Raw genomic sequence first — 278,304 nt, forward strand, 5'->3', positions numbered from 1 at the left:
GTGCAGTGCAATCCCAGCACTTTGGGAGGCCGAAGCAGGCGGATCACCTGAGGTCGGGAGTTTGAGGCCACCTTGGCCAACGTGGTGTAATCTCGTCTCCACTAAAAATACAAAAATTAGCCAGGCATGGTGGTGCACACCTGTAGTCCCAGCTAATGGGGAGGCTGAGGCAAGAGAATCACTTGAACCCGGGAGGCAGAGGTTGCAGTGAACCAAGATTGCACCACTGCACTCCAACCTGGGTGACAGAGCAAAACTCCATCTCAAAAAGAAAAAAAAAAGTTCAAATGGTTGAGAAAAGACAACACTTGTATACTGTTGGTAGGAATGTAAATTAGTACAGCTATTATGGAAAACTGTATGGAGGTTCCTCAAAAAACTAAAAATAGAATTACCATATGGGGCTGGGCACAGTGGCTCACACCTCTAATCCCATCATTTTGGGAGGCCGAGGTGAGCGGATCACCTGAGGTCGGGAGTTCGAGACCAGCCTGGCCAATATGGTGAAACCCCATTTCTACTAAAAATACAAAAATTAGTTGGGCGTGGTGGTGGGCGCCTGTAATCCCAGCTACTTGAGAGGCTGAGGCAGGAGAACCGCTTGAACCCGGGAGGCGGAGGTTGCAGTGAGCTGAGACCGTGCCATCGCACTCCAGCCTGGGCAACAAGAGTGAAACTCCATCTCAAAAAAAAAAAAAAGAATTACCATATGATCCAGCAATCTTGCGTCTGGGTATTTACTAAAGAGATTTGAAATCAGTATGTCGAGGAGATACCTGCACTCTCATGTTCGCTGCAGCACTATTAACCACAGTGAAGTTACATAGTCAAACCGAGTGTTCATCAGCAGATGAATGGATAAAGAAAATATAGTATATAGGCCGGGCGCAGTGGCTCATGCCTGTAATCCCAGCACTTTGGGAGGTCGAGGCAGGCGGATCACGAGGTCAGGATATCGAGAGCATCCTGGCTAACACGGTGAAACCCCATCTCTACTAAAAGTACAAAAGAATTAGCTGGGCATGGTGGCAGGCGCCTGTAGTCCCAGCTACTCTGGAGGCTGAGGCAGGAGAATCACTTCAACCTGGGAGGCGGAGTTTGCAGTGAGCTGAGATTGCACCAGTGCACTCCAACCTGGGTGACAGAGCGAGACTCCGTCTCAAAAAAAAAAAAAAAGAAAGAAAGAAAGAAAATATGGTATATATACCGTGGAATGCTATTCAGCCTTTAAAAAGAAATTTTGTCATTTGAGACAGCGTTAATGGAATTGGAGAACATTATGCTAAGTGAAGTAAGCCAGGCACAGAAAGACAAATACTTTATGTTCTCACTTATAAGTGGAATCTAAAACAATTGAACTTAAAGGAGGAGAGAGCAGAATAGTAGTTACCAGAGGCTGGGGGTCTGGGGGAAATGGGGATATGATGGTTAAAGGTTACAAAGCTTCATTGGACTGGAAAAATAAGCTTTTCTTTTTCTTTGAGATATACTGCACAGCAAAGTGAATATAGTAAATAATTCTTGTACATTTCATAAGTGTTGAGGGTAAATATCTTTTTTACATTTTTAACATGTTCCCTCCTCTGAATGTAGAGAGTAAATTTCAAACATTCTCACCACAAAAAAAGTAAGTATTTAAAAGTGATAGATGTTGGGCCGGGCGCAGTGGCTCACGTCTGTAATCCCAGCACTTTGGGAGGTGGAAGTGGGTGGATCACCTGAGGTCAGGAGTTCGAGACCAGCCTGGCCAACATGGTGAAACCCCGTCTCTACTAAAAATACAAAAAATTAGCCGGGCATGGTGGCGGACGCCTGTAATGCCAGCTACTCAAGAGGCTGAGGCAGAAGAATCACTTGAACCCAGGAGGCGGAAGTTGCAGTGAGCCGAGATTGCACCACTGCACTCCAGCCTGGGCAACAAGAGTGAAACTCCACCTCAAAAAAAAAAAAAAGTGATAGATGTTAATTTGCTTGATTTAATCATCCCACAGTGTATTCATGAATCATAACATCACTTTGTACCCCATAAATATATACAACTATAATTTGCCAATTTACAATTAAAGGTTAAAATTTTTAAAAATAAAAGGTAATGACAACAAAAAAAATGGATAAGTAGACAGAAAAATCGATTAATACAGAAGCTGGCAAAAACTAGTAAAGCAAATATGGCAAAATGTAGAATTTGTTGAATCTTTCAGTATTTGGGTGTTTATTGTTCTTTTTCTATGTTAGAAATTTTTCAAAATAAAAAGTTGCAAATGATTTCCATATTATTCTGATTTTTACACAGTAACAGAAAACATTCCTGGCTGCAGCTCATTAATATTTCTTCTTTGTTCTCCTGAGGAATCAAAAGATTCTCATTTATGATATGTCAAAAGGCACATAAAGAAACATATCCAAACTTTGTTGTCTCTTCATTCAAGTTTGGCTTTAATATTTTATTAAAAATTTTTGTATTTGTAAATATTAAAACACTGAAACTTGCTACTGACACAAGAACGACAATGCACTAACAATAAAATCAAAGTAGAAGCTAAACTATTCAGAAGCAGTAGCAACTCCATGATTCCAAGTTAATTTAAACAAGCAATTTCAGAGTGCTTCAAGACGAAGGCGCAAAGCAGCCTCTCAGCCTGCAGTGATGCTACGACACCGGCAGATGGCGCTGCAAAGCTTCTCAAATGCAGCGGGAAGTCCATTTACCAACGGCTGTTGCGATCTCTTAATTAGCTTGAACTGAGTTTGTATTAGAATTTATAATTTTTACTGCATATTGCAGTTACTCGTATATTACTGACACTGGAACAGACATGTTTTAACAAACTGGTTGAGCCGTATCAGTGCGAACCAGCTGAATGTCAGCGCTGTTCCCTCCTGTGACAGAAGCCACCGGCGCCTGCCTGAGGGCACTCCCCTCACTGGGACTCTCAGTACCACGCCCACCTGTCCCCAAGGTTTGTTTCATCACTAAGCCCCACCTTCCAGCATTTTCACCTTTCTCCTTCACTTGATCCTTCTTCCTAACATCGTGTTAACACACTCCAAACTAAAAAAGTTCCTCAACTGCATATACTCTGCTCCCTCCATTTTTTTCTTTCATTGCAATCACTGCCAAACATTTTGAAAATTCTCTCCTCACCTCCACTGCCTTTACGCTTTTCCTCCAAATTATTCCTTAACCCTCTGACATCTGGGGCTTCTGATTCCACCTCTCCAAAGAAATGCTCCCACCAAGACCATGGAGGCCCCTCTCGTTGCTGGTGGATACTCGTTCATTTTCCCCGCCACCACCCATCAGCAGCGTTCCACGCCGCCCTTCCTTCCTTCCTTCCTCCCCTAGCTTCATCACACCACGTTACTAGGTTTTTCCTGTCTCACTGGTTCCTTCCCCTGCTCTCCTTTTTATATGTTTCCTGCTTTCTTCCTCAGCCTTCTCTGCTCCCCACACCTATATGTTGATGATGCCCAAATCTCTGTCTCCAGCCACGACCTCTCTTTCCCCAAGCTCCATTTGCATAAACTGTCTCTGATGAGATTTAGGGCGCTTACGGTGGTATGGCTGTAGACAACTGTCTCAGGAAACAGACCCATGACCCACCCAGTTGCCAAGTCAGAAACAGGATGTATACTCTTGACTTGTCTCTCTCCCCTACACGGCAAAACAATCCCAAGACATGTCAATTCTATCTCCTGAGCAACCCATAAAACGATTTCTCTTCTTTCCATCTTCCATTACCCTAATTCTGGTGTTCATTCTCTCTCCCTGGGATGGCTGTAAAAGCCTCTGATTTCTCCCCTTTCCAAACCAGTCTCCACACTGCAACCATAGTGATCTAAGGCACAATTCTCACCTTTTCAGTCTTAGGCTTAAAGTTCAACGTCCCTCTGGATACAGTCTAAATCTTTAACACGGCTGAAAAGGCCCAGCAAGAGCTGGACCAAGCCCACCTCTCCAGCTTCACCTTTCCTCATTTCTCCTTTGCACCCTCTGCCTCTGAACAAGTTACAGTCTTCCAAAGTTGTCATGTTTCTTGACCTTTGCTGTCTCCTCTGCCCAGAATGCAATTTCCCTGTCTGGCTAACTCCTGTCCAGCATTTGGCCTCAGCATGGACATCTGTACCTCTAGGACGCTTCCCCTGATTCACCAAGACCAGCTTAACTGCCCCTACTGGCTGTTCCTATAGCAATTCTTTACCACGGACTACTGATTTTTTGTGTTTGTTTTGTTTTGGCAGTCTGACATAACTTTATACTAATGCAGCTTCTAGCCCTGTCCCCCACTCCTTCCTCATCAGTATCCCAATGTCCCTCCTATATGGAGCCACCACTACCCCACAGGATCCTGTACCACCCTTCTCCCAGAAGTTATCACACTTTTTTTTTCTAATTGTGTTTCCATTCTCCAATAAATTGTGAGCGCCACAAAGAACCATTTCTATCTCACTTACCACTTGGAAGTGACTGGCAGGTAGTAATTGCTCAACAAATGTTCTATGAGTGAATGAATCCTTGGGATAATTATAGTACTAACCATCTTATTTAGTTATGATAGTTCAATAGAAACACGTAAAATAATGCTTTTATAGTTTACATACTGCTATAGAGCTATTGTATTATATTATTATTATTCTATTCCTACCCTCTATTGCTTGAGAGTAGGATATTGCCTTATTCAATTTTGGTTATTGTCCCAGAACTCAGGGACATATGTCTGGCATATATTGTTTTTAACCAATTTTTGTTGACTGTATCAATGATTGTAAGAAGTGAACAAAGGGCCAGATAATTGAACTATCCTGGACCACACACAGCTACCCTGTTCCAGAAGCAGGACTAGAATCCCATCTGGAAAAAGGGAAGCTTGGAAGTTGACATCTAAATGAAATTCCAGCATGGATGAGAGAAGCCCTGATTTCTCTCCATCAAGACACTAGCCAGCTATGGAAGCCACCAGAGCCCCAGACCTCCATGGTCAAGTATTCACATAGTAGACATGACCCAGACAAGAGGGTGCGTATTTCAGCGTGGAGGGGAGACTGGGCCCTTGGTTTCCTGTGTCTTTGTAGTCAGTTCTAACCTCAGCCTCAGGCACTGGTGTTGGGGCCCTATTCATCCTCATCTGCACGTCCCTCAGTTCTTTTCCTGTTGCTATTATCCTATAGAGTCAGCAAGTCATGGAAGAGGTTTTACAGTCTAACCCTGTGGGGGTGTCAGGAGTTGCCTCCTGCCAGGTCTTCAGCATAAAAATCCCCCCTCCTCAGCTCCCAGTCAATTCTTCATCCCCACCCCTAGACTCTCCCAAATACCCCTGATGAAACCCCTGAGGTGGAAAAAGATAAAGACAAGCAAAGATAAACAGCACAGGAAGCAGAGGTACAAATAGAATTCTGATTTTTCTCCTTTCTCTCCACATTTTGAGGAAATGAATCCAATGTCCTCACCCCACCTCCTGCAGCGGAGAAGTCCCCTGAGCATCTCTGAACATCATGAACCCTCAAAGTAAGCTTAGCTTGGGCCCCTTTTCCTTTTCTATCAGTGAGGCCAAAAAGCCCCAGATGGGAGGCAGGTGGATTTTTCTCTCAGCTGGGACCTTTTCTCTTGTCTAGCACATTTTGGGAAACCTTCAAGTACATTCTCATGCTGGTATTTAAACTTTGCACTGGAGTGAATTCCAGGGGTTATGTCCACACTGAGACCAATGGAGATGAACCTAAAGGAATATGTGGCCAAACACCTTAGCCTCTTTAAATATACTTTCCTTTGCTCCTTGGTTAACAGGGTCTGTCTGCTCGCATTAGAGAAACTGCCCAGTGACTCAGATCCTGAAAGGATCTGCTTTAGAGAAAAAAGGAGTCTGGTACTTCTCACTCCTCCATCTAGTGGGCAACCTGTCCAACTACACTTTTTGCTATCATCCAATACAGACAACACTGGCAGTCAATAAAAAAGCTCATTCTCCCATTTCTAAAAGAATTCAATCTAGGAGTCTAGCTGCTGGCTTAACAAAGGGATATACAGCAAAGCCTAAGGTGCCCTGACTCATGAGAGAGCTGATCTCTGCCGAAATGCTGAGGTGAAACCCTAAAATGGTTCTGGCCACCTGCTAGGTTCTAGCTCAGACCCTGCACTGGATCATCTTTGTTCCACCCCCAAACCAGAGTAAATGGAATTCAGGAGGCTGGTTCTGTGCCCGCCCCTATGTACCTCAAATACTCGTAGCTGCCAAGCTTTTAAACAATGAAACTTAACACTGTACTTAAAGGGCTGTTCTGCTCAAATCATAAATGTGCACACTAGTTGTTCACCAGTAATTAAAACTACTCGTACACATTTAATCAACATTTTCACAAGCGTTTTGCCTTAACTAAAAATTTGTATCAACATGAAGTCCTAGAATTATACTGCATGAGCCCCCAGGATTTGGAGAACATCATTCACCCTTCTTAATCCAAAAACTTGGGTGCCTGAAGGTGGGGTTTTGATCATGGCCAGGCTTCAAATTTAGGTCAGGCTCTGGTGGTACATCCTTATATGCTTGGTGCTCAGCACAGGTCAAGACACACAATAGACCCTCAATAAATATTTGCTGAATTTGAACAATTCCTGTAAAAATCTCATTAAGAGACATCAGCTTGGGACACAGTTCCTCTCTTACTGTTCCTTCTCCCAGAAGCTCCTGGAATGAGCAGGTCTGGCAGCAGGGGGCACACAGGGCTGCTGCTCAAATCGGAGAATGGCACAAACTCCAAAAGGGAGCTGGATTTAGACCTCCCCTCCCCATGTAGGTAACGGGATTCCTAAGGTGCAGAGTGGGAGAATGGGTAGAGGAAGCAGGTTTCAGAGACTGAGAACCTACTAAACTCCTAAGAGAACTTTCCCTTGCAAAGAGAATGCATGAAAAAAGAAGGGAGAAGAGGAGAGAAGCCTCCCACAGCTGTTAGCCTGGAATAGCCGCTCTCACCTCAGTTCATCTGGGGAAGGGGCTACAAAGCAAACAATCTTTATTCACAATTGGGGTGGCAAAGGGGAGATACCCCCAGGTCAGTCCAAAAGCAAAGATACTGGGAGGGAAGATGGTGCTGGGCGAGGAACTCAGCACTCATCCTCACCCAGCAGGGCATAAGGGTTTCGGCCAGCCAGGCTGGACCCTGGAGCCGAGGTTGGGGTCTCCTCATCCCCTTCTCCCTCCTCATCCGCATCCCGGTCCTCCTCTCCCTCCTCCTCACAGGAGCTGCTCAGCTCTTCCTCTTCCTCCTCCTCCTCGTCACCTGCTGGCCCCACCCTGCCCTGCAAAACCACCAGCTCCGTGGTCTCTGGATGGGACTCCCAGGTGCCTGGGGAACCAAAACAAGAAAAAAATGGAGGAGAGTTTTGAGCAAGGAACTAAAGCCAGGGAAAGATGGGGAAGAGGCAAAGACTAGGAATAACAATAATCTTTAGAGCTGCTGGCATTCATTCATTCATCCATTCATTCAACTTCCTATGTACAGATTGCTGAACAGAACCTTTGTGCACATCAACTTCAATCTTTACAATCACTATGCTAAGGGTCAATTATTACCCTCAGTTTGCAGATCAGGAAAATATCACAGATGTTAAGTAACAGAGCTAGCCAACAGGTACAGAATCCAGGTTTGACCCTCTCTCTGGCCACAAAGCCCACACCCTTTTACCTACGCTATAGCAGGGGGCTGGGGAAGAATATCTGGGCTCTGACCTTTCTGTTCACTGTAGCCTGGGGGATGAAAACACAGGCTGAGGCGGCCGTCCACTGCCAGCCGCAAGAGACTGTTGGCTGCTCTGTACACATCATTCCGAGCCGCCTTGGCTGTCTTGTAACCACGTTTCTCTGCCCAGGCTGGAGGAAGAAAAGAATAATGGAAAGGGAAAGCATTAACCAGGTACCAGTTATACTCCCACTCCCATAACACAGACCTTCCAGTTTTCCCCAAAACATTCCAGGCCAGAGATCTTACTGGCTATGCAACAAAAATCTAGGGGTGAGTGGACAGCAGCTTCATCAATGGCAGAATCTCTGAGGAGAGGAAAGGAGACAGGGAAGGGTAAAAGGCGAGGCAGGTAAGGAAGAGCAGCTGAAACCAGGTGGGGCGAAGCCAGGCACATGGAACTCACCTTCACAGATGTCCCAGGCACACCAGGGGTGTTCCGCTGAGGGGTCCTCAGCCTCTGGGTGGCGCAGGTGGAGCAGGGCCTGCACGGGAATTCGGGAGGCCAGGTAGCCCACAGCAGTGTAGGGCTCCTGGATCTGGGCGATAGGGTAGATCCCTGCCAGAACCTGAGGGAAATGAGCACTCAGTACCTTCCTCAATGTCCCACCTTCTCTCTTTCCCTTACCCACCCTCCCCGTCATACCTGCAACTGCCTAGGCAGAAGAGATGGGAAGATGAGGCCTGGGCAGTCACAGAGCTTCACAGAGGGGGTAAGAAAGTAGGTCTGAAAGTATCGGGTATGGCCCGGGGTTCTGGAGACACTCACGACTTTCCGCCCCACCAGCCCATTGATCAGCGAGGACTTTCCCACATTAGGGAAACCTGAGGAAGGCAAGGAAAATTAATGTTTAACAGGTTTTTACTCTGTGATGGGACTTGGTGCTATACCTATAGGTAAAAGGGGAACTAAGGCTCAGAAATTAAGGAAATGGTATTGCAGAACACAAATCACGCTCTGGGCTGCCAGGGTTAAATCCTGGCCCTTCCACTTACCAGCTTTGTGATGTCAGGGCAACTAACTTTCTGAGCCTCTGTTTCTTCATTTTACAGTGTGGACACCTCCCTACCTCAGGGTGGTCAGGATTAAATGAGATAACCAATACAACTTGTGTGGGTCAGTGCCTGCAGTACAGTAAGTACCCAGTACCAGTGATCCACATCTCATAATTACTATGACTTGGCCTGGCACAGTGGCTCACGCTTGTAATCCCAGCGTGATTACTTTGGGAGGCCAAGGCGGGTGGATCACCTGAGGTCAGGACTTCAAGACCAGCCTGGCCAACATGGTGAAACCCCATCTCTACTAAAAAATACAAAAATTAGCTGGGCGTGGTGGTGGGCGCCTGTAATTGCAGCTACTTGGGAGGCTGAGGCAGGAGAACCACTTGAACCCAGGAGGCGGAGGTTGCAGTGAGCTGAGATCGCACCATTGCACTCCAGCCTGGGCAATAAGAGGGAAACTCCATCTCAAAAAAAAAAAATAATAATTACGATGACTTGTCCAAGGAGAAAACTGGAAGCCTTGGGGCTCACTGCCACTCTGCTCACTCACCACCACCAGTTTTTGTGTTTCTGGCTGACTTCAGTGCCTTCATCTCCCTTCCACAGAGCATCTCCCTTACCCCACCTCAGCTGCCCACTCCCATGGTAATACCTGCATCTTGTCACTTCACAGCTCCAAAGCCTCAATTCCAAGCACCCCTCTCTGCCCTGACAACTCATCTTTCCAGCTCACTTACTCTGGTTACTCCATTCCAGTAAGTCTTTGACCCCTGACCTTAACACAGTAACACTATGCAATACCCAACTCATGTCCTCAATTTCCTTCTTACTTGACTCAGATTTCATGATCCAGCTCCTCAGCCAGGCCCGTTCACAGACCTGGAACTCCCTGGTCCCACCTCTCCTCTCTATCTTACTCACCTGGCAAAATCCCAACCCTGTAAAATCCAGCTCTGCCCATTCAGCACTGCTCCTGGGCAGCTGACTGTGGCTAAGAAAAGATGTACCACTGTGCTCACTCTTTACAACACATGCAAGTATCTAGGAGGAAGGGAGGGAAGGAGGGAAAAAAAAGTTCTCCTTTGACGACCACCACCAGACCTAGTTCTCTGTCCACTTTGCAGGAAAACTCCTTAAAAGACTTACCTACTTTTTTCACCATTTCTTCCTGCTATCTTCTTTGTAACTGTAAACTACAACATACAAAAAAATGCACAGAACATACACGTGCAGCCTGATGAACCCATACCACCCAATGTGTGACAACATGTTCCATCTGTCCTTGTTTTTTTTTGTTTTTGTTTTTGAGACAGAGTCTCACTCCCTCACCCGGGCTGGAGTGCAGTGGTGCGATGTTGGCTCACTACAACCTCATCCTCCCAGGTTCAAGCGATTCTCGTGCCTCAACCTCCTGAGTAGCTGAGACCACAGGCGTGCGGCTCCACACCTGGCTAACTTTTTGTATTTTTAGTAGAGATAGGGTTTTGCCATGTTGGCCAGGCTGGTCTCAAACTCCTGACCTCAAGTAATGCACCTGCCTCAGCCTCCCAAAGTGCTAGGATTACAGGCATGAGCCACCATACTGGCCGCCACTCATCCTTCTTGATCATAATCCTCTCCCTCTATACATGCAAACTTTATCCTTTTAAGGAAATCTACTCCTTACATTTCTCTTTAGTTTATGACCTGTGTATCTCTCAACAATGCAGCTTAATTTTGCAGCTTTCAAACTTGATAGAACTGAAATTGTGCAGTATGGATGCTATTGGGTCAGACTCCTTTCACACAATGTTATGTGAAGTTGTTGCACCTTCTCTCATGGGCCTACTCCAGTTTGGCTTTCTCCACCCCACTGAAACCACGGATCTTCACATTGCCAAGCCCGCTGAGCAGCTCTCTGTTCTCTCATGTGGCCTGTCAGCAACAGTTGACACAGCTGATTCCTCCTTTCCTCTTCAAACACCTTCTTCATTTGACTTCTGGGACGCTCCCTTGGTTTTCCTCCTTCTCACTGTCCTTTGCCCAACTAAATGCTGGCTTGTCCTAAGGCTCAGTCCTTGACCTCCTCTTCTCCAACTATTTCCTTTCTCTCCTACATCTCATCCAATTCCATGGCTTTTTTTTTTTTTTTTTTTTTTTTTTTTTTGACAAAGTCTTGCTCTGTCACTCAGGCTGGAGTGCAGTGGTATGATCTTGGCTCACCGTAACCTCCGCCTCCAGGATTCAAGCAATTCTCCTGCCTCACCCTCCTGAGTATCTGGGACTACAGGCACGCACCACCACACACGGCTAATTTTCTGTATTTTTTGGTAGAGACAGGGTTTCACCATGTTGGCCAGGCTGGTCTCAAACTCCTGGCCTCAAGTGATCCACCTGCCTCAGCCTCCCAAAGGGCTGGGATTATAGGCATGAGCCACTGTGCCCAGCCTAATCCCGTGGCTTTAAATACCACTTATATCCATCAATGGTTCCCCAAATTTAAATCTTTCCCAAATTCAAATTTCCATCCTCTTCTCTCCCCTAAGCTGCTGACTACTTACCCACTGCCTATTCAACATCTCCACTAGGGATATTTAAAAAGAATCTGAAATTTCATTTCTGATTCCCCTCTCCTCCCCAAAGCCTTCAAATCTGCTTCTCCCCTAGTCTTCCCATCTCAGTATTTCCAGTTGCTCAAGACAAAAACCTGGAAGTCCTTCTTTATCCTCACTTTCCTTCACGTGCCAACTGCAAGCCATCAGCGATCTCATTTTCTCTACCTTCAAAATATATCATGCTTCCGGCCCTGTCTCACCACCTCCAGCTCCAGCATCCTACTCTAAGCAACTCTTATTTCTCTCCTAGATTACTGAAATAGCCTCAACTGCTCTCTCTGCTCCCTTTCTTGCCCACCCCCCATCATTTATTCTCTACTCAGGAGGTAAACTTATAAGAAACAAAATCAGATCCTATCATTCCCCTGTTCAAAACCTACCCTTGGCTTCTCATGAGACTTGGAATAAAATCCAAAATGGCTGTCACAGCCTCAGGGCTCTACATGATGTGGGCCCTGGTGATCTTGCTGACCTCATCCCCAGTACTTTATCCTGGCTCCCATACTCCAATCCCCTGGGCACTCTTGCTGGTCCTAGAATCTCCAAGCCCGTTCCCTCCTCAAAACCCTTTCCCCACAGTTCTGAATGGCTCACTTCATCTCATCATCCAGTTATCTCCTCAGGGAGGTTTTCCCTGAGCACCTCTCCTCTCAGTCACTCTCTATCCCCTTTCATTGCTTTATTGCCTTCACTGCCCCTACATGATTTTGGATCACAAAATCTATTTAATCACAAGAAAATAAGCTCCATGAATCTACAGACCTTTTTGCCATTTCCACAGCAGTATGTCCCATCCCCAGAATATCTGGCACCTGGTTAAGTGTTCAGTACATATTTGTTGAATGGGTAAATGAATGAGAGCTGGAGGGAAATCCAAACTCAGGGGTGCCTGTGCCACAGCAAACACTCTCCCTCTCACACCACCTGGAATAGAGATCAGCTAGAGCAGAGGCTGCTAAGAGAGGGAACAGAGGCTCCTTGTGACAGGGAGACTAGGATCAGAAGTCAGGGAAGGGACAGCCGGGTGAAATGACTGGAAAGAGGAGCAATCACTCAGCAGTAAGGCAGGTTCTTCCAAAGACAAAAAGGACACTGAGAGATAAGTCAGGGCACTTCCAAGGAGCCCAACTACCTACTCCACACTCCCAAATTTATTCTGGGTTGGGCCCTTTTTGGTTCCAATATCACCTCAGATACCACAACTTGTCCAAGGTCTCTTCTTACCTCTCCCACCCTAAATGAAGACGGGCCCTGGGTCCTAATCATACATTCCTTTTTCCTCCACTGTGAGCTGAGACAAAGCCCTTAAGAGGAGATTCTCCTTGGCAACAAACTTAAAGGGTTAAAACCTAGAAGGATACTAATTCTTGCTGAGCTCCTACTATGATTTGATGATCACTGTACTACAGACTAATTACTACAATTCAAACGGTTTATATAAACCACTTAAAACAGTGCCTGTTACATGGTAAGCACCATATAAATACTGAGTTTTAACAATAACAATTGTTATTATTGTTATCACTATTTGTCAGGCATTCTTATACTCTCTTAACACTATTCCCATCATTCCTCACATCCATTCTTTTTTTTTAAAGACAGGGTCTCTGTCAGCCAGGCTGGAGTGCAGTGGCACAATCATAGCTCACTGCAGCCTTGAACTCTTGGGCTCAAGTGATCCTCCTGCCTCAGCCTCTGAAGTAGCAGAGACTACAGGCACATACCACCACACTTGGCTAGTTTTCTTTATCTTTTGTAAAGATGGGGTTTCACTATGTTGCCCAGACTAGTCTTGAGCTCCTGGTCTCAAGCAATCCTCCCACCTCAGCCTCCCAAAGCGCTGGGACTATAGGCATGAGCCCTCACACATGGCCGTCATCCATTCTTTTACTCAGGTATCAATGTCCTTATTTTTAAAATCAAAGTAACTAAGACTCAGAGTAGCAAAATCACTTACTCAAGACCTCACAGCTGAGAAGAGGTGGAATTTAACTCAGGCTGTCATGATCCTTCCACTGCAGCAGATGCCTCTTCTGCCTTGCCCACCGCCACTGGCAGAGATCACCCCTCAGACACCCTGGGGCCTAATGAGACCTGATCACCCTCTCTCTTCTCCGAATATGAAAACTCTGTACCTCCTTGGAGGCCACCACGCACAAGCTGCCACTTCCTTACCCACACAGCCGATGGTCACCACCCCATCCTTGTAGCGCTCTCGGGTTGGGCCAGTTGGCTCCATTGCTGAATCAGTCTGCTGCTCCACCAGGACTGCTGGGCCATCCTCCTCTTCCTCCTCCTCCCCAGAGCCATTACCCCAGGTGGCCCCAGCCACATCCCGAGCAATCTTCTCCCGCCAGCTGCTCAAGTCCACTGCTCAAAGAAGGAGAAGATTAAAGAGGTTCTCCCCAGGGCTGCTGTGCATGATGGCACATACTGTGCCCTGCACAGATTATGTAACTGGCACCCTCTGGAGTTGTACAGTGCCAACCTAAACAAGAGCAGGTCAGAGAATCTCCCAAAAGTCATTTGACCCTACCCTCCCTGGAATCACGCACGTTTCTCTGAGCTTCTGAAAAGTACTGGGAAGGCTAAAGGCAGCAAGCCACTGAGGCTCCTGACTACCTGCTGCCTCTCATCCCACCAAGTCAGTCTGCTCCTTATTCTGTCCCTTCCCCTGGCCTCTTGCACATATCCACCATAGAGGGGTTGGCTTCAGGAAAGGTGAGCAAAATGATTCTGCATCTTTGGTCTCCCCCATGTCCTCCTACAGCCCTCCTCTAAGGGCCACATACCTTTCCCCACAGTGATGGCTTCACAGGCTCTCAGCAACTGCTCTGGCCCCAGGGCCCGAGTCCATCCTCTCCCCCGCCTCCGACTCTTCTTCAAGACTGAGATCAGAGGGCACAAAAGGATTGGCACACGGGCTTAGGCCTCTCATCTCTCCCACCACCCTTAGGCCCAAGACCAGGTGCCCCCTTGTCAATAAGCCTCTCTGTTCTCCCCTTTGTCCCCTGCCAACTCACCTCTCCCAGGTTGCCCTCTCTCATTGCCCACTCACCACTACTAGGGTCCTGTGGGGTGCGGGGGTCCCGAGGAAAAGAGGTGAAAAGGACGACGTGGAGCTGGGGATAGTGTTGATGGAAATAATGCTTCCAGGCAACCACAAGAGCAGGCGGGGCCAGATCCACCTTGTTCAAAACCAGCACCAGGGCCAGCCCAAGTTCTCCAGTCACATACTCATAAAGTGCTGGCGGGAAATTCACAACCTAGGACAGAGTTGATAAGAAGATGGAGCAGTGAAAGTCAACCCAGAGTACTCTGCCTCCAGCTCCCCACTCAGCAGGTGTAGCTCAGAGACAAGGCCCTGGTGGTAGCAGACTCTGGGCTAAAAACTATAAACCAGACAAACTGAAAAACAAAGACAAAACAGGGGTTAGTAATACTTCTGAGTCTCAGAGGGCTTCCTATAGGTCACGATTAGAGATGGAAATGAACCCAAAACAAGACAAGGAAACAGCATCACTTAGCACACTGAGGTAAAGGCTGGGATCGGAAACAGGGATGGGGGTTAGGGTAGAAATTAGTGTGCTTTTTTGTGTGTGCACAACTATATAAGTGTGTACACGTGCATATATGCATGCATGCAAGTACGTGCACATGTGTGCATGTTTGTGTGTTAATGTGACTGTGAACATGTGTGCAAACATGCCTGTGTATATTGATGTGCACATGATGTACGTGTGAGTATGTGTGTGTACATATTATTAAGGACCTCCAACCTAAATGGTCCTCACAGACCTCCCTTTCTCCCACTGGAGGACAAGAGTGAAGTTGCAGAGCTAGGATTCACACAGGGCAGTCCAGCAGCAGTCTACAGCCTTAACTACTACTCTAGCATTCCAGGTGGGTTCTGTAGCAACTGATGTGGCAGTGCTAGAGAAATGAGATAAGGAAGAAAGGGCATCTTTGGGCTGGGCAGGAGGAAGTCCCCAGCTGCATTCATAGAATCCCTGGAGCTCCAACACTTGGATTTTCTATTGGTCTGTGATGAGCTAAAGGACAGGACATGGCTGTTTTGAAGAGAAGAGTGAGCTGGCCAAGGGAGGAATGACAGGCTATAAGAGAATAAAAAACTGAGTTCCTAACTGCGGACATCAGCACTAGGTAGAGATTAGAAAGACAGGAAGATAGATACCTCTCTGTCTCCCAACTCTTGCCTCTGACCTTTGCCCCTGAAAAACCTTTCTCCCTCCTCCTTGCCCACCCTTATCCCTAGTACTCACTGGATGTCGGATATCAGTGATAAGCAGGACGATGTCAGACATCTCTAACACCCGCCACAGCTGCCTCCATGTCTAAAAAGACAGGATCAGGAAGAGAAACTGAAAACAGAGTCCCTCTCCAGCCTGATCCCAAACCAATTTGACCATAGGTCACTATGCCCCACTCCTGTCCCTAGAGTACACTGTCACCTCCAGATTGTGCTCAAAGTAGCTGAGTTTCTCAGAGGAGTAAGCCCCATGAATCTTCCCAAGATAGTCTTGGAAGCTCCGTTCCTCTTGGCTCATTAGTTGCTCCTTGGACATCTCATAGCTCCAAGGAGGACGTCGAGGAAAGTCCAGAACTGGGAATTCAGGAAAAAGTCCAAGTGTGAGGAAATCTTCAGGATTCAAGAGTACATCCCAGACCCCTCCTTCCTCACAGTCGACTCTTACCTTTCCAAACTCCTTCCCCAGCCCAATGCCTGTCTTGCTCTCACTCACCTGAGCCAGGTTGATACACCTCCCGGATGTCCAGCTCCAACACCTCAGCACTGACCGGCTGTAGAACTTGCTCCCGGGCTGCTCTCTTTCTCCTCTCTACCTCCTCCCTGCTGTCTCTCTCAAAATGCAGTCGGTATCTAAGGGAAGAGGGACCGAGACATCCAGAGCAATCCTGTGGCCACAAACTCCTATTTTCTCCCCTCTTGTACAATCAACTTCGCAAACCATTCTCTCCAGAGTCGTTCAAGTCTCCTCTCTCAAGTCAGACTTCCCCCAAGTCCTTCTTTCAGGCAATATTCAGCCTTCTCCTTCTAAAAGCCCAACTCTCTCCAGCCCCTCTGGAAAGGAAGACTGTGGCCCGCTGTGGGGAGCCGAGTGGCTAGCGGAGAACTGTGGCATCCCAGGCCCACCCTCTTCACCAGTAGCAGCCCGCTTTCCCCCAAAGCTCTGACTTCCGGGTAGGCGGGAAAGCCGGGACCAGCGCCCCCTCTCACCCTCACCGATTTGGGTCGTAGCCTCGTGGACCCAGCCCCTGAGAAGGCTGCTGGTTAAGCCTGCGGATATGATGGGTCACAGACTCCCCGTCCGAGGTGTCGGTCTGTTCCTCTCGCCGCTCCCGGCTCCCGCTGCGGCTGTTGGAACTGGAGCGCAGCCCATCTTGAAGCCCTGCGGGGAGGGGCCGGTGACGCCAGTGCTGGCCAGCTCTCAGGGGCCATAAGACCCTCTCCCCCATCGGCCTGACTCCCTTTCATCCCACTCAACTTCCGATGTTCAGTCCTCCCAGACACCCTATTCGGGACCCTCCCGGATGTGCGTGGGGGGAGTCACTCCTCCAGGGAGCAGTGGGGACGGCGCCCCGTGCTAGCTGGAGAGATTCCCCTCCCCCAACTCTCCATCCTTCCCCACCCCTTCCAGATGTAGGGGGGGTGGGGTGGGGGATCCCCTCCGCGATAGGCCGCGAGGGTTGACGCGGTCCCACGACCCCCTCCCACGATCCCCAGAGGTGCAGCGGGCACACCCCTCCTTCCAGATGTGCGGAAGCCCGAGCCCCGCCCCCTCCTCCCGCTCCCGCACTGACCTCTCTTCCGCTCCCGTTTGTCCTGCAACTGCTTCTTCTTCTGCTTCACGCTGAATGGCTTCTTCCTCGGCATGGCCCGGACCAGTCACCTGGCCCGCCCTCCGCCGAGCTCCCGCCGCCTCAACTGACTGCCCCCCGGGGCAGCCCCCGCCGCAGGGGCCCGGGACCCTAGAGGAGGCGGGGCTAGCAGGTGACGTCAGCGGGCGGGCCCGACAGAATTACCGCCGCGGCGGCGATGGAAGGCGGACGGGGGAGATATAGTCACTTCCCTCCAGGAGCGAGGCGAGAGGATGATGCGGGGTGGGCTACTGGCACGTGAGAGCCAGTGGCACCGAGAGGGCGCCCCGGCGGCGAAGAAGGAGGCGCGCGTGGGAGGACCAGGCTAACTCCGTCACGGACGCTACCAACTCGCGTTCGGAGGAGGGGGGGCGCGTGTCATCACTACCTTGCGCTCCCGGGAGAAGCTACCACTCACCTGGAGGGGGCGGCGGAGCGGAGGGCGGGGCCTACTACCTAGTGGAGAGGGGGCGTGGACACGCTGAGGCTATACTACCAAGCCCCGGGCTTGACCTTAGTGGAAAGCCGAGACTGCGTCCAGGTTGCTGGACTACACCGGGGGCACGGTCAGAGGTCTTTAGGGGAGGGCGGCGGTCTGAGAGTCCTGGGTGCCGACCTGTTGGGACCGAAATTCTTTGTGGGAACGATGATAAGGAGCAGGTTTACAGATCGTAAGTGCAAAAGCGGGCGAGAAGGGAAACCCAAGCGGGACAAGGACTTTTGGGGGGAGGTCAAAGGGCACGAAGTTGTGCCTGCAGCTGTTACCATAGTAACCGAGGACCGGATGTGGCGATCTTACGGTGCGACAGTCCTCTTCTCAGGCCCTCTGGCCCGAGGGCCTGTTGACTCTGTGACACACTCTGAGGAGCTGGTTGTGGTGTTTTCCAGCGAGGGAAGAAGAGAGTAATTTTTTCAAAGCATTTATAGAAACGCAGCAAAGGGAAGGTGTGAGGTTGCCGCCATGCCTGGCAGAGACGGAGGGAGGCAGTTTGCTCCGGAATGCGGCCGCCGCAGATGTTCTCCGCAACCTTCCGGAAGTGGAATGGCGGGAGCCTCAGCATTGCTGCCCACCGACCCCCCGGAAGCGGAAACAGAATCCCCGCGTGCCCCTTCCTCACTACCCTCCAAATCCCGCTGCAGCCATTGCCGCAGACACGATGCCGAAACGAAAGAAGCAGAATCAGCACCAGCCACCGACACAGCAGCAGCCCCCACTGCCCGAGCGGGAAGAGACTGGAGATGAGGAGGATGGGAGTCCCATCGGTGAGGGGTCTGGGAGGGATGTGCACATGCCTGTCAAGCCCGTCCGGGCAAGGGGCTAGGGGCTAATAAGGTGCGAAGGAGGGGGCTGTAACGGAAGGAGGAAGGGCGCACGCGCTGGGGAGGGATGGAAGTGGGGCTGTCCCAAATGGAGCCTTGAACCAGGAGTTCTCTTACTGGAACCATCAACCTCAATACGGCCCCAGACCTTTCTGGAGAAGGCGGGGGTGGAGAGAATAAAGAGCTCTTTGCGCAGCCGCAGAACAGTAGGGGAAAGGGGTAGTAGAGATGTTGCAGATTGCGATGACTGGGATGACAGTTTGTATCCAGACTTTGACTGAAAAGGTACAGGTGCAGCTTTCTCTGAACTAGTCCTCTGGCCAGCAGTTAAGGTGAGGGATTGGTTCATGTCTGGAGACACTTAGGTTGTTTTGGATAGCGACGGTACGGTGAAGAAAAAAAGTTGTCAGTATCTTTTCCTGCATTATCCCCTTTGATTGAATATCTACTTTTTGCAAACCCTGAAACAGCTTTGCAGAAAAAAGGGCAGATAGATGGGGTGAGAACTCCTAAGACTGCTGAAAATATACCTGACTTTACTGGTTGATTAAGAAGTAATACAAGAAAAACACCTAAGAACAGAATCATCAGTCCTTTAATCCATTCTGATGACCATATTTTCATGTCTGCTCTTAGGACCACCCAGCCTTCTGGGCCCTCCCCCCATGGCCAATGGAAAACCTGGCGACCCTAAGTCAGGTGAGGAGGAAGGGGCCCTGATCCTTGTATTAGGTCGTAGAGAAGACAGCAAGGGAGGGGATAAAACCCAGGAAGGACTTAAAAATAAAAGATCAGGGATTCCATCCCTAAATGAATGGAGAGAAGTTGTATATTTGCTGATTTAAAAACTCAATGTTGTAAAAATGTCACTTCTTCCCAAATTGATAAATAGATTTCATGCATTCCAAGTCAGAACACCCATAATGTTTTTGTGGAAATACACATTATTATAGGGAAATGCAAAATATCAAGGTGACTGTCAAGACAATCTTGAAGTGGGAGGGCTTACTATGAATATCAAGATTTGTAAGCTGGGCATGGTGGCACACGCCTGTAGTCCCAGTTACTCAGGAGGCTGAGGTGCGAGGATCCTTTGAGCCCAGGAGTTTTTGAGGCCACCCTGGGCAACATAGTGAGATCCTGTCTCTAAATACAAGAAGAAAAAAAGACTTACTATAAAGCTACAATAGTTACAACGATGCAGTTTGGAAACAATGATAGACATAAGTCAACAGGACTTATGTCCCGAAGAGTCCAATAACAGGCCCATACATGTGTGGACACTTCATTTATGATGAAGATGGAACTGAAAAGTTGGTCTTTTCAATAAATGATATTGGATCAATTGGATATTCATGTGAAAAAAATGGAATTTCACCTTGCACTCATAATCATATACAATGATCTATTTCAAATGGACTGTAGATCTAAGTATAAAAGGTAAGAGAATAATTATTCTAGAAAGTAAATGTATTTTCTAAGAGTAGCTAAGAGTTCTTAAACAGACAAGAAATGCACGTATACACACTAACCATAAAGGAAAGATTGATAAATTGAACTCCGTTAGAAAATATAAATTTGTGGCTGGGTACAGTGGCTCACGCCTGTAATCCCAGCACTTTGGGAGGCCGAGGCGGGTGAATCACGAGGTCAGCAGTTCAAGAACAGCCTGACCAACATGGTGAAACCCCTGTGTCTACTAAAAATACAAAAATTAGCCGGGCATGGTGGTGTGTGCCTGTAATCCCAGCTACTCAGGAGGCTGAGACAGGAGAATCGCTTGAACCTGGAAGGCGGAGGTTGCAGTGAGCTGAGATTGCACCACTGCACTCCAGCCTGGGCGACAGAGTGAAACTGTCTCAAAAAAAAGAAAAAACAAAATACAAACTTGCCAAATAATACCATTAAGAAATTAACAGGAAGCCATACAATAGAAGATATTTGCAATAAATATAACAAATAAAGATCCTGTATCTATAATATATAAAGAACTCTTCCAGACAAGCCATTTGAAAAATTGACAAAAACACAGGACACCTTATTAAAATGGAGATCTAAATGAACTAAAGGTCTAAATGAACAAGTACTCAATATCATTAATTGTCAAGTAAATGCAAGATAAAAATATACCACTTTGAAATTAGAACTCTTGTGTACTGCTGCTGGGATTATAAAATGGTGAAACTACTATAGAAAACAATATGAAGAGGTTCCTCTTAATTAAAAATAGAACTACCAGATGACAAAAAAATTAAAAATAGAATTACCCCAGAACTCCTGCTTCCAGGTATATATCAAAAAAAAAAAAAAAATGGAAAGCAGGGTCTTGAGATATTTGCAGACTCATGTTCATAGCAGCAGTATTCACAATAACAAAGAGGTGGAAGCAACCCACATGTCCACTGATGGAAGGATAAATAAAATGTGGCGTGTACATACAATGGAATATTATTCAGCCTTATGAAGGAAGAAAGTGCTGTCACATACTACAACATGGATGAACTTTGAGGACTTTATGTTAAGTAAAGACATAGTGTATTATTCCACTTATCTGAGGTGTCTAAAGTCAAATTCAGGGGCTGGGCATGGTGCTTCACGCCTGTAATCCCAGCACTTTGGGAGGCCAAGGCAGGCAGATCACTTGAGGTCAGGAGTTCGAGAACAGCCTGGCCAACATGGCAAAACACTGTCTCTACTAAAAATAGAAAAATTAGCTGGGCATGGTGGTACACACCTGTAATCCCAGCTACTCGGGTAGCTGAGGCATGAGAATTGCTTGAACCTGGGAGGCAGAGGTTGCAGTGAGTCGAGATCACGCCACTGCACTCCAGCCTGGATGACAGAGCAAGATTGTCAAAACAAAAAATAAAAATAAAGTCAAATTCAAAGAAACAGTAGAATGATGGTTACCAGAGGCTGGGGGAAAGAAGCTGGAGGAAGGGGAGTTTTGTTTAATGGGTACAGAGTTTCAGTTTTGCAAGATAAAAAACTTTGGGAGGTCGGGCATGGTGGCTCGTGCCTGTAATCCCAGCACTTTGGGAGGCCAAGGTGGGCGGATCATGAGATCAGGAATTCAAGACCAGCCTGGCCAATATGGTAAAACTCCATCTCTACTAAAAATACAAAAATTAGCCAGGCGTGGTGGTGGGCGCCTGTAATCCCAGCTACTTGGGAGGCTGAGGCAGGAGAATCACTTGAACCCAGGAGGCAGAAGTTGCAGTGAGCCAAGATCGCGCCACTGCACTCCAGCCTGGGTGACAGAGCGAGACTCCATCTCAAAAAACAAACAAAAACTTGGAGATCTGTTTCACATCAATATGAATATATGTAACACTACTGAACTGTACACTTAAAAATAGTTAAGATGGTAAATTTTATGTGTTTTTTACCACAATAAAAACCAAACAAAACAAGGCATGATGATTCATGCCTGTAATCCCAGCACTTTAGGAGACCAAGGTGGGAGGATCACTTAAGCCCAAGAGTTCAAGACCAGCCTGGGCAGTGTGGCAAGACCCAATCTCTCATTAAATAAATAATAATAACCAAACAAAAAAATAACCACCACTTTTCACACTCACCATGGCAAAATTTAAAAACCTAACAATTCCAAGTGTTGTCAAGGCTATAGGACAACTGCTGGTGAGAGTGCAAATTGGTATAACCACTGTGAAAAAAAAGTTTGGCATTATGTATGAAACTTGAGCATAACATATACTTTATAAGCCAGTAATACCTCTACTACGTATATACTCAACAGAAATGCATACGTATGTGTAACAACATGTATAAAAATGTTTATAGTGGCATTTCTCGTTATAGCCCCAAACTGGATACCACCCACATGTCCATCATCAGTAGAATGGATAAATAAATTGTTGTGTATGCATGCAATGGGACTACACTGCAACGAAAATGAATGAACTACTGCTACAGGCAACCTGGATGAATCTCACAAACATGATGTTGAGCGAAAGGAGCCAGACATAAAAGAATGCAGACTGTATGATTCCATTTTTGTGAAGTTCAAAAACAGGCAAAAACTAACCTATGGTGTCAGGATAGTGGTTACCTTTGGGGAGGAGGGTGGGTAATGGGAAAAGGGGCACAAGGGGAGGATCTTTTGAGGTGCTAATAAGGCTTTATCTCTTCACCTGGTGGTGGAAACTCAAGTGTGTCTACTTTGTGAGAATTGGGTTGTGCACTTAAAACTGGTGTGTCTTTATGTATGCTGTTCTTCAATAAAAAAATTTTTTTAATCACGGCTTATCAGGATTCAGCTGCCCATTAGACACTTTTCTGTGTCTTTCTCTCTCTCTCTCTCTCTCTCTCCAGCTCTTCACAGAGGTCCTCCAGGATCAAGGGGACCACTGATTCCACCACTGCTGAGTCTCCCACCTCCTCCTTGGGGTAGAGGCCCAATTCGGAGAGGGCTTGGCCCCAGGTCTAGCCCATATGGTCGTGGTTGGTGGGGAGTCAATGCAGAACCTCCTTTTCCGGGGCCAGGCCATGGGGGTCCCACCCGGGGAAGCTTTCACAAAGAACAGAGAAACCCTCGAAGGCTCAAAAGCTGGTCTCTTATCAAGAACACCTGCCCACCCAAGGATGACCCCCAGGTTATGGAAGGTGAGGTCCATTTTGTTATGCCCATTACTCCCAGAGTGACCTAATTTTCAGAAGATCATTCACGATCTTCTCTGGGCTTTCCTTTTTGCTTTTGAAGCAGAAGTAGACCTCAATGTTATTTCTCCCAGGAGAAAGACTACCATTCCAAAATACCTGGAAATGGTAGGGGGTAGAAAATCAGTTCTCCTTCTGTCTCTGCGTTTCATTGTATTTGTTTTCTTTGTTGCTCAAATTTTTAACTGTTCCATTTTCACTTGTTCACAGACAAATCCGACCGCCCTGTCTGCCGACATTTTGCCAAAAAGGGCCACTGTCGATATGAGGACCTCTGTGCCTTCTACCACCCAGGCGTCAATGGACCTCCTCTGTGAGACTGTGCCTTCCCATCCAGGCTGGAAGGAGCTCTCTGTGACCTAGCAGCCATTTATTTCTCTGTAGCCCTATGATGGCTACTGTGAGGCTCTTCTAACACCCTCAGTCAGTGACACACCCACCCCATCCACCACCTCCCCCGTGTGGGGTCCAGAGTTGTGTTGCATCACTGGTGCGCAGCATACGCGCTTTCTTCTGATCCAGCCTGTAGAGACTCGCCTTCGGGACCCATCTTTGCTTCCTTTCAGTTGCCTCCTGGATCTTCTTTCCCGTCATCAAATGACTGCTGAACAGGAAACCTCTTTGGTGCTGTTTCTTGTGCATCTGTCCACCTGTTCCCCAGTATTGCCCTCAATTCCTGAGAGCCCTGGAGCGGTTTCCTACCATTCCCTTCTTTTAGCTGCTTGTTTTAAGTCCTTTTTATGTGACATTCCCTACCCCCAATGTTGTCAGCTGCTTGTGAAACTCAGCCAGGTTGTCTAACCTGGGGTCAAGTTTGGGTGACTGGTGCAGAGTTACTTCCTAAAAGGCCACTCTCCCTGCCTTTGGATTTCATAGTTTCTCTGTCAGTAGCATGATCCCCACCGCTATGGTCTATGATCACCGTGCTTTGTGAAACTGTGCATCCCCTTGTAGCCTTTCTCAGTGTCCGTGGCATTTTTGTGACTTCCCAGCACTAGAATAAGTTTTCCTGCCAAAATGAGTGAGGCGCTTGGTGCCCTCTGGACTTTCCCACTTCCCAACATGGGAGAATTGTGAACTTTCCATCAGACTGCCTCCCTGGCCCTCCCCATTCTTCTCCTGTTGGTTATTCTGAGTCTGACACAGACCCATGACATGTCTTATGAAGCCTCCAATGGCTTTATCCTACCTAGATCCCTTCCAGCCCATTTTAATTAGACTATGTTATTGTGAGGCCACCAGTCCATTCATTTGAATTCTGTGAATCTCCACCTTGCCTATCTTTGGGTAGAACCTGGACAGTACTATTGCCCTCTTCCAATCCTCTTCCCCTACATCCCTGGCACTGGTTGTTTTCTGTGAAAACAGCAGTGAACAGGTTCAGTTTTGAACTGGCCCTGAGGAAATGGGTCAGGAGTTGTATTGGCAAGAGGGAGGGGTGAGAGCTGTTGGAGAACTGAGAATGAGGTTTTTGTTTTTTTTTTCCTTTTTAACTTTTTTTATATTAGTAATAAATGCAGTGGAAACCAGCATTTTATTTAATCCCTGTGTTCTAGTCATCTCTGGAGGTGCAGATGAAGCTGTTCTCACCTGGTGAAGTCAGCTCATTCTTTAGTTCATACACACTAGTGATGGGGAATGACAAAGCTTAAGGTTCTTCCAGGCTGAAAAAAACCAATGGAGGTTCCATTAGCCTGTAGGCATCAACCAGAACAAGCTGCCTTATGTTCAAGGGCAAAGTTTTGTAAGAAAAAGGAAAGGCCAGGTGTCCGTGGAGTTATTTTTAAATATTTTACTTTGCAGAGTTTGTGTTTATGGAGTGGTAATGATGAAGGAGTCTTTCAGCAGCAATTTGCAGAATGCCTGTGGGCCAGGCAATATACCAAGCACTAGAGATAACTGACAGCCAAAGCCAGTGGATTTAAAATGTACAGGGAAGACAGGTTTCTCATAATCACAAATAGCATGTAAAGTTAAACCTGTCAAAAGTGCTGGGAAGAAGACAGGGAAGAAAAGAGGGTGAAAGAGAGTTGTGTAATAAAGGGAGTCAGGGTAGGAGATGCAACTGAGACAAGCTCCAAAGGATAAACAGGAGGTGGGGTGGGAGAGGGAAGTCAAGGCAAAGGTCTTCGCTAAAAGACCTAGGGGAAGAGGAGCTAAGAAACCTAGGGACAGTGGGAGATGATGCAGAAGAAAGAGGAGTTAGACCACTCAGGGCCTTGGAAAACATGAAGATTTGGCTCTTTTCTTAGAACAGAAGCCTTTGAAGAATTTTAGACGGGAGTATCATGGCTTAGGCTGGCTTTTCAAAAAAAAAATCAGCTTGTATGGAGGGGGCCCACCTTGGACCTGGAAGTTAGTTAGAAGGCTACTGGCTACTTCAGTAGTACAAGTGAGCCATGATGGTGACATAGACTTGGGTAGTAGAGTTGGAGAAAAGTAGACATTTGAAAATTACAGGACAAAATAAAAGTATCAGATTTCTCCAGGTAGTTCTGGCTTATGTAACTGCCATTTAAAAAGAAGTCTTAAGATAGAAGTTTATGGCTGGGCGCGGTGGCTCACGCCTGTAATCCCAGCACTTTGGGAGGCCAAGGTGGGTGGATCACGAGGTCAGGAGATCAAGACCATCCTGGCTAACATGGTGAAACCCCATCTCTACTAAAAATAGAAAAAAAAATTAGCCAGGTGTGGTGGCCGGCGTCGGTAGTCCCAGCTACTCGGGAGGCTGAGGCAGGAGAATGGCGTGAACCCAGGAGGCGGAGCTTGCAGTGAGCCGAGATCGCACCACTGCACTCCAGCATGGGCAACAGCGCAAGACTCCATCTCAAAAATAAATAAATAAAAAATAAAAATAAAAATAAATAATTTTTAAAAAGAAGTTTATTTCTCTCACAGGTCAAGAGGTGGACAATCAACAATCCAAGATGTGTGACAATGCCACCACTACAAGGTCCCTGAGTATTCAGAACCTCAACCCCCAACTTTCAGATTCACAACCACAAGCTTCTATTCACTGTCCAAAGTGAAGCTCTGGCTTCCTCATCCATGTGCAAAGCCTCAGGATGGAGGAAGGGCTGAGAACACCAGTTGTCTGGGAAGAAACTTCTTTTTTTTTTTTTTTTTGAGACGGAGTCTCAGCTCTGTCGCCCAGGCTGGAGTGCAGTGGAATGATCTTGGCTCACTGCAAGCTCCGCCTCCCAGGTTCACGCCATTCTCCTGCCTCAGCCTCCCGAGTAGCTGGGACTACAGGCGCCCACCACCATGCCCAGCTAATTTTTTGTGTTTTTAGTAGAGATCGGGTTTCACCATGTTAGCCAGGATGGTCTCGATCTCCTGACCTGGTGATCTGCCTGCCTCGGCCTCCCAAAGTGCTGGGATTACAGGCGTGAGCCACCGCGCCCAGCCGGAAGAAACTTCTTAAAAGTTAACTTATAGCTCCTCAACTTATGGGCAAGCATTTAAGTTGAGTTTATTAATTCTACAGAGGTTATCTCCCTAAAAGGGGGCTAGGAATGACAGGATTAGGGTTTGTGTTTGGTGATTTCAAAAGAAACAGGAAATTGTTCTGGCTTAGATGCTGTCAGAAAGCAGGGGCAATTCTATGACTACTTCTTAATCTTATCTAGAAGGAGGGAGAAATGAAATATGGCTAAAGCTGTAAGGTAAAAATGCCAACACATTTTAGCTGACAGGGAACTGTGTGGTGTTTTTGTGCTTAGACAAGATTTTGAAGTTTGTCTAATTTCATCACAAACACAGGATGACCTTGTTTGACACTGATTTTCTGTGAGATAGTTTATGTTCAACAAGAGTACCATGGCCTAACTATGGGCAACAGGCCAGCTCCCAGCAACACCAAAGCCTGCCAGTTATTGTCAGGCCAGTTCCCAATTCTCAGGGACTGTTTTTCTTAAAAGTATGCAAACATATAATTACAGGTTGAGATGAATCATATGAAGGAAATAAATGGGGTACTGAATAGAAACAGTAGTTGGGGAGCTACTCAAGACATGGTGGCCGGGCGCGGTAGGTCACGCCTGTAATCCCAGTACTCTGGGAGGCTGAGGCGGGTGGATCGCCTGAGGTCAGGAATTCGAGACCAGCCTGGCCAACATGGTGAAACCCTGTCTCTACTAAAATAACAACAACTAGCGAGGCGTGGTGGTGGGCATTTATAAATAATCCCAGCTACTTGGGAGGCTGAGGCAGGAGAATTGCTTGAACCCAGGAAGCAGAGGTTGCAGTTAGCCGAGATTGCACCATTGTACTCCACCCTGGGCAACAGAGCGAGACTCCATATCCAAAAAAAAAAAAAGACATGGTGGCTAGGATAGACCTCTCTGAGGAATCTGTAGATGAAGGGCCCAGAACTTAGCCTTGAGGAACTCTGACATTGAATTGCTAAGTGAAGAAGGACAAGGATAAGCCAGACAAGGAGACTAAGGAGGGATGATGGAGAGGCAGGGAGAGATCTCAGAGTGTGGGGTCACCTGGCTGCTTGCTCAGTGCCAGGTACCCTGCTAAGCTCTTTATAGACATTGTCTTTGTCTTATTTAAGCTTCACATACTTTTTTGCGGGGGGAGAGGGGGTGGTTCAAGCGATTTTCCTGCCTCAGCCTCCCGAGTAGCTGGAATTACAGGTGCCCACCACCACACCCGGCTAATTTTTTGTATTTTAGTAGAGATGGGGTTTCACCATGTTGGCCAGGCCGGTCTCGAACTCCTGACCTCAGGTGATCTACCTGCCTCGGCCTCCCAAAGTGCTGGGATTATAGGCATGAGCCACGGCACCTGGCCAAGCTTTGCATACTTTCAGTGAACACTTTAGTGCCTACTGTAGGGCAAGCACTGTTTTAGGAGCTGGAGCTACATCAATAAAAAGGACAAAATCCCTGCCCATATGGAGCTTACATTGCTTTGAGGATGATAGACAATATACATAGGTAATATAATTTTAAGTAATAGTAAATGCTTCAAATGAAAATAAAGTGAAAAAAGAGGTTAGAGAGTGACAGGTAGAAGAGAACAGGTTGATACAAAGAGAGAGCTGCTTTGAGGAGGTAACACACAGAGAGAAAATTAAACAAGGGAACAAACCATATGAACACACAGAGAAAGTGCGTTCCAGGCACAGGGAACAGCAAAGGCAAAGGCCTTGATGCAGGAATGACTCTGGGGTGTTTGAAGTAAAAATAGAAGGCCAGGCCAGGCGTGGTGGTTCATGCCTGCAGTCCCAGCACTTTCGGAGGCTGAGGCAGGAGCACTGCTTGAGCTCAGAAGTTTGAGACCAGCCTGGGCAACATGGTGAGACCCTGTCTCTGCAAAAATGTTTAAAAAGTACCCAGGCCTGGTGGCGTGTGCCTGTAGTCCTAGCTAGTTGGAGGCTGAGGTGGGAGGATCCTTTGAGGTTGCAGTGAGCTATGATTATACCACTACACTCCAGCTTGAATGACAGACCAAGATCCTGGTTCAAAAAAAAAAAAAAAAAAAGCCCAGTGTGGCTAGACTGTGGGAGATGGGATCAAGATGTTTAACAGAGGGCATATTGTACAGAGCCCTATAAACTATGGTAAAGCATTTGGATTTTATTCTGGATTTTATACTTTTTTAAATACTTTTATACTTTGAACAAATGGATTTACTTTTTTTTTTTTCTTTTTGAGACAGAGTCTTGCTCCATCACCCAGGTTGGAGTGCAGTGGCATGATCTCAGCTCACTGCAACCTCCACCTCCCGAGTTCAAGTGATTCTCCTGCCTCAGCCTCCCAAGTAGCTGGGACTACAGGCGCCCACCACCACGCCTGGCTAATTTTTGTATTTTTAGTAGACACAGGGTTTCGCCATGTTGGCCAGCCTGGTCTTGAACTCCTGACCTTTTGATCCGCCCGCCTCAGCCTCCCAAAGTGCTGGGATTACAGGCGTGAGCCACTGCGATTGGCCCATGGATTTACATTTTAAAACTACCTCTGACTGTAGGTGTGAAGGATAGACTAGAGAATGAGAATGACAGCAGGCAGACCAGTTAGGAGGCCAGCGCAGTGCAGTGGTCCAGGGAGAAGAGACGATGGCTTGGTCAGGGTAGAGGTGGAGAGAAGTGGTCAAATTTGGGTTATGTTTTAGTCTCAGTTGATAGCAATTACATCTTTCTAGTTAACTCAGGCCAGAAATATTGGAGTCATCCTTAATTCTATTTGTCAAACATGACCTCCAATCCATTAACAAAACTTGTTGGCTCTTTTCCAAAATACATTCAGAAACCAGCCCTTTTCACACCTCCACTGCTGTCACCCTAGTCTGAGTCACCATCACCTCCTAATAGATCTCCCTGCTTCTGTCATTTCTGCCCATTCTTTGCTGCCCGCCCCCTCCCACCTCCCGCCCAGGTTGTTCTCAGCACAGCCTCCAGAGTCATCCTTTTTATTTAACAATTTAAAAAATGTTATAGGCCAGGCGTGGTGGCTCACGCCTCTAATCCCAGCACTTTGGGAGGCCGAGGCAGGTGGATCACGAGGTCAGGAGTCCGAGACCAGCCTGACCAACATGGTGAAACCCCGTCTCTACTAAAAATACAAAAATGAGCCAGGCATGGTGGCGCACGCTTGTAATCCCAGCTACTCAGGAGACTGAGGCAGGAGAATTGCTTGAACCCAGGAGGCAGCGGTTGCAGGGAGCCGAGATCACGCTACTGCACTCCAGCCTGGGCAACAGAGCAAGACTCTGTCTCAAAAAAATAAAATAAAATAAAAATTAAAAAATTGTATTATATACGGAGACAAGGGGTCTCGCTATGTTGCCTAGGTTGGTCACAAACCCCTGGGCTCAGGCAATTCTCCTGCCTCAGCCTCCCAAAGTACTGGCATTACAGGTGTGAGTCACTGCACCTGGCCAGGTCATCCTTTTATTTATTTTATTTTATTATTTTTTTCTGGAGACGGAGTCTCGCTCTGTCACCCAACCTGGAGTGCAGTGGCGGGATCTTGGCTCACTGCAAGCTCTGCCTCCTGGGTTCATGCCATTCTCCTACCTCAGCCTCCCCAGTAGCTGGGACTACAGGCGCCCTCCACCTCGCCCAGCTAACTTTTTTGTATTTTTAGTAGAGATGGGGTTTCACCATGTTAGCCAGGATGGTCTCAATCTCCTGACCTCGTGATCCACCCATCTAGGACTTCCAAGTGCTGGCATTACAGGCATGAGCCACCGCGCCCCGGCCCAGGTCATCCTTTTAAAATGTAGGTTGGATCACATCACTCTGCTCAGAACTCTGAGTGACTTCCATTTAAATCAACAGAAGAAGCCAAAATCCTTAAGATAATCTAAAAGACCTTTCCCAATCCAGACCCTGCTTTACTTCTCTTTTCACCTTTCCCACAACTCTGGCTCACTCATGCCACTCCAGCCCCTCTTGCCTCCTTCCTGTTTGTTCCCCATGTATGTCCGAACACTCCTGTCACAGGGCTTTACTCCAGCTGTTTCTTATGCTAGAAAGGCCCTTCTCCTGGAAATCCATGTGGCCAAAACTAATCTTCTTTAATGATTTGCTTGAATTTCACTTTACTGAGGCCTCATTTAAGACTAAAATCTGTCCTCTTGATACTTTTAAACTTGATCCATATTTTCTTTTATCTATAGGATCATCTCCCCTGCTAGAAATGTAAACAGAGATCTTTATTTTATTCAGTAGTATCCCAAGAGCGTAGAAGAGTGCCTGGCACATACTATACACTCAATAAATATATTTGTTGAACAGATGAATGAAAAAATGAGGCAGACTTAGCTGGCTGATGGATTGATTAGGGGAGGAGGAATGGAGAAAGAGGATGATGACCTTTCAGTTTTGGCCCAAATAACTGAATGACCTGTGGTGCAATTTCTTGATGGGGAAGACTGGAAGAGACAGGCTTTAGGAGTAAGAACAAGAGCTCCATTTTGTACGTATGAGAGAGATTTATTAAAGATCTCAGAGAAGATGTCCCATAAGCAGTTGAATTCATGAGCCTGGAGCTCGGGGCAGAAGTTGGGGGCCAGCAAGAGAAGTTTGGGAATCTTCATTGGTTATAGATGGTATTTAAAGTCAGGAGGTGATAGGTGATAAGTCTAGATTAAGGAGAGTGTCAAAGATTTAGCCCTGAGGCACTTCAACATTTAGACTTCAGGAGAAGCCCATTAGATGCAAAGGAAACCTATAGAGAGTAGTGTCCCTGAAGAAAACAAAGGAGGGAGGGAGCGACCAAGTCTATCAAACATTGATGGGAGAGTGAGTAGGATGGCCCCAGATCTGTTGACTTTGGCAAGTGTGAATTCAGACAATGGTGGCAACAAAAGCATGATTGTAGTGGTTTGAGAGCTGACAGAACTACAGGAGCACCTTGCTCAAGCTCCCATATTAAGTGGTAGAGTTAGAAATGAACCAAAGTCTTGATTGTGGTGATAGTTTACTGGGTTTATGCATGTCAAAACTTATTTAAGTGATACTTTGCAGTTTAGTTTGGGTGCCATTTTATTTTGTGTACAGTTTATTGTATGTCAATTATATCTCAGTAAAGCTGTTACCAAAAAAAATAAATGAACCGAAGCTCCACTGCACCATGACTTCTGCACGTTGGGCTCCAGTTCCCTGTTTACAATTGTACACTTCGGGATTTTGTGACACATTTCAACACTGGACCGATCAGACCTCTCCCTTAGCCATTGGTCTGCACTGTCTTTTCTGCCCATGACCCAGTCAGTCTCGCGCCCCATGACCCTCTCCTAAAACACGCGCTGTCTCCTCTCTCTTCCCCTTCCTCTCGTCTCTTCCTTGCCTACCAGCCTCACCTGATGGGCTCGTGTTCTCTCCGTCCCCGATCCACTCGGGCTCCGGCAGCTGCTGCTTGGGCGCCTTCGGCATCGCGGTGGCAGAACTAGAAACGAGTTACAGATAGAAACTAGAATATGCTTTTTTAAAAAACAAAAAACAAAACAAACAAAAAAAAAACAGTATGCCTCAACTCCTTCATACTAGTAGGAAATTATTATGTTCATTCCTTGAGTCTCGCGGCGTCGGGAGGTCACGGCGTCAGGCTCCCCAGACAGTCGTAAACGCCATGTGTTTACGCGACTAGAGCAAGCGGACGCCGGCCCCGCCCCGTCATTGCAGGCCACGCCTCCACTGAACCAGGGCCACGCCCCCGAGATGACGGCGAAACTCGCACGTGCGCAGCCCGGGGGCGGGGTTGGCCGCGCCAGCTTGGAGAGCCAGCCCCATCGGGGTTCCCCGCCGCCGGAAGCGGAAATAGCACCGGGCGCCGCCACAGTAGCTGTAACTGCCACCGCGATGCCGAAGGCGCCCAAGCAGCAGCCGCCGGAGCCCGAGTGGATCGGGGACGGAGAGAGCACGAGCCCATCAGGTGAGGCTGGTAGGCAAGGAAGAAACAAGAGCAGAGGGGGAAGAGAGAGGAGACTGCGCGTGTTTTAGGAGAGGGTCATGGGGCACGAGACTGACCGGGCCCGTGCGGGAGTTACTGCGCATGCGTGCCGTGGGCCCGGGAGGAGTTTGCCGGGGAGGAGTGGGTTTGGAATCGGGGTTAAAGGAAAGAGATCCAGATGTCGCACGTGACCTAAGTGAGACTGGGCGAGATAAAAGAAAGAGCATATGGCACCGAGGGAGAGATGGGGAGAAATGGGAAAACCTTGCTTAAAAAATTTCGACATCCGCCCCACCACACAGTGTATTCCACCAGGAATATATGAGCCCTGCCTCGACCTCCCCTTCCCCCTGCGCGCGCATACACACACCTTGGGAGCCTGTGATCCCCCTTGTTTCTCAAGAGAGGGTGACTCCTTCATGGTTTCTTTCTTAAGACACCCCTCTCACTCAACTGGAGCAAGAGTGTAGATTTTTGATGTTGGAATGAGGGTTAAGGTTTACTTAAAAAGCAGCGAAAGTTTGTTAAGCGCCTGTTTTTAATTAAGCACTCTATATACTGTGCTTTGAGAGGGGAAGGAAAAAAACATGAAGATATCCTCCCAGGGTTGAAGTCAGTTTTAAGGGGGAGATAAATGGACACAACTAACCAGTAGGTACACAGTAACTAATTTTAAAAGCACTTATTGGATGCCTACTGTATACCAGGTACTGTGTGGAGGAAGTGGGAATGTAGAGATAAAAGATAAGACTTTCCCTCAAGGGACAACCCAGTATGGTGAAGGGTCAGAGCATTAACCAGACAGACAGTGGTTGTCAGAGTATGATGAAGGTGCTTAAGAATGTTATGGGACTGTAGAAGAGAGGAGGAGCATCTACTCAGACAGGTAAGGGAGTGTCAGCAAAGCCTCCCAAGAATATGTAATAGCTGAGTACTTTTTTTTTTGAGGCACATTGTAGCTCCATCACCCAGGCTGGAGTGCAGTGGCATGAACATGGCTCACTGCAGCCTCCACCTCCTGGGTTTAAAGGATCTTACCGCCTCAGTCTCCCAAGTAGTTGAGACTACTGGCATGCACCACCACACCTTATTTTTGAATTTTTTTGTAGACACAAGATCTGGCTATGTTGCCTAGGCTGGTCTCAAACTCCTGGGCTCAAGTGATTCTCCTGCCTCAGCCTCCAAAAGTGCTGGGATTACAGGCGTGAGCCACTACATCTGCTCCCCAGAGTTTATTCTTGAAAGATCATCGTGAATTAGCAAGGGGAAGCGCATTCCAAGCCAAGGAAGTTTGTGGAAGGTAGAGATGTAGGCAAGCCTGACTGGTCCCACTAGAGCCTGGTGACTAGTGTGATGAAGTCAGAAAGATGCTCAGGAGACAGATAATGAAAGGCTTTAGATGCCATTCCGAGGAGTTTAATCCTAAAGACATTAAGAAGGAAGGCCCATTGAAGTGCATAAGGAATGATTATGAACAGTTCACCTGTAGCACTGAGCAATGGAGAATGAATGGCCTTGAACTGGTCAAGATGGAGGCGGGGAGACCATTTAGGGGGCTCTGGCCATGATCTAGGTGAGAAGTGGTAAGGGGATAAGCCAAGGCCTGAAGAATAAAGAGTTACTAAGGAGGCGGCATTGATCGGAACTGAGAACTGATTAAATGAAGGGAGAAGTAAGGTTGACACTTAAGTAACCCAGTGACTAGTAGACTATTAACTGAAAGCAGTAATGGACAGGAGAGTAAGAAGTGGAAAGAGATAAGGTGAACTTCTGAATGCTGAGTTAGGCGTTTCTGAGGATTTCTAAAAGGAAATGGCAAGAAGAGAGTTTGTTTAGTCACTGTGGAGAAACAACTATACTAGGAGTAAAGACACAGGCAAGTATAGTTGAAGTGCTGGATATGGAAGAGTCCCCTAGAGAGTGTTTGCAGATTGAACCAAAAAGAAGGTGAAAGGTGGGAACCCTAAAGAACTTCAGCAATTGCAGGAAGCAGGTGGGGAAGGAGGCTGAAGAGATGAGACTGAGAAAGGCAAACAGCCAGAGAAACTGGAGGCAAACCAGGAGTGAGCAAGATCCCAGAAATTAAATAATGATAGAAGAGAATAAAAAAGGTGTGGAGGTAGGCAGCATGGAATGCTGCAGAGAAGTCAGGCAAAATAAGGACCAAAAAATACTTTGTGGTTTGAGGAGCTAAGGGATCAGTGGCAACTTTGGCAGAAGTAGTGTTCATTCGGAGATGATACCAGATTGCAGTATGTTTCAAAGATATGGGAGAAGAGAAAGTGAAGCTTGTGAATTACGATTTTGAGACCCAATGAGGACAAGAATACAAAACAGTAATGGGGGAGAGGGGTATAAGGGTAAAGAAGGCTTGCTTTCTTGCTTTGAAGGAGCAGCTTAAGCGATATGCGAAAGGAGAGAAGACACAGTATATCTCTAGCCACACTTAATCTTTTTCAGTTCCTTGGGGATTATACTTTCTCACAATGAAACTCTTCAGAGGCTTTTCCTGTCCCTATAATGAAGTGGATAAGAGTGATTAAAGTACAAAAGATTTTTTTGGTTTTGGTGGGTTTTTTTTTTTGTGTGACGGAGCCTCACTCCAGGCTGGAGTGCAGTGGCGCGATCTCAGCTCACTGCAGCCTCAATCGCAGGCTCAAGCCATCTTCCCTTGTAGCTGGGACTACAGGCACACACCGCAACGCCTGGCTTATTTTTTGTTTGTTTTTGTTTTTTGTTTTCTGTAGAGATGAGGTCTTGCTATGTTGCCCAGGCTAATCTTGAACCTCTGGCCTCAACCAGTCCTCCCACCTTGGTCCCCAAAATGTTGGGATTACAGGCGTGAGCCAGTGTGCCTGGCCACAAAAGAGATTTAAAGGAAGGAGAGATGGTATGGCTGTGTTAGTCCTTGGGGAGAAATTAGTGTCTGGGATGAGTCAGTCATCTGTGTTGATAAGGTGAGCTGATCAGGTTTTTCCTTCTTAGGTACTTCAGTAGATCCTTCCTCCTAATGCCTTTAGGATTAAACTCCTTGGAATAGCATATAAAGCCTTTTATTATTAATCCTGCACAATTTTTCAATTCTCACACTAGTCACCCAATACTGGGCTCAGATTTTTTTCTTTAACTTTTTTGTTTGTTTTTTGTGGTTTGTTTTTTGGGGAGGAGGAGGGCCCCAAACTTTGAAATGTGTTCTGGATGGAGGATGCAGATTAAGCAAAGACAGACATAAGCGTGCCTGGGACTTCATAAAGGATCAGAAAGAAGCCAGTATCGAGACCATAGGTGTGGGTAGGGAAACAGAAAAGATAGGGTAGGGCCATTTTAGTCTGTGAAGCCTTTAATTATTGGAATTGTCTCTCGTTAACTCTAGTTGTTTGGAAAAGTAGATGCACCATAAAACTTTCCTGAATAAATGATTACTTTGAAATACATGGAATTCTAGTCTGAGAATATTTTAATGTAGTAGATGGCGGATACCATTGACTTTTTTTTTTTTGAGACAGAGTCTCGCTCTGTCACCCAGGCTGGAGTGCAGTGGCGCGATCTTGGCTCACTGCAACCTCCACCTCCCAGGTACAAGCGATTCTCCTGCCTCAGCTTCCCAAGTAGCTGGGACTACATGCGTGCTCTACCACGCCCAGCTAATTTTTGTATTTTTAGTAGAGATGGGGTTTCACCATGTTGGCCAAGCTGGTCTCAATCTCCTGACCTCGTGATCCACCCACCTTGGCCTCCCAATGTGCTGAGATTACAGGCCTGAGCCACCGCACCCGACCAATTTTTTTTTTTTAATATTAAATACTGAAATGCTTAAGGGTAGAATTAGATAGCAGTGAATGGAAGGGATGTTTTGGAAGAGAAGATAATAAATAGGCCTAAGCCTGAAGGGAAATCATGAGGCTGCTGGCTGCCTCCAGTAGGGGAGGGAGTTGGACATGGTCCTCTACCTTCAGGGAAACAAGGATGGAGAGGGGGAGAGCTAGAATCTGTTGAATCTGTTTTGGCTTTACTGGGAACACAGGCTAAACAGTCTCTCAGGTTACTCTCTAGAATGAAAGCACACAGACAGGTAAATATGACACAATGTGATTTGTGCTATAATATTCAAGCAGAACAAGTAAGGCATAGACTGAGGTGTTCATTTGCTTACCAGATAACTCTATTTACATGGCCTATAGGTTTTACAAACAACGTGTCCCCCTGGCCAGGCACAGTGGCTCAGGCCTATAATTCCAACAGTTTGGGAAGCTGAGGCAGGAGGATTGCTTGAGGCCAGAGGTTCAGGATTAGCCTGAGCAACATAGTGAGACCTCCTCTCTAAAAATTATCATTATTTTTTTAATTAGCCAGGCATGGTGGCGCTTGCCTGTAGTCCTAGCTACTCAGGAGGCTAAAGTGGGAGGATCACCTAAGCCTAGGAATTTAAGGTTACGGTGAGTTATGATCATGCCACTGCATTCCAGCCTGGGTGACAGAGCAAGACTCTGTCTCTTAAAAAAAAAAAAAAAAAAAGGAGGGTGTATGTGTGTTGTATACATGTGTGTGTATCTACGCATATCTCCCAAATTGAATTTATAATATCTTCTTCCTTCCTATAAGACCTTCTCTTCCACTGCCTCCTTAATTAATAAATGGTACCACTTAGCCCAGCTAATTTTGCCAGCTAAAAACACAGGAGTCATCTCTGAGTGCTCCTTTTTTTTTGAGATAGAGTCTTGCTCTGTCACCCAGGCTGCAGTACAATAGCGTGATCTCAGCTCACTGCAACCTCCGCCTCCTGGGTTCAAGCAATTCTCCTGTCTTAGCCTCCTGAGTAGCTGGGATTACAGGCGCCTGCCACTATGCCCGGCTAATTTTTTGTATTTTTAGTAGAGACTGGGTTTCACCATGTTCACCAGACTAGTCTTGAACTCCTGACCTCAAGTGATCCGCCTGCCTCTGCCTCACGAAGTGCCGGGATTACAGGCATGAGCCACCGCGCCCGGCCGGGTGCTCTTTATTCCCCACCTCTAGCCCCATCCTATGAATTCTTCTTTATGTCCGCTTGTCATCACCACCCAGACTACTCTGACAGCCTCCCCAGTGGATTTCCCACTATGCTTATTCCCTCCGATTCTTGCTGTACTCTGAAGCCAGAGTGAAACTTTAAAGTGTGAAAGTGATCATACCAATAAAGTCCCCATTCCTTAACCTTACTACAAGGCCCTCACTCCAGCCTTACCTTGCACCATTCTCCCCTCAGTCTGTAAGCTTAGCCATACCAAACCTTTCCCTGTCTCTCAGTGTGTGTGCTTTCTCACAGCTGGGCCTGTGCACAGCACTGGAATTACACCATGTGTCTGACTAACTTCTCATACTCCTCATTACTTCAGTTATTAGCTTAAATGCCATCTTTTTAGAGAGGCCGCCACCAGAGATGAAGCCAGCCTCTCCCCCACCACCAAGTAGGCTTTACCTTTTCTTTTGGAACCTTCAGTACACCTGGAATTACCTATTTAAAAATCTCTCTTCCTATAGCCTGCAAGCTCCAGAGGAGACCACATTTGTCTTGTTCATTGCTATAATCCCCTACGCTAGCACAATATCTGACACATGGTAGCTGTTTAGTAGATACTTAGTGGATGAATGAATAGAGATGGGAATGATTATTTCTGCAGGAGTTGTGAGACAGTACAAATATTTAAGGAGTGATAGTTAAGCTAGAAAAATAATAAAATAGGATAGAGGCTACAGAGATCTTTGCAGGGGGGATCAGACTGCTTTGGAATTTGCAGATAAGCATTCACGATGTCCGCTTAACTTTCTAGACAAAGTGGTGAAGAAAGGGAAGAAGGACAAGAAGATCAAAAAAACGGTGAGAAAATGAGGGTTGAGGATAAGAAATGACTATGGATGTTTCCAAGCTAAATAAATAGCCATGTGAAGGAGGTGGGAGGTCCAAGGGAGGAGAAAAGATCTTGTGAAGAGAGGAGATAGGCTGGGCACGGTGGCTTACGCCTGTAATCCCAGCGCTTAGGGAGGCAGAGGTGGGAGGATAGCTTAAGCCCAGGAATTTGAGACCTGCACACTCCATTCTCCACAAAAAGAAAAAAAAGAGAGAGACAGGAGGTAAGGTGAGGGTGGAGTGGAGGGCCAGTGGGCCAATGTGTGGCAGAGCACAGCTTGCTTGGATTGCTCTTGGAAACATGTTTGCCTGTAGCTTAACTCCCTTTATAGTTCTTTGAAGAGCTGGCAGTAGAAGATAAACAGGCTGGGGAAGAAGAGAAAGTGCTCAAGGAGAAGGAGCAGCAGCAACAGCAACAGCAGGTACAAGTGCCACGGGGCCCACCAATCCTGGGAGGCATCTGGGTTCCACCAACCCCTTTCCAGCCCATGTTGCTCCATTCAGCTGATGGGGAACCCTCTGTGAGGCAGAAATACAGCAGGGGCCTGGGCTTCATTTTCTCACTGTTCTTTTGCTCTCAGCAGCAAAAAAAAAAGCGAGATACCCGAAAAGGCAGGCGGAAGAAGGATGTGGATGATGATGGAGAAGAGAAAGAGCTCATGGAGCGTCTTAAGAAGCTCTCAGTGCCAGCCAGTGATGAGGAGGATGAAGGTAAATGACCTGAGGGGGAATGGGTACCTGGAATCCATGAGTCATGGAGAGTGATACCTCATACTTTGATCTTCAAGTTGGATTCAATTGGGGGGCCAGACATCGTAATTCTTTCCTATCTCATGTTCTCCCCCTGTCATTTCAGTACCCGCCCCAAAACCCCGCGGAGGGAAGAAAACCAAGGTAAGCCATCTGTGTGGTAAATGGAGACTCCAAGGATGCAACCTTGACCATCCTACTGACTTCTGTGACCCTTTCATTCTCTAGGGTGGTAATGTTTTTGCAGCCCTGATTCAGGATCAGAGTGAGGAAGAGGAGGAGGAAGAAAAACATCCTCCTAAGCCTGCCAAGCCAGAGAAGAATCGGATCAATAAGGTGACAGTGGTGGCTCGATCAGTCACTCTCACTCCATTTAGCACCTTCTGGCCATGGTGGAGTAATTTCCCGCTTTTAAACTAGCTCTTCTCGGTCTGTCTTACTTATACTGTTAAAATCATCTTTTTAGAATACATGCCCAGGCTGGGCACAGTGGGTCACGCCTGTAATCCCAGCACTTTGGGAGGCCGAGGTGGGCGAATCACGAGGTCAAGAGATCGAGACCAGCCTGACCAACATGGCGAAACCTCATCTCTACTAAAAATACAAAAATTAGCCAGGCGTGGTGGCGTGCACCTGTAATCCCAGCTACTTGGAAGGCTGAGGCAGGAGAATCACTTGAACTTGGGAGGTGGAATTTGCAGTGAGCTGAGATTGAGGCACTGCACTCCAGCCTGGGCAACAGAGCAAGACTCAGTCTCAAAAAAAAAGACAACAAAAAAAACCATGCCATTTTTATCACTCAGAAATCTACAGTGATTCTGTTGCTTTAAGCACAGAACCTGAAACAAAGCCCCAGGTCCTTGCTCTTCTGCTTGTGACTCTTCTGCGTGTGCATCTTAGTCCATGTCCATTTGAGCTCTTGAGAAAGCCTCCAGTGCTAGTGCCACTCACTCTGGTGGCGCACTTGCCTGACTTATAATCCTTAGCCTTGCTGACGTTCCCTAGTTATCTCTTCGCTATCTAGTCTGAAGCTGGAGGGTAGGGTTTTTCTGGGTCTCATTTTTCGTCAGCAGCACTCAATACAGATGGTCTCCAACTTCTGCTTCGGTGTACGATTTTTCTACTTTATGATGGTGTGAAAGTCATACTCATTTAGGGTACTCCTCAACTCATAATGGGATTATATCCAGATAAACCCATCATAAGTTGGAACTATTTTTTTTTTTTTTTTTTTTTTGAGACGGAGTCTCACTCTGTTGCCAGGCTGGAGTGCAGTGGCGTAATCCTGGCTCACTGCAACCTCCGCCTCCCGGGTTCAAGTGATTCTCCTGCCTCAGCTTCCTGAGTAGCTGAGATTACAGGCACATGCCACCACACCCAGCTAATTTTTGTGTTTTTAGTAGAGACAGGGTTTCACCATGTTGATGAGGATGGTCTCGATCTCTTGACCTTGTGATCCACCTGCCTTGGCCTCCCAAAGTGCTGGGATTACAGGTGTGAGCCACCACGCCCGGCCAAGAACTATCATTTTTTATTTAAGTTTCTGGTGGGTTTATCGGGATGCAACCTGTCGTAAATGGAGGAGCATGTGTATGGTTAACACAGTAGACTCTCTAGAAATGCTTATTACACAGCAAAGTAGCACAATAATTTGTATGTATGTTTGTAATGTGTATGTGTGTCTCCTCCAGGCCGTATCTGAGGAACAGCAGCCTGCACTCAAGGGCAAAAAGGGAAAGGAAGAGAAGTCAAAAGGGAAGGCTAAGGTGAGAGAGTAACTAGCAGGAGGAGGTATTGGGGCCCAGGAATTAAAACATTTCATCAGACCTGTCTTTTCCCTATTAGCCTCAAAATAAATTCGCTGCTCTGGACAATGAAGAGGAGGATAAAGAAGAAGAAATAATAAAGGAAAAGGAGCCTCCCAAACAAGGGAAGGAGAAGGCCAAGAAGGCAGAGCAGGTGTGTATTTGGTGTTGGGGCAAGGTGGAATGAGGGACTAGGGCTTCCAGGGTCCTTATGGGAGAGTCAGAATCTGGGGATATAGTTATTATCCCAGCAAACCTTTATTCTTTTCTTTTTTTGGGGGAGTAGTGGGGGTGGTGGTTCGTTTGTTTTTGTTTTTGTTTACACAGGATCTTACTCTGTCACTCAGGCTGGAGTGCAGTGGTGTGAACACGGCTCACTGAAGCCTCAACCTCCTGGGCTCAACAGATTCTCCTGCCTCAGCCTACTGAGTAGCTGGGACTACAAGTGTGCACCACTACCCCTGGCTAATTTTTTTATTTTTAGTATAGAGATGAGGTCTCACTATGTTGTTCAGGCTGGTCTTGAACTTCTGGGCTCAAGCATTCCTCCTGCCTCAGCCTCCCAAAATGCTGGGTTTACAGGTGTGAGCCAGCATGCCAGCCAGCAAACTTTTTCTATAAAGGGCCATATAGTAAATGTTTTTGGCTTTGCAGGCCACATACAATCTCTATCACATATTCTTTTTTTTTTTTTTAACAACTCTTTGAAAATACAAAAATTATTTTTATAAAGTTCAGGAGCTATATAAAAATAAGTGTCAGGTCAGCCTTGGCCCATGGGCTGTAGTTTGCAACACCTAATCCAGTGAAGAAAGGGTCTGGAATTTATCTCAGATGATCTGGGTCCTGGCTCTGCCTTCACTGGCTGTGTGACCTTGAATACATCTTCCCATCCCCTTGGGTCTCACTTGTCTCCTTTGTGTGATAGAAGGAGGAGTCCGGAGATCTCTAGGGTCCCTATGCGTCTGGCACTTCCTAATTCTGTGATTCTGCTGGATTCCTCTGACTGTGCACTAGAGCTTCCTGATCTTTTTTTTTTTTTTTTTGAGATGGAGTCTCACTCCGTTGCCCGGGCTGGAGTGCGGTGGCGCAATCTCAGCTCACTGCAACCTCTGCCTCCCGGGTTCAAGCAATTCTTCTGCCTCAGTCTCCCGAGTAGCTGGGACTACAGGCACGTGCCACCATGACCGGCTGATTTTTTGTGTTTTTAGTAGAGACAGGATTTCACCATGTTAGCCAGGATGGTCTTGATCTCCTGACCTTGTGATCTGTCCATCTTGGCCTCCCAAAGTGCTGGGATTACAGACATGAGCCACCGTGCCCGGACGGCTACCTGATCTTTTCTTTGCATGTTAACAAGGAAACCACAGAAACTCATTGTATACAAATGAAACTCTTGAAATCCATTTACTCCACCTTCAGTTACATTGTATTGGGAGTTACATTTATAGGGACATAACGCGTTGTCACATTTCATAAATACACATTCATACCATTTGTCTTGTACCATTCCTGGTAGCAGAAATTAATAAAGGACCTCAGGGAGACCAGGGGCTGGGTATGAGAATGAGAGAGGATCCCAAGATATTTTAGGACTCTGAGTAGTGAAGGAAAGAGCTGGGGCAGGGACGGGGCAGATGATATGAAATCTGAGTTCTAGAAGGAGTCCCTAGTTTTTTTTTTGTGTTTTTTTTTTTTGAGACGGAGTCTTGCTTTGTCACCCAGGCTGGAGTGCAGTGGCACGATCTCGGCTCACTGCAAGCTCCTCCTCCCAGGTTCACACCATTCTCCTGCCTCAGCCTCCCGAGTAGCTGGGACTACAGGTGCCCGCCACCACACCCGGCTAATTTTTTTGTATTTTTAGTAGAGATGGGGTTTCACCATGTTAGCCAGGATGGTCTTGATCTCCTGACCTTGGGATCTGCCCGCCTTGGCTTCCCAAAGTGCTGGGATTACAGGCGTGAGCCACCGCGCCCAGCCAGGAGTCCCTAGTTTTGACCATCCCCGGGTTCTCACAGGGTTCAGAGGAAGAAGGAGAAGGGGAAGAAGAGGAGGAGGAAGGAGGAGAGTCTAAGGCAGATGATCCCTATGCTCACCTTAGCAAAAAGGAGAAGAAAAAGCTGAAAAAACAGGTAAGACCTTGGTTCTTAGCGGTCAAAAGTAGGGGATTTTTAAATACTTAAACTAGGGGACATGCGATTGGGGACACGAAGGAAAGCTTTGGGGGCGACTCCAAGTAAAACAATCGGAGTAAGAAAATAATTGTGTTCTGTGAGCCTTATCTCAATGTCTGATGACATGGGCTGTTTCACTTTGGGGTTTTTTGTTTGTTTTTTGAGACAGGGTCTCACACTGTTACTCAGGCTGGAGTGCAATGACGTGATCTCTGTTCACTGCAGCCTCAACCTACCAGGCTCAAGTAATCCTCCCACCTCAGCCTCCCGAATAGCTGAGACTATGGGTGGCACCACCATGCCTGGCTAATTTTTGTATTTTTTGTAGAGACAGTATTTTAGCATGTTGGCCAGGCTGGACTCAAACTCCTGAGCTCAAGCGATCCACCTACCTCAGCCTCCCGGAGTGCTGGGATTACAGGCGTGAGCCAGCATGCCCAGCCAGCATGGGCTGTTTCATGGTGATGGGAAACTGGTAGACTGTGGCTTCAAATGTAGTTTTTCCTACTTTCTCAGATGGAGTATGAGCGCCAAGTGGCTTCATTAAAAGCAGCCAATGCAGCTGAAAATGACTTCTCCGTGTCCCAGGCGGAGATGTCCTCCCGCCAAGCCATGTTAGAAAATGCATCTGACATCAAGGTAAGGTCTCAAGGGGCCCCTTCCAGTCCACTTACGTAGGGAAGAGCCACTCATCTTCCCTGAGTGGCTGTGGTGTGTGAATGGGTTAGTTCAGTGGGAAGAAAGATTGGAGGCATTCTCCACACCTTAGGTTCTGCCAACTTGAGCAAGAAGATAGAAAAACCAGTAGAAGTGGGGTCCACCCTCTGCAGAAAATAGTGTGGGACAGACTAGACTAGCTGAGGATGCATGGGGCTCCCATTACAGGTAGCGAACAGGGCGGGGACCGGCTGTGGGGAGAGGAAGGGGATTATGCTGGAGGTAGCGGTTTGTCAGAGGCTTCCCTGCAGGGAGAAAGTGGCCGCTCATGTCCCAAAGGGAGAATTTTCATGTGATCATCCCTTCCCTCTGCCACCTCTTTCCTGATGGCTGCAGCTGGAGAAGTTCAGCATCTCCGCTCATGGCAAGGAGCTGTTCGTCAATGCAGACCTGTACATTGTAGCCAGCCGCCGCTACGGGCTGGTAGGACCCAATGGGTGAGAAGAGGAGGGAGCTGGAGGCAAAAAAAGGGCCTGGAGGGAAAAGAAGAGATTTCTCAGTGGTGGCCAGGTCCTAATAGCTTTTATTCCCCAGCAAGGGCAAGACCACACTCCTCAAGCACATTGCCAACCGAGCCCTGAGCATCCCTCCCAACATCGATGTGTTGCTGTGTGAGCAGGGTGAGACCACTGGGGAGAAAAGGGGCTTGGTGGGGTGGGCAGTTGGGTAGAAAAGCCAGCCAGCCAAGAATAGAAGAAATCGTGGCTATGGAGTTGGAAGGGATGTGGAGGGAGACTGGAGACCGGGAAAGAGATGTTAAGGAAAGGAGGGGAGGGTCAATGAGGAACTTGAGAGTGTTTTATTTGGAACAAGTACAAAGAGCAGGGCAGGGTCAGGCAAAACAGAAATGTAATTGAAGGGAAAGAAGGATGAGACTCTTGGCTCTTGAGGCTGCCTGACTGTTCTCCCTCTGCCTCCCAGAGGTGGTAGCAGATGAGACACCAGCAGTCCAGGCTGTTCTTCGAGCTGACACCAAGCGATTGAAGCTGCTGGAAGAGGAGCGGCGGCTTCAGGGACAGCTGGAACAAGGGGATGACACAGCTGCCGAGAGGCTAGAGAAGGTAGAGGAGATGGCGCAGGGGACATGGGCAAAGACTTGGGGGTTCCTGGGACCCTCAGACGTGTGTCCTCTTCTCCCTCCTCCCAGGTGTATGAGGAATTGCGGGCCACTGGGGCGGCAGCTGCAGAGGCCAAAGCACGGCGGATCCTGGCTGGCCTGGGCTTTGACCCTGAAATGCAGAATCGACCCACACAGAAGTTCTCAGGGGGCTGGCGCATGCGTGTCTCCCTGGCCAGGTGGGCCATTCACCTCACTGCCCTCCCTTCCAGCCTCAGACCACCAGGGCCCTTTTCCTCTTTCCCTTCTCATTCTTCCAAGGCCAATAGGGAGGCTCAAGGCTTACCTCTCCCTCCTTACTATCTGTGTTGTGAGAACTTAGGGTCTTTCTCTATTTCTCTCCCTACTTGGTGGTGAGTTCTCATCAACATACCCTGCAGCTGGGCGCAATGGGTCACGCCTGTAATCCCAGCACTTTGGAAGGCAGAGGCAGGAGGATTATCTTGAACCCAGGAGTTTGAGACCAGCCTGGGCAATATAGTGAGACTCTATCTTCACAAAAGGGGGAAGAAAACATATCCTAGCCTGGGCAACATAGGGAGACCCTGTCTCTACAAAAAATTTAAAGATCAGCTGGATATGGTGGCGCACGCTGTGGTCACAGCTACTCTGGAGGCTGAAGTAGAAGTATCACTTGGACCTGGGAGATTTAGACTACAGTGAGCCCTGATTGTGCCACTGCACGACAGCCTGGGCAACAGGGCGAGACCCTGTCTCAAAAAAATTAAACCGTATCCTGCCCAAGAACTTCTCTGAGGAGAGCTTGGGAAGGAGCGTTCATGGTCTCAGGCTCTATCTCCGAGTTTTCTCTGGGGTTGTCTGAGCAAGGATCTTTCTCTCCCTGACCCTGCCCTCTGCTACCCACCCTCTAGGGCACTGTTCATGGAGCCCACACTGCTGATGCTGGATGAGCCCACCAACCACCTGGACCTCAACGCTGTCATCTGGCTTAATAAGTGTGTTACGGCCTTTGCATCATTGGTTCCCATTCTGCACTTTCTTCCCCTTCCCTCCCTGCCCTGTTTTCCTTTAGCCCTTCTCCACTGTGCCTGTGAGTGGAGCTCTATTCAGACCCCCCTTTCCCTCCCAGCCCCCGTTGTCTGCCTGCTTCCTCTGACTTCTCTCTCACTTGACCACTGTGACACTTACACCCTGTTCTCTGAAACCCAGCTACCTCCAGGGCTGGCGGAAGACCTTGCTGATCGTCTCCCATGACCAGGGCTTCTTGGATGATGTCTGCACTGATATCATCCACCTCGATGCCCAGCGGCTCCACTACTATAGGGGCAATTACAGTAAGTAGGATTGTGTGTGGATGCAGGGAAGAGATAGAACCTCGAAAAGAGGCCTGAGTGGGAGGGCCTATTTAGATAAACTGAATCCTGTCAGAATTCCAGACAGTGATGCCTACCCCATCACCACCAGTCCCTGGTTGTCCCTTTGCTGGGAAGAGGAGCAACCACTGATGCCTGGTCCCCTCTTCTGCCCCAGTGACCTTCAAAAAGATGTACCAGCAGAAGCAGAAAGAACTGCTGAAACAGTATGAGAAGCAAGAGAAAAAGCTGAAGGAGCTGAAGGCAGGCGGGAAGTCCACCAAGCAGGCGGTGAGCACCTGCGGGACTTCTGGGCTGGGGGGCCACTGTTCTCTCCTGGCAGTGGAGGAAGAAGGAGACTCTGGAACGCGGGCCTACATTTCAAGGACTGCTGTGCAGGGCTCAGGTTTCTCTTTTTTCCTCTTCCTCTCCAGGAAAAACAAACGAAGGAAGCCCTGACTCGGAAGCAGCAGAAATGCCGACGGAAAAACCAAGATGAGGAATCCCAGGAGGCCCCTGAGCTCCTGAAGCGCCCTAAGGAGTACACTGTGCGCTTCACTTTTCCAGACCCCCCACCACTCAGCCCTCCGGTGCTGGGTCTGCATGGTGAGTGCCGCGGGCCTCTGCTGCTCCACAGGAAGCACCGGAAGCATGTATGTGCACCCTAAATTCTCCACCAAGGCTGAGATTGCTCCTGTTCTCCAAGGCCAGCACATGAGAGGGACTTTGCAGGGACTGAAAAGAATATAAATTGCTTCTTTTCGTGGCTTTCAGGTGTGACATTCGGCTACGAGGGACAGAAACCACTCTTTAAGAACTTGGATTTTGGCATCGACATGGATTCAAGGAGTGAGTTGGCGGGGTTGCCTCAGGGATGTGTAGCAGGAGCCACAGGGAGAGTCTCTGGGGACCTCTTTGACCACCTGTCTTCCATCTTGCAGTTTGCATTGTGGGCCCTAATGGTGTGGGGAAGAGTACGCTACTCCTGCTGCTGACTGGCAAGCTGACACCGGTGAGTCCTGGAGCCAAGGAGGGAGAGCATGAGAAATGTGAAGACACAGCTGCTTTTGCCAGAAGCTGGAATCAGGGAGCCTCTCGAGAATGTAGAGTTAAATACAGAACTCATCATAGATGATTCATTTCCCTAAGAGGGGCAGTAGAGGAGGAAAGAGCTTAGATCAGTTCAGGGGGGAGAGCTGAGAGAATTAAGATAGAACTAGGGGGCACACCCACGTGTTTTGGTTATACAAGAAATATATGACTTTTATAGAACGATTAAAAATTGCATAAACGGGCCAGGCACAGTAGCTCACTCCTGTAATCCCAGCAGGGATCACCTGAGGTCAAGAGTTCCAGACCAGCCTAGCCAACATAGTGAACCCCGCCTCTACTAAAAATACAAAAATTAGCCGTGTGCGGTGGCGCGCACCTATATCCCAGCTACTCAGGAGGCTGAGGCAGAATTGCTGGAACCTGGGAGGCGGGGGTTGCAGTGAGCTGGGGTTGCAGTGAGCTGAGATTGCACCATTGCACTCCAGCCTGGGCAACAGAGCGAGACTCCATCTCAAAAAAAAAAAAAAAAAATTGGCCTGGCGTGGTGGCTCACGCCTATAATCCCAACTCTTTGGGGGAGGCTGAGGCAGGCAGATCACTTGAGCTTAGGAGTTAAAAACCAGCCTGAGCCCAGTGTGGTGGCTCACACCTGTAATCCCAACACTTTGGGAAGCCGAGGCGGGAGATCACCTGAGGTCGGGAGTTTGAGACCAACATGAAGAAACCCCATCTCTACTAAAAATACAAAATTAGCCGGGCGTGGTTGCGCATGCCTGTAATCCCAGCTATTTTGGGAGGCTGAGGCAGGAGAATCACTTGAACCCAGGAGGCAGAGGTTGCAGTGAGCTGAGATTGTGCTATTGCACTCCAGCCTGGGCAACAAGAGCAAAACTCCGTCTAAAAAAAAAAAACAGACCAGCCTGAGCAACATGGTGAAATCCCATCTCTACTAAAAATACAAAAATTAGCTGGGTATGTTGGTGCACGACTGTAGTCCCAGCTACTCGGGAGGCTGAGGTAGGAGAATTGCTTGAGTCCAGGGGGCAGAGGCTCCAGTTAGCTGAGGTCGTGCCACTGCACTCCAGTCTAAGTGACAGAGTGAGGCTCTGTCTCAAAAAAAAAAAAAAAATGCTTAAGAGAAAAATCTGGAGATAACCAGTTTTTTTTTTTTGTTATTTTGTTTTGAGACGGAGTCTCACTGTCGCCCAGCCTGGAGTGCAGTGGTGCGATCTTGGCCCACTGCAACCTCCACCTCCCAGGTTCAAGATATTCTCCTGCCTCAGCCTCCTGAATAGCTGGGATTATAGGTACGCCCCACCATGCCCAGCTACTTTTTGTGTTTTTAGTAGAGACAGGGTTTCACCATGTTGGTCAGGCTGGTCTCGAACTCCTGACCTTGTGATCCGCCCGCCTCAGCCTCCCAAAGTGCTGGGATTACAGGCGTGAGCCACCGCTCCCAGCTGAGATAACCAGTATTAATGTTTTAGTGGATATCTTGCTCCTTTTTTCTTTGCAAATGTGCATATAATTTTTAACAAAAATGGGCTGTCATATGAGTTGTTGTGTAGCTAGATTTTTCCAAATATATCAAGCATTTTTCCATGCAATTACTTATTTCATATGAGTCTACCTTTTTTTTTTTTTTTTTTTTTTTGAGACAGAGTCTCACTCTGTCACCCAGGCTGGAGTGCAGTGGCACAGTCTCGGCTCACTGCAACCTCCATCTCCTGGGTTCACGCGATTCTCCTGCCTTAGCCTCCCGAGTAGCTGGGACAACAGGCACGTGCTACCACGCCCAGCTAATTTTTTGTATTTTTAGTAGAGACAGGGTTTCACCGTGTTAGCCAGGATGGTCTTGATCTCCTGATCTCATGATCTGCCTGCGTCGGCCTCCCAAAGTGCTGGGATTACAGGTGTGAGCCACCACGCCCGGCGAAGTCTACCATTTTATTTGAACTTTTGTAATATATTGCCATCTAGTGTGTTAGAAAGTTTGTAGCCATTTCTGCTCTCTCTAGCAGTGTTGAGAGGCCATTTTCTCATATCCAGAGATTAGGTCTTTAGAAAGGTATTATTAGATTCTCCCCAAAACACTAAACTTGCCACATGAGGCCCTTACGATGTACCATTCGTGAGTCTCGCTGTGTGGAGAGCAGGTGTTCTTTGGCTGTGGTTAGTCCCTCCTGCTTGTCCCTGTTGTCCTCCATTTTGCTTAACTCCCCTTTTGCCCCTTAACTCTTTTACTTTGCTCACCATGCCTTTGTCATATTAGGGGAACATCCCTGTTCCTTTTCTTTTTTGAGACAAAGTCTTCCCCTGTCCCCGAGGGTGGAGTGCAGTGGTGCGATCTCAGCAACTTCCACCTCCTGGGTTAAAACCATTCTTGTGCCTCAGCCTCCTGAGTAGCTGGGATTACAGGCATGTCCCACTATGCCCAGCAAATTATTGTATTTTTAGTAGAGACAGGGTTTCACAATGTTGGCCAGCCTGGTCTCAAACTCCTGACCTTAAGTGCCTCCTGACCTGCCCTCCTTGGCCTCCCAAAGTGCTGGGATTACAGGCATGAGCCACCATGCCCAGCCCCTATTCCTTTTCTTATGCATACTTGTCCCTGGCCCATTTCTGGTGTTTGTCTCTCCTTCAGAAAAGTTGGTGTATGGACGAGGTCAGGAGATCGAGACCATCCTGGCTAACATGGTGAAATCCCGTCTCTACTAAAAATACAAAAAATTAGCCGGGTGTGGTGGCAGGCACCTGTATTCCCAGCTACTGGGGAGGCTGAGGCAGGAGAATGGCGTGAACCCGGAAGGTGGAGCTTGCAGTGAGCCGAGATCGCGCCACTGCACTCCAGCCTGGGGGACAGAGCAAGACTCCGTCTCAAAAAAAAAAAAAAAAGTTGATGTATGGAGCTGCAGCGCCTTTTTCCCTTGCCCTCCTCTTAACTACTTTGTCTTCCCTTGCAGACCCATGGGGAAATGAGAAAGAACCACCGGCTGGTAAGTCGGCATTGGGATTTAGGGAATGATAATCTGATGGAGGAAGTGTGACTTTAACCTACCACCTCCCTCTCTTCTCGGGCAGAAAATTGGCTTCTTCAACCAGCAGTATGCAGAGCAGCTGCGCATGGAGGAGACGCCCACTGAGTACCTGCAGCGGGGCTTCAACCTGCCCTACCAGGATGCCCGCAAGTGCCTGGGCCGCTTCGGCCTGGAGAGTCACGCCCACACCATCCAGATCTGCAAACTCTCTGGTACCACTTCAGGGGCCAGGAAGGGTGCCCTTCACCTTATCATTCATGTCTACAAACTGTACCTAGAGGAACCGAGAATGAGGGAGCCTCAGCTCACAAACTGGCACATCTTGAGGGTTTGCCTTCAGAATGTGAGGTGCTAGAAGGTGTGACAGCCCTCCCCTTCCTTTGCTACAGGTGGTCAGAAGGCGCGAGTTGTGTTTGCTGAGCTGGCCTGTCGGGAACCTGATGTCCTCATCTTGGTGAGTGAGCTGGGCTGTGGGAAAAGGGATAAGGGTAACAGTAATGGAAGATGGGAGTTGCAGTGCTCAGTCATGGAATTCCTCCTCTGTAGGACGAGCCAACCAATAACCTGGACATAGAGTCTATTGATGCTCTAGGGGAGGCCATCAATGAATACAAGGGTGGTAAGTCAGCTGAGAGTGTGCCCTCATCCCTGCTCCATGGGGACCAAGCTGTAGTGTCCTTCACTACAGAAGGACCTAGGACTCCCTTATTTCATGTTCTGATTCCCCTCTTTCTGCTTTCTTCCTGCCCTCTGTTGTTGCTATCTTTCTTCAAAGCTGTGATCGTTGTCAGCCATGATGCCCGACTCATCACAGAAACCAATTGCCAGCTGTGGGTGGTGGAGGAGCAGAGTGTTAGCCAAATCGATGGTGACTTTGAAGACTACAAGCGGGAGGTGTTGGAGGCCCTGGGTGAAGTCATGGTCAGCCGACCCCGAGAGTGAGCTTTCCTTCCCAGAAGTCTCCCAAGAGACATACTTGTGTGGCCTAGAAGTCCTCTGTGGTCTCCCCTCCTCTGAAGACTGCCTCTGGCCTGCAGCTGACCTGGCAACCATTCAGGCACATGAAGGTGGAGTGTGACCTTGATGTGACCGGGATCCCACTCTGATTGCATCCATTTCTCTGAAAGACTTGTTTGTTCTGCTTCTCTTCATATAACTGAGCTGGCCTTATCCTTGGCATCCCCCTAAACAAACAAGAGGTGACCACCTTATTGTGAGGTTCCATCCAGCCAAGTTTATGTGGCCTATTGTCTCAGGACTCTCATCACTCAGAAGCCTGCCTCTGATTTACCCTACAGCTTCAGGCCCAGCTGCCCCCCAGTCTTTGGGTGGTGCTGTTCTTTTCTGGTGGATTTAATGCTGACTCACTGGTACAAACAGCTGTTGAAGCTCAGAGCTGGAGGTGAGCTTCTGAGGCCTTTGCCATTATCCAGCCCAAGATTTGGTGCCTGCAGCCTCTTGTCTGGTTGAGGACTTGGGGCAGGAAAGGAATGCTGCTGAACTTGAATTTCCCTTTACAAGGGGAAGAAATAAAGGAAAGGAGTTGCTGCCGACCTGTCACTGTTTGGAGATTGATGGGAGTTGGAACTGTTCTCAGTCTTGATTTGCTTTATTCAGTTTTCTAGCAGCTTTTAATAGTCCCCTCTTCCCCACTAAATGGATCTTGTTTGCAGTCTTGCTGACAGTGTTTGCTGTTTAAGGATCATAGGATTCCTTTCCCCCAACCCTTCACGCAAGGAAAAAGCAAAGTGATTCATACCTTCCATCTTGGAACATGGGTCTCTTTCCTTTTTTTTTTTTTTTTTTTTTTTTTTGACAGAATCTTGCCCTTTCACTCAGGCTGGAGTGCAGTGGCATGATCTTGGCTCACTGCAGCCTCCACCTCCTGGGTTCAAGCAATTTTCCTGCCTCAGCCTCCCGAGTAGCTGGGATTACAGGCACACACCACCAGGCCCAGCTAATTTTAGTGTTTTTAATAGAGACAGGGTTTTACCATGTTGGTCAGGCTGGTCTCGAACTCTTGACCTCAAGTAATTCACCTACCTTGGCCTCCTAAAGTGCTGGGATTATAGGGATGAGCCACTGTGCCCAACTTCTTTTTTTTTCTCTTTTCTGAGACAGGGTCTTGCTGTGTTGCCCAGGCTAGAGTGCACTGTACCCTCAACCTCCTGGGCTCAAGCAATCCTTCCACCTCAGCCTCCTGAGTAGCTGGGACTACAGGCATGTGCCGCCACACTCAACTAATTTTTTTTTTTTTTTTTTTAATTTTTAGTAGAGACAGTGTCTTGCTATGTTGCTTAAGGCTGGTCCTGAACTCCTGACCTCAGGCAGTCTTCCTACCTCGACCTCCCAAAGTGCTGGGGTGCTGGGATTATAGACGTGAGCCACGACGCCTAGCCAGAATTTGGGTCTCATTGTCCAAGTTAATCTCATGAATGAGGAGGTGCTCTGCCCTGTGGCCAGGGACCAGGGTATTGATCCTCTCAAAAATTATTAAATCATCTAGCCAAAATGTATGGTACTGTGGGGTATATAAGAAGGGAAGAGACAAGATCTGCCTTCATTAATAGTCTGGTTAGAGAAGACTTAAAAGTAAGCATGAATAGATAATTAATTTGATCAATTGTCTAATATGTCGTACTCTAGATTCTAAGTTGCCACATACTCAAAAAAGGGAAAGATTATCCAGGGCCTGATTATTTGACAGGGTCACTTGAGGGTAGATCTTGAAAAATGATGATTTGACTAATCAGGGACCAGGGAGCCATTTTTCAGAAGTAGGAAAAGAGCAGATCTCAGGCTTGGGGGGAAGAACAAGCTACCTGGGAGTTAATGGATGATAGCTGCTGTGGCCATTTTTCTTAAGAGTTAGACTGGGGAGATGGGTTTGGAAAGTAAAATGCAAATGGTGGGTAGTGGTATTAGGTGGTGATGTGCAAGGCGTGCTGTAGAAACCTGCAGGGTGAAGCCCATAACTTTTGTTACGGGAATGGGGTAACTGAATCCTAAACTAGCTAGGGGAGATAGGGATGGAAAGAGCAGATGTGGAGGTTGGGGAGAAGGGAGTGATAGGAGATATATCCAGTTCCAGAGGGAATAGGGAGAGCTGTGTGGCTAAGATTTAATTGTTTGGACATTTAATTTGGGGAAATTGTTTTCCAGCCAAGTGAATAAATAATACTGGACTTCAAGTACAAGCTTCATACAGGAAGTGAAGTTTTGGTGTGGAGATAGCTGCATAGTCAGGGAACACTCTAAATTAAAAATAAGGAGGCCGGGCATGGTGGCTCATGCCTGTAATCCCAGCACTTTGGGAGGCGGGCAGATCATGAGGTCAGGAGTTCGAGAACACCCTGACCAACATATTGAAACCCCATCTCCACTAAAAATACAAAAAAATTAGCCGAGCGTGGTGGTGCACACCTGTAGTCCCAGCTACTCAGGAGGCTGAGGCAGGAGAATTGCTTGAACCCGGGAGGCAGTGGTTGCAGTGAGCCGAGGTTGCGCCACTGCACTCCAGCCTGGGCAACAGAGCGAGACTCTGTCTCAAACAAAAACCAAAAGACATCAGGAAACATGCCTCTTATGGAATTTGAGGGGGAAAAGTCAGAGTCTTGGCAGTGACCTTGGACAAGCCATTAGCCTCTTGATACCTCTTTTCTCATCTGTAAAATGAAGGTGGTAGTTACCTACTTCACAGGGTTATTAGGGGATTCAATGTGTAATAATACGTAAAGTGCCTTAAATTCTGTTGCTTTTGTTATATGTATTTCATATTATAATTTTTTTTTTTTTTTTTTTTTTTTTTTTGAGATGGAGTCTTACTCTGTTGCCAGGCTGGAGTGCTGTGGCGTGATCTTGGCTCACTGCAACCTCTGCCTCCTGGGTTCAAGTAATTCTGCTGTCTCACCCTCCCAAGTAGCTGAGATTACAGGCACGTGCCACCACGCCCGGCTAAGTTTTGTACTTTTAGTAGAGATCAGGTTTTGCCATGTTGGCCAGTCTGGTCTCAAACTCCTGACCTCAGGTGATCTGCCCACTTCGGCCTCCCAAAGTGCTGGGATTACAGGCATGAGCCACCGCACCTGGCCTATACTTTTGCATTTTTAAGTTTTTACTTCGCTAGTCTAGTTGAGATGATACATAAAATATATAGGAATGTTATTTATAAAGTGAATACCAGCTTGCATTTCAAGTATTTGGTCACTAATTTCACTACTTCAAACATAAGTGAGAAAAGTACTTTAAGTACTCCAAAATAACTTTCCCCCACAGGCATAAATTTCATCTCTCTCTCTGTTCTTTTTTTTTTTTTGTAAAGATGAGGCCTTGCTATATTGCCCAGGCTGGTCCCAAACTCCTGGCCTCAAGCAGTCCTTTCTCCTAGGCTCCCCAAAGTGCTGGGATTACAGGAATGAGCCACGGCACCTGGCCACAAATTTTATCTCCTCCCGTGTATGTTTTAACTTCTGTGATCCCTGTAGCCAATCATATATGCTGTTAATGGAATTAATAATTCACCTAAATGTGGGCAAAAGTATGCCCTCCAAAAAGCAGCATAGAAATGGAACACGAAAGGGAAACATTTCCATGGTAGCGCATGGAAATTTCATTAACCAAACTAAATTGTTTTATTTATAAACAGCTTATTACCTACAAGTGATGCACATATGTGGTACACAGTAAACATCGTAGAAATGTGTTTTTTGTTGTTTTGAGGTGTGGTCTCCCTCTGTTTCCCAGGCTGGAGTGCAGTGGCACAATCATGGCTCACTGCAGCCTCAACCCTCTGGACTCAAGTGATCCTCCTACCTCAGCTTCTCAAGTAGCTGGGACTACAAGTGTCCACCAACATGCCCAGCCAATTTTTTAATTTTTTTGTAGCAAAGAGGTCTTGCTTTGTTGCCCAGGCTGGTCTCAGACTCCTGGGTTCAAGTTATCCTCCCACCTCAGCCTCATTAAAGCCAAAGCCTGAAGGTAGGAAAGGAGAGCCTTCAGGGAAGGGACCAAAATGTGCAAAGACCCTGAGGCTGAAAAGAGCTGAACATGGTCAAGGAATGGCTGGAGCTGAGAACTTGAGCATGCGCCAATACACACGGGGCCTTATATGCGTAGACAGCAGGTTGGGATGTGATCAGGAGAGGCTGAGCAATGGGAGGCCATTGGTTCTGTTTAGCCAGGAGTGCAAACTGATTCAGTTTTCATTTTTACAAAATTGCTCCTGGCTGCTAGGTGGCAAATAGTGGGTGTGGGGAGACAGGGAAAAGAGATGCCAGGAGAACAGCTCAATATTACTTTGGAAAGAAGATTCTCTTCATCTAAGAATGGAAGGGAGATAATGTAGACTCAGATATTTCCATGTGAAGAGAAGGGAAAATGTTGCTCACAGTGGATGGGACTCACTTTTTCCCAAGCTTTGGTGCCAGAGAATCAAGAAGAGTAGGCCGCGCACGGTGCCTCATGCCTGTAATCCCAGCACTTTGGGAGGCCGAGGCAGGCGGATCACCTGAGGTCAGGAGTTCGAGACCAGCCTGACCAACTTGGCAAAATACCGTCTCTACTAAAAATGCAAAAATTAGCCAGGAGTAGTGGCACGCATCTGTAATCCCAGCTACTCAGGAAGCTGAGGCAGGAGAATTACTTGAACCTGGGAGGTGGAGGTTGCAGTGAGCGGAGATCATGCCATTGGACTCCAGCCTGGGCAACAAGAGCAAAACTTCGTCTCAAAAAAAAAAAAAAAAAGTTTGCTGAGCAGCAGTAAGTGTAGAATCAATGCTAACATTAATTTGTACTGGGCTAAGATAGTAGGATTTTGTGATTTTTCAACATTAGGTCTACTGCCCAGGAGTAGGAATGAAAGAAATAGGATAATGATTCTGAATTGAAGATAGACCCCGTTGCACCTGGGGAAGGATTGACAGGAAGAGAACGTTGAATGTCACAAGGGTATTTTAGAGGGAAAAAATGGAAGCAGAAAGGAAAAACAGACTGAAACGGTAGAGAGAAAAGTGCCTGCAGGGAGGGCTTGGTGAAGAAACATCATTGTAGTGAAATGAATGAAATGTTCAACCTCTCTCCCCCTGCAAAAAAACAAAAAACAAGGAAAATCTTCTCTTTATATAATCTAAAGTTTTTACGTAAGTAAAAAGGAATAGGTAGGCCGGGTGCCGTGACTCACACCTGTAATCCCAGCACTTTGGGAGGCCAAGGCGGGTGGATCACCTGAGGTCAGGAGTTCGAGACCAGCCTGGACAACATGGTAAAACCCCATCTCTACTAAAAATACAGAAATTAGCCAGGCGTGGTGGCAGGTGCCTACAATCCCAGCTACTCAGGAGGCTGAGGCAGGAGAATCCTTGAACCCAGGGGGCAGTGAGCCAAGATTGTGCATTTCACTCCAGCCTGGGCAAAAGAGTGAAACTTGTCTAAAAAAAAAAAAAAAACAGGTTTATTTGAATTTTTTTTTTTTTTTTTTGAGATGAAATTTTGCTGTCACCCAGGCTGGAGTGCAATGGCACGATCTCAGCTCACTGCAACCTCCGCCTCCTGGGTTCAAACGATTCTTCTGCCTCAGCCTCCAGAGTAGCTGGGATTACAGGCACCAGTCACCACGCCCGGCTAATTTTTTGTATTTTTAGTAGAGACGGTTTCACCATGTTGGTCAGGTTGCTCTCGAACTCCTGATCTCAGGTAATCCACGCGCCTCGGCCTCCCAAAGTGCTGGGATTACAGGCGTGAGCCACCGCGCCCGGCAATTTTTGTATTTTTAATAGAGACGGGGTTTCACTATGTTGGCTAGGATGGTCTCCATCTCCTGACCTTGGGATTTGCCCGCCTCGGCCTCCCAAAGTGCTGGGATTACAGGTGTGAGCCACCGCGCTCGGCCGAGCTCATTCTTAAAATACAGTAAAAACTTTAAGCTCTCTTTAAAGGTTCTTGTGGCTTGTTGCAGGAGATAGAAGAAAGGTGAGAAGCAGGCAGTAAATGGAAGCAGAAAGAAAGAGACACAAAGTTGTGACCACTAGGTTGTGACATGTTTGGGTTTTTTCACTTGAGCTGTATACTTCTTTGGTATTTCACGCCCTAGCCTGGTCCTTAGATTATGTCTTCTCAGGTCTTCTCTCAGTGCACACAGCAACAACAGACTGACCTGAACACCTCCGCCCACACACACCAAGCCTGGGCAAGGGGAAGGTAAAACTACCCACTTTGGGCCTACATGCAGTGAGGCCTTTCAGATACTGATAAAACATTGTTGCCCCCTCATGTGGCCAATGCTGGAAATAACAGCTGAGACACGTATTCCAGGGCAGCGTAGCAGCCTCAGCAACTGGGAATTTGTTAGAAATGCATATCTTGGGATCCATCCTGACCTACTAAATCAGAATTTTGCTGGACCCTAGCCCCAATCTGTCTGTTTTTTGTTTTTGTTTTGTTTTCGGTTTTTTTTTGAGATGGAGATGGAGTCTGGCTCTGTCACCCAAGCTGAAGTGCAGTGGTGTGATCTCGGCTCACTGCAACCTCCACTTCCCGGGTTCAAGTGATTCTCCTGCTTCAGTCTCCCAAGTAGCTGGGATTACAGGCGCGAGCCACCATGCCTGACGAATTTTTGTATTTTTAGTAGAGATGGGATTTCACCGTGTTGGCCAGGCTGGTCACAAACTCCTCACCTCAGGTGATCCATCTGCCTTGGCCTCTCAAAGTGCTGGGATTACAGGCATAAGCCACTGCATCCAACCCAAATTTGTTTTTTTTTTTTTCTTTCTTTCTTTCTTTTTTTTTTTTTTTTTGAGACCAAGTTTCGCTCTTGTTACCCAGACTGGAGTGCAATGGTGCGATCTCGGCTCACCACGACCTCCACCTCCCGGGTTCAAGCAATTCTCCTGCCTCGGCCTCCCGAGTAGCTGGGATTACAGGCATGTGCCACCACGCCCGGCTAATTTTTGTATTTTTAGTAGAGACGGGGGGGGGGGGGTTCTCCATGTTGGTCAGGCTGGTCTCGAACTCCTGACCTCCTGATCTACCCACCTTGGCCTCCCAAAGTGCTGGGTTTACAGGTATGAGCCACTGCACCAGGCCCCAGATTTGTTTTCTAATAAGCTCTTCAGATGATCCTGATGAATGCTAACAGACTTGAAAACCGCCGTTCTCAACCCACATGTTAAAACATGTTAATATCTTCAACTGCCCCATGTCTGCCACACACACTCCCCCCAGAGTGATGTATCCTTTTTTTTTTTTTTTTTAGATGGAGTTTCACTCTTGTTGCCCAGGCTGGAGTGCAGTGGTGCAGTCTGCAACCTCTGCCTCCTGGGTTCAAGCGATTCTTCTGCCTTCCGAGTAGCTGGGATAACAGGCGCCAGTAACCACAGCCAGCTAATTTTTGTATTTTTAGTAGAGATGGGGTTTCTTCATGTTGGCCAGGCTGGTCTCGAACTTCTGACCTCAGGTGATCCAACTGCTTCGGCCTCCCAAGGTGCTGGGATTACAGGCGTGAGCCACCACGCCCAGCTTTAATTTCTGGTTTAAGAAGAATGGAGGCCAGGCGTGGAAATGGGGAAATGGAGTTTCCCTATGTTGCTTAGGGTAGTTTTGAACTCCTGGGTTCAAGTGATCCTCCCATGTGGGCCTCCCAAAGTGCTGGGATTACAGGCGTGAGCCAACATGCCCAGCTTTAATTTCTGGTTTAAGAAGAGTGGAGGCCAGGCGCGGAAATGGGGAAATGGAGTTTCCCTATGTTGCTTAGGGTAGTTTTGAACTCCTGGGTTCAAGTGATCCTCCCATGTTGGCCTCCCAAAGTGCTGGGATTACTGGCTTGAGCCACCATGCCTGGCCAGAGCCACTTTGGGAAGAGCAGTCTATACTTACCCTTTTGTTTTTTGTGACGGAATTTTGCCCTGTCACTCAGGCTGGAGTGCAGTGGCATGATCTCGGCTCACTGCAACCTGCACCTCCTGGGTTTAAGGGATTCTCCCGCCTCAGCCTCCAGAGTAGCTGGGTTATAGGCACCCAGCTAATGTTTGTATTTTTAGTAGAGACGGGGTTTTGTCATGTTGGCCAGGCTGGTCTCAAACTCCTGACCTCAGGTGATCCACCCACCTCACCTTCCCAAAGTGATGGGATTACAGGCATGACCCAGTATGTCTGGCCTTTTTTTTTTTTTTTTTTTTTGAGACAGGGTCTTGCTCTGTTGCTCCGGCTGGATTGCAGTGGTACAATCATAGCTGTGAGTTTGAACTCCCAGGCTCAAGTGATCCTCTCGCCTCAGCCTCCCAGGTAGCTGGAACTAAAGGCATGTGCCACCATGCCTAATATTTTTTGTATTTTTTGTACAGACCTGGTCTCCCTATGTTGCTCAGGCTGGTCTCAAACTCCTGGGCTCAAGTAGTCTTCCCACCTCGGCCTCCCAAAAGTGCTGGGATTACAGACATGAGCCACTGATACCCAACACTAACCTGGCTAAGGTCACCCAGGCTGTAGAGAGGTAGAGCTGGGACAATGGCCTTTATCTGACTCCAGCATCCTCAGGATTTCCTCCCTTATCTGTAGAATGTGGGTAAGATGGCCAAGAACACATCCTAGAGGGCACGATAGCCAGGATAGGACTGTTCTAGGAACACACACGAGGCGTGTTAAGGAAGACTCAGAAAGATGAAAACCAGGAAAGAGCCCTGTGGCCGAGATCTACTCTGTATCCTAGAGTATTTTATGTACTTTTTGAAGCATTTTTTCACCAGTACTTAATAGCAACTGTTAGATCAAGTATTAGCTCCAGAGGAGTAAAAATCAGATTCCACAGATTTGTACTAATGTATCTAACACAGGTGGTAATGGCTTTTTTAAAAAAAAAAATGAAGAACAGTCCAGGCCGGGCGCGGTGGCTCACGCCTGTAATCCCAGCGCTTTGGGAGGCCATGGCGGGCAGATCACGAGGTCAGGAGTTCCAGACCAGCCTGGCCAACATGGTGAAACCAAGTCTCTACTAAAAATACAAAAAAATTAGCCAGGCATGGTGGCAGGTGCCTGTAATCCCAGCTACTCAGAAGACTGAGGCAGAAGAATCCCTTGAACCCAGGAGGCAGAGATTGCAGTAAGCCAAGACTGCACCACTGCACTCCAGCCCAGGCAACAGAGCGAGACTCCGTCTCAAAAAAGTCCAAACACACCAGGGGTTAAATAAGCTGCTTCTCTTTCCACTGTTTATTATTAATGTACAAAATATACAAAACCAAAAAAAAAAAAAATACTCATCCTCAAATCCATTTTGGCTCTAACCCAAGACCCTGCACAAAACCCAACCAATCCACTGTTTTCATAGAAAACAACTGATGCCAAGGTGAAGGAGAGAACTGGGAAAGGGCAAAATCATCTTGTTGAATCCACCCAGGAAGGCGCCTGGTGGGGATTCAGAGGTGGTTGACAGGGTGAAGTAGCTGGAAGCCTCCTTCACGCTGGCAAGGTTCCAGGTGGGAGCAGGGAGTGAGCTGACTCCCAAAGGCAGTGCATGTAGTGTGACTTTCAGGCCCAGCATGCCGGGCCCAAGTTGATGAGAAGCTGGTCTCACTGAAGTATTTTATCAAGTCTCCAGACTGGCTATAGTTGGCAAAGGCAGACCAGCACCACCGGTCTCACCTCTGCCAGCTGAAACTTGCACTGGATGCAGATATGAGTTCGCCATCATCGAACCTAGCAGACCCAGGACGCAGACTGGGTGTTCACAGAAAGTTGAAGGTCCCACTTGAGAAAGGACTAAGAATGGTGAGCCCACGCTGGGGGAGGAGTGGGGATGATGTGTGTTCCAGAACTCAAATCCAGCTGATTGAGCCCTCTCAGTGCAGTGGGATATACAATACCCCTTTCAGCATCTCCCCACCCCATGAGAAATAATGAACTTAGCTGGGATGATTTCTTAAGTGCAGCTGATCCTGTGTCAGAGTTCTGTGTGCATGTGGGGACCCGCAATAGAAGGGTAGGGGTGTTCTCCAGGATAATCAGCTTTAGGTTCTCAAGCATTAAGGGTAATACTGGAAAGGGGTTTGGGGTACAGGGCGAATCTTCTCAAAAAGTGAAGCCAACTGGGTCTCCTCTTCAGCAGTCCAGGAACATTTCCAGTCTCTCTCCTCCCCAGACTGGAGGAGAATATGTACATCAATGCGCACCAGTGATCAGAAAACCCCCAGGAACCCAAGCAAGTGGGAACTGAGGGGGCCGGCTCCTCATCAGCTGGGGAAAAGGGAAAATGGGCCTCACAGAAGCCATAACAGGGTGGAAGGAGCGAGGCTGCAGTCCACAGGGGTTGTGTGAACAGGGCAGGCAAATGGTCCCTAGGGCAGGGGGGGCCCATTGACACCCGGGTGGTAGAAGGCACAGTTGTTCTCATAGCGGCAGTTGCCCTTCATCATGAAATGTCGGCAGACAGGGCGGTTTGACATGTCTGTGGGAACGATGGCAAAACAGTTAGACAGGAAATAGCTGAGGGCAATGCCACCCTCACCACCCCTTGTCCATGACATCCTGAGAAATGTCTTTCAAAGACAATCTTGGGGATTTGGGGGAAGGGCATAGAGTAGGAACTGCTATGCATACTAGGACATCAAAGAGACGGGTACCTCACGTTCTGCCTAGCTACCAACAGTAGTGACTCTCACCCACTCCCCAAAAGCTTGTATGGGACACCAAAAGGCATATGGGGGACAGGGAGCATCCTCACCTCCTCCATGGCTGTGGCCTCCATCGTGCCCTCGGTGGCCCCCTCCCCCGTGGCCAGGACCATCATGGCCACGGTGCTCATGAGGTGGTGGCCCTCGATGGTCATGGCCTCGGTGACCAGGGACATCATGAGGCCGGTGACCATGGGGCCCCCCGTGTCCAGGGCCTTCATGGGGACGATGTCCACCACTTCCACCCATGCTTCCGCCAGGGCCTTCATGGGGGCGATGTCCACCACCGGCACCCATTCCTCCGCCAGGGCCTTCATGGGGACGATGGCCACTGCCACCACTGATGCCACCGCCAGGGCCTTCGTGGGGACGATGTCCTCCACCCCCACCCATGCTACCAGCAGGGCCTTCATGGGGGCGATGCCCACTTCCCATGCCACCGCCAGGGCCTTCGTGGGGACGATGTCCACTGTTGTTGCCCATGCCCCCACCAGGGCCTTCGTGAGGACGATGCCCACCACCTCCAACCATGCCCCCACCAGGGCCCCCTCGTCCATTTGGGGGTCCTCCTCCAGAGCGACCTCCTCTGGCGCCTCGGAATGGAGGAGGAGGAGGAGGAGGTTCGTTTCCTCCTCGGCCACCTCGGCCTCTATGGTATGGTCCAGGACCTGGTCCTGGACCCCCCCGCATTGGGCCACCCCGCATAGGGTCGCCCGGGCCATCCCAGAAGGGATCACCTCCCCGGGGAGGGGGTGGAGGACCCAGAAGACGTGGACCCACTGGCCCACCAGGGCCTCCATGGGGACCTGTAAGGGGAGAAAAAAGAGAGACAGTATCAGCTACCAGGAACTGCCATCTCCCAACCTAAACCACCACCTCCCACCTTCCAGTCAATCCTATACTATTATCAGACTGAAATTAAGCAGATAAGCCCATTCCAACCTTTTACTCACCACCTACCTGGCATAGGTCCCCCAGGTCCAGGGGGAAAGTGCTGCATGCCCTTGGGGCCCCCAGGACCCCCTGGTGGGAAACCATTGGCTATTGGGCCAGGGCCTAGGAGTCCATGTGGCACTGTTAATGAAAACAAGAGTAACACAGCATGAGCACTCTAGAAGACTAGCATGATCTCCCATTTAGGTGCAACCAACTGACCCTCTCAAACCAACCTGGCAGAGCAATGCTCTCTCTGTCCGGTCTTCCCCTCCCATTTCTTGCCTAGTGGCCACAGCCCTGTATTCTTCTGCATCTTTGAAACCCTGCTTCCCCCAACTCCACTGCAGGCTTCCTCCCCCAGTCCCCTGGGGCTGGCCCTGAAGATTACCCAGCATCTGCTTGATCTTGTCCGAATAGTCTGGTTGTTTCAGTAGTTCCTCTGAAGGATGACTGTTTGGGCTACCCTGTGAGGATGTAAGAAGGCAAAGTCAACAGACAGAAAGGGTAACAACCATGGCGAAAGATAGCGCCAAAGATTAGGGGTAACTGGGTAGATGTGGAGAACTGGGGTAAGGCGAATGGGAGACAGTGAGGAGAGAGAGCTTAAGGAGGCTCCACAGAAGGTGGAAAAGGGGAAGGAGGGTGCGTACCATGATGGAGGTGAGGATCTCTTGGACATTAATGCCTCCTGCTCCAGGGCCTTGGGGGCCCTTTCCAGCACCCATGCTTCCCATAAGATTGGCCAGAACTGGAGGCAACTTGGAGCCTCCTGCCCCGTCAGGTGAGCCACCTGACCCCCCAGGTTCCAGAGTCTCAACATACGGAGTCTCATCCATGGAACACTCCTGAAAGAAGAACAAAAAAAATCAGGACTGACAGAACAGAGACATTCTCACATGAAAGATGCACCGAATTCAATGACCATCACAACTTCCATCATCACAGAACATTGACTTACCTCATCTAGGGGGATGAGTTTAGGGGGTATGGGCTCGTAGGGCTCAGGATCAGGCTCATGAGGACTATCAGGAACAACACAGGTGAGAGAAAAAAGAATGATAGTCAAGTTATTAATTCAGACCCTGAAAGTAATTTCTAACCTCCACCCCGTAATTACCCCAGCTCATGTTCCCCTCAGGAGTGTCCAAGCACTCAACATCCCAGGGCACGAACCCCACTCTGCTCACCTCTCCTTGTTCAGGAAGAGCTCCTGAAGGATTCCCTTCTCCCGCTCAGCCTGGATATATCGCTCCTGACTATTGCTTCCAGGGGTGACAAGAGGTGAGGGCAGAACCAGGGGCCGGGGGCACACCCAGGGCACCTTCTCCTCCATGTTATCATGGCTCAGACGCCGCGCTGTCTCAAATGCATGTCGGTCTGATAGTATCTCTCGCTTAGCCGCCTCGCCAAAGTCCTTGATCTTATTCACATTTACTGTCGGCAGGGGAAGAAAAGCAAGAGGGAAAGTAAGCACAACCAAGTCCTTTCAAAATCCCTTAAACACACCTATTACATAGGAAATGACCTCTTACCTCGTTCAGTTTCATCCAATTCAAAATAGAAATATTCTCTCAGTTTGCCTTCCTCAGGCCATGTCACACTTTTCCTCTTCCTGCCTTTCCGGGTCAGTTGGTTAGGATCTCCAGGACTCTCCACTGGCTTGGCATCCAGAGCTCCTGGCTCCAAAGAGGCTGGAAGCAGAAGAGGTTTCAGACCCAGATCCCTCCTTTCAGAAAACCCCCCAAACTGAACCAGTTTCTAGATTACCTGTATCCATGAGCTCCGGGACTTCAACAGGGGGAACCGGGGTGCCTGGACGGTCTGCTTCCATTGCCTCAGAAGGTGGTGCTGGTTCTGGGGAAGAAGGTTTGGCTGTGCTTGGTTCTGTGCTCGTTTTCCCTTCAAAGGGGCTTGGCTATTGTGAAAGAAAAGGAAGTTAATGAACTGACTGGAAAGCCAAGGGCAAGGCAATTAGTCCAGGGTCCCAGGCACAGTCCCCCAACAGTTCCTATATAAAGGAAGACTCTGTCTCCACAATGGTCTCACCTGCACCAGTCTATATCCACGGCAAAACGCCTCTTGTTCTCCCCGACAACTCCTAGCTGCTGTGCCCTTTCTTCTACTTTACCTTTTATACTCTGTCACTGAAACCTACTTCTGGGAGCCCATACCTTGGCAGCCGTAGGTGACAGTACTTTTTTCTTCTTCTTAATTTTGATGCCTGGAACAGGGGCTGAATTGAGAGCATCCAGAAAGCCCAGGCCCTCCATAGCTACAAAAAGAAAGAGCACCAAATGGCATCATCAGACCTCCTTCATAATCCTACACCTGCAAACACAGTCCAGGCATAAAATGAGCCAGTGAAGACCCTGCCTCAACTTAGGACACGATAAGCTCAAGAGGACCAGGAAGCACATGCAGGAGGATTCACACAGGATATTCTTGTTGTTATTCTAGGTTTCTCATGGCAGGCAAGCCATAGCTTTGGATGTGAATTATAGCTCAGGTAGCTGACGAAGTGAGCCCTTGTGAACACGACAGATCACCTTACCAGGTGCCCCTGACCAGTCACAGAATGGCACACGTCCCTATCTTATCTCTAAAATTACTCCTAAGTGACCCCTGAAACGGGAGTTCCAGAGGTACAAAAAGTAAGGGATACCAAGAAATCAAAGGAAAATGGAGGGAAATAATAAAAGAGAAGGGAAAAAACTTCTCGTTCCCAGGGACATTCGTTCCCATAAGAGTTTGCTCCTGGCCGGGTGCAGTGGCTCATGCCTGTAATCCCAGCACTTTGGGAAGCTGAGGTGGGTGGATCACGAGGTCAGGAGATCAAGACCATCCTGGCCAACATGGTGAAACCCCATCTCTACTAAAAATACAAAAAATTAGCCGGGTGTGGTGGCGGGCACCTGTAGTCCCAGCTACTCGGGAGGCTGAGGCAGGAGAATGGCGTGAACCCGGGAGGCGGAGCTAGCAGTGAGCCAAGATCGTGCCACTGCACTCCAGTCTGGGTGACAGAGTGAGACTCTGTCTCTAAAAAAATAAATAAATAAATAAATAAATAAATAAATAAATAAATAAAAAGAGTTTGCTCCTAATTCAAAGTACATCTTCCCCACTTTAGACTCACGCTGTGGTGGGATGATCTTCACTTTGATCTCTTTGGTGGCATTAGGTGTTGTGTTGAGTGGCTTGTATTTCTTCTCTGCAGGGGGAGTAGCATCTCCTGGAGCAGCTACGTTGCTGTCAGAAGAGGAACTGTCATCAACATCTCTGACTCACCCCCTCTTGCTCCCTTGTGTCCACAGATCCACCCCATTCAGAACCTGAGAATATGGTCCATACCTCTGACGTTTGAGGGGGATGGGTTTAAGGTTGTACTTGTCAGAAACCACCACTGTGCTGGCATTCTTCTTCACAGGCACCAAGGATGGTGTCTCCAGCTCTAGTCCTGGGGAAAGAAGCATGGTGTGGGCAGCTGAACTCAAACCCCAGACCCCCGAATTTTCCTCCCGTTCTCACCCGCAGATGTTCTTCTAGCCTTGTAACCAAAGCTTCCTCTGCTAGTCTTCCCTCTTCCTTACGATTAACATACCACACATCAAATGATTCCCCCATAAGGCTCTGGGTGTGCACATGCCCATGAACCCTCCAGAGGCCAGCCGCCAGTCTTACCAGTGGAACGGAACTTGGCATGACTGGGTGCTGTGGTGCGAAGAGACTTGGGCTTCTCCCTCTTCTTCTCTGGGGCCTCCTCAGCCCGGGTCTCAGCCTTCACCTCTGTCAAAGGTCGCTCAGGAAGGGTAGTTCGACTTTTTCCTTCATCTTTACGTTTCTTCTTATCTTTCTCTGTTGTGAAAAAACAAAGCAGAAAAGGATTTTATTTAGATGAACACTGTCAGAGGTGAAGCAGACTGGGAGCACCTAAAGGCCACATCCCAATAGGAAAGAAATAAATACAAAGGATAAAGGACTAAGGAGCTTACCAGCAGGCTGGGTACTGCTCTGAGAGCGGATGACAGCCATCCAGTCGCTGACAAGGACTGAGGCCAATTTCCGGAGCTCTGCAGGTGACAGAAAAGGGAAATGCCTAAATAATGTAAAGTAACATTCTTCCAGGAACAGAAAATGGGAGGTTTGAGAAAATACTGTGAAAATTTATGTAACGGAGAAAGTAACCCAAAGTTTTAAGAAGAACATGAGATATGCTTAAAAACCAAACCCTTAAAAAATGGAACAATGAATTAGAGTTGTGTTCTACTTGGATAACTTTCAACTCTGATGTCATCACACCACTCTGGAGTAAAAAGACCTAATATTTCAGAATATGTGGTTAAAATCTACATTAGTAAAAGACTACACGTTGGGTGCAGTGTACACTGCTTGGGTGATGAGTGTACCAAAATCTCAGAAATCACCATTAAAGAACTTATACATGTAACCAAAATCCACCAGTTCCTCAAAAACTGACATTTTTTTAAAAAGCTATGTTAGTTGCTTTATGTATAACACACCTAATTGTTACAACAATCTGAAGACTTTTTATTTTCCTTTATAGATGTGAAAACAAGAATAAAATTTGTTTCTAAATATATGAAAAAATACTTTGTAACTCTTTCCTTTTGTACTTGGCAAATAACATCTCTGATCTATGGCACCTCTCTTCTGGCCAACATTTCCACTTACAAACTCATTTCATAATTTATTATTTAGTAATAGGAGTTTCACAGATGAGACACGCTAGGATGATACTATTTCCCACAGTGAATTTTAAGTGTATGTGTTTTATAACAAGCAATTTTAGGAATCAGCTTCCAGTTAAAGTATGGCACCTTATATTCAGCAACAGAGAAATGAACACCTTTGGAATTGAGAACAGGAAAGAGGGTACAGGTTAGAGGAACTTTCTCTTTAAAAGAAGGAAAAAAAGCAAGGTGAGGTAGAAAGAGAAAAGTGAAGGGACAATCCAAGGATGGGAAAAGATATTAAGGTAATTAAGTGGAAGTAATAGAGAAAAGCCCATGAGAGAGCAGGAGTGGCACCCTACCTTCATCCTCACTTGACTTGCTCAGCTGCTTCACCAGTTTAGCTGTGTTGTTCTATGAGAGATGGAAGCAGCGGAAAGGTAAATGCCAGGAGGCAAATAATTCCACTTAGAGCTAAAAACGACAAAAGTTACAGTCCTCCCTGCTTTTTTTTTTTTTTTTTTTTTTTTTGAGACGGAGTCTCACTCTGTTGCCCAGGCTAGAGTGCAGTGGCGCAGTCTTGGCTCACTGCAGCTTCGACCTCCCAGGCTCAAATGATTTTCCCACCTGAGCCTCCTAAATAACTGAGACTACAGGCATGCACCACCATATCTGGGTAAATTTTTTCTATTTTTTGTAGAGACAGAGTTTTATCATTTTCGCCCAGGCTGGTCTTGAACTACTGGGCTCAAGCAATCCACCCACCTCAGCATCCCAAAGTGTTGGGATTACAGGTGTGAGCCACCACATCTGGCTGACACATTCCTTTTTTTTTTTTTTTGAGACGAAGTCTCACTCTGTCGCCCAGGCTGGAGTGCAGTGGTGCGATCTCCGCTCACTGTAACCTCCACCTCCTGGGTTCAAGCGATTCTCCAGCCTCAGCCTCCTGATTAGCTGGGACTACAGGCGCATGCCACCATGCCTGGCTAATTTTTTGTATTTTTAGTGGAGATGGGGTTTCACCATGTCAGCCAGGATGGTCTCAGTCTCCTGACCTCATGATCCGCCCGCCTCAGCCTCTCAAAGTGCTGGGATCACAGGCGTGAGCCACCGTGCCCAGCCGCCACACACCTATTAAAGGAGATAAATTCAAACCAAGTCTTCTTCTTCTAAATTCCTATTTTTTTTCTGCTGTTCTACCTCACAGGCCCAAGATTACAGCCACATCAGTCAGTTTGAGTTTTTCATCCATTAGACTAAACCAAAAAAGGAAGAATCAGGGTTTAAAGACTAAAGGTACCTGCTTGAGATGGTCTACAGTGAGCGGTAGATGCTGCAGGGTCAGTAGAATTTGCTGGAGGAGGGGAATGTTGTTGGTTGTCTTTGAATACGTCAGCCAATTGTTAAGAAGTTTGTAGCCGCCAACGTCAATAAATCTGCAGGCAGGCAGGAGAGTCTATCAGTAATGCCCTTTCTAGGTTTTGACAGTACCACATCCTACAATCCCAGTCTCCCATCAATGACCCAGGAACCCCATGCCTCACCGCCCCATCTTTTCGCTACACCTTCCCATTCCAACCATCCAGATCCCCACTTACTTGACCAATATTTCTGGTGAACGGGTCTGCAGGAGAATGTTCAAGTAAGTGCATCGACTCACCATCTTTCGTGCTTCCTTCATCAAACTGCAGAAGATGAGTTAGGGTTAGAAATGAAGCAGCCAGTATCTCTTCTCTTAGCAAAAGCGCCTCTCTGTGAACTGCCTAGAGATTCCTAATGACTTGGGACTTTGCTCCAGAGAAGGGGAGTCACATATACCTCTAGGAAGATGGGATGGATCCAGTGCGACATGGAAACTTATGGGAGAACAGAGACACCGCAGTCTCTGACCTGGGGAGGAGAGCATCGCTGCCTCCCTAACACACAGGATGAATTCCATTCTGCCTCCAGGTGATAAGGCTATCCCTCAACAACTGTCCCTAATAGTCTGTTCAAGACTGGCTTAGTTATTTACTCTCCCGTGAAAAACCTGAGAATCCCTGAAGGAAAATAACATTATGGGTAGGTGGAACACGAACCAAAACAATCTAGAATTCTGTTACCAGGCTACCCTGCTCTCATTCCAAAGCATGACTCCCTTGGGACTGTGGACGTCCAAATCTCCAGTTTCCATTATGGTCAGAAACAAGTGATCATCTTTTCCTATTCCTTATCCTAAAATTGTTAGATTTTAATCCTATTGCACTGACTATCTTTCCCTTTCCTTTCCAGGATCATTCCAGTGTGCCTCAACTGCAGCCATGTTTTAACACACAATATTCTCTACTCACAGTGAATCCAAAAAGGGGTAAAGACTCACCTGAAGATCTTGGAAATCCCATCCACACTTTTGACTTCCCCATCTCGGTTAAGGAAGCTGTCCAGGCCCTTGAGAAGTTCTTTGGGGTCTATGGGACCCGAACCCATGATGGTGGTTTCTATGGTAAGAGGACAAAACAAACAAACCCACAGAATAAATGGGTGGCAAGGACTACCCCAGTAGGCCCTCTAATAAACCACATCTCTATATTTGACAAAGTATAATGACTAATTATTCAACTACGCTATTTTTTAGATATGAAAAATCGACACAGACCACTTGCCACTACTGAGAAAATAGCCCTGGCAAGTTAAGCATGGGGAGCATATGTGACTGAACAGGAAAGCAATTCGATTGGAGGAGTAGGGCAGCACACCTGTCCCTCCCTCCCAGCAGCATCCTTCCCAGGATGGCTGAACTTCACTAGATCGTACTAAAGCTAAGATCAGTTCTCATAACAAGATGTTCAACTCTCCAGGGCATTTATACCTATTGTTAAGTCCTGTCTTCCCTAGTTGCTGATAAATTTGGCTTGAAAAACAGCCTATAGCTTGATAGAAATTGGGCCAATCTTGGGTGTTTGAGCTAAATGTCTTATAAGACTTGAGTCCTTTTTATCTTAGCCCATTAAGAGTCATAATCACTACACATGGCAAGATATGTATCAGCTGAAGTGGTAGATGATGTAGAACAAAACAAAACTTGAAAACAGAATCCCTCCCTAAGGAGATCTGGGAGTAGGTGCCAGAGATTGAGACAAATGGATGCATGGAAATCAAGCAGGTCCTCCTAGACCTTGAATAGACTGTCACTCATTAGCCAAACACTACACAACTTTTTACTGTCTCTAAGTTAAAAGGAAGCTAGTGGTTTGTGCTTTCAAAAGCAAAGATGCGAATCTGGTCCTCTCCTCAAAAATCACGCTGTATAAGATTCCCTAGGAAAGCCTAAAACTGAAAACCATGGAACCTAAAAAGGGAACAGATAAAGCCAAATGCTAGAAAAATTCCCTTTTAAGCAGCTGTTTTAGACCAGGTTGGGAAGGGAATTAGTTAAAAGCTAAGCTCCTTTTATGGAAGGGACAAGCCAGAACTGAAGTTCCAGAAAGGTAATTTAGGATCAATATGGTTCTGATTGGGATTTTTATCTACACTGCCTCTAAATACTTGCTTCTAAGACCCAAAAAAGAGGCTGGGTGCAGTGGCTCATGCCTGTAATCCCAGCACTTTGGGAGGCCAAGGTGGGCAGATTCCTTGAGCGCAGGAGTTTGAAACCAGCCTTGGCAACATGGCGAAACCTCATCTCTACAAAACATAAGTCGAGTGTGATGGTGTGCACCTGTAGTCCCAGCTACCCGGGAGGCTGACGTGGGAAAACGGGAGGACTGCTTGAGCCCAGGGATACTGAGGCTACAATGAGCTGTGATTGTGCCACTGCACTCCAGCCTGAGAGACAGAGTAAGATGCTGCCTCAAAAACAAACAAACAAACAAAACACCACCAAAAAAGAAAGCCACTTCAGCAATATCTGCCTTTGGGCAATAAGGCCCACACTGAGTAGCAAGGAAGAGGCAAGAACAAAACCTTCCTCATCCTACATCTAGCACAGAAGTAACAGACACAATCCCAGCAGAAGGGTAGAAAAATCAGTATTTTACAAAGATGAGTAGTTTTGTGCCGGAAAAAACACAGGTTTCTTGTAAGATAATGCAAATTAGTTCTACTTGTTCTCAAACAAAAGAAAAAACATAAGCATAACAATCTCAGCCTTTTTGTCCTCCCAACAAAAACGTCAGTAAGTTTCCAAATGTGTAGGTCCTAACAACCTAGGCGAGCAGCAGCAGAAGCAGGGAGGAGGCAGCCAGGAAGGGTAGGAGTATAATCTTGGCTCTGGAGATCATAACCTGTGGGCTGAACAGAGGGAGAGATGAGGCAAGAAATGTTGAGGAGTCGCTGCTGCCCTGGAACCTCCACAAGTACAAGTGGAACCTGAGGTCAGAGAAAAAACATTCAAGGAGAATACTGGAAAAGATTAGATGTCCGTGGGCCAAACCCACTCAAGTGTGGTGATTCCTACACACACAGAGACAGACACAGAAATAAAGGTATTCTTCCCATGTAGTGAGATACTATAAAGTGATCTATAGAAACTATAAAGAGATACAATAAAGGGACACAAAAAACAGATATCACATCTGTTGGAGACTGGAAAAGCAATGTATGGGTTCCAATAACAACATATCATAAGCAATCAAGAGACTAAGAAATTTTTAAAACTCTCTCTCTATATATATATACACACATACCTACCATTAGATTCCTAAAGCAAAATATATGCAATTTGACAAAAGGCCTTAAATTAAACATCATTTCAAACCAGTTACCCTTGACTTGACTGATTCAAACCCAGAGATGAATATATATAACCCTGGAGAATTCCCTTTTGCATATCCAACTACAAGCTAAGCCAATAAATAGACCTACTACCCCTATTTCCTTCAGACACTAAATAAACTGTCATCTGAGCTCAAGTGTTCCTTAAGAGGATGGGAGACAGGAAAGAAGAGCCAGTCTTAGAAAAATGGACCAATGAGTACAAAGCTAAATTCTGTCCAGTGCCCTCTGCTGGAAATGGGATCCAGGGACTTTTTTATTCCCACATGTATAAACAAGAATAAAAGACATTAATAGTCAAAGGGAAGCTAAGAGACAAAGCAAAATTAGTGTTAAATATTCATTTTCCACTACTTATATTTTGGAAATATAAGTGAAATTTTGTCTCATGAGCACCAATCTTGATAAAATGTAAGTGGGTTTTCTCATGATGGCCTTCCTTCAGGAAGATTAGTTCTTATTTAAAATTAAGGACCCCAAGTGTCTTATAACCTAGTTTCCTTACTTTGAAGTCAGTATATTTTGGAAAAAAACCAAACAATTTCCAAGGCGCTCAAGTGGAAAGGAATGTAAAGTCCAACATTTCGGGCACAGGGCTATAGCAGAGAAGGCAAACTGAGTTGATGAAGGAAGGCAGGGGCCGTGACTAAGTGTTGTAACATTACCTACTCAAGATCTGGAGTCTAGAATGAAAGCTTAAGAAAGATTTCTGGAACCACAAGTAATCCACGGCATGATTGTCTTCTTTTAATGAGCTGCTATTTCCTTGACTGCAGAACATACAGAAGGTGGGGAGTGAGGTAGCAACCCCCTGGCCTACCTCCACCTCATCCTAAGCTATGCATTCCTTATGGAGAGAATGTTTCAGGCAGAGCCATACTCTACTGGCACAAGGCACTGGGGAATTTTCTACCATTTTTACCAGAGATAAACGTCTGTGACACCAACTCCTGCCTTCAAAATGAATTTTACTTGAGGGTTATTCAATTAAATAGGGTGAAAAAATATCCAGCATAGCTAAAGTTATTCCACACCCATCACCAATGAAACAGGACTGAATTGGTTCAGGATAAAAATTCTGTGCAAGTAAGAGCTCTTTAAAAAATAACTGTCTTCTAACAAAAGGAGAAAAAAGTCCCAAATTTACCTTAATTTAGAGGCACTTCTGGAAATGAAAATGATTTGTACCTAACCCCTTATGTTCCCCTTCCTTTCTTCAGTGTTTTAGGCACTTCCTAGTTTGACTCAATAGTGGACTGAATTATGTCTCTCAGGTGATTCATCACAAGGTCATAGCTTTCTTCCAAGTAGTAAGCCCCTACCCCTCAGTCATTTTGCAAACCTGATACATGAGCTCCTCAAAAGCTTATCTGCCTTCCAATAAAGATGCAAAATGATATACCACCCTGACTCATAGAAAAAGACCCCAGACTACAACTCTGGCCACAAACTACAAGGATCAGGTTTTCCAAGATTTTCTGAATGGATGTGGTTCCCCTAGTAGACCTGGCTTCCCATCTCCCATGTTAAGGAAGATCTTCTTTATTAATCCCCTGGCTCACTAGAGATCAGGAACCCCAGTGGGTAGAATGTTCAGCTCCCAAGGAAGATATGCTGCAGAGGCACATGGCAAACTGCTTAAAAGAAAAAAACAAAACAAAACAAAAAAAACTTGTAGTCAACAGACATGTGGAAGAGTCCCTCCCATCTAATCCAGAAGCTTAAGTAATAATTTGAGAATCTGTACCCAGTAGGAAGTTAGCCCTAAGTCTCACCCAGGTCACCAGAGGGCAGTTATACTTTCCAATTCTGCCTAGCACCTCCACGCTTCAGTGCAGGACTTTTAAAAATTAAAATTATATGGAGAGTCTGATAAAGATTTGACTTTGAAAAATTTGGGGGAAGAAAGGAACCAGACACCCAATACCACCCTCAGATAGGGCATGGCTTCTGAACATGCACCAAATGCCACAGCACTGCATGAGTTGAAAAATGAAGAGGACATCATTTTTTCATTAATGCTTTTAGGAATTTCTTTTAGAAGGGAAGGAAAAAGAAATTCAAAAAAGGTGGCTCTTTGGGGAAAAAAAAAAATGAAAGTTGTGAAATGTAATACCAGAAAGGTTTTGCTTACCAGAAACCGTAGCTTGATTCCCCCTGCCTTGAGTTTACAACTGCCGCCTCCTTTCCTAAAGATTCACTTCTTATCCTAGTACCAATGTACAGGAACTAATCAAGTGCAGAACGTGATACAGCACTGAATACAGTTTATCCCCAAACTGAGAGGTGGGAATGAGGGCGATTTAGAAGAAAGTCCTAAAAGTACCCACCTTCCCCCGATTCTCATTACACAAAGCGACCAAATGCAGGAGGCCCACTGGTTCCTAAGCAGAAATGGCACACTTCAGTGTCATTAGGCCCGTTTATCTCCAAGTTACTCTTGCAAGCCCTTGTGTCTTTCCCATCTCCCTCTACACACATATATACATACACACACGCTCACACACATCCTCAAAGCTTCCCAGTCTTAGGTTTGCCTGTTTTTTCACCCCTGGCAACTGAAGTGGGGAAAAATTACAAGCAGTTGTGATGAGTGAAGGAAAGCGAAAATAAAAACTGGTTCTATAAAAACTAGAACTACCCAAAGAGATGGACAGCCTTGATACTTAATTCCTATAAGCTCCTATCCCTTTAAGATACTTTATATAATGAAAATAAGGAAAATGTCTTCTCCCTAGCAGCAACGAGCACAGGCAGTGCAAAAGCATCTGCTCAGGGGTGGAGCTTCAAGAGGGTGGAGAGAGGAGGAAGAAAGCTGATTACATCACCTTTCAAGGCTGCTCCTCCCACTTGACCAAGTTTCTAGGGCGGCCCTAAGCTCAGGATGGCAAAAGGGGGAGAAAAACAACAAAGACGGAGGGACGCCATTTTGTAATGGAGAAAGAGGACTTAAACTAAAAAGCCACCCGGCTCTGCCGGTAGCTTCAGTTACATTATAAAACACCTTTTTAGTAAAAAAAAAAAAAAAAAAAAAAAAAAATCAAAAACCAGTTCCCCATCGTGAATAATCTTTGGCCTATTTTGATCAGTAAGAGCGTAGTGAAAATTAAAGCAATTAAAATATTAAAAAGAACAATTTTCTGCAGGGAAGAACTGAATTTGCAACGGAGGTTCAACCGGCTACCATCGACCACCCCCATCCTCCCTATAGAGGGAAAGGGGGAGGAAGGACTTGGACCCCTCTCAACAAATAGGGTTGAGGTGGGAGGACAGGAAAAAAAATGGGTCAAGACACAACCTGCAACGCCGCTTGGAAGACAAAAGGACAAGGAAAGTCGCCATATTGAAGCAGGGAAGAAAAAAATTCCTTTTAACGACACAAATCTTTTAGAAAGCTAGCATTCAATTGCACTAAATGGCTTTTAAAATTATACTCCTAAATTCCACATTTCCCAACCTTTCCACCCTCTATTTAACTGTACCTCCCCCACCAAAAAATATCAAGTTAAAATGTTAATCACTCTTTTGCTTTTAAATACCTATGCAATCTGCAACAATTATAAGACATTCTTTACCTCCCCAACTATTATCTTGTATGTACTGGCACTAAGATTATATTTTGTCCTAAGTGTCTTGCAATCTTTATTCCTAGATTGCCACCTATTTTAACCACACAAATATACCCCAAGCAAATTACATCAAAATTGAGAGGATTTAACAGTCATTCAAAAAGTTATAGCGAGCTATTACTTCTCTCTGCCCATCTCCTTACCCTGCAATCTTTATGTACAGATTGCTTATTAATCTGGCAAATTGAAAGGCACCCTGCTTGTCTCACACACAAAGAAGTGGTACTTCTGGGCCACAAGATCCACCATCTCTTGTATGTGAGCTCATTAACCCTTTTGAAGACTGCTGCTAACCAGAGGAAGGTAACCATTCCTCCTTATATAAACACATATGGCTTTGGCAGTCTGGAAATTGGCTGGATTACCAAGGGTTAACCGTCAAAATCCTCACTTGCTGGCCCTCCCTCCACCCTCTCTTTGCCTGCAGCAAGGCAGGGAAGAGATAGGTGGTAGGGGAGAGAGAACAAGACTGTTTAGACCCACAGGCCCTTTTTAATGGAGATTAAGTGACCAGATTGGTCCTTCTCCAGTTCTCTATTTGTTCTATGGTCTCATTTCTTCCTCTCATTATTTTTGGTTTCACAACGGGAAACGTTGATTTCTTGTTGCAAGGCTGGTTTTTGAAAATTCGACACTTACTATCCAATTTTTTTGCGACGTCAGCACCTCGGGCTCAGGGGGGAGGGGGTAAAATTTTGGAGGAAAAAAAATAAAACAACCAACCAGGACCCAAAACTCAATTATTTAGGGGGCCTCATTGGATCAAAAAGTCTTTTAAAAAATAAAGGCCAACTCAGTATTCATTTCCCCCCCCACCCAACTCCATTTAGGGAGGGGGGTCGCAGAAAAAAGTTCTGAGTGGATTCAAAAAAGTAAACGCTGGATGAGTGAATTTGGGTGGTTTGGGAAGGGAGGGTGGTTGATTATTTTTGAAGTTATGTAGTGACGGTCCTTCGGCCACAGATTTCAAGTCCCAAGCAGCGTGGGCTGGTGGGGTGGGCAAGATAGGTGGGAAGGGGCAGAAGACACAAGTGGTTGGGCTGGTGGCTGCTGTTTTCCCTTTCCCCCCTCTCTCAGGATCCTTTCAAGGGCTTAGATGTTGCTGCGGCTTGTTTCTGTTTTCCTCGTGGCCGGCCTGTCTTTCTCCGAGAAAATTCAAACCTGGGATAAAAGGAACACAAGGGAGAAAGATGTAATCAGTACGGGTTGCTTCAAAACACTCACAAATGCCATCTTTGTTGTCCCCAAACAAACCTGTGTCCCATCCTGATCGCAACCACTTTAAGCCGTGGCTCTCAAATGAACCCATCCATCCCTATCCCGCTTCCCAGATCCAACGCTCTCCGCAAAATTTTACCCACTAGACGACAAAGTAGGCAAACTTACCTCTAAACGAACCCCAGAATGGCGGCCGCCCGCTCGGGTGGAGTCTTTTATACCCGGACGCCGCCCAACGCGCCCAAACGTGCTAGTGAAACGCCCTTGTCGCGAGACATTATACGCGAGGCGTGAACTCATTGGTCAACCCAAATGACAACTCGCCAACTGATTGGCTACTCTCACTTCACCTTTGCTCCGCCCCTTTCCCTGGCACTCTCTTCCGCCTCCTTCCTGCCTCCCTGTCGCGTGCGCGTGACCAGAGAGCCTAGCACCTCCCTTTCCTCTGCTTTCGCCACTTCCGCCCTGGAGAATATTTCTCACCCAGGATTGGTAGAAACCTAAGGGCGCATGCGCACTGAGAGGATCCCGATAAAAATCGCCTTCAAAATTGCTTAAAAGGCAAACTTTAACAATGCGATCTAAGAGTCGTAGTGACTGGCCAAGAAAAAACGCAATTTTGAGGTCTAATTCGATTGTGACGCAGTTGAAATTAGCTTCTCCCCCATGCCTCCCCTTTCACGCTTCCGTCCTGACGCAAACGTGGGGCCGCCTTCCGCACTGCGGGCTTGTCCTTGGCCCTGCCCTACTCAGTTTCCTGAAGCATGCGCAGTTGCCTTTCCGTCAATTCCTGTCCTGGGCGTACGTCAAGATGGCGGCGTCTGTATTAAACACCGTGCTGAGGCGGCTTCCTATGCTATCTCTCTTCCGAGGTTCTCACAGAGTTCAGGTAACTCTTAGAAAGACATTTTGCACAACCTCAAGTTGGTTATACCTTCTCGAGGTTGTCGCTCCACTGTCAGGAATCCACGAGTGGAGACCTTCCCACGTGTGTCTTAGCTGTCTAGGCAGTACTTCCTGCACCCCCCTCCCACACCCCGCGCATTTTCTAATTCCGAGCCGAGGACTAAACGCCAGGGTTAGGTATTATCCTTTTTCCAAAATGCCATTTCAGTAAAATAACTAAGTGATGGAATTGACCCCCGTCCACCCTCAGTCATGCATAACCAGCTTTTAAAAAATTATTTAAGTAATTAAGGGGCCATGCTAATATCTGTATCGTTGCAATTTTAGCATAACATATGTACTCCCCAAGCGAGCGCCACAACCAGCTCTTAACTATGCAAGTGGTGACTAAATCTGTGTTGCTCTGGAATGTCCTTGGGGAAATTAGGGATCCCAATTTCTACCAACCTTGCTATTTCTCAATAAGGTCAGGATATATTCTTACGACCTGAGGACAGTTTCTCAGCTCTCTTTATTAAATCAGTTTCTTATCGGAGTTATGAGAGCTTAACTCCGTCCTTTGAATTGAGGTTTCCCTCCAGTCTTGTGTACTCACCTCTCTGGAGGTTCTTGGTGGGGCACGGTGAGATAGGAAGGCTTGCCCAGCTGCCACTCCCTAAAGTGGGACTGAAGAGTGGTGACAGAGGTCAACACAGAAATAATAACAGCCTTGGTAGCTTTAAAACTAGCGTTAGGACTCAAGTTTGTTCTGCCCTGTAGAATGTTGACCTTCAGCTTTTATGAAAATGGGCAACTCAGTGACTTCATTGGATTGATTTGGAGACTCACCTGTCTTCTGCATCCCCTCCCCACCACACATCTTAGTTCCAAGAACCTAGATATCCTTCCTCTTACTTTATTCTTCCACCAGAGTCAATTCATTTCCAAAAAGCAAGAATACCTTTTATGTACTAGATTTTTTTTTTCTTTTTTCTTTACACGGAGTCTCACTCTGTTGCCAGGTTGGAGTGTAGTGGCGCAATCTTGGCTCACTGCAACCTCCGGCTCCCGGGTTCAAGCGATTCTCCTGCCTCAGCCTCCCGAGTAGCTGGGACTACAGGCGCATGCCACCACGCCCAACTAATTTTTGTATTTTTAGTAGAGATAAGGTTTCACCATGTTGGCCAGGATGCTCTCGATGTCTTGACCTCATGATCCGCCTGCCTCGGCCTCCCAAAGTGCTGGGATTACAGACGTGAGCCACTGCGCCCGGCCTTGTACTAGACTTTTTATTTGTCTTCTGAAATAAGATTGTTTTTTAGGCATATATCCCCTAACTTAGCTTTTCTTTCAGGATCCAGTTGTAGAAAAGGAGAGTGGTTGTTGATTTATGTCAATTTAAACCCAACAAAAATACTTAACTTACGTATGTATTCCTGTTATATTCCATTAATGCAGTATGTATGCATTCCTCCTTTCCAAAGTGTGATAAGCAAAACAATTTAGTCCTTTCCTTAAACTCATTCTTTTATTTTTTTCTTCTCCTTTGTAGGTTCCCCTCCAGACTCTTTGCACCAAAGCTCCCTCTGAGGAAGATTCTTTGTCCTCAGTTCCCATTTCTCCTTATAAGGATGAGCCCTGGAAATATCTGGAATCAGAAGGTACCTCTAAAGGGGGAAAGGGAGGGTCAGATAGGATTTGAGATAAGTGGACAGAGCCACCCACTACACTCCCACCCAGGAATAACTTGTATGATCTTTCATTTCAGAATACCAGGAGCGATATGGTTCTCGCCCCGTCTGGGCTGACTACCGCCGCAACCACAAGGGTGGTGTACCCCCACAGCGGACTCGGAAGACATGTATTGTGAGTTTCTGAGAGTGGGGTGTGGAGTGCGGGGAGGCCACAAGTAACAGTAACAGCAGCACTTTTTCTGACGTGTTTGAACATCCTTAACTGCTGTTTTTTTCTCTCTACAGCGTCGGAATAAAGTTGTTGGGAATCCCTGCCCCATCTGTCGAGATCACAAGTTGCATGTTGACTTTAGGGTAAGGAGAGTCTTTTCTTTTTAGGGTAAGAAAAATAAAGATTAGGGGCTGGGCGCGGTGGCTCACGCCTGTAATCCCAGCACTTTGGGAGGCCGAGGCAGGTGGATCACGAGGTCAGGAGATCAAGACCATCCTGGCTAACACGGTGAAACCCCGTCTCTACTAAAAATACAAAAAATTAGCCGGGTGTGGTGGCGGGCGCCTGTAGTCCCAGCTACTCAGGAGGCTGAGGCAGGAGAATGGCGTGAACCCGGGAGGCAGAGCTTGCGGTGAGCTGAGATCGCATCACCGCACTCTAGCCTGGGCGACAGAGTGAGACTCCGTCTCAAAAAAAAAAAAAAAAAATTAAAAAGAAAAATAAAGATTAGGAGCCCCTTTGCAGTGCCAAAGAGATTACTGTAGGTGCCCCACACTTCGTATATCCAGGAGGCCCTACAGTCTGTTTTATAGTAACTGTTTCTGGCATTATAAAAACATCCCTCCAGCCTTTTACCTTCTACTATGGATTGTACTGAAAGTTTTATCCTATGCCTATGAAATTTACAGTCTAAATTGGCAGGTAAGAGAAATGGCTATTTCTTTTTTTTGAGACGGAGTCTTACTCTGTTGCCAAGGCTGGAGTGCAGTGGCGTGATCTCAGCTCACTGCAACCTCCGCCTTCTGGGTTCAGGCGATTCTCCCGCCTCAGCCTCCCAAGTAGCTGTAACTACAGGCTTGTGCCACCAAGCCCAGCTATTTTTTGTATTTTTAGTAGAGACAGAGTTTCACCATATTGGCCAGGCTGGTCTCAAACTCCTGACCTTGTGACCCACTCGCCTCGGCCTCCCAAAATGCTGGGATTACAGGTGTGAGCCACCACACCCAGCCAGCGAAATGGCTATTTCTAGTGGGAGAGCCAATAGCCAAAGATTCGTTTGCATTCATTACAGTTATTACCAAATACATTGGTCCACTTTCTTCCTGAGGTTTTCTTTATTTCCTTGTCAATGTTCAGTGCCATGCTGGCACCTGGGGCCGGAGGGCAGGTATATGAAGCAAGATAGAGTCCATTATTTTTCAAAAAGCCTTCAATATGTGAGAAGGACAGGATTTGCTCCTTAAAGAATTTGAAAACATATTGGCTGGGCGCGGCGGCCCATGCCTGTAATGCTAGCACTTTGGGAGGCCCAGGCAGGTGCTTCACCTGAGGTCAGGAGTTTGAGACCAGCCTGGCCAACGTGGTGAAACCCTGTCTCTACTAAAAATACAAAAATTAGCCAGGCATGGTGGCAGGCGCCTATAATCCCAGCTACTTGGGAGGCTGAGGCAGGAGAATTGCTTGAACCCGGGAGGCGGAGGTTGCAGTGAGCTGAGATTGCACCACTGCACTCCAGCCTGGGCGAAAGAGTGAAACTCCTCAAAGAAAAACAAAACAAAAAAAAAGAATTTGAAAACATTATATTAATAAAACAGATAATGGGAAAGTGTTCTTCTGAGCTTGCAGCAAAAGTATTAGAGCAGAAGCTATATGGCTGATCATCAGGGAAGTAGTAGAGCATTTGGATAACAGTCAGAAAATGGGGGTATTTGACTGCAATAAGAACCCTTTTAACACAGGTTATTTAGGAGTCCCATAGATAATTTCCCAGTTTCAACTGCATATGATTGGTTATAAAAAGAGATTATGGCCAGGTGCGGTGGCTCATGCTTGTAATCCCAGCACTTTGGGAGGCCAAGGTGAGTGGATCACTTGAGGTCAGGAGTTTGAGACCAGCCTGGCCAACAAGGTGAAACGCCGTCTCCACTAAAAATACAAAAAAAATTAGCTGGGTGTGATGGCAGGCGCCTGTAGTCCCAGCTTCTCAGGAGGCTGAGGCAGGAGAGTCACTGGAACCTGGGAGATGGAGGTTACAGTGAACCAAGATTGCACCACTGCACTCCAGCCTGAGCAGCAGAGCGAGACTCCATCTCAAAAACAAAACAAAACAGAGATTATAATTAATTACATAACTGAGAGAGAGAAATGTTACAAATTTAGTAGCATGGGTGATTCTGCTTGCATTCTACTCTACAATGTACCTGCTTTTTTTTCAAGAGTCTCATTTCCTACAGTTAATTTGCTGAGAGAGAGTTCTGTGTAAACTGTAAAATTATTCTTAGTATATAAATTATATTCAGCATACTATTAAATACATTAGTTGTTTATATATACACATTACAATATAATTTTTTGGGTGATTTCTGGGATTTCCAATGACCAGCCCCAGTTTTTCACCTAAAGGCTGACGTTAGAACTTAACCTCTGCAGCCCAGGCGCGGTGGCTCATGCCTGTAATCCTAGCACTTTCTGAGGCCAAGGTGGGTGTATCACCAGGTCAGGAGTTCAAGGCCAGCTTGGCCAAGATGGTGAAACCGCATCTCTACTAAAGATACAAAATAATTAGCCAGGTGTGGTGGCAGGCGCCTGTAACCCCAGCTACTCGGGAGGCTAAGGCAGAGAATTGCTTGAACCTGGGAGGCGGAGGTTGTGGTGAGCTGAGATCGCGCCACTGCACTCCAGCCTGGGCAACACAGGGAGACTGTCTCAAAAAAAAAAAAAAAAAAAAAAAAGAACTTAACCTCTGCATAAGAGATTTCTATGGGAGCACAGTGACAGAATATGGGATGTGCAAGGATGGATTCAGTGAATTGATGAAGCCAAACTGGGACATGAAGGAGGATGGCATCTGGAGAGCTGTAGAGGGGTGAAGGTGGTCCATGTGGGTGTGTAGGGATTGTGTACTTTCAATGTCCAAAGATCCTGCTGCTCTCCCTGCCTCTTTTCCTCACGTTTCTCTACCACTTTCCCCCACAGAACGTGAAGCTCTTGGAGCAATTTGTCTGCGCCCACACGGGTATCATCTTCCATGCTCCATACACAGGTTAGCCCATCATCCCTGCACCACCAGAGAGCTTTTCCTTGTGGCATGCCTTGTTTATGTAGTTGGCCAATAGGTATTTGTTCAGTGGCTCCTGCTTATAGCCTAAAAGGTCTGGCTGAACCTTTTGGAAATCTTGGCTTGCTGGGGGCTAAAGTAATTAAATGTGGACAAAAGAAAACAACAAATACAGCCAGGCGTGGTGGCTCATGCCTGTAATCCCAGCACTTTGGGAGGCCGAGGGGGCTGGATCACCTGAGGTTGGGAGTTCGAGACCAGCCTGACCAACATGGAGAAACCCTGTGGTGGTGCATGCCTGTAATCCCAGCTACTCAGGAGGTGGAGGCAGGAGAGTCGCTTGAACCCAGGAGGCACAGGTTGTGGTGAGCCAACATTGCGCCATTGCACTCCAGCCTGGGCATCGAGTGAAGCGCCATCTCAAAAAAAAAAAAGGAAAAAGAAAAAAACAAGTACTTCTGTAAGCAAACTATCTAAATGTAGTTTTTAATTGATAAACAGTGATTAATTCCTTTCTATAGGGTCTTTTAACTTTTACAAAAGACTTCTCACAAATTGTCACATAAGTTATTTTATATCATTGTCAATTGAATTAGATTTTCCAAACTTGGAATCGTAAATTTAACAATTCAGAATTATATTTATTCACTAACTACAGTCACAGGGCAAATCTGGCCCACTGTCACGTCCATTTGTTTTCATATTTTCTGCAATTGCTTCCATGCTACAATGGCAGAGTTGAGTAGCTGAGACAGAGACCACAGGACCTGCAGAGTTTAAAATATTTACTATATGACCCTAGACAGAAAAATTTTGCTAACCCCTGCTCTGAAGCAAGACAAATTTGCAGAGAATAATTTTTTGTTGTTTTTTTTTTTGAGATGAAGTTTCACTCTTTTTGCCCAGGCTGGAGTGCAATGGCGCAATCTTGCCTCACCACAACCTCTGCCTCCCAAGTTCAAGTGATTCTCCTGCCTCAGCCCCCTGAGTAGCTGGGATTACAGGCACGTGCCACCATGTCCGGCAAATAGAGATGGGGTTTCTCCATGTTGGTCAGGCTGGTCTCGAACTCCGGATCTCAGGTGATCCAGCTGCCTTGGCCTCCCAAAGTGCTGGGATTACAGGCATGAGCCACCGTGCCCGGCAGAGACTAATCTTTGTTTTTGTTTTTTTTTGGGGGGTGCGGGTGGGGGGATGAAATCTCATTTACTCTGTCACCCAAGGCTGGAGTGCAGTGGCATGATCTTGGCTCATTGCAGTCTCCACCTCCTGGGTTCAAGCAGTTCTCCTGCCTCAGCCTCCCAAGTAGCTGGGATTACAGGCACGTGCCACTGTGCCTGGCTAATTTTTTTTGTATTTTTAGTAGAGACAGGGTTTCACCATTTTGGCCAGTCTGGTCTTGAACTCCTGACCTCAAGTGATCCTCCCACCTAAGCCTCCCAAAATGCTGGGATTATAGGCATGAGCCACCGTGCCCGGCCTTGCAGAGAATAATCTGAATTCACCATTATTGGGGGTGGCAGTACAATCAGTGTTCAGTTTGTCAAGAGTTTCTTATAGTCAAGCTGTAAAGGCTGAAGGGACTATTATTGTTACTCTCTCAGATTGCCTTCCCCAACTCTGAAATCTCTTTTCCCTTTATTGAATCTTTCTCTGTGGATTGTTCAACTCAACCCTCTAATTAACCACACTTGCCCATTAAATTGTGTTCTCCCTGTCTTGGAGGCTTTACCATTAAATGGCTTCTCTATAGTGGCTAGACCCTCCTAAATCTTTATCCCAGCTCTCCAAAAGATGGGGGAGATTCTTTCCTTTGGGCAGATGGGGAAACTGAGGTCCATGGAGGGGTCAGGGGAAAGGGGTCATTAGGTAAAGCCAATCCTTCCCAATCTACCCCTCTGTCACCATATGGAAGCAGTTGTGTTCTATTATTTACTGTGCCTTAAAGAACAAGATGTTTTTCTCCCCACAGGAGTCTGTGTGAAGCAGCACAAGCGGTTGACCCAGGCCATCCAGAAAGCCAGGGATCATGGTGAGCATGAGACGGGGCACACAGCAGTTTTGTTTAGGTATAAGGAAGATGACTTAGGGCTAGAAAATGGATATAAATGCTCACACCTGTTCAAGATGGTAGCACCCAGCATGTTCTTCCTGACGTTCCATTGTCCCCTGTCCTTTCTCCTGAGTGTCTTACTTTATCATTGTCCTGTCTCCTTGTTCTTTGTCTTTCCATCCTTTTCCCTCCTATTTTACAACTGCTGGTCTCAATGCCTTAGAAAGTTCTTTATATAAATGTCTGGCCCTGGACTACATGGCACTGCTGCATAAGTTAGTAAAAGGTATACCCCTCTGCTAGGGCAGATGCAGCTTCATAGTCCTTGTTCAGCGCTGCACAGCTTTGTAAGCAAGAGCCCCAGCAGTATGTCAGCCCACACTTGCCCTCTGGGCCGGTCACCTGTTTGCAGTATACAACATGCATAAATGTACCTGGTGGCTCTGACTGGTCCTTCCCTTTATAATCCTTTTTCTTACTTCATCTAAACCACCCTCCTCATTGCCTCTTAAATTTCTTTTCTTTTTTAATCCCTTAGGTCTCCTCATTTACCACATCCCCCAGGTTGAACCACGGGACCTTGACTTCAGTACCTCTCATGGGGCTGTGAGTGCTACTCCGCCAGCCCCCACCCTGGTCTCAGGTGACCCCTGGTACCCATGGTACAACTGGAAACAGCCACCGGAGAGAGAACTGTCTCGCCTTCGCCGGCTTTACCAGGGTCATCTCCGAGAAGAGAGTGGCCCCCCACCTGAGTCAATGCCCAAGATGCCCCCTAGAACACCAGCGGAAGCCTCCTCCACTGGGCAGACAGGCCCTCAGAGTGCTCTGTAGGAGCTGTAGACTGGGAAGAGAGGCCAGGCGTGGTGGCTCACTCCTGTAATCCCAGCACTTTGGGAAGCCAAGGTGGGCTGATCACTTGATCCCAGGAGTTTGAGACCAGCCTGGGCACCATGGTGAAACCTTGTCTTTACCAAAAAATACAAAAATTAGCTGGGTGTGGTGGTGCACACCTGTAGTCTCAACTATTGGGGAGGCTAAGGTAGGATCACTTGATCCCAGGAGGCGGAGGTTGCAGCGAGTTGCAGTCGCACCCCTGCACTCCAGCCTGGGTGACAGCTAGACCCTGTCTCAAAAAAAAAAAAAAAAAGACTGGGAAGAGAGCTAGAGGGACTAGGAGATAATGTGTATGTAGGTTTATGTGATGGGATATCACCCTGAAGAGTTGTGTCTTTTGTGGCCAATGACAAATCCAGGAAATGAATGTTGCTGATAGGGATAAATCTTGAGGCCGAGGGCGGGCGGTACAGATGTGTATGGGAAACCCCAACCCCTATATATTGTAAATAGATGGGCTGGGCTAAACATTGTTGCCGTTTCATACTTCTACCAACTCAGCTTTTACACAATAAAGCTCTACTGTCTCTGGTTTGCTTTGGGCTGTTTCCGATGAATGCCATTGGGTGGGGGGAGGGTTGGGCTGAGGCTGAGTGATGTTCTTTTCATATAAGCAATTGGGTGATGCTGTGGGGAGATAAGTGGTCAGGCTTAAGCCAGCCTTGCCAGTGACGCCTGGGACTAGAAGCCGGGAATGGGCAGCTGTGCCACTCTGTCAAGATGCCTTGTGGGCCCCCACTCCACAGCATGGCCCACTGTTCACTGAGGGGTTAAAAGGTTGGACAGTGAGACACTGGGCCAAGGAAGACTACGTTGCCATGGCACTCACTGCCGTGGGATGCAGGGATGGAAAGGAGTGGCACTGCTAGGGGCACAGCTGGTTTGGCAAGAAAAACGGGGGCCCTGTCAGTTGCCAGGACGCTAGGGGCAAGGTCTACAGGCGGGGCTCCTGGAAATAAAGACTCCGAGAGGCGGTGCGGCGAGAGGAGGGGCGGAAGTGACGTCGTGTGGGGCGGGTCCGACCGCGCACAATGGGCCATGGAGTTCCAGTTCGATGTGGACGCGCTGTTCCCGGAGCGGATCACGGTGCTGGACCAGCACCTGAGGCCCCCAGCCCGCCGACCCGGAACCACAACGCCGGCCCGGTGACAGCTCAAACCCACCCTCTGGCCCTTTTCTCCCGGTTCCTCTCCAAACCTGGTCCAGGCACCACGCCCCCTTCTCACTGACTAGTGATCGCCCCTTTTGATGTCCAGGCCTGCCTTTTTGGTGACCTCTGACCCTGGGCCTAGTGGGATTGATCAGCGCTTGGATCTGTGACCTTTCACCCCGGGCCCAAAATGTCCCAATCAAAGGATGTGGTTGACCTGGCCTTTCTGCTTCCTCACAATAACCTTAAGGGAGGAGGGAGTGTGCCACCTTGAAAGGTGTGACAGAAGTTTGGGTTTCAGAAGGGTGGGGTGGGAAATCAGATTGGAAGACTCCCAGGCAAAGGCAGGGAGCCTTCAGTGTTAAACCTGGGTTGGAGTTGTGGCCCAGGTTCCCAGGACTGACTGCCTAGGACCCGCTAATTCAGTGAGTATCTAACTCTTTATTTCTTCTCTTTCTCTAGTGTTGATCTACAGCAGCAAATTATGACCATTATAGATGAACTGGGCAAGGCTTCTGCCAAGGTACTGGAGAGTTTTTAGATGGAGTAAAGGGAGGACCTCTGTGGGGATGGTATATAAGGGAGGCCTGGGTCCTTCGGAGAGACTTGCAGAAAGTCTGACTTAATCTTCCCTGCAGGCCCAGAATCTTTCCGCTCCCATCACTAGTGCATCAAGGATGCAGAGTAACCGCCATGTTGTTTATATTCTCAAAGACAGTTCAGCCCGACCGTGAGTGCCACATGCTCTTCCATCCCATACTTAATTCCTTCCTTCCTTAGCCCTTCCCCCATCTTTGACTATCTCTTGCAGATAGATACCACTAGCCTGTTCATTATTATCCCCGTCCTACAGGGCTGGAAAAGGAGCCATTATTGGTTTCATCAAAGTTGGATACAAGAAGCTCTTTGTACTGGTGAGTGTTATTGGATGGTAGGAGTTCGTATACCTTGGTTTCTGAGAACAAAAGTGCTGGAGGTTAGGGGGCAGCAGAGATGCCGGGGTTCCTAAAACATTTTTATTGTTTCTCTCTTAGGATGATCGTGAGGCTCATAATGAGGTAGAACCACTTTGCATCCTGGACTTTTACATCCATGAGTCTGTGCAACGCCATGGCCATGGGCGAGAACTCTTCCAGTATATGTTGCAGGTATCACTGACCTCTTCACTGGTTCATCCAAACTAGGGGCTCCTTTGCCCTGAGCCCTTCCAGAAGCCCTGCCTCCCACCCCTCATGTTCCCATGTCATTCTATTCCCTTCCCAGGCTTCTGGCTTCCTGTTGGCATGCTTTCCCCATACTTCCTCCTACCCTGAGTCTCCTTTTCCCTGCAGAAGGAGCGAGTGGAACCGCACCAACTGGCGATTGACCGACCCTCACAGAAGCTGCTGAAATTCCTGAATAAGCACTACAATCTGGAGACCACAGTCCCACAGGTTAGAGGTTTCAGAGAATAGATCCCCACTGAGCATTCCCATTGAATTTATTTGTTATTTATGGCAAAGAAGTAGTGACTTATTTCCTATCACATAGATTTCATTTTCTACAACCAGGCTCTTTCTTTGTCTTGTGGTACCATCTCTCATCCTGTAGTGACTTCTTTCTCATCTATTTTGATTTTTTTTTTTTGAGACGGAGTCTCGCCATGCTGCCCAGGCTGGAGTACAGTGGCGCAATCTCAGCTCACTGCAACCTCCACTTCCTGGTTTCAAGCGATTCTCCTGCCTCAGCCTCCTGAGTAGCTGGGACTACAGGCGCCCACCACCACACCCAGCTAATTTTTATATCTTTAGTGGAGACGGAGTTTCACCATACTGGCCAGGCTGGTCTCAAACTCCTGACCTTGTGATCTGCCCGCCTTGGCCTCCCAAAATGCTGGGATTACAGGTGTGAGCCACCGCATCTGACTTTTTTTTTTTTTTTTTCAAAGCAGAGTCTCCTGCTGTTGCCCAAGCTGGAGTGCTATGGCAGGATCTTGGGTCACTGCAGCCCAACCTTCTGGGCTCAAGCGATACTCCTCCCTCAGCCTCCTGAGTAGCTGAGACTACAGGCATGCACCACCATGCCTGGCTAATTTTTTATTTTTTGTAGAGATGAGGTCTCACTATGTTGCACTGGGTGGTCTTGAACTCCTGGCTCAAGAGATCCACCTGCCTCAGCCTCCCAAAGTGCTGGGATTATAGGCGTGAGCCACTGTACCCAGACTTATTTTGATTCTTTACCACAAGTTGTTTCCTACACCTAATTTTTCTTTTTTTTTTTTTTTTGTGAGATGTAGCCTTGCTCCATCGTCCAGGCTGGATTGCAGTGGCACGATCACAGCTCACTGCAACCTCCGCCTCCGGGGTTCAAGTGATTCTTGTGCCTCAGCCTCCTGAGTAGTAGGGATTACAGGCATGCACCACCATGCCCAGCTAATTTTTGTATTTTTAGTAGAGATGGAGTTTCACCATGTTGGACAGACTGGTCCTGAACTCATGGCCTCAAGTGATGTGCCCACCTCAGCCTCCCAAAAGTGCTGGGATTACAGGCGTGAGCCACCGCACACAACCCTTACGCCTAATTTTTTTTTGAGACAGAGTCACTCTGTCACCCAGGCTGGAGTGCAGTGGCACGATCTCAGCTCACTGCAAGCTCCGCCTCCCAGGTTCACGGCATTCTCCTGCCTCAGCCTCCCGAGTAGCTGGGACTACAGGTGCCCACCACCATACCCAGCTAATTTTTTGTATTTTTAGTAGAGATGGGGTTTCACCGTGTTAGCCAGGATGGTCTAGATCTCCTGACCTTGTGATCTGCCCGCCTCGGCCTCCCAAAGTGCTGGGATTACAGGCATGAGCCACCGTGCCCGACCCCTTATGACTGATTTTCAACCCAAACATAGCCAGCTCATTTTCACCTCCTTGTTTTCACATAGTTCATTACTCATCTGGTCAGTCAGTATTTATTAAGGGTCCAGAATAATATGCATTCCCTGTCCTCATGGAGCTTTGGCCTAATATAGGGAAGGAAGTCTTGTTTATAACTAAGTGCAGCAAAATGTTACTAATGCTACCCATTCATCCAATAAACATTGAGTGCCTGGCAGTGTTCTGGGCACTAGGAATGGTTTACTCAATGAAACAGACAACAGCCTGGGCAACATAGCAAAACTCTGTCTCTACAAAAAATACAAAAAAAATTAGCCAGGTGTGGTGGCACGAGCCTGTAGTCCCAGCTACTTGGGAGGCTGAAATGGGAGAATCGCTTGAGCCTGGGAGGCAGAGGTTGCAGTGAGCCAAGATTGCGCCACTGCATTATAGCCTGGGCAACAGAGAGAGACCCTGTCTCCAAAAATGAAAACAAAAACAGAAAAAAAGGCCAGGTGCGGTGCGGTGGCCCATGCCTGTAATCCCAGCACTTTGGGAGGCTGACGTGGGCGAATCACTTGAGGTCAGGAGTTCGAGACCAGCCTGGTCAACATGGTAAACCCCCGTCTCTATTAAAAATACAAAAATTAGCGGGGCATGGTGGCGGGTACCTGTAATCCCAGCTACCCAGGAGGCTGAGGCAGGAGAATCACTTGAACCCAGGAGGCAGAGGTTGCAGTGAACCAAGATTGCACCACTGCACTCCAGCCTGAGCGACAGAGTGAGGACTCCATCTCAAAAAAGAAAAAGAAAAAGGGCCAGGCATGGTGGCTCATGCCTGTAATCCCCACACTTTGTGAGGCCAAGGCAGGAGGATCACCTGATATCAGGAGTTCAAGATCAGCATGTGGAACATAGTGAAACCCCGTCTCTACTAAAAATATAAAAATTAACTGGGCATGATGGCGTGCACCTGTAATCCCAGCTACTCGGGAGGCTGAGGCAGGAGAATTGCTTGAACCCCAGAGGCAGAGGTTACAGTGAGCCGAGATCCTGCTGCAGCACTCCACCCTGGGGGACAAAGCGAGACTCTTGTCTCGGAACAAAAAAAAAAAAACAGAAAAAGAAGGGAACAGACAAAAGTCCCTGTCTTAGTGGTGGAGCTTATATTCTAACTGGAGAGACAAACAAACATAATAAACGATATGGTTAATAAGTGCTCTGGAAAAATGAGAGCAAGTAAGGGTTTGGGAGTACTCAAGTAAGGTGGGGATGGGAGTATGTGGGACTGCAGTTTGAAAGGGGATCATCACTGAGAAAGTGTCATTTGAGCAATAACTGAAAGGAAGTAAGAGTAAAAACTGGCCGGGCGCGGTGGCTCATGCCTGTAATCCCAGCACTTTGGGAGGCCGAGGCGCGCGGATCACGAGGTCAGGAGATCTAGACCATCCTGGCTAACATGGTGAAACCCTGTCTCCACCAAAAAAAATACAAAAAAATTAGCCGGGTGCCTGTAGTCCCAGCTACTCGGGAGGCTGAGGTAGGAGAATGGCGTGAACCCGGGAGGCAGAGCTTGCAGTGAGCCGAGATCGCGCCACTGCACTCCAGCCTGGGTGACAGAGCGAGACTCCGTCTCAAAAAAAAAGAATAAAAACCAAGGCTGGGCGTGGTGACTTACATCTGCAATCCTAGTACTTAGGGAAGCCGAGGTGGGTGGATCACTTGAGCCCAGGAGTTCGAGACTAGCCTAGGCAACATGGTGAAACCCCATCTCTACAAAAAACACAAAAATTAGCCAGGTGTAGTGGCACGCACCTGTGGTCCCAGCTACTTGGGGGTCTGAGGCAGGAGGATTGCTTAAGCCCAGGAGGTCGAAGCTACAGTGAGCCGAGATGGTACCACTGCACTGCAGCCTGGGTAACAAAGTGAGACTGTCTCAAAACAAACAAACAAAAAAAAAAGAGTAAGAGCCAAGAAATATCTGGAGAGAGAGCATCCCAGACAGAAGGTACCACCAGTGTATGGCCGTGAGGTGGGAGTGTGCCTGAAAGAGCAAATTGGCTGTGTCCAGAGCAGCATGAGTCAGCGGAGGAGTATGGTAGGAGATGAGACCAGAGAGGTAATGTGGAAGGAGGGGCCTTATAGGCTACTGCAAAGACTGGCTTTTATTTTAAGTAAAAAATAAGATCAGGCCAGGGGTGGCGACTCACACCTGTAATCCCAGCACTTTGGGAGGCCGAGGTAGGTGGATCACCTGAGGTCTCTACTGAAAATACCAAAATTAGCTGGGTGTGATGGCAGGTGCCTGTAATCCCAGCTATTTGGGAGTCTGAGGCAGGAGAATCACTAGAACCGGGAGGCAGAGGTTGCAGTGAGCCGCTGAAATTGTACCACTGCACTCCTGCCTGGGCGACAGAGCAAGACTCCTTCTTAAAAAAAAAAAAAAAAAAAAAAGCGCCAGGTGTGGTATCTCATTCCTGTAATCCCAGCATTTTGGGAGGCCCAGGCAGGCAGATCACAAGGTCAGGAGTTCGAGACCAGCCTGGCCATATGGTGAAACCCCATCTCTACTAAAAATACAAAAATTAGCCGGGTGTGGTGGCGGGCACCTGTAGCCCCAGCTACTTGGGAGGCTGAGATAGAAGAATCGCTTGAACCTGGGAGGCAGAGGTTGCAGTGAGCTGAGATCGCACTACTGCACTCCAGCCTGGATAACAGAACGAGACTCCATCAAAGAAAAAAGAAAAAGATCACTTTGGATGTGATCTTGATTTTTTCCTTTTTAACAAGATCACTTTGGCTGTTAAGAACAGGCAATAGCCGGGCGCAGTGGCTCACACCTGTAATCCTAGCACTTTGGGAGGCCGAGGCAGGTGGATTGCCTGAGGTCAGGACTTCAAGACCAGTCTGGCCAACATGGTGAAACCCCATCTCTACTAAAAATAGAAAAAAAAAATTAGCCAGGTGTGGTGGTGCTCGCCTGTAATCCCAGCTACTCGGGAGACTGAGGCAGGGGAATTGCTTGAATAAGGGAGGTAGAGGTTGCAGTGAGCTGAGATTGTGCCACTGCACTGCACTCTAGCCTGGCGACAGAGCAAGACCCCATATCAAAAAAAAAAAAAAAAAAAAAAATGGAAACGGCAATAAGGGAGCCAGAGTAGAAGCAAGTAGACTAATTAGGCAGCAACAATCCTGGCGAAAAATGGTGGTGGCTCAGACGAAGGTGGTAGCAGTAGTGATGGTAAAGAGTGGTCAAATTTTAAATATTTTGAAGGTAAAGCAAGTAAGATTTCCTGACAGATTGTATGTGGAGAAAGAGGACTTTAGGACAATCCCAAAGCCTGAGCAGCTGGAAGAATGAAGTTGCTTTAACTGAGATGGTAGGTAGACCAGCTTTGGGGGAAATACTAGGAGTACATTTTTAATATGTTAATTGGAGATGTCTGTGATATGTCCAGGTTTGAGTAGACAGTTGGATACTTCCCTGGAGATCAGGGAGGAGGTTTGGGGAGGGGAGTTTTCAGCATACATCTGGTATTTAAAGCCAACAGACAGGATGCGATCACCATAGAAAGATTATAGATAGAGAAGCTGCCCCTTTGGGCCCTCTTTAAGAAGTGAGGACCCCCAACTGGCTGCTCTGAAAAGCCATCTTTGCATTGTTCCTGGTTCGGTGTCCTGCTCACCACAGCCACCTCCGCCATGCACTTCCTCTGCTGCCTCAGAGTCTGGCAGCTTAATCGACATAGTCCTCAAACTCTCACTTTCTTCTTAATCCCTTGCATCGGATCACCGCTGTGCCCCACCATGTCAGAGGCAGTTGTGGACACAAGCTCCGTGATCACCACCAAGGACTTCAAGGAGAAGTTGTGGAGGAGGCAGAAAGTGGAAGAGACGCCCATGCTAACGGGAATGCTAATGAGGAAAATGGGGAGCAGGAGGCTGACAACGAGGTAGATGAAGAAGAGGAACAGGGTGGGGAGAAAGAGGAGAAGGAAGAGGAAGGTGATGGTGAAGAAAAGAACGGAGATGAAAACGAAGCAGCTGAGGCGGTATGGACAAATGGGCAGCTGATGATGATGAAGATGACGATGTTGATACCAAGCAGCAGAAGGCCAGTGAGGATGATTAGACGACAAAAAAAGAAAAGTTAAACTTTAAATTAAGGCCACCGTGACCTATTCACCCTCCACTTCCCATCTCAGAATCTAAACATGGTCGCCCTCGAGAGGCCTGCTTGCCCTCCACAGACAGTGCCACTGCAGATGACAGGCACTCACCACCACCCAACCCAAACCAGAGAATTTGCAACAGAGAAGGAAAAAAGAACCAAAACTTCCAAGGTCTTGCTCTTTTAAAAGTACTTTAAAAAGGAAGTTTGTTTGTATTTTTTATTTACATTTTATATTTTTGTACATATTGTTAGGGTCATTTTTTTTTTCTTTGAGAGGGAGTCTAGCTCTGTCGCCAGGCTCGAGTGCAGTGGTGCGATCTTGGCTTACCGCAAGCTCCACCTCCTGGGTTCAAGTGATTCTCCTGCCTCAGCCTCCTGAGTAGCTGGGATTACAGGTGCCCGCCACCACACCCAGCTAATTTTTGTATTTTTAGCAGAGACAGGCTTTCACCAGGTTGGCCAGGATGGTTTCTATCTCCTGACCTTGTGATCCACCTACCTCGGCCTCCCAAAGTGCTCTAATTACAGGCGTGAGCCACCGGCGCCCAGCCAGGTTCAGTCATTTTTAATGATCTCAGATGACCAAGCCAGCCTTTGGAGGGTTCTCTGTCTTACTTCTGACTTTACTTGTGGTGTGACCATGTTCATTATAATCTCAAAGGAGGAAAAAAAAAAAACAAAACCTTGTTTAAAAAAAAAAAAAAACAAACCTGGGCGCGGTGGCTCACGCCTGTAATCCCAGCACTTTGGGAGGCTGAGGTGGGTGGATCACGAGGTCAGGAGATCGAGACCATCCTGGCTAACATGGTGAAACCCCGTGTCTACTAAAAATACAAAAAATTAGCCAGGCGTGGTGGCGGGAGCCTGTAGTCCCAGCTACTTGGGAGGCTGAGGCAGGAGAATGGTGTGAACCCGGGAGGCGGAGCTTGCAGTGAGCCAAGATTGTGCCACTGCACTCCAGCCTGGGCGACAGAGCGAGACTACATCTCAAAAACAACAACAACAACAAAAAGTCTCGTTCTGAGCATTCCAGTAGCTTCTTTAGTGTATGTAGTTAGCTGTACCATAAGTAGTTGGTTTGTGTGAGATGGTTAAAAAGGCCAAAGATAAAATGTTTCATTTATTTGCCTTTTTTTGTCTATGAAATGGCTGCTTATTTATTTAGGCCTATTTGATGTATGTGTGAAACAATATTGTGCAACAATAAACCCAAATTTTATTTTGCTGAGTTGTTCTAACAGCAACAAAAAGAAGTTAAGGAAGAGAAGAAGACCAGCAAATGCAACCACAGAGTGACTAGTGAAGTAGATGAAAACTGAGGCCGGGTGTGGTGGCTCACACCTGTAATCCCAGCACTTTGGGAGGCCGAGTCGGGTGGATCACCTGAGGTCAGGAGTTCAAGACCAACATGGTGAAACCCCATCTCTACAAAAAATACAAAATTAGCCAGGCGAGGTGGCTCATGCCTGTAATCCCAGCTACTTGGGAGGCTGAGGCAGGACAATCACTTGAATCCGGGAGGTGGAGGTTGCAGTAAGCCGAGATCATGCCATTGCACTCCAGCCTGGGCAACAAAGCGAAACTCCATCTCAAAAAAAAAGAAAAGAAAACTGAAAAGTAAGGTGACCTCAAAGGCCACTGAAGAAAGTGTTTCCAGGAGGAAGGAATGGTTTACTTGGTCAAATGCTGCTGATCAAGGAGCAAAGAGGTCTGAGAAGTTACCATTGGATTTATCTGCGTTAGGCCATTGGTGATCTTAATAAGCAGTTTTGGTGCAGCGGTGTTTGGAAACCTGGATGCAGTGGGTCTTGTAGACTGAGAAGCTAGGAACACAGCAAGAATAAGCTACTCTTTTAAATCCTGCTTTAAGGGGAATAGAAATAGAGCAAGAGATGGAGAGTGAAGTGGATCAAAAGAGTTGATCCTTTGCAGATGGGAGAACAAATAGCATTAGAATGATTCAGTAGAGAGAAAATATTATTATGTCAGAGAAAGTGGGGAGAACTGTTGAAGTGATGTCATTGAGTGGGCGGCGGGGGCGTTGAGATTTGGTTGACAAGTTAGCCTTGGATAGGAACATGGACAGTTAATCCATTGTAACATGATTTGATAGATGTGATTACAGAGGAGGCATAAGGACATGGATTTGAGTGCTATCTTGGGCTGGGGGTTGGGTAAAGAAAGATGACATGTCTAATCTTGAAAGGCAAGTGTTTGTCAGGTGGACAAAAGGCTAAAGTGCATTTCTTGTAGAGGAACAGGCATGAGCAAAGGCAGAAAGGTATTAAACCACCTTTCAGGCCAGGCGTGGTGGCTCACACCTGTAATCCCAGCACTTTGGGAGGCCAAGGTAGGCGGATCACAAGGTCAGGAGATCGAGACCATCCTGGCTAACACGGTAAAACCCCGTCTCTACTAAAAATACAAAAAAAAATTAGCTGGGCGTGGTGGCAGGCGCCTGTAGTCCCAGCTAATCAGGAGGCTGAGGCAGGAGAATGGCGTGAACCCAGGAGGCGGAGCTTGCAGTGAGCCCAGATCATGCCACTGCACTCCAGCCTGGGCGACAGAGCGAGACACTGTCTCAAAATAAATAAATAAATAAATAAAAATAAACCACCTTTCAGGACACTACAAGCAGTGTGGTGTGGTTGGAGTGCTGGGCATGTGCTTGTTGCGGAGGGGGGGATGAGGATGGGCTGGTAGACATTACAGCAAGGTCAAGGCAAGGGATAGGCAGGGTCTTCCTACAGTATATTTTTCCATTAAGAGGCAACAGAGAGCAGTGGAAGGAGCACAGTTTTTTTTGTTTGTTTGTTTGTATTTTGAGATGGAGTCTCAGTCTGTCGCCCAGGCTGGAGTGCAGTGGCACAATCTCAGCTCACTGGAACCTCTGCCTCCTGAGTTCAAGCAATTCTCTTGCCTTAGCCTCCTGAGTAGCTGGGATTAGAGGCGCCCACCACCACACCTGGCTAATTTTTGTGTTGATGAGGTTTCACCATGTTGGCCAGACGTCTCAAACTTCTGACCTCAAGTGATCCGCCCACCTCGGTCTCCCAAAGTGCTGCGATTACAGCCGTGAGCCACCATACCCGGTCCTGGAGCACAGTATTCGATATGAAACACATTACCCAGTTAACATGTAAGGCCAGAGCAGTATAGAGTGTAAATAATAATTCACATTTCATGGGCTCTATGTGGTATCTATATGCATCATCTCAGTGGATTCTTGCACATCTTTTTGAGGTAGGTACTATTATTAAACCTATTTTGGGTTTATACAAATTAATGACTTAACCAAATTCACACAGCCAGTAAATAGTAGAGTCCACATTTGAACCCATAGCCATTTGCACCCAGTGAACTTTTTTTTTTTTTCTTTTTGAGGCAAGGTCTTGCTCTGTTGCCTAGGCTGGAGTGCAGTGGCACGATCACGGCTCACTGCAGTCTCTACCTCCTAGGCTCAAGAGATCTTCCCTACCAGCCTGGCCAACATGGCGAAACCCCATCTCTATTAAAAATACAAAAATAAGCCGGGCATGGTGGCATGTGCCTGTAATCCCAGCTACTCAGGAGGCTGAGACAGGAGAAGAGCTTGAACCTGGGAGGTGGAAGTTGCAGGGAGCCGAGATCACACCATTGCACTCCAGCATGGGCAACAGAGTGAGATTCCATGTTAAAAAAAAAAAAAGGCCGGACGCATTGGCTCACGCCTGTAACCCCAGCACTTTGGAAGGCCAAGGCGGGCGGATCACGAGGTCAAGAGATCAAGACCATCCTGGCCAACATGGTGAAACCCTGTCTCTACTGAAAATACAAAAATTAGCTGGGCATGGTGGCGCATGCCTGTAGTCCCAGCTACTCCGGAGGCTGAGGCAGGAGAATCGCTTGAACTCAGGAGGTGGAGGTTGCAGTGAGCTGAGATCTTGCCACTGAAGTCCAGCCTGGCAACAGAGCGAGACTCCATCTCAAAAAAGATCTTCCCACCTCAACCTCCCAAGTAGCTGGGACTACAGGTGTGAGCCACCATGCCTGGCTAATTTTTTTTTTTTTTTTTTTTTTTTGAGATGGAGTCTTACTCTGTCACCCAGGCTGGAGTGCAGTGGCACGAACTCGGCTTACTGCAAGCTCTGCCTCCCGGGTTCACGCCATTCTGCCTCAGCCTCCCAAGTAGCTGGGACTACAGGCGCCCACCACTATGGCCGGCTGATTTTTTGTATTTTTAATAGAGATGGGGTTTCACCGTGTTAGCCAGGGTGGTCTCGATCTCCTGACCTCGTGATCGGCCCGCCTCGGCCTCCCAAAGTGCTGGGATTACAGGCTTGAGCCACTGGGCCCGGCCCATGCCTGGCTAATTTTTTAAAATATTTTTGTAGAGATGAGGTCTTGCTATATTGCCCAGGCTGGTCTTGAACTCCTGGGCTCAAGCTATCCACATGAGCCACCATGCCCAGCCCCCATTAAACTTTTTTTTTTGAGATGGAGTCTCACTCTGTCACCCAGGCTGAAGTACAGTGGTGCAGTCTCAGCTCACTACAGCCTCTCCCTCCTGGGGTCAATGGATTCTCCTGCCTCAGCCTCCTGAGTAGCTAGGATTACAGGCGCACGTCACCACACCCAGCTAATTTTTGTATTTTTAGTAGAGACAAGGTCTCGAACTCCTGACCTCAAGTGATCCACCCGCCTTGGCCTCCCAAAGTGTTGGGATTACAGGCGTGATCCACCACGACTGGCCCCCAAGTTTTTTTTTTTTTTTTGAGACGGAGTCTCGCTCTGTCGCCCAGGCTGGAGTGCAGTGTTGCCATCTCGGCTCACTGCAAGCTCTCCTCTTGAGTAAACTCTTAATGGCTACACTATTTTCCTGGCTGAAACACTGCGGCTGGAATCAGAAGTCTGAAAGTTGAGGCCCAGCCCTGCCACTTGTAGCTACTTGGCATTGGCCAAGCGAAGCCATGTCTCCAAGGCTGTATTTCCCTCAACCTTCTTTCAAATAGTGACTTCCAGGATTGTTGTGAAGGCCAAATTAAATGTGAAAATATAATGAAGTAACTCTAAAATTAATAGTTACTAGTTATCAAAGTAGCATCCTGGCCTCCAGCATGTCTTCCCCTGACTTTCCCCACCCCTTGGAACCCTGCTGAATTTTTTATTTATTTATTTATTCTTTGAGATGGAGTCTCATTCTCTTGCCCAGGCTGGAGTGCAGTGGCACAATCTCGGCTCACTGCAACCTCCGCCTCCTGGGTTCAAGCGACTCTCCTGCCTCAGCCTCCCAAGTAGCTAGGATTACAGGTGCACGCTGCCATGCCTGGCTAATTTTTTGTATTTATAATAGACACAGGGTTTCACCATCTTGGCCAGACCGGTCTTGAACTCCTGACCTCAAGTGATGCCTGCCACAGCCTCCCAAAGTGCTGGGATTACAGGTGTGAGCCACTGAACCTGGACTTTAGCACCTTTTTATGTGCTTATTGGCCATTTGTGTATCTTCTTTAGAGAAAAGTTTATGCAAGTCCTTTGTCTGTTCTTAAATTGTGTTCTTTTTTGTTCTGAGAGTTTTTCATATATTCTAGATAGAAGACACTTATCAGATGTATGACTTGCAAACATTTTCTCCCATTCTGTAGATTGTCTTTTCACTTTCTTTCTTTCTTTTTTTTTTTTTGAGACGGAGTCTTGCTCTATCGCCCAGGCTGGAGTGCAGTGGCGTGATCTCAGCTCACTGTAAGCTCTGCCTCCCGGGTTCACGCCATTCTGCTGCCTCAGCCTCCCGAGTAGCTGGGACTACAGGCGCCCGCCACCACGTCCGGCTAATTTTTTTGTATTTTTAGTAGAGATGGGGTTTCACCGTGTTAGCCAGGATGGTCTCGATCTCCTGACCTCATGATCTGCCCGCCTCGGCCTCCCAAAGGGCTGGGATTACAGGCGTGAGCCACCATGCCCAGCCTGTCTTTTCACTTTCTCAGTGAAAAATAAAGCATAAGATTTTTATTTTATTTATTATTTATTTATTGTTATGTTTTGAGACAGAGTCTCACTTTGTCGCCCAGGCTGGAGTACAGTGGCGCGATCTCAGCTCACCGCAACCTCCACCTCCTGGGTTCAACTGATTCTTCTGCCTCAGCCTCCTGAGTAGCTCGGACTACAGGTGTGCACCACCATGCCCGGCTAATTTTTGTATTTGTAATAGAGACGGGGTTTCACCATGTTGGCCAGTCTGGTCTCGAACTCCTGAAAGATTTTTATTTTTGTGGAGTACAGTTTATCTTTTTCTTTTGTTTCTTGTGCATTGGTGTCACATTTAAGAAACTTGCCAACTGGGCGCAGTGGTTCATGCCTGTAATCCCAGCAGTTTAGGAGGCTGAGGTGGGCGGATCATGAGGTCAAGAGATCAAGACCATCCTGGCCAACATGCTAAAACCGCGTCTCTACTAAAAATACAAAAAAATAGCTGGGCTTGGTGGCGCACGCCTGTAGTCCCAGCTACTCGGGAGGCTGAGGCAGGAGAATCGCTTGAACCCAGGAGGTGGAGGTTGCAGTGAGCCAAGATTGTGCCACTGCACTCCAGCCTGGCGACAGAGCAAGACTCCATCTAAAACAAAAAAAAAGAAAAAGAAACTTGCCTAACCCAAGGTCGAGAAGACTTCCCCTTTTCATTCTAATAATTCATAATTTTAGCTTTTATTTAATTAATTAATTTATTTTTTTGAAATGGAGTCTCACTCTGTGGCCCAGGCTGGAGTGCAGTGGCATGATCTCAGGCTCACTGCAACTTCTGCCTCCCAGGCTCAAGCGATTCTCATGCCTGAGCCTCCCAAGTAGCTGGAATTACAGGCATGCACCACCATGCGCAGCTAATTTTTGGATTTTTAGTAGAGATGGAGTTTCACCATGTCGGCCAGACTGGTCTAAGACTTCTGACCTCGTGATCCACTCACCTCAGCCTCCCAAAGTGCTGGGATTACAGACATGAGCCACTGCACCTGGACAGTTTTAGCTTTTACATTTAGGTCTTTGATCTCGAGTTAATTTTTGCCTATGGTATGAGGTGTAGAGATCCAAATTAATAATCTTGCATGTGGATATTCAGTTGTCCAAGCACCATTTGTTGAAGAGGCTGTTCTTTTCCCATTGAATTGTCTTGGCACCCTTGTCAAAAGTCAATTGACCAGAGATATATGGGTTTATTTCTGGATTCTCAATCCATTCCTTTGATCAATATGTTGATCCTTAGGCCACTACCACAGTTTTGATTACCATAATTTTGCAGTAAGTTTTGAAATCAGGAAGTGTAAATTCTCTGGCTTTGGTTTTTCTTTTTCTTTTTTGAGATGGGATCTCACTCTGTCACCCAGGGTGGAATTCAGTGCAGTGGAGCAATCTCAGTTCACTGCAACCTCCACCAATCCTCCTACCCCAGCCCCCCAAGCAGCTGGGACCACAGGCATGCACTACCACTTCCAGCTATTTTTTGTATTTTTGGTAGAGACGGGCTTTACCATGTTTCCCAGGCTGGTCGCAAACTCCTGAGCTCAAGCAGTCTGCCTGCCTTGGCCTCCCAGAGTGCTGGGATTATAGGTGTTAGCCACCATTCCTGGCCTGTTCTTTTTCAAGATTGTTTTTGGCTATTTGAGGTCCTTTGCAATTTCTTGTGAACTTTAGGATCAGCCTTTTGGGGTCGGAGTTTTTTATTGAGTCTGTTATCAAAGACAAGGTTGGCTTTTGTTCCTCCTCCTATGATTTTCCTAACACAGGGTTCTGTAACTAAGTATGTGCTGAGTGGCCAGCAGACAGCTATACAGTCATGTGCTTATCGTGACATTTCAGTCAGTGGCAGGCCGCGTATGTAACAATGGCCCTATAAGATTATACTACCATATTTTTACTGTACCTTTTCCTTTTTTTTTTTTTTTTTTTTTTTGAGACAGAGTCTCGCTCTGTCACCCGGGCTGTAGTGGCACGATCTCAGCTCACTACAACCTCTGCCTCCCGGGTTCAAGCGATTCTCCTGCCTCAGCCTCCCAAGTAGCTGGGACTACAGGCATGCGCCACTATGCCCAGCTAATTTTTGTATTTTTAGTAGAGATGGGGTTTCACCATGTTGGTTGGCCAGGATGGTCTCGATCTCTTGACCTCGTGATCTGCCTGCCTCAGCCTCCCAAAGTGCTGGGATTACAGGCGTGAGCCACCGCACCTGACCTTTACTGTACCTTTTCTGTGTTTAGGTATGTTTAGATACATCAGCTGAACCATTATGTTAGAATTGCCTACAGCTGGCTGAGCATGGTGGCTCACGTCTATAATCCCAGGACTTTTGGAGGCTGAGGCAGAAGGATTGCATGAGCCCTGGAGTTTGAGACTGGCCTGGGCATCATAGTGAGACCCCCATCTCTACAAAAAGTTAAAAAAAAAAATTAGTAGCCAGATGTGGTGGCATGCACCTGTGGTCCTAGCTACTTGGAAGGCTGAAGTGGGAGGATCATTTAAGCCCAGGTTGATGCTGCAGTGAGCTGTGATGGCACCACTGCACTCCAGCCTAGGCAACAGAGCGAGACTCTGCCTCTCAAAAAAAAAAAAAAATTGCCTACAGCATTCAGTACAGTAACGTGCTGTACAGGTTTGTAGCCTAGGAGCAATAGGCTGTATGATATAGTCTGGGTGTGTTGTAGGCTATAGTGTCTAGGTTTGTGTAAGTACACTCTGTGATGTTCACACAATGAAATCACCCAATGACGTATTTCTCAGAATATATCCCCATCGTTAAGTGATGCATGATTGTATTTTGTTTGTTTCGTCTTCTAGGTGAACAACTTTGTGATCTTTGAAGGCTTCTTTGCCCATCAACATCGTAAGTTTTTGCACCTTTTGTTGGTCACGTAGTCGGGGTGAGGGAAAGGAAAGAGCTGGACTCTTGGTCCTGCCGGCCCCTCACTGAGGGGCCCCGCCGCTTCCTTCCTCACAGGGCCCCCTGCTCCCTCTCTGAGGGCAACTCGACACTCTCGTGCTGCTGCAGTCGATCCCACGCCCGCTGGTAAAGCCTGTATTGAAGGGGTGGAACTGTAGTGCAGTGATGGCTACTTACTCTAGATGCCACGGGGTACAGTGCCATCTGTGGGCAATTTTGGAAAATTCTAAAGCAACCCAAGTCTCCAGCAGTCATGACTGTTTGCCTTTGCCCTCATGGGAGCTCAGTGCATTTTATATTTGGCAAGACTTTTAACTAAGCAAGCTCATTGGGAGCCTGTTTGACAGCTGATATCAATGGACCCTCTTGCTAGTTCAGGTCCGTCAACATAGGCCAGAGTCAGGCTCCTTTGTAAACCCCAGGCTTCTGTCAGCCAGTGAGGGACAGGCTGGTGCAAACAGCCCTTCCATTTGCAGTCACAGAATAGTGACACAAATGGCCCAAAATTTAAATGTTACTTTTAGAAGATAACACTCAGAGTTTATAACATTTCCAACCAGATAATGAAATTGATATGGAGAAACCAAACCTCAGAGGCACTAAAATGCTGTCCAGATTCCCCATCCCATATACACACACACACACACACAAACACACTTACTGACAGTCTGAGCCCCACTCCTTCCTCTTCCTCACCACCTCCACCTTACCAACTTCTGACAGCTGTACAGTGCTTGCTTGCACAGAAGAGCCCCCTTCCTGAGCTGGCTCTGTGGCCAGGAAAGGATGTAACCACCATCCAAACAGCAGTCTGTAACCAGCTATGAGCATCACAGTGTCAGGCACTGAGAGGCACCTCAACTCGCTTTGGTTTCCAAGGCTTCTCCCATTTAGCTTGTTCAGAACCACAGGCTGTGAGAGGGACTGAGGGCCAACAAGGATGGTGAGGACTCAGGCCTGCAGGGGAGGGTGCTGTGGATAAAGCTTAAGTGAATTTGCTGAGAAGTCTTTCATTTGCCACACATACATGATGGAGAATCTCTTGAGAGGGAAAGCCGGGAGCAAGTAGAGAAGTGAGGAGGGGGAGGCTGAACTTTGGACATTACATCAGCCTCCTGCTTACTCTGATAGCTCCCTTTCAGATGCCCATATTTATTTATTTATTTATTTATTTTAACCTAATAAAACTTCAGTCTCTTCCCATTTTCGTATAGGAAGGAGAGATTGTGCCCTCCTTCCAAACCTCCCCTGACCTCTCCAGAGCAATTCCTGATTAACCAAGGGCTTTGTCCATCTCATCCAGAGGAACCCAGGGTCCTCGTTGGCCCGGCTGGGACCATTCCACTGCCCCAGAATCCCAGGGGGCCGTGACAGCACCCACTGACAGTAAGAGCTCGCTCCCCTTGGCTGCCCTTCTCCTGCATCTCCCAGGCCCCCAGAGTCTCCCCTTCGATCTTTCTCCCTAGCTCTGTGTTTGGCCTACTCCTTCTGGCTTTCCTCAACAATGTTCCACATTCCCCTCAAATTCCCTTTTGGTGTGCTGGCATTGCCATGGTGCTGCTCCTGCAAGTTCCCAGGAGGAACTGTGGTGTCAGGGAGCAGAGGTTTGGGGTTGGGGTATAGTGGCTGGGAGGAGGGGTGCAAAGTATGTCTCCTAACGCTTACCCTGCCTATGTCCCCTCCACTGCCAGCTCCAGCAAGGAAGCTGCCACCCAAGAGAGCAGAGGGAGACATCAAGCCATACTCCTCTAGTGACCGAGAATGTAAGAGGGGCAAGGGTGGGGTGTCTGGGCCTGGGGTACCTTAACACAAGGGAAGAGAATGCTCAGGGGACCCAGGGAAAGGATTCGTTCTCTCTAAAGACTCAGATTTCTTGGGCTGGGCGTAGTGGCTCATGCCTGTAATCCCAGCACTTTGAGAGGCCAAGGCGGGCAGATCGCCTGAGTCCAGGGGTTCAAGACCAGCCTGGCCAACATGGTGAAACCCCGTCTTTACTAAAAATACAAAAATTAGCTGGGCACGGTGGCACGTGCCTGTAATCCCAGCTACTTGGGAGGCTGAGGCAGGAGAATGGCTTGAACCCAGGAGGCGGAAGTTGCAGTGAGCCAAGATCGTGCCACTGCACTCCAGCTTGGGTGACAGAGTGAGACTCCGTCTCAAAAAAGAAAAAAAAAAAAAAGAAAGACTCAGATTTCTCTTTTTTTCTACCAAAACCTTTGCTGTCATGACTCTCTTCCTTTTTTCTTCTTTTTCTGTCTTGCTCTTCATTCTCCCTGTCCCCAGTTCTGAAGGTAGCTGTGGAGCCTCCTTGGCCCCTAAACAGGGCCCCTCGCCGCGCCACACCTCCAGCCCACCCACCCCCCCGCTCCAGCAGCCTGGGAAACTCACCAGAACGAGGTCCCCTCCGCCCCTTTGTGCCAGAGCAGGAGCTGCTGCGTTCCTTGCGCCTCTGCCCCCCACACCCTACCGCCCGCCTTCTGTTGGCTGCTGACCCTGGGGGCAGCCCAGCTCAACGTCGTCGCACCAGGTAATAGGAGTTGAAGGGCTAAGGAGCCTCACAGCTATAAAAGAGGATGTTAGAAATGGCAAAGGGCAATTTGAATCCATCAGAGAGATGGATCAATAAGATGGGTGGCTTGGGGGGGTCCTGAAACCTTTCAAGAAAAATATTTGTGCAAGTGATCTGGGAAAAAAATGCAGTGAAGGAGCAGAATAGGACCTTATATGGAGCCTAGGGACCCTGGCTTTAATGTGAGAGTTATGTGGAATGGTAGGAAGAACACCGAGATCCATCGAGTTGGGGGAACAGAGCCTTCTAAGATTGGGGAAATCTTCGCTTAATACTTGCTGGGGAAGGGGCAGTGTCTGACAGAGAGTGGGAAGCCACTGGCTTGTGTGCCAAGAGTCCATCGCAGCAGGCAGGGAGTGGGCATTTCCTTTATTTCTCTCCCTTTCTCTTCACCTCTGACTTCTCTGTTTTTCTCTCCCCCGCCCCCCGCCATTTCCCATCTCCCTTCCTCCCATCCATAACATCCTTCCACAGCTCCCTTCCCCGCTCTGAGGAGAGTCGATACTAACAGCTACCCTCTCCCTGCCCTGGGAGACCTGGGGTGGGCAGGGAACCCCTCCCTGAGAACCTCAGACCCACTCTTCCATTGCATCCTGTAGGACCCAGTGGAACCTGACAGAGCCCATAGGATTCCCTCTTCTACTTTCTTAGACAGCAGGGATGTCAGGGTCTCAAACTGCCTAACACTTTGTAGCTTTTCTTAACACAAAAGCACCCCTTCTCTCCTAACTTGGGCTCTGAATACTTTCCCCACAGGAAGTCTGATCTGTTGCCAGACTTCTTGGTTAGATGGCTCATACATTTATCTAGAGAAGCACACTCTTGCTTGCTGTCAAACTTTAGAACACCATGGAAGGTCTAAGGGCATCCTGTGCCTGGGAAACTTTTTAAGGAATTTTATCTATGGGATAAACCCCATATTCCCTCTAGTGTCTACTGGTGGCTCTAATACTGCTTTGTGCTGCCTGCCACACTTGCCCTTTGAGCCTGCGAATGGCCGCTAGTGAGCAAGCTCTGCTTCAGAGCAGTCTAGTTAGGTAGAACAGGGACTTACCAGCTTCCCAAAGGGATCTACTCACCATTGCCAAACTCTTCATTTCCACATTTTGTGTAGGTGTCAGGGAACCCCAAACTGGTGTTGCTTTGGGGTCTCTAAAGGAGACTGGCTGACACCACCATTTCCCCCAGATTCAGATTCTCTGAGGGAGGTTGTTTCTTGAGAGTAGATCCAGAGTGTCAAGGATCTGTTAGATCCTGGAATCCCTTCTTGCATCCATCCCTCCCTGGTAGCTAGATCCCGATATATTCCTGTCTTGTGAGATTGTCAAGATGAGATGGGGGATCACTCTTCCTCTGTCCTTCCTCTCTCCTTTCCTCCATAGCAAGGACGACCTTCCCTGCTCCATGCCCAGAGTATAGCTAGATCCCTTCCCCTCCCTACCCTCTGAATGTGTGCTAGATCAGGTGCCCCACTGTGTTTCCTGAAATCCTTGGGAGCCGGATCTCCCCCTCTCCCCTACTCACTCTTCCCTTTTCTTCTCTGTGTTGTCTGAATAAAGTGTGAATTCTTCTGTGTTTTCTAAATTGACATTTTCAATGAAAAAAAGAATCACACACAAAAAAAAGTTGTCAGCCTCATTTGTGCGTCATCCCTTATTTTCCTGGGATCTCAGGACCTCTGTCCCTCTCATTTCTCACTTCTGAGATCTGCACATCTTTTACCCAGGAGCCTCAGAGCTCCTGAGTCTGGTGTCTGCCTATCCCCATCTTCACTGTTAGTCCTCCTGCAGATTCTGTGTCTCCTTTCATGTAGGTGCTGGATCCCTGTGTGTGGGCTTCCGTATCTACTCCCTCATTCCCTCCAGGAACCTCCAGCTCTCCCCAGTGACTTCTACCCTTTACTCTGGGCCTGCCTTTGCCAAGATGTCAAAGCTTACCAACATCTCTGGATCCACTAATTACCTCCTGCCTCCTGTATTCGTCTTCCCACTCTGATTACCTGACGTCTGCTCCACTAAACCGCTGGATCTCTCTCAAGACAAACCCTTACCTCCATTGAGAGTGCAACACAGTCTGTCACCCTATTTACAGAGGCCCCCTTCCTTTTCCTCCTAAATTCAAAATTCAGCCTTGTCACTTCCGATTTCCCTCTGGTCTAAGGAATCTTTTTTTTTTTTTTGAGATGGAGTCTTGCTCTGTCGCCAGGCTGGAGTGCAGTGGCACAATCTCGGCTCACTGCAACCTCCGCCTCCTGGGTTCAAGCGATTCTCCTGCCTTAGCCTCCCAAGTAGCTGGGATTACAGAAGTGCACCACCGTGCCCAGCTAGTTTTTGTATTTTTAGTAGAGACAGGGTTTCACCATGTTGGCCAGGATGGTCTCGATCTCCTGATCGCGTGATCTGCCCGTCTTGGCCTCCCAAAGTGCTGGGATTACAAGCCTGAGCCACCGCGCCCAGCCTGGTCTAAGGAATCTTATACTTAAGGTAACCCTGTTTTCCAAACCAAACACCAGAGTACCCGATCCAACACATTTTTGACCACATGTGAGTCTGTTCTTCTGACATGATTTGGATCACACCTAGCCATAGATTTAACACATTACCTCAACTAGAAAGAATAGAGCAATAAATCAGAAGCACTCCAGAAAATCTTGGGTATAAAATGAACTTCCCCCGCCCTTTTCTGGGGCACAGCTTTGATTAAAACCCGTTAGAATGATAATTACCCCCTTCTCTTTGTTCCTGTGCTATTCCTTTTACTCCTCTCCTCTGATTCCTCCATACCCACCCATCTTTCATCCAGTAGCCTCCTCCCCATTATCTCCCATTTCTTCTACAGGGGGACTCCCCCAGGTCTGGTAGCCCAAAGCTGCTGCTACAGCCGCCATGGGGGGGTGAATTCCTCATCCCCCAATACAGGTAAGTATTCACTCCTCCCTACCCTCAAATCAAGTAGGCCACATTCACTATCTACTCCTGCCTTCCCATTCACATGCCTGCTATTTCCACAGGCAACCAAGACTCCAAGCAGGGAGAACAGGAAACAAAGAATAGGTGAGGTCTAAACCCCTCCCCTAACAGCCTCCCACCACCATCTGACTCCCTTCCTAACATCATTCTCAGTCACTTCCTACTCTTACATCTTATTGTATGAACTGGACACCAGCTCCTCCCACAATTCCTTCTACCTTACATCCTGCAAGCCCCTTTCCCCCACAGGTTCAACTCTGGTACTTCCCTTTGGAATACGGATTCTCTGAGAGGTTTTAAATTTGGACATAGCACTAATGGTTCCAGCTTCATACCCATCATGTGTCCTACATTAAAACCTGGCCCGAGACCTTGAAGAGTCTGTAATCTTAATTTCCTCTTTAGTATTCCTATAACCCACTCTCCATCTCCCCACCTACCAGGTCTGCCAGTGAGGAGCAGGCCTTGTCACAGGATGGGTCTGGGGAGAAGCCCATGCACACAGCTCCTCCACAGGCCCCGGCCCCGGCCCCGCCAGCCCAGTCCTGGACAGTGGGTGGGGACATACTCAACGCCAGGTTCATTCGAAACCTGCAGGAACGTCGCAGCACCAGGCCTTGGTGACCGCAGCCCCGTCAAACATCTTCAAAGTATTATTTCTCCCTCCCTACAGGAAAGAGCCAAAGCCCAACCCTCATAATAGATGGATACATTCATTCATTCATTCGTTCAGCAGGCTTACCAGATTCAAGTCATTTGTATCTTTTAACCAGACCAATAAAAGTATTTATTTTTATCACAAGAGCTGTTGAAAAATTTGACTCATTATTTCAGCCGCCTCACCCCTCACTGTCGTTGCACCCGGTTCAGCCTTCAGCCCTGTTTTTGCTCAGCTTTTTGCTCAAAGGCCTCAGCTGTGAATACAGCGCTTGGGGGGCGGGGGTGGGGTGGGGGAGGCTGCAATTTGCGCAAGCGCACTCAGGCAGTCTCCGAGCCCGCGGGCGCAGGCGCGCTTACAGCCGACAGAGCGCTTCAGCCGCTTCCCTCGAGCCTGCAGTGCGCAAGCGCGGGACATCTCCGTTTCCCTCCCTCAGCCCCTTCCCCCCCTACCCCCCCGCCCCGGCCTCCTTTCCCCTTCACGAAGCCGGCTCCGGGGCGCGCTCACCGCTGTGAGGAGGCCGGAGGTCGGACTCAGGAGGCTCCTTCTCCACTCCCGGAAGATCATGTACCAGCCCAGCCGGGGTGCGGCCCGGCGTCTCGGCCCTTGCCTACGCGCCTACCAGGCTCGACCCCAGGTGAGAGCGGAGGAGAAGCGGGAGGGAGGAGAGGGGGCGGGGAGAGACCCTCCTCAAAGCCGGTGCGTGGGGCGGAGCGCGCGCTGGGTTCCGCGCAGGCGCAGAGACACCCGCCGCCCCTTCCCACCTGTGCCCTGCAGCGCGTGGACAGGCTAGGGGTCGCGGGAGCGGGAGGGAGGCGCTGCCGGGCCTGTCGCGCAAGGACGTCGGTCCTCCCAGGTTTGAGGGCGGTCAGGCGGGGTCAAGGCCAGGCAGCGGGGCGCGTCTGCGTTGCGCCCGACTCTCCGCGGTTACCTGTGCCTAGAGGTGATTTGAAGGGCAGGGGCCGAGAGATTCGTAGCCCTGCTGCGGCGCCGTCCCGGAGTTCCCCGGCCCAGACCAGACCCGCGGGGCGCCCTCAGCAGCCCGCCCGTCTTGCACTCGGAGAGCGGTCCTGGCAGGAAGGCCGGCCAGTGTGCACCTGGTTCGGGCCCCTGCGCCCGGGCTGGCAAGATGGCCACGCCCCCAGCAGAGACGGCGCCTCTAGGACACCATCGGGGACCGAGGTACCCGAGCGGTCCGCTCGCCTTCCCTGCAGTGAGACGATCCCCTGGGGGGTTCCTTGGGAGCGGAGGGACTCGGGTGAGGCCTAACTTTGGGTGACCTCCCCTTGCAGTTTCAACGTCGGTAAACCCAGGAGAGTGAAGGCCAGACTTTAACTGTCTCCTGAGGTTGTGTCTGTCATTAGAGGGGCCCGAAATGATAATAGCTTCCATTTATGTACTGCTTTCTAGGTCGCTACGTTTTGTTTACATTCATTATTTCATATAGGCCTCATAACCCAGTGAGGCTTTATTGTTCTCATTTATAGGACATTTGTAGGAAGCGGAGGCATAGGGAATGAGAATGCCTAAAGTTACATGATAGAATTAGAATTCAGATTCCTAGCTTCAGCTGGATATTCTTTTTTGTCTGTACATTTGCCTCGCACACTTAATCATGGAGATGTACAGGCCACAGCATTTAATCCACAGTACAATAAAACCTGTTATTCGTTCACTCATCAAGTATGTCTTACATGATTCTTGCGATAAGAGAGGTGAAACTGCCCCCAGTGTTGGAATCTTTTTTTTTTTGAAATGGAGTCTTGCTTCGTCACCCAGGCTGAAGTGCATTGGCACCATCTCGGCTCACTGCAACCTCTGTCTCCTGGGTTCAAGCAATTCTCCTTCCTCAGCCTCCCGAGTAGCTGGGACTACAGGCTCCCGCCACCACACCCGGCTAATTGTTTTGTATCTTTAGTAGAGATGGGGTGTCACCATATTGGCCAGGCTGGTCTCGAACTCCTAGACCTCGTGATCCGCCCGCCTCGGCTTCCCAAAGTGCTGGGATTACAGGCGTGAGCCACCGCGCCCGGCCACATTTCTTTAAGATTCCAACACTGGGCCGGGCGCGGTGGCTCACGCCTGTAATCCCAGCACTTTGGGAGGCCGAGGTGGGCGGATTACCTGAGGTCAGGAGTTCGAGAACAGCCTGGCCAACATGGTGAAACCCCATCTGTAACTAAAAATACAAAAATTAGCCGGGCGTGGTGAAGGGTGCCTGTAATCCCAGCTACTCGGGAGGCTGAGGCAGGAGAATGGCTTGAACCCAGGAGGCGGCGGTTGCAGTGATCCGAGTTCGCGCCAATGCACTCCAGCCTGGGCGACAGTAAGAATTCGTCTCAAAAAAAGAAAAAAAGTAAAGATGTCTGCTAGTTTTTGGGAGGTGCCGGTATTTATATCACATAAAACAGTTTGCTCGGCTGGGCGTGGTGGCCCACGCCTGTAATCCCAGCACTTTAGGAGGCAGAGGCGGGTGGATCACGAGGTCAAGAGATGAAAACCATCCTGGCTAACATGGTGAAATCCCGTCTCTACTAAAAATACAAAAACTAGCTGGGCATGGTGGCGCGCGCCTGTAGTCCCAGCTACTCAGGAGGCTGAGGCAGGAAAATCACTTGAACCCGGGAGGCGGAGGTTGCAGTGAGCTGAGTTGCAGTGCTACTGCACTCCAGCCTGGCAACAGAGCGAGACTCCATCTCAAAATAAATAATAAAATAAAATGGTTTCCTCCTGTTTTTAGTAGAGATGGAGATGAATCCATCCCTTTTTTCCTATAGTAATTCCATCCATTCTGTCAGGAGGAATAGGTATTGGAAGCCTGTTGAGCATCCAGGGGATCAAGGGGTGTTAGACAAGTGGATTCTTATCTTTCTCTCTTTTGTTCTTTCTCCTCAGGACCAGCTTTATCCAGGGACTCTACCATTCCCACCCCTTTGGCCCCACTCCACGACAACCACTTCCCCATCTTCTCCTCTATTCTGGTCTCCCCTGCCCCCACGCCTTCCCACCCAGCGTCTTCCCCAGGTTCCCCCACTACCTCTCCCTCAGATCCAGGCCCTCAGCTCAGCATGGGTGGTTCTCCCTCCAGGAAAGGGGGAGGAGGGACCAGGACCTGAGTTGCATAGTGGCTGCCTGGATGGGCTTAGAAGCCTTTTTGAGGGACCTCCCTGCCCCTATCCTGGGGCTTGGATACCTTTCCAAGTCCCTGGAACTGCCCACCCTTCCCCTGCCACCCCGTCAGGAGATCCTAGTATGGAGGAACATCTGTCTGTCATGTATGAGAGACTGAGACAAGAGGTAAGTCAGTGCAAAAGTGGCCTTCATCTACAGTGGGAAGGATGTGGGTAATCCTTGGACATACAGGGATAGTCAACTGGATTCTTTTTTGGAACCATGAGGCAGGCATAGAAATATATTATAAACATTTTCCTGAGAAAATGATGTTCCAGCCAGGCACGGTGGCTCAAAGTGCTGTAATCCCAGCACTTTGGGAGGCTTAGGCAGGTGGATCACCTGAGGTCAGGAGTTCAAGACCAGCCTGGCCAACATGGTGAAACCCCATCTCTACTAAAAACACAAAAATCAGCCAGGCGTGGTGGCAGACGCCTATAATCCCAGCTACTCAGGAGGCTGAGGCAGGAGAATCGCTTGAACCCAGGAGGCGCAGTGAATGGAGATATCTCCATTGCACTCCAGCCTAGGCAACAGAGCGAGACTCCGTCTCAAAAAAAAAAAAAAAGAAAGAAAATGATGTTCCTCATTTTGGGTTAAGGGAGGTTAATCATGGGATGAGATCTTTCACTCCAAGATGGGAGTAAGGAGGCCTTAAAAATAGAAAACTGGGCCTGGCACATGGCTCACGCTTATAATCCTAGCACTTTGGGAGGCCGAGGCAGGCGGATCACAAGGTCAGGAGTTCAAGACCAGCCTGGCCAACACAGTGAAACCCCGTCTCTACTAAAAATACAAAAATTAGCTGGGCATGGTGGTGGGTGCCTGTAATCCCAGCTACTCGGGAGGCTGAGGCAGGAGAATCGCTTGAACCTGGGAGGCGGAGGTTGCAGTGAGCTGAGATTGTACCTCTGCACTCCAGCCTGGGCGACAGAGCTAGACTCCGTCTCAAAAAAAAAAAAAAAATTAGAAAACTGAAAAATAGGATTATCTTTTCTTTCCCACTGGGTTGATGCCATCTTCTTCCACCTAGCTTCCCAAGCTCTTCCTTCAGTCCCACGACTACAGTCTGTATTCCTTGGATGTGGAATTCATCAATGAGATCCTCAACATACGTACCAAGTGAGAATTGGGGCACAGGTAGGGCACTGGGGAGGAAAAGCACCCAAAGGTATATATACATGACCCTTTTCACTTCCCAGAGAAGTTCCTAGACTGCTTCTCACAGCTGTTCCCCATTCCTTAGACAGAAGCCAGTTTGGTTTTCTAATTCTGCCATCATGAGATTTCTTTCCCATCCCTTCTTCACAGGGGCCGGACATGGTACATTCTTTCACTGACCCTCTGCCGTTTCCTGGCCTGGAATTATTTTGCACACCTTCGTTTGGAGGTTCTACAGCTGACCCGCCACCCTGAGAACTGGACCCTGCAAGCCCGGTGGCGGCTTGTAGGGCTGCCCGTCCACTTGCTCTTTTTGCGGTTCTACAAGCGTGACAAAGACGAGCATTACCGGTAAGAGAGAAATGAGAAAGGACCCAAACTATAATCAGTTCCTTTTTTTTTTTTTTTTTTGAGACGGAGTCTCACTCTGTCACCCAGGATGGAGTGCAGTGGCGTGATCTCAGCTCACTGCAGCCTCTGCCTCCCGGCTTCCAGCAATTCTCCAGCCTCAGCCTCCTGGGTAGTTGGAATTACAGGCACACCATCACACCCGGCTAATTTTTGTATTTTTAGTAGACAGAGGGTTTCACCATGTTGGCCAGGCTGGTCTCGAACTCCTCACCTTAGGTGATCCACCTGCCTTAGCTTCCCAAAGTGCTGAGATTACAGATGATCTAGTCTCCCAGACAACCCTTGACCTATCCTCACTTGACTGTTTAAGGACAGGGATCCTGTTTAGTTCATGTTAATGTTAAAAAAAAAAATAGAGACTGAGTATATTAGAAAAACCTCTGAGCTTCAGTTTCTTCCTATACAGTGCCTAGCACATGGTAGGTACTCAAAATACTTACTGAACAGGCTGGGTGTGGTGGCTCATGCCTGTAATGCCAGCACTTTGGGAGGCCGAGGTGGGCGGATCACTTGAGGTAAGGAATTGGAGACCTGCCTGGCCAACATGGTAAAACCCAAAAAAATACAAAAATTAGCCAGGTGTGGTGGTACACACCCGTAGTTCCAGCTACTTGGGAGGCTGAGATGAGAGAATCACTTGAACCTGGGAGGTTGAGGTTGCAGTGAGCCGTGATCACATTACTGGACTCCAGCCTGGGTGACAGAGTGAAACCCTGTCTCACACACATACACACACACAAAAGTACTGAACAAATGAAAAGTCCTGTCTCATATGTTGAGCCTTACAACCTGGTAAATTTCTGCCTGGGAGTAGAATCCCAATAAATTGTTAGGCTCAGCCACAAACATTGGATATAAGTTTTTAAACCAGCAGTTCCCAAACTGCTGCACCGTAGAAATGCCCAAGGATCGTTAAAAAATATTGACGCCAAACACTCTGATTTAATTGAGACAGGGCACAACCTAAGCACTGAGATGTTTGTAAGTTGCCCAGGTGATCTAATATGTAGCAGAATTTAGGGACTACTCGTTTAAACAAATGCTTGAATTCAGCTTTGGGACCAGTCACCTTCTCCCTCAGTAAGCCTCCCTCTATTCCCCAGGACCTATGATGCCTACTCCACTTTCTACCTGAATTCCAGTGGCCTCATTTGTCGCCATCGTCTAGATAAAGTGAGTCCTAGGTAGGGCTGGGTGGGGTAAAGCGTAGAACATGTGTGTGCCTCCCCCAACTGGCATTAACCTTTCTCCCTGCAGCTGATGCCTTCACACTCACCTCCAATGCCTGTAAAGAAGCTGCTAGTGGGAGCCCTGGTGGCCCTGGGGCTATCAGAGCCAGAACCTGACTTAAACCTGTGTTCCAAGCCCTGATCCTTGACCTTGGAGTGGAGGCAGCACTGAAGACTGCTACGCCCAAGAGAAGGAGGTGGAGGCAGCCAAGAATCTCAGGAGCCAGCTTCCTCTCCTCGTTTCTCTCCTTCCTTCCTTTCCATCTCATGCTGTGTAAAGCTGCTGTGTAATTTAACTTGTAAATAATAAAGTTTAACTGACTATATGAGATAGAATTTCACATATCACTTTCTCTAGATCCCAAATGTTCCCACAAGCTTTATTCCAAAAATAATTTTATTTAATAGGTATTAAATAATCTATAGAAGGAAAAGGAGCTGGTGTCAGGTTCTGTTTACGTCCTTCTCTTACCCTAGCTCTTCTCGTGTTTTGCCTATTTTTTTGGGCATTTTCTTAGCATGGGGATCTTCTAGCTCCTTGGCCTTATAATAATGGGGAGCCACCTCCAGAAGCCAACTGCTCTCAATCTCCAGTACCTAGGAGAAAGAAAAGATCAATGGAGTTCCCTTCTTTCCAACATAGATCTTTTGTTGTTGTTATTTTTTTTTCTTAAATTGAAACAGAGTCTTGCTCTATTGCCCAGGCTGGACTGCAGTGGCGTATCATGGCTCAAAGCAGTCCTACTGCCTCAGCCTCCCAAGTAGCTGAGACTACAGGCACACATCACAGTGCACCATTAATTTTTTGTATAGTTGGGGTCTCACTATGTTGCCTGGGCTGATCTTGGCCTCCCAAAGTGCTAGGATCCTGCCTTGGCCTCCCAAAGTGCTGGGATGGTTTACAAAAATGAGCCACTATGCCCAGCCCCAACCTAGATCCTTATGTGTATGGTCAAAAGTTATCTTTCCTCTTTGACTGCAGGGCTAGGGGTAAAGGTGCCTGGCTCTATTATTATATACCCAAAGGGCAGATACACCTCTGTATGTTATTCAAGATACCAAATAAGCTATTCCCAAGAAAAGTCTAGAACAACATGCCAGGCACAGTGGCTCACACCTGTAATCCCAACACTTTGGGAGGCCGTGGCAGGCGGATCATGAGGTCAGGAGTAAGAGATCAGCCTGGCCAACATGGTGAAACCCAGTCTTTACTAAAAATACAAAATTAGCTGGGCGTGGTGGTGGGCACCTGTAATCCCAGCTACACTGGAGGCTGAGGCAGGGGAATCACTTGAAACTGGAAGGCGGAGGTTGCATGAGCTGAGATCGTGCCACTGCACTCCAGCCTGGGCTACAACAGCACGGAACTCAAAAAAAAGAAAAGCCTAGAACATAAAGACTATACTCTGTGAGACCAGAGACTCTGCTTTGTTCATTATAGCCCCAGCACCTATACAGTAGCCATTCAAATATTTATTGAATAAATGTCTAGTTCTCAGATCTTGGAAGATGCTGACACACCTGTTAGAAAGGATGTCTTTGGGCTGGGCATGGTGGCTCACACCTGTAATCCCTGCACTTTGGGAGGCCGAGGCAGGCATTTGAGACCAGCCTGGCCAACATGGTGAAACCTCATCTCTACTAAAAATAACAAAAATTAGCCAAGCGTGGAGGCTTGCGCCTGTAATCTCAGCTACTTGGGAGGCTGAGGCATGAGAATCTCTTGAACCCCAGAGGCAGAGGTTGCAGTGAGGCTAGATTGCGCCACTGCACTCCAGCCTGGACAACAGAGTGAGACTCCGTCTCAAAAAAAAACAAAAAAAAACAAAGGATGTCTATTTTACCCTACCTTCCTCTTTCTGTACCAGTCCCAGCAACTTAAACCTGGGTTCTTAGCTTGCCAGGACACCATCTCTCTACATAGTCTCCACCTGCGTGGGCACAGGATGTTCTCCTCACCTGTCTCATGAACTCTTTGGTGGTCAAGACAAGTTCGTGGTAGAGCAGCCAGCGTGGCTGTTGCTCAAAGAGGGAGGAGTTGGGATGAATGAAGACTGTCTGCTGCTGTTTCACTGTGCGGTAGCCACTCCGAGTCAACCGTGCCGTGTGGTAAAAGTAACCAGCAGTGATGGCCTAAGGAGCGGGCAGGAAAGAAAATCAATGGAAAAGGCAGACATCTGGGGACCCTAAGAATGCACTACCTTTTTAGTTCAGGCTTCAGGAAAACTAGAGAGGTAAGGAATGCATGAAGAACTTCCCAGGAATGAACCTTCAGTGGTCTGGGGAAGAAAGGGCCCTGGGAGGACACGTCATACACAAGGGGAAGAGGGCATGCTCTCACGCTGGAGGAAATGCTGCATGCCCCCAGAGAAGCTTGCTCCTGGGAAGGTACTGGGGGTGGAAAGCAGGAGGCTGAAGAAATGCTGACCTTGCGTACACGGATATAGTCCCCCTGGCAGGAACTGAGACCAACTTCCACACGTTCCAAGAGCCCTTCCAGCTGTTCCCGCACATCCCGGGCTCGGCGCATCGATCTGAACTGTACAAAGTTCTCATAGCACCACTGGGAAGAGTAACCACTCTCAGCCCACTGGGAAGACAGTTAAAAAGAAAGGAGAGATAATTAAGTATACAGCAGGACTAAAGTCCCCCAGTGTCTCTCATTCCCACTCACCCAAGCCCAGTGACCTGTGTGTAAACATTTAGCAGAACCAGGTGGTCACCACCAGGGAGAAAGAAGTTGACACGGGCATTGTCAGCATGGACGACCTTGTCCTTTGGTCGGTAGAAGATGGAGTTGTTGACAGAGAGCATGGCAGCCACTGTCAGGATCTCCTCTGAACAGCTGTACCTGGGACAGGAAGGGGAAAGCATGAGTTCAAAGCAAGACACATAGGAACAGATATGGTGGAGTGGGGAGTGATCACTGTGTGATGGATGTTTCCTCATGTGGGGAAGGCTGGTTGGCATAATGGCTACAAAGCAGCCAGCAGATAGATTCTGGCAGCAGCTTGGGGGTCAAGGAGGTAGGGGCCATAGATGAAACACAGTCACAAAGGAGGGACATCCATGGAGGCAGGAGCAGGAAACACCGGGGAATTCTGAGGCTTCTGCAGAAAGTGTGCATTCACTATGTGCATTTGGAAAAGATCTCTGACAGCAGAGGAATGGCATTTAAAGGTCATCCCTCCACAGCTACATCTAAATGTTCTAGTTGGAAACCTTAGGAACAAGTAAGTTCCTCAAGGGGCCGGGCGCAGTGGAATCAAGGATAGGATCAAGTGTCTTACCCTTGTGGGCCTCAAAAGGGGGCAATCAGAGTTATCTAATACTTTATTATGTGTTAAGGGATAGTATGATGAACAGAAAAAGACAGACAAAGGGGACCCCGGAGACAGAGGAGGCCTGGCCTGTTTGTGTGCTGGGGGCCCGGGTGGAGGCGAGGGCTTACTTCTCAGAGGCTAAGATCATTTTGGACAGCATGGGGTCCACCGGCAGCTCTGCCATCTTTCGACCAGACTAAGGAGAAGAGAGAGAGAGTTGAGCCCAGTCCTCCCTCAGGTTTCCCGCTACTACTACAGGGGTCCCTGGAGCCATCCTGACCCCTATCATCCTGCCCCCACCCATGCTGCCCCCCGACTCACCGTGGTGAGCTCCCCAAGGTGGTTGAGGGCTCCCAGAGCATACAGCTGCTCCAAAGCCAGCAGCAGTGTCTCATATGGTGGAGGGTCCAGGAAATCAAAGTGCATTAGGTCATGGATCCCTAGAAAGAGGTGTGATGGATGGAACAGAGTCCCTTCAAAGGACAGTGACTCCAGCCCCTCCCTCCTCTCTCAGGTAGCCCAATCACCTAAGCTCTTGAGCAGCAACACGACATTGCCCAAGCTGGTCCTCTGGATCTCAGGCACTGTGGTTTCCTCAAGCTCGTGCTGATAGGCCCAGGCGGTATACAGGCGGAAGCACTTCCCTGCAGCCACCCGACCTGCCCTGCCAGCTCGCTGATTGGCTGAGGCCTGGAAAGAAAGGGGAACAGGCTGGCTGACAATTTGGTCAGGGAAAAGAAAAAGGCAGTATTTATGCAAGAAATCTGGAAGGATGCAAACTGCTCATCCCAGTTCCCTAGGAAGCCCCCACCCTGCTTCTGAGTTGGACCTTCTCTGTGGGCCAACTCCACCTCCCCCACTCCCATGCATCCCCAGGCTGACCTTGCTGCAGGGTGTGACAGTGAGCGATTCCATGCCTGTGCGGGGGTTGTAGCTCTTCTGCTTACAGAACCCTGGATCCAGCACATAAATGATGCCTTCAATGGTGAGTGATGTCTCAGCAATGTTCGTTGCCACAACCACCTGAGTGATAGGATATGGGGTCACCCAGTGACCCCACCTACCTAGTTACCCAGAAAAAGTAATCTTGGAAAGTTAGGAGTAGTGAAGCAGTTGCAGTAAGGGGCAGGAGCTGAGGGAATTAGTAGTATCCAAGGTCAGGAGCAGGGGACAAGGCCAGAAGACAGGGGACAGGGAAGTGGGGGCTGGGAGTCAGCAGGGCCATAGGAGGAAAGGAAATGGAGAAGAGGATTTAGCGTTTTTTTTTTTTTTCCAGAGATGGGAAATGGGGGTGTTCAAGTTCCTGCCCCATCTTCCCCATCACCCCTTTCATCTTCACACAACACTTCCTGTAAGAGCCTCCTAACATGTATCCCTGCTTCTGCTCCTAGCCTCTGTCACATGGCATCCAGGATGGTCCTTTTAAAATACAAACCTGTCACATCACTCCCCATCCTTCAGTGGCTTCCTATCCTATTCTAGAATTCAATCCAAGCCCCTTAAAAGCCTGGATCACCTACCCCGGCTGCCTTTCTGACCTCATCTGCTAGCACTCCACCACCTCCCTCACTCCTCCCACACACTGCTTTGCTCTGCCCAAGTAAGTGCACTCCTCACTGGATCATTTGCATCAGCTATTCCCTCTGTCTGGCATACTCTTCTCCCAAATATCAGCCTGGCTCCCTCCCTCACCTGGTTTGGGTCTCTATTCCACTTTCCCCTTACTGAAGAGGCCCTCCCTACACCCCAAGGAAAATACCTTCATGCCAGTCCTCACTCCCACCCCACAGAGTCAAGTTCCATCCTACTATGCTGCCTTGTATCTCTTCATAGCACTGGCCACAAATTGACAATATGTATTTATGCAACCACTGCTTCCCCGATAGACCACAAGTGCAAGTTTGTTAGGCTAGGGACTTTGTTTTGTTCATCACTGTATCATCAACCCCTGTGTACCTGACACACAGAAGGAACTCATTAAATATTTGTTGAATGAAAGTTATATCTCTGCTCAAAATCCTTTGACTGCTACTCAGCTGTCTAAAGTCCAAACTTCGCCAAGCACAGTGGCTCATGCCTGTAACCCAGCACTTTGAGAGGCCAAGGCGGGCGGATCACTTGAGTCCAGGAGTTCAAGACCAGCCTGGCCAACATGGCGAAACCCCATCTCTACTAAAAATTAGCTGGGTGTTGGCCAGGCATGGTGGCTCACGCCTATAATCCCAGCACTTTGGGAGGCCAAGGTGGGCAGATCACCTGAGGTCAGGAGTTTGAGACCAACCTGGCCAAAACAGCGAAACCTCATCTCTACTAAAAATACAAAAAATTGGCCAGGCGTGGTGGAGGGCACCTGCAATCCCAGCTACTGGGGGGCTGAGACAGGAGAATTGCTTGAACCTGCGAGGCAGAGGTTGCAGTGAGCAGAGTTGGTGCCACTGCACTCCAGCCTGGGCGACAGAGTGAGACTCCATCTCAAAAAAAAAAAAAAAAAAAAAAAATTAGCTTGGGGTGGTGGTACACACCTGTAATCCCAGCTACTTGGGAAGCTAAGGCACAAGAATCACTTGAGCCTGGGAGGTGGAGGCTGCAGTGAGCCGAGATCTTGCCACTGCACTCCAGCCTGGGCAACAGAGCGAGACTCTGTCTCAAAAAAGAAAAATAAATAAAGTCCAAACTTTCCTGTCATCAAAGGCCCTCCCTAATCTTAGCCCCAAATTGTTTTTAGCCTTGTCTCCTACTCCTTCACCACATGAACCTCCCACTAAGCCTACTAGCTCACACTCTGACCTCAAACATACCTTGGGCCTTCCTCTGATGACTTCTCAGCCATTTTTCTTTTTTGAGATGGAGTCTCGCACTGTCACCCAGGCTGGAGTGCAGTGGCACAATCTCAGCTCACTGCAACCTCCTCCTCCCGGGTTCAAGCGATTCTCATGACTCAGCCTCCTAAACAGGTGGGATTATAGGCGCACGCCACCATGCCCTGCTGATTTTTGTATTTTCAGTGGAGGCAGGGTTTCACCACGTTAGGCAGCCTGGTTTCGAACTACTGACCTCAAGTGATCCGCCCACCTCAGCCTTCGAAAGTCCTGGGATTACAGGCGTGAGCCACCGCACCTGACCTCAGCCATTTCTCTTAAAGGTCCATATCAAATCCCACCTCTTGGCACATCAAGGACTTCCCTTCTCCACTGAATCTACTGTGCATACTTTCCAGATCACATATTTGGCTCTCTCTTGGTTCACACCATACTTCTCCTCTCTTCAGTCCCAGGAACAAGGGACTGGCTGCTCCTCAGCTGTGTGCAGCAGTGCACAGGACTCACCTTGCATGGGGCAGGCACACAGCTTTTTCACTACTAGTTGTGGGAAGCATAGGGGTGAAGAGTGTGGGTTTCTCCAACTGACCTTTCGTGCCCCAGGTGGTGTGGGCTGGAAGATACGGGCCTGCATGTCAGAGGGCAGATTGGCATAAATGGGCAGCACCAGGAGCTCCCGGATTTTGGAGCCCAGGCGGCGGCAGCGATCCTGGAGCATCTCACAGGCAGCCTCAATCTCCTCCTGGATAGAGGGTAGGGAGAGCAGCAGGGGTCCCAGAGTCACAGAAGGCCAACATGCCGGCCCTGTCTTCCCCTGGGATACATCATCCCCTCTCCCCACCATGTCAGGCACCTGTCCTGTCAGGAACACCAGGATATCCCCAGGGGGCTGGGTCACATGGATCTGCAACACAGATACTACACAAGCTTCCAAGTAGTCAGCCTCTGGAGCCTGGAGAGCAGAAAGAGATGGGGTCACAGGAGGGCCACCTGCTTAGGCAAACCTTTCCTCTCCTCCCAATTCAACATACACTTTATCCTAGTTCCCCTTTGAACCTTCCATTCCATCTTTCCCTCCATAGGATAACCTTTTCCAAAGGCCTCAGCTTTTCTGCCACAGACTTAAGCCCATCCTCCCTGAGGGGGCACCTTGGTGTAGAAGATGTCCACAGGAAACCTGCGTCCGGGGATTCGAAACACAGGGGCGTCATCAAAGAAGGTGGAAAAACGGGCAGTGTCCATTGTGGCTGAAGCCACCAGGACCTTGAGCTCAGGTCGGAAGCGAGCAACATCCTTGATCAATCCAAAGAGAATGTCTGTGTGTAGGGTCCTTTCGTGTGCCTCATCCACCATCACCACGCTGGGGAGGGAATAGGAGAGCAATGAGGGAAGAGCGCTAGGCAATGCAGTATCAGACACCAGGGTTAACTGGATGAGAGGGGAGTAATGGACACAAAGAGTTCAAGAATGACTGTTGATGGAGGGGGCTCTAAGGAGAAGTCAGCCATCCCACTTATGTAGAGCAACAGAAAGTCAGAGAAGGCCAGGGCCCCATGATCCGCAACCTATCCCAGCCTCAGCAGACAATAGGAGACAAGATGTAGAGGCTGCACACTGAGGCCAGGACAAGTTAGCAATACCCTCTAGTTCAGTCAAGAGTCTGCTTAGACTCAGCAGCTGCTCTTACTAGAAAAAGTTGAAGGATATGTTTTAGGCTGGGCATGGTGGTAGCTCACGCCTGTAATCCCAGCACCTTGGGAGGCTGAGGCAGGTGGATCACAAGGTCAGGAGGTCGAGACCAGTCTGGCCAATACAGTGAAACCCCGTCTCTACTAAAAATACAAAAAAAATTAGCCAGATGTGGTGGTAGACGCCTGTAGTCCCAGCTACTTGGGAGGCTGAGGCAGGAGAATCGCTTGAACCTGGGAGGCAGAGGTTGCAGTGAGCCAAGATCGTGCCACTGCACTCCAGCCTGGGTGACAGAGCGAGACTCCATCTAAAAAAAGAAAAAAGAAAAAGTGGAAGGATTTTTTTTTGAGACAGTCTTGCTCTGTTGCAGGCTGGAGTGTAGTGGCATGATCTCAGCTCACTGCAAGCTCCGCCTCCTGGGTTCACGCCATTCTCCTGCCTCAGCCTCCCGAGTAGCTGGGACTACAGGCGCCTGCCACTGTGCCTGGCTAATTTTTTGTATTTTTAGTAGAGACGGAGTTTTGAGACAGAGTCTTGCTCTGTCGCCCAGGCTGGAGTACAGTGGCACGATCTCGGCTCACCGCAAGCTCCACCTCCTGGGTTGCGTTCACGCCATTCTCCTGCCTCAGCCTCCTGAGTAGCTGGGACTACAGGTGCCCGCCACCACGCCCCGCTAATTTTTTATATTTTTTAGTAGAGATGGGGTTTCACCGTGTTAGCCAGGATGGTCTTGATCTCCTTACCTCGTGATCCGCCTGCCTCTGCCTCCCAAAGTGCTGGGATTACAGGCGTGAGCCACCGCGCCCGGCTGATACGTTTTAAAGGAAAAAAAAAGTGGAAGGCAGGGTCCCTTTCAATAAGGGTGGGCCAGCAAGGCTGACTGGGGGTAATAGACCTGAGCTGCTGTGATTCAAATAGCCTAGAAGCTCCTGGTGTCCTGTGGGACAACTGCTGCTGGCATCATTCTTGACTGTTTCTTCTTTTGGAGACAGGAGCAAGTTAAGCCTTTCTACCCCAACTCTCACAGGACTCTGCATGCTCCTTGGTTTCCTCCTAACTCAGTTATGTGCATGACACCTTCTTTCTCTTTGTTCTTTGGCTTTTCTGGGTGGCAGCCAAGTCCCAGGAACTCATCCCCATCTTCCCCTACCCACCTCCCTGACCTCAACATTTTGTGCCTAACCCTAACTGTGATGGTGAAGTCCCCAGCCATTCCACAAAGCAGGCTGGCTCGATGGGCAAAAACATCTGCATCAGACACTCTTGCGCTGGCTGGCTTTCCATGGGTTCTTAGAGATTTTTTGCAAGGGATATGAAGGATAAAATCCTATCTGTCCAATTGCTCCACTGTGATCTTCCAGGACCAGAAATTCACAGCCTCTGAAGAGTCAAAAAGGCACATATTGTTCAGCTGGCCTGACCCCACCCCCATTACATTCATGAATCCCTTTTCCCCCTCAACACATGTTCAACCAACCCCTGCTTGGCCATTTCCAGCACTAAGAGCTCATTATTCACAGACCAAGCTACCCAAGACTTGTGTGGAGGGCCAAGACCCAGGATCCAACCACTCTGACAGGCCCTGCAATCTCCACCACTCTGAGGGTTACTCAGCCATTGGTATTGAGTTGGAATCTGTCTCCCTGTAACCTCCCCATGGCTCCTAGCTATGTCGTGTAGGGTCACATAAAACAATCTGATCCTTCTTTCCATGTAACAGCCTTCACATATTTAGAGGGAACCAGGATGCTTCCCATTTCTCCCTCTGAGCTGAGCATTCCAAGTGTTTTCAAATGGTCTTCACACGGCATTTCAAGTCTCGGCAGCAATGCTCTGCTATCCTGGTTGTTTTCTAAACCCTGGAGATAAATGGGGAAAGAAGAGGCTTTCTCTACAATCTCTTCTGTCCTCCAGCCCCATCTCCGTGGTACCTGGAGGTCAGTTCAAGGACCATTTGAACCACAAAGATTCAAGAACGGGTGGATTAATCAGAAGACAATGGCTGAATTGGCTGGGTGGGAAGAAGGGAGAGAAAGGCCAGAGATTAGAGATACCTGTAACTCGCCAGGTCAGGCTCAGAGAGGAACTCCCGGAGAAGCATCCCATCTGTCATGTAGCGGAGGACAGTTCGCTCTGATGTGCAGTCCTCAAAGCGGATGCTGTAGCCAACCTGGTCAAGGGAACCATTAGCAACCAAGTGTGGGCTGGTGTGCCCTGAAAGGAACTTGGGGAAAGGTGAAGTGGGGCAGCATCAAGACTTCTGCTGTAGGGACCTGAGGGAACTGTAGACTGAGTCACAGACCCCAGACTCTACCCCCCAGTTCCCTAGAAATCTCACCTCATTCCCAAGCTTCACACCCATCTCCCGGGCCACTCGGGCGGCCACACTCATGGCAGCCACTCTCCGGGGTTGGGTGCAGGCAATCTTCATACCCTTGTTTGTATAACCCTGAATGACAAAGAAAAAAGAAGTTGTTTGCCCTTTACTAAATATGCACCCTGGGACCAGGTACATTTCAGAGAAAGAAGTTGTAAAAACCAGGCAGGAGAAAAGGAGGAAAAGACAGATGCTGAAAACCAGAAAAGAAGGGCAAATAGATAGGATGACAGACCTAGGGCCCTCAAAGGGGGTCCTCACCCAGCTCTGGGTAATTAAGTTCATGACTCTGCTAGACTTGAGCTGGAAAAGAACAGATTAGCTGAGGCAGAGCCAGCTAAGGTAAAAAAGCAGGAAGGCTGGGCACAGTGGCTCATGCCTGTAATCCTAGTACTTTGGGAGGCTGAGGTGGGAGGATGGCTTGAGCTCAGGAGTTCGAGACCAGCCTGAGCAACATAGTGTGACAAAAAAATTAAAAATTCAAAATTTTGGCCAGGCACAGTGGCTCACACCTGCAATTCCAGCACTTTGGGAGGCCGAGGCAGACGGATCTCCTGAGGTTGGGAGTTCGAGACCAGCCTGGCCAAAATGGTGAAACCCCGTCTACTAAAAATACAAAAAATTAGCCGAGCATGGTGGTGCATGCCTGTAATTCCAGCTACTTGGGAGGCTGAGGCAGGAGAGTCGCTTGAACCTGGGAGACAGAGGTTGCAGTAAGCCAAGATCATGCCACCGCACTCCAGCCTGGGCAACAGAGCAAGACACTGTCTCAAAAAAAAAAAAAAAAAAAAAAAAAAAAAAAAATTTCAGGCCAGGCACAGTGGCTAACACCTGTAACTCCAGCACTTTGGGAGGCTGAGGTGGGCAGATCATGAGGTCAGGAGATTGAGACCATACTGGCCAACATGGTGAAACCCCATCTCTACTAAAAATACAAAAATTAGCTGGGTGTGGTGGTACGCACCTGTAGTCCCAGCTACTTAGGAGGCTGAGGCAGGAGAATCACTTGAACCCAGGAGGTGGAGGTTGCAGTGAGTCAAGATCGCGCCACTGCACTCCAGCCTGGTGACAGAGCAAGACTCCACCTCAAAAAAAAACAAAAAATGTTTAATATGGGCATGGTGGTGTGCACCTCCCAGATACTCAGGAGGCTGAGGTGGGAGGATCTCTTGAGCCCAGGAGTCCCAGTTTGCAGTGAGTCATGATGGTGCCACATCACTCCAGCTTGGGCATCAGAGCAAGAGCCTGTCTCCAAAATAAGGCAGGGGCTAGGCACAGTGGCTCACACCTGTAATCCCAGCACTTTGGGAGGCTGAGGTGGCTGGATCACTTGAGGTCAGGAGTTCAAGAGCAGCCTGGCCAACATGGTGAAACACCATCTCTACTAAAAAATTAGCCAGGTGTGGTGGCGCATGCCTGTAATTCCAGCTACTCTGAAGGCTGACGCAGGAGAATTCCTTGAACCCAGGAGTCAGAGGTTGCAGTAAGCCAAGATCGCACCACTGCACTGCAGCCTGGGTGACAGAGCAAGACTCCGTCTCCAAAAAAAAACAAAAAACAAAAAAACTAACAAAAAGGCAGGAAAACAGTCCTTTAACTCCTTGTTTTTTGGCCACATTGGAGCATAGGGAGGTCCACATTTACACACGTCCCACTCCACCTATCCATCTACCCGTCCTTCCAACCTGAATGAAATGAATGCAGGAAGTGAGAACAGAAATGTGAAAAGGGTATGGTCTTTACTCTCAAGAATTTCACAATTTAGTGGAAAAGATAGGTAAGTGACTACTAAAAATATAATGTAAAAGAAGCTCTGACAGGAATGAGGACATTGATGCCAGGTGCCCTGGCAAGCTGAAGGGTGAGATGACTGTACCTCCTCAAAGAGATACTGCGGGATCTGGGTGGTCTTCCCTGAGCCTGTCTCGCCTTCAATGATGAGGACTTGGTGATTTGCAATAGCAGCCAGGAGCTCCTCTCGAAATGGGAACACCGGGAGGCTGCGGCGGACGGCCTGGATGGACTCTTTCTGCTGGGCCTGAGTTGAAGTGGGTGGAGCTGACGGCTCCTAAGGAAAGAGAAGGAGGTGTGAGCTAAATAGCTCGCTTCGGGTCCTCCTCAGAATGTCTCCCAGCTCCCCTCTTACCTCATTACCCTGGAGCTGAGTGGCCCGGACAAACTCAATGGTCTCCTCCTCCTCCAGCACCAGTTGATACTTGGGCTCCTGAGAGGCAGCATCTCGGGCCCCAAACTTCAGGGACGCTGCCCCAAGCCGCGCCTCCTCCCAGCGCCGCTGCTCCTCCCCAGGGGCTCCTGATTCCTCCTCCACTAGATCCACAGCTCGGGCTGGCTACAGAGAGAGGGGATATGTGAAGACTCAAAAACAGGATGTCCTCTCTGCCCTCTCCCCTCTTCCCATTACTACCCCCGCCCACTGCCCATTGGGAAAGGCAAGGCAAGAAAGGGGATGACTCACGTGTTGCCCAATCCCCTGAAGCCTTCCCCACAACTTGTCTTGGGGACCAAGGCTGAAGCAGACGCCGCTTCGCCTCACCTGTCCTCGGGTTTCCTTGGGCATGTGGTAGCGATTGGTGGCCTCCAGCTTCTCCTGCTCCCCAGCTGCCCGGTACTCCCGGGCGAGATCCCGCACTCGCCGCTTATATTTGAGCTCCTGCCGCTCGTGCCGGCTCAGCTCCACGTCCCCAAAAAGGAACTCCTCATCAGCCAGCTCCGCCTCCAGGTCCTCAAGCTTCTCTCGCTCCCGCTTAGCCAGGTACTCTCGGCGAGATTTCTTCCGCAGCTCAGGGACCTGAGTTGGGAAAGGACAGTCGAATCCTCATCTTGCTGGAGGAGCAACCCCTTTCTCTACCAATCCCTACAAGGGAAAAATCCCCTGACAGGCAGGCATGAGAACCTAAGGATGCACCCTCTACCTTCCCTCTGCAATGCACAACCAAAACAATGACATACTCAAATCTGGGCCTCTTTGGATGCTACATGCTGACCCCACATCGTATCTTCCTGCAGCAGAATCCAGCTGGAAAGTCCTCTTAGGCAGCATTATCATCTTTGTTAATATAGATACACTAAGGAGATGTCTGCGTAGCTTATATTTTACTCTTGCCATTTTATTCAAATTAGTGGAAAGGGGGAAAATAAAAGGCTAATCCAGCATTTAGAAGCACAGGACTCAAACCGAAAACAATTCAGACAAAGATAGAAACCAGTGAGGGGGCCAACAGGAGGCAATCTTCAGCCCCAGTTAGATGTTCTTTGGTCTTAAACAGAATGACTGTAGTTTGAGGAAGGGAGAAAAACTGATTATAAAAAGTTAGGACTACAGCATCAGAGTGTTTCTGTAAGGCAAATGTAATCAGGGATGTTTGGCTTTCTGGTACTAACCTCTCTTCACCATGCTGTGTGTCACTTAGTTTCTACACATTTACCTTTGATACAAACTTTTCAGGACACATTATGGATGACAGCAGAAAACTGGCAATATCTATAAGGCCCTTTCCTGCCAGGAGTCCTCCCACTATGACATCATCCTCTCTGTGATCACAACTTCCTCTACTGCAAGGTCAAAGCCCCTCTGGTGGCTGGGTGGGCGTGGTGACTCACACCTGTAATCCCAGCACTTTGAAAGGCTGAGGCGGGTGGATCACCTAAGGTCAGGAGTTCGAGACCAGCCTGGCCAACATGGTGAAATCCCGTCTCTACTGAAAATACAAAAATTAGCTGGGCATGGTAGTGGGCACCTGTAATCCCAGCTACTCAGGAGGCTGAGGCAGGAGAATCATTTGAACCCGGGAGACGGAGGTTGCAGTGAGCTTAGCTCACGCCATTGCACTCCAGCCTGAGCAACAAGAACAAAACTGCATCTTTAAAAAAAAGCCCCTCTGCTGTTCTACCCTTAAGGGGCTTGGTTCTATTTAGTTGCTTGGCTTTTCTTGTTTGTTCTGTAAAGACTTAAAATGCAGTTTATGATCATGACCTAATCTGGGTACCAGAGTCAAATATTCCTTCCATGGAAGAGACAGATAGATTTTTTTTTTAATATGGGCAAAAAATCAGAGCCATTTGAGCATTAAAAAGAATAATGATGTGAGATTATAAAATACTGAAAAATAAAAATTCATGAGTCCAATGTGACACACACAAACAAAAAACAAGGGAAAAAAATCTGTCACCAGTGAAATGACTGTTACACCAAACTCCTTACTCTAAAAATTCGTATTTAAAAGGAAACAAACATTTACCCTTTTTAAGAAGGAACTGTAGCTTTGTTCCTAGTTGTTGAGGAAAAGCTCTTCTTTATAGACAAATTCTAGCCAATACACGTAACAGGAATGACAGAATCAAAAAATCACCATTTTGGCCGGGCGCGGTGGCTCACGCCTGTAATCCCAGCACTTTGGGAGGCTGAGGCAGGAGGATCACGAAGTCAGGAGATCGAGACCATCCTGGCTAACATGGTGAGACGCCATCTCTACTAAAAATACAAAAAATTAGCCGGGCGTGGCGGCAGGTGCCTGTAGTTCTAGCTGCTCAGGAGGCTGAGGCAGGAGAATGGCATGAACCCAGAAGGCAGAGCTTGCAGTGAGCCGAGATCACACCGTTGCACTCCAGCCTGGGCGACAGAGCGAGACTCTGTCTCAAAAAAAAAAAAAAAAAAAAAAAAAAAAATCACCATTTTGCAATCCCCAATAAAAATAACATGTTCAGGAAAGGATTACCAGTGGCTTCTAAAAGCATTTGATGAAAGGCTATTGGTAGAAAGGATATTAATACTAATAGATAGATACACAACTGGATAGTATGTCCCCGTGATATGACATAATATGAAGTGCACATCACCGCCCAAGAAGTGTTCCTGCCACAACTGTTTAATCTGAGTGTCAACAAGCTTTAGACCCAATTCCTGCTTTAAAGAAAGCACAGGGCAGAGAAGTACTTAACACCACAAGATAAGAATCAGGCAAATCCAGAATGTAGGACACTGCAAGGTGAGACAGACAGAGAGAGAAACAAACTTAACATCTAAGACCCAAATGCAATGCATGAACCTTGACTGCATTCTTGTTAGGAAAAAGCAGTCATTAAAGTTATTTTGAGGGTAATGAGGGAATCTTTTATTGTAGAGAGATCTTAGTCGATACATAAGAATTACTGTTCAACTTCCTGACTGTGACAAGAGCATTCTGATTTTAGAGGACAATATCTTTATGCTTAGCAGGTACACACTGATGTACTTAGAGATAAAACGCCATGATGTCTAAGACTCTTTTAAATGGTCTGAAAAGAAAAAACATACCACATTTACAATTACAATGCAAATACTACCCATAGTATTAACCATTTTTCAATCTGAATAGTGTCTATGAGTGTTCTTTGTTCTATTCTTCCAACTTCCCTATGTGCTTAAATATTTTTGTAATTGAAAAAGAAAAATTACAGCTGGGCACAATGGCTCACGCCTGTAATCCTAACATTTTGGGAGGCCGAGGGGGGTGGATCGCCTAAGGTCAGGAGTTTGAGATCAGACTGGGCAACATGGCGAAACCCCATCTCTACTAAACATACAAAAATCAGCCAGGCATGCTAGTGCATGTCTGTAGTCCCAGCTGCTCGGGACGTTGAGGCAGGAGAATCACTTGAACCCGGGAGGCGGAGGTTGCAGTGAGCCGAGATCATGCCACTGCACTCCAGCCTGGGCGACAGAACGAGATTCTGTCTCAAAAAAAAACCCGAAAAATTAAATTCAGGCCAAAACAGTAACATCACCACCACTACAACTGCACTGAGATGTCCCAGAAGCCTAACCACAGTCAATTTCAGGAAGAGATATGAGATAAATTGGTCAGGAGAGACCTGGGAACCAGTAGGCCATTCTTAGAACTCCAAAAGTTGGCCGGGCACGCGGTGACTCACGCCTATAATCCCAGCACTTTGGGAGGCCGAGGCAGGTGGATCACCTGAGGTCAGGAGTTCAAGACCAGCCTGACCAACATGGAGAAATCCCATCTCTACTAAAAATACAAAATTAGCCAGGCGAGGTGGCTCATGCCTGTAATCCCAGCTACTCTGGAGGCTGAGGCAGGAGAATTGCTTGAACTCGGGAGGTGGAAGTTGCAGTGAGCCAAGATCACGCCACTGCACTCCAGCCTGAGCAACAAGTGCAAAACTCTGTTTCAAAAAAATAAATAAATAAAATTTAAAAAGTAAAAAGGGCCAGGCGTAGTGGCTCATGCCTATAATCCCAACAGTTTGGGAGGCCAAGGCGGGCAGATCACAAGGTCAAGAGATCAAGACCATCCTGGCCAACATGATGAAATCTCCTCTACTAAAAATACAAAAAATTAGCCGAGTGTGGTAGTGCAGGCCTGTAGTCCCAGCTACTCAGGAGGCTGAGGCAGGAGAATCGCTTGATTCCTCCACCAGGGAGGCACAGGTTGTAGTGAGCTGAGATCGCACCACCATACTCCAGCCTGGCAACAGAGTGAGACTCCATCTCAAAAATAAATAAATAAAAATAAAAAATAAAACAAAACAAATAAAAAGAAGGCTGGGCACGGTGGCTCACGCCTGTAATTCCAGCTCTCTGGGAGGCCAAAGCAGGTGAATCACAAGGTCAGGGGTTCAAGACCACCCTGGCCAACATGGTGAAACCCCGTCTCTACTAAAGGTACAAAAAATTAGCCAGGCGTGGTGGTGTGCGCCTGTAATCCCAGCTACTCAGGAGGCAGAGGTTGCAGTGAGCCGAGATCGCATCATTGCACTCCAGCCTCGGTGACAGGGCAAGACTCCGTTTCAAAAAAAAGAAAAAAGGTAAAAAAAAAAAAAAAAAAAAAAAAAAGGAACTTCAAGAGTCTCAAAATTCTATTGGGGTATTGGGGAATCTAAGTGTGACTTTACTTGACAAGACCAGGCCTTTGGAAAACAGCTTACCCTACCTAGTTCCACACCATAAAAAGTCCAGTTTATGAATTACAAGGGCTCTGTCCCTGTCCAGTGAGAAGACACAGGGAGATCACAAAGCCACATAAGGGGTGCAGGAATTAGGTGGTGGGAAGGTATTTGGAGATGGTGTGCCTAAGCTGAATGGTCAGCACATCCCTGTACAGTGGGACTGCTGCCCTGCCCTTGCCCTCCAGCAACCTGCTTGACAACATTCCAGCTGCCTCATATCTCATTAGGACTCAGGAATAGGGAAAGCTCACAATTTCATTCACTAATAGAGTATATTTGATCCTAAAGTTAAGAGTCAAGGAGGACTTATGGGTAGCCTCCTTCCCCCTACAACTTAAGAGGGATCCTTCCCTCAACAACATAAGTCTATCCTCAGCTGGCTCCTAACAACCAAGCCCCTCTTCTAGAAACCTGACCACCCCATCAGCATCCACACTGTGCTTCCTCTGTATCCTCTCTCCCTATACACTCTATCAGAAAGTCTTTCCTTTTGTCTTCTGATCTTGGCTCCCTAGGCCCTGGGACTCACCATGGCCTTTCGGTCTTCCTCGGCCATCTTGAGGCGCTTCTGAGCCTCTTCATAAGCCTAGAAGAAAAAAACAAGAATGTTGGGGTGTGAGGCCAAAGAGCCCCCACACTGACAGCTGCTCCCCTCTAGAATCACAAGGATCATTCAGATGCACCCTAACACAAAAAATGTCCCCTCTCAGTGAGGAATCTCTCTGATTGCAGGTACAGCAGACAGTTGTCTTAGCCACAGGATGCACAGGGCTTCTCTCACCACAGAGGTGAACATCTCACTAGAGACAGCCCCTTGTCTTCCCAGAGATCACTATCTCTGCACTCACAGCCAACCTCAGATTTCACCCTGGGATCTTGGGGATTTACAGAACATGCTGCTCCTATTCACCTTCTTGTCTGACCGTTCCAGGACATTTCGAGTCCGATCCTTGTCCCGCTGTCGAACCCGCTCAGCAAAGGCATCACGCTCCTCCAGGTCCTGAAGGCGTTCACGCTCTGTCCGTTCCCACTCATCTTCCGACTCTGGCTTCTCTGTCTGCTGTTTACTCCCCCTGCAGCCCATCCAGGGGATTAAATAAGGGCATAGAGAACACTTCAGCCTGCCCCATCCTCTCTCACCCTGCTTCTGACTTACCCTGTTTTCTTCTTCCCTTTCTCAGAAGCCTCTTCCTCCTCTTCTTCCTCTTCTTCCTCACGCTTCTTCCTGAGGTGTTTCCGCTTTTTACGTTTCTTCTGGAGGCTGCTTCCAGCCCTACTCACAGTCTCCTCACTGCTCTCTTCACTGTCTTCCAGTAACCTATAAGATCGGTTCTTCTCCAGCAGGGCCCGGGCCTCTCGCTCTGCTGCCCGAGCTGGCTTTTCTACCACTGCCTTTCGTGGTACCTGTCAGTAGAGGGGAAGATAAGGAGGTCTGAGCAACTCCTGATCTCTGCCCTCCCACTTAGCTCTGTTCCTAATTTAAGCAATTACTTAGTCTTTCCTGCCCCCGCCGCCCAGCCCCACTGCCAGGCAATGGCGTGATCTCGGCTCACTTCAACCTCCGCCTCCCAGGTTCAAGCAATTCTCCTGCCTCAGCCTCCCAAGTAGCTGAGATTACAGGCACATGCCACCACGCCCGACTAATTTTTGTATTTTTAGTAGAGATGAGGTTTCACCATGTTGGCCAGGCTGGTCTCAAACTCCTGACCTCATGATCCACTCGCCTCAGCCTCCCAAAGTGCTGGGATTACAGGCATGAGCCACGCACCCGGGCACAATTACTTAGTTTTAAACCAGCTAACCAGCATTCATTCTCTTTCTTCCTCATGGCTTCACCCCATCTTCATCATCCTGAATGGGGTTTTTTTTTTTTTTTTTACAGACAGGGTTTCACTCTGTCCCTCTTGGGCTCAAGGGATCCTCCCACCTCAGGCTCCTAAATAGCTAGAAACACAGGTGCACACTACCACGCTCAACTAATTTTTAAATTTTTTGTAGGAAGGTTTCGCCGTGTTGCCCAGGCTGGTCTCGAACTCCTGGGCTCCAGTAATCCTCCTGCCTCAGCCTCCCGGGGTGCTGGGATTACAGGTGTGAGCCACTGCACCCGGCCCCCTCTGTTAATTAAACGACTGAAAGGAAGTTCAGAAGATGAGGGGGGCCGGGCATGGTGGCTCACGCCTGTAATCTCAGCACTCTGAGGGGGCTGAGAGAGGATTGCTTGAGCTGAGGAGTTAGAGACCAGCCTGCGCAACACACCAAGGCCTCATCTCTAAAAATAAAAATAAAAACAAAAGATATTAGCCGGGGGTGGTGGCGCGCGCCCGTAGTCCCAGCTACCTGGGAAGATGAGGTGGGAGGGTCGCTTCAGCCAGGGAGGTCGACGCTGTAGTGAGCCGTGATCTTACGACCGCACTCCAGCCTGGGCGACGGGGCGAGCGAGACTGTGTCTCTTAAAAAAAAAAAAAAAAGAAAAAAAAAAAAGAAAGAAAGAAAGAAAGAAAGAAATGCAGAAACTAAGATCCCTACTGAATCGCAATCTGCATTTTAACAAGAGCCTTGGATGCATGTTAAGAGTTCGAGAAACACCGTTCTATTGCGCTTAACCCGACACACCTAAGCCCTCCTCAATCTTCTCCACTGAGCTGGGCGTCCAGCAGCTAGCACAGTACCTACGCGACAACGGACAAAGAATAAGTGCTTGTGAACTGAGCTTTCTTAACTTCTCGATGGACCGTTAGGCCAGCCTCACCGGGACAAATCACAGGGCCCCTCCCCACCCCTGCCGACACCTTGTTCCAGAGTCTCAGGGCGAAGTCCCGGGCCGGCCCACTGAGATCCAAGGTATCAGTGTCTCGTAGGCGCTGCACGAACTCCTCGGCCGAGGTGCAGCGCTGTGCGGTACCGATCAGAAACTGGGCGACGTGCCGCTCGCTCAGCCCCAACACCGAGTGCAGCTCGTCCTGAACCCAGCGCTCCAGACCCGCCGGCGTCGCCATGGCGACTCACGCTCCCTGCTCCCGGCCCTGAAGCGTCGGGCAGCCGCGCTCACTGCTGGGCCGGTCAGAGGCCTGGAGCCCTCGGCTGGAGCCTCAGCTTCGCAAGTCAGCTACCTTGGGACCTCTAGGATCTTCCGACATCCCAAAGCTGTCTTCCCGTACCGCGGAGCCCGGAAGGGGCTGTACTTTTTCGGCCTCTAAGCACTACGGTGGCCGAGCGAGTTCAAACCTCGCGGAACCATACCTGAAAACTCGGGGTAGTTCTTTTTTCTTCATTTCGCCTCTATCCAGTTTCTCTGACGCCCCCTGATGGTCAGTCTGTGACTGCTTCGCTCACGCATTCATTCAACAAGTGAAATTAATTTAATGGATGCCTAATGTGTGCTCATTGCTTTCCGTCCCTGGGATATAGCAGAGGACAAATCAAAAGTTCCTTACCAAATTTACATTTTGCGGTGGGGAAGGGACAGGATACATAATAAAGAAAGTATGGAAATTTTATAGAGCCAAAAACTATACAAAGTAAGGGAGGACTGAAATTCTATTTCAGATTGGAAGATCGGGTCCATGCTCATAAAACATATTAGCATTGTTGGCCGGGCGCGGTGGCTCATGCCTGTAATCCCAGCACTTTGGGAGGCCAAGGCGGGCGGATTACCTGAGGTCAGGAGTTCGAGACCAGCCTGGCCAAGATGGCAAAACCCTGTCTCTACTAAAAATATAAAAATTAGCCGGGCGTGGTGGTGTGTGCCTGTAGTCCCAGCCACTCGGGAGGCTGAGGCAGGAGAATCATTTGAACATGGGAAGCAGAGTTTGCAGTGAGCCGAGATCCCACCACTGCACTCCAGCCTGAGCAACAGAGGAAGTCTCTGTCTCAAACAAACAAAAAAGTGACCTTTGCTAGGACTGGTTTGCCTGCAGCAGGAGTGAAGACAGGTCAGGTATAAGGGAAGACCTCTAGGCAGGAAGAAACTGGGGAACTGGGGAAAGTTGTTAAAGACAAAATCTCCAAACTAAGGAACAGGCAAACTGTGTTCTGCATTTTTGCTTAACAGCTTGAGAAAATCACTGGTGGCTGCTTATTTAAAAGTAAGCAAGACCAGGTGCAGTGGCTCTTGCTGTAATCCCAGCACTTTGGGAGGCTGAGGCAGGAGGATATCTTGAGACCAGGGGTTTGAGACCAGCCTGGGCAACAGGGTGAGACCCTGCCATCTCTACAAAAAATTAGCCAGGTGTGGAGGTGTGCACCTGTAGTCCCAGCTACTCTGGAGACTGAGACAGGAGAATTTTTTTTTTTTTTTTGGAGACAGAGTCTCGCTCTGTTGCCCAGACTGGAGTGCAATGGCACGATCTCGGCTCACTGCAACTTCCGCCTCCCAGGTTCAAGTGATTCTCCTGCCTCAGCCTCCTGAGTAGATGGAATTACAAGTGTGACAAGCACATGCCATCACGCCCAGCTAGTTTTTGTATTTTTAATACAGATGGGGTTTTACCATGTTGGTCAGGCTGGTCTCAAACTCCTGACCTCATGATCCGCCCGTCTCGGCCTCCCAAAGTGCTGGGATTACAGGCGTGAGCCACCACACTGGGCCTGAGACAGGAGAATCTCTTGAGCCCAGGAGCCAGAGGTTGCACTGAGCCGAGATCAGGCACTCCAACCTAGGCGACAGACCAAGACTATGCCTCAAAAAAACAAACAAACAAACAAACAAAAAAAAGCTGAATTTGTTACTCGATGCTCTGCTGTCTGATTTGTTTGATCCTGCATCATACTTTTATGATTAATTGCAGTTACCAGGCACTACGGTTAGGAAATGAAACATTGTTCTTATTAATAGCCACAAGTGGATCTATATCACTGACTTTTTTTTTTTTTTTTTTTTTTTTTGGAGAGGGAGTCTCGGAGTCTCACTCTGTTGCCCAGGCTGGAGTGCAGTGGCGTGATCTTGGCTCACTGCAGCCTCCACCTCCTGGGTTCAAGCAATTCTCCTGCCTCAGCCTCCCTAGTAGGCGGGACTACAGGTGCGTGCCACCACGTCCAGCTAATTTTTTGTATTTTAGTAGAGACGGGGTTTCATCATGTTGCCCAGGCTGGTCTCAAACTCCTCAGCTGAGGCAATCCACCCGCCTTGGCCTCCCAAAGTGTTAGGATTACAGGCATGAGCCACCACACCTGGCCTGACCTCTTGAATGCATTGTTTTCTGTTTCTGAGATGGACTGTGAGCACCCCTGGCACCTCGGAGCTTCCTAACTCTGTTTTCCTGGGTCACCACTGGAAACTTTTTAAGACCTTTACCTAACAGGCTACTAATATAATCATTCTGTTTCCTTCCCTACCCAGACCTTCTCTGAACTGGCTGAGTCTTTTGACACCTGGCTTGTTCTCTTGCTAGTAAATTGAAAACCTTTGGCGTATGCTTAAGTTCAATTTGTCTCATATATTTTGTTTTATAGTAAAGGTGTGGGGCCTCCTCTGACCAGTCTGAGAGGAGCAACTTGTAGTGGTAGAAGGACTATAACTATTCAACCATATCTTTGTTAGCCTGGAGAGCTAACAACAAACAAAGAAAAATACCTGATGAGTAAAATATTGATGTTCCACATTTGTATAAGATATTCTTTGAAATGGGAAAATTCCGAATATCAACTACATGGGCACCAAAGTCATGCACTATCAAGATGGTTTTTAAACCTTTTTTTTTTTTTTTTTGAGATGGAGTCTCACTCTGCTGCCCAGGCTGGAGTGTAATGGCGCAATCTCAGCTCACTGCAAGCTCCACCTCCCGGGTTCATGCCATTCTCCTGCCTCAGCCTCCCGAGTAGCTGGGACTACAGGTGCCCACCACCACACCCCGCTAATTTTTTGTATTTTTAGTAGAGACGGGGTTTCACCGTGTTAGCCAGAATGGTCTCGATCTCCTGACCTTATGATCCGCCTGCCTCGGCCTCCCAAAGTGCTGGGATCACAGGCGTGAGCCACCGTGCCCGGCCTTTAGGCCTTTAACGATATAAAATCCATTGTCTATCAGAGGGGAACCTTTTCCAGGAAACTGACTCTTGTACATACTTACTTCATTTTGCAGCAATTTCAGATTTAGTATTCATAGCCCCAGCTCTTTAAGTAAGTATCCATGGATTAGCCACATGGGTTGTGTCATACACTACCTAGCTGCCTTCATGGCAGCAGGCTTCTGAATACTAGAACCCTTCAACTCAAAGTGTCCTCTGTAATATTTTAACCCTTTTCTTCTATTCATTCATTTGTTGTCATTCATTCTAGAAATAATTCCGTGTCTACTAGTTGACAGGTACAGGATATTGCAGTGAATCCAGCTGATGTAGTCAGCCCTCATGGCACTTCCAGTCTAGTGGACACTTCAACTGCCCTTTCTCATGTCACCTGCTTGTCCTGCGTGAAACCCACGTGCAGCTTCCCAGACCCCTTTTGACATGTCAGTGCCGAGTTCCTGGTTCATCCCCCATCATTTTCCTCTCCCCCAGCCACCAGAGCCTCCCCTCACATACCCTTTTTTTTCCCAAAGAAGGAGAAGCAGACGAGTTGAAGAGAACTCCATTTTATTATGGAAAGTTAAAAAACAAACAAAACAAAACAGGCAATTGATAAAGGCGGCACAATGGGGAAGGACAGGTGAGGTGTCTCCTTAGCCACCCGACACCATCTCAATTCAGTTCAATTGTGAACCACTAGGAGAAACAGAATTAAATAACTATCAAGGGGGTATAGAGTTAAGATTTCCAGCTTTCCCTCTTGGGGAAAACTAAGGCAAAGTAATACTGAGAAAAAGTGGAGGAAGCCACACCTTCAGGTCACTCCAATGAGGAGACTGGAGGGGACAGAGGAGAGAATTCCACGCAGACACAGCAAGTAAGCGTGGCTTGTAAACCTGGGACTTTGGCAGGTGGGGCTGGGAGCTGATGGAATTTGTAAACCAGGCTGTGGTCAAGGGAGGAGGCAGGAGCTGTAAACAAAGGGGCAGTGACCTAGGAAATGAAGGAGATGTGCCTATAAATGGAGTGGGGTCTGGGCCTCCCAGAGAGACGAGTGCTTAAATCCCGAGAGTCCCCACGGGATGGTGGGGAGGAAGGCTGTGGGGAGAGTGTACCCTGCCATGGGGGGCAGGTGCTCCATCTCCACCCTCCAGGGAGTTCTGTGTCCCTTCTCAGGACTTGGCGCTCACTCTTGGATGACCTAGGATGCACCAGCACGTTTAACCCCACCCACACCAGGGACTTTGGATTAGGGTAGAAATTGGGCAATTGGCTCTGCCCCCAGAAACAGGGTGGGGAAAGCAAGTTACAAGATGTTGGTTGCCCTTCCCTGCCAGGCTCATTATCAGGGTCTGTCTGCCCTGAATCTTCCGGGCTCCAGGATCTTCAGTTATAAGAAGGAGGGAGGTATATCCCTATGTTGGAAGATGGTCACCGCCGGCAGGACTCATCTGTGGGAGAAGGGGCAATAATGTTAGAGAATGAGTGAGAGCCTCTGCCTTCTGCCCACCCTTCCCCCCCACACAAATTGAAGGGCAGTTGGCATGCAGGAAGTCCTATAATATCTTCCATATCTAAAGCATGTTACCACCAGTAACCACATCCATCACTCATTTAGCTCGGACTCTGTGCCAGGCATCCTTATAACTGTTTAATCTCACCAAAACTCCAGGAGAGATAAGTAATTTGATATCCAGCTGTGGCTCTTGGTGCTTCACAAAAAATTACTTAATCTTGGCCTGGAGCACCTGTAATCCAAGCAATTTGGGAGGCTGAGGCAGGAGGATCACTTGAGGTCAGGAGTTCAAGACCAGCCTGGCCAACATGGGGAAACCCTGTCTCTACTAAAAATATAAAAACTAGCCAGGTGTGATGGTACACATCTGTAATCCCAGCTACTAGAGAGGCTGAGGCACAAGAATCGCTTGAACTTGGGAGGCAGAGGTTGCAGTGAGCCAAGGTTGTGCCACTGCATTCCAGTCCAGGCGACAGAGGGAGACGCTGTCTCAAAATAAATAAATAAATAAATAAATAAATAAAATTACTTAATATTTTCTACAAGTCTAGGAGGTAGTTTTTGGTTTCTGTTTTTTTGAGACAGAATTTCACTCTGTCACCCAGGCTGGAGTGTAGTGGCATCATCTCGGCTCACTGCAACCTCTGCTTTCCGGGTTCAAGTGATTCTCCTGCCTCAGACTCCCGAGTAGCAGGGATTACAGGTGTCCACCTCCATGCCTAGCTAATTTTTGTATTTTTAGTAGAGATGGGTTTTCACTATGTTGGCCAGGCTGGTCTTGAACTTCTGACCTTGAGTGATCCACCTGCCTCGGCCTCCCAAAGTGCTGAGATTACAGGCGTGAGCCACCGTGCCTGGCCTGTTTGTTTCTTTTGAGACAGGTCTTCCTTTGTTGCCCAGGCTGGAGTGCAGTGGGTGGTGCAATATTGGTTCACTGCAGCCTCCAACTCCTGAGGTCAAACGATGCTCCCACCTCAGCCTTCCAAGTACCTGGAACCACAGCTGCGCACTGCCACACCTGGCTAATTTTTTTTTTTTTTTTTTTTTTTTGAGACGGAGTCTCACTCTGTTGTCAAGGCTGGAGTGCAGTGGAGCGACCTCGGCTCACTGCAAGCTCCGCCTCCCAGGTTCACGCCATTCTCCTGCCTCAGCCTCCCAAGTAGTTGGGACTACAGGTGCCCGCCACCACGCCCAGCTAATTTTTTTTTGTATTTTTAGTAGAGATGGGGTTTCACCGTGTTAGCCAGGATGGTCTCGATCTCCTGACTTCGTGATCCGCCCGCCTCGGCCTCCCAAAGCGCTGGGATCACAGGCGTGAGCCACCGTGCCCGGCCCACACCTGGATAATTTTTCAATTTTTTTGTAGAGACAGTATTTTGCCATGTTGCCCAGGGTGGTCTTGAACTCCTGGGCTCAAGCGATCCACCCGTCTTGGCTTCCCGAAGTGCTGGGATTACAGGCATGAGCCACAGGAGGTAGTTATTATTAACTTCATTTCATAAATAATAAACTAAAGCAAGAGATCAGATGGTTTCCCTGAGATCACACAATTAAAGAGACAAGCTGGAATTCCAACTCAGGCCCGTCGACCCACCCTGTGATTTTGACCAGATTACAGCACTCAGGAAGAGTTCTCGTTTTGAAACCTGAAGACTCAATGTGTACTTCACTGCCGGGGACCTCAGTTTGCCCATCTGTTAAAGGAGCATGTTGAACCAGAGGACCCGCGAAGCCCCTTCCAAGTGCCTACATGTAATCCTCCCTCCTCTTCTCTCCCGGACCACAGCGCCCGCTCTGACAGCAGGGGGCGCCCTCGGGCCGGCGGAGCCTCCGCTTACCCACAATCAGGGCCTTGGTGCGCAGCCCGCCCTGGAGCTCTGGCTGCAGCAGCAGCAGCTCTTCCTCATCCTCTTCGTCGTCGGGTTGGGCTGCTGGGGGGTTGGGGGCACTGGGGACCTCAGGCTCCGGGCCCAGCTCCTCCAGTACCGAACTCTCGGAGGGGTATTGGTACGTGGTCTCCAGGGCTGTCTCGCTGAAGGAGATCTTAAGCTGAAGGAGGGAGAAAAAGGGGGCAGGAGGCAAGGTCAGCAGGGGAGAAGCCCGCGGGGGTTGAGGGAGAGAAAGCGGGGGCGGGGGGGCGGAGTCTGCAAGGGAGCAGGTGGGACTGGCGGATGGGGGTGGGGGCTGGACTCAGGTGCCCCACTCACTCTCCCCATCCACTCTGGGATCCAGTTTTCCTTTCCATACTGGCTCTCCAATTCTAGAGTTTCCCTCTTCGATCATATCATTTCAAAACATCAGACTTTGCCCTGTACGTTGGCAGGGGCTTGGGAGGCAGAAGTGAATAATATAAGACCAAGGTCCCTGCTATTTCGAGTGTGGGAGGCAGAGGGGTAAAAAGAAATTAAAATACATGGCGATAAGTCTTGTGATCAGAACCGAGTCTTTGGGCACCTTGGGGGCAATCGAGTGAACTTCCCAGAGGAGCCCAGCAGACTGGCCAGTGGGGAAAGAACTGGCTGGGGAGCGAGTCTCAGACAAAAGCAAGGTTTTCATACCCACAGCCCCTTGCTGTCCTATGCAAAACCCAGGACCCTGGGCACCTGTTCCCTCCTACTCTCCTCATTCCTCTCCTATCCATAGCAAAGGGAGTCTAGGGCCTGGGAAGAGATGGGAGATGAACAGAAAGGCCGAGAGGAACCAAGAGACTCCAGCAACACACAGGGGAAAGATGAGCCGCTGACACCCTGAAGGCTGGGGGAGATGACAAGGGCAGAAAGGAAAGTCCACACAAACCTGGGGTGGGGGTCCACAGTGTGCCCAAAGGGACAGGCACAGAGACAAAATACCAGACAGGGCACAGAAAACCCTTGGTAATCACACTGTCCCAAGAGCAGGCGAGTCCCAGCTGTTCTCACTGCCTTTCTACCCTTTCCCTTTGCCCTATTAAGAAGCTCAGGGGGAAGGGGCAGGGTGGGATTAAGTCTAGGAGCCAAAGGGATTAGGGAGACAGCAGGAGGATTCCATATGAACTACTTGGAAAGGTCCAAATGATCTACTCAGGCCTTCCCTGGCATCTGTTTGGGAAGACTTGGGGTCAGCCGTACATCCCTGAGTCCCCTAATGAACTGAGGTATGAAAAGAGAGAAGCCAGAAGGGTGGCTGGGCAGGTGGTTGTTAAGAGCTGCATCAATATGACACCAGTCAGGCATGGTGGCTCACACCTGTAGTCCCAGCACTTTGGGAGGTTGAGGCGGGAGGATTTCTTGAGCCCAGGAGTTCGAGACCAGCCTGGGCAATAGAGTGACACTGTCTCTAAAAAAGAAAAAAAAAAGAAAACCAGATATGACACCTGGGTCCCCATGGGAAGGTAGAACTCAGGAACTGTATATGTTACTCCTTGTTGGCTCTGAACCCTGCAGTGTCTCCCCATCTCACTTGGAGCAAAAAGTCTACTCCAGGCTGGGCGCGGTGGTTCATGCCTATAATCCCAGAACTTTGGGAGGCCGAGGCGGGCGGATCACAAGGTCAAGAGATTGAGACCATCCTGGCCAACATGGTGAAACCTGTCTCTACTAAAAATACAAAAAAATTAGCTGGGCATGGTGGCGTGCGCCTGTAGTCCCAGCTACTCGAGAGGACGAGGCAGGAGAATTGCTTGAACCCGGGAGGCGGAGGTTGCAGTGAGCCGAGGTCGCGCCACTGCTCTACGGCTTGGGCAACAGAGCAAGACTCTGTCTCAAAAAAAAAAAAAAAGTCTACTTGATTGCCCCCAAGGTGCCCAGAGCCTGACCAAAGCCTACAGGGTGCTCCCAGTATGCCACCCTCCCCTTGCCTCTCTGGCCTCTTCCTCCACTCCAGCCACACTGGCCTTGGTTCCCTCCACGCACTCCTACCTCAGGACCAGAACAGTACTAGCTATTCTTTCTGCCTGAAACACTCCCCCAAAATATCCCCATGGCTCTGACCCTCCTGATCACCCTATTTTGAAGTCTCCATATTCACTCCCCCTACCTCCTGACCCTCTAAGTTCCACTGTTCTATTTTTTTTTTCCATAATCACTTAACACCTTCTAACTTACTAGATAATTTACTAATATATTATACTCATGTCTGCTGTTGAAAGGAGCTTGGGGCCGGGTAAGGTGGCTCACCCCTGTAATCCCAGCACTTTGGGAGGCCAAGACAGGTGGATCACTTGAGGTCAGGAGTTCGAGACCAGCCTGGCCAACATGGTGAAACCCCGTCTCTACTAAAAATACTAAAATTAGCCGGGTATGGTGGCGTGCGCCTGTAATTCCAGCTACTCAGGAGGCTGAGGCTGGAGAATCACTTGAACCCGGGAGGTGGAGGTTGCAGTGAGCCGAAATCTCACCATTGAACTCCAGGCTGGGAGACAGCGAGACTGTCTCAGAAAAAAAAAAAAAGAAAAGAAAAAAGAAAGGAGCTTAGAAGTTGGTACAATGCAAGAGGCTAGGGTTTGTTCAGACCTCACATGAGGTGCCATCAGAGGACCAATGCTGGGGAAACGATCTGCGGGTGGTCCAGCCTGTACACATTTGACCCCCAGTTCATGTCTGTGGAACTGCTGGTAGAATCTAGTGACAGCAGCCAGACTGCTTATATCCCAAGTTCTCAGAAGGGACCGCTTAGGTTTCTGTAACTGACAGATTTACCCACATTTCTGGGAACCCATTTTTGTTTTCTTCTCATATCCTCTTTTGGAATAATAACCTCTGTACTTTATTTTCTACTCTGAAAATGACTTATTTTATTTGCTCTCGGTCTATGTTTATATCTCCCCCCCTACCCTGCCTGTCTCCTCACCCCCCCCACCAACTTCTGACTGGGCTTCTCAGGAATGCACAGCCTGCATGGGAGTGCGGGGGTAGAGAGGGGGTGACTCACTCGCTCCTCTCCCATCAGCTATATAAGGTCACAATGGGGCTGGTCTCTCAGCCCAACCAAGAGGCCTCTGGGGTAGGGCACCAGCCACAGCCATCCCCTGGGCTCCAGTGGCAGGGCTGGGATTTCTCTCCTGATGGCAGGGATAAATTTGATGGAATTAGCCTGCAAACGAGTTATTTAGGGAAGGTGAAGCGGGGGTTGGTGGCAGGGTCCTCCTATCTCCTATTCCTGAGCCAGTGTGTTGCAGCAGAGCTGGGACAAGGCACCCAGTCCCTGAAGAACAGGGTGCTGACAGGGGGTAGAGGGTGGAGGGTGAGGCGTCTGGGTCAGAGGAACTCTGTGCTGCCTCTTCCCCACCCCCACCCAAGCAGCGGCTGCTTCCTTATTCTCTCACCACATCCTGAGCACAGATCTGGCAGGCCCAGGGCCCAGGGCCCAGGGCCCAGGGTTCCCCACTCAGCCCCACCAGCCTTCCGGCCTCCACCCCAGGCTTCCTGTTTGGGCGATCTGCTTCCGGCTCCCCTGCTCTCTGGCCTAGGTATGGTCACCAGCACAGGTCCTGCCCTGCACTTGCTTCCTGGCTCCCCTGGGATGCTCCCTGGGCTTTGGGCCCCAAAGCTTCATGCTTCCCTCTGCTCATTCTTCCCCAGAGGCACAAGCCTCTCTCAGTAGGAAGTGACTTTTCTGAACACCTCACCCGGGTAGCATTTCCGGACTTCTGTTTTTTTCATCTGCCCAGCCCTGAGGGGAACAGGCTGGTAGCAGTCAGAGGGCTGAGGGTAGATTCCCAAGAACCATGGCTTAGAGGTGGGAGCTTACGCTTCATGTGAAGATGAATTGGGGGATCAAATGAACCCCCCTCCACCCAAGGCTTAACCCGTATCTTTAGTCCCTGTGGTTCCCCACTGACACTGAGGACACAAAAAAATCAAATCTGAGGATGTTAACACATGGGATGAGAATGAGACTGGGCTTCCCAGGCTCTGGGGAGATGTGTGTGACTGGAGGGACTTCCTAAGTCTGAGATGTCTGAGTGTGGGACCTCTGTCTCCCTAGAGATTTTCAAGCTGGAAACAGATGGATGTGCACAGGGAAGAAGTGAGGCCAGGGCCAGGGGGAGTCATCCTGGCTGCCCCCACTTTCCTGCAGGTCTTTGTTGCAAGTCTAACCTCTGACCCTCTGCTGGCCTCAGCCCCAACCCCTGTCCAGAACTCCCACTGTGCTCCCTGGCCAGTGCCTGTTCTCAAAACTGTCTCCAAATTCACTTCTCTCTTTTGCTACCCTAAGGGGAGGGAAAGTCCAGGATGGCAGGAAAAGAGGGGAAAACCGATCCCTGAGCCAGTTCTTGGGAGGGAGGGGAAACCCAGGGAGGAAGGATGGGGGAGTGAGGGGCGGGGGTATTTTGGAAGAGGAGAAGGCTTTTCTTGTCCCAAGAGAGAAGGGAGCACTGTCTGAAGCAGTGGCCCAGCTGGGGGTGTGCAACCCCAAGGTCACCCACTTCAAATGGCCTCTCTGTGTCTCTCCCATGGGGCAGACTCGGGGTTCAAAAGCCTTCTCTCTGCTCTTTGGCCGGCCCGGTTCCATCTCCCCTCTCCCCTCCATCCTAGGATGTCCCTATTCAGCTCTGCCCTCCTTCCCACGGGGCAGTTGGACCTTTCTCCATTCACTTCTCCCTGCAGTTTCTCCCTAGAACACAAACCCACCCCACCCCCTCCACCACCCCAGGCTCCCTATCCCTTCTCCCCAGAAAAACTGCAAGTGCTCTCACCCTGGTGACCCTGCCCTCACTGATTCAAGCTCGTCACTTTAGGCTCTCCCACTGGATGGGCTGGGGCAGGTCACACTCAGGAAAGGAAGGAAAGAAAAGGGGGTTGGAAACTCAGAGCCCAAGGGAAGGGAGAATGAGCAGCCTGGCACACCCTGAAAGAGACACACCCAGAGACAGCCTTTGCTGGGGCAGGATCTTTTAGGCTCAAAATGGAAAAGGAGGGCTCTGAGAAGGAAGGGTGTATGTGCAGAGCGAGGAAGGGTGGTGGCAGGAATTAACAAGAAAGAATAGAGGAAGACAAGAAAACAGGGGTATAAAAAAGAAAGAGACCAGAGTCCAGAGAAAATTGACAAGTGGACTTCTAAGAAGTCTGGCTTGGCTGCTTCCCTACCTGTTTGTGGTGTCTTTCGGGGGACCCCTTGGCAAGGCAGCTGCGGCTGAGACGGAGGTAGCCCCCCAGAACCAAGATCTCCTCGGCAGTTGGGTACCGCTTCTTCCCAGCCCCCGGGACTGCAGCATCAACTGTGGCTGGAGAGGTTGGGGTGGCTGGGGTCGCAGGGGGCACAGACCGCCGGGGGTTGACGGTAAAGGTGTGTCCACTGCGGCGGGGGGCCCCCACCCCTGGCCCTGCCTTCACCCCATAGAACAGGCGGCTCATGAGGGGATCCCCAGGAGGTTGGGGGGCAGTTGGGGCTGGGGGTGGGGGAGACAGAGGGGCTGGTGGTGGGGGCTGGAGTTCCACTGCTTCCTCTTCCTGCTGTCTCAGGCCTCCAGTCCCAGCGTCCTCTGGTGGGAGGGGGGAGGGCACAGAGCAGCAGTTCTGCAGGGCTCTCAGAGGCCTGCCCTGAGCCCCCGCCTCCTCCTTCTCAGCCTCCCCTTCTCCAGCCTCCACACCGGGAGATTCCAGAAGCTTCTCTGCTGACTCTGGAGGTTCTGGTTTCTGAGTTTGAGCCTCTATGTCCCTGGGTGTCCATTCTCGAGCCTTCCCGGAGTTCAGGGTCCATTTCCACCCTTCTGTTGGCTTCATGCCCCTCTCGCCATCTTCCACAGGCCTCTGCTCTGCTGCCTCCACTCCTGCGGAACTGTTGCCTTGGGCCTCCCTTGTCAGGGTCTCGGACAGCTCTGCAGTCTCTTTTGGAGCCACCCCTGGAACTGGCCACTCTTCTTTTCTCCCACATTCTTCCGAGTAGCCTTGTCTTTCTTCTCCTGACCTCAGCCTCCACTCTGTTGCCTCCAGTTGTACCAAACTCTGTTCCTGAGACTCTCTGGAGTCAGGTCTCCATTTATGGGCCTCTGTCAGGCCCAACTTCTGGTAGGCAGATTCCCCTGGGCTCAGTCTACTTTCCACCTCTTTTCTCCTGGGGCTTTGCTCTCGAGACTCTGCTAGTCTCAGACTCCGCTCTGGAGTTTCTCCAGGACTCAGCCTCCATTTCCATGCCTCTGACAGTCGGGAGCTCCTGTCTCCCACCTCTCCTGGGCTTTGCCTCCAGTCCCGAGCCTCCAGAGGCCTCAGGCTCAACTCTTGGGCTCCCCCTATCCCCAGCCTCCTCTCTCTGGTCTCCCTCGGACTTAGTCTCTCTTCTCTTGACTCTCTTCCCTTGGGGCTCTGATCCCGCATCTCCCCAGGGCTGGGTCTCCGCTCCCGGGCCTCCAGAGGCCCAGGCTTTCTCTCTGCTAGCAGCTCTTCACTCCGTTGTTGTTGCTGCTGCTGCTGCTGCCGCTCCTGCCGGATGAATCGGTTCTGGTGCACTGGCCCGATGGCCTCCAGAAGGACCGCAGACTCATCCGGGTCTGGAGGTCCAGCCTCTACAGTCCCTAGCACAGGGCTAGGCTCCCCAGGGGACAGCCCAAGCTTGGCCCGGCGGCGCTCCAGGAGCCCTCGTTTCCAGGCTGGCATCTGGGACAGGCGCTCCCGTTCTGCTTTCTCCCGGCCTCGAACGGACGCCTCCTCCTGCCGGCGCCGGGCTAGCAGCTGTAGCTTCCAGTCTGGGATGGTGGCCATGGTCGTCTTGAGGTGAGGGTAGGGAGCACTGGGGACAGAGAACAGGAAGGAGAGGCTCCAGAGAGTGAGACAGCCCAGGGGGTGAGACTGAGGGTGGGAGGAGAGGAAGTGGAGGGGGAGAGGTGGGACACAAAGCAGGGCAGAGGGGCTAAGGATGAGGACAGAGGGAAAGACGGAAGGCAGAGAACTGGGGAAATGGAAAAAGTGAAGAGAAGTTGTGAGCCCAAGTTGGGGGTGGTGGGGGTGATGTGAGAGGAAGAGTCCGGATTGGAGGCAATGAGGGCAGGAGCCAGATGTGGCAGCACAGGGTTAATGCGTATTAAAGACCGTCTCTAGGATGTGAGAAAGAGAGAGAAGGGCGAAAAGGAAAGTTGGCGTGAGGGAGAAGAGAGAAATGTGGCAGGGGTGAGGGGAACCTGGGTGCAGGCCAGGCTGCCTCAGCGATACCCCAGGGAGGCTAGTGTGAGAAGGAAGGACCAGGAATCCCTGAAAGGACCAGGAGGCAACGGGACCTGAGGGGGTGTTGGGGAGGCAAGGAGGGGCGGAGAGCGAACAGGTCTAGAGGAGAAGGGAAACCAGGGAAGAGGGGAAAGGAGCGCGGCGGCAGCAGCCGGGCGCTTCTCAGCGCGGGCCCCAAAGGTCCCGGCTCCGCTTCCAGCACCGCTCGGGCCACGCCTCTCCCCAGCCCCCACCCCTCTGCCCCGCACTCCGCCCCCGAGGCGGGTCGGGGGAAATACCCACCCCCGAGACTTTCGGAACCCGGGCGTCAGGGCTGCCAGCGCGTTCCCAGAACCCTGGCGTCCACCCCCACCCTGTCCTGTCACCACCGCCTGCCTCCCCCACCGACTGCGCCACGCGACCCCAGAGTGCCAAGGGCCGGCTCCATGTCTCTTCTCCCCGGCGCCTGCAAGTCCTGCGCCCCGTCCCCGCTCTCATGAAGCCGTGACAGAGCCGGCCGTCTCCACCCCGCTGTAGCCGCACAGACTGACAATCTCGGCACAAAGAGGAGACAGCCAAGGTCCGGGCCAGGGACGGGAGCAAGGACAGGGGCGAGGAGACACCCACTCCCCAAGTCTGAGCCCCTCAGTCAACTCACACGCCGCGGGACCCCCGGGGGAGGGGGTGCGGAGGAGCCGGGCGTCCAGAGAGAGGAAGAGGAGGAGAGAGGGACCGAGGGAGATCCGGAGACTGGAGGGAGGGGAGGAGGGAGGGAGAGGAGGAGGGAAAGAGGCAGCAAAGGAGGAGGGATGGAGACAGAGACCAGGGGGCCGGGCGGGGGCGGCGACCGCTTTGTCTAAGGACAATGAGGAGAGGGAAGGGGGCGCAGGGCGGAGCCGAGGAGAGGGCGGGGCCTAGATCCCTCCCACCCCGCGTGGGACTCGCTGCGGGACTGCCCTCTTCTCGCCCCAACCACTGGTCCTCCGCTCTGTCCCCAGGGGCCCTCACCAGCTTCCCGCCCGGACACCCCAGGTGTCCAGATCCCTTCCCCCAGCTCGCCGACCCAGGGCGGTGGCCCGTGACTCAGGCCCCTCGTGGGACTTTGGGAGGAAGCGGCAGCTGCTCCGAGCGGGGCCCGCCCTTCCCATCTCCTGCCGCTCCTCCCTACGCTTTTGCCTTCTCATCTGGGTCTGTAGGTCCAGCCTCTGAAGTCCTTTGTTTTGCGGGGTCGAGGGCAACCGCCAGGCTGTGGGGGGCTTTGTGGATGGGCGGCAGGAGAGGCGCTCAGAAGCCAGAGGTTTTGGAAGCTCCCTCCCCTACCAGAGCTGCTGCCCCGACTCTTTCTAGCTTCAACCTGTCTCCCTTGGGTCTACAGGTCGGCTGCCGGGAAAAAGGGGATTTGAAGGAATGGGAATGGGGACCCGGCCGCTCTGGCAAAGTGGGGGCGGGTCTGCGGGGGTGGCCGAACCCCAGCGGTTGCCAGAGAGCGTGGTGGCTGCCCAGACTCCAGTTCGGTGCTCCCAGGCTCCCTCTGGCTTTCTTTCCCAAACTCAGCCCTGTAGCTTGGGAGACACTGACAGACTGCATGCCATATGTAGAAAAAGGCTGACTTTTATTTTCCTGCAGAGCATCTTCCTCGGGAGAGCAGGGAGCCCCAAGTCATCGAGTTAAGAGCAGGAGAATCCCCTTGACTAGGTTGGGGTCTGAGCCCAGAGGCAGGGCCTAAGGAGGTGCAGAGACTAGGGCCGGGAGTGGTGAGGCAAGGTTGGGGCCTGGAGGGACAGCTATGACCGTTGAACTTGCAGACCCTGGTCCACCTTCTTGGAGTGGAAGCCAGCGGTGCAGAAGGGGACCCCTGAGGCGCAGAGGCAAGTAACAGTGCCAGGGGAGTGGTCAGGGCAGATCCTTTCCTTCTCAGGAGGCTGTTGAGGGGGAGAGTGTCATGCTCTAAACAGTGAAGGGACAGATGACTTCCATACCCCACTCTTCCTTGCTGGTGAGAAGTGGACCTTGGAGTTCAGTGGCTGAAACTCAGAATTTAGGGTATGGAGCTGGACCCAGAGAATAAAGTCTCAAGTAGTAGAAGGGGCAGCTCCTTCAGTCCATGGATTTGGGCCTCTGGCATGAAGCAGCCAGGGCTTGGATGTTAAGGATTTAGAATTCAGGGGGAGAGGAAGAACAGGGCTTGTAACCAGAGTGAGCTCCTCACTCTGCCTCCCCATCCTGGGGCCGAGAGAGCAGGTGGAGTTTTCTTTGTAGCTGGGCCCGGAGGTAGCGGAGGTCTTGCTGATCAAGCCCGTGAGCCAGGCCCAGGTAGAGGGTAAGGAGGAAAGCAAGGAGGAGACGGTCCGTGCCCAGGGTAGGCACCACCCACAGCACTGTCAGCAGCTCCACACACACTGGGTGGCGCAGGTGGGAGAAGAGTCTGAGAGCCCGGGGAGACTTCAGGGCCAGAGGCTCGCCCAGCCCCAGCACATGGTAGTATACCTAAGAGAGGGAGAAGAGCTTAGAAATGGAGTCAAGCCCTTTTCTCATCTTGGGCACTTCTTTCCTCCTCTTCCAGGCACCACCCTTCTAGAACTCAGGCCCAGGAACCCCCCTTCTGAGACTTGGACCCCTGATCCTGACTTCTGATCCATGTACCTTCCCCAGGCCCAGGAGGCCCATGCTTGCTGCCCTTACGAGGGAAAGTCAAAGGGAAGGGCCACGAGGGAGAAGCAAGGAGACAGTAGAAGAGCATGGGAGGAGGGAAACCCTTGAAAGGGAACGAGGAGGAGTTCTGAAACGGGTCAGAGGTCATAGGTAGGGATCTCGGAGCCTCACCTGTTTGAGGCCCATGAGCTCAGCATAGTCAAAGACGAGAAGGATGCTAAAGATGAGGAGCCAGGAGATGACATGGAGCACAAAGCAGAGGAGGGGCACCCAGGTGGCCCATGGCTCAGCCCGAGCCTCCCACAACACAGGGCCTTTGGGTATGGGCTCCCAGTACCGCATCACCAGCTGTGGAAGGATAAGGGGCTGGGTATCCCAGTGGCCTAGTCTGCCCGACCTTGGGAGACCCAGACCCAGATCTGCCCCCACCACAGGCTAGCCTGCAACTCTCCCCCACCTCTCTCCTAAGCATCACCACCAAATATTCACCATGTGGAGGGTGCGTGCTGGGTGAGGTCCCAAAGATGTAAGGATGGCCTGTCTCTACCCTGAGAACTTATAGAATAGATGGGGTGACCTTATAGCTACACAAAGTAGTAGCCTGTGCCAACCACCCAATTAAAAGACAGACAAGGCCTTCTCTTCAGACCTAGGGAAGTGGTTTTGAAGAAAGGGTAGGACTGAAGAGAAGGGATCTCAAGCAGGACATAAACAAAGTTGCAGAGGTGAGAACCATATCTTGTGCTTAGGGAAGGACAAGTACACCCTTCTTGATAAAAAGTAGGATGTGTGCTGTGGAGGAATGGAAGCTGAGATTAGTTCCTCAATTCTCCTCCTGAACCCATATTTTGCCCCTCCAATCCAGGGCACCCCTCCCACACTTGGTCTCCCTTGGGGACTCAACTGCCAGGATTTCATACCTGCAAGGCCAGGGCCTCATACCTGCAAGGCCAGGGCAGTGCAGGCCACATACAGTGACCTCTGAAGGACCCCAAAGTACCGGGATGTCCATGCCTTCACTCTTTCAGCTGCCATGAGGCTGTGCTGCCCAACAAATAGAAGCAGGAGCCCCAGATCCCATGCCAGGGGGGCAAGGATGCTGCGGTCCTGCAGGGCAGCCAGCCATCCCTGGCGGGCATCTACAGGAAGTTGAGGGAAAAAGAGACAAAAGATCGAAACAGTGGCAGAATGTTTCCCCCACCCTCATCTCCTCTTGGATCCCCAGGCCGTGTCCCTTACTGCTTTCAAGAGCCTTAATGCTTCCTCTCTAGGCTGTGCCCATCTCACTTTTCCATCCCTAGTTTCTGCCCTCTTCCCTAGGCCTCCTGCAAACCTGGGGAAGAGGATTTATAGAACAACGCATGTTAGGCAGTTGCAAAAAGCATGGCTGGAGAGGCCACGCTGGATTGCCCCTCTTACTTCGGTTCTCCAAATGCTCCTTCTTTTTAACACTCTCCTTTCAACAGTCCTCTCTACAAAACACTTTACTTAGAATACTCCGGTTACCGCCCTTTTCGGCTCCCTCAGTCCTCACTCTCCCGCCTCTCCAAAACTCTAATCCTTGAGTTCCTAATTTAGAACTCAGGTCTCCCTCCCCTGTAGCTTCTCGGCCGCTTTCAAGGTTCGAGTTCCCTCTCTTGGACTTCCCCTGTCATTTGTTTCCAAGCCCCGCCCTCAATCCCTCTCCTACGGCTCCACCTTCCTCCTCCCAGTTCATCCTCGATCCCTCCCGCTCACCCGGACCACCAGACTCCGGGATCCCTCCAAGAAGTGGCCGAAGGGAGGTAAAGCGCACGAACTCCACTCCGGTGCCAAAGGCCAGGATGAAAGAGGCGAGGGCAGCAGGGACCAGGAGCAGTGCAGGGGCCATGGCGAGAAATGGAGGGGTGGGGAAAGGGGCGGGGTCGGGATTCCCGCTGCCACAGGCCCCGCCCGCGGCCCCGCCCCCGGCCGAATCCAGTCCAGGAGGGCGGGGCTCCTGCACGCCACCGCCAGGCTTCCGGCCCGCCTGGCGCAGCCTTCCCCACCCAGCTGTGGATCCGTCCTGGGATGCGTGTCCCGGCCTGCTGTCTCTCCGTCACAGAAGGGAATGTTAGAATCCCGAGAGAGAGCTGTTAAGGGCAGCGGCTCTGCAGCCGCTCACGTGGGTTGAATCTCAGCTCGTCTAGTTTTCCCATCTAAAATGAAAAGTTACTGTTTTACCACAAAATAAATTAATGTATGGAATACATTGTACAGAATACAATGTACAGAATAAATTCTGTAACTTACTATAAAGTTGAGTTGTTGACTGGCCAGTTGCTAAGAATGGCAAATAACTTCTCTGTAAATACTGAAAGGTTTGTTGTAATAGTGCCAGAGATTGTTGATTAGTAACCACGAGAGTAAAAATGTTAAAATATTTGTGATAGTAACCTTTGTCAGAATTAAAGATCATGCAGCTAAGGACCTTGTCACAGTAGACGTACACATAGTAGGGACCTTAGATATCATTAGACTAATTCCATCAACTTATAGATAGAAGAAACAGGTCCAGAGAGATAATTGCCTGAGTTAGGAAGCTGCTAATCCTGTAGGCTAAGGGACCAGAAAATTGCTGAGCAGCCTCTCGCAGGCTTTACATTCCTTCTCCGTCTCCTGGGCTCAGTACTCCCACCCTCCTCTGAATCAATGCTGTTGTATGCTGTACCAGACATCTTATGTTTTCCCTTGAATTCAGTCTCCACCCTGCTTTCTGCTTCAGTAAGTTGTCCCAAATGGACGGTATCAATGAAAGTCACAGTTTTTATTGAGAAAGTCCTCTCGCCGGGCGCGGTGGCTCACGCCTGTAATCCCAGCAGTTTGGGAGGCCGAGGCGGGTGGATCACGAGGTCAGGAGATCGAGACCACGGTGAAACCCCGTCTCTACTAAAAATACAAAAAAAAAATTAGCCGGGCGCGGTGGCGGGCGCTTGTAGTCACAGCTACTCAGGAGGCTGAGGCAGAAGAATGGCGTGAACCCGGGAGGCAGAGCTTGCAGTGAGCCGAGATCGCGCCACTGCACTCCAGCCTGGGCGACAGAGCAAGACTCCATGTCAAAAAGAAAAAAAAAAAAAGAAAAGAAAAAAAAAAAAAAAAAGAAAGTCCTCTCTACACGACTGCTCTGTCCTCATCTTTTTGAGCTTGGAGGTGATCACAACAGAGCTGTGGGTACTAAGGCACTGCACTATTCTTTCTGATTTCCCTACACCCTGCCTACTTCTTTGTAATTATCACTTTATTAAACTCTCCCCCAAATTATCCTAATTTCACTGTGCTATTCATTTCCTGCTAGGACCATGAATAGAGACACTTACCACACAAAGCAATGTGCTACAAGCTATGGGGTTCATTGGAAGTGTAAGAGGCCAGACTCGGTGGCTCACGCCTGTTATCCCAGCAGTTTGGGAGGCTGAGGTGGGTGGATCACTTTAGACCAGGAGCTGGAGACCAGAATGGCCAACGTGGTGAAACCCCATTTCTACTAAAAATTTTTAAAAATTAGCTGGGTGTGGTGGTATGCGCCTGTAATCCCAGCTACTTGGGAGGCTGAGGCAGGAGAATCCACTGGGTGATGGAGCAAGATTCTGTCTCAAACAAAAAAATAAATAAATAAAATACAAGGAAGTGTAAGAAAAGATCCCTAATCTCTAGATGTTTAACCTGAGGCATTTAAATAGTACCACTCATGAAGAGGGAGTGTAGCTGAGTGCTACATGGTGCTCTACAGACAGCAGGTATGGTAAGAAATCAAGGTCTCTGGCTGGGCGCAGTGGCTCACAGCTGTAATCCCAGCACTTGGGAGGCCGAGGCAGTTGGATCATCTGAGGTCAGGAGTTTGAGACCAGCCTGGCCAACATGGTGAAACCTTGTCTCTACTTACAAGACAAAAATTAGCCAGGTGTGGTGGCAGGAGCCTGTAATCCCAGCTTCTCGGGAGGCTGAGGCAGGAGAATCGCTTGAACCCGGGAGGTGGAGGTTGCGATAAGCTGAGATCTCGCCACTGGACTCCAGCCTGGGTGACAGAGTGAGACTCTGTCTCAAAAAAAAAAAAAGGAGCTGGGCGCGGTGGCTCATGCCTGTTATCCCAGCACTATGGGAGGCCTAGGCGGGTGGATCACGAGGTCAGGGGTTAGAGACCAGCCTGACCAACATGGCAAAACCCCATCTCTACTAAAAATACAAAAATTAGCCGGGTGTGGTGGCACACACCTGTAGTCCCAACTACTGGGGAGGCTGAGGCAGGAGAATTGCTTGAACCTGGGAGGCGGAGGTTGCAGTAAGCCGAGATCGCGCCACTGCACTCCAGCCTGGGCAACAGAACAAGACTCCATCTCAACAACAACAACAACAAAAAAAAAAAGGAGCCGGGCGCAGTGGCTCACGCCTGTAATCCCAGCACTTTGCGAGGCCAAGGTGGGTGGATCACCTGAGGTCGGGAGTTCGAGACCAGCCTGACCAACATGGAGAAACCTTGTCTCTACCAAAAATACAAAATTAGCTGGGCGTGGTGGTGCCTGCCTGTAATCCCAGCTACTCAGAAAGCTGAGGCAGGAGAATCACTTGAACCTGAGAGGCGGATGCTGCAGTGAGCCGAGATCACGCCATTGAACCCAGCCTGGGCAACAAGAGTGAAACTCTGTCTCAAAAAAAAAAAAAAAAAAAAAAAAGGAAAGAAAGAAATCAGGGCCTCCGGGACATGGACAATTTTAGAGTATGAAAGCTTTGAGTTGTGCAAGGGGACTAATATTTATCTGGGTCATACTGTCTGCCACCCCCACAATGGCTGTGCTTAATGTATATTATGAGATTAGATATGTTTAATAGCCAGCAAAATGCTTGGCAAATCTCATGCTATTTCTACTACACCAAAGTTTTCCAAACTTAAGTATTACTTACATGCAGAAAAGTGTACATAAGTAATCAACTATTTTTTTAAAAATTGAAATTCATGCAACATAAAATTAACCTTTTTTTTTTTGAGTTGCGGTCCAGGCTGGAGTGCAGTGGTATGATCACAGCTCACTGCAACCTCGAACTTCTGGGCAAATGGTCCTCTTGCCTCAGCCTCCTGAGTAGTTGGGACTACAGGCATGCGCCACCACATTCAGCTAACTTTTTATTTTTTGTAGTGATGGGGTCTCACTATGATGCCCAGGTTGGTCTCAAACTCCTTGGCTCAAGTGATCCTGCTGCCTTAGCCTCCCAGGGTGCCACCATGCCTTGCCTAACCACTTTATTTTATTTATTTATTTATTTATTTTTGAGACAGAGTTTTGCTCTTATTGCCCAGGCTGGAGTGCAATGGTGTGATCTTGGCTCACTGCAACCTCCGCCTCTTGGGTTCATGTGATTCTCCTGCTTCAGCCTCCCAAGTAGCTGGGATTACAGGTGCCCACCACCACATCTGGCTAATTTTTGTATTTTTAATAGAGATAGGGTTTCACCATGTTGGCCAGGCTAGTCTCAATCAAACTCCTGACCTCAGGTGATCCACCCACCTTGGCCTCCCACAGTGCTGGGATTACAGGCGTGAGCCACCACACCTGGCCTAGCCTAACCACTTTAAAGAGAATAATATAATGGTATTTAGTACATTAGTACATTAGTAATAGGTACAACCACCACCTCTATCTAGTTTCAAAACATTTTTCTTTTTTTGAGATGGAGCTTTGCTCTTATTGCCCATGCTGGAGTGTAATGGCTGATCTCCGCTCACTGCAACCTCTGCCACCCAGGTTCAAGCAATTCTCCTGCTCAGCCTCCCAAGTAGCTGGGATTACAGGGATGTGCCACCACGCCTGGCTAATTTTGTATTTTTAGTAGTGACAGGGTTTCACCATGTTGGTCCAGCTAGTCTCAAACTCCTGACCTCAAGTGATCCACCTACCCCAGCCTCCCAAAGTGCTGGGATTACAGGCATGAGCCACCACGCTGGGCCTTCAAAACATTTTCATCACCCCCAAATAAAACTCCATACCCATGAAGTTACTCCCCATTTTCTCATCTCCCCCACCCCACAGCCACTAGCAACCACAAATCTGCTCTTGTTCTCTATGGGTTCACCTATTCTGGATATTCCTTACATGTGTAATCACATAATATGTGTTCTGTTTCTGGCTTTCCTTCACTTAGCAAAATATTTTGATATTCATCCTCAAAATATTGTAGCATATATCAGTATTTCATCCTTTTCTATGGTTGAATAATATTTGATTATATGGGTATATCACAATTGTTTATCCACTCATTTGCTGATGAATATTTGTGTTGTTTCCACCTTTTTGGCTATTGTAAAAAGTGCTGATATGAACACTCATGTACAAGAATTTGTTTGAATAACTGTTTTCCTTTTTTTTTTTTTTTTTTGGAGACAGAGCCGTGCTCTGTTACCCAGGCTGGAATGTAGTTGCACAATCATGGCTCATTGCAGCCTCGACCTCCTCCCACCTCAGCATTCCAAGTAGCTGGGATTACAGGCATGTGCCACCACACCTGGCTAAATTTTTTTTTTTTTTTTGAGAGAGAGTCTTTCTCTGTCACCCAGGCTGGAGTGCAGTGGCATGATCTCAGCTCACTGCAACCTCTGCTTCCCGGGTTCAAGTGATTCTGCAGCCTCAGCCTCCCCAGTAGCTGGGATTACAGCCACATGCCACCATGCCCAGCTAATTTTTTAATTATTATTATTATTATTTTTTGAGACAGAGTCTCCCTCTATAGCCAGGCTGGAGTGCAGTGGCATGATCTTGGCTCACTGCAAACTCTGACTCTCTGGTTCAAGTGATTCTTCTGCCTCAGCCTCACGAGTAGCTGGGACTACAGGCGCACGCCACCACGCCCAGCTAATTTTTGTATTTTTAGTAGAGAGGGGGTTTCACCATGTTCGACAGGATGGTCTTGATCTCCTGACCTCATGATCCACCCGCCTCAGCCTCCCAAAGTGTTGGGATTACAGGCGTGAGCCACCAGGCCCAGTTAATTTTTTTTTTTTTTAGACGGAGTTTTGTTCTTGTTGCAATGGCATGATCTTGGCTCACCACAATCTCCGCCTCCCAGGTTCAAGCGATTCTCCTGCCTCAGCCTCCGGAGTAGCTGGGATTACCAGCATGCACCACCACGCCCAGCTAATTTTGTATTTTTTAGTAGAGACGGGGTTTCTCCATGTTGGTCAGGCTGGTATCGAACTCCTGACCTCAGGTGATCCAACCACCTTCGGCCTCCCAAAATGCTGGGATTACAGGCATGAGCCACCACACCCGGCTAATTTTTGTATTTTTTAGTAGAGATGGGGTTTTGCCATGTTGGCCAGGCTCGTCTTGAACTCCTGACCTCAGGTGATCTACCTACCTTGCCTCCCAAAGTGCTAGGATTATAGGCGTGAGCCACCGCACCTAGCCCATTTTTGTATTTTTTGTAGTGACAGGGTTTTGCCATGTTGCCCAGACTGGTTGCCTGTGAAGTCCTGGGCTCATGCAATTCTCCCACTTTGGCCTCCCAAACTGCTGGGATTACAGGCATAAGCCACCCCACCCAGCCTGGACACCTGATTTAAATTCTTTTGGGTGTACACCTAGGAGCAGAATTGCTGGACTGTTCGGTAATTCTGTATTTAACTTTCTTTTTTTTCCTCCAATTTGAGAGCAGGTACTGCTTAAGTGCTTAGATTAGAAAAACAATCACAGTAGACACCTTAGCTCATTCTTCTAATAAGTCTGTTGATCCGGTTCTCCCTGTTGCCAGCATGTCCACTTTCTACAAAATGGGTGGTCTTTTTCTTTATTCTACCTTGTGGAGAGGATAATTTGAAGGGCTACAGGAAGTTATTTGCTTCTTTGAAGCATTTTCCAACAGTATAGATCTCAAGAATCAGATCCTCCATGCAGGTGATGCCATATTTACCAAGAGATAAAGCAATCAAAGTGTCATCTGTCAAAGCAATTTGCTTCTTATTGATTTTTGCCATAAACATGCTGGTAGATTAGTTCATTTACCGACTTCAGCTTTGGGTACCCCCATGCCATATATGGTTCTACAATCCTCAGCATGTTCATTGAAGCCTTGTTGAGCTTCACAAAGGTTCCATTGAAGATTTAACAAAGGCGAAGAAGCTGCAACACCTTTCGGACCTTTGGGTTCACACCACTGATACCTCTGATCCTGATGACAAACGGCAATTTGGGTTTTGCAGGTACATAGAAGTTGCCAGCTTTTCTGGCCATCCTAGCCATTCGAATTTCAGTTCTGTACACCTGCCTATATTCCTTGTGATAGTGCTTCACTTTTTCATAGATAAGCTTCCTCCTTGCCTTTTGAATCATCTTTTGGGCAAATTTCTTTCTCGGGCCTTTGATCTTCAGCTCTGGGAAATTCCTTCGCTTTTTAAGGGTTTCTGGCATAGCAAGAACCTCCTTCTTTTTCTCTCTTTTTTTTTTTTTAAGACGGGGTCTTGCTCTGTCTCCCATGCTGGAGTGCAATGGTGCGATCTCGACTCAATGCAACCTCCCCCTCCTGCATTCAAGCAATTCTCCTGCCTCAGCCTCCTGAGTAGCTGGGATCACAGGGGCCGGCCACCATGCCCGGCTAATTTTGTTTTGTATTTTTAGTAGAGACAGGGTTTTGTCATGTTGGCCAGCCTGGTCTTGAACTCCTGACCTCAGGTGACCTGCCCACCTCGGCCTCCCAAAGTGTTGGGATTACAGGTGTGAGCCACTGTACCCCGGCCCTCTCCTTCTTACCTACAACACTCTACATGAGGGTTCCAGCCAGAAAAGAGGCTACTTTTTTTTTTTTTTTTTTTTTTTTTTTTTGAGAGGGAGTCTCGCTCTGTCGCCAGGCTGGAGTACAGTGGAGCAGTCTTGGCTCACTGCAACCTCCGCCTCCCGGGTTCAAGCGATTCTCCTGCCTCAACCTCCCAAGTAGCTGGGACTACAGGCGCCTGCCACCACGCCTAGCTAATTTTTTGTATTTTTAGTAGAGACGGGGTTTCTCCATGTTAGCCAGGATGGTCTCAATCTCCTGATCTTGTGATCTGCCCACCTCGGCCTCCCAAAGTGCTAGGATTACAGGGGTGAGCCACCACGCCTGGACTTTTTTTTTTTTAGATGGAGTCTTGTTCTGTTGCCCAGGCTGGAGTGCAGTGGCGCGATCTCAGCTCACTGCAACCTCCACTTCCCGGGTTCCAGCAATTCTTCTGCCTCAGCCTCCCAAGTAGCTGGGATTGCAGGCACATGCCACCACGCCCGGCTAATTTTTGTATTTTAAGTAGAGATGGGATTTCACCATGTTGGCCAGGCTGGTCTCTAACTCCTGACCTCAGGTGATCCACCTGTCTTGACTTCCCAAAGTGCTGGGATTATAGGCATGAGCTGCCGTGACTGGCCTTTTATTTTTTTGAGACAAGGTCTCACTCTGTTGCCCAGGCTGAAGTGCAGTGGCTCGTGTCCACCCACTGCAGCCTTGACCTCCTGGGCTCAAACGATTTTCCTCTTAGCCTCCCAAGTAGCTGGGACCATAGGTGTGTGCCACCATGCCCAGTGAATTTTTGTATTTTTGGTAGAGACGAGGTTTTGTCATGTTGCCCGGCTGGCCGTGAACTTCTGAGCTCAAGTGATCTGCCAGCCTTGGCCTCCAAAGTGCTGGGATTACATGTGTGAGCCACTGTGCCCATCCATATGTTTAACTTTTTGAGGAACCATCAAACTGTTTACCGCAGAGGCTGAACCATTTAACATTCCTACCAGCAATGTATAAGGATTCTAATTTCTCCACATCCTTGTAATCAACCAACTTTTAAAATTTAAATCTGGCTGGGCACGGTGGCTCAAGCCTGTAATCCCAGCACTTTTGGAGGCTGAGGTGGGTGGATCACTTGAGGTCACGAGTTAGAGACCAGCTTGGGCAACATGACAAAACCTCGTCTCTACAAAAAATACAAAATTCACCGGGCATGGTTGCACACACCTATGGTCCCAGCTACTTGGGAGGCTGAGAGGATAATCGTTTGAGCCCAGGAGGTCAAGGCTGCAGTAAGCCGACATCGAGCCACGCACTTCAGCCTGGGCAACAGAGTGACACCTTGACTCAAAAAGATAAAAGGCCAGTCATGGCGGCTCATGCCTCTTATCCCAGCACTTTGGGAAGTCAAGACAGGTGGATCACCTAGGTCAGGAGTTCGAGACCAGCCTGGCCAACATGGTGAAACCCCGTCTCTACTACAAATACAAAAATTAGCCGGGTGTGGTGGCATGTGCCTGTAATCCCAGCTACTCGGGAGGCTGAGGTGGGTGGATCACTTGAGGTCAGAAGTTAGAGACCAGCCTGGGCAACATGACAAAACCTCATCTCTACCAAAAATACAAAAATTTAGTAGAGCCCCGTCTCTACTAAACAATAATAATAAAAAAAAAATTAGCCAGGCATGGCGGTGTGTGCCTGCAGTCCTAGCTACTCAGGAGGCTGAGGTGGGAGTATTGCTTGAACTGGGAGGTGGAGGTTGCAGTGAGCCGAGATGGTGCCACTGCACTCCAGCCTAGGTGACAGAAATGAGACCCTGTCTCAAGAAAAAAAAAAAAACCTTAAGAAATGTCATACAAATTGTCCTAAATAGAAGATAATGATGAATTAAATACAAGTCTATGACTTTTTTTTTTTAAGTTTGTGTCTTGAGACCTAGACATTTTTAAAAACTACACTACACCATAAGGCACAGAGTGAATATTTATTTATCACAGAGGTCAAGCCGAAGCTCTAATTTTATAAATCCTGGAAAAGCTGGCCAGAAAAGTACAGAGACTTGCCCAAAGTCAAAGCTAAAGATGCTTCCAGAGGCCAGGAGAGAAGAAAATGTTTCAGTAGCACTCCATAACTGGACCCTCAAATCTACTCACTCCAAGCATCCCTTCAAGTTCCTGACCCCAAAGTAAGAATCTCAGTAAGAAAACAATAGAGATGGTTTCCAAATAGGAGGTAGGACACCATGAGTGGCATCGAGCAATAACTGCAACAGTCTGGCTAAAGATAGCTGCCACTTATGACATCTGAGCATGAAACTAGCTAATTTTAAAATGGCCATTTAATACATGCATGTAAGAAATCTTGTATCCCCTAAATCTATACAAATAAAAAACTATAAATACAAATAAAATAAAATGGCCATTAAAAAAACAAACAAACAAACAAAAAACAACCTGTGGCTTCCAAATCCCTTATCTTTTCATTTATTCATAAAGATTTCTGGTCCCACCCATGTTCCAGGACAAGTTGTATCAATATACCCCAATCCTTTCTAACGCCCTGAGTTCTTTCTTCCACATATCTTCTAATTCGTGGTCTGGGAGGGAAAAGGGTAGTGGAGTTCTCAGGTGGATGACATCTCCAAAGGGGAGAGGACAAAGGCCTCTGGCTTGGCTTCCTGCTTCAGCACTCCAGTCAGCAGGAACTCAGGCGAGAGGAGGGGCAGCCCAACCCGTAGTGGAATGGAGCAATGAGGGAAGTCCTGAGGGCATGTGATCACAACTCTCTGAGGCTGGGGAAGACAGAGCAAAGACAAAATCAGGTGAAAAAGAATCCTAGAAATGGGTTCAGGACCCACTAACCAGTCTTAGCATCACTAAAATAATACCTCCTAATATGAAGCCAAGTGAAGCACACCGCACACTGTCTATGAAATACTCTTGCTAGGCCGGGCGCAGTGGCTCATGCCTGTAATTACACAGCACTTTGGGAGGCTGAGGCGGGTGGATCACGAGGTCAGGAGATCAAGACCACGGTGAAACCCTGTCTCTACTAAAAATACAAAAAAAAAAAAAAAAAAATTAGCCGGGCGCGCTGACAGGTGCCTGTCGTCCCAGCTACTCGGGAGGCTGGGGCAGGAGAATGGCGTGAAAACCCAGGAGGTGGAGCTTGCAGTGAGCCGAGATCGCGCCACTGCACTCCAGCCTGGGCTACAGAGCAAGACTCCATCTCAAAAGAAAAAAAAAAAAGAAATACTCTTGCTAGAGGCCAGGCACAGTGGCTCACGCCTATAATCCCAGCACTTTGGGAGGCCGAGGTGGGTGGATCACGAGGTCAAGAGATCGAGACCATCCTGGCCAACATGGTGAAACCCCGTCTTTAGTAAAAATAAAAAAATTAGCTGGGCGTGGTGGTGTGCGCCTGTAGTCCCAGCTACTCGGGAGGTTGAGGCATGAGAACCGCTTGAACCCGGGAGACGGAGGTTGCAGTGAGCCAAGACTGCTCCACTGTACTCCAGCCTGGCGACAGAGTGAGACTGTCTCAAAAAAAAAAAAAAATAGAAAAAAAAAGAAATACTTTTGCTAGAAAGATGAACCTGAATTTATTCAAGCTTTTACAATTATCTGCAATTTCCAGGAAATATGGAGTACAGAGGAACAAGATAAATTATATGACAAGGAGGCAAACCCAAAATTCCAGACTGAGGAACATTCTAAAGGACAAGTGACCCAGCTTCTGCAGGAAATTGATGGCATAAAAAAAGCTGGGTGGGTTAAGGGACGCTCTAGAGTAAAGATAATTAAGAAGATAATAGGTGTGGCAGTATGTGGACCTTATTTGAATCCTGATTTGAACAACTGTATAGAGACATTTTTCAGACAATGGGAGAAATTTTATTAATGGAGTGTGAGCAAATGACCAATAAACTACTGTTAATTTTGCTTAGGATCAATAATGGCATTGTGATTATGAAATAAAATGTACGTATTTCTTAGAGATATATATTTAAGTATGTAGGAAGAAATAATATAATATTGGCAGTTTGCTTTAAAATATTTCAGCAAAGAAAGAGAAAGGAAAAAAAGAAAGAATAAAGAAAAATAAAAAGAAATGAAATACTTCAGCAAAGAAAATCAAAGGAAAAAGCCGGGCGCGGTGGCTCACGCCTGTAATCCCAGCACTTTGAGAGGCCGAGGCGGGCAGATCATGACCTCAGGAGATCAAGACCATCCTGGCTAACACAGTGAAACCCCGTCTCTACTAAAAATACAAAAGAATTAGCCGGGCGTGGTGGTGGGCACCTGTAGTCCCAGCTACTCGGGAGGCTGAGGCAGGAGAATGGCGTGAACCCAGGAGGTGGAGATTGTAGTGAGCCGAGATTGTGCCACTGCACTCCAGCCTGAGAGTGAGACTCCATCTCAAAAAAAAAAAAAAAAAAGAAAATCAAAGGAAAAAAGAGATAGATGGAGCAAATGTAGCATAATCTAAATTAAGCTGCTGCTGAATCTTGGTGATTGTTATATGGGGGTATCAGCAGATCTGTCCCCTCATTCCTATCCCTTTCTATACCATAGGTCTTTTCCCCCACCCTCTCACTACTTTATATTCCTTTCTGAACCTCCATTTTTTCCCCTCCAATCTTTGCCATTCCAGCCACCTCTTTAACTGCCACTGCCAACTCACCCAGACCCAGAACATCCTAAGCATACCTTATAGGACCGAGGCATGCTGGGTAGGTATGTGCCTCCACAGCAGCTAATGATCTCTCCCATCTGAGGTGGTGGTGGCTGGACTCCAGGGGTCACATAGATCTCATAGCCCTAAGAGAAAGAAATGATGGAGATGGTATTGTAGATTGGGAAGCACTGGAGGGAGGGCTGAAGCACAGGTTAAAAGATAGCCTCTCACCTCTAGCAGCCTTCGCTCCCGAGCCCTGCTCAGTGCGTCTTGAAGGCTAAAGCCAAAGTTCTTCTCTTGCTCAGGGTCGGTCACCACATATTCATCCGGGGGTAAGAAGAAACCAGCCTTGTGGGACTAAGGACGGCAGCAGTCAGCATCAAAGCTCAGCCCAGCCCCTCACTCAGCTCTGCTGCCTAGCATTTAGAGAGAGCTCACAAAATGTCTTTTAAATCAATGCAGGCTTCTGGCTCACCAATGCCCCTGTCTTCCTGTAACGCCTCTTCCCTTCCACCACTTTCTAGGGCACTATATGAGCAGTCTTGCCACTATATTGGTCTGTCATCATCCCTTGGCCTCTCACCTGATGCAGCCAGTCCAGGGACAGAATGGGGATTCCCCGCCCCAGGGCACACAGGAACTTGACTGTCCGGCGGATGCGATCAGTGACCAGGTGGGAAGCCTCTGCCGCTGAACCAGCCAGACTTCCCCCCAGTGCCAGCACAGCCCGCTCTCCCCGAGCATCCACCACTCCTGTGAAGAGCACCTGTGGAAGGGTTGACCTGAGGTGGTTACGGCAACCCATGCCATCAGCACCCATCTCTACAATCCTCTAGGTCTCCTTGCATCCTCCCCTCATCTCTGTCTCCCACAAAGTCCCATGCCTTTGTCTCTTACTTTGGGGGCTGTTGATTCTTGGTTAAGTTTGGTCCGTCGGAGGCTGCGGCTTGGTATTCTGTTGGGCTCCTCCTCTGCCTGGTCTCTCTTTCTCTTGCCTGGTTTTGGAGTCACGACATCCTGAGATTGAGAAAAATCTTGGTGGGAGTTTCAGAGCCCTGAAGTCATTTTTCCCAGCTTTGTGGTCCCAACCCTCTCCTCACCTCTTCCTTCCCTGGCTTCTCTGCAGTATCTTCTTCCTCTTCCTTGATAATCACTGTCTTCTGGGAGACTTCCCCTCTTTGGGGCTGTTTTTGATGTGGTGGTGAATCCATGGTAGCTAAAGACCTCTTGCGGCTTTGAGAGGCCTTAGGCTGGAGCTCCGGGGTGAACCTAGATCTACCTGCTGGTTCCACCTTTTGGATCTGGGAGGCATGAATTGGTGTCTCAAGAAGCTGGGGAGAGGCAGGCTCAGGAATGGCTGTAAGGGATTCAGCTGCTCTCACTGCTCCCCATCTTTGGTTCCTTGAGGCCTGGGATTTAGGTTCCAAGGGTGCAGAGCAAGGCTTATGGTCAATGGGAGCTGCGAGGGAGCCAGGGTTCCCAGCGGCTCTCTGCCTCTTGATGCAACTGGGTTGAGTAATAGGCTCAGGGGAAATAGGCTGGTCTGTGGTGACAGGAGATTGGAATTCAGGGGTGGTAGGAACCGGCATAGCTCTTACTGTGGAAGACCTCAGTGTTTTGCTCTGACCACCCTGAGCTATGGCCTCAGGGGTGACGGACTGGTCTGTGGGGGTAAAAGGCTCAAGATCAGAGGCTGCTGGTTCAACTGGTTTGGGAGTCTTGACAGAGGACCTATTTGTCTTTCTCCTAGTGGCCCTAGATGTGAGCTTGGGGGTGACAGGCTGGTCTGTGGAGGTGGTAGGATGGGGCTCAGGGGCTGTGGGGACAACTGGCTCAGGGGTCTTGACAGAGGACCTATTTGTCCTGCACCTAGTGGCCCGAGATGTGGGCTCAGGGGTGACAAGCTGGTTTCTGGAGGTGGAAGGCTGAAGCTCAGGGGCTATAGGGACAATTGATTCAGGGGTCTTGACAGAGGACCTATTTGTCCTGCCCCTAGTGGCCTGAGATGTGGGCTCAGGGGTGACAGGTTGGTCTGTGGAGGTGGAAGGCTGGAGCTCAGGGGCTGTGGGCACAACTGTTTCAGGGGTCTTGACAGAGGACCGATTTTTTCTTCCCCTAGTGGTCCGAGATGTGGGCTCAGAGGTGACAGGCTGGTCTGTGGAGGCGGAAGCCTGTAGCTCAGGGGCTGTGGGGACAACTGTTTCAGGGGTCTTGACAGAGGATCTATCTGTTCTTCCCCTAGTAACCTGAGACGTAGGCTCAGGGGTAACAGGCTGGTCTGTGGAGGTGGAAGGCTGGAGCTCAGGGGCTGTGGGGACATCTGTTTCAGGGGTCTTCACAGAGGACCTATTTGTCCTGCCCCTGGTGGCCTGAGATGTGGGCTCAGGAGTGACAGGTTGGTCTGTGGAAGTGGAAGGCTCGAGCTTAGGGGCTGTGGGGACAAGTGTTTCAGGGGTCTTGCCAGAGGATCTATTTTTTCTTCCCCTAGTAGCCCGAGATGTGGGCTCAGGGGTGACAGGCTGCTCTGTGGAGGTGGAAGGTGGGAGCTCAGGGGCTATAGGGACAGTTGATTCAGGGTTCTTCACAGAGGACATATTTGTCCTGCTCCTAGTGGTCCGAGATGTGGGCTTAGGGGTGACAGCTTGGTCTGTAGAGGTGGAAAGCTGGAGCTCAGGGGCTGTGGGGACAACTGTTTCAGGGGTCTTCACAGAGGACCTATTTGTCCTGCCCCTGGTGGCCTGAGATGTGGGCTCAGGAGTGACAGGTTGGTCTGTGGAAGTGGAAGGCTCGAGCTTAGGGGCTGTGGGGACAAGTGTTTCAGGGGTCTTGCCAGAGGATCTATTTTTTCTTCCCCTAGTAGCCCGAGATGTGGGCTCAGGGGTGACAGGCTGCTCTGTGGAGGTGGAAGGTGGGAGCTCAGGGGCTATAGGGACAGTTGATTCAGGGTTCTTGACAGAGGACATATTTGTCCTGCTCCTAGTGGTCCGAGATGTGGGCTTGGGGGTGACAGGTTGGTCTGTGGAGGTGGAAGGCTGGAGCTCAGGGGCTGTAGGGACAACTGGTTCAGGGGTCTTGACAGAGGATCTATTTTTTCTTCCCCTAGTAGCCTGATATGTGGGCTCAGAAGTGACAGGCTGGTCTGTGGAGGTGGAAGGCTGGAGCTCAGGGGCTGTGGGGACAACTGGTTCAGGGGTCTTGACAGAGGATCTATTTTTTCTTCCCCTAGTAGCATGAGATGTGGGTTCAGAGGTGACAGGTCGGTCGGTGGAGGTGGAAGGCTGGAGCTCAAGGGCTGTGGGCACAACTGTTTCAGGGGTCTTGACAGAGGATCTACTTTTTCTTCCCCTAGTAACCTGAGATGTGGGCTCAGAGGTGACAGGCTGGTCTGTGGAGGTGCAAGGCTGGAGCTCAGGGGCTGTGGGGACAACTGGTTCAGGGGTCTTGACAGAGGACCTATTTGTCCTGCTCCTAGTGGCCTGAGATGTGGGCTTGGGAGTGACTGGCTGGGCTGTGGAGGTGGAAGGGTGGGGCTCAGGGGCAGCAGAGGTAGCTGGAAAGGTTGTCATTCTGGAGGACTTCCGAGTTCTAATTTTAGGCTTTGGGTGGAAAGGCTCCAGCTCTGAGGACAAGGGAGCCTCTGGAGCTTCCTGACTCCCATCTTGCCTGGTCTTACGAACGGTTGGCTTGATAGAAGGTAAAAGGGGAGAAAGAAGGGGTGGAGGTGCAAGATGTTTCTGGCTCTGAGAGTTAAGGGGCTTTTGGGGTGGGGCTGGGGCTTCAGGCACTGTAGGAGGCAGACAAGCATCTGGAGATTCCTGATCGCCCTAGGGAGAAACAGAAGGAAGTGAGGGGGAGAAGGTGGAGGAAAGAGATAGAACTTGGATACTGTTCTTGATACTTGTTTATGGTTAGATAGGCTTACTAGATTTCCACCGGGCGTGGTGGCTCACGGCTATAATCCCAGCACTTTGGGAGGCCGAGGCGGGCGGATCACGAGGTCAGGAGTTCAAGACCAGCCTGGCCAACATAGTGAAACCCCGTCTCTACTAAAAATACAAAAAAAAAGGCCGGGCACGGTGGCTGATGCCTGTAATCCCAGCACTTTGGGAGGCCGAGGCGGGTGGATCACAAGGTCAGGAAACCGAGACCATCCTGGCTAACACGGTGAAACCCCGTCTCTACTAAAAAATACAAAAAATTAGCCGGGCGTGGTGGCGGGCGCCTGTAGTCCCAGCTACTTGGAAGGCTGAGGCAGGAGAACGGCGTGAACTCGGGAGGCGGAGCTTGCAGTGAGCCGAGATGGCGCCACTGCACTCCAGCCTGGGGGACAGAGCAAGACTCTGTCTCAAAAAAAAAAAAAAAAAAATTAGGTGTGTTGGCAGGCGCCTGTAGTCCCAGCTACCTGGGAGGCTGAGGGAGGAGAATCGCTTGAACCCGGGAGGCAGAGGTTGCAGTGAGCCAAGATCGCGCCACTGCACTCCAGCCTGGGTGACAGAGTGAGACTGTCTCAAAAAAAACCAAAAAAATACACAAAAATTAGCCCGGTGACATGCGCCTGTAGTCCCAGCTACTTGGGAGGCTGCGGCAGGAAAATTGTTTGAACCCAAGAGACGGAGGTTACAGTAAGCCGAGATCACGCCACTGCACACTCCAGCCTGGGTGACAAAGACAGACTCTGTCTCAAAAAAGAACAAAAACAAAAAATATGCTCACTGGATTTTCCTTTCTGTCTATGATCTCTCCTCCATTAGACTGGGATCTACCTGGGAAGCTACCTTTTTCCCACAGACCTGTCTCCATAATGCTACTATAGTGTTCTCCACACGTGGATGATGGTAACGAAAAGGATGGCTGGGGCAAAGAAAGAAGAAACACGAAGGGTCTTTCTTTTGAGTCAGGTAGGAGATACAACTTAGGAAACAGATATGGAAAACAACGGGTGCCGAGGATAAAGGAATAGAAGCCAATCAAGGCGTGACAAAAATGGAAGAAAACTGAATAATGAGAAAGGAATAGATTAAAGTGAGGCTAGGTGAAAGAGCATTGGAGAAGATACAGAGATGACTTGTGGAATAGGAGGTAGAAAAAGTAGCTCTCACCCTGGAAACCTTCTCAGCAGCTCTGATCCTGGAAGCCTTCTCAGCAGGTGGCATCTTGCAATTCAGGAGGCCTAGACAGAAAGTAAACACAAAGGTGGCTGAGTTCCAAGCAGCTGGTTGCCCAGGGGTTATCACGAGGCCTGTGTATCACCTTGGGTTCCCCTCTGCCTTCACTTACCTTTCTGATGCCTCCTGGGGCTCACTGGGGATCCCCTTCCACCTGACTGGCTCCCAGAAGTTACGGGGGCTGAGGTAGGTCCCGGAAGGTCCCCCGCCTCCACCCCAGGCTCTGGTATTGGGCTGGAGGCCTGCCCTTTCTGGTCCTGGCTCCCTCCCTCTGGCTCCCCTCTCTGTGTATCTCTCTCCAGGATCACTTTGGGCACCTTCTCTTCTAACTCGGCTGGATCGCACTCTCTGTTTGCTACTGGTCTCTCTACTTCTCTCTCAAATGCTTTGCTTGGAAGGGTCTGCTTCTGTACTTGTTTCTCTTGTATTTCCTCAGATGTCTCAATTTCTACCTTCAAACTCTCCCTATCTCTTTCAGGACTTGCACTTTCCCCATTTTTGTCAGATTCTTGTCTCTGGGTGTCTCTAGCTAACAACTGTTTTTGTTCTCTGTCCTGTTTCCCCTTGGTTAATTCTTCCTCTCCTGTCACATCTGTCTGTCTTTCTGGTAGCAGTTTCTCAGTTTCTCTCTCCAATGGCCCTCTCTCAGGGCCCACCCTCTCTGCTGTTTCTTTTGGTATACCCATGACTTTATCCACAGTCTGCCTCCCTCTGCCTTGAATCCCCATTGGCTCTGTGTGAACTGGGCTCTCTGGATGTTGGTCTCCTGGTATTGCCCTAGGTGGAGACAGGCAAGGTCCATAGGCCTCAAGGTGGGTGTCAAAAGGCTGGGTCTCAGAGTCCTCAGACTCTCTCTGACAGAATGGCTGTGTAGCCAGGACCTCCCATGGTTCATCTAGGGTACCTGGAAGGGGAGGAAGGAAGAGAGAGAGAGGGAGAGGGGGAGAGGGAGAGAGAAGAGGGAGAGGAAGAGGGAAAGGGAAGTACAGGTTGACATAATAAATATGATGAGAAAGGATTTAGATAAACTCATGAATAATAAATCTGAACAGGTTATTAAAGGAAAGCTGGGAATAAGGGTGGTAGTTACAACATTTAATGTTTGTCTCAAAAAGGTCATAGCCTTGAGCGGGCATGGTGGCTCAGACATGTAATCCCAGGACTTTGGGAGGCCAAGACATGAGGATTGCTTGAGGCCAGGAGTTTGAGACTAGCCTGGACAACATGGCAAAACCCCATCTCTACAAAAAATACAAAAAAATTAGGTGTGGGGGTGGGGACCTGTAGTCCCGTAGTCTCAGCTACCCGGGAGGCTGAGGTAGGAGAACTACCTGAACCCCAAAGGTCAAGACTGTAGTGAGCTGTGATCATACCACTGCACTTCAGCCTGAGTGACAGAGACTCTGTCTCAAAAAAAAAAAAAAAAAAAAAAAAACCCAAGAGAAAAAGAAAAACATCATAGCCTAATATGAGTTCCCTGAATAGTCTACCACTGCATTCCAGCCTGAGTGACAGAGACCCTGTCTCAAAAAAAGAAAGAAAGAAAGAAAGAAAAACATCATAGCCTAATAAGAGAGTTCCCTGAATAGTCTCTCTCTCTCAAGACAGTTTCACTCTGTCACCCAGGCTGGAGTGCAGTGGCATGATGTTGGCTCACTGCAACTCCCAACTGCTGGGCTCAGGAGATCCTCCCACCTCAGCCTCCCAAGTAGCTGGGACTACGGCATGTGCCAAAGTGCCCGGCTAATTTTTTGTATTTGTTGTAGAGATGGGGTTTGGTCTTGAACTCTTAGACTCAAGTGATCCGCCCACATTGGCCTCCCAAAGTGCTGGGATTACAGGTGTGAGCCACCATGCTTGGCTGGAATTTCCTTCTTTTTAAAGGCTGAATAGTATTCCACTGTGTATATATACCACATTTTCTTTTTTCTTCATTGACACATAATAATTGTACATATTTATGGGGTACCTGTGCTATTTTGACTCATGCATACAATGTACAATGATAAAACCAAGATAATTGGGATATCCACTATCTCAAACATTTATCATTTCTTTGTCTTGGAAACATATCAAATCTCTTCTAGCTATTTTGAAATACACAATAAATTATTAACTATAGTAACACTACTGTGGAACTGAACACTAGAACTTATTCATTCAATCTGACTGGATTTTTGTATTCATTAACCAACCTCTTTATGCATTCTGTCCCTCTACCCTTCCTAGCCTTTGGTAACCACCATTCTACTCTCTACTTCCATGAGATCCATGTTTTTAGCTCCCACATGAGTGAGCATACAATATTTGCCTTTCTGTGCTGACTTATTTCACTTAACATAATGTCCTCAGGGTTCATCCGTGTTGCTGCAGATGACAGGATTTCATTCTCTTCTGTGGCTGAATACTGTTCCACTGTGTATATATACACATTTTCTTTTTTTTTTAGATTGAGTCTTGCTCTGTCGCCCAGTTTGGAGTGCAGTGGCATGACCTCAGCTCACTGCAACCTCTGCGTCTTAGGCAGCAATCCTCCCATCTTAGCCTCCCGAGTAGCTAAGACTACAGGTGCATGCCACCATGCCCAGCTAAATTTTGTATTTTGAGCCACTGCACCCAGCCTATATACACATTTTCTTTTTTTTTTATTATTAGAGATGAAGTCTCACTCTATTGCCCATGTTGGAGTGCAGTGGTGTGACCTTGGCTCACTGCAACCTCTGCCTCCGGGGTTCAAATGAGTCTCCTGCTTCAGTCTCCCGAGTAGCTGGGACTACAGGCACCTGCCACCATGCCCAGCTAATTTTTGTATTTTTAGTAGAGACAGGGTTTCACCATGTTGGCCAGGCTGGTCTCAAACTCCTGACCTCATGTGATCCACCCACTTCGGCTTCCCAAAGTGCTGGGATTACAGGCATGAGGCACTGTGCCCGGCCTACATTTTCTTTTCTTTCGTTTTTTTGAGACAGAGTTTCACTCTTGTTGCCCAGGCCGGAGTGCGATGGCACGATCTCAGCTCACTGCAACCTCCGCCTCCTGGGTTCAAGGGATTCTCCTGACTCAGTCTCCTGAGTAGCTGGGATTACAGGCATGCACCACCACACCCGGCTAATTTTGTATTTTTAGTAGAGACGGGGTTTCTCCATGTTGGTCAGGCTGGTCTCAAACTCCCGATCTCAGGTGATCTGCCTGCCTTGGCCTCCCAAAGTGTTGGGATTAGAGGTGTGAGCCACTGTGCCTGACCCCGGCCTACATTTTCTTTATCCATTCATCTGTTGATGGACATTTAGTTTGATTTCATATCTTGCCTATTGTGAACAGTGCTGCAATAGTGTGTTTTTTTTCAAGAGACATTGGGGGTGGGGGTTGAGGGATGGGCTATTGCCCAGGCTGGGCTCAACTGATCTTCCCATCCTGGCCTCCCATGTAACTGGGACTACAGGTGCTCACTACTATGCTGGGCTAATTTTTTCATTTTTGTGGAGACCAGGTCTCTCTCTGTTGCCCAGGCCAGTCCCTAAATATTTTCAACCTGCAGCTGGTTGAATTCACGGACGCAAACTCGCATACACAGAGGGCTCACTGTAATCAGAGTATGAAAGAAACATGTAGGAAGGCAAATCAAGAAAGAACGCAGGCCGGGCGCAGTGGCTTACGCCTGCAATTCCAGCATTTTGGGAGGCCGAGGCAGGCAGATCACTTGAGGTCGGGAGTTCGTGACCAGCCTGGCCAACATGGTGAAACCCTGTCTCTACTAAACATACAAAAAATTAGCCAGGCATGGTCATGGACAGCTGTAATCCCAGCTACCTGGGAAGCTGAAGGAAGAGAAACCGCCTGGGAGGCGGAGGTTACAGTGAGCCGAGACTGCACCACTGTAATCCAGCCTGAGTGACAGAGGAAAAAAAAGAGAATGCAGAATTGGGGACACAGAGGAGGGAAGAGTTTCTTGTACCTGTTGTCTGGAAGCTGCAATGGGAAGGGCCAAGCTCTTGGGGTGGAGTCAACATGAAGGCCTGGGTAGGTTCATCCTCCATGCTCTGGACTGCTGTACAGGAAAAGATGGCCTAAGTTCATCTCCTCCATACTACTGTAGGGTCCCATTCCTGGTCTCCTACCCTACCCATACTAGCCTTTACCCTTCAAGGACCACCAGTCTAATCTCCCAGCTCCCACTGGTACAGGATTCAAGTAACACAGAAGCCCTCACCTTCCAGGCCCTGATTCTCCAGAAAGCACTGGGTAGCTTGTAGGTCCAGATCTTCAGAATCTGGTCGGGGAGGAATATAAGACAGATAGTTTAAAATAAAAATCGTACCTGACACTAAACTCCTTAAATAATCTCTACCTTTCTCTCCCCAACCCCAGCTGTTAGAACCCTGGTTGATTTCAGAGGTCAAGGAAGGAAGGCCAGCACTTACCACCATAGTTGTCTTCAGAGTCCTTGGTCCCACCCACATGTTGTTCTCTCTCCCTTCCTGTGGGGACCTGGGCTCCCTCTCTCTGTGGCTGGGTGGATTCCCCTAGAGTGTCTGTGTCCACCACCAGATCTGTGAGGTTCTCTCTTGAGATAGGGAGGTCCTGCTCCACTTGTGCCACAGGTGGCCCACCCTGGGCCCCCACCTCATGAGCTCTCTCCTGCTTAAGAACAGCTGCAGCCCACTCTGCCCCAGCATCCCCTTCTGCTGGAAGCTGGCTCTTTCTTACATCTGCAACTGCGGAGGCTGCTAAGGAGGTGTCCTCCTCTGCATCTGTTTCACAGTCCCCATGCAGAGGCCAGGCTTCCTCTAGAGATACCACAAGCAGCTTTGCTGGTCCCCCAACTGCTTTCACATCTGTTTGATTTGTCCCCTCCACAGACACCTGATGCTTCTTTATATGTATAATGGCTGACCCTGGCGGGACTTCCTTCTCCACTTGTGTGTTGATGTCCACTGTGGTGGAGGCTTGGCTTCTCTCCAGGTGGATCCCAGGTGAGCTCTTATCTGCTTCCACACTGTCATCACTGTCCCCAAAAGGAGGTTGGTCCTTTTCTGAATGTGCTCTAACAAGGGCTCTAATCTTTGTGTGATCCTTGAGGACAGCTTCTCTATTTTCCACTGGGAGCTCTTCCTCCTCCACGTCTGTGTCACTGTCTCTCTCAGTGGTGGTTTGGCTTCGCTGCAGAAGGACCACACATTGGGGCATGTCCTCTTCTGCATCTCTGTTCCATATAGCAGGTTGGCTCTCTTTCAGATGTGCCAAAGTCAGCGCTGCTGAGACTTCTTCCTCGTCATCTGTATCGCTGTTGATAACCATGGAAGCTTGGCTTTTCTCCAGAGGGACAGCCTGTGGGGCCTTGCCTTCTTCCACATCTGTATCACTACCAGCCTGGCTCTCCTGCAGATGGGCCAGGCCTGGTGCTCCAGGACCCCTTGTACCTACTCCATGGAAGATCTTCCTCTTCTTCATAGGAATGACAACTGGGGTTGCTGGGATCCTCTCTTCTTCCGCATCAGTGTCGCTGTTGATGAAGCCAAAAGGCTGAGCCCTTTCCAAATGGACCTCAGCTGGCCTTCCAGGAGGCCTGCTGTCATCATCCACATCTGTGTCGCTGTCCTCTCCAGGAGGTTGGCTCCTCTCCAGAATCACCCCAGCTGGAACCACCCCATTCTCTGCACCCCTCTTGACTTTTGTATCATCGTCCCTCTCCTTCACTAAAGGCTGATCCTTTTCAAGCTGGATTTCAGTTACAACTTCAGCTTCAGACTGCTTTGCCTCTACAGTGGCACCTCTTCTGGCAGCTGAGGAGGCCTCCTCTGTGGCTGGTTGCTGACCTTCTTCCACATCTGTGTCACTGTTCAAATTGAAGGCAAAAGGCGGCCCAAGGCCGCCCAGGACAGGGGAATGCCCCTCTTCATCACTGTGAAGGGAAGAAAAGAGAGTCTATAGAATTTATTTCCCTGGAAGGGATACCGCAACTCAACTGTGAGCTCCTTGAGGGGAGACACAAGGTAGCATATTTCTTCTTCTGTTTCCAATTTGTTTTCCACTTGGCACATCAGATGTGCTCCATAAAAATTCAGCTGAGTGAATGAATATGTATGGTTCCCCAGCCCCAACTCTCATGATAATCATCTCTTTTAGAGATTGATCCTCCAGCCCCTGGTTCTTCCTCATTTTGAAGACTCAGGTGTCTGACTCTTTGGCACTCACCTCTCTGGAACTATCACAGAGGAAGATGTGGTCCTTGATTTTTTTACCATACGCCTTTCAGAAAGAAAATCTGTCAAGAACAGAAAGGAATGAGTTGACAATTGTACACTCACTATTCCTGTCTCCTCATTCTCCCTGCCAATATACAAACTTACCTACTTCCTCCTCCGAGTCCTCAGCCAACAGAAGCCTCTGGGGTTGAGTTCCTCCCTGTACCCTGGGTGTCTCTTCTACTGTCAGAGGGCCCCGGGAGACAAAGGGCAGAGAAACATCCAGGCGATGGTACTGGCAGAGCAAGTCAGCAAAGAGAATCAATTCCTGGTCCCTCAGACGGTGACTCACCCCAGGGCTCAAAACCTTAGGAGGTCTCAGGATTTGAGTACCATTAAGGCTCCCACAGTCTCGGAGGATAGGTGCCTTGTCCCAGGCTAAGATTTCAATCTCTGCATGTTGTTTGGAGATAGATGGAAAGGGCAGGGCCACAGAGCAGTCAGGCATTCGGCCTACCACATTCTTCCCGAGGTGTAGTGGGAAATCTAAGAATTAGAGAGGTAGGTAAGCTCCAAGATCAGAGTCCTGGCCTGTCATTAGGAAAAAGTGCCTATTAGGTACTCTACTACTCACTCAAGGCCTCCATATGCATTAGAAAAATAAAAGGCCCTAGGACATCTAGGCACTGAAAGAGTATATGCGATACCCCATCCATCCACAATGGATGTTTTTTTACTGTTATAAAATACACATAACACAAAATGTATCACCTTAATAATTTTAAGTGTATAGTTCAGTGGCATTAAGTGCATTCACACTGTTGTGCAATCATCACTACCATCCATCTCCAGAGCACACAATTGGATTTTATTTGATTTTTTTTTTTTTTTTTTTGAGACAGGGTCTCATTCTGTCACCCAGGCTAGAATGCAGTGTCATGATCATAGATCAGTGCAATCTTGAACTCTTGGGTTCAAGTGATCATCCTGGCTCAGCCTCCCAAGTAGGTGGGACTGCAGATGTGAAATGAACCACCACACCTGGCTAATTTTTAAATTTTTCGTAGAGACAGGGTTTTGCTATGCTACCCAGGCTGGTCTCTAACTCCTAGTCTCAAGTGATCCTTCTGCCTTGGCCTCTCAAAGCACGGGAATTACAGGTGTGAGTCACTGCACCCAGCTTCATTTCAATCTCTTAATTTTCTTTTATCAAAGTAAAATCACTTCCAGTGAGTCCAGGGTAGTAGTCTGCAACTATCAACTCAATCGGCCCCATCTCTTCCATTCATGAAAAAAAAAAATTCACATCTCATTGAAACATACATAAGCTTCTTGCAAACCTCCAAATACCTTACCACAAAAATAAAAGATCTATATCAATACTTGAACATCCAATACCCTCTGACCTTTTTCTGGTCCATGGGCACCACTAAAGATATGTAGCCGCCCTACTGGCTCCACGTTACACCTCAAGGATTCACTGGATTGCTCTGTCTCCTCCTCTTCTTCAACATCCCAGTCAATAGCCTGGGTGTCCTCCATGATCTGGGAAGGATACACATTATCAATTATCCTCATTATTGGTTCACACAAACAGCATCAGAGTTATCAGACTGAAAACTAGGGGGTAAACTGGATCATTATGAACGTTGATGCTTCTCTTTCCACCAATCTTTCTGTTGTTAACCTTCTGAAGCACTTAAAACATTTTTTTTCTTTTTTGTGATGGAGTCTCGTTCTGCTCCCCAGGCTGGCGTGCAGTGGTAAGATCTTGGGCCCACGGCAACCTCTGCCTCCCGGGTTTCAAGCAATTCTCTCACCTCAGCCTCCCAAGTAGCTGAGATTACAGGCACCTGCCACCATGCCTGGCTAATTTTTGTATTTTTAGAAGAGATGGGGTTTTGCCATATTGGCCAGGGTGGACTCGAACTCTTGACCTTGGGTGATCTGCCCACCTTGGCCTCCCAAAGTGCTGGGATTACAGGCGTGAGCCACTGCGCCCCGTTGTTTTTCTTTCTTTTTTAGCCCATGCTTTTTATACTTTTACCAGACCACCTCAGTATGATCAGATGCAACTGCAAAAAATGATAATAAAAGATGACATATATAGAAGCTTCCTATGTGTCAAGCACTGTTCTAATTACTTTATATCGACTCTGACTCATTTAATCTTCACAAGAACCTTGTAAAGTAGTATTACTATCTTCCATTTCTTCAGATAAAGAAACTGCAACATAGCTGGGTTAAGATTTTCAGATCTCCTTGAAACATACATAAGCATATATAAGGTTAAGACTTGCCCCAAATCACTCAGATGTCTCTCCTCTAAAATCTTGATGGTTTTTCGTGCACACAGAATAAAATCTAAACTCCTTAGCGAGACCCTCCATGATCTGAACTTCACATCTTGTAACGCCTACCCCTCGCCCGCAAAAGCCTATGGTTCAGCCAGACATTTTCCCCAGTCTTCGAACACACTGTTCTTGTCTTCCCACATCTTCATGCCTTAGCCCAATTCCTTGGCTTTTTCCCACCTAGTTTTCTGGTCCAACTTCTACCATCCTTTAAGATTCAGTTCAAATGTCACTTTCTTTCTTTCTTTCTTTTTTTTTTTTTTGAGATGGAATCTCGCTCTGTCGTCCAGGCTGGAGTGCAGTGGTGCTATCTTGGCTCACTGCAACCTCTGCCTCCAGGCTTCAAGCGATTCTCCTGCCTCAGCCAGCCGAGCAGCTGGGATTACAGGCGCCCGGCATCACGCCTGGCTAATTTTTGTATTTTTAGTAGAGACGGGGTTTCACCACGGTCTCGAGCTCCTGACTTCAGGTGATCCGCCCACCTTGGCCACCCAAAGTGTTGGGATTACAGCAGTGAGCAACCGCGCCCGGCCTCAAATGTCACTTTCTCAGCAAACCCTTTCCTGGCGTGTTCCCTGCCTTCTCGTGTTCCTGGTGTATCCTGCCTGTTCCACAGTGGTCAATGGATTTGTGCTTACTCTAAGATTTCTCGCTATATTGTAACCATTACTTTCCATTTCTGCCTTCACACCCACCCACCTCCAGGACTGGATTAGGGGAACTGTGTCTTTCCCCTAGGGTCCATCATATTCATTCAATGGTTATGGTATATCTAGTGCTGTTTGAAGTATTCGGTATACATCTGTGAACCAAACACGAAATCGACCCTGCCCTCGGGAAGGCTCATCACCGAGCCTACTGATGAAGGAACAAATGAGATGGAAAGAAAATAGCATAAATGGAATTCACCTGAAAATATGCCACTCTAGAGGGAAACTGTTGACAGGTAGGGAAAGTAGGATGCCCCATGGATAAAGTGTCAACTCCGTCTTTATGACAGGCCAACTCAGCGGGTGCCCACCACGCTTGGCTCCAATTCAAAGAGCCACCATCTTTGGTCCCCACCTCAGTGGGTTCCCTTGTGGCCCAACGTCTCCCTGTGTCTTCATACCTAAACTCGGAGCGGGGCGCCAGGTAAGGATGAGTATTACAGTCCGAGAAGCGAACTTCCAAGTCACCTCCGCCCAGTCGCACCCAAGGTACGCCCCTCCCGCCTTCTGGGGGAACCAAGATGGCTCCCGGGGAGCCGTGGGCCAGGCCCCTAGAACTCACCTACTTTAAGTCCCCGCGCGCGCCACCAGTAACGGTCGCGACCCGGGTGGAGCGACTGCGTGTGCCGAAAAAGAGCTTATTTGCTGATTGGCTTTTGCCGCTGTCTTTCACAACCGCAGCCAGTCGAGCGGAGGCACACCCAAAGCCCCGCCCCCTTACAGTTCAAATAGGTGGTGTCTCCCAGGCTGCTGAGATCAGTTAATGAGACGGTAATTGAAGGCCGCCGTGCGCCAACAGAATAATGCACGTCGATTGGGCAGCTCCTAGGGACAACCCACTACCGCTTGCCCGCCCACCACCCACTTCCCGCGCAGTTCCAAACCGCGACCAGAGAGTCTGGCGCCAGCTGCCGGCAACGGATAGAGGGGCTGTGTCATAGACGTCCGACGTGTCTGGTACGGCCAGAGCGCCTTTCCTCGGTCCTCCTAGACATGGTGTCCGCTGACTCATGAGAAATGAAAGTGGGTTGCGCGTTGCAGTCGTGGCTGGAGGCTGCAGTTTGGAGAACAGCCCGTAGGCGTGGCATTTCACTCCTTGTTGCATTGGAATTTCATTTCCTTTTGATTTGGTTTGTAGTAGAAGTAATATCTTTCTTCCTGGGAATACATATCTGACGGACATTTTGAGGTCATTTTCTTAAATCCAAGATCCTAAAGATCTGTAGTCGAACAGAGAAAACTGGTTTGCTCTCTGTCTTAAAGGCTGTCCCCACCTTTCGAGGGGCGAGGGAAGGATCATAAAATCATTTATTTTTATTTTTTAATTAACTAATTTATCTATTTTTTGAGATGGAGTTTTGCTCTTGTTGCCCAGGCTGGAGTGCAATGGCGCGATCTCGACTCACCGCAACCTCCGCCTCCCAGATTCAAGCGATTCTCCTGCCTCAGCCTCCCAAGTAGCTGGGATTACAGGCATGCGCCACCACGCCCAGCTTATTTTTGTATTTTTAGTAGAGACGTGGTTTCTCCATGTTGGTCAGGCTGGTCTCGAACTTCTGACCTCAGGTGATCCGCCCGCCTCGGCCTCTCAAAGTGGTGGGATTACAGGCGTAAGCCACCGCGTGCGGCCATTTATATTTTATTTTTTGAGACGGACTTTCGCTCTTGTTGCCTAGGCTGGAGTGCAATGGCGCGATCTCGACTCACCGCAACCTCCGCCTTCTGGGTTCAAGCAATTCTCCTGTCTCAGCCTCCCGAGTAGCTGGGATTACAGGCATGCGCTACCACGCCCGGCTAATTTTGTATTTTTAGTAGAGACGGGGTTTCTCCATGTTGGTAAGTCTGGTCTCAAACTCCGGACCTCAGGTGATTCTCCCGCCTGGGCCTCCCAATGTGCTGGGATTACAGGCGTGAGCCACTGCGCCCGGCCTATTTTATCTCACAATAAGACATGAAGAAAATGGTAACTATAACACTTGCATAATTCATAAAGTCCTTTCTGTTGGTTATCTCAATTCTGTGCACAACAGTCAAATAAGCAGATTTTACAAACGAGGAGCTGGAGCCCTGCAAAGTTAAAGGACTTTCCTAGGATCCTACAGCTAATATAGAGACAAATTGAAACAAGTTATCTGATTGTGTATTTTGAGTTATTTCTACTCCCACAAAATGACTGTGTTCATTTCCCTAAAACGTAAAGCATTATATTTTAAGTGGGTAGAGAAGGCTTACACAAGTTGATGTTCCCTCATTTAGAAGGCAACTTAGAAATACATTGATCTGCCCAGCGCGGTGGCTCACGCCTGTAATCCCAGCACTTTGGGAGGCAAAGGCGGGCGAATCACGAGGTGAGGAGATCGAGACCATCCTGGCTAACACAGTGAAACCCTGTCTCTACTAAAAATACAAAAAAAAAAAAAAACAAAAACAAAAAACATTGATCTGTGTGATCGAATGTGAATTAACAATGACGTTGACTTGATACTACATTTCTGAGTGGTTACCACATTTTATTGATTGTATGCTTCTCACCAGACTGCAACATCCTGGAGGACAGGGAGCTAATTCTTAATCATTTTGTAACCATAGCTCCTAATTTGGTGGATACATAGTAACTATCAAATAAGTGAATAATAAATCTATGGGAAGAAGCAGATGGACTCCGTCTTGAACCCACTCAATTTTTCCCCCATCAATTACCCCTCTCTCGTTTTTCAATACTGGGTCTCTTGCAGAGTTGCAGTGGCGGCCACCTGGTCAGTGAAATCAGCGAATTGAAAAACCACTGACTTCATTAACATGTCTAAAGAGGCAGGCTGAAAAAACTGAAAATCTATCAGGCATCTCATTCCATAGTTCCCTGTTTGACAAGAAGACCAAGGTGTCTTCAAAGTCTGCCCTAAGGTCCAGATCTCCTACCCACGTAGGAGACTTCTAGTTTCACAAATCCCCGATGTCGGTTTCTCTAAACTATTTTATTCTTTGAACATACTCTCCAGACAACATCGCTATCCTGAAAAGCCCTTGCTGCAATTTTGTTTCTCTTTCAAAACAATGGCTCGAAAATTTCCAAGGAAATAGCAAGAGGGCGATTCCCTTCTTGAAGTATTTGAGGGAGCAGAAGCTTACTGAAGTTCATGCCTTGGGTCACCAAAGGCCAGGGGAGGCAGAGCACGGTGCCAGACTTCTCCCCATTTTTCGCTGAGCTAAGCAATCCTTTCTCCCCTAGAGGTACTGCAGCTGGGAGCTTTCAGGGCGTGTCTACCCCACCACCCAACTTCTGGAACCCCAGACTTCTCAATTCCTGTACCCCCGAGAACTGCTCACTTTTTGTACAAAAACCTCAGGCATAGAGGAAAGGAATCTTGCGCAAGGTCGTTTTTCATTTACAAAACAAAAACCCCATGAAAACCAAACCGGTACCCACCCATTCGTCACTTCATTTTGCAGCATGGACAACAATAGGGGACTACAACTCCCAAAGAGGACTGCGCTCGTCCACTGGCTCAGAGGCCAATGGACGCCTGGTACATGACCGGCATCGACTAATCAGGGCCAGGCTCGATGAGGCTTTGTCTCCCTACCGCGCGCGGGGCCGATTCTCCCGCCTCCCAGCCCCGGCGCACGCGCGCCCCGCCCAGCCTGCCTTCCCTCCGCGCCCTCCCCTCTCCTTTCTCCCTTTCAGAACCTTCCTGCCGCCGCGTTTGCACCTCGCTGCTCCAGCCTGTGGGGCGCATTCCAACCTTCCAGCCTGCGACCTGCGGAGAAAAAAAATTACTTATTTTCTTGCCCCATACATACCTTGAGGCGAGCAAAAAAATTAAATTTTAACCATGAGGGAAATCGTGCACATCCAGGCTGGTCAGTGTGGCAACCAGATCGGTGCCAAGGTAAGAATTTTACACCTCTTTTATTTCTTTTTACAAGGAAAAATCCAGGTAAGTTATGAAAAAATGGTTGTGGGGCATTTGCACCCTCTATCCTTAATCAAGCTTTGCCCCTCTCAAGTTTGTTACATTTATATATATAACAATTGTAGCTAGCATTTGCTTTTGGAAAGCTGGGAATCATTTTTCTTGGCAGGCACATTTTGGAGAAACTAGTAAAAGGGCTCTTCGGGTTTGGGGGCGGGAAGACCGAGGACTTACAAGATGTTACTTAAAAGGGCTTCTAACGGTCCGAGAACCGGGCAGGGAGAGAGATGCGGAAACGGTCGCAGACAAAGCGGGGCGAGGTTTTGCCCATGTGCATCCCGCCCAACCCCCCTGCGGGGTTCTTAGGACCAAACCGGAGCGGGAAGGGGTGAGGCCGTCGGGCGGCTGCAGAGAGCTCCAGCGCAAGGGTGGGGGGCGATGCGCCAGGGTGGGCTGCGCTGGGCGCTACCTTTCACAAAAGACCAGGGACCCCAACGCGCCCGCGACCCCAGAGGGCCGGTCCTGTAGTTGTTCCTGGGTGGAAGGAGAATAAGAACGGGATTAATTTTACTTGCTTTCATGGCCCCTAAGAGAGACTTTTTTAGGGCGTGAACAGATATGTCGAGAAAATGGGGGTGTGTGGTTTTCTTTAATGAGTCCCTCAGGACTTAATGGGAGAGAAAGAATCCTTTAAATCAAGGGGTAGAAATCTAGCGAAGGAATAAAAATTCCGAGGCCAAGGGGGATTTTTTTTTTTTTTTTGCGCGCGGTTACAGTGTAGCGGGGGAGGGGCGGGAGGAAGTGCGGCTGCTACGTTGTAGCAGAAGGGCGGGGCCCTGCGCGGGGGGGGGCCGGGGCGCCGTGGGCGCGCGGGGACAATGCGGCGGTGCCCGCCGGCAGGGGCGCGCTACCTTGGGCCCCGCCCCTCGCGCGCTGAATTTTTGTCCCTGGCCCCGCCCACGCGCGAAGTTTTTTGTCGGCGGCTCGACCTGCGCGTGCGCCGCAGTCACGTGGAGGGCGGGGGGGTGGTGGACTGCGGCGGCAGCTCTTTCCTCAGACCCCAGCCTTTTGTTCGCCGCGCGGTGGGGCGGTGCCCAGCTTGGGGGAAGGAGAGCGGCGCTTATCGAAGTGTGGTCGACCTCCATCCGCCCACCGAGCACTTGGGACCCGCTGCACATATCCAGAGCAGGGAAAGCTGTGGCTTTCTCGGGGGAGCGAGTGTCTAGGGGAAGGGTGTGGCAGGCACACGGGATGCCATGCCCTAGAACAACGGCCTGAGCGCGTGTGGAATTAAAATGGGAGATGTGGGGTCGAGGTGGGCGAATTGAGATCCCTCCAGGTCAGGGGTTCGAGACCATCCTGGGCAACAAAGCGAGACCCTCCCCCATGCCACGTTTCTACAAAAAATAAAAATAAAAAATTAGCTGGGCGTGGTGGCGCGCGTCTGTGGTCCCAGCTACTCGAGAGGCTGAGATGGGAGGATCGGTTGAGCCTGGGAGTTCCACGCTGTAGTCATCCGTGATTGCACCACTGCACTGCAGGCTGGGCAACAGGAAGACCCTGTCTTAAAAATTAGAAGAAGCTGGGCGCGGTGGCTCACCCTTGTAATCCCAGCACTTTGGGAGGCCAAGGTGGGCGGATCACGAGGTCAAGAGATCTAGACCATCCTGGCCAACATGGTGAAACCCGTCTCTACTAAAAATACAAAAAGTAGCTGGGCGTGTTGGTGCGCGCCTATAGTCCCAGCTACTCCGGGGGCTGAGGCAGGAGAATCGCTTGAACCCGGGAAGCAGAGGTTGCAGTGAGCCGAGATAGCGCCACTGCACTCCAGCCTGGTGACAGAGCGAGACTCCGTCTCAAAAAAAATTAAGAAAAAGATGAAATAAAATAGTAGTTGGGGACATAGTTGGCTGGGACTTGACCTGTTGTGGTCTCGTTGCTCCCCCTCGGCAGTTCTGGGAGGTGATCAGTGATGAACATGGCATCGACCCCACCGGCACCTACCACGGGGACAGCGACCTGCAGCTGGACCGCATCTCTGTGTACTACAATGAAGCCACAGGTAAGGGCAGGAGCCCGGGCAGCTCAGGTTCCCTTCCCTGTCTCCCACTTATCTGGGATCTCTTTCCATTTCTGGGCACGCCTTATCCCCTTTGGGTGAATCTGTCATTTTGTCCCTTTTGTGAACCACCGTCGGGGCCAAAGACGTCTGCTGCCACCTGGTGGCAGGACCTGGAATGACAAGTCTCTGATCCCTGCTGTCTCCCATTTCCAGTATATCTATAAACCTTCCCTTCTGCCAGATTTCACAGCTCTTAACTTTATTCTCTGTAGGTGGCAAATATGTTCCTCGTGCCATCCTGGTGGATCTAGAACCTGGGACCATGGACTCTGTTCGCTCAGGTCCTTTTGGCCAGATCTTTAGACCAGACAACTTTGTATTTGGTGAGTTATACAGATGATATTAGCAGATGATATACCATCGTGTTCAACTTATTTGGGTGCAAGAACACAGCAAAAGTTAGGAGATGATTGTTGTATTGGAGTGCTAATACAGAAATGTGTTCTGAAATCTAATGGAGGGTAGAGGTAGTGCCTACTATTGCTGGTAAATTATGGGGCAGTAGGGGGAGAATATATCACAGTGAAGGAGAAAGAAGATACATCCGAGGGAATTATTTGAAAAGTTGAAAGATGGAAACATCATGTATCTTCCATACCCTGTTAATTGAGCTTTTCTCCTGACTGCATTCCAGGTCAGTCTGGGGCAGGTAACAACTGGGCCAAAGGCCACTACACAGAGGGCGCCGAGCTGGTTGATTCTGTCCTGGATGTGGTACGGAAGGAGGCAGAGAGCTGTGACTGCTTGCAGGGCTTCCAGCTGACCCACTCACTGGGCGGGGGCACAGGCTCTGGAATGGGCACTCTCCTTATCAGCAAGATCCGAGAAGAATACCCTGATCGCATCATGAATACCTTCAGTGTGGTGCCTTCACCCAAAGTGTCTGACACCGTGGTCGAGCCCTACAATGCCACCCTCTCCGTCCATCAGTTGGTAGAGAATACTGATGAGACCTATTGCATTGACAACGAGGCCCTCTATGATATCTGCTTCCGCACTCTGAAGCTGACCACACCAACCTACGGGGATCTGAACCACCTTGTCTCAGCCACCATGAGTGGTGTCACCACCTGCCTCCGTTTCCCTGGCCAGCTCAATGCTGACCTCCGCAAGTTGGCAGTCAACATGGTCCCCTTCCCACGTCTCCATTTCTTTATGCCTGGCTTTGCCCCTCTCACCAGCCGTGGAAGCCAGCAGTATCGAGCTCTCACAGTGCCGGAACTCACCCAGCAGGTCTTCGATGCCAAGAACATGATGGCTGCCTGTGACCCCCGCCACGGCCGATACCTCACCGTGGCTGCTGTCTTCCGTGGTCGGATGTCCATGAAGGAGGTCGATGAGCAGATGCTTAACGTGCAGAACAAGAACAGCAGCTACTTTGTGGAATGGATCCCCAACAATGTCAAGACAGCCGTCTGTGACATCCCACCTCGTGGCCTCAAGATGGCAGTCACCTTCATTGGCAATAGCACAGCCATCCAGGAGCTCTTCAAGCGCATCTCGGAGCAGTTCACTGCCATGTTCCGCCGGAAGGCCTTCCTCCACTGGTACACAGGCGAGGGCATGGACGAGATGGAGTTCACCGAGGCTGAGAGCAACATGAACGACCTCGTCTCTGAGTATCAGCAGTACCAGGATGCCACCGCAGAAGAGGAGGAGGATTTCGGTGAGGAGGCCGAAGAGGAGGCCTAAGGCAGAGCCCCCATCACCTCAGGCTTCTCAGTTCCCTTAGCCGTCTTACTCAACTGCCCCTTTCCTCTCCCTCAGAATTTGTGTTTGCTGCCTCTATCTTGTTTTTTGTTTTTTCTTCTGGGGGGGTCTAGAACAGTGCCTGGCACATAGTAGGCGCTCAATAAATACTTGTTTGTTGAATGTCTCCTCTCTCTTTCCACTCTGGGAAACCTAGGTTTCTGCCATTCTGGGTGACCCTGTATTTCTTTCTGGTGCCCATTCCATTTGTCCAGTTAATACTTCCTCTTAAAAATCTCCAAGAAGCTGGGTCTCCAGATCCCATTTAGAACCAACCAGGTGCTGAAAACACATGTAGATAATGGCCATCATCCTAAGCCCAAAGTAGAAAATGGTAGAAGGTAGTGGGTAGAAGTCACTATATAAGGAAGGGGATGGGATTTTCCATTCTAAAAGTTTTGGAGAGGGAAATCCAGGCTATTAAAGTCACTAAATTTCTAAGTATGTCCATTTCCCATCTCAGCTTCAAGGGAGGTGTCAGCAGTATTATCTCCACTTTCAATCTCCCTCCAAGCTCTACTCTTTGGAGGAGTCTGTCCCACTCTGTCAAGTGGAATCCTTCCCTTTCCAACTCTATGTCCCTCACTCGAGCTCCTTTCCCCTGATCAGAGAAAGGGATCAAGGGGGTTGGGAGTGGGGGAAGAGACCAGCCTTGGTCCCTAAGCCTCCAGAAACGTCTTAATCCCCACGTTTTCTTACTCCCAAAAAAGAATGAACACCCCTGACTCTGGAATGGTGTATACTGCCACATCAGCGTTTGAGTCAGTCCCCAGAGGAGAGGGGAACCCTCCTCCATCTTTTTTGCAACATCTCATTTCTTCCTTTTGCTGTTGCTTCCCCCCTCACACACTTGGTTTTGTTCTATCCTACATTTGAGATTTCTATTTTGTGTTGAACTTGCTGCTTTTTTTCATATTGAAAAGATGACATCGCCCCAAGAGCCAAAAATAAATGGGAATTGAAAAAAGCTGCGAGATGTGTGCTTATTTAGGGAAACACGGCTGATGGAGGCATGGGGCCTGAGTTCAGTTGCACTGCTCTCCTTAAATTGACACTGAGTCCCTGTCCTACGGATTCAACCAACTGGATATTGGGAAAAGAGTTGTACTGGACATGTATAGACTTCTCATTATTCCCTAAACAATAATAGTATAAATTATTTACATAATATTTGCATTAGATTAGGTATTACAAGTAACGTAGAGATGATTTGAAGTACACAGGTTATATGCAAGTACTACATTTTATATGAGGGACTTGGGTGTCTGCCGATTTGGTATCTCAGGGAGGTACTGGTAAGGACACTGACTGCTTTATAGACCCTCACGTCATTGTTTCTGGTACCCAAACTGCTCTGAGCACTAGTCAGTCTTTACTGTAGTCTCTTGATGGCTCACTACAGCCTTGATGTCCTGGGCTTAAGCAATCCATCTCATTCTCCCAAGCAGCTGGGACTGTAGGCATAAGCCAGGTGAGCCAGTGCACCAGGCCCACCAATGAGTCTTAACTGGGGAAGGCATAGGCTTAGATGCAGGATCCAGGGATGGAAAATGGAAGCTGAGAAGAATGACAAGTCACGTGTAACTGGTTTCCAGACCAGCATCCACATCCTCTGGGAACTTGCAGAAATAAATGCAAGTTTTTCATCCCACCCAGATGTACTGAACCAGAAATGGTTGAACTGGCCTGGGCCACCCAGCCCAGAATTCCTTTGGGTTATGTGTACCCATGGCCATTTCCTGTGATCCTGTGGGCTTAGTCAACCTATGACACCAAGATAACTAGTGAAGCCCTGGTATGGTGGCTCCCACTTGTAATCCCAGCACTCTGGGGGGCCGAGGCAGGAGGATGGCTTCAGCCCAGGAGTTCCACACCAGCCTGGGCAGCAGTGAACCATCTAACAAAAAAAAAGCTGGGCATGGTGGTGCATGCCTGTAGTCCCAGCTGCTGGGGTGGGGGGGTGGTGGTTGTTGGGGGTAGGGGGGTGGGGATTGGATGGGAGGATTGCCTGAGCCTGGGAGGTTGAGGCTGCAATGAGCCCTGACCCTACCCCTGCACCCCAGCCTGGGTGACAGAGCAAGACCTTGTCTTTTTTTTTTTCTTTTTTCTTGAGATGGAGTCTTGCTATGTCGCCCAGGTTGGAGCACATTGGCGCGATCTTGGCTCACTACAACCTCTGCCTCGCGGGTTCAAGGAATTCTGCCTCAGCTTCCCAAGTAGCTGGGATTACAGGCACCCACCATCACGCCGGGCTAATTTTTGTATTTTAGTAGAGATGGGGTTTCACCACGTTGGCCAGGACTGGTCTCAAACTCCTGACCTCAAATGATCCACCCGTCTCAGCCTCCCAAAAAGTTCTGGGACTACAAGCATGAGCCACCGCGCCCGGCCCAAGCCCAAGACCTTGTCTTTAAAAAAAAAAGGATAACTAGGCGGGATTGCTACCTTATGGTCCCATTCTAAAACAATCTGTACCATCTACTACCTCATACTTTTAAGTTCACAATGCAAGTCTCAAAGCTACCCTGAAAACAATAATTCCTTTTGCCATGTTTTCAGGAATTCTAGGAACTAGTATTATTCCCAACATTCCTTCTATTTTAGCATGCTTTTCTGACTATAATACACTGTTGGGGGGAAAAATTAACTCTAAAACTCTTGACAGTATATAAGTAACTTGCTTTTCTCCCATTCTAGAAAGCCTATTGTATGCAAGAAAGCCTATTGTATGCAAGGGAAGAAGCTACATTCTAGCATTCATTTTCTTTCTAATAGAGCCAGGATCTTGCTTTGTCACCCAGGCTGGAATGCAGTGGTGTGATCATGGCTCACTACAGCCTTAGACTCCTGAGCTCAAGTGATCCTCCCACCTTAGCCTCCCAAGTAGCTAGGACTATAGGCAAGAGTCACCATACCTGAGTCTAGCATTTATTTTTTTTCTTTTTCTTTTTTTTTGAAACAGTCTCACTCTGTCACCTAGGCTAGAGTGCAGTGGTGCGATCTTGGCTCACTGCAACCTCTGCTTCCCAGGTTCAAGTAATTCTCCTGCCTCAGCCTCCCAAGTAGCTGGGACTACACGCATGTTTCACCCTGCCTGGCTAATTTTTGTATTTTTGGTAGAGACAAGGTTTCGTCATGTTGGCCAGCCTGGTCTTGAACTCCTGACCTCAGATGATCTGCCTGCCTTGGCCTCCCAAAGTGCTGGGATTACAGGCATCAGCCACTGTGCCAGGCCAAGCATTAATTTCCAATTGCTTCTGTTTTATTAGTACTTACTTACAGCAATTTATTTGGGTAGCAAAGTTGAAAACCTCCAGCCCATCCCTCAGTCTTGGTCAGGAAAGTATTCTAGACAACAGGCTCAAACAGTCTGATTTAATTAGGAAGTTAAATAAGTTGAGGTGGGGTGGAGTGGGATCATCAGAAGGCTGACATGGGACCGCTGGAGTTGGCAATCATAGCAGTGTGAGGTTGGCAAGGGGACCAACCCCCTTCAAGACAAGGCACAAACTATTTGGCAAGGAGAGATGAGGGGTGGGACCTCACTGTCAATGGACATGCTCAGGGAGGCCAGTGGGTTACATGCAACAGGAGGATCATTCAGGCAACTTCAGCTATGAGGCTGGGCATCTGTGAGGGCTGAAGGCTCAGGCTGTTCTCAAAGGCTTGTGATTCACCTGGCAAAAAGACAACAGTAGATGACACTTGGGAACATTCGGGAGGCTGAGGCCCCTACTCTCCCGGGCCCCAGTTTAGACGAATGGGCTATAGGCAGAACACACACAGCCAGGGTTCTTTCTGGTGCCCTACCACATCCTGTTTCCCAAAACAAAGACATCTGGATCCACATACAATAAATCACTGAAGAGAGCAGAGGGGGCAGAGCCTTGTTTGCACACTCTCCTTAGCTCTGAATATTCTACTGCAGGCCTCCAGGAGGCTCCAAGGAACCCAGCTTGAAGGTCATTGGTATGATCCAGTGCTTTTATTTACATACTTTTTTTTTTTTTTTTTTTTTTTGAGACGGAATCTCACTCTATCACCCAGGCTAGAATGCAGTGGTGCGATCTTGGCTTACTGCAGCCTCCGCCTCCTGAGTTCAAGTGATTCTCCTGCCTCAGCCTCCCGAGTAGCTGGGATTACAGGTATGCGCCACCATACCCAGCTAATTTTTGTATTTTTGGTAGAGATGGGGTATCACCATGTTGGCCAGGGTGATCTCAAACTTCTGACCTCAGCTGATCGTCCACCCTGGCCTCCCAAAGTTCTGGGATTACAAGCGTGAGCCACAGCACCCAGCCCGAATATGCATTTCTTTCTCTTTTTTTTTTTTTGAGACAGAGTCTTGCTCTGTTGCCTAGGATGGAGTGCAGTGGTGCTATCTCGGCTCACTGCAAGCTCTGCCTCCCAGGTTCACACCATTCTCCTGCCTCAGCCTCCCCAGCAGCTGGGACTACAGGCACACACCGCCACGCCCGGCTGTTTTGTATTTTTAGTAGAGACGGGGTTTCACTGTGTTAGCCAGGATGGTCTCGATCTCCTGACCTCGTGATCCGCCCGCCTCAGCCTCCCAAAGTGCTGGGATTACAGGCATGAGCTACCGCGCCTGGACTTTTTTTTTTTTTTTTTTAGATAGAGTCTTATTCTGTCACCCAGGCTGGAGTGCAGTGGTGTGATCTCAGCTCACTGCAACCTTCGCCTCCTGGGTTCCAGCAATTCTCCTGCCTCAGCTTCCCGAGTAGCTGAGATTACAGGCATGCACCACCAAGCCTGGCTAATTTTTTTTGTATTTTTAGTAAAGATGGTGTTTCACCATGTTGGCCAGGCTGGTCTCCAACTCCTAACCTCAGGTGATCTGCCTGCCTCAGCCTCCCAAAGTGCTGGGATTACAGGCGTAAGCCACTGCACCTGGCCCCATTTCTTTAACATACACATAATGCTTACTATATACCAGGCACTATTCTAAACACTGCAAATATTTGCTCGAGCCCCTCAACAATTCAACAGGGTAGTTTCTAATTATTAACCCAATTTTAAGATGAGGAAACAGGTATAGAGAGGTTGATTACTTGTCCAAGATTACAGCTAGCAGGCATTGTAGCTAGGATTCGCAACAAAACAGTGGTTCCAGAGCCTGTTTGCTGACTTCTACCATGATCTACAGGTGAATTAACTGGGGCACTGAGAAAAGCAGTGATATGCCCTGGAATTAATTAACTGTCAATAGGCTGCAACTAGTTCCCTATACTAGTGGGGTGACCACAAGCACAGGTTGCAGAGACAGTCGACCTGGATTTCACTCCAGCTGCACTAGCAGAATGAGTAGGAACATGCTGGATGTTGAGTTTCTTGACTTTGTAAAATCCTATATACCCTAATGGTAGTTTGATTTAAAACAACTCATTTATGTAGAAGCTTAGCACTGTGTCTGGCACACAGAAAGTGATTAATAAACATCAATGACTCCCAGGCCTGGATGCTGGTTAAATGCTAGGCATGCTGTGTCACACAACACAGGAACCTAGCAATTCTGCTCCTCAGCTCCAACCTGAGACCTCACCTGGGAGATGCTCACGCCTGTGAGTCTTTCCACACTCTCTGGCAGGCGAGTTAGAATGTCCAGTACTTCCCCAGTCACTTTGGCTGCCCCCATGGTCCCACTGCCGCTGGACACCAGTGTGATCTTATTGGCTGAAGTCAAGGGACCACTGATCTCCTCTGCCACCTGGCAGGAGAGAGACACCCACTCAGTGTCCATGATCTGACCACATTCTTCATAAAACAACTTACTCTGGGTTTTAAGGTCCTCGTTCCACTGATCATCCTTCCTCACTTTGGTCACTAATAATTCCCACCCCTAATTTAGAGTCCCCCTAGCCTGTTTCTCCCTAAGCCCCTCACTACACCCCACCCCTTAGTCCCTGGTTCTATTTCCTCCTTTCTTGGTGCCCACATGACCTCCAGACCTGGGGCAGCTTCTCTAGCAGCATGTCCAGCTGAGCAGCCTCTTGGTACAGCTGGAAGGCTTCTGCCTTCTTGGCCATCTGCTCAGCCTCGGCTCGGGCTCGGGCCCCTATGGCAAAGGCCTCAGCTTCCCCACGCATCTGAGGGTTAAGGATGCTTGTGAGATTGACGGAAATCATTAAGAACAAGAAATCCCCGATCAAGCAGCAACCCCCACCCTCTCCACAAGCCAGCATGAACTGCCTCTTAACTCACCCGCACAGACTCGGCTTCTGCCTCCGCCTGCATAATTAGTTGGGACCTGTGGACAGAAGGGAAGTGGAGGGTGGAGCCCAGCGGCCCTTACTCCCAGGAGAAAGGCCCAGTGCTGCAGAGGCAGAGGCTCCTGAAACCTGAAATCCATAGGAGTCCAGGTGGTGAAGGCTTCAGCACTCCATCTTGGGGTGCCTAGGTGGCAAGTGAGCTAGGCAGGTTCAGGGAGGGGACATTTACTTCTCTGCCTCGGCTAGGCGCTCCAGCTTGTAGCGCTCAGCTTCCGCTGGCTTCCGCACCCGGGCCTCCAGCTCCTTCTCCCGCCGGGCGATCTCCTGCTCCTGCACTGCCACCTGCTGGGCCCGCTCCACCACCTGCACCTGCACCCGCTGCTCCTCAATCTGCTGCTTAGTCTTGGCCACCTGGGTAGGAGGGTGAAGTCAGGTTCACGCTCTGAGTCAGCGGTGAAGAGCAAGTGCCCGGGAACCAGAGCTCCAGAGTGGGATATAAAAATAGGAGCCGGTGGCCGGGCGCGGTGGCTCACGCCTGTAATCCTAGCGCTTTGGGAGGCCAAGGAGGGTGGATTGCCTGAGTTCAGGAGCTCGAGACCAGCCTGGCCAACATGGTGAAACCCTGTCTCTACTAAAATACAAAAAATTAGCCAGGTGTGGTGGCGAACGCCTGTAGTCCCAGCCACCCGGGAGGCTGAGGCAGGAGAATTGCTTGGACCTGGGAGGCGAAGGCCACTGCACTCCACCCTGGGCAACAGAGTAAGACTCTATCTCCAAAAAAAAAAAAAAAAAAAAAAAGGAGCAGGTACATGAAGGTGGGTTCCCTCCTGTCTGCTTGGCCAGTCCAGTGGAGTCCAGTGTTTCTCTGATGAGCCCCCGTTTAATCTATTTTTCCCACCTGTGCCCCCTTCTAGAGTATAAATACCTTGAGGGCACTGAGCACATGTTGGCTTTCTGCTATCTCCAGTCTTGCTCAAATCCCCCCACTGTTGCTGCGATAACCTTAGTGCTAGCCTAGGCTACTGCAATAGCTGACTTATTTTTTGTGGGGGTGGGGACAGGTGATCTTTTTTGTCTTTTGCACATGGTGCAGATTTAACAGAAAAAAAAGTGAACCACGAGGCTTCTTCCTCATTCTCCAAACCACCTGGGTCCCTTTCCCAGAGAAACCACCAAGACCAGCTTCTTGTGTATCCTTCCAGGGATACTCTGAACATCTACAAGAATGTGTGTATTCATAGAATTCCTCTTATTTAGGCAGATTTCTTTTCTTTTCTTTTCTTTTTGAGGCAGTTTCGCTCTATTGCCCAGGCTGGAGTGCAGTGGCACGATCAGCTCAGTGCAGCCTCCACCTCCCAGGTTCAAGCTAATCTCTTGCCTCAGCCTCTCAAGTAGCTGGGACTACAGGCATGTGCTACCATGTCTGGCTAATTTTTGTATTTTTTTTAGTAGAGACGGGGTTTCACCATGTTGGCCAGGCTGGTCTCAAACTCCTGATCTCAAGTGATCCATCCGCCTCAGTTTCCAAAAGTGCTGGGATTACAGGCATGAGCCATCGCACCCAGCCTAGATTTCATCTTCTTATTCCTTGCAGTGTGAGGGAATCAGAAGGCTCTTATCAAGATGCTAGTGAGGAGAGGTGCCAGGCAAGGAACACATTTTTTTTTTCTTTTTGAGACATCATCTTACTCTGTCACCCAGGTTCAATGGCGTAATCATGGCTCACTGCAGCCTTGACCTGCCTGGGCTCAGATGATCCTCCCGCCTCCCCCTCTAGAGTAGCTGGGACTACAGGCGTGAACCAGCACCCCCGGCTATTTTTTGTACTTTTTGTAGAGACAGGGTTTTCTATGTTGCCCAGGCTGATCTCAAACTCCTGGGCTCACGTGATCCACCTGCCTCGGCTTCCCAAAGTGTTGGGGTTACAGGCATGTGCCATCACACCCAGCCAGAACACACGCCTTCGTTGTCCCATTGCTCAGGCTCAGCCATGCACCATCATCATTGTAGGTCTCATCAATACATGTGATGCTTCCCCTGCCTTCTACCTTCCCCCGGGCCCATCTGTTCACTCCAGAGAGAAGCATAGCTCTGGAGACGGCACTCTGTACTGTCTTTCACCCTAAATTTTCAAACCCGTTCCAAACTGGCCTCGTTGCCCTCTACACCGGTGTGCAGGATCACCTCTCTCCTGTGTCCCTTAGGCAACCATTTGTTTGTTTCTTTTTCCTTCCTGTCTATGCCCACCTTTTGGTGAAACTCAACCTCCAGAAGCTTCCTCAGAAAGAATATAAAGACAATATTTTTTCTGAGGTCTTGCTTTCTCTGAGATTTTTATTCTACCTTTTTTTGAGATGGAATTTCGCTCTTGTCACCCAGGCTGGAGTGCAGTGACGCAGTCTTGGCTCACTGCAATCTCCATCTCCCAGGTTCAAGCAATTCTCCTGCCTCAGCCTCCCATGTATCTGGGATTATAGGTGCCTGCCACCACGCTCAGCTAATTTTTGTGTTTTTAATAGAGATGGGGTTCCACCACATTGGCCAGGCTGGTCTTGAACTCCTTATCTCAGGTGATCCACCTGCTTCGGCTTCCCAAAGTGCTGGGATTACAGGCGTTAGCCACTGCACCCGGCCTCTACCCTTCTATTTTAATACCAGTTAGGCTGAAAGCAGGCTGCTATGTTGGGATTAACTTTCCATCAGAATTCTGAAGGCATTCCTCCATGGTTTTCTAGCTTTTTAAGAAATCTGGGCTTGGGCCAGTCATGGTGGCTCATGCCTGTCATCCCAGCACTTTGGGAGGCTGAGGTGGGCAGATCACCTGAGGTCAGGAGTTCATGACCAGCCTGGTCAACGTGGTGAAACCCCGTCTCTACTAAAAATACAAAAATTAGCCAGCAATGGTGGCACATACCTGTAGTCCCAGCTACTTGGGAAGCTGAGGTAGGAGAATCGCTTGAACCCAGGAGGCAGAGGTTGCAGTAGCTGAGATCACGCCATTGCACTCCAGCCTGGGTGACAAGAGCAAAAATCCATCTCAAAAAAAAAAAAAAGAAAGCTGGGCTTGATGCAGTGGCTCATGCCTATAATCCCAGCACTTTGGGAGGCTAAGGTGGGAGGATAACTTGAACCCAGGAATTCAAGACCAGCCTGTGCAATATGGCAAGGTCCCACCTCTAGAAAAAAATTTAAAAATTAGCTGGGCGTGGTGGTGTGCCCCTGTGGTCCCAACTACTGGGGAGGCTGAGGTGGGAGAATCACTTGAGCCTGGGAGGTTGAGGTTACAGTGAGCCTTGTTTATGCCACTGTATTGGACAACAGAACAAGACCCTGTCTCTGAAAAAAAAAAAAAAGGAATCTGAAGTCATTTTGAAGCCTGCTTCTTTGAGATCTCTCTCTCTAGAAGCTTTCATATTTTTTGTCCTCAGCATTCTTAAGTTTCACAGTGTTATGTTTCAATGTAGATATTTTTCATTCATTGCATTGGGCACTTAGTAGACCATTTCAATCTAAAACCTCATTTTTACATAATTTTTCTCAGAATGTTTCTGCTCCCAATAAGTCATGCCACATTTGCATGTGCTTGACTTTTTTTTTTTTTTTTTGGAGATGGAGTCTCGCTCTGTCAGCCAGGCTGGAGTGCAGTGGCATGATCTCATCTCACTGCAACCTCTGCCTCCCAGGTTCAAGTGATTCTCCTGCCTCAGCCTCCCGAGTAGCTGGGACTGCAGGCACGTACCACCACGCCTGGCTAATTTTTTGTATTTTTATAGAGTTGGGGTTTCACCGTGTTAGCCAGGATGGTCTCGATCTCCTGACCTCGTGAGCCACCCACCTTGGCCTCCCAAAGTGCTGGGATTACAGGCATGAGCCAACACCCCTGGCCCTGCTTGACTCTTATTAGTCCCTTTCCCTTACTTCCCTGCTTCTTTCTGTGGGGTTTTATTTTTCCCCTTTGTCAGCTCTTGCCAGGTTACCAAGCATACCCTGTCCCTGGCTTTCTTGGTTGCTCCCAAATCTGTGATGGCTTGCTCTGTTGCCCAGGCTGGAATGAAATGGCACGATCTCAGCTCACTGCAACCTCTGCCTCCCGGATTCAAGTGATTCTCCTGCCTCAGCCTCCTGAGTAGCTGGGATTACAGTCACCATTTCAGCTAATTTTTGTGTTTTTAGTAGAGACGGGGTTTCACCATGTTGGCCAGGCTGGTTTCAAACTCCTTTGTCATCTGCTCAGAGGGAAGAAGGTCTCAACACTGAAAGGAAGCTCTGAGTATGTGGGTGAGGCTTGCTGACTTTGAGCTTCACCCTACGGTGATCTGGATAGGCCATGTATGGAGAAACATCTGATTCAGGATTTTAAGTTATTTCTTTTTGGATTGGTCATGTTCCCCAGAGCAGTCTTCTGATCTCTTTTTTGGAAGATGGAAGTTCTGGGAGCTGAGTGGGGTTGAGGGGGTTGGGGTTGGGGTTGGCTCTCAGTATTTAGCATTCATGAAAGTTATAGTCATTTCATGCCCCTGTTACTGGTAAACTATCTAGGTCCTCACCTGTGCTGGGCCAGCCCCCATCACATCCTCTAGTCTACTCTCTTCAGATAATAGACTTCCAATGGCAGGTATGGTAACTCACACCTGTAATCCCAGCACATTGTGAGGCTGAGGTGGGTGGATCACTTGAGGCCAGCAGTTCGAGACCAGCCTGGCCGACATGGTGAAACCCCTCTCTACTAAAAAAAAAAAAATACAAAAATTACCTGGGCGTGGTGGTGGGCACTTGTAATCCCAGTTGAGGATTACTTGGGAGGGTGAGGCACGAGAATCATTTGAACCCAGGAGGCAGAGGTTGCAGTGAGCCGAGACTGCGCCACTGCACTCCAGCCTGGACAACAGAGTGAGAGACCCTGTCTCAAAAAAAATAAAATAAAATAGATAAATAAGATAATAAACCTCCAGATGTCTGTTGGAGCAGGGCAGGAACCATTACCCAGAGGCAGTGAGGGGCTCTGAGAAGGTGCTTTTCACATGTTCCTCTTATTTAACCAGTCTACCACAGCTGGAGAAGCACTGGGTGCTGCCAGCTCCTGAGCCTCAGATCATTTCATTGTTTTCCCTTTTGCAGGTTTCAAGCTCAGCTGTGTCATACCTGCTTAGTCAATTAGCACTGACTTCCACTTTCCAAAATGATGCTCTGGTTTCTGTTCCTATTTTCTCCATCTTTTTTTTTTTTTAAAGCCTAGTCAGCTGGGCATGGTGGCTCACGCCTGTAATCCTAGCACTTTGGGAGGCTGAGGTGGGAAGGATCCTTTGAGCCCAGGAGTTTGAGACCAGCCTGGGCAACATGGTGAAATTCCATCTCTACAAAACATACAAAAATTAGCCAGGCGTGGTGGCATATGCTTGTAGACCAAGCTACTCAGGAAGCTGAGGTGGGAGTATTGCTTGAGCCCAGGCAGTTGAAGCTGTAGTGAGCTGAGATTGTACCGCTGCACTCTAGCCTGGGGGACCGAGTAAGACCCGGTCTCAAAGAGGAGGAGAGGAGAGAAGAAAGAAGAGAAGAGAAGGAAAGAAAGGAAGAAAGAAAGACTAGTCAAGTGCAATAGTGAGAAGTAGGTAAAGAGTAGAACAAGGAGTTCAATCTGTAACTGACTGAACAATCAATTGAGATAACTCACTACCTTTGGATAAGCCTCTATCTTTACCTTAAAAAAAATCATTTTAGATCGCGCCACTGCACTCCAGCCTGGGCGACAGAGCGAGACTCCGTCTCAAAAAAAAAAAAAAAAAAAAAAAAAATCATTTTGGCTTTAGTGAGGTTTTAGGAGAGAGTAAAATTAGCTACATTTGTTTAATCCATCATCTCTGAAAAAGAACCCAACTCTTCTTTTGCTTCTTTTTTTTTTGAGACAGAGTCTCACTCTGTCATCCAGGCTGGAGTGCAGTGGCGTGATCTTGGCTCACTGCAAGCTCCGCCTCCCGGGTTTATGCCATTCTTCTGCCTCAGCCTCCCGAGTAGCTGGGACTACAGGTGCCCGCCACCACGCCCAGCTAATTTTTTGTATTTTTAGTAGAGACGGGGTTTCACCATGTTAGCCAGGATGGTCTCGATCTCCTGACCTCATGATCTGCCCACCTCGGCCTCCCAAAGTGTTGGGATTACAGGTGTGAACCACCGCACCCGGCCTTGCTTCCTCTCTTTGCCCGTTCTCCACAAGGCAACCAGACTGATCCCTATACAAATATAAATAAGACCATGGCACCTTTCTGCTTGAAGTTCTCCAATAGCTTTCCACTGTGCTTTCAGTTCTCTTCTGTGTCTCCATCGTGACCACACAAACCCTTTGTGATCTGGCCCTGCCTGCCTTTCCTCCTCACTCACAGCACACCAGCGCCCCCAGATCAGAAACCTCCTTTCTGACTCCACCTCACAGCCTTTGCACTTACTGGTCCCCTGCCTAGCCACAAGCCACGTATGACTGACTGACTGACTGACTGACTGTCTGTCATCCGTCCATCCGTCCATCCATCCATCCATCCATCTATCTTAGAAGGAGTCTCGCTCTGTCGCCCAGGCTGGAGTGCAGTGGCGCAATCTCGGCTCACTGTGCCTTCTGGATTCAAGCGATTCTCACGCCTCAGCCTCCCAAGTAGCTGGAACTGCAGGCTCAAACCACCACACCCGGCTAATATTTTTTGTATTTTTGGTAGAGACAGGGTTTCACTGTTGGCCAGACTGGTCTCAAACTCCCGGCCTCAAGTGATCTTCCTGTCTCAGCCTCTCGAAGTGTTGGGATTACAGGCATGAACCACCGCGCCCGCCACTTTTTAAGTATGACTACTTAAAAAGCACAGGCTAGAATATTCTTGGCCCAGAACTGTACATTGTTCCTTCTTATCTCCAAGTCTGATCTCAAACACCACGTCCTCATAGAAACTTTCTCTCACCACCCGCTAACCTAATATACTAACTCCCCTCCCACAGTTTTTCACATCACCCTGTTTATTTCCTTCACAGCACCTAAACAAGAATTATAGCCTGGGAAGGTCATTTACTTGCTTACTAGCTGTTTCCTGTGTCATAATGTAAGCTGCATAAGGGCAGGAATCTTTTCTGCCTCACCTCCATATTTATAGCCTCACCTCCAAAATGATGTCTAGCACATAGAAGGCACTTAACAGATATTTGTTGAATAAATCCTTCTTTCCTGAACACCTAGCACACTGCCTGGTGCATAACGAGAAACTGATAAAAGTTGAAAAGAGTCCAACCAGTCCAATCCCTTAATCTGCAGACAAGTAAGGTCATGTTTAGAAGGTTAAGAACCTTATCCATAGCTTCACTGCAAGCTAGCAGTTTCCATTATGGTAATCCTTTTCAAACTCAAACTCCAATGTGCATACAAATCACCTAGGAATTCACCTTGAGATTTTGTTAAAATGCAGGTTCTGATTCAGCTGGTCAGGGCCAGGGCCTGCAATTTTGTATTTCTAACAAGCTTCGCAGTGATGCTGCAGCTGCTGCTAGGTAGAACACAGTTTGAGTTGCAAAGCTGTATGCCATGTTCAACCTGTCAAGTCACCCAGGAATTTAACATAATAACAAAAGATGTTTTGTACCTTCATTATGCTTTCAGTCTGTACCAAGTCTTGGCAAAAACAAAATGCATAATATTGCTATCCTTTGGGTAAAGGTCTCAAAGTACAGTTGATTTTCATTGTTCTTGGTAGTTCTGTTCTATAAAGTAGCCATGAATGCTGAATTAGTTAATACCTAATTTGTTCCTAGAAGAAATACAGGCTAGGTTCCTGTGAGCCTCTGGTCACAACATTTTCATCAACTGATCAACATAGAGCCTTGCTTTATATGTGTTTCTGTTTAAAGACACCTTATGTAAAATATATTGTTGATTCATTAACACTGAACTCACAGCTAACAGCAGTATAACTTATGCATGAACGAAGCTTACCTAACACATGTATTTCTCCCATAAGGCACATCATAGCCTGCTTGCACTAAAGGACACTAGACAGCACTCCAGCACTGATGCTTGGGGGCCATTTTAAAGAGTGAATTCACCAATAAAAAGCACAAAAATGCAAAAAACATGGCAGTAAATATACTGTGAAAATAACACGGCTTACGGTATGAGAGCTGAAACAAGGCAGCAGAGCATCTCCTTGATCAACCTCACCCGGGTACTGTGCGTGTCTGCAAAAGATCCTGAAAGTACTGCGACTTTATTGGTAACCTTTTGAGGTTACCAATACATTTTAGTGAATAGGCAAATTCTCAGATACGAATAATGAAGAATGAAGATCAACTATACTTCCTGGCAATATCAAGGGCTGCCCATATCTCACTTTGCAGGATTCAATGTCCAAGTCCATGTTTTCCTTCTTCATACCCTTTTTTAATTAACCAGGGCTGCTGCTAGCCCATAGCATGCCTCTGTGCAAATCAGAAATTCCTCTGTGTAGATGCAGACCCATGTCAGAATGCACTGCTTGATTAGAGGGGCATGGGCCGGATCTGAGCTTGGATCCACTTTCTCGGTCAGATGCCTTTGCACGGGCACAGCCTGCTCCAAACATATGACCAGCCTTATTGATCATATCCCTTCTTGGCTTTCTCTTTTTTTCTTTTTTTGAGATGGAGTCTCACTCTGTCACCCAGGCTGGAGTGCAATGGCGTGGTCTCAGCTCACTGCAACCTCTGTCTCCTGGGTTCAAGCAATTCTCCGGCCTCAGCCTCCTGAGTAGCTGGGACTACAGGTGCGTGCCACCATACCTGGCTAATTTTTGTATTTTTAGTAGAAACGGGGTTTCACTATGTTGGCCAGGCTAGTCTCGAACTCTTGACCTTGTGATCCACCTGCCTTGGCCTACCAAAGTGCTGGGATTACAGGCATGAGCCACCGCGCGTGGCCTTTTTTTTCTTTTCTCTTTTTTGGACAGGATTTCACTGTCACCCAGGCTGGAGTGCAGTGGTGTGATCTCGACTCACTGCAACCTGCGCATCCTGGCTCAAGCGATCCTCCTGCCTCATACCCCAAGTAGCTGTGACTACAGGCCCGAGCTGCCATGCCTGGCTAATGTTTGTATTTTTCGCATAGACAGGGTTTCACCATGTTGCCCAGGCTGGCCTTGAACTCCTGAGGTCAAGCAATCAGCCCGCCTTGGCCTCCCAAAGTGCTGGGATTACAGGCATGAGTCACCACACCCGGCTGGCCTTTTCTTTAAAGCTTTTCAGCTGTAACATCTGAGTCTTTTAAATCTCTCCTCATATGGGGGAGTTGGTCCAGAGATGGAGAGCCAGAATAAGACCAAAGTTAAAGTATGAGAAATAGTGTAGTGGTGTCCTGAGATGGACAGCCTGAGAGGAATGGGGAAGGGGCAGAGAGTGGCCTGGCAGTGGCTCTGACCTGAAGCTGATAGGCCAGGTCAGCCTGTGCTCGGCGGGTGTTGACCTCGATGTCATAGGCGGCCTTCTTCAGTTCGTAATCTCTCTGTGCCTTGGCCATCTCGATCTCACTCAGGTACTGAGCAGACACCTTTTCCTGCTTGGCTTTAGCTTCCTGTCCAAGCAGAGATCAGGTAGGAAATGTCAGGGCAGGGGGAGAAAGGCCACGGTGACAGCCTGCTTCCCACCAAGGTTCTCTTTCTGCCTCATGTATTTTCCCTGCTCACCCAGCACCCCTGCTTCTTCTCAGTTGTGCCACTTCTATCCCCTTTCCCACTAAGCAACCCCCATCTCTCTCACCCGGATCCCAGCATCTCTCTTGGCCTCTGCTTCTCCAATCCGTGCATCTTTTTGGACTTGAGCTGTTCGAGCCTTCCCCAAAGAGTGCAAATAGTCCTGTGGTAGAGATGTAGAAATTAGTCCTTTGGAGGGCTTAAGAGATGGGAGCAAGGAAGCGGGGAAGGATCAATTGCCTAGTTTTACCTGGTCATCGTGAATGTCCTTCAGAGTGTAGCTAACCACACTGATGCCCATGTTGACCAGGTCTGAGGAGGCCACTTTGAAAACCTGTTCTGAGAATTTCTGCCTGTCCTTATAGATCTCCTGTGATAACAGGATGGTGGGGAGAAGGGATGTAAGTTTTTTGTTTTTTTTTTTTTTGGCTCACTGCAACCTCTGCCTCCTGGGTTCAAGTGATTCTCCTGCCTCAGCCTCCCAAGTAGCTGGGATTACAGACACCCACCACCATACCCAGCTAATTTTTGTATTTGTAGTAGAGAAGGGGTTTCACCAGGTTGGCTGGGCTGGTCTCGAACTCCTGACCTCAAGTGATCTGCCCACCTTGGCGTCCCAAAGTGCTGGGATTACAGGCATGAACCACCCTGCCTGGCCGGGATGTATGCTCTTGGATCCACTGTCTCTCACAGACTAGTGTGGGCCTTGGGCCCCCCTCATTTTGACATCCTTCCAGATGGTTCCCTGCCCCGAGGCCAACCTCCACAGTCATGTGGGCCATGATGGCCCTCTGGTGGCCCTCTAACGTCTCCAGGGCAATGTGGGCAATCTCAGCCTCCGTCTTCCCCAGGAACATCTGACAGGCGGCCGCCAACATCTCCTTGTTCTGCCCCTGGATTTTTACCTGTAGCCAGAGTAGGGGTAGGAAAGGTGTGGTGGGGGTCTCATGAAGTCAGAGAAAAAGCAGAGAGAGAAGGGAGAGCCCTCTAAGAAACGCTTCTTCCATTTCAGGGAAAGAAAGGAGGAGGAGGCAAGTGCCTTGGGGTGCCTGGAAAAGATGAGACTAGCAGAGGAACTTCTCTGCAGGCAAGGGTTGAGAAGACTGTGGCCAGAAGATGTCTTAATGTCTGGGAGAGGGTGATGGGGAAGTGGACTTTGGGGAAAAGGCTCTGAAAGCTTCACCTGGGCAATGCCAGTGACTGAGATGGGGACCCCATGGCGAGTGTAAACCTTTTCACTCTTGACATTGAGGGTCAGTGTGTTGAGAGAGATCCTAGGGGAAAAAGAAGGGGCAGACAGTAAGAAGAGGAGGAAAAAGAGAAAACGGAGGTCCCCCTTCCCTGGTTCCCTTCTTGCCTACCTCTGGATCTGTTGGATGCAGGGCAGGACAAAGACACGCCCTCCAGCCACCATGACTGGGGGGCTTCGGCAGAACCCTGCAAGGTGTGGGGCAGTGAGGAACGGTGGCAGAGCTTGAATGTGGAAGACTGAGGAACTGGCGGGGGTGAGGGGACAGCAACCCACAGGAGAGAATCTGGGAGCTGGAGGGGAAGCAGTCTGGGCCTTGGAATGGTAGGAATCAAACTGGGCAGTTCGTGGCCATCAAGGGGCAGAAGTCTGGCGTTGGGAAGTTGGTAGGGAGAGGGAGAAGGGGCAGAGGCCAGACTCACAGGGGTTCTGGGGTCACTGGCTGGGAAGGGAACAACAGTACTTACCGGAGACCACCATGGCCTCATTTGGGCCACAAGTGAAAAACATGGTTCAGGCTGGAGCTGGAGGAGAGGGAGGGAAAGCCTTTGCGGATGGGGAAGGCGCGCTGTGGCGTCCACAGGGGCCCATCCTTTCCCTTTCCCGTCAGGCCCTCCCAGTCTGCATCCGCCACGGCCCGTCCCTTCTGCACCCATGGGTCCGCTAAGGCTTTTCCCTGCAAAATCCTTAAGATCCCCAGCTACCTCTTCTCCGCCTGCGTATGGTCCCTCCCTTCCCCTCGCCGCTCCCTTTGATAAAGGTCCCCCGCGCCCAGAGGCCTGCAGACCTTTCCCCTCTCTCCCTGCTTCTCGGCAGCCCCAGGCTCCATCTCCCCTCCCCCACTCACCTTCCGGGACACGGGCGGCAGCCCGGCTGGGGTCTCGGGAAGGGCGGGGTCGCGCAGGGACCTGGGAGACGGGCAGGGGCCGCTCGCAGACCAGCTTTCCTGGGAGCTGGCCCCGCTCCCGCGTTCCCCACCCGGCCGCACCCTGTTGCTGCGGAGACGCGACCCCGCCCCCCGCAACGGACTAAGCACCCCCACTTCGCCCCGCCTCGGCCCAGTGCGCTCGGCCCGCCCCTTTCCCGGCAGGCCCCGCTAGAGTCCGCAGCCCGCCCGCCCGCTGGCTCTCGGGCCCAGCCGGGCTGCCTGGTTAGCCCGGGGAGGGCCACATCCCTGCCGCCCCAGTCACCGCCCTTCTTGAGCCGGGAATCCCGCCCACGCCGCGCCACGCTCCGCCCCCGGGTGAGGGACTTGACCACCGCCTGGCACCCTGGCGTAAGGGTGATTGCCACATCTCGGATTCGCCGCGGGGCAACTACCTGGGAAAACCGCAGACTGGGCAATGAAAGACTACATCCGGCAACCGGATGCTGGGTTCTGTGACTCCAGGAAAAGGGGCTCCTGGGCCCAGGGAGGTGCGCGGGCCTGGGACTCGGCCACGGCGCCTCCCGCCGGTCCTTGCCATCTGAAGGCGGGGAGGAGTGGGGAGTGGGCGCTTGCAAAGATACACTCAAGACTGCAGACAGTAAATCAATTTTATTTGTGTTCACAGAACATACTAGGCGATCTCGACAGTCGCTCCGTGACAGCCCACCAACCCCCAACCCTCTACCTCGCAGCCGCCCTAAAGGCGACTTCAAGAAGATGGAAGGATCTCACGGATCTCATTCCTAATGGTCCGCCGAAGTCTCACACAGTAGACAGACGGAGTTGAGATGCTGGAGGATGCAGTCACCTCCTAAACTTACGACCCACCACCAGACTTCATCCCAGCCGGGACGTCCTCCCCCACCCGAGTCCTCCCCATTTCTTCTCCTACTTTGCCGCAGTTCCAGGTGTCCTGCCTCCACCAGTCCCACAAAGCTCAATAAATACCAAGAGACCTGCATTTACAGCAGGGGGAACATCTCACACCCTTGCATAAGTTAAAATAAATATTACGTACACATCTCCATCACCTAGGAGGACGTACATAAATACATATAAATATTAATTAGTAGCAATAAGAAATAAATTAACGACGCTCTCCTTCCCACCGGGCCTAGCCCCAGCTTGACTGTGCCTCGGTCTCTGTGCGCCTCGGTCCCGCCTCAAGCACCGGGTGGCGTCTCCGCTGTAGTGTTCTGAGTTCAAGTTGCCTCGGAAGTCCCAGTTGGGGATACGCTCTCGCGCATCAGGTACGCCTGGTGTTTCTTTGTGGTTTTTCGGATTCTTTTTGGGGAGTGCGGGGAGTCACAGTTAGAAGGCGGCCGGGTGTTGCTGGAGGAAAGTGCTGAGGTCCAGAGCGTAGTCCGAGGGCTCCGAAGTCAGATTAAAGGGCTCGAGGACGGGGGACACAGGGGTGGGCGCCAGGGATGCGGCGTTAGGGGCGTCCTCTGGAGGCAGGGGCGCCGGCACACCCTCTTCAGCCATCAGGATCTGGCAGAAGACGATGGTGAGCAGCAGAAAGAGAAGCCTTTTGGCTGGGTTCGGTTCCTCGACTGGCAGCTGGCGCCGGACCTAAGGGGAGACAAAACAGGAGACAGGTCAGGTCGAGGCCTCTGGAGTCGGGTCGTTCCCCAGTGACTCCAGGGCAGCGCACCCCGCGAATGCCCACTTCGGCGATACTCACCACTCGAGGGTAGAGAACCCTGCGGCTGCGCTTTCGGTGCCCGCGAGAGGCGCTGGGGCGCCCGGCAGGGGCCGCTGCGGGCTCCGGGAGAGGGTCGAAGGTGAAGATCTCAGGACCGGAGCCCCGCCGGGGTCCCGGGTTGGTGGAGGGGGCCGGGGTCGGGGCCTGCAGGATGGTCATGGTCGGGTGGCAGCTGCGAGAGTGACACATGGTGAGACGACCGGAGTGTAAGGCCAAGTGAGGGTCGGCTGCCGGCAGAGGTAATTTATGTGCTCCTGAAAATTGGGCGGGTCCTTCTAACTCCTCCTCCCGCAGCTGGGGAGCGGTTGGCAGCAGCGGGCTGGAAATTCCGACGATTAAACAAAGGGAGTGGGTGGAGACTTGACATGCACAATCCTAGGCGCCCAACTGCACGTTGTGAGTGTGTGAGTCGTGAGTGGGGGTGGGTGAGATCCCGGGCTGCAGGCACATGTCTAGGCATGTGGCACCTGGAGAGGGGCTCACTTTAGCCACAGGATCCCTCACAGGCCTTTTTTTTTTTTTTTTTTTTTTTTTTTTTTTTTTTTTGGAGATGGAGCAGTCTCGTTCGGTCGCCAGGCTGGAATGCAGAGGCGCGATCTCGGCTCACTGCAACCCCTGACTCCCTGGTTCAAGCGATTTTCCTGCCTCAGCTTCCCGAGTAGCTGGGAATACAGGCACGCGCCACCACGCCCAGCTAATTTTTGTATTTTTAGTAGAGACGGGGTTTCACCCTGTTGGCCAGGGTGGTCTCGATTTCCTGACCTCGTGATCTGCCTCGCTCCCTCCGTCCTTCTTCTAGTAGTCTCAAGTTGCTATTGCTGCCATCTTTACGTCCACGAGTTCCCAATGTTTGGTTCCCACTTATAAGTGAGAATGTATGGTATTTGGTTTGCCCGCCTCGGCCTCCCAAAGTGCTGGGATTACAGGCGTGAGCCACCGTGCCCTGCCAAGAGGGCTTTTTATTGGAGATCAGGCCATCCTGCTGCAATACTGACCCAGTTATATGCACACATTCATGCACTTGTAGGTATCCTTAGAATATAAACTCCCCAAGAAGGAAATTGTTACAGAAATAGTCAAGATTAAGGGAGAAATGAACACACTAGCACACACAGACACAAACCTGCCTGCCTGAGCACACATGAAGACACACACCGCGTAGCCATACAAAAGAACAAAATTATGTGCTTTGCAGCAACATGGATGCAGCTGGTGGCCATTATCCTAAGCGGATTAACTCAGGAACAGAAAACCAAATACCACACATTCTCACTTATAAGTGGGAACCAAACATTGGGAACTCATGGACATAAAGATGGCAACAATAGCAACTTGAGACCACTAGAAGAAGGACGGAGGGAGTAAGGCAAAGGTTGAAACACTAACTATTGGGTACTATGCTCAGTACCTGGGTGACAGGATCATTCATACCCCAAACCTCAGCATCATGCAGTATACCTAGGTAACAAACCTGCACATATACCCCAGAATCTAAAATAAAAGTTGGGGAGGGAGGGAAGGATAGAAAGATTAAAAAAGTAATACACAATGGTGGGGCATGGTGGTTCTTGCCTGTAATCCTAGCATTTTAGGGGGCTGAGGTGGGAGGATCACTTGAGCTCAGGAGCCTGGGCAACATAGTGAGACCTTGTCACTATAAAATAACAACAACAACAACAACAACAATACACAATTAAATATTATTCAGCCATAAAAAGAATGAAATCCTGGAAAAAAAGGAAAACATACCACGTACACCTACCAACACACATGTACACAGTAAAGGTGCAAAGACTGTATAGGGACAGTTCAGCAAAACTACTCTCTTAGGAGCGTGCAGAAATATTCACATAAAGGCTGGTGCAGAGGGCCACAAATACAAAGGCAATAGGTTAGCAGCCACCCAGATTTGCCCCTTGCTGTAAGTCAAACAACCAAATTTATGGGACAAACATTCTAAATTATGAGACATTATACAAATGTTACAGTAATGGTAATTACTCAACTTAAAGCAGATTCACATTTCCATAACTTCCTTACAGACAGCTGCTCATGGACACAGAATTTAACTTTTTTTTTTTGTTTTGAGACAGGATCTGGCTTTGTCACCCAGGTTGAAGTGCAGTGGCATGATCTCGGCTGACTGCAACCTCTGCCTCTTGGCTCAAGCCATACTCCTACCTCAGCCTCCTGAGTAGCTGGGACCACAGGTGAGCACCACCATGCCTGGCTAATATATATACATATATATATAATTTTTTGTAGAGCCAGGGTTTTGCCATGTTGCCCAGGCTGGTCTTGAACTCCTGAGCTCAACCAATCTGCCTGCCTCGGCCTCCCAAAGTGCTGGCAGCCACCGCGCAGAATTTAACATCTTTTGAGCATTCACCTGTTTCAGGCGCCCTCTGTTGCGGGTACTACTGTTGAGAGTCCTGAGGCTAGTTTCAGTATAAGTGCTGTGCCATGCAGCTGCCTGAGGAAAGCCAGATAAAGCTGATACTCCAGCCATGAGGGCCTTACCCTCCGGCATGAGGAGGGAACCATGGCCAGGAGAGCTCTCTATCTGTCTGTCTCTGTTGCTCTCTCTCTCTCTCTTTTTTTGTTATATTGAGTTTCTGCCTGAAGGAAAGGCAAGCTTTCTTGAAGATCCTAAGAAAGGCCAGGCGCAGTGGTTCACACCTGTAATCCCAACACTTTGGCAGGCCGAGGCGGGTGGATCATTTGAGGTCAGGAGTTCGAGACCAGCCTGGTCAACATGGTGAAACCCTGTTTCTACTAAAAATACAAAAATTAGCCAAGCATGGTGGCGCATGTCTGTAATCCCAGCTACTCGGGAGGCTGAGGCAGGAGAATCGCTTGAACTCAGGAGGCAGAGGTTGCAGCAAGCCGAGAGCGTGCCACTGCACTCCAGCCTGGGTGACAGAGTGAGACCCTGTCTCAAGAAAACAAGAACAAAACAAAAAACAAAAACAAAAACAAAAAAACCTAAGAAAACTGAAGACTAAGTGTTAAGGGGGGGACCCAAAAGAGCTAGTGTTCACATCTGTCCAATCAATCAGGGGAGGCTTCATGGAAGAGTGGCACTGAAGGTGACCTTGAACAGTGGGTGGGATATGACAAATTCAGATGTGGAAGATGACTGTAAGAATGGAATTAGCAAAGACCTTGAGCTGGAAAAGTACAGGATGTGTTTGGGGAATCACAAGAAAAACAATCTCAGAGTAAGTTTCCTGTAACGGAGTAGTGGGAAGTAATAATGGCTGGAAAGGAGTGGAATTGGGCAGAGTGGGGAGAGCAGAGCTGCCAGGTCAGGAGCCTGGGTTTCACTCTAGACTGTAGATCTTGTGGGTTGCTGGATTTATGATAAAGGGAGGAAAATTCAAGCAGGAAACTGATTGGGATGAGGAGTGATGCTCTGGACGGGTAGAGACTAAGGCAGGATACAGGAGGCTATTGGAGGGGCTCAGGTAGATGATAACAAGAGCCTGAGAAGGTGGCCCTAAGAGACATTCCTAGCATAAGATAATCAGAATTGGGCAATGAGATGGATATCATTAGGGGAAGGGAGCATGGGAGAGGGAGAGTTGCCGACAGCAAGAGGATGAAAAGATCTGAGATGACTCCAGAGATTTGAAATACATCTGGCTCAGATCTTTCTACCATCATTTTAAGCCTGGTGCACAAAGTGAATACATATATGATCTCTTCCATTGGAGGCTGTGTCATACACGTGTTTGTGTCCTCCAGAGAACCCAGCATGGTACCTTGTAGGCAGCAGTTGCTCAATAATCTTGTTAAATGCCAGGTGAAATGTACAACTGTAGGTGTGCATGTAGTATTCCCACCTTGGCTGGGTCACACCAAACTTCTGAGATGTGGCTCCACTCCTCCAAACCACTCATACAAATGTACAACGTCTTTAGAAAAGCTGGGACAATTCTTACACAGACACCAAACAGGAAACACTTTTCTCCCCTCCCACTTAGGAAACACTTAAAGGGATTTTTCAATCAAGAACATGTAGGAACACAAATAAGAGGACAGGCCACAACCGGCTAGAAATAGATACACTACTGCTCTGTGTACAATTCCTGGGCCTACAAGTCACTTTATTTTATACTCACTACTCTTATCTAAATACACAAGATCCCTTCCACATTACACATTTCTTCCTGGCCGGCATAAAACACACCTCCTCTGTAAACAAAGGCGCATTGCTTTCCCACGCCTGTCTTCACACCTGCCATCATTCTTACATTTACACCCAAGCACAGGGAGCCCACCACCCCCAACATCCTTATTCCAAGGCAACTCGCACGCTACACAATGACCAACATAAACCCATGACTACTTACACATGTGGACAGACCCTCACACTCACATAAACATAAATTGGGAGTAGGGGGAGATAGTGATGATGGAAGAAAACTAGTGGGTGGGAGAGAGAGAGAAGCACCAAAGGTTAGGAATGCATTACTTGTTTATGATGGAAAATTTCTCTAGGGCATTAGGCAGAGGAGGGGAAATGAAGGGGATGCCAGGATCTTGTTTTGCCACTACCTCCCACATCTGGAATCTGGGCCTCCAGCTGGGTCTAGTTATCCTCGCTGTCCTCCCGGCACAGAGAGACCTTTCTCTGTGGCAAGACCAGAATGGGACAAAGAGAAGACCTGAGAACCCGGACTGCTCACCATTCCCAACCAATCCCATCCCCATTCCTGCTACCCTCAGAGCCCTAGGGCTCTGCTCCTGCTCCTTCCTGCCACACAGGAAGCTAGGGAAAGGTTGGGGGTGAATCATTAAGCCAATAACGGGGTGGGGGAGTGCAGGCTGGGGAATGAGTTAAGGCCAGAAAGTGCCAGGTGCTGAGACGAGCAACTGGACTGGCTCCCACTGCCCCAGTCCTGGAGAAACAGGCCCTTAGCCTCCTCCATTTCCAGCTCTCCTCCTCATTTCCTTCCCATCTTCCCCCAGATCACCATGTTCCTTCATTTCCCTCGTTTGACCTTTGCCTTGATCCATCACCACCACTAGCCTCCTTCTCAACCCCTTGTTTTTCTTCATGACACATATCATGTTGGGGAATCATTTTATGTATTTGCTTTTTGCTGTTGTTTGTCCCGCCTACTGGAATATAATCTCCACGAGTGTACAGGGCCACATCTGACCTTTTTCTCATTAGATCTCTGTAGTATCTCCAGTACTTGGCTGTCACCTAGTAGGAACTTAATAAATATTCTTAAATCTATCTCCTCCGAGGAGCTAAACCTCATCTCCAGAGAGGTCTGTTTATCTAGCCATGTTCCTTTAGAGGCCCCCATGTTTGCTCTTCAAAGAGGAGGTTGGGGGCACTCAGGTGTGGCTCAGGTGATCCGCCGCTGAATCAGGAACAATTGTGCAGTGACGACAGCGACAGCAAAGCCCTGGCCCGCGCCCTTTACAATCCCTGACATAGGAGTGAGTCAGGCCTGCTGCCCCACCTGGGTACTGCTGCACTGCTGACCACAGGCCCAGAACGGGGGACAGCAAGAATGGGCACTGGCGGAGGAAGAATGGGCAGGGGAAAGGGAGGCAGAGATTTGGAAATGGGAGCATCTGAGAAAGGAAAGCAGGGTGAAGGGACTGCACCAGGGTCCTGGGGGTAGGGAATGACAAAGTGAAAGCTTTTTAGCTGCACCTAGTATTCAGTAGATCCTCAATAACTACTTGTTGACTTGAGATGGGTTTGAGATAGAAAGGAAACACGGAATAGCAAAAAGAACATATTGTAATCTAGTGGTGTTAGACGAAATTGGGTTTAAGTGCCGGCTCTGCTACTTATTAACTAGGCAATATTGGGCCAGTTACTTAATGTTGCTGAAAATCTGTTTCCTCAATTGATAAATGGGCAAATTGACCTCTAGGTAACTGCAAAGGTTAAGAATATAAATTTACTCCTGGGCACATAGTAGGTGCTTCTTGCATGGAGCAGGGGCATTATTATAATTATGAGAAGAGGGACTGCTTTGGAACAGGGATGGGCAGCAGTGAGCCAACCCAGGAGTAGGGAACTGGAATGAGAAAATAACCTCTAACTGCTAACATCACCAGGAGATACAAGTTCTCTTTCTCTTTTTACTCTGCCCTCCCTCCCTCTCCATATCAGGTAGGTTTTGAGGCTCTTTATTTTCCAGAGAAGCAAAGACTTCTGCATTCCTAGTTCCTGTTCAGCTAATGTGAGTGATTTTATTTTTTTATGTATGTATTTATTTATTTTTTGAGACAAGGTCTCACTCCCTCACCCAGGCTGGAGTGCAGTGGCATAAGCATGGCTCACTGCAACCTCAACCTCCTGGGCTCAAGTGATCCTCCCACCTCAGCCTCTTGAGTAGCTGGGACTCCAGGAACGTGCCACCATGCCCAGCTAATTTTTATTTATTTTGGTAGAGACAGGGTCTTGCCATGTTGCCCAGGCAGGTCTCAAAATCCTGGGCTCAAGCGATCCTCCCGCCTCAACCTCCCAAAGTGTTGGGATTACAGGCGTGAGCCACAAAGTCTGGCCTTTATTTATTTAAAAAATTTAGTTTGGCTGGGTGTGGTAGCTCACGCCCATAATCCCAACACTTTGGGAGGTTGAGGTGGGTGGATCATGAGGGCAGGAGTTCGAGACCAGCCTGGCCAACATGGCGAAACCCCGTCTCTACCAAAAATACAAAAATTAGCTGGGCGTGGTGGCGTGTGCCTGTAATCCCAGCTACTCGGGAGGCTGAAGCGGGAGAATTGCCTGAACCAGGGAGGCAGAGGTTGCAGTGAGCCGAGATTGCACCACTGCACTCCAGCCTGGGCGACAAAAGTGAAACTCCATCTCAAAAAAAAAGAAAGTCTTACTCTGTCATCCAGGCTGGAGTGCAGTGGCACAATCTCGGCTCACTGCAACCTCTGCCTCCCAGGTTCAGGCGATTCTCCTGCTTCAGCCTCCCAAGTAGCGCACGCCACCATGCCCGGCTAATTTTTGTATTTTTGGTAGAGACGAGGTTTCACCATGTTGGCCAGGCTGGTCTCGAAAACTCCTGACCTCATGTGATCCGCCCCCCTCGGCCTCCCAAAGTGCTGGGATTACGGGCGTGAGCCACCGCACCCAGCAAAAAAAAAATTTGTTTTTACTCACCACTATACTGACAAGGAACAGGTGATTTTAAACACCCCCTCCCACCTACATTTTAGCTGGAACAATTCTCCAGAGGCATGGGGGTAGAGTGGGGTGGTGAGTTCTAGGCAGCAAGTTAATAAATGGCCCCTAAAGATGTTCATCTAGGCTCTAGGAGGCCCAAAATCAGGCCCTGGCAGTTCCCCTGACGCAAAACCATGGCAAGAGTTCCGGGAGCACCAAGGCAAGGTCACAAAAGTGGCACGATGACCCTACCCTGGGATGCAGCTCAGCCTGACCCAGCCCAACTCAACCCAGCTACCCTGGAGGCTGCTATGAGCTGAGCCGGGAGCTGGGAAAGGGCCCAGCATTCCTGTCCTTCTGCCAAAGCTGGCTTCTTAGGACCCCAGTGTTGTGGCTCCTCCTTTGGTCTTGGTTTCTTTCCCACCAGATTATAACTCCACCAGAGTAGGACTTTATCTATCTTGTGTACTGCTCTATTTTCAGTGCCTAGAACTGTGCCTGTCAATCAATACAGGCTGCTGAAAAGGCTAGAAATACAGGATCGTTGATGTTATTACTGTTACAGTGCTGTTCCCATGGGAAGCACCCTGCATCTCTCTGTAGACAGCTCCAATGTCAGCCATTGGAGAATTTGATGGAGATTGAAGTCAAAACATAATCATATGGGAAACATGCACAACAAATAAAATATTTCCCCTTTTGTCCAGACTTTTCAGACACCCCGTATTTACTGGATGAGTTGATCTACAAAGTGAAAGGCATAAATTAAAGGCTCTCTAATGTTTCTCCTCCTCTGAAACCCCATGATTCAGCAGCGTCTCCCATGTGTGCTCAAAAGTTGGACGTGCCTCCAGCCTACCCTCCAAAGCAGCTGCCATAGGCTTTTTTCTTCCAAGGTTGGGAGGGACAGTTCATTCCCCAAGAGGCCTCTCCAGGGGCGGAGGCGGGTGCTGGGGCTGGCCTGTCTGCAGCTCCCTGGCCCTACCCAGTGGGGATCGCGTGTCAGTACTGGGGTTTGGTGGGCTGCCAAGGGGTGAGCCCTGAGGCGGTTTTCTGGGAAGGATAGATGCCATGTGTGACTCAGAACCAAGTTAGGGAAAAAACAAGCTCACTCAATCTCTAGCACCCTCTGCCTGGCCTGGCTTTGCCCATGAGCTCATAAAAGAGGAAGCTGGGCCGGCCAGACAGTAGCTCTGCTTTCCCTCATGTTTTCTCTCCACGTCTCACGGATTCCCTAGAGTGTCTGGGCCTCAGGCCACCGTCATCCTAGCTCCTGGGCCCTGGCTCTTTTATGACACTTTCCCTTCCCAGACACTTGGTCATTTCTTTCCCCAGGTTGGGAATCCCACCTACCATAGAAGGGGAATTGCACACAAGGGGAGGTTGCAAATCTCTGTGTTCCTTGGTCCTGCTGAGGCCTCCACTGTCAGCCATGACCATTTGGGTTTGTGCGTGTGACTGCTGTGTCTCTGACACAGACCAAGTGGTGCTGACCCTGGGAGCCTGAATTAATAGATTTCTTGAGAGCCGAGATTCCCTGGTTCAGGAAAGAAAAAGGGGGTACCAAATGACTGGGCAGCCGAGCCACCCTCAGGGCTGCAATATTCCAGTTGGGACCAACTTACCTAGTACTTTTGGCATTCAGAACAGTTCACTACCAAAAAGGCACATTTTATTTTAGTGAAAATGGGACAATCATGGGCCATAAAGAACCTTCCTAACTATTGTTCCTCCGGTTCACCTTCTATACCCCCCAGGGCTTTCTTGTTCAAAGACAGACTTGACCATGTCCATGCCTGCTTTAGTAAGTTCAGTGGCTCCAAACTCTCTGAGTTCCCAACCCAAATCCAGGCAACTTGCAGGCTTTCTCTTTCAACACCCCCATTGCTTCTTGATGTTGTGCATCTCTAATTTTGTCCTTTTTCTCACACATGCCAAACTCTTACCCATTGGACCCTATAACCATTCTATTTCTTTTCCTTTTTCCTCCCTATTCTCCTGGGAAAAAACCACTCCTGAACCTGCCATCCAGAATTAGTTCATCTACATTGTATACAAATCTCTCAAAGCATCACACACACGATATTATAGTCATTTGTCTATCTTTTTGATTGCCAGGAGAGGCACGTGCCATTGAGATGCAGCCGTCTTAATACTGGTAACCTCTTGACAAGGCCTAAAATTATTATTAAATTGTCACCATTAAAAAAAAAATCAGTGGCCAGGCACGGTGTCTCATTCCTGTAATCCCAGCACTTTGGGAGGCCGAGGTGGGCAAATCACCTGAGGTCAGGAGTTCGAGACCAGCCTGACCAACATGGTGAAACCCCGTCTCTACTAAAAATACAAAAATTAGCCTGGCGTGGTGGCAGGCACCTGTAATCCCAGCTACTTGGGAGGCTAAGGCAGGAGAATCGCTTGAACCCGGGAGGCAGAGGTTGCAGTGAGCCGAGATCACGCTATCGCACTCCAGCCTGGGGAACAAGAGCAAGACTTCTCAAAAAAAAGAAAAAAATCAGTAAGAAATGTATAAACCAGATATTCTCAACCTATCCCTGTGGGTTGAACTCATCCTATCTCTGACCCTGAGCCTTTCACATAAAATTTGGTAGTATTTGGTGATACTGCATTTTGTTTTAAAAAGTCAGGTAGATTGAAGTATAATTTAAATACAGTAAAATTCATCCTTGTTAGGAGTAGTTTTTGATGAGTTTTGATAAATGCATATAGTTTGTGTAAAGGCCTCCACCATTATGATATAGAGTTTTCCATCACCCCCAAAAGTTCCCTGCATCCCTTTGTAGTCAGTCCTGTCCCCATCCCCTATAGCAACCGCTGATCAGACTTCTAACCTTACAGTTTTGCCTGTTCTAGAATGTCATATAGATGAAACTACAGGCTGGGCAAGGTGGCTCATGCCTGTAATCCCAGCACTTTGGGAGGCCGAGGCGGGAGGATCATCTGAGGTCAGGAGTTCAAGACCAGCCTGACCAACATGGTGAAACCCTGTCTCTACTAAAAATTAGCCAGGTGTGGTGGCGGGTGGCTATAATCCCAGCTACTTGGGAGGTTGAGGCAGGAGAATCACTTGACCCCAGGAGGCAGAGGTTGCAGTGAGCTGAGATCACGCCATTTCACTTCAGCCTGGGCAACAAGAGCAAAACTCCATCTCAAAAAAAAAAGAAAGAAAGAAAGAACGAAACTACAGTAGACACTCTTTTGTGTCCACATTCTTTTGCTCAGTATAATATTTTTGTGATTCATCCATGTCATGGCATGATTCAGTAGTTCTTTCCTTTTGACTTCTGCATAGCATTCCATTGTATAAATATATGACAGTTGGCTTATTAATTCACCATTGATGGACATTGTGGTTTTTTTCTTATTTTTGGAAATGATGAATAAAGCTACTATGAACATTCATAGACAACTCTTTTTTAAGACATGTATTCTTATTTCTCTTGAGCAGATGTCTAGGAGTAGTATAACTAGGTGCATGTTTAGCTTAGTAAGAAATCGCTGCTGCGCCCAGTGGCTCACACCTGTGATCCCAGCACTTGCACCACGACGCCCACCTAATTTTTGTATTTTTAGTAGAGACAGGTTTCACCATGTTGATCAGGCTGGTCTCAAACTCCTGACCTCAAGTGATCAGCCCGCCTTGGTCTCCCAAAGTGCTGGGATTACAGGTGTGTGCCACCATGCCCAGCCTAAAGGCAGAAGGATTTCTTGAGCCCAGGAGTTTGAGATCAGCCTGGGCAGCATGGAGAGACCTCGTCTCTACAAAATTAAAAAATTAGCCAGGTGTTGTGGTGCGCGCCTGTGGTCCCAGCTACTCTGGGAGGCTCAGGTGGAAGGATCACTTGAATCCAGGGGTCGAGGCTGTGGTAAGTCACATTCACACCACTGCACTCCAGCCTGGGAGACAGAGCAAGACCCCATTCTAAAAAAAGAAAAAATAAGGGCTGGGCTCGGTGGCTCATGCCTGTAATCCCAGCACTTTGGGAAGCTGAGGCGGGCAGTTCATGAGGTCAGAAGATCGAGACCAGCCTGGCTAACATGGTGAAACCCCGTTTCTACTAAAAATTCAAAAATTAGCTGAGCGCGGTGGTGCGTGCCTGTAATCCCAGCTACTCAGGAGGCTGAGCCAGGAGAATCGCTTGAACCAGGGAGTTGGAGATTGCACAGTGAGCCAAGATTGCGCCACTGCACTCCAGCCTGGCGAGACTCCGTCTCAAAAAAAAAAAAAAAAAAGAAAAAAAAGAATTTGCTATGCTGTTTTCCAAAGTGGTTCATACTGACAGAACTGTTTTAAGGAAGCTGCATCAAAATGTTCCTCTTGTAAATCCTTGCTTAAAATATGCCAAAACGAAGTGTTTTTTTTTTGTTATAGAACAGGTTGCCACTCAGATTACCTCAAGGGACAGAGATGGGCTGGAATACAGCCACCTCAGTGGCCAGTAACCTGCCCCTTGAAGAACCAGCATGTCTTCCAGAAGCCACAGTGGCTTCCAGTGCCCAGTGGCAGCCCCAGGAGCACACCCTGCCTCCCTGCCCAGACTCCTTGTGGCTCAGCATCTCTGTCTGCAGTGACTGGCTCTGCCCAGGTCTTGTGGGGTAGTGTGAAGTGACACTAGCCCACACACCTGAGCATGTATGATGCCTCAGAGGCACTGTGTTTTTTTTTTTTGTTTGTTTGTTTTTTTGAGATGGAGTCTTGCTCTGTCTGTAGCCCAGGCTGGAGTGCAGTGGCGCGATCTTGGTTCACTGCAAGCTCCAACTCCCGGGTTCATGCCATTCTCTCCCTCAGTCTCCCGAGTAGCTGGGACTACAGGCGCTCACCACCACGCCTGGCTAATTTTTCGTATTTTTAGTAGAGATGGGGTTTCCCCGTGTTAGCCAAGATGGTCTCGATCTCCTGATCTCGTGATCTGCCCACCTTGGCCTCCCAAAGTGCTAGGATTACAGGCGTGAGCCACCACGCCCGGCATAGGCACTGTTTTAAGAGCTATACTCAAATCAATTCATTAAGCCTTCATAACCCCAACTGTTATTTTATCTATACACCCATTTTACAGATGAGAAAAATGAGGTTCAATGAGGCAATTCACTTTCTTAAGGTTGTGTAACCAAGAAGTAATGGGAGTTAGATGTGAACCTAGGTCTATTTCATTCCAAAGCCTAGTGGCATACCTATTTGTCAGAGCATAGATGTTAGAGCCCATCTACCTGGGTTCAACTCCATGTTTGTTTGTTTGTTTGTTTTTTGTTTTTGATTTTGAGATGGAGTCTCACTATGTTGCCCAGGCTGGAGTGCAATGGCATGGTCTTGGCTCACTGCAACCTTTGCCTCCCAGGTTCAAGCAATTCTCCTGCCTCAGCCTCCCGATTAGCTGGGATTACAGGCATGTGCCACCATACCTGGCTAATTTTTGTTTTTTTAGTACAGATGGGGTTTCACTATGTTGGCCAGACTGGTCTTGAACTCCTGACCTCGTGATCTGCCTGCCTCGGCCTCCCAAAGTGCTGGGATTACAGGCATGAGCCACCATGCCTGGCTTGTTTGTTTGTTTTTAGAGTCAAGATCTTCCACTGTCGCTCAGGCTGTAGTGCAGTGGCGCCATCATAGCTCACTATAGCCCCAAACTCCTGGGCTCAAGCAATCCTGCCACTTCAGCTTCCTGAGTTTCTAGGACTACAGGTGTGTGCCACCATGCCCAACTAATTAACAATTTTTTTTTTTTTTTTTTTTTGGTAGAGATAGGGTCTCACTTTGTTGCCCAGGCTGGTCTCAAACTCTTGGCTTCAAATGATCTTCCTGCCTCAGCCTCCCAAAATGGTGGGATTACAGGTATGAAACACCATGCCTGGACAACTGTATGTTTTAATTCACTTAATTTTCATGGTACACCTCTGAGAGGAGGGCATGACAACACTCATTATACAGGTGCAGTGACAGCACAGAACTCTGTGAAGCAGGGGAATGACAGAGTTGAGTTTGGCATCCAGGAAGTTTGTCTCCAGAGACAAAGCTATTGACCTCAACACCTTCCTGCCTCTCAACAATCCTCATTATTAATGTTATTATTCAACCCACTGACCTAGCTCTTTTTGTCTTTGGGGTTTTACACTGCTCTGATGTTCATGTCCTTGCTTATGTCTTAAATTGAGACTCTGAATGGGTTGTGTACACACTCCCCAGGATACAGTAACCTTTTTGGGTATTCTCACCTCTGGCTGCATCACTGGCCTCTTGCCAGCCCTTGAGAACTGCCCCTAGCTCAAGCAAGGATCCTAATTTAGTAGATGAGGTCAGGGCCGGAAGATTATCTGCAGGGTGACCTATGCCCAAGGACTTACTCCCAAATACTTTTCTCAAGAGAAGGTGGTGTAACCAGAAGACACTTTAAGGTCTTGAGGCCATCCCCAAAGATCATTTGTTTCCTCAAACAGATTTTGGGCTTTTTCAGGTGAGAGACTAATCACTGAACCCACTGTCAGTATTCAGCAGTGTGCCTGATTGATATATACTAGGTACTCAATGGTTTTGACTGAATGATGAATAAATAAATGAATAAATAAAGAAGCCCAGATTCTCTTAATTTAGGTCTATGCTGTCTAATACAGTAGCATGTGGCTATTTATTTTATTTTATTTTTTGAGATGGAGTCTCACTCTGTCGCCCAGGCTGGAATGTAGTGGCATGATCTTGGCTCACTGCAACCTCTGCCTCCCAGGTTCAAGCGGTTCTCCTGCCTCAGCCTCCTAGGTTGCTGGGATTACAGGCTTGTGCCACTATGCCCAGCTAATTTTTGTATTTTTATTATTTATTTATTTATTTATTTTGAGACAAAGTCTCACTCTGTCACCCAGGCTGGAGTGTAGTGGCGTGATCTCAGCTCACTGCAGGCTCTGCCTCCCGGGTTCACACCATTCTCCTGCCTCAGCCTCCTGAGTAGCTGGGACTACAGGCTCCCGCCACCACACTCAGCTAATTTTTTGTATTTTTAGTAGAGACGGGGTTTCTCCTTGTTAGCCAGGATGGTCTCGATCTCCTGACCTCGTGATCCGCCCGCCTTGGCCTCCCAAAGTGCTGGGATTACAGGCGTGAGCCACCGCGCCCAGCATTTTTGTATTTTTAATAGAGATGGGGTTTCACCATGTTGGCCGGGCTGGTCTCGAACTCCTGACATCAGGTCATCTGCCCACCTTGGCCTCCCAAAGTGCTAGGATTACAGGTGTGAGCCACTGCGCCCAGCTGCATGTGGCTATTTGAATGTAAATTCTAATGAGTCAAAATTTAAAATTCAGTTTCTCAGTTTCATTAGCCACATTTCAAGAGCATGATAATCCCATGTGGCCAGTGATTACCATATTTGAAAACATGGAAATAGAACATTTCCATCATTACAGAAAGATTTGTTGGACAGCACTAGGCTAGATGACAGATAGGGTGGGGGAAGAGAAAATGCTGCATTGGGAAAATGCTTGGTACAGGCTGACGGCTTTAATCTGCTTTTGACACTTTTAAAAGAGTCAAGATCAGTCGTCTCTCATTAGATTGTATCGCACACTGCCCATTCAGAGGTCCAGAAACCACTTCTTCTTCAGAAATCTTGTACTGAGAAATGGAAGCCCATTTCTGATCACATACATGACCCATGGTTCTTCAGAAAGGAAGGCATGAAGTTGAAGGGGGAACTAAGACTGCTGAGTTCTTCTGTCTTCGGCCACAGGAAACTAACTGATTCATGGCACTTTGTACCCATGAGCTCATCTAGTCCTCCCAGGGCACAGGAAAGTGGTGAAAATAAGTGGCCGTGGTTCACAGATTTTTCAGCTGGTAGAGGCTAGTTCCTACACTTAAAACATCAGTAGATTGTCAAATGTGTTCCAACTAAGAGCAGTGGAAGGCAGAAAGGTGTATAAAATATGGGTCTTAAGAGGTTTATAACCAAGTTAAGGGAAATTAAGAGATCGGCACATAAATATAAGTATACAAAACTGTAACTGTATCTGTAGCTATATGTGTGTGTGCATCTATTTATTATCTATCTACCTACTTATCTAATAACATAATTAACTAACATTTATTTGATATCTTAGAGCTTAACAAGTACTTTTCCTCATATGAAGACTCAGCAGATCCCCATGATGAATGTCAAACAAATGGAATGTTGGTACAGAGAGCAAGCATTCTAGGCATTTGCAGCCGGGTGAGATCACTGTGGATGGAGTGATGGGGGAAACTTTTGTTGAGGCAGAACCAGCAGGAATGTGGGGTAGTCACACAAACACAGATACAATTCCTGGTTTCCCTACTAGACACTTCCCAGACTCTCAATTGCTTGTAGTTTTTGTTTGCTTTTTTTTTTTTTAAGACATGGTCTCACTCTGTGGCCCAGGCTGGAGTGCAGTGCAATGGTGTGATCATGGCTTGGTGCAGTGGTACTATCATGGCTCAGTGCAGTGGTGCAATCATGTCTCAGTGCAGTGGTGCGATCATGGCTCAGTGCAGTGGTGCAATTATGTCTCAGTGCAGTTGTGCGATCATGTCTCAGTGCAGTGGTGCGATCATGGCTCAGTGCAGTGGTGTGATCATGGCTTAGTGCAGTGGTGTGATCATGGCTCAGTGCAGTTGTGCGATCATGTTTCAGTGCAGTGGTGTGATCATGGCTCAGTGCAGTGGTGCGATCATGGCTCAGTGCAGTGGTGTGATCATGGCTCAGTGCAGTGGTGCGATCATGGCTCAGTGCAGTGGTGCAATTATGGCTCAGTGCAGTTGTGCGATCATGTTTCAGGGCAGTGGTGCGATCATGGCTCAGTGCAGTGGTGTGATCATGGCTCAGTGCAGTGGTGTGATCATGGCTCAGTGTAGTCGTGTGATCATGGCTCAGTGTAGTGGTGCAATCATGGCTCAGTGCAGTGGTGCAATCATGGCTCAGTGCAGCCTCGACTGCCAGAGCTCAAGCAGTTCTCCCTCCTCAGCCTCCTGATTTGTTGGGACCATGGGTGTGTGCCACCACATCTGGCTAATTTTTTGACTATTTGTAGACACAGGGCCTCGCTATGTTGTTCAGGCCGGTCTCAAACTCCTGGGCTCAAGTAATCCTCCTCGGCTTCCCAAAGTGCTGGGATTACAGGCGGGAGCCACTGCACTGGGCCCACTGCTTGTAATTCATTTTACTTTCTAAAAGATAAAATGTTGATGAAGAGTTCTTAGTGATCCATGTTTTTTTTCTCTCCAGTCCTCCACCAAAATAACACATTTTTAAAAAACAAACTCCCACATATTTTATAGTGATTCTACAAATGTAGAATAATTTGGATACTCTGAATACAAAATGGTTTGAGTTACCTTTATTTAATAATCCTGTGATGAGCATACAATGACATACGTCAAATAACTTACAACTCAGGCTTATATAACATCAGCTCTGCCCCAAATTCCTGCCGTGTAGAACACATAAAAATCCAACCCTGCAGTCTGACCAGTCTTGCCTAGGTTCTCCTTACATAATCATAACCACTTCCCTGCCAGGAGCAATTTAAAAATGTTCTTCTAAAGCCCTGTGCACTTCACCTGGGCTTCCTTTAACTTTTCTTTTCTCTTTTTTTTTTTGAGAGGGAGTTTCGCTCTTGTTGCCCAGGCTGGAGTGCAATGGCTTGATTTCGGCTCACCGCAACCTCCGCCTCCCAGGTTCAAGCGATTCTCCAGCCTCAGCCTCCCAAGTAGCTGGGATTACAGTGTGTGCCACCATGCCCAGCTAATTCTGTATTTTTATTAGAGACGGGGTTTCTCCATGTTGGTTAGGCTGGTCTTGAACTCCCGACCTCGGGTGATCCGCCCACCTTGGCCTCCCAAAGTGCTGGGATTACAGGTGTGAGCAACCGCGCCTGGCCGGCTTCCTTTAACTTTTCTAAAGAGCTTCTACTTTTCTTCCTTGGCATTTGCATTTCTTTGGCTTCAAGCCACAAAAATGATTGTCCTTAACTTGAACAGAATAGATGAGTCTTGGGAGGATATTGAATAGCTCACAGAATCAAAGGAAGGCCAGAGAATCAGGCTCAGGAAACAAAGAACCAGGGTAGCTCCAGCGGAGCTGGATCCAACACCAGCAGGAATCGATGGTGTTGTCCTGGCTACCTGCTGAAATGAGTAAGTGACAAAGGGTTTTTTCCATCCTTTCCATTTTTGTTCATCATTCAAAGCCCTAGCAGAGAGAATCTGATCAGCCTAGTCTAGGTAAAGGCTAGGGGAAAAAGCACACCTTAACCATAGCTCATTAGGAATGCACACAGGTAATTCTCCAAGGAATCCAGTGACTGTTCTCAGAGGAGAAGAGAATGCATGCAGGATGGTCAAACCTCAGAAAATATCCACCACATTCGCATTTTCTCTTACCTCCATTTTCTACTTTTTCTAATTATCCAAAACAGGGGTGACTAACATATCTTCCAAGGTTGTGAAAAAGATATAGAAAAATAAATCTACCTGTATTGGAATTTTTCCCAGAAAGGATTAATGGTTGGGAAAGTTTGGCCCTACTTACCCCTCAGTGTTAAATATAAGGATTAAAGAAAATATATGCAAAATGCCTATTACCTTACTTGACATGTAGCAAGGTTCATTAAATGTCAGTCCCATTTCACCCCTTCCCATTCACCCACTGTTGTGCTGAAGCCAGCTCACACCAGTTCATGAGAAGAATCATTATAGTTTCAGGAACTTTATGAGCCAACTGGCATAACATTGGTAGCTTGAAGTTGGCCTTTGTAGAGACAGAAAGATGTAATTGCTTTCTGCACCCATCCTGAGTCATGACCAATACTCCCATAACAAAAGACAGGCGAACAAAACAAAAGCATAACAAATTTACTTTATTTTATTTATCTATTTTTTTGAAATGGAGTTTCACTCTTGCCCAGGCTGTAGTGAAGTGGCATGATCATGGCTCACTATAGCCTTAACCTCCTGGGCTCAAGCAATCCTCCTGCCTCAGCCTACAGAGTAGCTGGAACTACAGGTGCAGACCACCACACACAGGTAATTTTTTGTAGAGATGGGGTTTCACCATGTTACTCAGGCTGGCCTCGAACTCCTGGGCTCAAGCCATCTGCTTGTCTCATCTTCCCAAAGTGCTGGGATTACAGGTGTGAGCCCCTGTGCCCGGCCAACAAATTTATTTCATCAAAGTTTTACATGACATGGGAGCCTTCAGAAATGAAGACCCCAGAAATGCTCAGAGAAAACCATTTTTTTGATTAGTTTCGATGAAGAATGGACAGCCAAGGCTGGGTGCAGTGGCTCACGCCTGTAATCCCAGCACTTTGGGAGGCTGAGGTGGGAGGATCACATGAGGCCAGGAGTTTGAGACCAGCCTGGCCAATATAATGAAACCCCGTCTGTACTAAAAATACAAAAATTAGCCGGGGTGGTGGTGTGTGCCTGTAATCCCAGCTACTCAGGAGGCTGAGGCAGGAGAATCACTTGAACCTGGGAGACAGAAGTTGCAGTGAGCTGAGATCGTGCCACTGCACTCCAGCCTAGGCCACGGAATGAAACTCTGTCTCAGAAAAAAAAAAAAAAAAAAAAAAGAACAGACAGTCATGTAGAAATGCAACTGAACACAGGCTGGGCGCGGTGGCTTATGCCTGTAATCCTAGCACTTAGGGAGGCCAAGGCGGGCGGATCACCTGAGGTCGGGAGTTCAAGACCAGCCTGACCAACATGGAGAAACCCCATCTCTACTAAAAATACAAAATTAGCTGGGCATGGTGGTGCGTGCCTGTAATCCCAGCTACTTGGGAGGCTGAGGCAGGAGAATCGCTTGAACCCAGGAGGAGGAGGTTGCAGTGAGCCAAGATAGTGCCATTGCACTCCAGCCTGGGCAACAAGAGCGAAACTCCATCTCAAAAAAAAAAAAAAAAAGAAAGAAAAGAAATGTGATTGAACACAAAGAGAATGGTCGCATGGGAATAGGCTGAGGGAGAAAGCCAGCAGAGCCTGTCTGTTGGGATTCTGCTTGGTCTCTCTGTGCAGCATTCCTTCCTTCTGGATATAGGCAGGAACTCTCCAAAATAAGGGTTTTATGACCTACTATTAGAAAAGGTAGGTCAGTTTTTTTTTTTTTAATGAGCTGTGCTTATACAGAAAGGCAAAGGAAGGCTAGAGTAATAGTTCTAAGTTTTATGATTGGCTTTGGGGGAAAGACATTCTGGTTTCTTTGACCTGCCTTGGAGGAGAGAGGGGAGCAGGAGAAGGTCAGAGGCAGACTTTACTTCTCAGGTCCTTCCCATGTTCTTCTCAACTTGCCAAAACACCAAACTCTGGGGTATCATTTTCTGAGCCCCAACACCTTGATGGAAGTATTTACACCACAGAAATCGGAAATGTTGCAAGTCAGAACTTTCACCTACCCCCAGCCCTCCACTGCCTCTGAGAGTTAAACATTTACAGGCCACTGCCACAGCTGCTCCTTTCTTTCCTTCACAAGTTGTGAGGAGAACCAAGTTAGCATTAGGTTGACCTGTGAGAGACAAAAACCGAATAGAACAATGGCTTCCTAGATGGAAGTCCATTTCTCTCTGACAGAAACAAAGTCCAGAGCCAGGCAGGCAGCTCGGGGCTGGGACAGCTCCGCCTTGCTGCCTCACTGTCTTTGATGCATGGCTCTTTGTGATTTAGGATGACTGCTCAGGCTCCATGTTCAGGCCAAGGGGAAAGAGAAGGACAAAGAAATACACACCCCATCCTAGTAGGTCCACAGACAGAAGTAACCTGTAACATTTCTGCTCATTTCAAATAGGTTGGAAGGAAGTCTCTCCGCCACATCTGGCTGCCAGGGAGGCTTAGAGCCCTGTTGCTTCCTGCAGGCAGCCATGTGCCCTGCTGGGGGCTGAGAAGGGGAGGACAGGGGCCGGGGGGCAGCTGAGAAGCCAGGTGGGATTTGAGAACATGTAGGGGAGACGGAGAACTGGTGTTGGTGTGATGGGAATGAGCATAGTTTGTGGAACTCTGGGGGAACTGACTGGAATAGAAAATTAAAAATACTGACAAATGAGGTTAAATAAACAAGGTGGAAGCCAGAGCTCAGTGAGGGACCAGGAAAGCAGACAAAAGAATCTTTATCTGCTGCCACTAGACACCGGAGGCACTGAACTTTCCAGTAGGGGAGCTACATGATCAGAGGCATTTCAGAAATGTTAATCTCACACTTAAGTGCTAGACAGATTGGAGGCAGGAGGAAAAACAGGAAGCAGCAGGGAGATTGGAAAGGAGAATGATTTCATAAGCCAGTTGTGAGGTGATTATCGGGGAACCTGCCCCGATAGTCATGTAGGTTCTTTTCTATTTTCCTAAGCATCGGCCAGTTTGAGAAATAAAGGGACAGAGTACAAAAGAGAGAAATTTTAAAGCTGGGCATCCGGGGGAGACATCACATGTCGGTAGGTTCCGTGATGCCCCGCAAGCCGCAAAACCAGCAAGTTTTTATTAGGGATTTTCAAAAGGGGAGGGAGTGTGCAAATAGGTGTGGGTCACAGACATCAAGTACTTCACAAGGTAATAGAATATCGAAAGGCAAATGGAGGCAGGGCGAGATCACAGGACCACAGGACTGGGGCGAGATTAAAATTGCTAATGAAGTTTCTGGCACAATTGTCATTGATAACATTTTATCAGGAGACAGGGTTTTGAGAGAAACCGGTCTGACCAAAATTTATTAGGCAGGAATTTCCTCTTCCTAATAAGCCTGGGAGCGCTATGGGACACTGGGGTCTATTTCACCCCTACAGCCTCGACCATAGAAGACGGCCACGCCCAGGGGGGCCAGTTCAGAGACCCACCCCCAGGCGTGTATTCTCTTTCCCAGGGATGTTCCTTGCTGAGAAAAAGAATTCAGCAATATTTCTCCCATTTGCTTTTGAAAGAAGAGAAATATGGCTCTGTTCCGCCCAGCTCACCGGCGGTCAGAGTTTAAGGTTATCTCTCTTGTTCCCTAAACATTGCTGTTATCCGGCTCTTTTTTCAAGGTGCCCAGATTTCATATTGTTCAAACACATATGCTCTACAATTTGTGCAGTTAATGCAATTATCACAGGGTCCTGAGGTGACATATATCCTCCTTGGTTTACGAGATGACAGGATTAAGAGACTAAGTAAAGACAGGCATAGGAAATCACAAGGGTATTGACTGGGGAAGTGATAAGTGTCCATGAAATCTTCACAATTTATGTTTAGAGATTGCAGTAAAGACAGGCATAAGAAATTATAAAAGTATTAATTTGGGGAACTAATAAATGTCCATGAAGTCTTCACAATCCACGTTCTTCTGCCATGGCTTCAGCTGGTCCCTCCGTTTGGGGTCCCTGACTTCCTGAACAGTGATTACATGGGGACAATGGGAATGAGGAGGAAGAATGAGAGGCATTTGCTAGAAAATGTATTCAAACTGATGGCTGGTCTGAAAGGGAGTTGCAGGCTGGGGTGATGAGAGACAGGTCTCATAGCAACAGGGTAAACAAAGTAAACTTGGCTTGGTTGGTGTTTTATTTATTATTATTATTTTTTTGAGATGGAGTTTTGCTCTTGTTGCCCAGACTGGAGTGCAATGGTGCAATCTCAGCTCACTGCAACCTCTGCCTCCCAGATTCAAGTGATTCTCCTGCCTCAGCCTCCCGAGTAGCTGGGGTAACAGGTATGTGCCACCATGGCCAGCTAATTTCTTTATTTTTACTAGAGACGGGGTTTCACCATGTTGGCCAGGCTGATCTCCAACTCCTGACCTCAAGTGATCCGCCCACCTTGGCCTCCCAAAGTGCTGGAATTACAGGCATGAGCCACGGCGCCCGGCCTATTATTATTATTATTTTATTTCGAGACAGGGTCTTCCTCTGTCGCTCAGGCTGAAGTGCAGTGGTGCAATCTCAGCTTCCTGCAACCTCTGCCTCCTGGGCTCAAGCGATCGATCCTCCCATCTCAGCCTCCCAAGTAGCTGGGACTACAGGCGCATGCCACAAAGCTAGGCTAATTTTTTTTTGTATCTTTTGAAGAGGCAAGGTTTTGCTGTGTCCAGCCTGTCTCCAGGCTGGTCTTGAACTCATGAGCTCAAAGCAATCTGCCCACCTTGGCCTCCCAAAGTGCTGGGATTGCAGGTGTGAGCCACTGCACTCGGCAGCAGGTGTTTTAGATTGGGCTACCTTGAAGCAGAACCTGGGGTGGGGACTTTTGTTCAAGAGATACACTGCGGGAGGCTCTCAGGAGAAAGACTGAAGATAACAGGATAGGGAAGGGAAAGAGGCTAAGCAAGGATGTGAGCTTCAGCCTGAGCTCATGGAGAAGCTCAGGGCAGCAAATTGCACCAGTCAATTGCACTTGGAGGCATGGGGGCTGGCGTTTTGTAGATCTGCTTTAAGGTCAGGCAGCCACTGGGAGTCTGTCCAGAGTGTGTGCAAGGGAGGAGGGCTTGGCTCCTGTTTGGCCCAGGGCAATTCTCCAGAAAAGGGGACAATTGTGTGTGGTTATCAGCTGATATTCCCAAAAGCTGGAAAGTGAGTGGACTCACTGGTGAAAAGGACCTGAGCCCAAACAGTGCCCATGATAGTGAATCCATTTTGGTTGTGTTGGATTTGAGGTGGCAAAGAAATAAGGAACTGGCATGTGACTGCGGGAAATTGGAGCTACAAGACAGGAGTTCAGGTGAAAAGATAGGACTGGGTATGTAGCTATTGGAGTGGGGGACTTCGGCGCACAGATGATAGGGTTTTTTGTTTGTTTGTTTGTGAGGGTTTTGTTTGTTTGTTTGTTTGTTTGTTTGGAGAGAGGGTCTTGCTCTGTAACCCTGGCTGGAGTATAGTGGCATGATCATAGCTCTCTGCAGCCTTGACCTCCCAGGCTCAAGAGATCGTCTCACCTCAGCTTCTTGAGTAGCTGATACTACAGGTGTATGTCACCACTCCCAGCCAATTTTTTAAACATTTTTTTAGAGACTGGGGGTCTCACTGTGTTGCCCAGGCTGGTCTCAAATTCCTGGGCTCAAATGATCCTGCTGCCTCAGCCTCCCAGAGTTTTGGGATTACAGGTGTGAGCCATGGCGCAGGCCTAGATGATAGTTTAAACAAGAGGGAATTTGTATATTTGTCACTTTGGGGGTTGCTGGTGGCCTTTGAAGGAAGAGTTTCACAGCAGGACAGAGTACAAAACCATATGGTGACGTGAGGTCTAGTAATGCTTTCCACAGTTAATGTCCTTCCATTCTGACTAACTCTTAACACCTCTAGGGTACTTTCTCCTTCGACTTATGTGCTGCTCATTCTGGCTTGTCCTCTGTGTTCTGGTTATTTTTTGTTGTCCAACAAATTGCCTCAAAATTTTGTGGCATGAGACAACCCTTTATTACGTTCACGGATTCTGTGGGCCAGGAATTTGGACACACCGCAGTGGGGACGGCTTGTCTCTGCTCCATGTTATCTGGGGCTGCAGCTGGAAGACTCGAAAGCTGGGGGACTGATATCGTCTGCAGACACTTTGCAGTGGATGCTGGCGGTTAGCTCAGGGACCTCAGGGTTTCTACCTGTGGTCTAGTTAGAGTTTCTCTTGCATAGTGGCTGGGTTGCTGTGAGGGAACCAGGCATGAACTGCTTTTTTTTTTTTGAGGCGGAGTTTCACTCTTGTTGCCCAGGCTGGAGTGCAGTGGTGCAGTCATGGTTCACTGCAGCCTTGACTACCCAGGCTTAAGTGATCCTCCTGCCTCAGTCTCCCTGGTAGCTGGGGCTACTGCCAACATGCCTGGCTGATTTTTGTATTATTATTATTATTATTATTTTGTAGAGACAGGTTCTCACTATGTTGCCCAGGCTGGTCTCCAACTCCTGGGCACAAGCAATCTGTCCATCTCAGCCTCCTAAAGTATTGGGATTACAGGTGTGAGCCACTGTGCCCAGCTGCATTCTTTTTATAACCTCATCTTTTTTTGATCTGCATCACCTCCCTCCTACCCTATTGGTCAGAGTAGTCACAGCCCCGCTCCCATTCAAAGAGAGGGAACATGGCCCCTACCTGGAGTGTCAGTCATGGGACAAGGAGAGCAAGTGGAAAGGGGCACCCAACTTTGGAAAATACCATCGGCCACACTCTATCGGAGCCTCCATTTGCTTTTTATGAGTGGCCTTCATTTATTTAGCTGTCATTGGGTCAACAATAACAGCAACTTTAGGAACCTCTTGAGGGCAGGGATCAGGCCTGTTACGTTTGTTTACTTTATCTTTATATCCTGAGCATTGGCCCAGGAATAAGTATCTGTGGAAGGACGGGATCCTTCTAAGTCTCTCATCTATTTTTCATACACTGCATCATTTAATTCTAAACTAGCTGTCATTACCATTTCACAATTGAAGAAACTGAGGCTTAGAGGCACAAATGGTCTCTCTCAGATGACTCAGGTCTTCTGGGTTGATGTGGCTTTTATTAAGAACTTGTTGTCTCCAACAGCAAATAGCATTCCTAGGGGCTGGGGCTGTTTCTTCAAGACCCCTGCCTCTGCACCCTGGTAGCAGCACAGGCCTAGCTGTAGGGCTGTGGACAGCGTGCCCTCGGCTGCTTACTGACTAGTTGGCATTTGATACATATGATGATTTAATATGAAGATTTAGTGTGATTTTGCATCTCTTCATGGGAGCAGGGTCAGGACCAGGTCCTGTTGTGGAATTCAGCTTTGGGGCTGGGTAGAAGACTGGGATGAAGTTGCTCCTCATCTCTGTGCCCTGGCTATGAGCAGGCAGCACCTGGGTCAGGAGTGTGAGGTGAGTGGGTGATGCTAAGGAGGGTTCAGGTGGAGCAGTCAGACTGTGCTGAGTAACTCCCCTGGAGGGGAAGGGGGAAGTGGTGGAGGCAGTTCCTGTAGGCCCAGCTCAGAGCGGAGAAAGGAGCCAATTACCACCTCCTCCCAAGTCACATCCCAGCCCTGGGAATACTTCACAGGCTCCGGGGAAATCCTGGCCAAGTGGCAGAGTGGGTGGTGGGGTGCTTATCACTCATGATCAGGAGTGGGTGGGGGCGGATCTTAGAGCTTGCATCAGGCCTCAATTTTCCAACTCCTGCCTGTGATCCACCCCCGCGCCCACTGCACACCACCAACCAACCTTTGACTTTATCTCTTTAGTTGATTTCTCAGAGATTGCAGATCAGGAAGGGCCTTTGGAAACCACAGCTTCCACTTCCGCTGTGGGGGCAGAAAGCACGGGACAATCTAACCCTTTCGTGCCTGGAAAGTAACAAGGAGGACTCTGCCCTTACCAGGTTCCCAAGGTCCTGTACCAGCCCCACAGGGACTGCTGAGGGGAGCTTTTTCTCTCTGGTTCCTCATCCTCTCCTCTACTCAGGTGTAGGCTGTCCCTGCCTAGTTGGTCTGACAGTAGCTCCCTGTGACTTCTCATATCACCTCCGACTCCCCAGCCTCACCTCCACGGGCCCTGATGCACTGGCTTTGGCTGTGTCTTTTGTGAGTCATCCTTGCTGCTTTGTTCCAGCCCCACTGATGGGCCTCCTGCCCTCCCCCATGCAGGACTTAGTCACCGCTCGTGTCATCAATCCCTCTGGAATGCACCCCTCCTCCAGACACCCATGCTCCCCACATCCTTTATTATTTTGTTAAAACTAGCAATGCCCCCCCAACCCCCATGATTAAAATAGTACATATTTGTTGTGGGAAATCTGTAATATGCAAAATATACACAAAAGAGAATAAAAAGCACCAGTAATTCCATAACCCAAATTAGCTAACATTACATTCCGGTGGATTTCCATCTGGCATTCTCCTCGCCAGAACTCCTTCCAGCTTCAGGCCTTCATGTGTGCTTATTGCTTCTTTTACCTGCAGTCGTGCTCTCTGTCTCTCCCCTCCTTCAATCTGTGAGCAAATCTACTCATCCTTATTATTTTAAGGGTCATTCTTTCAGAGAAACCTTCCCTCTACCCCCAAGCTAGTCTCTTTATTACACACTCACAATACCCAGTACTTTTCCTTGTAGCACTCACCACAACTAGAAATAAATCATCATTTTTGTCCTCTTGTGTTTAATGTCTGCCTAGCTACCTGACGTAAGGTCTGTGACTGGTTTTCTTGTTTACTCTAATGGCCCTAGCACCCATCACAGTGCCCTGTACTCAGAAAACATACATCATACCCAGATGCCTTCCCGGAATAACCATGTGCCTGTCTTCCCAGCACTTACAATAATCAATTTAACAAATATAATTAATCAATTACTATGTGCCTGGCTTGGTTTCAGGTACAGGATACCAAGCGAAATGACCCAGTTCTTACCCTCGAGGAGGTCTCAGTCTTTTGAGGGAGACAGATCAGTAATGGAAGCTTTCTAATGTACAGCTAAGTATACGGTGATCAATAGTGTTAGGTAAAGTGTGGAGGAGAGGTCCGTGAACAATCCTGGGGAGGTGACACCATTGTTTTATCTTGTTAATGCATTTACTTCACAGAATCACAGGATAATGGAATTGGGCGGCACCATGAGATCAGCAGGCCAATCTCTTCCTGTACAGATGAGGAAACTAAAGTGGTAAAGGGTAGTGAAGCCACTTAGCCAAAGCCATTGGGTGACAGATCTGGGAATAGAACTTGGATCTTTAGATTCCCAGCCCAGGGCTCTTTCCACTGTACCTAGGGGCCTTTGGACTCCCCCTACCCTCTCCTCTTATTCTGTTAATCCCCAAGTCCTTTGATTTTCCCCATGAAGGTCTCTCCAATCTCTCCACTTTTCCTCATCCCCACATCACCAGGCTCTAAGCCTCCAACATCATCTCCAGCCTGAGCACCTACCCTCACCTCCTACCTCATCTCTCTGCTTCTAGTCTTGCCCTGCTCAGATGCCTTCTCCATTCTGCAGCCAGAATGAGCCTCACAGATGTATGCATGTCTGTCCCTGGCTTAGAACTCCAGTGGCTTCCCACCAGGCTTTTAGAAATATACTCAAAATTCTTATATGGTGTATTAGTCAGCTCAGGCTGCCATAACAAAATATCCTAGATGGGGTGGCTTAAACAACAGAAGTTTATTTCTCACAGTTCTGGAAGCTGAGAAGTCCAAGACCAAAGTGCTGGCAAGGTCAGCTTCATTCAGACTTTCAGAGTCCTCTTTTCTTTCTTTCTTTTATTTTATTTTATTTTATTTTATTATTTTTTTTGAGACAGCATCCTGCTCTGTTGCCCAGGCTGGAGTGCAATGGCGTGATCTCGGGTTCAAGTGATTCTCCTGCCTCAGCCTCCCGAGTAGCAGTGACTACAGGCGCCCGCCACCACACCCAGCTAATTTGATACTTTTAATAGAGACGGGGTTTCACCATGTTGGCCAGGATGGTCTCGATCTCTTGACCTTGTGATCTGCCTGCCTCGGCCTCCCAAAGTGCTGGGATTACAGGCGTAAGCCACCACGCCTGGCCTCTTTCTTTTTCTTTCTTTTTTTTTTTTTTTGAGACAGAGAGAGTCTTGCTCTGTCACCCAGGCTAGAGTGCAATGGCATGATCTCGGCTCACTGCAAACTCTGCCTCCCAGGTTCAAGTGATTCTCCTGTCTCAGCTTCCTGAGTAGCTGGGATTACAGGCGCCCACCACCACGCCTGGCTAATTTTTGATTTTTAGTAGAGATGGGGTTTCACCATGTTGTCCAGGCTGTTCTCAAACTCTTGATCTCAGGTGATCCACCCTCCTCAGCCTCCCAAAGTGCTGGGATTACAGGTGTGAGCCACCGCACCTGGCCCAGAGTCCTCTTTACTTCGTTGTAGGTGGCCACCATTTTGCTCTGTACTCACATGGCCTCTTTGTGCATGTGGGGAGAGAGAGCTCTCTTGTGCATCCTGTTCCTTTTATAAGAACACCAATCCCATCAGATTAGGGCCTCACCCTTAGGACCTCATTTAACCTGAATCACCTAAAAACCTATCTCCAAATATAGTCGCATTGAGAGTTAGGGGTTCAACATATGATTTGGGGGGACACAATTCATTCCATAGTGTAGGGTCCACTGGGCCTTTTTTGGTCGAACCCACCTTACCAGCCTCTTCTAAACCCAACTCATCTCTCTGTCTGTATGCTTTTATATCTTGGAATTTTTTTGGTTCCTCCGACTTGTCTGGATCTCTTGTAGCTCAGGTTCCCCCTCCCCCTGCTCTGATGTTTTTATATTTTCATCATTTTCAAGTCTCAGTTTGAACATTAGCTTCTAGGAGAGGCCTTCCCTGATCTGCATCCTGTGTTAGGTCCTCTGGCTATACATGCCTATGGTACCCTGAACTCCACCTTGTGTAAGAGTCACCACCTCAGTCCTGTGTGTTTCATATCTGTCCTTCTGAGCTCCACAAGGCAGGAAGATCTCTGTCTGGTTGGTTGTAGTATCTCCAGGGCTAGCACAGTGCCTGGTGCCTACTAAGCAGTCAAGATTAACTTTTATTGGTAGATGCTCAATACATTTCCATTGACCTGAGCTGTCCTCAGAGAGTATATGTATTTTGTTGTCTAATTTGGGTTGAAATCTCTCAGAAGGGTCCTATCTGTTCCTTACTTGAAATCTCCTATCCCGTGCCCATCCTGGGCTCCTTCATTCAGGAAACATTCCCATAAATGATTATTAACTGATCTCCCTACAACTTTCCCAACATGTATCACATTTGAAGGAACAATCATATTTAAAAGAATATGTTACATAGCAGGACAGTTTATTATGAATGTCATGTAACAACAATCTATTGAGAATTAAAAAGAAACGAAAATGTTCCTCTCCTCTCCCACCTCTGGGCAACCAGGACTTCATTTCTTTGAAATTGTGGATTTCCTGACCCCTGAGGTGTTTGGCTTTTTGTGTATGTTTTAGAAGGAACAGAAAGAATCAGGCTGGGTGGGGCTGTAAAGGAAACCCACCCTAAGCAGGCCTTGTTTTGGAAGAGCTGGAAAGATACCTGTGGTGCCGGATGGTCTGAGAGTACAGGGTGTGAGTGCAGGAGCCCTCACACTACTTCTTCTTGACTCTTAGGCTTCCATGGACTCATGGAAAAGAGAAGGGGTGCAGGCTGGGCACAATAGCTCATACCTGTAATCCCAGCACTCTGGGAGGCCGAGGTGGGCAGATCACTTGAGGTCAGGAGTTTGAGACTAGCCTAGCCAACATGGTGAAACCCCGTCTCTACTAAAAATACAAAAATTAGCTGGGCGTGGTGGTGGGTGCCTGTAATCTCAGCTACTCGGGAGGCTGAGGCAAGAGAATCGCTTGAACCTGGGAGGCGGAGGTTGCAGTGAGCTGAAGTCATTCCACTGCACTCCAGCCTGGGCAACAAGAGCAAGACTCTGTCTCAAAAAAAAAAAAAAAAAAAAAAAAAAAATCAGAATGGTGGTTAGTTTGGAGTGAGGTGGGCAGGAAAGAGGGTGCTACATATTGACTGCAAGGGAAACAAGGGAGACTCCTGGGTTGAAGCTATCTTGTCTAGATGGTGGTTAAATGGGTAAATATAAATGTAAAAGCTCATCGGGTTTGTTTCCTGCTGATAGCCAATTAGTTAATTAATTTAATTTAAAAAAACTAATTGGGGCCAGGTACAGCGGCTCATTCCTGTAATCCCAGCACTTTAGGAGACTGAGGCAGGAGGATTGCTTGAGCCCAGATGTTCAAGACCAGTCTGGGCAACATGGTGAAACCCTGTCTCTGCAAAAAATACAAAAATTATCTGGGCATAGTGGTGCACGCCTGTAATCCTAGCTGCTCAGGCTGAGGCAGAAGGATCACTTGAGCCCAGGAGTTTGAGGCTGCAGTGAACCATTATCATGCCACTACTCCAGCCTGGGCAACACAGTGAAACCTTGCTTAAAAAAAGAAAAGAAAAGGAAAAGGAGAAAAACATCCAACTACATACATTTTTAAAATGAAAAAAGGAAACAAATTACTGACACATGCAATGACTTGGATGAATCTCAAAGGCATTACGCTGAGTGAAAAAAGTTCTCAAAAGTTACAGACTGTATGATTCCATTTATGTGACACTTTTGAAAAGATAAAACGATAGCAACAGAGACTAGATCAAAATAGCAAAATAGCAGGGAGTTTGTCGGGGGCAGGAAAGAGGATGGGACTACAAAGGGGTAGCCCGAGGGAGTGTTTTAGGCAGTGGAGCTATTCTGTTTCAGTGGTGGTGATTACATGATCGATTGTGGTGATTACATGAATCTTTACACATGTGAAACTCATAGGACTGTCCACTGAAAAAAATCAATTTTACTTTATGTTAATTTTTAATATAAAATTATTTTTAATTAAGAAGAGACCTTCTAGCCCCTCAATAGTGCAGAGGAGTTCCTGAAAGGAGGCGCTAAGGAACTGGCTACCCTGGAAAAGGCATACCACCTTCCCCACCTTGCCCTGTACCAGGCCTGGGGAATCTTCCTGGGCCCTCTGTGGTTCTCACTCTCCTTCCTTGTCCTCCTGCTGGGCCAGAGTGACCCACACATCCCCTCCTTTAGCATCTAAGTCTCGGGGTCTAGGAAGCCAGTGTGCTTTGCTCACTCCTACGTCTCCGGTCCCTGAGACACAGGTACGAGGTGGTTGCTCATTGACAGAGTGAAGGAATGTTCTAGCACCAGGCCTGATCCGTCTTGGCACGCTCCACAGGCTTTTCTATGTTTAGCCTCCTTTCCAGCTGCCCAGAGGACACGCCATAGCTGGGAGACATCACTGTCGAGGTGTGGGTCACAAGCTTACCCCTCCCATGAGGCAGGGTTACCAGCTGTCCTATCGTTTGAAGAATTTAGCAATCTGAGTTTATTATTGCTGTCATTCTAATTTTGAAATACATTTTTATTATACAAGAAAATCTGTTCAATTAAAAAAAAAACAGTTAAAAAAAAAGGGAGATCCGGTCCCACTTCCCAGACTCATAACTGTTACTAGATCCTTCTCTATCTATCTAGAAACATTTATGTGAAGGTCGGCATGTATGTCCACATATATGCAACAGATATGATTGCCCCACAGCTCCTGGGCTACAAGTAATGTCTTGTTTCTTTATGGACTCACTCAAATAGACTCTGGGTCCAGCCCTGCCCACCACTGACTGGAACTCCAGTGTCAGACAGTTTTCAGGCTCCCTCCCTCAGGTCATACAAGATGCCCAGACTGATGCAGTACTGATGAAATGGAAGAGTCTGTTCCTCTGGCCACGTGATCAGCACTTGCCAGCTGCTTGCCCAGGTCGGTGGGGACCATTATGAGTCAGGCTGCTGGTGGGGTGTGGTGGCTCACGCCTGTAATCCCAGCACTTTGGGAGGCCAAGGTGGGTGGATCACCTGAGGACAGGAACTCCTGACCTAAGTGATCTGCTCTCCTTGGCCTCCCAAAGTGTTGAGATTACAGGCGTGAGCCACTGCGCCTGGCCTATTCTGACTTCTGTTACCATAAATTGGTTTTGTCTGGAAGGTTTCTAACAATTGTGGTGCAAGTTTTATAACCCACCTGGTTTTGTCTTGGGAATTAGAAGTCTCTCAATGTTTTGGAGAGAGATTCTGATGCCCCTCACCAGAAGTCATGCTCTGGGTCCAGTGAGCAAAGATGGGCTTCTTATCCTTTTTCTTCCTGGGTTCCAGCAAGCCAAGCCTCACAGCAGTGTCCAAAAAGTTGGTAGAAAAGGCCTAATTTTTTTTTTTTTTTTTGAGGCAGAGTCTCGCTCTGTCGCCCAGGCTGGAGTGCAGTGGCGCGATCTCGGCTCACTGCAAGCTCCGCCTCCCGGGTTCCCGCCATTCTCCTGCCTCAGCCTCCCTAGTAGCTGGGACTACAGGTGCCTGCCACCGCGCCCGGCTAATTTTTTTTGTATTTTTTAGTAGAGACGGGGTTTCACTGTGTTAGCCAGGATGGTCTCAATCTCCTGATCTCGTGATCCTCCCGCCTTGGCCTCCCAAAGTGCTGGGATTACAGGCGTGAGACACCGTGCTCGGCCTTTTTTTTTTTTTTTTTTTTTTTTTTTGAGACAGAGTCTTGGTCTGTTGCCGAGGCTGGAGTGCAGTGGCACCATCTCAGCTCACTGCAACCTCTGCCTCCTGGGTTCAAGTGATTCTCCGGCCTCAGTCTCCCAAGTAGCTGGGATTACAGGCACACACCACCTCGCCCAGCTAATTTTTTGTAGTTTTAGTAGAGATAGGGTTTAGCCATGTTGGCCAGGCTGGTCTCGAACTCCTGGCCTCAAGTGATCCGCCCACCTCAGCCTCCTAAAGTGCTGGTATTACAGGCATGAGCCACTGTGCCTGGCCAGGCCTAGCATCTTAAAAACCCAGTGGAGGGGAAGGTCACAGTCCTAGGAATCAAAAGGCATGGGTTCAGTTCCTCTCTCTGATATTTGCTGCATGTTCTTGAACAAACTATGTAAACTTCTTGAGCCTCAGCTATTTCATCAGTAACGTGGGAACAGTAACATCCACTGTGATTATCAGACCTATTTTTAAATACTTGAGGTCCTATTTCCTTCAAAGGATGTAAGAAAATTGAACTTTGCCACTCCATTTAACTCCTACCCACTAATCCAGGCATGGCTACGTGACTTACTGAGGCCAATTAAAATGGTGCCTTCTAGGTGGAAGTTTTAAAAGCTAGTGTATGCTTTTCCACATTTTTTTTTCTCCTTCAACTATAGTAATTGGTGATATTCCACATAGTGGCTGCTCTGTCAACCTGGGTCCTGGAGTTAGGACAATGACAGCTCAGAGCAGAGCCTCGGCCAACCCACCATGGATATGTGGCAGGAGAGTCAATGAAGCTTTGCTGCATAAAAGCCATTGAGATTTGGGGGTTGTTTGTTACTGAAGCATAACCTAGCCTGCTTGGTTGATATACCACATTACACATTTATTACTAAGATTATGTGAAGTAAAATGTTTGGAACTTCTTGGTACATAATAAAGCTGATTTTCTTCCTTTCAGACTCTCCTTTTTTCTTTCTAAGAGTCATGAACCCAGGGATACTTTTTTTTTTGAGACAGAATCTTGCTCTGTTACCCAGGCTGGCGTGCAGTGGCGTGATCATAGCTCACTGCAGGCTTCCCCTCCTGATCTTAAGTAATCCTCTCCCACCTCAGCCTTCCGAGTAGCTGGGACTGCAGACATACCCTGCCATACCCAGCTGATTTTTTTATTTTTTGCAGAGACAGAGTCCCACTATGTTGCCCAGGCTGGTCTTGAACTACTGGACTCAAGTGATCCCCCTGCCTTGGCCTGCCAGAGTGCTGGATTACAGGCATGAGCCACCGCACCTGGCCCCCAGGAATGTTCTTACCAGCTTCTAACCCTGGCTAAAGGGCAATAGAACAGAGAGCCACTCAACCACAAAAGAAAAAGGAAGAAGAAAGGATATAAAGCAACAAAGGTACAGAAATGTAATACAGAGGAAAGGAAAAGAAACAAAGTGATAAAGAAGGCGATACAAAGTATAAAAACAGGGAAGAAAGAGGTACAGAGGGCCAGGCAGGGTGGCTCACGCCTATAATCCCAGCAATTTGGGAGGCCCAGTCAGATGGATCACCTGAGGTCAGGAGTGCAAGACCAGCCTGGCCAACGTGCTGAAACCCCGTCTCTACTAAAAATACAAAAATTAGTTGGCTTTAGTGGTGCAGGCCTGTAATCCTAGCTACTTGGGTGGCTGAGGCATGAGGATCGCTTGGAACTGGGAAGCAGAGGTTGCAGTGAGGTGAGATTGCGCCACTGCACTCCAGCCTGGGCCACAGAGTGAGATTCTGTCTCAAAAAATAAAATAAATAAAAATAAATAAAAATAAAAAAAACCAAACCAAACCAAAGCAAAAAAACAGGTATAGGGGATGTCTGAGGCATAGACAGAGGTGATTCTCAGAAAAACAAAAGAAAACAAAAGGAAAAACCACTGAGGCAAAGGGAAACTGTATTTCTTGGAATTGTTGGCCCCAACCCCAGGCAAACAACATTTTCCCTTAAGACAAATGAACAAACAAACTTTGGCAAATAGAGCTTCTGGGTGTGCATTTATCAGTCTTTCCACTCAGTTTACTGGGCGCCTACTCTGTGCCTGACATTGTGCTTGGGCTGGCTTTACGGGGGCAACCAAGACCTAGTGCTGGCCTCTGCCTTCAAGGAGCCCCTAGACCGGTGTGAAACAGACACAAGAACAGTTGGGATTCAATCTGGCTTGTGCAATGATGGAAGTGCCAGGAGGAATTAAGGGAAGAGAAGGGGAAGCGGCCCTGCAAAGGGGCTTTCTGGAAAATTTGAGCCTGAGTGTCTTGAAGGATAACTAGGAGTTAGCAATGGCAAGGTTTCTGAGGAGAAGGAGGGACCACGATGGACAGAGGGGCAATAGGAGCCAGGTAGCTGCAGGTAGTTTGGGGTTGCTGGAGCCTTGATGAGAGGCTGTGGGCAGCAGGAGATGAGGCTGGAGAGGGATTCAGGGGCCTATCACAGAGACTCAAATGTTAAGATGTTGGTCTTTAAGTGGATGGGCTCGGGGATATTTGGGCTGTTATGTGGGGAAGTGACATGGTCAGATTTTTAGCTAAATTGCTCTGCCTGCCATGTGGACAGTGTGTTGGGGCAGCATTTCTTTGCATGAGGTCTCTGGGGATTGGGCTGAATACCCACCCAGCCCAGGGCCTGCAAGTGGACAGGATGGCCTCTGGAAGAATCATCCTAGCCGCTGCTTCATCAGTGTCTCAGGGGAGTGATGGCTATCTGCGGTGGTGGCGTTGGGGTAAAAGAATTTACCAGCCGGGCGTAGTGGCTCACGCCCATAATCCCAGCACTTTGGGAGGCCGAGGCGGGCGGATCACCTAAGGTCAGGAGTTTGAGACCAGCCTGGCCAACATTTTAAAACTCTGTCTCTACTAAAAATACAAAAGTTAGCCGGGCGCGGTGGTGGGTGCTTGTAATCTAATCTCAGCTACTCGAGAGGCTGAGGCAGGAGAATTGCTTGAACCTGGGAGGCGGAGCTTGCAGTGAGCCGAGATTGCGCCACGGCACTCCAGCCTGGGTGACAGAGTGAGACTCCATCTCAAAAAAAGAAAAAAAAAATTTACCAAGGCAGTTGTAGGTAGAGAAAGGCAGATTTATTACAGTAATTAGGAAAACGCCAGGGTAGCAGGGAGGTAACTTGCATTTTTTTGTCAGCTGGGATGTCTGGAAAGTTGAAGTGTTTGATGGTAAGCAGGAAGTTTGTGAGTTCTGTTATCTGAGTAGGAGCTGGGGCTTGTAAAGCAGCCAACAGTTGAGCCTGCCTTTTGGCTCCATGTTTGTTTTTTTCTTAGTCTTGTCCTCCTTATTTTGTTCTTGGTTATAAAGACTGAGGAGGCTAATTTGGTAATTTTCTGCATAGGGGTCATGCTGTGTTATACAAGAAAATTAGATGTTTCTTTTTGAGAGTTTGGCGGTAGAATTTGTCACAATTCTTTACAGCCTAGAGGCAAGTTTGCAGGAACGGACGGGGTTTGCTCCATGGTGGGACTGGAAAACATGCCGCTCTGGGGCAATGTCAATCAGGGACATGAACTGCACTTTTCTGCGGGGGGCATCTCACTGAGATGAACAGAGGGTTCCACTTACATCCACAGAGGGACTTGGATGCACTTTCCAAAGGGGGCATCCCACCAATTAGAAAAGACCTCCTGGCCGCTCAGGGGCCTCATGCTGGATGGCCAGTCCAGGCACTCACTTATGCTGGGTGATCAGCCCAGGCACGAGGAAAAAGAAGGGTAAAGGAAGATCTCAACCTGGTCTTGGCCCAGGAGATGGGGTGGGTAAGAGAAGACTCACCGTTCTGAGGCTGTCTGACACCACCTGATTTAGCAAGGCCCAGAACAGGATGGTTGGCTGACTCCATAGGTGAATTTAGAGTGAGAAAGAGAGCGTCTGAGTTACCTAAAACGTGTGTGAGTTTGCCCCGAACAAGCTTCTGCTGTCAATTGTGTCACATATAGGGATGAGGGACTTGCAATTAGAGAAGATGGGAAACAGCCTTTCTCCCTTCCAGGCAGGGCAGCTAGCCCTGTTCACTCTGGGCCTTCAGGCAACACTGGAGAGTGGCCCTGGCCAGTTACCTTTGATTGCCAGAGAGATACTAGAAGCTGGTTGCTGAAAGACTGAAAAAAGAAAAAAAGTCAGGTCACTCACCCAAACCAGGCAATGATGATCAGATGCTTCCACATGGACAGACACCTTTCAGTCTCACTGGAGTGTAGCTCTGGCCAGAGACCTGCAATTGTCTTTGTGCTTAGATGCTGTCCTTCGAGGGTCCCGAGTTGGGAAAGGGAAAGGAGAGAGAGTCCCTGTATGGAGAGGGAGAGTTCCCTGTATGGGCCACCAAAATGTTTCAGGGGAGCAACGGCTATCTGGGCTGGCGGCTCAGGGGTAAGAGAATTTACCAAGACAGTTGTAGGTAGAGAAAGGCAAATTTATTAGAGAAAGTAGAAAAACAGGAGAGCAATGGGCAGGAGAGCAACGGGTAGGCCAGCAGAAGAGGAGCTGACTGCAAGGAAACAAAGGCTTGTTGGGGATTTTGTAGGATGGCTCTTAGGCTGTAGAGTGTTATGTGCAGTACTGATTATGCCAGGGTAGCAGGGAGGTAACTTGCTTTTTTTTTTTTTGTCAGCCAGGGTGTTTGATAAATTGAGGTGTTTGATGGTAAGCAGAAGTTTTTGAGTTATGTACATTATCTGAGCAGGAGGGCCATATGTCTTGGGCCATTTGCCTCATTTCTTTGCTTTCCCCTGGTCCCACCAGCCTGATTCGTTTTTTAATTATTACTCAACAGTGAGTGCTGTCACATGCTGGGCATTGTGCTATGTGCTCTATGTGGAGTAACTCACTTACTGTCCCCCTATCCCCCAAGACCATCCTGTGACATGGGCATTCTTTTTTTTTTGAGACGGAGTCTTGCTCTGTCACCAGGCTGGAGTGCAGAGGTGTGATCTTGGCTCACTGCAACCTCCGCCTTACGGGTTCAAGCGATTCTTCTGCCTCAGCCTCCTGAGTAGCTGGGACTACAGGTGCGTGCCACCACGCCCAATTAATTTTTGTGTTTTTAGTAGAGACGGGTTTTCACCATGTTTGCCAGGATGGTCTCAATCTCTTGACCTGGTGATCCGCCTGCCTCAGCCTCCCAAAGTCCTGGGATTACAGGCGTGAGCCACCACACCCGGCCAGACATGGGCATTCTTATCCTCATTTTGACTGAGTAACTGGGCACAGAGAGGCTGTTATGCATCTCAATTGCAGAGCTAGGCAGCGGCAAGCCCACTTTCACACAGCGCCAGCTACCTGGCTCTGGGATCAGCCTGTAGTCACTCTCCATTCTGCCCCCCAGGATCTGCTTCTCCCAGGAAGCCTCTCACAGAGGCAGAATTTTGCATTGGCATCCTGCTTCAAGCTTATGAAATCTTCTATACAGATGACCTCATTCCAGCCTTGCAATAATAGCTTCTGTGAGGTATTATTATTCATAGCTTTAAAAAAGCCAGTTGAAGGAAATCCAGTGATTTGTCAAAGGTCAGAAGTTAGGTGGCCGCTCTCCTGCTCAGACTTACGTTTTCTGACTTGGAGTATAGTGCACCGCTCTCACGTTATCTGTCAGCTGACGCTGCAGCCAGCCTCATGCTCAACACATCACATGGTTCGAAGGCTAGGCCACTTTCCACTACTATTGAGCTGCCTCCTCTCTAGGAAAATGCTTTTCTGGATTGAGGGAGACAGTCATAGAGAAATGTGTTGTTGGCATCGATTTCCTATGGTTGGGCAATGGCTTCCGCCATCTGGACCAGGTGACGTCAGCTATCTGGATTTCTGCCAGCATTCCCCGGCCCAGGAAACAGACTTCCGGCTGTCTGGGCTCTGAGCCATCTTCGGCCTCCTGGGTGAGTGCGTCTTGCAATTCGCAAAGTGAGGAACTGAAAAGTCAGCTCTCAGGGAAGATTTCACTGTATAAAGTCAGGTAAAAATGGGGAAGAGGCATACTGGGTCAGAGAGACAGGGAGCCCTTCTATCTGAGTCTGGGGCCTTTCTCAGATGAGAGGGGAGGATCTAGTGATCAGACAGGGAGATTGAAGATCTTTGTGACTAAGACTCAAGTCAATTGGGGGTAGATGAGGAGTAAGGTAAGCAAAGCTAAAGAAATCTGGGGAAAGATACACATAAAGATACAAACACAGAAGGTCAAATACTGGCCAAGGATAGAATGTTGATCCCAAAACTCATGCACTTTTCTGTGGACACTGAGACTTGAACAAATCAATAACTTGAGAATATAAGCAGCCCTCTGCCATGTTATACTTTGTTGAGTTATATAACAGTTGGGGGAAAACCTAAACAATGGTACATGTGTTAAGGTACACAGTTAAATTGTCCCTCCACCACTCCCTGTCTCATTCCCAACCCTGCTCTCCAGGCTCATAAAAGTTGTTACTCATTTTAGCCATTCCTTCAGCCAATATTCATCTTATTCATTCTTACAATCACCCTGTGAGGTAAGAGCTATTATTATGCCTTTATTTTGAAAATTGTAGTAAAATAGACATAGAATTTAGCATTTTAACTGTTTGTAAACATACAGTTCAGTGGCATTAGGTACATCCACATTATTGTGCAACCATCACCATCAGCCACATTCAGAATTTTTTCATCTTCCCCCACTGAAACTCCACCCAGCAAACAATACCTTCACATTCCCCACTTTCCTTAGCCCTGGCAACCACCATTCTACTTTCTGTAGAATGTAACCACTTTAGATGCCTTTTATTTTATTTTTTATTTATTTGTTTTTTTGAGATGGAGTCTTTCTCTGTCACCAAGCCAGAGTGCTGTGGCACGATCCTGGCTCACTGCAACCTCTGCCTCCTGGGTTCTAGTGATTCTCCTGCCCCAGCTTCCCGAGTAGCTGGGATTACAGGAACACGCCACCATGCCCAGCTAATTTTTATATTTTTAGTAGAGACGGGGTTTCACCATGTTGGCCAGGATGTAGGTGCCTTTTATAAGTGGAATAATAGGCTGGGCGCGATGGCTCACACGTGTAATCCCAGCACTTTGGGAGACCAAGTCTGATGGATCACTTGAGGTCAGGAGTTCGAGACCAGCCTGTCCAACATGGCAAAACCCCATCTCTACTAAAAATACAAAAATTAGCTGGGCATGCTGCCGTGTGCCTGTAATCCCAGCTACTTGGGAGACTGAGGCACAAGAATTGCCTGAACTCGGGAGGCAGAGGTTGCAGTGAGCTGAGCTCACGCTACTGCACTCCAGCAAGATTCTGTCTTAAAAAAAGTGGAATCGGCCGGGCATGGTGGCTCACGAGTGTAATCCCAGCACTTTGGGAGGCCGAAATGGGCGGATCACCTGAGGTCAGGAATTCAAGACCAGCCTGGCCAACATTGTGAAACCCCGTCTCTACTTAAAATACAAAAATTAGCTGGGCGTGGTGGTGGGCGCCTGTAATCCCAGCTACTTGAGAAGCTGAGGCAGAAGAATCGCTTGAACCCAGGAGGCGAGGTTGTGGTGAGCCGAGATCGCTCCAGCCTGGGTGACAGAGCAAAACTCTGTCTAAAAAAAAAAAAAGGTGGAATCATAAAATATTTTTCCTCTTGTGATTGGCTTTTTTTTTTTTTTTTGAGACGGACTTTTGTTCTTGTTGCCCAGGCTGGAGTGCAATGGCAAAATCTTGGCTCACCGCAACCTTTGCCTCCCAGGTTCAAGCGATTCTCCTGCCTCAGCCTCCCGAGTAGCTGGGATTATAGGCATGCACCAACACACCGGGCTAATTTTTTGTATTTTTGGTAGAGACAGGATTTCTCCATGTTGGTCAGGCTGGTCTCAAACTCCTGACCTCAGGTGATCCACCCGCCTCGGCCTCCCAAAGTGCTAGGATTACAGGCATGAGGCACCATGCCCGATCATGATTGGCTTTTATTTCACTTAGCAGGATGTCTTCAAGGTTTATCCAAGGTTTATTGTAGTGCATATCAGAATTTTCTTTTTTAAAAAATATTCCATTATATGTATATATGTATATACAATTTTTTTTTTTTTTGGGTGGAGACAGAGTCTCCTTCTGTTGCCCAGGCTGGAATGCAGTGGTGAGATCTCAGCCCACTGCAACCTCAGTCTCCCTGGCTCAAGTCAACCTCTCACCACCTTAGCCCCCTGAGTAGCTGGGACCACAGGTATTCACCACCATGCCTGGCTAATTTTTGTGTTTTTGGTAGAGATGAGATCTCATCAAGTTGCCCAGGCTGGTCTCGAACTCCTAGGTTCAAGCAGTCCTCCCACCTCAGCCTCCCAAAGTGCTGGGATTACAGGTGTGAGCTACCACGCCTGGCCACATTTTGCTTATTCATTCATCTATTGATGGACACTTGGATGGCTTCCACCTTTTGGCTATTGTGAATGATGCTGCTGTGAATGTGGGTATACAATTTAATAACACTTATATTGAGATACAATTCACATACTATATAATTCACCTTGTAAGAGGTGGAGGTTGCAGTGTGGTGAGCCGAGATCATGCCCCTGCACTCCAGCCTGGGGGGTACAAAGTGAGACACCATCTCAAAAAAAAAAAAAATCCACCCTTTAAAAATGTACAATGAAATGTGTTTTTTTTTTTTTTTTTTTTTTTTTTTTTTTTTTTGAGACAGAGTCTCACTCTATTGCCCAGGTTGGAGTGCAGTGGCTCAGTCTTGTCTCACTGCTACCTCTGCCGCCCTGGTTCAAGCGACACTCCTGCTCAGACCAGAGTAGCTAGGATTGTAGGCTCCTGCCACTGTGCCCGGCTAATTTTTGTATTTTTAGTAGAGATGGGGTTTCACCATCTTGGCCAGGCTGGTCTTGAACTCCTGACCATGTGATCCACCCACCTCGGCCTCCCAAAGTGCTGGGATTACAGGCGTGAGCCGCCGCGCCCGGCAGAAATGGTTTTTAGTATATTCACAGAGTTGTGCAACCATCACCACAATTTTAGAACATTTTCATCACACTCAAAGACGTCCCATGCTCATTAGCAGTCATTTCCGGTTTTACCCCCAATCTCTCCCCTTCCCAGCCTTAAGCAACCACTAATCTACTTTTTGTCTCTATAGATTTGCCTACACTGGACATTTCATATAAACAATCATACAATATGTGGCATTTTATGTCTGGCTTCTTTCACTTAGCATAGTGTTTTCAGTGTTGTAGCATGAATCAGTACTTTCTTTTTATTGTTGAATACTATTTCATTGTATGGATATACCATATTTTATTTATACATTCATCAGTTGATGGACATTTATACTGTTTCCAAATTTTAGCTATTATGAATAATGCTAGTGTGAACATTCATGTATAAGATTTTGTGTGGACATCCATTTTCTCTTTGGTATACACTTAGGAGTGGAATTTCGAGGTCATTAACTTTATGTTCCACTTTTGAGAACTGCTTTCCAATATTGCTGAGCCATTTGACATTCTCACCAGCAGTGTATGAAGGTTCCAGTTTCTCCAGTCTGTCTTTTTGATTCTAGCCATCTTAGTGGGTATGAAGTGGTATTTCATGGTGGTTTAGATTTGCATTTTCTTGGTGGTTAATGATGTTGAATATCTTTTTTTTTTTTTTTTTTTTGAGACGGAGTCTCGCTCTGTCGCCCAGGCTGGAATGCAGTGGCACGATCTCAGCTCACTGCAACTTCTGCCTCCTGGGTTCAAGCGATTCTCCTGCCTCAGTTTCCTGAGTAGCTGGGACTACAGGTGTGCACCACCACTCCTAGCTATTTTTTTATATTTTTACTAGAGATAGGGTTTCAGCATGTTGGCCAGGCTGGTCTCAAACTCCTGACCTCAAGTGATCCGCCCACCTCGGCCTCCCAAAGTGCTGAGTCACCGCGCCTGGCCTGAACATCTTCTCATGTGCTTATTGGTCATTTGTATACCTTTGGAGAAATGTTTATTCAGATCCTTTGCGTGTTTTTAAATTGGGTTGTCTTTTTATTATTGAGTTGTAAGAGTTTGTTATAAATTCTAAATATAAGTCTCTTAACTGATACATAATTTACAAATATTTTATCCCATTCTATGGGTCTTTTTTACTTATTTCTTTCTTTTTTTTTTTTTTAATAGCGACAGGGTCTTGCTTTGTTGCCTAGGCTGATCTCGAACTCTTGGGCTCAAGCAATCCTCCTGGCTTGGCCTCCCAAAGTGCTTGGGCTACAGGCATGGGCCACCATGCCCAGCCTATTTTCTTAATGTCCTTTGAAGCACAAAAGTTTTAAATTTTGAAGTCCAATTTATCTATTTTTTTTTCCTGCTTGTGCACTGTGTCATAGCTAAGAAACCACTGCCTAGTCTGTGGTCACAAAGATTTACATCTGTCTTTTCTTCTAAGAATTTAATAGTTTTATCTCTTCCATGTAGGTCTTTGATCTATTTTGAATAAATTTTTGTCTATGGTATGAGGTAAGGGTCCAACTTCATTCTTTTGCATGTGCATATCCAGTGGTCTCAGCATTAGTATGCCTTGTTACGGAGGAATAAATTTTCAGCTTCGTAAGAAAAGGACCATGGGCCTGGCAAGGTTGCTTATGCCTGTAATCCCAGCACTTTGGGAGGCCAAGGTGAGAGCATCACTTGAGCCCTGGAGTTCGAGACCAGCCTGGGCATTAGAGTGAGACCCCGTCTCTACTTAAAAAAGAAAAGGAAAGAAAAGCAAAAGGACTGTGCCCGGTTTTGCTCACCATTATCTTCCAGGATTCTCTTAGCCCCATGCAAGACACATGCTACATGCTCAATAAATATAGCCTGAGTGAGTGAACATATGAGTGACTGAGACTCAGTGCGGTTAAATAACTTGCATAGGTCAGTCAGTTGGAAGGTGGCCAGATATGGCTCAAACCCAGATCTTCTCATCTAATTCTTTTTTTTTTTTTTTTGAGATGGAGTCTTGTCATCAGGCTGGAGTGCAGTGGCGTGATCTCGGCTCACTGCAACCTCCACCTCCCGGGTTGAAGCGATTCTCCTGCCTCAGCCTCCTGAGTAGCTGGGACTACATGCACGCACCACCACGCCCAGCTAACTTTTGTGTTTTTAGTAGAGACAGGGTTTCACCATGTTGGCCAGGATGGTCTCGATCTCTTGACCTCATGATCCGCCTGCCTCAGCCTCCCAGAGTGTTGGGATTACAGGCATGAGCCACTGCACCTGGCCTTCTCATCTAATTCTAATTAAGAGTTTTTGTATAATACTTCAAAGTTTCTGAAAATTTCCTGAGTTACCAAAAGCTCTTTGTCACAAGAAACCATATCTCTCAGGCTGGGGGTGGTGCTCACGCCTGTAATCCTAACACTTTGGGAGGCTGAGGTGGGTGGAATACCTGAGGTCAGGAGTTTGAGACCAGCCTGGCCACATGGTGAAACCCTGTCTCTACTAAAAGTACAAAAATTAGCCGGGCGTGGTGGCAAGCACCTGTAATCCCAGCTACTGGGGAGGCTGAGGCAGGGAATCGCTTGAACCCGGGGGCAGAGGTTGCAGTGAGCCGAGATCATGCCACTTCACTCCAGCCTAGGCAAAAGAGTGAGACTCCGTCTCAAAAAAAATAAATAATTAAAATAAAATAAAAATAAAAATAAAAGTAAAAAATAAAAAGAAACCGTATTTCTCCAAAGTTTCATTTGCTGTCTCTGCTGTATGATCCCAATCATTTCATTGTTTGTGAGCAGCAAAACTCAAATCTAGGGAGCCTCATGTCCCTTCTGCTTCTGACTCCTCCCCCACTCGAGCCACAGAGTCAAAGATTCCACTTCCTTCTAGGGTAGTTTTATAGTTGGAAAGTTCTTCTAAATCTCTGACCACAACCTCCTGCTGCAAAATTGTGCCATAAATCCCCATGAGTGTTCAGTGTAACCATTGACTATAGGACCTGGTTTGATGTGGGAGGCATTTGGGGCGTGCGGAAAGCTTTATGTGCTCTGCCCTGTACAAAGGGCAGCCTTGGGGCAGCCGATGCCCTTGCTCTGGCCCTGACATGCTGCTCCCTTTTTGAAGTGTGGTTTCTGATTCTGGGTGCAGCTTGCCATATCAGAGGAGAATGAAGCCAGGTGGCATGAACCCCAGAAAATTTTGATGAACTCACCTCTTAGAATGAGGACAAAGGAGAGTCTTGAAGCAGAAAAGAGCTGTGCTCCTTGAAGGGGTCCAAAGTTAAAGCTCACACTGGGGTGGATTGGGTAGACTTACCTGTCCCCTCTTTGACAGTGTTGCATTTGAGCTTCTCCTATTGGGTCCTTTGGAAAAGAATTCTTTGAACTACAAGAAAATTAGGACAGGGTGGGGGCAAAAGAAAATGTATATTGAGAGCTTGCTCCATGTATTCGTTAGGCATTTAATCTAGGTATCTAATTTTATCTTCAAAGTAATCCTGTGGGTTGGTTTTATCAATCCTATTTTGCAGAGTTGGATGCTGAAACTTGCAGTCACACAAGGATTTGAACCTAGAGCTTTTCTAAAGCCTGTACTCTTTCCAGTACCCTGAGCCAGGGGAGCCAGCGGGCAGAAATGACGTGTGAGGTACCCTCTCTCCCTTCACTTCCATGTGATCTGTTACTCATTTTGTCAAGACATCCTGGGTCCCAGGTAAGCTCCAGTGATTCCCCTGAACCAGTGGTGTGCTGGAGCCAGCTCAGACCTGCTAGTGAGAGTGTTAAATATTCAGGAAATTTGCAAGCTGGTTGTTAAACTGTCAGTGGTTGGAAATTGGTCATGGGAGGAAGTATCTACACCACGGAAACTGATAACTGCTACAAATCAGGGATCCCCATCTCCCCCACAAGCTGGTTTGCTAACACATCACTGTCTTTTTTTTTTTTTTTTTTTTTTGAGACAGAGTCTCGCTCTGTCGCTCAGGCTGGAATGCTGTGGCGTGATCTTGGCTCACTGCAACCTCTGCCTCCCAGGTTTAAGCAATTCTCCTGCCCGAGTAGCTGGGATTACAGGCACGTGCCACCATGCCTGGCAATTTTCATATTTTTAGTAGAGACAGGGTTTCGCAATGTTGGCCAGGTTAGTCTTGAACTCCTGGCCTCAAGTGATCCACCAGACTCGGCCTCCCAAAATGCTGGGATTACAGGTGTGAGTCACCGCGCCCAGCCCAGAGCACTAACCTTAGGGCCCAGAGTGAGAGCTGAAGAGAACAGGGCCTGCCCCCAGCAGTCACAGAGTTTCAGCTGCAGACTGAGGGAAGACCGATAGTATCTATTGGAAAGTGTGTGCACAAAAGAGACAGAAAAGAGGCTGGAGAATATTGATTATTCACACATGAGCAAAGTAAGTACCAATGTTATTAATCCCAGGGATTTTGCTGGGAGGAGTTCTGGCTTGTTATTAGGGTCCTTTTCTTTCAGATCAAGAAAAGGGAGATCTAATTCATGAAGAAACTAGAAAAGTGCCCTGGATTGGTGGGAGTGTGGTGGGGGTGGTGCTGCACAACACAGAGGAGGGGAACTTTGACTTTGAGCCTGAGGTCTTGGGATGAAAAGCAGTTTGTGGACCGGATTCCTGACCCTGGGGTTACAGTAGGAATCCCTTTGCCTGACAGGTGGTGACCTTCCTCTGGCAAGGTCCCCAGACTCCTAAGGCAGAAGCAATCCTCCCATCTCAGTCTGCCAAGTAGCTGGGACTATAGGTGCTCACCAACACACCTGGCTAATTTTTGTGTTTTTTTTGTAGAGATGGGGTTATGCCATCTGGCCCAGGCTGGGGTCTGTGAAGAGCAGAACAACTCTAAGCCCCAGGGAAAAAATCTGCAGAGCTGCGTCTCATGCCACTTTGGGGCACTCCATCTGAGGCCTGGAATCAGAGGCCTTCCGCAGCTTGTGTAGATGCTGCCAAAAGGCTGAGCTCGGTGGCCCATGCCTGTAATCCCAGCACTGTAGGAGGCTGAGGCAGGCAGACTACTTGAACCTAGGAGTTTGAGACCAGCCTGGGCCACATGGTGTACCCCCATCTCTACAAAAAATATAAAAATTAGCCAGGTGTGTTGGTGAGCACCTGTAGTACCAGCTACTTGGGAGGCTGAGGTGGGAGGATTGCCCCAGGGGTTTGAGGCTGCAGTGAGCCATGATCATGCCACTGTACTCCAGCTTGGGCAACAGAATGAGACCCCATCTCAAAAACAACCAAAAAGATGCTGCAAAGAAACAGCAGCCTCCTGTAACAAAATAAGTGGTACATCTTTTGTGATGGGAGCATCTCCCTGGGGAGCGAAGCTGGACATTGCAGCCCTACCCTGTCCCCAGAGGTTCTTCTGTCCCTTTATGTCTATGAACAAGTACAGCTGAGGCCATCAGCACTGCAGACACCTGGAACAGTCTTGTTAAAACAGGACCTCCCTAAAGGCCAAGAGCTAAGGAAAGAGAAAGTGAAGGACTGAGCAGCAGGTAACCAGAATCGGAGTCATCGAAGGCAACTGCAGGAGTTGCCCCTTCCTGGCTCCCTCCCATGGCAACTCCCTGAGTCTGAGTAGAGAAGGTTAGAGACACATGGAGGTTCCCACCCCTCCTGTGAAAGGCTCCCTTCTGAGTTCCAGGTCCGTATCTGATGACCCACCTCACCTATGCCTGCCTAATACCTGAATGGCCATCTCTTTCAGAGACCACTCTTATTCCCAGGTGTGTGACCTCCTCCTACAGAGTACAGTGGGAAAGACACCGTCTCCAGGTAACCCCAACACAGTGAGGGGTGGAGCGGGGATGTGGTCATTTGTTCCAGATATTGTTGATTCTCTTGAGGTTCAATCCAGGGCTAGAGATTGTGATTAAAGAGATACCCAGATTGGGTATGCGTGCAAAGGGCAAGAGCTATGAGACCAATGTGACATTTAGGATTAATTAGTCCCTTCCACAGGGCAGGCTGCCACTCACTGGTACAGCTCCTGGGCTGAGCCTGGCAGAGCTCATTAGCAAGGCAGACACTGGAATGTGTGTGCAATGGAGGGAGGCTTAAACTCAGAGGCTGCTGGTTCCTATTAAGCAGAGAGAGGTTAGAACTTAGTGGCACAGAAACTGATATCAGCTAAATATGGGTTAGTCACCAACCCTGCACCATCTTCCCTAACCTTTGAGAAAGTCTTTTCCTACTGCTTGTTCACATCCATTCATTCAACAATTATGAATTTTCTCTTAGGTGCCAGGTGCTACACAAGATACTGGCTATAGCAGTGAACAGAACAGCCTGTCTCATCCTCATGGAGGTCACAGGACAATGAGAAGAAAGACTTTTTTATTTTTATTTTTTTGAGACGGAGTTTTGCTCTTGTTGCTGAGGCTGGAGTGCAGTGGTGTGATCTCGACTCACGCAACCTCCGCCTCCCAAGTTCAAGCAATTATCCTGCCTCAGGCCTCTTGAGTAGCTGGGATTACAGGCACCTGCCACCACTCCTGGCTAATTTTTTGTATTTTTAGTAGAGACGGGGGTTTCATCATGTTGGCCAGGCTGGTCTCGAATTCCTGACCTCAGGTGATCCACTCACCTCAGCCTCCCAAAGTGCAGGGATTACAGGCATGAGCCATCGAACCCGGCCCAAGAAGAAAGACATTGAACAAGTAATTACAGGGTATTGGGTGTTATGAAAGAAAAGCATGGTACTGTATAATGAGGTCATCTAATTTAGTCTGGGGTGACAAGGAATGCCTACTAAAGAAGGTATCATTTAAGACATAACTGGGGAATAGCAGTAGTGAAAATAGAAGCTCCAGAAAGGCAGGGACCATGGCTGACATGTTTACCATGCCAGTGTCTGGCATGGAAGAGGCACCAATTCCTTTGGTTGAAAGGATGAAGTAATCTAGCTGAATAAAGGGTGTGTGGGTGCACGCAGGTGTGTTTGTAATTAACCTTCCTTTAGCTCAGCTTAGGAAACAGCTTTTGTAAAACTGCGTAACTAGTAGTAGGTGAGAGAGGAATACGAATGATATACACACCATTAAAGACAATTTACTAACAGCACGAGTCCGACATAGATTCCTTCCTACTTGGGTTTGAACCCTGAGCCCACCACTTACTAGCTGTGAGAAAGTGAATGAGTTGCCTCCCTTTCCTGTGCCTCTGTTTCTTGTAAATTCTATTTCCAAACATCATGAGGATAAAAGAAAATGTATATACATTGTTGGTATATTACAGTCAATGCTTGGTAACTACTATTGTTATTTTTAAAAAAATTATTATTATTATTTTTTGAGACAGACTCTCGCTCTGTCGCCCAGGCTGGAGTGCAGTGGCACTATCTTGGCTCACTGCAAGCTCTGCCTCTTGGGTTCACACCATTCTCCTGCCTCGGCCTCCTGAGCAGCTGGGACTACAGGCGCCCGCCACCACGCCCGGCTAATTTTTTGTATTTTTAGTAGAGACGGGGTTTCACTGTGTTAGCCAGGATGGTCTCGATCTCCTGACCTCGTGATCCGCCCGCCTCGGCCTCCCAAAGTGCTGGGATTACAGGCGCGAGCCACCGTGCCTGGCCCCACTATTGTTATTTATGTATGCCAAATTTATATCCAAAGGGACTTTGATAGTTACAAGAAAAGACATATAAGTCCAGATATCATTGAACAAGAGTAAAATAATAAATCAAGTAGGAATGGAGGGGAGGATATGCATGCAGCACTAGATAATATCTACATACAGAGAGGATGAGGTCTTGGAAGATGAGTCTGAAGACTTTCCTGTTGGAGAGGGGCTCTATGCTCGGCATGCTGACTGCTTTTACCAACCCCACCCCCACATCTCATCTTAACCACAAGACAGTCTTGTTCTGGGGAGTTCAGAGCCTTTATTTATTTATTTATTTATTTATTTATTTATTTATTTATTTTTTGAGATGGAGTCTCGCTCTGTCACCCCGGCTGAAGCGCAATGGCGTGATCTCAGCTCACTACAACCTTTGCCTCCCGGGTTCAAGCGATTCTCCTGCCTCAGCCTCCTGAGTAACTGGGATTACAGGCACGTGCCACCAAGCCCAGCTAATTTTTGTATTTTTAGTAGAGATGGGGTTTCACCATGTTGGCCAGGCTGGTCTCGAACTGGTCTCGAACTCCTGACCTCGTGAGCTGTCCACCTCGGCCTCCCAAAGTGCTGAGATTACAGGCGTGAGCCACTGTGCCCGGCCCCAGAGTCTTTATTTATTATTTAGAGAGGGTCTCGCTCTGTCACCCAGGTTGTAGTGTAGTGATGCGATCTTGGCTCACTGCAGCCTTAACCTCCCAGGCTCAAGCAATCCTCTCATTTCAGCCTCCTGAGTAATTGGGGCCACAGGCTCACACCACCATGCCTGGCTAATTTTTTAAAAAAATTTTTATAGAGACAAGGTCTTGCCATGTTGCCCAGGCTGGTCTTGAACTCTTGGGCTCAAGTGGTCCTCCTGCCTCAGCCTCCCAAAGTGCTGGGATTACAGACATCAGCCACCGTGCCCAGCCCAGAATCTTTCAACCCCCAAAATCCATTGGTGTGGGGTTAGATGAGGGATCCTAAAAGGAGAGGGAGGCTGCTGTGCAGTGATCCCACCGGCCTGCTTGCAGGAAGGAGAGCTGACCCTTTCTTGACCTCTACCAAAGACACTAGAGAGCTTTGTAAATCTTCCAATTAGATGATACATAAATACTTCCCCAGGTCTTCTAGGCCTGATTCAATAATATTTACTTCGAGAGGCTGCTGCTTCCTGTTTGTATTGTCTTACCACAAGTTATCTGCCGTTCCTACTTTCACTTAAGTTTTGTATCTTACTCTGTGAGAAATGTTTGAGCTGGCTGGACACATTTCCTGAAATCATTTCTCTAGTCTTTTATGAAATGTCTGCATTTATGCTGGAATCATAGAGCTGAACTATCATTGAGATAAAAATTCCAGTCTTTACCCCAATTTACAATTCCTAAAAACTGTCACTTTCTTAGATCTCTTCACATTTTCATTACTTCTTTTTTTTTGTTTTTTGTTTTTTGAGACTGAGTTTTGCTCTTGTTGCCCAGGCTGGAGTGTAATGGTGCGATCTCGGCTCACTGCAACCTCCGCCTCCCAGGTTCAAGTGATTCTTCCTGCCTCAGCCTCCTGAGTAGCTGGGATTACAGGCGTCCGCCACCATGCCCGGCTAATTTTTGTATTTTTAGTAGAGACAGGGTTTCACCATATTTGGCAGGCTGGTCTCAAACTCCTGACCTTGGCCTCCCAAAGTACTGGGATTACAGGCGTGAGCCACCACGCCTGGCCAGATATTTTCATTGCTTCTATTACCTGTGTAAGCAAGTGGCTTTATTGGGAGGCGATTTTCACAAAGAAACAAGGTTTTTTAAAAAAGGTGTTTCCCATAGGTTTCTGCCTGTGAGACCACCTGCTGAGAAATGCAGAGCCGCTTTGGGAAGCTGGGTAGTCAGCTCTCATCCATACTCACTCAACCATGCCCAGCTGGGCAGTGCCACTTGTGTCTGAGCCTCAGCAAAACTGCATGTCCCTAAATGTCAGGGGTCTTCACAGACAAGTGAAGCAACCAGAAATACTGAATTTTCAGATGGACATGTTTATTGTACTGAATCTCCATAGCCAGGAGGCACAGACAATTGAAGCAACCAGAAATACTGAATTTTCAGATGGACATGTTTATTGTACTGAATCTCCATAGCCAGGAGGCACAGACAACTAATAAAGCCCTGTGCCCCATTATTGCTTCATTGATTCACTGAAATAATGCTGGGTATGATTGTGGCTACAGAGTTAAGCCCCATTGTTAATTATATGGTTTGGTGAGGGAAAGAGTTTTTTTTTGTTTTTGTTTTGGCTAGACTAGTGTAAACACAGTTCAAATGTTGCTCCTTCACTGGGGACAGAAAAATCCATATGTGGCTCACGCCTGTAATCCTAGCACTTTGGAAGGCCAAGGCAGGCAGATTGCTTGAGTCCAGGAGTTTGAGACTGGCCTGGGCAAGATGACAAAACCCTGTCTCTACTAAAAATAAAAAACAAAAAATTAATTTAATTTAAAAAACTGAGGTGAGAGGATCACCTGAGCTTGGGGATGTCAAGGCTGCCATGAGCCATGTTCGTGCCACTGCACTCCACCATGGATGACAGAGTAAGACCCCATCTTAAAAAAAAAAAAATCCACGTAATATAGTTTGCATCTTTGCTTCCCATGTAAATTCCTCTTTTTTGTGTGTCACTATCAGTATGTAATTATTGAAACTTCAAGGTATGACTCTTGTTAGGAAATGATAGAGAAAAAACAATTGCTCTATAATCACCCCTTACATTTTGACTTCTTGCAAATAAATACACCCCACTTTCAGCTTCACTCATTTATTATAAAATTGTAAGAGGTGGAACAAGCCTTTGTTTAGAGATGTGATTCATGTGTTGTTTGCTGGAGTTTCTGAAAACAAACAAACAAACAAACAAAAAAACCCAAGATAGTAGATGGCCAGATGAGCCACTGGGAATGGAGCAATGGCTGGTCATGGCTTCTGTCAAACACAAAGCTCTGACTGGAGAAGCTTGGAATCTTCTGGATGTCTTTTGCAAAGATGACAAATTCTTTTAGATAGGCTGCTGCTTGAAGGTAAGATGGAAGAAGCTTTGTTCATTGTATTATGGAGGTCTTTGACCCCCACCTCCTCCCACCCCATGAACTCAGACCTTCCACATTAGACCTGGGCTGTCCCTCAGCATCTTTGCTGCACATTGCATGAAACTTTTCAGTTATTACGTATAACTTCCAGGTGTTTGAAATACGAAATGCGTAAGAGACATGTTCCTGAGATGTCGGAGTGAGGTTTCCTTTGAGAGAAGGAAGTGAGGGTTGTTACCTACAGATTGTTGAGGGTGATAATGGGATGAGGCATACAAAGGACCTAGCCTAGCAGCAAGCATGTAGTAAGAGCTCAGTAAGTATTACATTTGTTTAATTAGTGTCTGCCTACCAGGTTCAGCCCTTGGCTTCATATGTCCAGCGACACTTCCTAACTTGCCCATTCTTGCCCTTCCTTGGGTCCTGCTGTTTATTCTGTTCTCTGAAATAAGGAGTTCCTCCCAGTATTGTAGCTGATAAGGTTAGAGCTCAAAGCAGTTAGGGACCTCAAGAGGTATCCTAGTCTGGTTCCTGGTCTAGATAAAATATTATCCCTTATTGCAGAAGTAGCAACTGAATCTAGGAAAGGTTGAGTGATTTGAGAGACTATAGTAGGCATAGGGGGGGATATTGGCTAATTCTTAGTTCTTCTGACTTAGGAGCATCTAAGTCGTGGACACAGAGTGTCCCTTTTTTCAAAGTGGAGTCCCACAGTGCATCATTTACAGTTATTCTAGCTGCTGGTGGTATTTGGAGGAGTATCGTAAACACTTCTCTTTCCAAATCACAGGCCCAGTTGGGATCAGGAACATCAACTCACATCACATGAGCAGAACTTGTTCATTTGGGGACATCCCCAATAATGCCAAAATCTATGCTCCAGATGAGTAAGAGTATGAATTGGAACCACTTCCAGGGAACCTCTTGTCTGCACCTCATTCTGTTTTTATTTATTTATTTATTTATTTATTTATTATTTTTGAGATAGAGTCTCACTCTGTTGCCCAGGCTGGAGTGCAATGGTGCTATCTCGGCTCACTGCAACTTCTGCCTTCCTGGTTCTAGTGATTTTCCTGCCTCAGCCTCCCAAGTAGCTGGGACTACAGGCACGTGCCACCACGCCTGGCTAGTTTTTGTATTTTTAGTAGAGACGGAGTTTTACCATGTTGACCAGGCTGGTCTTGAACTCCTGACCTCAAGTGATCTACCCACCTTGGCCTCCCAAAGTGCTGGGATTATAGGCGTGAAATACCACGCCCCGCCTGCACATCATTCTGGGTGGCTGAATCCTCCACTCTCCTGGTTCTCTCCTCTGTGCTGGTAGGAGGGGAGGCTGGGAGAGAATGGGAGAGGTGGTCATGATCAGTAAAGAGACAATTGGAGGGAGATGGTCCAACCCTGTGGTTCTGGACTCTGAAGTGGTCTTTACTGAAAACAGCAGATTCCTAGGCTCAGAACAGTGGCAAAATAGCTTGGAATTTAGGGGTCTCTGATTTTTTTCAGATTCTCCCAAGCTGGAGTGCAGTGGTGTGATCTCAGCTCACTGCAACCTCTGCCTCCCGGGCTCAAGTGATCCTCCCACCTCAGCCTCCTGAGTAGCTGGGACTACAGGTGCATGCCACCACACCTAGCTAATTTTTGTAGTTTTGGTAGAGATCTTCCTGTCTTGCCCAAGCTGGTCTTGACCTCCTGGGCTCAAGCAATCTGCCTGCCTCAGCCTCCCAAAATGCTGGGATTGCAGGTGTGAGCCACCGTACCCTGCCTCATATTTTTTTTTTCGTAATAAGTTTACTTTAAATCAAGATCGAAGGCCAGGCACGGTGGCTCACACCTATAATCCCAAAAGTGTGATTTCAGAATACAAAATTTGGGATTATAATTTGTAATCCCAAAAGTGGGATTTGGGCATGGGCCACCACACCTGGCTGATTTTTTTTTTTGATAGAGACAGGTTTTATACCACATTGCCCAGGCTGGTTTCGAACTCCTTGGTTGAAGCGATCTACCTGCCTTGGTCTGACAAAGTGCTGAGATTACAGATGTGCCTTGCCTGACCTGATTATTGTTTTTTATATCTCCTTTAATGTACAGGTTAGCTCTCTCATTTTTTCCCCCTCTTGAAATAGGTTTGTTGGAGAAAGTGGATTTTTTTTGTACTGTACAGCTTTCCAGTCTGGGTTTTGCTGATTCTACCCTGGAGGTGCTATGTAAGACACTCCTCTGATCGCTGACTTCTTGTGAATTGCTAATTTCATCTAGAGGTCTGATCAGATTGAAGTTCAGTGTTTGTTTTTGCAGGGCCCCTTCTCAGGGAATGTTGTGAACATTCACCCAGAGGTACATGCTGTCTGCTTGTGTCTGTCTCTTTTGGTGATGTTCTAAGTCATTCGTGATCATCGACTAATCCATTATTTCATTAGGAGTTGCAAAATGGTAATATTGGAATTCTATTATTTCTTTCTTCATTTATGTATTTATTCTTTTTTCTCCCCCACACCCACTCTCCTGCCCTGCTCGCTCCTTTCTTCAGTTATTAGGTAGACTGCTTGTGTAAGAGAAATTGCTTCATCAACCATGGGGTTCAGTTATGGTTTCTATAGGAAAGGCAGAATAAAGGATTTCTCTTTATTACCAGTTTTCAAATTGTTGAGTTGGTTATGTAGAGTCCTCCACAAGTGACCAATTATTTAAGATACCATTATGAAATCATGGATTGAAACATATTTGATGTACTTCAGTTCACTATAGTCCATTATAGTGATTAGTCTTATGAATGCTCAAATTGTCCCGTCTTTGGCAAGTGGGAGTCTTTTCACCTCTTTCTGACACAGTCCAAAGAGACTTTGATAGCTTTTTGAGTTTCTGATTTGACCAGATATCCAAGCACATCTTGTACATTTCCATTCCCAGTCTGAGAGCCAAGCATTTCTTTAAGAAGATCTGATTTCAGTTGAAGGGAAATGATAGACTGCCAGAGATGCTTGTTGCTGCTGGATTGGTTCTTGTTTCTAGGGCCTTTTAGTGGGAAGAAAATATAAACATATTTTAAAAATAAACTCATTGTCTGTTTATACTAATACTTTCTTTATTTAAAAAATTTTTTTTTTACCAGCTCTAGGATCAAGGAAAATGTTTATACTAATACTTTCCATTCAAATAGAGGCTCTCAGTGTTTTTATATAACTTCACATACTTGCATCTGTTTTTTTCTCCCAACCAAATATTCTAGTTTCCAAATCCACCAACGTTTGCTTTATCCCTCAATACTTATACACAGTCTTAAAATAACAACATCAGTATTATCGCCATTAATATGATAATGCTTTTCCATGAAAGGGCTATATATGCAAAGTGGCCCCCAAAGGTCAAAGGAGCTGAGAAACCAAAGAACAAGGTAGGCAAGTCCAGTTTGTTGCTAAAGCGTGTTTCACTGGGGAACTTACAGACGGAAGCCTGCTCTTGGGCAGCTGCAAGACAGGTGGATCTCGCACTGTTATCTCAGACCCAAGGCTTATATACCATAGGGAAAGAGTATATGTGCTTAGTGCAAGACAAAGGCAACTGTCCAGAACAGGCTAGAATGCTATGTGCGTCACAGCCTATAATTTGTGTGATAACATCAAAGTTGATATATTCTTACACTAGGGACAGTAAATAAAGTAGGAATCAGGAGGCATTCCTGGGACTGGGGCTAATCAGATGACAACATGGTGGATTAGCATCCAAGATGGGGCCACTTTTGTCTCCACAATAAAACTATTCTTTCAGTTCCTTTTTTTTTTTTGTCCTTAGGGTATATCTCACTAGAAATATACAATCAAATTGCAGTGGTCTAAAGTTGAGACAGTTTTTCTCTCTGTAATTGTATCACTAACTCACTGTGCGGATAGTCTTTTATTTTTGCTTTTGATTTTTAGAAATTTAAATATATACATGTATATATTCTTAGATATAGAGTAGCATCCAGATTTCCCCACTTCTCTTTTTTTTAAATGAACATTGAGATACAGTTGACATACAGTTTGACCTTTCTTTACTTAACAATAGGTGCTGTCAATCAGCCCATGGCAGTATGTAGAGATATTCTTTATTCTTTTTTTAATGCTCCATAGTACTTCATATTTAATTTAGTCAGTCCCTTGTTGTTAGACATTTGGGTTATTTCCAGTATTTATTTATTTATTTATTTTTAAAATTTGAAATAGAGATGGAGTTTCACCATGTTGCTCAGGCTGGCCTTGAACTCCTGGGCTTAAGCAATCAGCCCGCCTTGGCCTCTCAAAAATTGCTAGGATTACAGCCACCATGCTGGGCCTATTTCTAGTCTTTTGTTATGACAAACAGAGCTGCAATAAATAGCCTACACAAATACTTTTTCATATTTTTGCCAGTGATGTTTTGGAATAGTTTCCTAGAAGTGGTATTGCTGGAAATGCATATGTAATTTTGCTAGATACAGCCAGTCAAATTCCCTTCCATAGAGATTGCCTCATTTTGCATTCCTAGTCACAATGTACTAGAATGCCTATTTCCCTATAGCTTTGCCAACTACATGTATTGACAAATTTTTGGATTTTTTGCCGATCTGATAGGTATAATATGCTACCTTAGGATAGTTGTTTTGTTTTGTTTGTTTTGTTTTTTGTTTTTGTTTTGTTTTTTGTTTTTTGCGATTCTCCTGCCTCAGCCTCCTGAGTAGCTGGGACTACAAGTGAGCGCCACCACGCTTGACTAATTTTTGCATTTTTAGTAGAGACAGGGTTTCACCATATTGGCCAGGCTGGTCTTGAACTCCCGACCTCATGATCCACCTGCCTTGGCCTCCCAAAGTGCTGGGATTACAGGCATGAGCCACCATGCCCAGCCAAAATTTATCACTCTTTCTCTTCAATTGCAGCTGAAGATTTAGCCATAGTTATGCAAGCCTTTTCCACTCCCAAGCTGTAGAAGAATTTATTTCCCTTTAATATTGTGTGGTTTTTGTTTTTTAAAGTCTCATATGGAATTTATCTTTTTGTATGTATGCTATGATAAGTGGACCAACTTTTATCTTTTTTCATATAGCGTCTCAAATTTGATATTACTAGCTCCTCTCTCCCACCCCCTCCCTTCAGCTTGATTTTTCCTGGACATTTTATTATTTTCTTGGCCAAAGCTGGACATGGATCAAAATAAACGTCTGTTCAACTCCCTGTGTTTGGTTCCATTTTGCTGCCTGTTTTTCTTTCCTGGATTCTTTGTGATTTCAGCACAGTGTTTTTCCAGCCATTCAAGGAGTTATGACCTTTAGGGCTTGAGGAAGAGTGCATTAAAGGCCTGTCCAGAGAATGATTCAAGCTGGAGTGGATCCTGTAGACGTCCAGGAGGGCCCAGCTCTACTTGGGCCAGGGGGTTGGAGAGCTGCTTCTCAGGAGCGGGATGGCCACTCACGCGTGTGGAGCACTCAGGAGCCCAGTTTTTTGTGTTTTTGTTTTTTCCTTGAGACGGAGTCTTACTGTGTCGCCTGGGCTGGAGTGCAGTGGTGTGATCTCGGCTCACTGCAACCTCTGTCTCTTGGGTTCAAGTGATTCTCCTGCCTCAGCCTCCTGAGTAGCTGGGATTACAGGCGCCCGCCACCACACCCAGCTAATTTTTATTTTTAGTAGAGACGGGGTTTCACCATGTTGGCCAGGCTGGTCTTGAACTCTTGACCTCAGGTGATCTGTCTAGCAGCCTCCCAACGTGTTGGGATTACAGGCGTGAACCATGGCGCCTGTCCTGGAGCCCAGTTTTTGTTGATAACCCATGTTTCCTGTTTCCACCCCTCCCCTCCTCTTGATTTCCATTAGGAATTTCTACCTTTCTAACTGGAAAAGACTGGGGTCAGGGGGTGGAGAAGTGGGCAGAGGAAGGGAGGAGTGGAATACAGAAATTGAAACCTGTCTTACTCTGCTCATGTAACTCCTAGCGCAGATCCATATCATTAATGCCAACTACCATTTAGTGGTTATTTCCTACCACCACGCATCAGATACTGCGCTAAGTACTTTATACAGAATAAATCATTTCATCTTGACCTGTTAGTTGGCTAGGGTGGTTACTTCCAGAAGGCAAAAGAGGCCCAGAGATAAGGTCACACAATTGGTAAGTAGTGGGATTTGGGTCTGTGTGACATCAGATTCCAGGCTCAAAACGTCTAAGTTTGTGGCCTCCACAAAAAAGGCTCATAACAGTCTGTATTTCTGTTTGCTTTTCCATCTAAAGACTAACTTTACTCCACTTCACTGCCCAGATCTGCTGAGCTCAGATGTGAGCAGTGTGCTTGGCTGTGACTGCAGGCAACATGCTAGGCTGTAGGGACCCGTGGCTGGAGAGGGGCTCCGTCTTGCCCTCCGTCTGTTCTGTTGCCAGCACAGTGCTTGGCACACGTGGGCTCTCATCACGTATCTGTTGGATAATTAAATGAAAAAGGAGGAGGAAGAGGAATGTGTGCTGGAGATAAAGGGGCAGGAGTGGAGGAGGCGCAGGGGAAGAGAACAGATTTGGGAAAAACCAGTGGGACATGAGGATGCTGGGCAGGTGGGTAGAAGGTTGCCATGTGTTCAGAAGCACAGAAAAAGGGTGACTTCCAGGTCAAAAGTGATTTCAGGATGGGTGTGATGGCTCATGCCTGTAATCCCAGCACTTTGGGAGGCTGCCGGACGGATCACCTGAGGCCAGGAGTTCCAGACTTGCCTGGCCAATATGGTAAAACCCTGTCTCTACTGAAAATACAAAAATTAGCAGGTGTGGTGGCAGGCACCTGTAATCCCGGCTACTCGGGAGGGCTGAGGCAGAAGAATCGCAATCGCTTGAACCCAGCAGGTGGAGGTTGCAGTGAGCCAAGATTGTGCCACTGCACTCCAGCCTAGGTGGCAGAGTAAGACTGTCTCAAAAAAAAAAAAAAATATATATATATATATAAACACACACACACACATATATATACACACATATATATATACACATGTATACACACACATATATATATACACACACATATATAAAGTGATTTCAGTTTTTTCACAACTTGATCACTGAGCAAGTGACTTAGACTGTGGTCATTTTCTGTTAACTCTTATCTGATCCAACTAGAAAGCAAAGCAAAACAAAAACCTGACTGCCTTCTACAGACAAGCCAATGTGAAGGTATTCAGCTCACACAGGTTGCAAAAGACAGAGAAACACCCAAGTTACCTCAGGGGATGGACATTGCCTAAGGATACACAGGTGAGTAAGGAAAATAGGAAATGGCTTCTGTAGGTCTCAAGAACTAGAGCACCATTCAGGATGCGATGGCCACACACAGTGTGGCCTGGCAGAGAGGAGGAAACTGCTCTCCATCATCAAGAATACAGCTCTAGGCCGGGTGTGGTTGCTCACGCCTGTAATTCCAGTACTTTGGGAGGCTGAGGAGGGTGGATCACCTGAGGTCAGGAGTTCGGGACTAGCCTGGTCAAAATGGTGAAACCTCGTCTCTACTAAAAATAAAAATAAAAAATTATCCGGGCGTAGTGGCGCACACCTATAGACCCAGCTACTGAGGAGGCTGAGGCAGGAGAATCGCTTGAACCCAGGAGGCGGAGGTTGCAGTGAGCTGAGGTTGTGCCATTGCACTTCAGCCTGGGTGACAAGAGCAAAACTCTGCCTCAAAAATAAAGATAAAAATAAAAGCCGGGCGCTGTGGCTAACACCTGTAATCCTAGCACTTTGGGAGGCCGGGGTGGACAGATCACGAGGTCAAGAGATCGAGACTATCCTGGCCAACATGGTGAAACCCTGTCTCTACTAAAAATACAAAAATTAGCTGGGCATGGCAGCACGTGCCTGTAGTCCTAGCTACTCAGGAGGCTGATGCAGGAGAATCGCTTGAACCCGGGAGGCGGAGGTTGCAGTAAGCCGAGATCGTGCCACTGCACTCTAGCCTGGCAACAGAGCAAGACTCCATCTCAAAATAAAATAATAATAATAATAAATTAAAAAAGAAAATACAGAAATTTGGCTGGGTGCGGTGGCTCATGCCTGTAATCCCTGCACTTTGGGAGGCCGAGGTGGGCGGATCACTTGAGGTCAGGAGTTCGAGACCAGCCTGGTCAACATGGTGAAACCCTGTCTGTATTAAAAATATTTAAAAAATTAGCCAGGCCTGGTGGCAGGTGCCTGTAATCCCAGCTACTCAGGAGGCTGAGGCAGGAGAATTGCTTGAACCTGGAAGGTGGAGGTTGCAGTGAGCTGAGATCACGCCACTGCACTCCAGCCTGGGCAACAGAGCAAGATTCTATCTCAAAATAAATAAATAAATAAATAAATAAATAAATAAAAGAATACAGCTCTTCTAGTTCCCAGCCCCTCTGGGGTTCTTGTGCGAAAGAAAACATTTTAATGTGTCCTTTGATTACATGAAATTCAGGCAGAGTCTGATCAAAGAGATGCCCCATTGCTGAGCACAGTGAAGAGAAAGGATGTCTTCCTTGAGCAGAGAGGTGGTGAGAAATTTCCAGAATAGGGCACCTTGCATGGAGATTATTTTAGGAATGTCATCTCTGGTATGGAATTCTACTTGTCCCCTGTAGAATTCTGGGCTGGCCTACCCATGGTTCAAGCTTCCACTGAAGCTGTGTTGACCCCTAGTCCAGTGTCAGCTGGTAAAGGAAGGGAAGGGCTGAAGGAGCTGGACCCCCACAGGGAGGTGTTGAAAGAAAGGAGAAGCAAGAGGTGATATTGACCAGGGAAATGGCGCCACTTCCTGAGCCAGGGCCCTGGACTTCCTGCAGTTGTAGAAAAGTGCGGGCCTGAGTTATTTAACTATCAAAGAAAAAGTGGTGCTCTGTGTGTGGGAAAAACAACACTCAATGTGCTTTTTCCTACTCTCTCACTCACAACAATCATTAACACAGAAGGTTTCTGTGACCAAATGTGAGGAGTTTTGTCTCTACACATCAAGCAAGCAATTAAATCTGCAGCAGACACCATTTGGGTGTCTTCCAATCCAATTCTGACACTGTCTACCTAGAGGTAGCATCAGATCCCACAGGTTGAGGGCTCAGTCCCCAAGACTGCCCCCCGACCTACACTGGTCACAGGTTTGGCCTTGGGAACTTCTGAACCACCAGCTTCAAGTTGGGATTCCCACAACCCCCTCTTTGGGTTCAGTTAAATAAACACTTGCGTTTACTGGTTTATTACAAAGGCTACAGATGAAGAGATGCACAGGGAGAAGGGGCACGGAGCTTCCGAGTCCTCCCTGTGTGCAACACCTTCCAGGAACCTCCATGTGTTCAGCTCTCCAGAAGCTCTCTGAACCCCGTCCTCTTGGGCATTTATGGAGACTTCACTGGACAGGCATGACTGAAGCATGGACAACCATGTCAAAATGTGATTGAACAAAAAGGATATGATCTAATACTAACAGACAGACTGGGGAAACCCAGTGAGTCCTGTCCAGATTCTTCTTGGCCTCTCTGTGCAGCCTTTCTTCCTCCAGGATATGGGGCATCCTTTCTGAAATGGGAGTCTTATGACCTATAGTCAGACAAGGTAGGTCAAAAACAGAAAGATGGGCAAAGATTCCTGCCTTGGAGAGATAAAGGAGCAGATGAAATGAGAGCAGGAGAAGATCAGAGAGATTGCGTTTATTGAGACCTGCTTCTGAGGCTTAAAGCACCCAACATTACAACAACAGACGGTAACAAGGGCAATGGGAATTATAAGCCAGGAACCATGGACTAAAACCTATATATAAATTATAATAGCACAGACTCCCAAAGGCTGGAAAACTTGTGGGCTTCCCTTTCACCATATAGAGCCACTGTTCTCTCCACAGTGCCTGCATATTCCTGTCTCTTTCTGTTGAATGACTTTTTTTTTGACACAGTCTCACTCTGTTGCCCAGGCTGGAGTGCAGTGGTGTGATCTTGGTTCACTGCAACCTCCACCTCTTGGGTTCAAGAGATTCTCCTGCCTCAACCTCCCAAGTAGCTGGGATTATAAGCTCCTGCCACCACGCCCATCTAATTTTTTGTATTTTTGTAGAGACAGGGTTTCACCATGTTGGCCAGCCTGGTTTTGAACTCCTGATTCACTCACCTTGGCCTCCCAAAGTGTTGGGATTACAGGCGTGAGCCACTGTGCCGAGCCTGTAGAATGACTTTAAATCTCCACCCTCTACCTATAGCAGCCCACTTCCTCCTCTCTCTTCAAATCTCCTTTTTCTCACTTTCTTCTCCATCTTCCTTGCCCTTTTAGAAGCAGAAAAGGGCATACCTTTTCTGTGATACCTTTTCTCTCCATCATGAAAGTCTCGGCCACGGTCCTCTAACAAAAGACAGGTTAACGAGAGAAAAACACTTATTGAATCCAAGTTTTATGTGTCACGGTGGCCTTTAGAATGAAGACCCACAGGGGCCGGATGTGGTAGCTCATGCCTGTAATCCCAGCAGTTTGGGAGGCCGAGGTGGGCAGATCACTTGAGGTCAGGAGTTCAAGACCAGCCTCTCCAATATGGTAAGATCCTGTCTCTACTAAAAAAAAAAAATTAGCTGGGTGTGGTGGCATGCACCTGTAGTCCCAGCTACTCATGAGGCTGAGGCAGGAGAATTGCTTGAACACAGGAGGCAGAGGTTGCAGTGAGCTGAGATCACACTGCCACACTCCAGCCTGGGCGACAGAGCGAGCGAGACTCCGTCTTAAAAAAAAAAAAAAAGAAAAAAAAAAAAAAAAAGGAAAAAGAAAAAAAAAGAATTAAGACCCACAGGGGAAATTCTCCTTTTTTATGCTTAGAGTTGAAGAAGAATGAATGGTCATGTGGAAACATTATGGGACAGAAAGGGTATGATCTCCCGGGGGAATCCAGCAATGCCTGTCTGTCCAGATTCTTCTCGGCCTCTATGTTGTAGCATTTCTGCCAGCCAGGTATGGGACTGGACCCCTCTGGAATGAGGATCTTATTGTGTCCAGAAATGGGGGGTTCTTGGTCTCACTGACTTCAAGAACGAAGCCACAGACCCTCGCGGTGAGTGTTATAGCCCTTAAGGTAGCGCTTCTGGAGTCTGTCCTTTCTGATGTTCAGATGTGTTCGGAGTTTCTTTCTTCTGGTCGGTTCATGGTCTTGCTGGCTCAGGAGTGAAGCTGCAGATCTTCGCGGTGAGTGTTACAACTTATAAAAACAGCATGGACCCAAACAGTGAACAGCAGCAAGACTCATTGCAAAGAGCAAAAGAACAAACCCTCCCCAGTCTGGAAGGGGACCCAAGCGGGTTGCCAATGCTGGTTCGGGCAGCCTGCTTTTATTCTCTTATCTGGCCCCACCCACATCCTGCTGATTGGTAGAGCCGAGTGGCCTGTTTTGTCAGGGTGCTGATTGGTGCGTTTACAATCCTTGCGCTAGATACAAAGGTTCTCCACGTCCCCATCAGATTAGTTAGATACAGAGTTTGGACACACAGGTTCTCCAAGGCTCCACCAGAGCAGCTAGATACAGAGTGTCGACTGGTGCACTCACAAGCCTTGAGCTAAACACAGGGTGCTGATTGGTGTATTTACAATCCCTGAGCTAGACATAAAGACTCTCCACATCCTCCCCAGACTCAGGAGCCCAGCTGGCTTCACCTAGTGGATCCCACACTGGGGCTGCAGGTGGAGCTGCCTGCCAGTCCCGCGCCGTGCGCTTGCACTCCTCAGCCCTTGGGTGGTCGATGGGACTGGGCGCCGTGGAGCAGGGGGTGGTGCTCGTCGGGGAGGCTCGGGCCGCACAGGAGCCCTTGGAGTGGGTGGGAGGCTCGGGCATGGCGGACTGCAGGTCCCGAGCCCTGCCCCGTGGGAAGGCAGCTAAGGCTCGGTGAGAAATCGAGAGCACCGCTGGTGGGCTGGCGCTGCTGGGCGACCCAGTACACCCTCTGCAGCCACTGGCCCGGGTGCTAAGTCCCTCATTGCCCGGGGCCGGCAGGGCTGGCCGGCTGCTCTGAGTGCGGGGCCCTCCAAACCCACGCCCACCCGGAACTCCAGCTGGCGCCCAAGCGCCGCTCGCAGCCCCGGTTCCCGCTCGCGCCTCTCCCTCCACACCTCCCTGCAAGCTGAGGGAGTGGGCTCCAGCCTTGGCCAGCCCAGAAAGGGGCTCCCACAGTGCAGTGGTGGGCTGAAGGGCTCGTCAAATGCCGCCAAAGTGGGAGCCCAGGTAGAGGAGGTGCCAAGAGCAAGCGAGGGCTCTGAGGACTGCCAGCACGCTGTCATCTCTCATTGTGGCCCACCATTAGACAAGGGTAGGTCAGACTATTTATTTATGGTCATGTCTTAGGAAGCAGTAGAAGAAATAATTCTAGTTTTTATGGCTGGCTTTGGGGAACAGGGGTTCTGGTTTCTATGACCTGTCTTAGGGAGGACTAATTCTGGCTTCTGTGGCTCACTTCAGGAGAGAATGAGGGGCGAGAGACAGGAGGGGCAGAAGGTCAGAGGGATCTTGGTTTCGAGGCTGCTTCTGAGTCTTCCCAATGTCCTTTAGTTCAAAGTATTCAGCATGCCAAAGTGCCACACTTTGGGGTATTGTTTTCTGAGCCCCAGTGTTTTCTTCCTCTCTTCTTCATTCTTTCTCAATCTCTTCTTCTTCTTCTTTTTTTAATTGAGATGGAGTCTCACTCTATCACCCAGGCTGGAGTGCAGTGGCGTAATCTCCGCTCACTGCAACCTCCGCCGCTGCCCGGGTTCAAGTGATTCTCGTGCCTCAGCCTCCCAAGTAGCTGGGACTACAGGCACATGCCACCATGCCTGGCTTTTTTTTCCTATTTTTAGTAGAGATGGGGTTTTGCCATGTTGGCCAGGCTGGTCTCGAATTCCTGACCCCAGGTGATCCGCCTGCCTTGGCCTCTCTAAGTGCTGGGATTATAGGCATGAGCCACTGCATCCGGCCCCCAGTCTCTTCTCAATCGCATTCATCAATATTTTTTTTTCTTCTTTTTTCATCCCATCACCTTGGGTCTCTCCTTGTCCGTCTCCCAGTCTTTCTTACTGTCAGCTAGCCCCTTGCTTTTCCCCTTCCTTTCTTTGCAACAGCTTCCTATCTCATTTGTTCAGCATAATAGAAGTGCAAACTGATGGCCTACTGCCTGAGTATCTGCTCTGCAGAAACATATAATTTGCTAAGAGAACGTTTATCCAAAATATTGTCTTCAGGAACTGGGAGCAGTGGCTCATGCGTGTAACTCCAGCACTTTGGGAGGCCGAGTTGGGAGGATTGCTTGAGCCCAGGAGTTTGGGACCAGCCTGGGCAACATAGTAGGACCCCGTCTTTATAAAAAATACAAAAATTAGCCAGGCATGATGCTACACGCCTGTAGTCTGTAGCCAGCTTCTGGGGAGGCTGAGCTGGGAGGACTGCTTGAGCCCAGGAGGTCAAGGCTGTAGAAAACTTTGATTGTGCTACTGCACTCCAGCTTGGGTGACAGAGCAAGACCCTGGCTCCAAAAAAAAAGAAGAAAAAAAGTCTTCACTCTCAACAATTAAGAATTGGAGATTTCACGTAAAAATCCAGATTTTATCCTGGGCAACATGGGCAACACAGTGAGACCCTGTCTTTACAAAAAATAATAAAAATCAGCTGGGTGTGGTGGTTCACACCTACAATTTAATTTGAGAGGCTGAGGAGGGAGGATTGTTTCAGCCCAGGAGTTCCAGGCTGCAGTGTTTTATGATAGTGCCATTGCACTCCAGACTGGGGTGAGACCCGGTCTCTAAACAGAAATCGCAGTTTTACAGCTTAAAAAAAAAATCAGGCTATCTGGCATCATGCGACCTACACCGATTGCTAGTAACAGTTGATGGAGCTGGGCAGTGGCTGCCCCTCTCTGTTCACAGTGCCCACTCCATGCCTCCTGGCCTCCTTAACACTGAGGGAAAGTGCCAATTGGCATTTATTATTTAGCTTGAGTAGTTATTTTTTCCTCTAGCAGACAAATTTTAGTTTCTACCTATATCTTTACTGAAAAAAGGGAAAACAGAGAACAAGAGCCAGGTCTTTCTTATCCCAAGCCTGCTACCTCATTTGCATTTTCTGCTTTGCCCCTGCAGGTGGCTGAGTTGTCAACCTTCGCTATAGACAAAGGCTCAGGTCTCCCTTCCCCATTTCTCACCGTGCCTCACTTCTCTTTTACTCTCTCCATATATCCTCGTTTCTCTTTTTGTTCATATAAAGTTAATATTTAGGCCGGGCACAGTGGCTCACGCCTGTAATCCCAGCACTTTGGGAGGCCAAAGCGGGTGGATCACTTGAGGTCAGGAGTTCGAGACCAGCCTGCTCAACATGGTGAAACACCATCTCTATTAAAAATACAAAAATATTAGCCAGGCATGGTGGCGCATGCCTGTAATCCTAGCTACTTGGGAGGCTGAGGCAGCAGAATCACTTGAACCCGGGAGACAGGAGTTGCAGTGAGCCGAGATGGCATCACTGCACTCCAGCCTGGGTGACGGAGTGAGACTCCATCTCAAAAAAAAAAAAAAGTTAGTATTTAATGCATTGATGTAAAGCTAACTTCAGGACCACTTTTGAAACTTTTTTTCAGACTGTTTTGAAATCTTCAATCTTCAGAAAAAGTCTGTGAAAAATCATTTTATTTTCACACTAGTGTGTGTGTTTGTGTGTGTGTGCACGCACATAGATGAGAGTAGTTACTCTATGAAGGATCTGTTACTTATCTTGCTATTTTTCTTGTTTGACTAACAGCCTATTTATATGGATAAGATCTGAGAATTGGTTACTAGGCCGTATGAAAGAGGAGTCTTCTTTAGGATCATTATCAGTACAGGCCTGGCATTCACCTAACCAGTAATAGAAACCTGAAAAACAGTGGCATAAAAAATTGAGAGTTTAATTTTTCTGCATTTAGAATAAATCTAGAGGTGAGAGCAGGGATCCTAATAGCATAGCAATATTGGCAAGAACCTAGTGTAATTAACCATGTTTTCTAGTTTCTATATTCTGATACTTCCACATTGTGGGGTCTTGCTGACCCTGGAGTGACTGCCTCTCCCAGGTTGAGCTAATTCCTAGAAGCAAAGAACTCGCCTGTCATATGTAGATCAACCAAGCTAGACCCCATCCTCCCAACCACCACCTTCATCAGGCTCTGCCACTCCTAGCTGCAATTCCCCTAGTCACCCCAGGACCAGTACTAGAGAGCTAGGGACAGCCCCTACGCCCCAGAGGCTGCTGAAATTATTCAAACTAGCCGAGCCTGAACTTGCTTACCTGCCTGCACACTCCTGCCTGTGAAACCACAATAAAGGCTCTTGCCCACATTTTCCTTTCACTCCCACTGCCTCCTGACTGACTCAGGTGCTTCCCCATGGGGCACCCCTGCACGCCATGCCATGCCTCATGCATGTTTCTAGGGAACTGTGAGTAAATGTCTTCCTCCATGAAAGTGATTCCTGTGTCTGCACGTCTTGCCACACCTGATTAAAACAAACCCTGGCTACCTTTACAACCCCCAGGTCCATCCAGCCTTCTGAGCCACCACCCTGACTTGATCGAGCATCAGGAATCTCATTTCTGGGCCGGGTGCAGTGGCTCACGCCTATAATCCCTACACTTTGGGAAGCCAAGGCTGGCAGATCACTTGAGGTCAGGAGTTTGAGACTAGCCCAGCCAACATAGTGAAATCCTGTCTCTACTTAAAAAAAAAAAAAAAAATAGCTGGGTGTAGTGGCATATTCCTGTAACTCCAGCTACTTGGGAGGCTGAGGCACGAAAATCACTTGAACCTGGAGGTGGAGGCTGCAGTGAGCCGAGAATGTGCCCCTGCACTCCAGCCTGGGTGACAGAGTGAGACTCTGTCTCAAAACAAACAAACAAACAAACAAAAATAAAAAGAATCTCATTTCTGGGTGGTGTGGTGGCTCACACCTATAATCCCAGCCCCTTGTGAGGTTAGGATAGGAAGATCACTTGAGGCCAGGAGCTTGAGACCAGCCTGGGGAATGTAGCAAGACTCCGTCTCTACAAAAAAAAAAAAAAAAAAAAAAAAAAAAAAAATTAGCCAGATGTAGTGGTATACACCTGTAGTCCCAGCTACTCAGGAGGCTGTGGCAGGAGGATCACTTGAGCCCAGGTGTTTGAGGTTACAGTGAACTATGATCGCACCACTGCACTCTAGTGTGGGCAACAGAAGGAGATGGAGTGACAGTGTCCCTAAAGATAATAAGAATCTCATTTCTTAATTTATTTTCCTTAACATTTACCATATTCTGAAATACTATATATTTGTTTGCTTATAATTTGTTTCCTCTCACTAGACTGTAAGCTCCTTGAAGCCAGAGATTTTTATCTGTTTTCTTTATGGTAAGTTCCTAGAACTGAAAACAGGGCCTGGCATGTATTTACTGAAAAAGTGATTAAGTGCTCTCCAGTTGATGGCTGGAGTTCAGACCATCATGGTTTTGTTTCAGGCTGGAGGAAGTGGGAGAGTAAAAGGCAAAGGGGGCCCATGCCAGTTGAGTCAGTCCTAGAAAAGAACTTTTCTGAAAGTCCCCTTTACATGACTTAGGCTAACATCTCATTGGCCAGCCCTATGCCACACCACCACTCCTACCTGCATGGCAGTTTGAGGCAAAAAAAAAAAAAAATTTAAAGCATAGAACTTTGCTAAACAAAATAAAATTGGGGTTCTGCTAGAAGAAGGAAGGGACAATGAACACTGGGTCTCTGCAAGGGGGCTGTTGGCTGCACTCCAAACGCCCGCAGCATTATACACGAATCATACATGGAGCTCTTTTTTTTGAGGTGGAGTCTTACTCTGTTGCCCAAGTTGGAGTGCAGTGGTGTGATCTCGGCTCACTGCAGGCTCCACCTCCTGGATTCACACCATTCTCCTGCCTCAGCCTCCCGAGTAGCTGGGACTACAGGTGCCCACCACCCCCGGCTAATTTTTGTATTTTTAGTAGAGAACAGGGTTTCATCATGTTGGCCAGGCTGGTCTCAAACTCTCTACCTCAAGTGATCTGCTCGTCTTGGCCTCCCAAAGTGCTAGAATTACAGGCGTGAAGCCACCACGCCCGGTTTCCTCTCTATTTACTCTTGTGAGTAACATCAGCTTCTTTGAACTTCACCAAACTTAATTCCTTAATTCCATACTAACTGTTTATTTGTTGAGTTTCCAAGATGCAATTGCATATAATTCCAGGAACTGTGAGTAGTAAGAACCCCCTTATCAGCTGTCCTATTTTTAGATATCATGATTCCTACTGAAACATTCAGTGGCTTAAGCTCTGCCCAGCAGGTTCTTGACCCTGTGTGCCTGTGGGGTGTGTGTGTGTGTGGTGTGTGTGTGTGTGTGTATGTGCACACAGTCATGTGCACTCTCACATCACAGATAAGGGGAAGATAAAGGGAGACTCTCCGTGGCTCTTCCTCCTTTTTTCCAAGGCTAATGTTGGCCCTTTCTGAAAATGCTTTAATGTGTAGAAAGCAGCCCACAGATAGGCACTCCCTGTGATAAAGCAGTCACAGCCAGAGCGGGGTCCCTCCCACCTCAGCCTCCTAAGTAGCTGAGACTACAGGTGTACCACCACGCTTAGGTAAGTTTTAAAAAAAAAGTTTTGTAGAGATGGGGGTCTTACTATGTTGCTCAGGCCGATCTCAAACTCCTGGCCTCAAGTGATCCTCCCACCTTGGCCTCTCAAAGTGCTGAGATTACAGATACGAGCCACCACACCTAGCTGAGAATTTCTTTATGGCCATCTTCTGGACAAAAAGTCAAGGAGAGTTTAGAGTAATAATTCCAGTTTTTATGGCTTTTGCTTCGGGGAAAAAGGGTTCTAGTTTCTAGGACCTACCGTGGGGAAGAGGATTCTGGTTTCTATGACTCACTTCAGGGGAGAACGAGGGACGAGAGAGACAGGAGGGCAGGAGCAGGTCAGAGGGACCTTGGATCTGAGGCTGCTTCTGAGGCCTTCCAATGTCCTTTAGTTAAGTACTCATCGCCATACTTTGGGGTATTGTGTTCTGAACCCCAACAGAAACAACTCACTCTCTCGGCATCAGCCTTGTGCCTACACCCACAGGAGCAGGAGCACAAGCCATTGCAGGTGCGGACTCCTCAGATGGAGCAACTCCAGTGTCACCTGCTCCTCACCTGTACCCAGTGGACTTTTTTGGCAGCCTCCCCCATCTTCTCGTGTGGCTCCATATCTTTATATCTTCTGTGGCAGACGTAGCCTGCTGCCTCCCCAAACTCCATCGTCCTCTTCTCCTTCAACCATGGAAACTTGATTTTGTCTGTGGCATCCGTGTGCCTCTTTGAAACACTCACCTCCTCAGACTGCCTTGAATCCAGGGGTGGCCACATGACTGTTTGGGTAATGAGTCACCAGTAGAAGTCGGCTTGGTGGGGCTTTCAGGGAAACAACGGCTTTCCTGTTTTTGTTCTTCTTTTTTTAAAATTTTCTCCTGCCACCCCTCCCCTTGTTTGTTTTTAAGATGGATTTGTTCGGAACACATCTTTTGCTCTTTCCTTCTCCTTTCTGCCTGGAATGTAGATGTGATGTCTGAAGGCAGAGCAGCCATCTTGCACATGTGACATAGAAAGGTAGATGTGAAGACATCTAGCAGGAGATTGCATCTCTGGTGATTGGAGCAGCTGTATCAGCTCTGGACTGCCTGCTCAAGTCTTCTTCATAACTGGGAAAAATAAACACCTATGAAGTTAGGCCATTGTATTGAGTTTTTGTTACTCAAGAACCAAATACAATCTTTATTTATTTATTGAGATGGCATTTCGCTCTTATTGCCCAGGCTGGAGTGTGGTGGCATGACCTCAGCTCATTGCAACCTCTATCCCCCATCCAGCCCAGCTCCAGATTCAAGCGAGTCTCCTGCCTCAGCCTCCTGAGTAGCTGAGATTACAGGCACCCACCACCATGTCTGGCTAATTTTGTGTTTTTATGGAGACGGGGTTTCACGATGTTGGCTAGGCTGGTCTTGCACTCCTGACCTCAGGTAATCTACCCTCCTCAGCCTCCCAAAATGTTGGAATTACAAAGGTGAGCCACTGCACCCGGCTTTTTTTTTTTTTTTTTTTTTTTGAGACAGTCTCGCTCTGTTGCCGGGCTGGAACGCAGTGTGGTGTGATCTTAGCTTGTGTCCGGAATTGGTGGGTTCTTGGTCTCACTGACTTCAAGAATGAAGCTGCGGACCCTCGCGGTGAGTGTTACAGCTCTTAAGG

The 278,304-nt window shown here is 48.3% G+C and overlaps 14 protein-coding genes, 3 long non-coding RNA genes, 1 other non-coding gene and 1 pseudogene across 85 annotated transcripts; 9 read left to right on the plus strand and 10 right to left on the minus strand.

Annotated features, from left to right (window-relative positions):
* Positions 1-6,991: 6,991 nt before the first annotated feature.
* Positions 6,992-17,312, minus strand: GNL1 (G protein nucleolar 1 (putative)). 2 transcript variants are annotated; one of them, XR_010157462.1, is made up of 13 exons: positions 17,175-17,312; positions 16,597-16,762; positions 16,097-16,233; positions 15,806-15,957; positions 15,617-15,688; positions 14,392-14,599; positions 14,126-14,221; positions 13,509-13,703; positions 8,381-8,559; positions 8,141-8,303; positions 7,984-8,042; positions 7,725-7,865; positions 6,992-7,341 (listed from the first exon to the last, which is right to left on the minus strand). XR_010157462.1 is itself a non-coding variant. In NM_001071796.1 (12 exons), exons 1-12 carry the CDS (start codon positions 17,245-17,247, stop codon positions 7,100-7,102), a joined length of 1,824 nt encoding a protein of 607 aa, NP_001065264.1. The 2 variants fall into 2 exon arrangements, 1 of the variants encoding a protein (NP_001065264.1); NM_001071796.1 differs by lacking the exon at positions 7,984-8,042 and having other exon boundaries at positions 7,100-7,341; positions 17,175-17,247.
* Positions 17,313-18,362: 1,050 nt separating this feature from the next.
* On the plus strand, positions 18,363-24,773 carry PRR3 (proline rich 3). 2 transcript variants are annotated; one of them, NM_001045499.1, is made up of 4 exons: positions 18,389-18,494; positions 19,188-19,250; positions 22,887-23,177; positions 23,442-23,548. In NM_001045499.1, the coding sequence occupies exons 1-4, from the start codon at positions 18,389-18,391 to the stop codon at positions 23,546-23,548; spliced, it is 567 nt and encodes a 188-aa protein (NP_001038964.1). The 2 variants fall into 2 exon arrangements, with proteins under 2 accessions (XP_009449097.1, NP_001038964.1); XM_009450822.3 differs by lacking the exon at positions 19,188-19,250 and having other exon boundaries at positions 18,363-18,494; positions 23,442-24,773.
* Position 24,774: 1 nt separating this feature from the next.
* Positions 24,775-32,333, minus strand: LOC134810188 (uncharacterized). The gene is made up of 3 exons (XR_010157668.1): positions 32,233-32,333; positions 32,049-32,134; positions 24,775-24,895 (listed from the first exon to the last, which is right to left on the minus strand). It is a non-coding gene; the product is annotated as an uncharacterized LOC134810188 (long non-coding RNA).
* Positions 32,334-32,391: 58 nt separating this feature from the next.
* ABCF1 (ATP binding cassette subfamily F member 1) lies at positions 32,392-52,045 on the plus strand. 8 transcript variants are annotated; one of them, XM_054685459.1, is made up of 25 exons: positions 32,392-32,620; positions 38,449-38,495; positions 38,858-38,953; positions 39,107-39,236; positions 39,382-39,419; positions 39,504-39,611; positions 40,967-41,041; positions 41,121-41,234; positions 43,099-43,212; positions 43,771-43,893; positions 44,308-44,408; positions 44,506-44,591; positions 44,893-45,032; positions 45,119-45,267; positions 45,961-46,044; positions 46,259-46,383; positions 46,580-46,692; positions 46,836-47,007; positions 47,176-47,250; positions 47,343-47,413; positions 50,418-50,450; positions 50,536-50,704; positions 50,882-50,946; positions 51,039-51,111; positions 51,268-52,045. In XM_054685459.1, the coding sequence occupies exons 1-25, from the start codon at positions 32,407-32,409 to the stop codon at positions 51,432-51,434; spliced, it is 2,682 nt and encodes an 893-aa protein (XP_054541434.1). In that variant the 5' UTR covers positions 32,392-32,406; the 3' UTR covers positions 51,435-52,045. The 8 variants fall into 8 exon arrangements, with proteins under 8 accessions (XP_054541434.1, XP_063667961.1, XP_009449098.2 ...); XM_063811891.1 differs by having other exon boundaries at positions 39,110-39,236; XM_009450823.3 differs by having other exon boundaries at positions 38,858-38,947.
* On the plus strand, positions 45,033-45,117 carry MIR877 (microRNA mir-877). Its single transcript, NR_162086.1, has one exon. It is a non-coding gene; the product is annotated as a microRNA mir-877 (primary transcript).
* An 8,619-nt stretch (positions 52,046-60,664) lies between the features above and the next one.
* On the minus strand, positions 60,665-78,099 carry PPP1R10 (protein phosphatase 1 regulatory subunit 10). 5 transcript variants are annotated; one of them, XM_054685462.2, is made up of 21 exons: positions 77,544-77,831; positions 76,797-77,318; positions 74,859-74,912; positions 70,136-70,253; positions 69,375-69,461; positions 69,077-69,212; positions 68,139-68,190; positions 67,078-67,155; positions 66,767-66,940; positions 66,437-66,542; positions 66,222-66,334; positions 65,260-65,360; positions 64,856-65,003; positions 64,621-64,779; positions 64,276-64,522; positions 64,047-64,110; positions 63,739-63,933; positions 63,477-63,552; positions 63,113-63,226; positions 62,203-62,958; positions 60,665-61,926 (listed from the first exon to the last, which is right to left on the minus strand). In XM_054685462.2, the coding sequence occupies exons 4-21, from the start codon at positions 70,240-70,242 to the stop codon at positions 61,817-61,819; spliced, it is 2,823 nt and encodes a 940-aa protein (XP_054541437.1). In that variant the 5' UTR covers positions 70,243-70,253; positions 74,859-74,912; positions 76,797-77,318; positions 77,544-77,831; the 3' UTR covers positions 60,665-61,816. The 5 variants fall into 5 exon arrangements, 4 of the variants coding, with proteins under 4 accessions (XP_054541437.1, XP_009449100.1, XP_063667964.1 ...); XR_001718147.4 differs by lacking the exon at positions 74,859-74,912 and having other exon boundaries at positions 63,322-63,552; positions 77,544-78,079; XM_009450825.5 differs by lacking the exon at positions 74,859-74,912 and having other exon boundaries at positions 77,544-78,099.
* An 87-nt stretch (positions 78,100-78,186) lies between these two features.
* Positions 78,187-86,110, plus strand: MRPS18B (mitochondrial ribosomal protein S18B). Its single transcript, NM_001040115.1, has 7 exons — positions 78,187-78,264; positions 79,813-79,921; positions 80,029-80,126; positions 80,240-80,308; positions 83,142-83,208; positions 85,196-85,255; positions 85,815-86,110. The coding sequence occupies exons 1-7, from the start codon at positions 78,187-78,189 to the stop codon at positions 86,108-86,110; spliced, it is 777 nt and encodes a 258-aa protein (NP_001035204.1).
* A 599-nt stretch (positions 86,111-86,709) lies between these two features.
* On the plus strand, positions 86,710-109,607 carry ATAT1 (alpha tubulin acetyltransferase 1). Of its 16 annotated transcripts, none has more exons than XM_016956707.3 (13): positions 86,710-87,318; positions 87,786-87,846; positions 87,962-88,053; positions 88,177-88,237; positions 88,358-88,471; positions 88,655-88,756; positions 103,140-103,185; positions 103,300-103,368; positions 104,934-105,005; positions 105,526-105,769; positions 108,650-108,729; positions 108,822-108,864; positions 109,454-109,607. In XM_016956707.3, exons 1-13 carry the CDS (start codon positions 87,020-87,022, stop codon positions 109,590-109,592), a joined length of 1,422 nt encoding a protein of 473 aa, XP_016812196.2. In that variant the 5' UTR covers positions 86,710-87,019; the 3' UTR covers positions 109,593-109,607. The 16 variants fall into 16 exon arrangements, with proteins under 16 accessions (XP_016812196.2, XP_016812195.2, XP_016812198.2 ...); XM_016956706.3 differs by having other exon boundaries at positions 109,224-109,584; XM_016956709.3 differs by lacking the exon at positions 109,454-109,607 and adding an exon at positions 109,030-109,157.
* Positions 109,608-109,879: 272 nt separating this feature from the next.
* On the plus strand, positions 109,880-115,736 carry C6H6orf136 (chromosome 6 C6orf136 homolog). Its single transcript, XM_009450892.4, is given in 7 exon segments — positions 109,880-110,078; positions 110,081-110,620; positions 112,334-112,735; positions 113,643-113,731; positions 113,921-114,121; positions 115,285-115,354; positions 115,439-115,736. Coding segments are annotated over 7 exon segments (1,491 nt in total). The 5' UTR covers positions 109,880-110,003; the 3' UTR covers positions 115,553-115,736.
* Positions 115,737-115,759: 23 nt separating this feature from the next.
* DHX16 (DEAH-box helicase 16) lies at positions 115,760-135,583 on the minus strand. Of its 2 annotated transcripts, NM_001042380.1 has the most exon segments (20): positions 115,879-116,007; positions 117,370-117,543; positions 117,839-118,000; positions 118,099-118,261; positions 118,862-118,929; positions 119,055-119,173; positions 119,261-119,423; positions 119,616-119,756; positions 122,142-122,294; positions 122,406-122,504; positions 122,702-122,912; positions 125,296-125,411; positions 125,580-125,690; positions 127,495-127,686; positions 127,765-127,968; positions 128,173-128,427; positions 133,117-133,173; positions 133,498-133,660; positions 133,744-133,991; positions 135,377-135,583. In NM_001042380.1, coding segments are annotated over 20 exon segments (3,135 nt in total).
* Positions 135,584-139,143: 3,560 nt separating this feature from the next.
* PPP1R18 (protein phosphatase 1 regulatory subunit 18) lies at positions 139,144-150,229 on the minus strand. The gene is made up of 4 exons (XM_001147183.7): positions 149,884-150,229; positions 147,177-148,815; positions 141,948-142,158; positions 139,144-140,044 (listed from the first exon to the last, which is right to left on the minus strand). Exons 2-4 carry the CDS (start codon positions 148,785-148,787, stop codon positions 140,025-140,027), a joined length of 1,842 nt encoding a protein of 613 aa, XP_001147183.2. The 5' UTR covers positions 148,788-148,815; positions 149,884-150,229; the 3' UTR covers positions 139,144-140,024.
* Positions 150,230-150,818: 589 nt separating this feature from the next.
* Positions 150,819-153,900, minus strand: NRM (nurim). Of its 5 annotated transcripts, none has more exons than XR_010157478.1 (4): positions 153,615-153,900; positions 152,798-153,016; positions 152,049-152,225; positions 150,819-151,712 (listed from the first exon to the last, which is right to left on the minus strand). XR_010157478.1 is itself a non-coding variant. In NM_001040116.1 (4 exons), the coding sequence occupies exons 1-4, from the start codon at positions 153,745-153,747 to the stop codon at positions 151,431-151,433; spliced, it is 789 nt and encodes a 262-aa protein (NP_001035205.1). The 5 variants fall into 5 exon arrangements, 4 of the variants coding, with proteins under 4 accessions (XP_063668051.1, XP_009449132.1, XP_009449133.1 ...); NM_001040116.1 differs by having other exon boundaries at positions 151,431-151,712; positions 152,820-153,016; positions 153,615-153,747; XM_063811981.1 differs by lacking the exon at positions 152,049-152,225 and having other exon boundaries at positions 153,615-153,829.
* A 5,619-nt stretch (positions 153,901-159,519) lies between these two features.
* On the minus strand, positions 159,520-160,445 carry LOC101057847 (large ribosomal subunit protein uL30-like; annotated as a pseudogene).
* Positions 160,446-162,593: 2,148 nt separating this feature from the next.
* On the minus strand, positions 162,594-180,619 carry MDC1 (mediator of DNA damage checkpoint 1). Of its 32 annotated transcripts, none has more exons than XM_063811990.1 (16): positions 180,282-180,508; positions 178,062-178,200; positions 177,049-177,201; positions 176,821-176,950; positions 176,666-176,735; positions 174,892-176,372; positions 174,681-174,740; positions 174,426-174,515; positions 170,583-171,374; positions 170,405-170,475; positions 166,406-169,129; positions 166,203-166,322; positions 165,889-166,071; positions 165,537-165,662; positions 165,338-165,448; positions 162,594-163,419 (listed from the first exon to the last, which is right to left on the minus strand). In XM_063811990.1, the coding sequence occupies exons 3-16, from the start codon at positions 177,049-177,051 to the stop codon at positions 163,252-163,254; spliced, it is 6,129 nt and encodes a 2,042-aa protein (XP_063668060.1). In that variant the 5' UTR covers positions 177,052-177,201; positions 178,062-178,200; positions 180,282-180,508; the 3' UTR covers positions 162,594-163,251.
* Positions 180,620-183,552: 2,933 nt separating this feature from the next.
* TUBB (tubulin beta class I) lies at positions 183,553-187,447 on the plus strand. Its single transcript, NM_001045509.1, is given in 4 exon segments — positions 183,553-183,609; positions 185,587-185,695; positions 185,968-186,078; positions 186,390-187,447. Coding segments are annotated over 4 exon segments (1,335 nt in total).
* Positions 187,448-190,865: 3,418 nt separating this feature from the next.
* On the minus strand, positions 190,866-205,839 carry FLOT1 (flotillin 1). 4 transcript variants are annotated; one of them, XM_009450860.4, is made up of 13 exons: positions 205,517-205,751; positions 205,137-205,193; positions 204,782-204,857; positions 204,604-204,694; positions 204,182-204,325; positions 203,671-203,790; positions 203,488-203,583; positions 203,150-203,302; positions 193,961-194,142; positions 193,724-193,769; positions 193,471-193,608; positions 193,065-193,229; positions 190,866-191,181 (listed from the first exon to the last, which is right to left on the minus strand). In XM_009450860.4, exons 2-13 carry the CDS (start codon positions 205,177-205,179, stop codon positions 191,152-191,154), a joined length of 1,284 nt encoding a protein of 427 aa, XP_009449135.1. In that variant the 5' UTR covers positions 205,180-205,193; positions 205,517-205,751; the 3' UTR covers positions 190,866-191,151. The 4 variants fall into 4 exon arrangements, with proteins under 4 accessions (XP_009449135.1, XP_063668070.1, XP_016810207.1 ...); XM_063812000.1 differs by lacking the exon at positions 204,604-204,694 and having other exon boundaries at positions 205,517-205,738; NM_001042381.1 differs by lacking the exon at positions 205,517-205,751 and having other exon boundaries at positions 191,152-191,181; positions 205,137-205,179.
* Positions 205,840-205,911: 72 nt separating this feature from the next.
* LOC107975444 (uncharacterized) lies at positions 205,912-206,720 on the plus strand. The gene is made up of 2 exons (XR_001718987.4): positions 205,912-206,085; positions 206,223-206,720. It is a non-coding gene; the product is annotated as an uncharacterized LOC107975444 (long non-coding RNA).
* Positions 206,721-206,908: 188 nt separating this feature from the next.
* On the minus strand, positions 206,909-207,491 carry IER3 (immediate early response 3). The gene is made up of 2 exons (NM_001045501.1): positions 207,282-207,491; positions 206,909-207,169 (listed from the first exon to the last, which is right to left on the minus strand). The coding sequence occupies exons 1-2, from the start codon at positions 207,489-207,491 to the stop codon at positions 206,909-206,911; spliced, it is 471 nt and encodes a 156-aa protein (NP_001038966.1).
* A 37,498-nt stretch (positions 207,492-244,989) lies between these two features.
* LOC104006778 (uncharacterized) lies at positions 244,990-255,474 on the plus strand. Its single transcript, XR_680722.4, has 4 exons — positions 244,990-245,366; positions 251,924-252,105; positions 254,120-254,187; positions 254,653-255,474. It is a non-coding gene; the product is annotated as an uncharacterized LOC104006778 (long non-coding RNA).
* The last annotated feature ends 22,830 nt before the right edge of the window (positions 255,475-278,304 follow it).

This window comes from Pan troglodytes, chromosome 5 (assembly GCF_028858775.2).
Source record: "Pan troglodytes isolate AG18354 chromosome 5, NHGRI_mPanTro3-v2.0_pri, whole genome shotgun sequence".
NCBI lineage: Eukaryota > Metazoa > Chordata > Mammalia > Primates > Hominidae > Pan > Pan troglodytes.

Coding starts and splice junctions, on each gene's coding strand:
- GNL1 (NM_001071796.1), bottom strand. CDS start 17,247: ATGCCGAGGAAGAAGCCATTCAGCGTGAAGCAGAAGAAGAAGCAGTTG. Junction 14,600..15,616: donor TCACTGATATCCGACATCCA/GTGAGTACTAGG, acceptor ACTCTGTCCTAG/GTTGTGAATTTCCCGCCAGC. Junction 7,342..7,724: donor AGGCTACAGTGAACAGAAAG/GTCAGAGCCCAG, acceptor TTGGTTCCCCAG/GCACCTGGGAGTCCCATCCA.
- PRR3 (NM_001045499.1), top strand. CDS start 18,389: ATGCCGAAACGAAAGAAGCAGAATCAGCACCAGCCACCGACACAGCAG. Junction 18,495..19,187: donor GGAGGATGGGAGTCCCATCG/GTGAGGGGTCTG, acceptor GTCTGCTCTTAG/GACCACCCAGCCTTCTGGGC. Junction 19,251..22,886: donor ACCTGGCGACCCTAAGTCAG/GTGAGGAGGAAG, acceptor CTCTCTCTCCAG/CTCTTCACAGAGGTCCTCCA.
- ABCF1 (XM_054685459.1), top strand. CDS start 32,407: ATGACGGCGAAACTCGCACGTGCGCAGCCCGGGGGCGGGGTTGGCCGC. Junction 32,621..38,448: donor AGAGAGCACGAGCCCATCAG/GTGAGGCTGGTA, acceptor TTAACTTTCTAG/ACAAAGTGGTGAAGAAAGGG. Junction 39,237..39,381: donor CAGTGATGAGGAGGATGAAG/GTAAATGACCTG, acceptor CTGTCATTTCAG/TACCCGCCCCAAAACCCCGC.
- PPP1R10 (XM_009450825.5), bottom strand. CDS start 70,242: ATGGGTTCGGGTCCCATAGACCCCAAAGAACTTCTCAAGGGCCTGGAC. Junction 68,191..69,076: donor CTGTAGACCATCTCAAGCAG/GTACCTTTAGTC, acceptor CATCTCTCATAG/AACAACACAGCTAAACTGGT. Junction 62,959..63,112: donor ACCTGGGGGACCTATGCCAG/GTAGGTGGTGAG, acceptor CTCCCCTTACAG/GTCCCCATGGAGGCCCTGGT.
- MRPS18B (NM_001040115.1), top strand. CDS start 78,187: ATGGCGGCGTCTGTATTAAACACCGTGCTGAGGCGGCTTCCTATGCTA. Junction 80,127..80,239: donor GGACTCGGAAGACATGTATT/GTGAGTTTCTGA, acceptor TTCTCTCTACAG/CGTCGGAATAAAGTTGTTGG. Junction 80,309..83,141: donor AGTTGCATGTTGACTTTAGG/GTAAGGAGAGTC, acceptor TTTCCCCCACAG/AACGTGAAGCTCTTGGAGCA.
- ATAT1 (XM_016956705.3), top strand. CDS start 87,020: ATGGAAAGGAGTGGCACTGCTAGGGGCACAGCTGGTTTGGCAAGAAAA. Junction 87,847..87,961: donor TGGGCAAGGCTTCTGCCAAG/GTACTGGAGAGT, acceptor TCTTCCCTGCAG/GCCCAGAATCTTTCCGCTCC. Junction 88,238..88,357: donor ACAAGAAGCTCTTTGTACTG/GTGAGTGTTATT, acceptor TTTCTCTCTTAG/GATGATCGTGAGGCTCATAA.
- DHX16 (XM_054685463.2), bottom strand. CDS start 124,525: ATGGAAAGCCAGCCAGCGCAAGAGTGTCTGATGCAGATGTTTTTGCCC. Junction 122,505..122,701: donor TGGACATCTTCTACACCAAG/GTGCCCCCTCAG, acceptor TCTGCTCTCCAG/GCTCCAGAGGCTGACTACTT. Junction 119,174..119,260: donor GTTGCTGCTCAAGAGCTTAG/GTGATTGGGCTA, acceptor ACCTCTTTCTAG/GGATCCATGACCTAATGCAC.
- PPP1R18 (XM_001147183.7), bottom strand. CDS start 148,787: ATGGCCACCATCCCAGACTGGAAGCTACAGCTGCTAGCCCGGCGCCGG. Junction 142,159..147,176: donor CCGAAAGACACCACAAACAG/GTAGGGAAGCAG, acceptor TCCCTCCTTCAG/CTTAAGATCTCCTTCAGCGA. Junction 140,045..141,947: donor CACCAAGGCCCTGATTGTGG/GTAAGCGGAGGC, acceptor CTTCTCCCACAG/ATGAGTCCTGCCGGCGGTGA.
- NRM (NM_001040116.1), bottom strand. CDS start 153,747: ATGGCCCCTGCACTGCTCCTGGTCCCTGCTGCCCTCGCCTCTTTCATC. Junction 153,017..153,614: donor CCCGGAGTCTGGTGGTCCGG/GTGAGCGGGAGG, acceptor AACTTCCTGTAG/ATGCCCGCCAGGGATGGCTG. Junction 152,226..152,819: donor GCACTGCCCTGGCCTTGCAG/GTATGAGGCCCT, acceptor ATCCTTCCACAG/CTGGTGATGCGGTACTGGGA.
- MDC1 (XM_063811982.1), bottom strand. CDS start 179,978: ATGGGGCATCCTACTTTCCCTACCTGTCAACAGTTTCCCTCTAGAGTG. Junction 174,519..174,680: donor GGAGAATCAGGGCCTGGAAG/GTGAGGGCTTCT, acceptor TTTCCTGTACAG/CAGTCCAGAGCATGGAGGAT. Junction 170,476..170,582: donor CCCCAGGAGGCATCAGAAAG/GTAAGTGAAGGC, acceptor CTTTCTGTCTAG/GCCTCCTGAATTGCAAGATG.
- FLOT1 (XM_009450860.4), bottom strand. CDS start 205,179: ATGTTTTTCACTTGTGGCCCAAATGAGGCCATGGTGGTCTCCG. Junction 203,584..203,670: donor AGGACATTCACGATGACCAG/GTAAAACTAGGC, acceptor TCTCTACCACAG/GACTATTTGCACTCTTTGGG. Junction 191,182..193,064: donor CAGGCGTGAGCATCTCCCAG/GTGAGGTCTCAG, acceptor TCTTTTTGCCAG/GTGAATCACAAGCCTTTGAG.
- IER3 (NM_001045501.1), bottom strand. CDS start 207,491: ATGTGTCACTCTCGCAGCTGCCACCCGACCATGACCATCCTGCAGGCC. Junction 207,170..207,281: donor GGGTTCTCTACCCTCGAGTG/GTGAGTATCGCC, acceptor GTCTCCCCTTAG/GTCCGGCGCCAGCTGCCAGT.